A 288358-nucleotide genomic window follows, 5' to 3' on the forward strand; every position below is an offset into this window, starting at 1 on the left:
TAGAATCCTTCAATATTGCAATCGAGACTAATTTTTTCTTCAGTTTTTTCAGCTTGAGAAGTTCCAAGAGTGTTCTTCCCTTTTGCTTTTCTAACTCCAGATCTTTGCACATATCATTATAATACTTTGTCTTTTCAAGTCACCCTTTGAAATCTTCTGTTCAGCTCTTTTAATTCATCATTTTTTCCTTTCTCTTTAGCTACTCTACATTCAAGAGTAAGCTTCAAATTCTCTTTTGCCATCTATTTTCTTTTTCTCCACCAGGGACAGTTTTCATTTAATTTTCAAATATGCCCCATTTTGGACAATGGTTTATATAATATAGTCTCTCTTTCTGAAAGTATGTATTTTTTCTCAATAAGACATATAGCCAGGAAGAAGCATTGCCTCATATAAATTTTCTGTTCGGTGAATTCACATATATTCTCCTTTCCTCCAATAGTCATTTCTAAATTCTATTGTTCTCCAGCAGCAAAAAAAAAAAAAAAAAAAAACTGAATTATCTCTCCTGATTTGTAACTATGTTTATTCACCCTTGAATTTGTCTTAGATTTGCTTCTTTCCTTAATATTTAAGAAGGTTTCTATTAAAATTTTCTCTGTACAATTTCCCATAAAATTTCACCACTTTTTTTAGCATGATTTTCTTCAGCTTAGTTTCATCTTGAAAGAACATGTTTATGAAATTCTAAATTTGAAATTACATGTTTATGAAATGTGAAAAGTATCTTTTTAATTTCAGTGTTGTTGCATTGACTTAGGGGCTGAGTTCTCTAGAAGGGCAAAACCAATGAAGTGTATATATGAATATATAGAGAGAGATTTATTTCAAGGAAATGGCCCAGGCAATTTTGAAGTACGCCAAGTCCCAAATCCATGGGTCAGGCAGCAGGCTGGAGGCTTCTCCTGATTCACTTGGTTACAGGGGCTGAGGAACTCAAAATCTGAGTGTGAAGGCAGTAGGCTTCTGTCTCACTGGGTTGAGTTGGCAATAGAAACTCTGCAGGTCAGGTGGTAGGCTGAAGGCTTCTCATGTCCCAGGAACTGTAGGTCATATGATGAGACAAACATAGGATTAAGAGCGAGAGAGAGTGCTTTGCCAGAACAACCAATTATATCATGCATGCAGGCCACACCCCTAATGAAACTTCTCTTTGAATTGGTTGGCTGCTCATATCACATCACAAAATTGGAGTTGATTATGTAGTGTCTTCCAAACCACTGAAAGTCATAGCCTAGTTAAGTTGACAGATAACATCAACTGTCACAGATATCATTTAGCATGTATGCACGTAAGAGTAATTGTTTATATTTAGACAATGTGGGAAGGAGATAATGCAATTCTATTCTTATGCTTTGATCTTGCCCAAGATAAAAAGAATACTTTTAGTTAAAATACTTGAGCCTAATGAAACCTATAGGATATAATGTGTGAGGCTATTATGAGACCACATTTTCTTATTTTTTTCTAGTTTGTCATATAATTTTATCATTATTTCATCCTCACAGAGTAATTTTTCCAAAATTGATATCTTGACATTCTTCCTGTCATTATCACTAATGAATAAGTGAAACAGAAAAAATATATTATACATATATGAATGTGTATATATATCCAGTGAATTAATATAGTTTATTTGAACTTGATATTCTAATGAAAAAATGAAAATTGAATTTAGTAAATGTTCTCTGGGTTGACAGTATAAATTAATATGTTTTATTCCTATTCACAGATGTACTAGAAAGAAAGATGTGTCAGAATAAACTAGTCTAAAATTTAAATTAAACCATACCTGGTTTGAAAAGAGAAAAGTCTAGGCTTTATTGAATATATAGACATCAGATAAAAGAGAAGGCCAGGTATGCTATGATAATCAGCAGTGATTGTTAACACAATATCCAAAAAAACACCATTGCCATCATATGGCAGATCCATATTTGAATTAGCTTTTTGAATTACAAGGACAAATGGATCAAGTTTTGAGTCTTCAATAGATTAATCTTATGCTGAGATGTCTTTTCCCCTGCTTTTCTACAAGGAGATTATTGCAAATTTGCAAACCTCAGCTCCTCTCATTTTATGCTCTTGCTAAACTAGAAGCTGTCCAGTTCATCAGTCAATGTCTTTAAGTGTTCATGAGTTATATGCAGTTTTGCCCTTTAAGCTGCCTTTCCAAATTCTTAATCACTTCTATTTATTATTATCATTTTTACCTAACACTTCTTTATTGACCACATACAGAAAATTCTGGCATGAATTTGCTATACCCCCAAATGCTCACAGATCCATATCCATGCCCACAATTTTAAACATTCAACCAAGGAGAAAAGAAGGTTGTTGATCAGAGACACCTCTCTTGTTGTAATAAAGTTTGTGAATTTGTGTCCTATTCCTGCTGTAACAAATTACCACAAGGTTGATGGCTTAAAACAAAGAAATTTTATTATAGTTTTTCAGGTCAGAAACTCAAAATGAGTTCACTAGATAAAATCAAGATGTTAGGAGGGCTACGTTCCTTCTGGTGACTCTAGGGAAGAATTTACTTCCTGGCCTTTTCCACCGTTTAGAATCACCCATGTTCCTTGGATTGTGGCCCCATTGCTCCATCTTCAAAACCAGTAACGTTGGGCTGAGTATTTTTCATGCTGTCATCTCTTCAGGTCACTGTTTTCTCTCCCTTTTCAGCTTATAAGGACCCTTGTGATTACATTGGGCTCACCCGTTCAGCATAATATCCTCATCTCAAAGACAGCTGATTGTTGTTATTAGGTGATGTCGAGTCAGTTCCGACTCATAGCGACCCTATGCACAACAGAACAAAACACTGCCCGGTCCTGAGCCATCCTTGCAATCTTTGTTATGCTTGAGCTCATTGTTGCAGCCACTGTGTCAGTTCATCTCGTTGAGAGTCTTCCTCTTTTCCGCTGACTGTGTACCTTGCCAAGCATGATGTCTTTCTCCAGGGACTCATCCCTCTTGACAACATTCCAAAGTATGTAAGATGGGTCTCACCATCCTTGCCTCTAAGGAGCATTCTGGCCGCACTTCTTCCAAGACAGATTTGTTTGTTCTTTTGGCAGTCCATGGTATATTCAATATTCTCTGCCAACATCACAATTCAAAGGCGTCAACTCTTCTTCAGTCTTTCTTATTCATTGTCCAGCTTTCACATGCATATGCTGCGATTGAAAATACCATGGCTTGGGTCAGGCGCACCTTAGTCTTCAGGGTGACATCTTTGCTCTTCAACACTTTGAAGAAGTCCTTTGCAGCAGATTTACGCAATGCAATGCGTCTTTTGATTTCTTGACTGCTGCTTCCATGGCAGTTGATTGTGGATCCAAGTAAAATGAAATCCTTGACAACTTCAGTATTTTCTCTGTTTATCATGATATTGCTCATTGGTCTAGTTGTGAGGATTTTTGTTTTCTTTATGTTGAGGTGTAATCCATACTGAAGGCTGTGGTCTTTGATCTTCATTAGTAAGTGCTTCAAGTCCTCTTCACTTTCAGCAAGCAAGGTCGTGTCATCTGCATAACTCAGGTTGTTAATGAGTCTTCCTCCAATCCTGATGCCTTGTTCTTCTTCATATAGTCCAGCTTCTCGTATTATTTATCAGCATACAGATTAAATAGGTATGGTGAAAGAATACAACCCTGACGCACACCTTTGCTGACTTTAAACCAATCAGTATCCCCTTGTTCTGATGGCGCAGTGGGTAAGAACTGGCTGCTAACCAGAATGTTGGCAGTTTGAATCCACCAGCTGCTCCTTGGAAACTCTATGAGTTGGAATCGACTCCACAGCAATGACAGCTGATTAGCAACCTAAATTTTATCTGCATCCTTAGTTCTCCTTTTCCTGGTAACCTAACCTATTCACACGTTCCAGGAATTTGGATGTGAACATATTTCGGGCACAACTATTCTGCCTACTGTAGTCAGACATAAGTCTACTGAGCTATAGATTTGAGTTCTTTTTTCTTCTGCCTCCCCCTCATTTCCCAAATGATCTTCAAAAATAGCACAGGTTGCATTAATACAGAATAGACAAGTCAGGTGTGAGGAAGGCCACTATTAGTGAGTAGATTATGTCTACTCATCATTAGTAAGTAGATTATGTCCTGTTTTTTGAGTTCTCACCTATAATCGTAAAAGATACAAAACTTGTGAAGATCATTTATCTTTTTTCACACAGCCACATACACACATACAGAAACCTGCACAGGAATACACATACTATGGAGGAAAAAGACAGTTCTAGGCCTAAGGTCTTCTCTATTATTCATCTGTATTTTCAGGATAAATTATTCACTAGTTACTATCTGCAATGTATATAGTGTTTTAGGAGTTTTTTTTTTTTTTTCTGTATATTGTTTGAGCTATTTCACATAGCCTGTCAGGATGTCTGTGAACAGAAAGGGTTCATTACTCCTTTTTTGCTTGTTAGACTTTTTTGTTTCTTTGTTTGATTTTGGTTTTGTTATTTCTTTCCTACTTCTGGCTTTGCATTTACTTTTCTCTCATTTTTCTAGTTTCTTAAAGGGGAAATCCAGGTTACCAAATGAGAACTTTCTTATTTTCTAATATATGCATTGAAGGCTGTCCTGATAGAAGAACTGTATCCTGAGCATTACTCAACCTGAATTGTAACCTGTTACTTCTGTAAGAAACCCTGTAACTGTGAGTGTAGTTTGTGAGTTCTGTGTGGTCACTACAATGAATTATCAAACACCACAGAGATGTAGAGATTGCCATGGGAGGGACGGTTGGTGTCAGAATTGGTAAAGATGGTATAGAGAGAAGACATGTGTGACCTCTGCCTCATGGGAATCAGCCTTGAGTTGTTGGCCTTGATTTTCTCTTCTCCTTGTCAGGTTAAAGGAGGCCAGACACAATCATGAAAAACAATAAAAAACTGAGTACTGTCATTCGCAGGAGACTCAAGAAGGAGACATGATGAATAAATGCAATATGGTGTACTGGATTGGATACTGAATCAGAAAAGAGGACTGTAATGGGTTGAACTGTGTCCCCCCAAAAATGTGTATCATCTTGACTAGGCCATGATTCCCAGTATTGTGTGACTGTCCACCACTTTGTCATCTAATGTGATTTTCCTATTTGTTGTAAATCCTACCTCTATGATGTCAATGAGGTAGGATTAGAGGCAGTTATGTTAATGAGGCAGGACTCAAACTACAAGATTAGGTTGTATCTTGAGTCAATTTCTTTTGAGATATAAAAGAGAGAAGCAAGCAGAGAGGCAGGAGGAACCTCTTGCCATCAAGAAAGCAGCACAGGGAACACAGAGTATTCTTTGGACCCAGTGTTCCTGAGCTGAAGAGTTCCTAGACCAGGGGAAGATTGATGACAAGGATCTTCCTCCAGAGCCGACAGAGAGAGATAGCCTTCCCCTGTAGCTGGCACCCTAAATTCAGATTTCTAGCCTCATAGACTGTGAGAGATTAAATTTCTTTTTTAAAGCCATCTACTTGTGGTACTTCTGTTACAGCAGCACTATATAAGTAAGACAAGGACATTAGTGGAAACATGGTAAAAATCCAGATAAAGTCTGTAGTTAGTTAATAGCACCATGCCAATATTAATTTCTTAATTTTGACAAAGGAACTATGGTTATATAAGATATGAATGTTAACGGAAACTGAGTCAAAAAGCTGTAACTCTCTATATCACCTTTGCAACTTATCTGTAAATCAAAAATTATTCCAAACAAAGCCTTTATTTTGAAGAAGTGACCTCACAAATAAGTGTTTCCCTTGTTTTGTCTTCTCTGATTGCTGTGTGTAAAATTGGTGGTTTCTCTTCTTTAAATACTGTATTTTTATACAAATAATACATACCCTCTACGTTTGCTTGCCAACAGTTACCTCCGCTCCTGAGATATTTTTGTAAGGCTGCTACCCTAATTTTTTTTACAACAACTTGCTAAAAAAATGGCATAGCTCTGCTTACAAAAATACCTTGAAGGGGTAGGGAGTGGTTGGCAAAGAAAAGTAGAAGGTGTACATTACTTCCTTAAGAACACAATATTTGAATGTCTTATCAACGAGACCATCTAGGCCAGAAGATTTCTTGATAGGACAGATTTTAATTATGAATCAAATATTTTAATTGATATAGAATATAATGTAGAATAATATTTATATTAAACATAAGCTCTAATTCTCTGATGTCAATTCTGGTAAATCCCTACCCCAGGCTTATTTTTTAATCTATTTAACCTATTTTAAAATTTATTGTCTTAAAAATATTATCAACATTATCTTATTTTTATTTTGATATATGTGGTGCCTGTACTGATACATTTTTTTATTATTCCTGATATTATTTGAACCTTCTTTTCTTTTCTTTGATCAGTCTCACTGGTAATTTTTCAATTTTATTATTCTTCAATTAACAAAACAAAACAAAACTTGTCTCTCTTAATACTTGTATATTCTTTGTATTTTTTTGTATTTCTGTTCTTTCTTTTCACTTTGTGTTTTCTTTCCCTTTTTCTTGAAAAAAATTCTTAGCTCATTGATTTTCAATCTCCTTTTTTGATATACGCGTTTCAGACTTTCCATAAATTTTTGCTGATGGTCATTCAAAAGTGGCTGCAACAATATATTGACAGGTAAAAACCAAACCAAACCAAACCTAGTGCAGTCGAGTCACTTCTGAATCATAGCGACTCTATAGGACAGAGTAGAACTGCTCCGTAGAGTTTCCAAGGAGCGCCTCGCGGATTTGAACTGCCGACCCTTTGGTTAGCAGCAGTAGCACTTAACTACTACACTGCCAGGGTTTCCTATTGACAGGTTCTACCAGAAATTCCAGCCATATTCAGAACAGGATATGGAATCACAGATATCATTGCTGATGTCAGATCATGGCTGAAAGCAGAGAATACCAGAAAGATGTCTACCTGTGTATTATTGACTATGCAAAGGCACTGAACTATGTGGATCATAACAAATTATGGATAATATTGCAAAGAACGGGAATTCCAGAGCACTTAATTGTGCTCATGAGGAACCTATACATAGATCAAGAGGCAATTGTTCAAAAAAACAAGGGGACTGCATGGTTTAAAGTCAGGAAAGGTGTGTGTCAGGGTTGTATATTTTCACCATACTTATTCAATCTGTATGTTGAGCAAATAATCCAAGAAGCTGGACTATATGAAGAAGAACGGGGCATCAGGATTGGAGGAAGACTCATTAACAACCTGCGTTATGCAGATGACACAATTTTGCTTGCAGAAAGTGAAGAGGACTGAAGTACTTATTGATGAAAATCAAAGACCATATCCTTCAGTATGGATTACATCTCAACATAAAGAAAAAGAAATTCCTCACAACTGGGCCGTTAAGCAACATCATGATGAACAGAAAAGATTGAATTTGTTAAGGATTTCATTTTATTTGGATCCACAATCAACACCCATACCAAATGATGTATTGCATTGGGTAAATCTGCTGCAAAGGACCTCTTTAAAATTTTGAAAAGCAAAGATGTCACCTTGAAGACTAAGGTGTGCCTGACCCAAGCCATGTTGTTTTCAACAGCCTCATATGCATGTGAAAGCTGAACAATGAATAAGGAAGATCAAAGAAGAATTGATGCCTTTGAATTGTGGTGCTGGTGAAGAATATTGAATATACCATGGCCTGCCAAAAGAATGAACAAGTCTTTCTTGGAAAAAGTACAACCAGAATGCTCCTTAGAAGCAAGGATGGCGAGACTCAGGCTCGCATACTTTGGACAGGTTATCTGGAGGGACCAGTCCCTGGAGAAGGATCTCATGCTTTGTAGAGGGTCAGTGAAAAGGAGTAAGACCCTCTATGAGATGAATTGACACAGTGGCTGCAACAATGAACTCAAGCATAGCAATGATTTTGAGAATGAGGCATGACTGGACAGTGTTTCTTTTGTTCTGTTGTACACAGAGTCTCTGAGAGTCAGAACCAACTTGATGGCACCTCGCAACAACAAAACAACATAAATTTTAACATAGAAGTTTTATTTTCATTGTGTTCTCAAAGAATTTCCTAATTTTTAATGTAATTTCTTCTCCGATCCATGCACTTGTGGTATTTTTAATATTTCAGTAGCATGAGGATTTTATTCATCTATTTTTATGTCTATTTCAATTGCACTGTTGTCATAAGATATTATACTTTCCTTCCTATAATTTAAAATACTGTGAAATGTGTAAAGATATGTTTCATGTCCCAGAATATGGCTAATATTTATAAATATTCCATTCTGTTTGAAAATATTGTGGAATCTGTGATCATTGTCTGTATTCTTCTACATTAGTCAGTTTGTTCTGGTCAAAACTCTGTCTCTCTTTTTTTTTTTTTTCCTTTCTCACAATTAGTAAGCAACGTGTTAAATAGTTATATTTTGTTGTTGTTAGGTGAAATCAAATCTATTTCAATTCATAGCAACACTGTGTGATAGAGTAAAACTGCCCCATAAGGTTTCCTAGACTTTAATCTTTATCGAAACATATTGCCACGTCTTTGTCCTGCCCAGATGCCAACCGTTCAATTAACAGCCAAGTGCTTAACTGTTGCATCACTAGGGTTAGTGGATATGATTATCTCTCCCAGTAAAAGACAAGTCAAAGACATAGCCAGGAAGTAGAACATGCAGGGTCTCTTCAGCAATGGGATTATTTTTAATTAATTTTAAGTGTGATTTGAATACTTTAAACCAAACTAAACCCATTTCCGTTGAGTTGATTCAGACAGATGACATGCTCTAGTTTATGTTTCAAGGGGCTCTGTCTGCTGCTGTATTGTGGTAAATGAAGTGAAAGCGAAAAGAGTAGAAGAAGAGAAACCAGTTAGGTGATAACTAAGTCAGGGTTCTCTAGAGAAACAAACCAGTGAGATATATACGTGTGCAGGTAGGTGAGTGTATATGCATATGTGTTTATGTATAAATAAATAAATAGAGAGAGAGAGAGAGAGAGATATTGATTTTAATAAATTGACTCGTGAGGTTGTGGGGGGCTGGCAAGTCCAAAATCTATAGGTCAAATAACAGGCTTGAGATTCCAGTAGGCTGTGTCCAAAAATCCTTGGGTCAGGATTTGAGCTCTAACAAAATGTCATTTATAGTCTGAAGGCAGAACCACATCCTAGGGCAATGCACTTTTGTTCTTAAGGCCTTCCTATGATTGATTTGAGACACACCCACATTACGGAAGGTTATCTGCTTTAGTTACGCTTAATTAATTTAATTACACGTTACTGCTTCATAACAGCACATAGACCAGTTTGACCAAACTACTGACTGTTAAAGCTTAGCCAAGTTTACAGATAAAATCAACCATTACAGGTGGTAATTACGGTAACCTGGAGAAAAATGATGGATTTAGATTTGAATGTTGATGTTGTGGGTGGTGAGATGTAGTCAGATCATGGAAATGTTTCAAAGAAGGGCCAAGAGGAGCTATAGGTGGATTGAATGTGGGAGTGAAAGAAATAGAAGATTCAAGGACTTTTGGCTGCATCCCAGGAAAATGGTCATGCCATTTATTAAGAGGTTGGGCTTGGGAAGTGACAGATTCAGGAGAAAGATCAAAACTTTTTGTTTGGAAATATATAGCTAAGTTGTCTTCAGAACCAACTTTGTGACGATTTTGTTATCACAATGCTAGCATGAAGCTAGCTAAATGAAATCTTCGTAAAGGTAGTTCTGGAGCTAGCAATTAGTGCAAGAGCAGCCTGATTTTGAGGGAGGCAGCAGCTCCCTCATTTGCCTGGGATTCATTTTTTTTAAGCTCTGCTAATATACTTCATGGAGCCCTGGTGATACAGTGGTTAAAAGCTACAGCTGCTAACCATAAGGTGGGCAGTTTGAATCTACCAGCTGCTCCTTGGAAACCCTATGGGCAGTTCTATCTACTCTGTCCTAAGGGTTCGCTATGAAGTGGGATCAACTCAAGAGCAAAGGATTTTTGGAAGGCTCTCCACCGCCATTCCCGGTAACTAATCATATTTCCTCATAATAAATAATTCTATGGTTAAATTAGTCAAATCAATTTATCTTCAACTTTACCTTTTAGATACAATATTTACGCTAAAGGTGACTACAACCAACAGACTCTAATGGGTGGAAATCTATGGTAAGTTAGTTATTTTTGAAGACAGAGAGGACCTGGGTACTGTATGATAAGGAATATTTGCACTCTTTGGAACAAAATATATCAATTTTGACCTTTACTCACCTGGTGTGTAGGGTTGATTGGAAGCACAGCTTTGGCCAACCCAGTGATAAGCCTGAGCAATACAAGAACCATGGTTGCTTCTAACCACACTGAAGACGATGTAGAAAGGAAGCTCGAAGAAAGAAATGACCATTCATGCATTTACACTCTCTGCTCAAGGCATGGTTTTTCTCTCCCACACTTATAAGAACACCCAATGCTCTTAACCAGGCAGATGGAACCAAATATCAGAGAGAGAATCTGAACTTGAAGACTTCGAAATTATAACAGTAATTCTTAACCCACATGGTCTTTAAGGCAAAAATTAGATGTGTCGGGGAAAGAATGATAGTTGAAACTTTTGAAGCAGAAAGATTTGAAAGGGCTCAGATGACTGCAAATACCCTAATCCCTAAACACCCTTGAGTTTCTAGTGTGGAGCAGCAGACAATTTGAGATAAGGCAAATATCTCTTGATTTTAAAACTGGATGGTTAGGGAACCAACTCAATGGCACCTAAGGATGACAACGATGTTTACCTTGCAAAAATATGTTGATCATCCTCATGTACCATCTTATCTACTCTTCATAGCTCTCATATGTATAAGTAGTGTCAGCAGCATTGTTGTAGTTGTTAGTTGCCCTTGTGCCAATTCCAATTTATGGCGGCCCCATGTGGTACAGAGTAGAACTGCTTGTTAGGGTGTTTTCGCCTATAATAGTGATGGAAACAGATCGCCAGGACTTTTCTTCCAGGTTATCACTGGGAAGGTTCAAACTGCCAAGCTTTAGGTTAACAGTAGATTGCAAACTGTTTGTACCACCTAGGGACCTGAGAGCAACATAACTGACTACAGATTCAAATAAGGCCAATGTCAGGGTCAAACCTGAAATGCGAAGTCCTACCAAAACAAATACAGATTCTCTTTTCTAACATATACTAACAAAAGCCTGTGAAATATGTTAGCAAAACAGATTCTGAGGATGCTCAGCCTGGGAAGGAGAAACATAATTTGAAATCAAGAGCTGGCGCTCTCCCTCCTTAACAAAACAAGAAATTAAATGAAATACAATACCCATGGAGGAATTACACAAAGTAGTGACAATATTACAGCCTGAAAATGTGCAAGGACAGTGATTCCTAGGAGACTCGCAATTAACTCCCCTGTTTATTCGGCCCAGAAAAGAGGTAGTTTTTAGAGAAGGAGAGAAATTAGCGCAAATTGTTTTAGTTAGTGCTTTCAGTTGCCGCTAGAGATAGTCTTTTGGCTTGAACGAATCAACAAGATTCTTGGTGTGTGTGGTATGTTATTGAGATTTTCTCTAAACTTGTGTCATTCCAGATGGTATCCACTAGCCATATGTAGCTATTTAAATTTAAAGTAAAAAAAATTAAGTAAAATTAATTATTGAGTTCTTTAGTCATGGACTGGCTCATCAGAAAATATCTTCAGTCAAGACCTATATAAGCAGAGGTTCTCCATCAAAAAATCACGAGGGGTTGCTTAGTTAGCAGGCCCTCTCACAAACACTCAAGCAGTTCTTAAGTCCTGTTATATTACTCTGCAAACACGATACTTGTGTGCCTATTCCTAAAATAAACACCCTAAGGATTATTTCTAACTTGAATTCATGTCGAAAATGTATACTCTTTAATTTTTTGTTAACTTTCTAGGAGAGAAGATTAAATTCTTAAGGTGCTGGGACAATTCAACTGCAGATGTTCAAAACTGAAATAATGTATTCTACAAGTGGCGAAAGACATCCTTGTAATTGCCTGAGTAAAAGAGAGATTGATCTTAAAGGCCTGTCTTTCCTTAATTGCCTTAGCTAATCAATCTTCAGACCTTTCTATTGTACCCCCCATTTTTTTTTTCTCCTGATCTCTCCATTCCAGACAGTACACATAACTAAGTCATCTCTGCCTTCCTCTCTTCAAATGTATTATCTACACATTTCCCAGATATGGGTAAAAATATACAGGTCAAACCTGGAATAAGAATATGCCTTTCCTCTGGTTAGAACTCTTATTAGTCAACACCTGCAAGATAAAGTCCAGGTTTTTAGCTGCCAGCTAAGTCAAGCTAAACCACACTTTTTGCATTTCTTGCTAGACTCTGGGTTTCACATTATATTCTAGCAATACGTCCATTTCTCACTTAGCAACATGGCTAGGTTCCAAAGTCCAGGTTGTTATGGGAAAATTGGCACTATGCAAAAATGGAGGATTTTTTTTTCTGTTTCAGAGCATCCACTTGTCCTTTTTTTTTTTTTAATTTAGAAAATATAATCATAGAAACAATAACATCTAAGATTTACTGATGTGCTCATCGCTGTGATGAGACCAGTTACGGATTATTCCTCTGCAGAGAAGGAGGCTTGGGAGACACAAAGCTGGATAAAGCTGGGCTGTATGACTGGAGTGCCCACGGTTGAACCACTTCACTTTCTCGCTGTTCTTGGGCAGAGATTCCCTTTTGGAGCCACTTCCAGGGCTCCACTCCCACCGCTGTAAGTCCGGGGCTCATGATCCCGGAAGCTACCCTGCCCTTTGTGCCTGGAGAATCACCAAGCTCAGGGCTGTCTGCAATGGTGCTGGGAGCCTGGCTGCCCACCCAGTCCCATCAAAGCAGAGGTTTTAGGCTTAGTCTGTTGCATTTTAGGATGTCATGAAACTCATACGTTTCTTCCAAACACCCTCTCCAATGTATCTTTCTTTCCTTCCTTTTCACCCCACAGCAGTTTTGAGTTGCAGGGTCTCAGGCCGCATGTTGTTTTTGTTAGGTGCCATTGAGTCTCTTTCAACTCACAGCAACCCTGTGCGCTGCAGAACGAAACACTGCCCCATCCTGCTCCATCCTTATGATCATTGTTATGCTTGAGGCCACTGTTGCAGCCACTGTGTCAATCCACTACATTGAGAGCCTTCCTCTCTTCTGCTGACCTTATACTTTACCAAGCATGATGTCTTTCTCCAGGGACTGATCCCTCCTGGAAACATGTCCAAACTATGTAAGATGCAGTCTCACCATCCTTGCTTCTAAGGAGCTTTCTGGTTGTACTTTTTCCAAGACAGATTTGTTCATTCTTTTGGCAGTTCGTGGTATATCCAATTTTCTTTGCCAACACCACAATTCAAAGGCATCAGTTCTTATCTGGTCTTCCTTATTCATTGTCCAGCTTTCACATGCATGTGATGCAATTGAAAATACCATGGCTTGGGTTTGGAGCACCTTAGTCTTCAAGGTGACCTCTTTGCTTTTCAACACTTTAAAGAGGTCCTTTGCAGCAGATCTGCCCAGTGCAATGAAACTTTTGATCTCTTAACTGCTGCTTCCCTGGGTATTGATTCTGGATCCAAGTAAAATGAAACCCTTGACAACTTCAATCTTTTCTCCATTTATCATGATGTGGCTTATTGGTCCAGTTGTGAGGATTTTTCTTTTCTTTATGTTGACATGTAATCCATACTGAAGACTGTGGTCTTTGATCTTCATTAATAAGTGCTTCAACTTCTCTTCACTTTCGGCAAGCAATGTTGTGTCATCTGCATGGCACAGGTTGTTAATGTGTCTTTCTCCAATCCTGATGCCTGTTCTTCTTCATATAGTCCGGGTTCTCGGATTATTTGGTCAGCATACAGACTGAATGGTATGGTGAAAGGATACAACCCTAATGCACACCTTTCCTGACCTTAAGCTACTCAGTACCCACTTGTTCTGTTTGAACAGCTGCCTCTTGATCTTTGTACAGGTTCCTGATGAACACAGTTAAGTGTTCCGAAGTTCCCAATTCTTCACAATGTTATTCATAATTTGTTATGATCTATGCAGTCAAATGTCTTTGCATAGTCAATAAAACACAGGTAAACATCCTTCTGGCATTCTCTGCTTTCATCCAGGATCCATCTGACATCAGCAGCAATATTCCTGGTTCCATGTGCTCTTCTGAATCTGGCCTCATTTCTGGCAGTTCCCTGTTGATATGCTGCTACAGCTGCTTTTGAATGATCTTCAACAAAATTTTGCTTGTGTGTGGTATTAACGATATCGTTCTATATTTTCTGCATTCAGTTGGATCACCTTTCTTGGGAATAGGCATAATTATGGATCGTTTCCAGTCAGTTGGCTAGAAAGCTGTCTTCCATATTTCTTGGCATAGACTAGTGAGCATTTCCAGTGCTGCATCCATTTGTTGAAACATCTCAACTGATATTCCATCCATTCCCGGAGCCTTGTCTTTTGCCAATGCCTTCAGTGCAGCTTGGACTTCTTCTTCAGCACCATGGGCTCCTGATCATACGCTACCTCTTGAAATGGTTGAACATCAACTGATCTTTTTTGGTGTAATGGACTCTGTGTATTCCTTCCATCTTCTTCTGATGCTTCCTGCATCAATTAAGATTTTCCCCATAGACTCCTCCACTACTGCAATTCAAGGCTTGCATTTTTTCTTCAGTACTTTCAGCTTGAGAAATGCTGAGTGTGTTCTTCCCTTTTGGTTTTCTATCTCCAGCTTTTTGCGGATTACATTATAATACTTTTTCTTCTCAGGCCGCCCTTTGAAATCTTCTGTTCACTTCTTTCACTTCATCATTATTTTCTTTTGCTTTAGCTGGTCGAAGTTCGAAAGCAAGTTTCAGAATCTCCTCTGACATCCATCTTGGTCTTTTCCTTTTTTCCTGTCTTTTCAATGACCTCTTGCTTTCTTCAGGTATGATGTCATTCAACAACTCGTATGGTCTTCAGTCATTAGAGTTCAATGTGTCAAATCTATTCTTGAGATGGTCTCTAAATTCAGGTGGGATATACTCAAGGTAGTATTTTGGCTCTCATGGACTTGCTCTGATTTTCATTTTCAGCTTGAACTTGCATATTAGCAGTTGATGGTCTGTTCCACAGTCGCCCGCTGGCCATGTTCTGAGTGATGATATTGAGCTTTTCCATCGCCTCTTTCCACAGATGTATTCAATTTGATTCCTGTGTGTTCCATCTGGCGAGGTCCATGTGTATAGTTGCATTTATGTTGGTGAAAAAAGGTATTTCCAATGAAGAAGTCGTTGGTCTTGCAAAATTCTATCATATGATCTCTGGCATTGTTTCTATCACCAAGGCCATATTTTCAAACAACCGACAGTTCTTTTTTGTTTACAACTTTCGGATTCCAATCACCAGTAATTATCAATGCATCCTGATTGCATGTTCAATCAATTTCAGACTGCAGAAGCTGATAAAATTCTTCAGTCTCCTCATCTTTGGCCTTAGTAGTTGGTGCATAAATTTGAATAATACCCGTATTAACTGGTCTTCTTTGTAGGCATATGGATATTATCCTATCACTGACAGCATTGCACTTCGGGATAGAGCTTGAAACATTCTTTTTGACAATGAATGCAACACCATTCCTCTTCAAGTTGTCGTTCCTGGCATAGTAGACTATATTATTGTTTGAAATGGCCAATATCCTTCCATTTCAGGTCACTAGTGCCTAGCATATTGATGTTTATGCACTCCATTTCATTTCTGGTAATTTTCAATTTTCTGAGATTAGTAGTTCATACATTCCAGGATCCTATTATTAAGACGTTTGTAGCTGTTTCTTCTCATTTCAAGTCTGCTACATCAGCAAATGAAGGTCCCCAAAACTTTACTCCATTCACTTCATTAAGGTTGACTCTTTGAGGAGGCAGCTCTTCCCCAGTCATCTTTTTAGTGCCTTCCAACCTGGGGGGGGCCTCATCTTCCAGCACTATATCGGACAATGTCCCAATGCTATTTACAAGGTTTTCACTGGCTAATGCTTTTCAGAAGTAGACTGCCAGGTCCTTCTTCCTAGTCTGTCTTAGTCTGGAAGCTCAGCTGAAGCCTGTCCTCCATGGGGACCCTACTGGTATCTGAATACTGGCGGCATAGCTTCCGGCATCACAGCAACATGCTACCCCCCGCAGTATGACACACTGATAGACACATGAGGGGTCACTCCACATAGAAACTGAGAATGCAGAACAGGTGCCATCTGGCTCAATGCTGCCTGTGTGTCAGCCTAGAGGCCATCTCCACAGTTGAGGCCGCCGACCATGTCAGCTGGGTATGGCTTCCCCACAGGCAGGAGGGAGTGGAGGGTGCAGGGCAGAGTTGCCCAGCTTCCTGGAGGCTGCTCCAGAACCCCCTCAAGGAAGAGAATTCTCCACAGCCATGCCCACCACCTCATTAATGGGCAAAACAACTGGATAGTAGATTTTTTGCTATTGTAAATGTGAAATGTCAAACAATGAGATAGTTGATAGGTGAGGGGTAGGTGTATTGAATTGTGTGAAGCTTCGATCCTTTTCATCCCTTTTTGACTATTCATTACTGGACCCTGAAATGCCTTTCATACTTTTATATCACTGGCTAGCTCTTAATCCTCCTTACTGACTCATCTCTAGTATCTGAGTGAGGGGTTAATGTGTTCTCCAAGCTCATCAGCCAGACCTACTCCTAATGTTTCTAGAGCCCACATAAAGGGTACACATAAAAAAAAAAACACATAGCGTATAATTAAAATATTTAAAAATAAAAATTAAGCCAAAAACTGTTAAACAAATTGTCCTAACAAGACAAAAAACAGCTACATAATGACAATTGAAAAATATGTTCAAATCTACAGTTCTTATATGGCTGAAAATTAGCAAAATTGTTGCATTTCGTTGTTATTACACAGTTCTGGGTTTTCTATGTATAAGCAGATGCACGCATGAATAATAAAATAAAGACCTACATCATTCATAAACTAATATATGTGTATTTCATATAATTAAATTGTTCTACCCTCACTGCAGCACAATTACAAATGATTCTATTTTAATCAGAATGTTCCCATAGTGAGTATTCTATTGAAAATAGTGGTCAAAATGGTTATTAAAAAATGTAATTATATCTCAAGTATACAAAATCTGAATATATTTTCAAAAATAAAAATATTAGAAACTTGGAAACATTTTACATAAATTTTTAATTAAAGTTATTTTCTTCTAATTTCAAACTTGTTTTAATAGAAGGGCAAATATAAATTGTAACTAAGAAATGTTTAAATAAAATTGAAAAAAGAGCAAACTATATTTTTCAGTCACTTGAGGTTATTAAATATTCTATAGAAATAAACTATCCACAGTTCTAGTATTCAGTGTCCACCTGGAGGCTAATGTACAGAATTGGTGCCACATTTTAAATATGTTACATGGAGACCTACATTTATGCAATTAGCAGTGAGATAAATTACTTAATATTTCAACATATTTCCCAGCTGCCATGTACAACTGTTGTGGCCAACTACCACACTATTTTCCAGAGTGCCTGGAGACTAGTAAATTAGAAAATATAGAGAAGTATGAAACAAGGATGCTGGGCATTACTCAGAAATGATAATTCATTATGCAAGAATCTATTACTTGTATGCTATTTAAGGAAAGGGATTTAGTAAGTTAATTAATTCCACTTTCCTCTTCGCTAAGTACATCTGCCACACAGATCTTCCCAGACTTCTCACACAATTGCTTTAGGAACCTGACATATCTAGTATGTTTGTTTAAGAACTTTGTTCGATAGAAGTTCTTATCAGCATCTATTTCTGTTGGTACAGGCCCAAGAGACACACTTTCAAGGCATTATTTTTCTTTTAAGGACCTGAGGCGGTAGATGTGGAGAAGCATGTCCCTGGGGCCTAAATGTTGTTAGTCACAAGAGTATTGAATGGATTTCTCTGTGTCAGCACTGACTATGGAATTTTGAGTAAGAGTCATGAATTCTGCATAATTTTATCTATCATCTGTCTATTTTTGCCTGAGAGGTGGTTATAAGTGGGCTATTTAATGCATGGAGGCCAGGGCACGGACTCTAAGTGCCTCATTGCCAATTGAAATCAGGTAATAAAATGTATGCTCTTAAAAGAATATATTTTATGGTAGGAATATCATTAGTCACCTTAATATGATGTTTCATGCAATTTGATTATCACAACTCTAGGACATAGGGACTCTGAAAATCATCCAAGACCTGCTCAATTAACATGTCTGAGGGTTGTGTTCAGGAACCTGCACCCATAACTAGCTTCTTAATGCAGAATAGAGTTTGAGAAGCCCGGCCACAGGAGTCACAACTCTTAGTCCCAGCCCATGTCTTTCTTACCTTTGTATTTCCTGTGTTTCGTGCAGAGTCTGGACAAAGTATGTGTTGAATTAAAAGAAGTATGGATCCGGAAAAAGTCAGTTTGACTCTCAATAAGCAAACACTAATAGCTTTCAGGCAAATGAAAGCAACATACTCTCCCATTATGGAAAAGAAGAGGTTATTTTTGGCCAGATAAATATGAAATGTCTCCATAGGTAAGCAAAAACTTGTGGCAATTAAGTTCAAAAGCTAAAAAAGACTCTACAGAGTAAAGACACTCACCCCAACTTTCCTTTAAGGAAAAATAAAAACCACAGAAATAGATTAATTTTTTTTTTCTTCTACATTATTTGAATGAAATTCTAGTTTGAGGTTGGAGAAAACAGATTTTGTAAAATACACATAAAGATCAAAAAGGAGAAATAGTTTTGCTAAGTCTAGTTCATATTTTGTTTTTAATGCCCCTTAATTCTATTTTAACAATAAAATTTGTTTATTGTTGAAATAAAATACAAACATGAGAAAAAAAAATTGTGTAAGGTGACATCTTTGTTTTTCAACACTTTAAAGAGGTCCTTTGCATCAGATTTATCCAATGCAATGTGTCTTTTGATTTCTTGACTGCTGCTTCCACGGCTGTTGATTGTGGATCCAAGGAAAATGAAATCCTTGTCAACTTCAATCTTTTCTCCGTTTGTCATGATGTTGCCCATTGGTCCACTTGTGAGGATTTTGTTTTCTTTATGTTGAGGTGCAATCCATACTGAAGGCTGTGGTCTTTGATCTTCATTAGTAAGTGCTTCAAGTCCTTTTCACTTCCAGCAAGCGAGGTTATGTCATCTGCATAACACAGGTTGTTAATGATTCTTCCTCCAGTCCTGATGCCCCGTTCTTCATATAGTCCAGTTTCTCGTATTATTTGCTCAGCATACAGACTGAATAGGTATGGTGAAAGAATAGAACCCTGACGCACACCTTTCCTGACTTTAAACCATGCAGTATCCCCTTGTTCTGGTTCCATGTCGTCTTCAGAAACCAGCCTGAATTTCTGGCAGTTCACTGTCGATATACTGCTGCAGCCGTTTTTGAATGATCTTCAGCAAAATATTGCTTGTGTGTGATATTAATGATATTGTTCTATAATTTCCACATTCGGTTGAATCACCTTTCTTGGGAATAGGCATAAATATGGATCTCTTCCAGTCAATTGGCCAGGAAGTTGTCTTCCGTATTTCTTGGCATAAATGAGTGAGCACCTCCAGTGCTGCATCTGTTTGTTGAAACATCTCAGTCGATATTCCATCAAATCCTGGAGCCTTGCTTTTTGCCGATGACTTCAGATCAGCTTGGACTTCTTCCTTCAGTACTATCGGTTTCTGATCATATGCTACCTCTTAAAATGGTTGGACATCGACTAATTCTTTTTGGTATAATGACTTCGTGTATTCCTTCCATCTTCTTTTGTTGCTTCCTGCGTTGTTTAATATTTTCCCCATAGAATCCTTCACTATTGTAACTCGAGGTTTGAATTTTTTCTTCAGTTCTTTCAACTTGAGAAATGCCGGGAGTGTTCTTCCCTTTTTGTTTTCCATCTCCAGTTCTTTACTCATTTCATTATAATACTGTACTTTGTCTTCTTGAGCCTCCCTTTGAAATCTTCCGTTCAGTTCTTTTACTTCATCAATGCTCCCTTTTGCTTTAGCTGCTGGATGTTCTAGAGCAAGTTTCAGAGTCTCCTCTGACATCCATCTTCGTCTTTTCTTTCTTTCCTGTCTTTTCAATGGCTTTTTGCTTTCTTCACGGATGATGTCCTTGATGTCATTCCACAACACATCTGGTCTTCAGTCGCTAGTGTTCAATGCGTCAAATCTATTCTTCAGATGCTCTCTAAATTCAGGTGGGGTATACTCAAGGTCATATTTTGGCTCTTGTGGACTTCCTCTGATTTTCATCAGTTTCAGTTTGAACTTGCATATAAGCAATTGATAGTCTGTTCCACAGTCGGTCCCTGGCCTTGTTCTGACTGATGATATTGAGCTTTTCCATCTAAACTAAATCTTTAAACTTAACTTTAGTTTATTTCTTATATTTTACCCCTGTATGCCTTGTATCTAAATATTTTCAGATTTCCTTAGTTGTTTTCTTAGCGTTAATTCCTAGAACCAAGATGGCTATGTCGAAGGGCATTCATCTTTTTCAGCTTTTGTTCCATGTTTCCAGACTGCCATAGCAAAATGCTATACCAATTTACAATCCCATCACTAGTGCATGAGAGTATTCAAGGCTGCAATGCTTGATGTTTTCATCTTCCAAAGTAACTCATAAGACATTTTCCGTGCAGCCAGGAGCAGGAGATGTCATGCAGGGAGTAAAAATCACAGAGGAGGCTTGTGATTGCTTGAGGAACTGTAGTTGTCAGCTCTGCTTTTGTACCACATGACATAGAAATAAGCCCCTCCAACACAGCATTCTGTAAGGTGGGGCTTACTTCCATCTATGGACCAGAGTCACAACTGCGTTAGTCGGGGAATATATGCCTAGTGCAAATACATTCTGTTAACACTACCTGGAGATAAACAAAAAAGGAATTGAGACAAGTGAATAGTCCTTTTGGAATGTGTGATTACGTTTTACTACCTAATTATCTTAGTTAAATATATCTGCCTGCGCATCTGGAAACACGGGACTTTTCTCTATACCTGGAACACAAGAAGCAGAGTTCTGCCCCTGGGCCTTTGGCCCTGAGATGACACCTCCGCCTGAGGTGTCTGCATGCCTTACTTTGGCATTTCAATCACTTCTCATAGGTCACCTTTCCAAAGATGTTTTCCTTAACACACAATTTAAAGCAATAAATTAGAGTATTAAGTCCAGTTACTTCCTCATTCGGGAATAACTGAAAACCACAGCCAAGAAATAGACTCTTTCTTTGATCTTTCAGGTTCTGCTGAATCTTTTCATTGTTCACCATATTGCTTTTAGTCTAGGCTGGCTTGTTTCTTTATGCTTATTTTTAAATTAGGCAGTTGTTGAAAATTCTAAGTTATACAATGTTCTCTTTTAATGTCACCTCTCCCTTTGAAATACACCCAGAATCATATTAGCTTACCCATTGTCTTAGTCATCTAGTGCTGCCATAACAGAAATACCACAAGTGGGTGGCTTTAACTAAGAAAAATTTATTTTCTCACTGTCTAATAGGTAAAAAAACAAGTCAAATTCAGGGTGTTGGCTCCAGGGAAGGCTTTCTCTCTCTGTCAGCCTTCTTATCAATGTTCCCCAAGACAAGGAGCTTCTTCACGCAGGGATCCAGGGTCTAAAGGACGTGCTGTGCTCCTGGTGCTTATTTTTTGGTAGTCTGAGGTCCCCAACTCTCTTCTTGCTTCCCTTTTATCTCTTGAGAGAGAAAAAGTGGTGCAGGCCACATCCTAGCGAAATTCCCTTTAACTTGGATTTTTTTTTTTTTGGATCAGGGAGGTGACCTGAGTAAGGGTGGTGTTACAATCCCATCTTAATCCTCTCAACATAAAATTATAATCACAAAATGGAGGACAACCACACAATACTTGGAATCATGGCCTAACCAAGTCGATACACATTTTTGAGGGGACATGATTCAATCTACGACACCCCTCCTGTATTGTTTCAAAGTAGATCAAGTCATCATCACCATCATCTGCCACCACGACTATTGCAATAGGTGCTTAAAGTTCCCTGCTCCATCCTTGTCCAGCAAACACACACACACACACACACACACACACTCCTCCATAAAGTAGAGTACCCAGGGTGATTCCTTTTAAAACATGTACCATATACTATCATGTCATTTTTTAAAACCTTCTAATGTCTCCTCTTCTCATTTAGAGTGAAACCCAGAAACCCTATGAGAACTTCAAGACTTTTTTCCATGGGTCTCTGATACCTTCCTGAGCTAAGCCCCTATCAATCCACCTGTCATTCACTTGACTTCAGCTACCTTGAATTCCTTGGTATTTCTAGAACATTCCAAGCACATAGCTACCTCAGAACCTTTGCACTTACTTTTATTTCTGTCCGGAATATTATTTCTCTCACGTACTCACGTGTTACTATCCCTCATATGCTTCAGACCTCATTCTCAATTGTCCCCTCATCTTAAAGGCCTGTTCCATAAAAACACACAGACATGTAGAAATGCAAAATTATCATTCTCTATCCCCTTCTTCATAATAATTATGATGATTATAATTAGCAGATAAAATATTTATTAATGTGCTTGTTTATTGTTTATTTTATCCCCTCTTTGATTACAGCTTCTTGAGAATAGGGGTAGTTTGTTTACTGAAATATCTTTCAGGACATAATTGGTGCTCAATACATATTTGTTGAAAAATGAATTAATCAATTTTAATGTGGTCTGCCACATTTTGGTGCAAATTATGCCAGAGATACATTATTTCCTTGTACTTTTTTGATTTCCTAAAGGTCTCTGGATATGGTTACATTAAAGAGCTCCATTTCATGCCTTCATCATTCTAAATGACTAACATAGTCTGCAATGCAAGAAGCAGAGGTATGTTTTCAAATTCTGTGTTGCAATTTCCAGATAGACAACTAAGTATAAAGAATATTTTTTTTTACACTCAGAACATAGATACCATTACATCTTTCTTCTAATAAAATGAAAAAGCTTCTTCCCTTGCTCTGAAGACCAAGAGGAGATTCTGTTACACATTTGAGCCTATAATTCTACACTTACTTAAGAAAATGATTGTTTAATTGGTAGAATAGTTTTCTTTTTTTTCTTCTAAAATTTTATTTGTTTTGTTGTTGTTGAGAGTATGCATAGCAAAATAAAAAATAGACACCAATTAAAGAGTTTCAACATGTAAAATTTAGTGATATTGATTACTTTCTTCAAGTTGTACAACCATTCACACTCTCCTTTTCTGAGTTGATCCTCCCACAATTAATTCACTGCCCCGTAAGATTCCTATCTAATCTTCTAAGTTGCTGTTGTCAATTTGCTAGTTCTTAAAAGAGCATTAAAATTAACTCAAGGCAATAGTTTCAGGGGTTCATCCACCCTCCATGGCTCCAGAAAGTTTAGATTCCATGAGAATTTGAAAATCTCTTCTGTATCTTTCCCATTTTGATCAGGATTCTTCTATGAAATTTTTAATCAAAACATTCAATAATGGTAGCTGGACACCATCCAGTTTTTCCGGTCTCATGGCAAATGAGGCTGTTATTCCGGGAGGCAATCAGCCACACATTCCACATCCTCCTCCTATTCCTGGAAGCTCTGGCAACATAGTGGTTAAGAGCTACAGCTGCTAACCAAAATGTCGACAGCACAATCCTCCAGATGCTCCTTGGAAACCTATGGGGCAGTTGTACTCTGTCCTATATGGTCACTATGAGTCAGAATCAACTCAATGACAATGTCCGCCCCCCCCCCCCATTGCTGACTATCCTTCTTCCTCTGTTGCTCCAGGTGAACAGAGACCAATTGTTATGTCTTGGATGGCCACTTGCAAGCTTTTAAGATGCCAGGCACTACACAATGAGCTAGGAGGTAAAACAAAGGCACTAAAAAAGATAAGAAGCCAGATAATTGAGATGTCTCATGAAACCATGGCCCTTGTGTACAGGAATTTAAAAACAAATTAGGTACCCGATAAGATCTGTAATTATCATTTTTAGGGTTGGGTGTGTTTTCTTGTTTGCTGGTTCTGTTTTCACCCTAGCTGCAGCCATCTTCCGTGCTGTTTCTAAGAGAGGAACGTCCAGTAATAATGATGTAACTACACTGGGACCCCTCCCTCCTCACATACCAGTGTAACTTCCACACTAAAGCCAGTCTAAGAAAAAGACATACACCCTTTTAAGTCAATTGCCTTACAGGGCTTGGCACAGGAAGTCCTTACAAGTTCTGCTACAGGACTACATGCTTCAAGAGTTCCCACCACCGGAAGCCCTGCCTTAAAATGATCTACCAATCAAGTAATGTCTTTTGGTGATCTGAACTTGTAAGTACTAATCAAGTAATGTGTTTCATATTCATTGTTTTCTATAAAAAGTTACCACTGAGCTGCCATTTTGGATTACTGGATTCCACTGCACGGGGTTTAGTCTATTCCCAGCTCCAGCTGTCACTTTTTTTCAATAAATCTCTCAATTTAAATTAACCGGAGTACAGATAGTTACTCTTTGACACCCTAAACCTCCAAACCAAGAGACCAAATCCCATGAGGTGTTTGGTCCTATATAAGCAGCCTCAGCAGCTACTCTTTTTTTTTTTTTTTGTCATCATTGTAAATATATCAGTTTTTTACAAGTGTACGATTTATTGACAGCAATTACAATGGTCAGCTGTGCAACCCTACCATTAATCAATGCAGTTTTTCCATGACTGTCAGCCCCCCTTTTCCCCCTCCCTGCTATTCCTGGTAACCACTAATAAACTTGGGTCTCTATACTTTTGTCTTTTCTTGTCTTTTTCTATAAGTGAGGTCATAAAACATTTGTCCTTTGTGATTGGCTTATTTCTCTCAGCATAATATCTTCAAATTCCATCCATACTACTGTTGCATAGTTTTCTTGCATTAATAAGAAATGGGCACCAACACTGATGACTACCTCATCATATTGTGCTTTAGCCAAATATCCCATTTTATTCTCACAACATTCCTTTGAGGTAGGTTCCACTCATAAAGGAACTGAGAAACATACACCTTACATAACAATTTTGAAGTCAAAGAAATTAGATGTGGTTAAATTGTGACTGTAATAAGATTTTTTAATATATATTTCTAAATCTTTGCCATACCATTACACCACCAGTTTTATAGAAAGCAGAAATTCTTCTCTCTCATTCATCTTACATCTCCTCCCATTTCCTATTACAGTTAGCTACCCAAGCCCCATTCTGCCTCTCTTCTTCGGGATTCTCAGGTATTCAGAATATCAGTAATATTCAGTTATTCAGAACATTACAGTTACAGTAGCTCAAAGAATCTTCAGAAAGCACGTGCAAATAATTACAGTCCTATTATTTCTCTTCAGCTGAACTGGGCTAGTTTGAACGTCCAGAAGAAAGGGACTGTTTAGTCTATGAACATATAACAGCACTATTGGCTACTGCACATCCATTTTGTTCTTTGTCTGATGAAAATGTATTAGGAATGACTGAGTGGTTGGCATGGAGGAAGCTAGAGTTTAAGACATAACCCATGAAAAAACAAGCCATTGCCATCTAGTCTGTTATGACCAAAAACTTCCTTTTTTGAAATAATTACAAAGCCTTCTAGAATACACTAACCACTTGCTCTTTTTCAGACAAACCAAGTACTTCCTCTCTTGTTTAAGTGTGTTTTTAAAAGACCCTCCTTCCTCAATTTTTCTCGGAGTTGAAATTAATGATTCCTTCCTGCACTACCAGAGAGTCTTTAGTTCTCTACTTTATGATCCCATAGCAAATTATTTGTTTATATAGTATCTTAGGCTGGGTTCTCTAGAGAAGTAAAACCAGTAAAGTATATAAATACATATATATAGAGAGAGAGATTTATACCAAGGAAACAGCTCACTCAATTGTAGAGGCTGAAATATCCCAAGTTCGGGATCAGGATAGAGGTTTCTCCTGATTCACGTAGCTGCAGGTGCTGGTGAACCCAAGCTTGGCAGGATGGAGAGAAGGACTCTTGCTCACAGGCTGTGAAGATCAACAAATTCCAAGATCAGCAGGTAAGCTGCTAGCTCAAGTCCCAAGAACCTGACGTCAAACAATGAGAGACAGCTGCAGGACCCAGAACCAGCCAAAAGTCTTGGCAAGGTGGGCAGGAAGGAAGTAGGCAGCGGAGGGCAGAGAGATGAAGGCTGAGGGGGCAGTGAGCCACCACAGGCCCCATCCCCAGTGGTACCCCTCAGCAGATTCCATTATGGGGGTGATCACCTATCGAATTTCAACAGGAAAGCGATCACATCATTATACAACTGCCAAAACATTTAGAATCATGGCCCAGCCAAATTGACACACAACCTTAACCATCACATATACTATTTATTCACCACCTCATTTCTGATATTTGAAGAATTTAAGGAAGAAATGACAAAACGTGATGCTCAAGGTTAGTATTTTTAACAGGTAAAATTATGGACATGTGAAAAATCTTATTCCACTGATATTTTATTGAAGAAACCAATAGATATTACAGAGGTGACAAAGACTATTAAAACACACACATATATAGACCATCAGAGATGTTGAAATAAATTTGCATATAGATGAAAACTAGGGAAACCTTTAATGAGATGGATTGACACAGTAGCTACAATAATAGACTCAACTGTATCAAGGACCATGGAGATGACCCAGGACCAGGCAACGTTTCATTTTGTTTTACGTAAATTCACCATGAGTTGAAGTTGACTGGACTGATAACAAACAACAACAGCAAACTGGTCAATATCCATGGGCCAGTTATTAATTTCACTTCCACTAGACACTATTCATTTGCATTTTTATCCACAAGAATCATTTTTATTACTATCAGTTTTCTGTAGCATAGTGTTATAAAATAACTCCAAGACAATTAAAGGTGTATACTACCATACCATAGAATCAGGTAACTTGGGAGGAAATACTAGGCCAGGAGTTAGGAAACTTTCTTAAAGGACCAGATAGTAGTTGAGCCTCAAGATTCTCTTCTGTAATCTGAGAATAATAGTATCCACGATTAATGTGGTAATAGAGTTGACCTGGTTTTGTAAACTGTAAATGCTTAAAGGATTATGTTAATATCCTATATTCACTTCCTTCTACTTGGTGCTCCTCTTTGTGAGCATACAAAGCCCTTGAGGCAAATGGGGCAATTCTGGCCTCCCACAGGCATTTCCACTGATCTCTTAGCTTTTTCAGTATTTGGAACTATAATACCATGCAGATCCACTTACCCTTCAGGATAGATGCAACTCAGAATCGACTGGATAGGAACAGGTTCAAAATCAGGAAAGCCAAAGGGAAAATCACACCATTTGTGGATCTGACTGCTTTTTCAGTCACTGGCTAAGGGGACTTCCTGTCTCTCAAAGCTTTAAGAGTCATTTAGCAAACAGACTTTTGACTTGTCTTATTGAAAGGCAGTTTATGTAGTGGCAAGGAGCCCTGCTGGTGCAGTGGTTAAGCACTGCTCTGATAACTGAAATGGCAAAGATTATAACCCATCAGCCACTTCAAGGGAAAAAGACATGGCAGTCTGCTTCCTATCGATTTACTTATTTATTTACTCATGTATTTGTCTATCTATCTGTCTGTCTATCTATCATCTATCTATCTATCTATCAGTCAGAGAACACTGGGGCATCTGAGCTGCCATTACATCCCCAAATCAGACTGTTTTTCTAGCACACAGCAGAGTGGGTGAGCAGAAGGTGGATTATGGTTCTACAAAATGAATCTGTACAGGACTTCCCTCCAAAGAATTCTCACAGCCCACTCTAGGCTCTGAAGATCCCTATCCATATGCTTTTTGTTTGAAACAGCAATGAAATGAAAACTGCTGTCAAAAGCACTTCAAAGGCAAATGGATTTATATTGAAAACGTAATGCTTTATTGCACTCTTTTTTTTTAGAGTAAAAGTTTATCTATTAAAATGTGTCTTTTTTAAAAAGTTCATCAGTGAAGATCATTATTGTTTCCTTAGCTGAATTTTAATTAGACTGCAGAGATTATTTTAAATGTTTCCTTTGATTATTTGTTGAATACTGTGACTTCTTCCCCATGTAGAAATAGCAAAATTGACGTTTGCTTCCTTATCTCTTTCAAAACATTCAGATAAGGATAATTTCATTAGCTCCTGTTCAAATGATGTTTCAAATTGAGGCCCTAGGGCTAAGGAAGCAGTTTTGAATAGGCAACACTATCCAGTCTATTCATACAGACAAATTAAATTAATCACAATATTTAGGAAAAATCCTCTAAAAATTCATAATTATGAATAACAACAAAAAAATGCCGCTAAATTTTCTCTGAAAAATACTACCACATTAAGGGAAAAAACACACACTCAGAAGAAAAATTTGTGTTCTTGTCAATGTCAGTGCATGTGCCAGGGGAAATGTCAGCTACATGCTGTTTTTTTAATCTAGAAAGTTGCTTCATTATCTGCATAATCGATTATTTATTCTGTAGCTCAGACTAATTAGCCTTTTCAGAAGAAAAGTATCTGGAAGTTGTAATACTCTTCTAACATTAATGCAATCATATCAAACAAACCAAACCCACGTATGAAGATGAAACATGGGAGGTTTTGCATTAAATGGTGGGCAATTAAATGTCTATGAAATCCAACCATCAAATTGCTGAGACACAGTAAACTAGCTAGCATCATTGAATGTTAATGATTTGTAAACGGAAAAACAGAAGGGACTTGAAATCAGTTTGGATTTAGGGGTAAATCCCTAACCAGGGAAACAGGCGTCATTCTGGCTTCAAGCACTTATCCATACCTTTGAGTCAAAGATGCATGACCACAAAACCTACACTTAAATGTAAGTGCTGCGATATATACACATTTGTGGAAGAAGGCCCCTTCAGACAACCCAATGATATTAGTTACCCTCACCCCCTACTGCTAGTGTCTGTAGCTAAGCAGATAACATTCCAGCTGGCACCCAGATGTCTAACCATAAACTTCCTTGGGTAGCCAGGCCAGGAACTCTGCAATTATACTTAAGTGCAGTGAATCATGTAGCCCCTGGAGCATAATGCAGGGTAGGGGAGGACCTTCACCTACAGTATTGAGGGGGGCACCTGTAGAGGAGTTTCTATTCCCTCCCAGACAGTTTCTGAGTCCATGGGGGACCTGCTCACAATGAATCCGTTCCTGTTGTTTGCTGTTTGCTTTCTGTGCATAATAAAAATGGCTTTCACTCTGCTAACACTGTGTAGGTATCTCCTGTGTGAGGCTCAGTTGGACCAGATGAACATGTCACCTGTGAAGGAATTACAGCTACTGGTTGGGGTCCACATCCTGGTAGTCTTCTGGCTGCTGGGAATATTAGGACCACCTCTGAAGCAGCCTGCATGTGCTATGCAATTTGCAAGACGTGAAGAATAATCATTTACATCCAGATACTAAAATATTTAAAAAGAAATACACACTTCATGGAGACCTTTCGACATCAGGAATCATGGACACGCATTAAATGGAGAAACTTAGAACTTATGTAATTACGAGAGAACAGACTTGGTTATTGTTAAAATTAAATAACTCCCCCGGAAGCCTGAACAATGCTCCACGACTTTTGGGCAAATTATCGTTAAACATACCCCCGTAAACCAGCTTCATTAATCCCTCAAGAATGCTCCCTTCTTGTTTTCCCAAGGAACTTTTTCACTTTGAAATAACAGATGGTAAATGTTTAACCCAAAAGTTTCTTTTTTCCAAGACCCGTACCTCTAAGATTTTGTGTATTCCATGTGATTTGTTCTTCTGTACTACTGCATAACCGTCAAAGAATCAACTATTCACTTTTGTCTTCTATTAGAAGATTGTAAATGGCATATAAGCAAAAAACCACTTTGCGATAGTTACAGGATTTTCTCTAGAACTGACACCCTGTTTGTCAAAAACACTTTCTCTTTTTCTCACTTAATAAATTGTTGACCTCTTCTTGTTTTTAACACTATATAAATCTTACAATAGTCTTTTTTCTATTTATTTGAAAATTTAATAGAAATGAAACTATATGATGAGCATAAAAAATTTGTGTATGTTTCTTGATTAAAACGTACCAAAAGACTATCCCCACTCGGTATAGAGCTTCTGAAGGCCAAATATAAAACAATTTAAATTCTCTTTTTGTGTCTGACAGTTTTGTCTGCGTAGAGATTTACTCTCTTCATTTACTTACATGTTTGGCTGTATTTCTTCTTGTGTTTGGGAATGTTTACCCTATTAGACTTGGTTTCTCATGAATAGGGATGTTAAAATGACCTGTCGGAATCCTATTGCCACATGCAGAAAATCTCCTCTCAGAGATGATGGTTAGGGGCATATTTGGTCCTCTACACCCTGGTTGCATTACAACCAGAGCAGTCCCAGCAGTCACACCCTTTTGTTCCCCCAACTACTCGTGAGGGGATCATCAACCATGTATAATTCTGGGTATTTCCATTACTACACCATAATGATTTCTTTGTGAGGCGGAGAAGGGTTGAGGGAAACTAACAGACAGTACCTAGATTCTGTAGCTATCAAAATTCAAATTCTGAAAGCCACATCAAATAAACTCTTTAAAATCGTGACTATGACTCAGTCCTCTAGCTCATCTGTTCAGTTGTCTGCCAGAGAACCGAATGATAAAATATCACCATTCAAGCAATGTTTTACCACTTCCGTTTCTGGTGTCAGGTAGCCCAAACAATAGTCAGGTAGCCATGCACCATCTAGTTCTTCTGGACCCAGGCTGGTGGAGGCTGTGGTTCCTTGGTCCATTTGCCCTTTTCTGAAACACTTTTGAGGGGAAAAAAAAAAGTCTATAATATTTATCAGAAACCCTGGTGGTGTAGTGGTTAAGTGCTACGGCTGCTAACCAATGGGTCAGTAGTTCGAATCTGCCAGACGCTCCTTGGAAACTCTATGGGAGCAGTTATACTCTGTCCTATAGGGCCGCTATGAATCGGAATCGACTCGACAGCACTGGGTGGGTCTGGGTATAATATTTATTTGTTCTTTATTCCCTAGCTCAATGACACTAGGTACAAATGCTTCCGAACTAACTGGCTGATGTTTTATTTTGACTTTGGAGTGTTGAGAAGGAATAGAATTAAGAAAGGAAAGAAGGAAGAAAGGAAGGAGGAGAGAGAAAAAGAAAAGGAAATAAAAAGGAAGAGGATGGAGGAGGGAATGGAAACAGAGAGGGGAAAGAGGAGCAGAGGGAAAGGAGAAAAAAAGAATAGTGTGAGGCAGGAGATAGAGAGTTGTTGCCAACTCTGTGATATAGGATTGAATACACTGGTATTTCTTGTTTCAGGCAAGAGTGACAGCTGTCCTTAGTCTCTTTAGGGATGTAGATGCAAGTTATTTCTGTGGCATATAATCTTTACAATACTCTGCCATCCCTATGGATTCTGTCAGTCCCTGTCTTGGCAGAGTTCTTAATGCCAAACCTAAGTAAGTACTTAATTTGTCTCTGAAGGTTCTTTGTTCCAGCATAGAGGTATGGCAAAAACGAATTGGCAGAGATCCTTCTCATAGGAAAATTCGCCTATTTATACCATAAATATTTATTGAGCTCCTACTCTGTGTTGTTACTCTCCAAGTGCTGGGGAGATGGTAGGAATCAAATTCCCTATTTTCATGGAGTCCATGGTCCAGTAGACGTGTATCTATATATTTTATGTCAACATTGTTTTTGTGTAATAAAAAGTTTATCAGTGGCAGAGACTCTGCCTGAATAATCAGGTTGATTTCAGATACAAATATAACCTGAAATTTAAAAAGCAAAGCATATTTTATCATAGCTTTTTATATAGGGTTGCTATGAGTCAAAATCGACTTGATGGTTTGGTTTGGTGCTAAACTTTATGCAAACTAAATTATTTAAAACTTAGAACTAGTATTTATGAACTTCCCCATTTTACAGTTGAGTAAAGTGATTTAGGAGAAGGTTAAGAAATTTGCTCAAGCTTAAAGAGTTAGTGACCTAAAGCTGTCTAACACTCAGGTACTGTAGGCAACTACCATCCTGATCCATACCTTGCTTTTGCAATGTATGTGTCTTTCTTTCTCTCCCTTTGTTGTCATTTCTGTTGCAATTTGGAAATATCTTTTGAATTTCTTATGTTCTTTTTAAGAATTTATCTAATTGTTCTAATGTAACTAACAGCAGACTGGATTAGTATGAAGATGTGGTATCCTAAAGGAGATGAAAGGGTGGAGGCTATCCAGATGAATTCAGTGATGTTGGTATAAGAGTTTAGGTCTTCTTGTACCTCTGCTTTCCTTTCAATATAAAGGAGTCTGTGAAGGGGGTGACTAGTCACTGGGTGGCACAAATCATTAAGTGGTTGGCTGCAAATGGAAAGGTTGGAAGTTCAAACCCATCTGAGGCATCATGGAAGAAAGGCCCAGCTATTTACTTCAGAAATGTCACAGCCATGAAAACCTTGTGTAGTACGGTTCTACTCTGCACATATTGGATCACTATGAGTCAGAATGGACGTGATGGCAACTGGTTTGTTTGTTTGTTTTTGTTTATTTTGGAGAAGGTGAATGCATGGATGAGCCCTGGAAAGAGACATTGGGGTGGAGTGTTTCATTGTTATGTAAATATGAACTATTTTTATTTCTGTCTGCATTTAATGGATTTTCTTGGTTTCTCTTTCAGTCACAAGGCCCTTGATCTTATCAGCTGCAAAATAGCACATGCAATGTGGTGGAAGCGATGGACTTGGAGCACTAGTGATCAGTCCAAGAAATAAAGAATCTGGCCAAAAGCAAAAGTGGGAACAAGACTACCAATTAGGAAAATTTTTCTCTCCATTGCTTACGAGCCCCTCCTGTTTATCCTAGCCTCCATGTAAACCACAAGCCACAAACAGGGTCAGAAGCAGGTAGAGTCACGCCATGAATTCCAAAGGGAATCATGCTCTCTAGGGCTAGAAGAACAACATAGGAACTTAGTTTTGGCTGATGGTCCACTACTTCAAAGTCTTAATATCCTTCTTGGGGCAGCCAGGAAAATGGACAAAAAATGGGATCCACAAGGAGAACTCAATATCCTTTCAATCCAAAAAGACTAAAAAAAAAAAGGGTGGGGGAGAACCGTGCTGCCTCCAGCCTCCATGCTAAAGAGAGCAGTTGGAACTTAATGGATATAAGCAATAGGGTGAATAAGTTCTTGAGGTTCCTGTCACAGATGGGGGGATGGTGGCACACATTCCCAGAGGATAAGAGATAGCATAATATGGACAGAAGTCTTCCTGCAGAGAAAGTCTTCTGCCGTAGTACCTTAAGGACTTAAACACTGAGTCAGTGCTGGAAGTACCAAATGGTCAGGGTGCCCTTTAGTGGAATTTAAGGGAATAGACATAGGGAAAAAAAAAAAAAAAAGAAACCCAAATGCAGGAACATGAGGAAATAAAAGATTCTGAGTTCCAGAATTACTACTGCTAAATACACAAATGCTCCAGGTTTGAAACAAACCAAAAAAAAATAAAAAAAAAAAACTTAAAATGTACTTGATCAGAGGAGAAGATGGCACAAATAAAAGAACATTATGAAGAAGTTGAAATAATTCCTATGGGGGTCAGAATAATGGGAAAAATAGAGGTCTTTCCAACAACAATGTTAAATACGTTCAAAGAATGCAAAGTACGCATAGACAGCCAAATAACAGAAATCAGAAAACAAAATGAGAAACTCAATAAAGACATAGAAAACATAAAAAGTACCAAATAGAAATACTGGAATTGAACAATAACATAGCTAAATTGGAAAATGCATGACAGGGATTCCACAATAGATTCGAACAGGCAGAAGACAGAAAAAATGAGCAAACGAACATAGCAATTGAACTTATTAAGTCCCTAGAGAAAAGAACAAAGAATGACAAACAAAGCCAAATAGAATTGTAGGGCAATAAATCCAACATACAGCTCATGAGGATCCCAGAATGAGAGGGGAGAGGTGAGAAAGAAAGTGTGATAGTTAAGGTTGTTCATCAACTTGGCTGGGCCATGATTCTCAGTGGTTTGGCAGTTATGATGTAGTTTGACAGCTAGGTAATAATGTAATCATCTCCATAATGAGGTTTGATATAACGTAATCACCCTCATGAAGAGATGTTTTGAGCAACCAAGCTGCTGAAAGACAGTTTCCTTGGGAGAGTGGCCCGCATCCAATATAAGGGGACTTTCTGGGCAAGCATGCTGCTTTTGCTCATTCTGGATCCTGAAGCTGGCTCCTGTTCATTGACCTCTGGTTCTTGGGACTTGATCTAGCAGCTTACCTGCCAATCTTGGGATTTGTCAGGCTTTGCAGCCTGTAAGCCAGCGCCCTGCCATCTTACTTGGTGATCTTAGGGTTTATTGACCTCCACAGCTTGCAAACCAAAAGCCTGCTGTCTGATCTGTTGATCTTGAGTTTGCCAGCCCCTGCAGCTATGTCAGTCAGGAAAAGCCTCCAGCCTGACACAGGACTTAGGACTTTCCAGCCTCTACAACCATGTGAGTCATTTCTTTGATATAAATCTCTCTCTTTGTATATTTATATGCTTTAGTGGTTTTGCTTCTCTAGAGAACTGAGCCTAAGACAGGAAGGGACAGAAAGAATATTTCAAGATAAAAGGACAGAAGTTTTTCCAGACCTGAATAAGGAGTTGAACTTGTAAATCCAGGAAGCAGAATGGATCCAAAGAGGTCTACATCAATGTACATTATAATCAAATTCATGAAAACTAAAAACAAGAAGAGAGTTCTGAAAGTAGCCAGAGAAAAGCAGTATAACATATAAGTGATCCTCAATAACATTAAGGGCTGACTTCTCTACAGAAACCCTGGAGGCCAGGAGGCAATGGAACAATATACATAAAGTGCTGAAAGAAAAGAATTATCAACCAAGGATTCTTTGTCAAGTAAAGTTGTCCTTCAAAAATGAGGGTGAAATCAAGACATTCTCAGATAAACACAAGTTGTGGGAAATCTTTACTTCCAGACATACTTTGCAAGAATTACTAATAGGAGTCCTTCAGATGGAAAGAAAAGAATACTAGACAGACACCTAAAGCCACTCATAGGACAGAAAAAAAAAAAAAAAAAAGCAGCCTCCAATAAAGATAAGGGCATGGGCAAATAAAAAGGCGAGTTGTATGATATTTCCAATGTTTAAATTTAGTAGTTAAGTTCTATAAGCATTGTAACATAATAAATAAATAAATAAATAAGATATACACAAATTTAACCTAGTGGACGCAGGGCATACAATCATATAATTAGTGACACAACAACATAGATGAGAGAGAGAAGAGCAAAATAGAAATAGAGTTTTCATATGTTAATATTGTATGTTACTTGCTGTTTGTGTGTTAAACGTTCGTATCAAGCTAAAATAAGTTGTTGTAAATGTATTTTTAAAAATAATTTTTATGGTAACCACTAAAAAAATATTTTAAAAATATACACAGAAGGGAAGAAGGAAGAACTAAAAAAGTCCCAACACAAAAAAGCAACTAAACTAAAAAAAAAATTACAAAAGTATAGGTATTTGGGCACAAAGAAGATACAAGATGCACAAAAAAATAATTAGCAAAAAGAAAAAAATAGGTTCATAATGGTTTAAACTCTAATTTCAAAAGGCAGAGATTGCAGATGGATTAAAAAAAAAAAACTTTATCCTTCTACTGTCAAAAAGAGGACCAGTTTAGGCCCAAGGACACAAAGACAGAAAGTGAAAGGATGGAAAAGAATATTTCATGCACCTTGTAACCAAAAGAGGGCAAGGGCAGCCATAATTTCAGATAAAATAGATTTTAAATAAAAATCTGTTGTAATGTATGAAGGACATTATATAATAAAAAGGTCAATCCGTCAAGAAGACATAACATATATGTATATAAAAAAAAATTTATTTTTACTATTATATATGTGTGTATGTATATATATATATATATGCATCTTACAACAGTGCTCCAAAATATATGAAACAAAGATCGACAGGTATGAAAGGAGTAATAGACAACTGCACAATAATAGCTGGAGACTTCATATACCACTTTCAGGACTGAACAGAACAGCTGAAAAAGAAGATTAGCAAGGATATAGAGAGCTTAAACAACACCATAAACCAATTAGACCTAATGGATATATATAGAACACTCTACCCATCATCAGAATAATACATTTTTTTCTCCTTGTACGTGGGTCATTCTCCAGGATAGACCATATGCTAGGCCACAAAAAACAAGTCTCAAAAAACTTGAAAAGATTGAATTATATCAAGTATCTTTTATGACCACAAAGGAATAATACTAGAAATTAATAGCTGAAGGAAAACTTAAAATATGTATATATATATATAGGAAACCCTGGTGGCGTAGTGGTTAAGTGCTACGGCTGCTAACCAAAAAGGTCAGCAGTTCAAATCTGCCAGGCCCTCCTTGGAAACTCTATGGGGCAGTTCTACTCTGTCCTATAGGGTCGCTATAAGTCTGAATCGACTCGATGGCAGTGGGTTTTTTGGGTATATATATATATATATATACACATATCAAACAACACAGTGCTAAACAACAAATGGGTAAATGGGTCAAGGAAGAACTCAAAAGGGAAGCAAAAAATAACTGATGTTAAATTAAAATGAAAACAACATATCAAAAACTTATGGAACACAGTGAAGGCAGTCCTCAGAGGGAATTTGTTAAGATCAATAAAACTGGCAAGCCTTTAGCTAGGCTAAAACAACAAAGAGAAAAGACAAAAATAACCAATATAAGAAACCAAAGCAGAGACATTACAACTCACCCAATAGAAGTAAAAGGATCATAGCAGAATGCTATGAAAAACTGCACTTCAAAAAAAAAAATGATAATTTAGATGAAATGGACAAATTCCTAGAAGCACATGTCCTTGTGAAGTTACTGTATGAATCAATAATCATGGGAACTCCTAATATTCCTAAAATACATTGGCCTGTCATTTTTTTTTTTTTTTTTAAGTCATCTAAACATGGCAATGCCCAAGTATAAGATGAATTATTGGACTTTTTGCTGCATAAGCTGATTTTTACATAAAAAGATATATCCAGATGGGGCACATAAATGCCTTTTCTGGTTTGGATATCAGGAAATGGGATGGACTGATTGACTCTTTTAAGCCAGTTTGCAATTAATAGGTCATCACAGATAGGCAATTCTCCAAAATTCATGGTTTTCCAGAGGCGAGTACAGTTAAATTCGGATTAAATTCAATAGAGTCATCAATTATTAAGGGATAATATTGAGCACTATTAACCAAAACTTCACATCTTGTGACCAGAGTAGAACATTCTATCTACGTATGGGAAAGATTGAAACTGGGAGTTGATGGATGAGTAGATAGAGTTTAACACAAATGGCTCATTTAAATGTTTTCTTTTTTAAAAAAAATAATCAATAGTAAAATTAAGTGTGAGTTTATAATCTAAAACCAGCATAGTGAGAGGATCAGTGTGGTCCTGTATAGAGCTTGAGGCAGGTTGACATACGCAACTTTCTGTTAAATTGCTGGCACTGGCAACTGATTGAGTTAATCTGAAAGGAGCATTTTCTTTCCAAGTATCTGTGGTGGTTATAACAAACAAAAAGAGAAAACTCATTATAAACTCCATAATAAAAGGTTAATTAAACAATATAGTAAAGTAAAAAAAGGAATTAATGAACATGAAACATTTTCTTTTCTAGTAATTCACCAAGAAACGAATTAAAAAAAAAAAACTATTTTAAAAGGTTGTAAGTACTAAATTATTTCAACAATTGTTATAAGAAATAAGAAAAAATTAAACTTCTAGGCTTAAAGATATTCAATGATTATTAGAGCAAAAAAAATACAATAATTTTACAAGTGAACAAAAATAATCAAGACTATTAAAAATGAACCCTGGTGGCATAGCGGTTATGAACTACAGCTACTAATGAAAAGTTTGGTGGTTTGAATCTACCAGGGTCTCCTTGAAAATCCTATGGGGCAGTTCTACTCTGTGCTATAGGGTCAGTATAAGTCGGAATCAACTGGATGGAAACGGATTTGTTTGTTTGTTTATTAAAAACAAACAGTTAAGAACCAGAGTTCATAGATTTTCAGCAATTTACATGTGATCTTGCACTGCCCCTTTGGGGTCAGTGGCTGGATTTGAAAGGATTTGTTTCCAATCATTGACAGGCTGTTTCAGTCTGAGTTTCAAATCATGGCTGGCTGGCTTTCTTTAACTGTGATAAATGAATACAGGGGTTAATTTTTTCTAGTTTAGCTGCACAAGGATTAGTTAAAAGTACAAGATAACATCCCCTCCAATGAGGTTCAAATGAGTCTTTAGCTGATGCCTTTTCCAATGGACATAATCTCCTGGGTTAATATTAATTAATGGAGGAGGGTCAGATTTCTGCTCCTCACATGCCTCTTTAACTTGTAAGAGATATTTCTTAGAGTACTGCATTAAAGATTGACAACATTTTAATAATTCAGGTTGTACTAAATTAGCATCAGTAGAGGCAATGTCAGGAAGGATCATGGGCCTTCCAGTAATTCTTTCATAAGGGAGTAAGTTTATGAGATCCAAAAGGAATACTTTTTAAATTTAGAAGGACCAAAGAGAGAACTTTAGTCCAGGGAAACTCTAAGGATTCAGAAAGCTTAACAAGTCGAATTTTTATTGTAGTATTACTTCTTTCCACAAGACGGGAATACTATGGGTGGTAAGGGCAATGCAATATCTGGTATATAAGGAAAACTCAGCACAGTTCTTGACTAACTTGTCCAGTAAAATGAGATCCGCGATCACTGCAAAGAATCTGGGGTGCTCCGCAAGTGGATGTTATGTTTTCAAGAAGCTTCCTTGACACAAAAGAGACACTAGCCCATCAGCAGACAAAAGTTTCTACCTATTGTGAAAATCTACAAATCATCACTACTACATATTTGTAACTACTCAAAGGTTATAAAAAAACCTGGGTAAAATCCAACTGCCATTCAAGCATAGGTCCAAAAGGCAAAGGATATTGTGCAGGGGAAGTCTGAAGATGTTTTCCAGTACTGTAACAAGGACAAATAGAACAATGAGCAGTCACATGCTTGGCTGCTTCAAAAACTTTAAAATTTTAATTATTTTATCTCTCCTGGATGAGTATTCTCATGTAGTGTCTTCATTATAGCAACATGCAAAAATTTAGGAAGAACAACTTTGGCATTAAGTCCTAACCATAGCTTTTTTTTATAGCGTAGTGTCAGGGTCTTGATAACAGACTGAATTTTCCATGTTTCAACTTCTTTATATAAGCCAACTGTTAATATTTTAAAAGCTGTTCTTTGGTGAACGTAAATGTATCAGTGATTTCATATGAACAGCCCTCTATAAATTCCTCCAAAATTCCCTCTGTGCCTTCTTTTGCTATTACAGGGAGCAACAATAATTTTGGAAGCTGCCTTTTTTTGCAGCTGCATCCATTAAATTATTTCTTCTAATTTCTTCAGTTTGAGGTGCTCCCTTTGGCTGCTGTGCTTATATTTTAATTATAGCAATTTTAGAAGGGAGCAGTAAGGCGTCTAATAGGTCTGCTACTAAAGCTCCTTTTCTAATAGTTTTACCAAAAGAGGTTAAAAAACTTGTTTGTTTCCATAATATTCCAAAATGATGAATGATTCCATGTGCATATTTCAAATCTGTATAAATTATCATGGACTTCCCTTTAGCCAATTTACATGCTCCGGTAAAAGCAGTAAGTTTGACTTGTTGAGTTGAAGTAATTTTGGAAGTGACTGGCTTTAAGAACTTCAGAAGAGTTGTCACAGCAAGCCAACCTCATAGTGAGAACTGGGAGTTGGTTAAGAGCCATCTACAAATAATCAAGGTTTGCCAAAAGATTTTCCTTTAAATCAATCTGAGGAATCAGGAGATGATCAGTCAGGTCTAGACAGTTATGGGAAAGACAATCATATTTATCAACTATCGGGAAAAAGGTAGCCAGACTTAAAGTGATTAACATATGTAACCTAATATCAGGGACTGCTGGGAGGAGTACTTTATAAAAAGTAAGTCTGGTAGCAGATAATATGCTGGGTTTAAATCAAATTAAGCAATGTAGATGGGGTATATATAAGCATGGGGTATATATATGTGTGTGTGTGTGTATATATATATATGGTTTTTAAAGGCTGTATCTGAAGTGTTTTCTATTAACTTTGCTTTAGCAGCCACCACCCTAAGGCATGGTGACTAGGCTCTGGCTACGGGATCTGTAGTAACACACAGGTTTATTTTGTCCCCCATGTTTCTGGGTAAGAACACCTAATACCTGATTGGAAACTTCATGGACAAAAATTGTGAAGACTAAATGATAGGGAATCCTAAAGCAGGCATTTTAATTGAAGCTTCTTTTAATTTAGTTATCCCCTCTTGATCTTCGGGGGTGAGATAGAATGAATCAAACTCAGAGCCTTTCAAATATTTATGTAAAGACTGTGTCATTAAAGAATAATTAGAAATCTAAGCTCAAAAATAATCACAAAGACCTAGAAATCCCTTTTTTTTTTTTTTTCTTTAGGCAAAGGAAAAGCCTCTTTTCTCTTAGGGATCAATAGAAATGCCTTCTGCAGAGATTAAATGATCTAGGTATTTGATAGAAGGCTGAGCTAATTGTAATTTTTCCTTTGAAACTTTATGTCCATAAAGGGCTAAATGTTTTAATGATTCAATAGCATCTTCTAAACAAGCTTGCTGAGATATTGAGCACACCAAGAGATTGTCCACATACTGTAAATCTGCTTGCCAAATTTGAGAAAAATAGCAGGGAGCTTCTGCATATCCCTGGGGCATGACATTCTTAGTTGTTGATTTCCCCAAGTAAAAGCAAACAGATATCTACTTTTGGGGTCAACAGGAATGATGAAAAATGCACTGAAAAGATGTATAACAGTAAAGCACAGGGCTTCAGAGGGAACATTAGAACGTAGCAGGTGCTGATTAAGAATAACAGGTTACTTTTTTAATAGCAATGCAGTTTATTGCATGTAGGTCTTGAACAAATCACCAACCCCTTTTATGAGGCTTTTTAACTGGAAGGATAAGGGTGTTTCAACGGCTTGTGCAGAAGACAAATAACTGTTTAGAAAGAAATTATTGAATAATAGGAGTTAACCCTTCTTTCCTCCACATATCTGTCAGTTTGTCCTATTGTGGGGGCTTGTGTGTTGCTGTGATACTGGAAACCATGTCGCCAGTATTCAAATACCAGCAGGGTCATCCATGGTGAACAGCTTCAGCTGAGCTTCCAGACTAAGAGTCTAGGAAGAAGGACATGGTGGTTTATTTCTGAAAAATATTAGCCAGTGAAAACTTTATGAATAGCAGCAGAACATTGTCTGATATAGTGCCAGAAGATGAGCCTCCTCAGTTTGGAAGGCACTTAAAAGATGACAAAAGAAGAGCTGCCTCCTCAAATTAGAGTTGACCTTAAGGACATGGATGGAGTCAAGCTTTTGGATCCTTCATTTGCTGATATGGCACAATTTAAAATGAGAAGAAACATCTGCAAACATCCACTAATACTTGGAATACATGAAGTATGAATCTCAGAGAATTGGAAGTCATTAAAAATGGAATGGAATGCATAAACATCAATATCCTAGATATTAATGAGCTGAAATGGACTGGTATTGGCCATTTTGAATCAGACAATCATATGGTCTACTATGCCAGAAATAACAACTTGAAGAGGAATGAGGTTGCATTTGTCCTCAAAAGGGATATTTCAAGATCTATCCTGATGTACAATGATGTCAGTGATAGGATAATATCCATACACCTACAAGAAAGACCAGTTAATATGAACATTATTCAAATTTATGTACCAACCACAAAGACCAAAGATGAAGAAATTGAAGATTTTTACTAACTTCTGCAGTCTGAAATTGACTGAACAAACAATCAGGATACACTGATAATTACTGGCGATTGGAATGAGAAAGTTGGAAGTGAAGAAGGATCTGTAGTTGGAAAATACGGCCATGGTGATAGAAATGATGCTGGAGATTGCATGATAGAATATTGCAAGACCAAAGACTTCTTCATTGCAATTAGTTTTTCTATCAACATAAACAGCAACTATACATGTGGACTTCACTAGATGGAATACACAGGACTCAAATCAACTGCATCTGTAGAAAGAGATGATGGAAAAGCTCAAAATCATCAGTCAGAACAATGTCAGGGGCCAACTGCAGAATAGATCATCAATTGCTCATATGCAAATTCAAGTTGAAGCTGAAGAAAATTAAAACAAGTCCAGGAGAGCCAAAGTACAACTTTGAGTACATCCCACCTGAATTTAGAGACCATCTCAAGAATAGGTATGACACATTGAACACTAATGACTGAAGGTCAGATGAGTTATGGAATGACATTTAGGACATCATACATGAAGTCAATAAAAAGACACAAAAGAAAGAAAAGAAGAAAATAGATGTCAAGGGAGACTCTAAAACTTGCTCTTGAATGTCCAGTAGCTAAAGCAAAGGAAAAAATGATGAAGTAAAACAGCTGAACATGAAATTTCAAAAGCTGACTTCAGAAGACAGAGTAAAGTATTATAATGTACATGTCCAAAGACCTGGAAATAGAAAACCAAAAGGGAAGAATACACTAGGCATTTCTCAAGCTGAAAGGACTGAAACAGAAATTCAAGCTTCGAGCTGCAACACTGAAGGATCCTATAGGCAAGATACTGAACAACACAGGAAACATCAAAAGACGATGGAAAGAATACACAGAGTCACTGTACAAAAGAGAATTGTCCGATGTTCCATCATTTCAGGAGGTAGCATATGATCAAGAAAAGATGGTACAGAAGGAAGAAGTCTAAGCTGCACTGAAGACACTGGCAAAAAGCAAAACTCCAGGGATTGATGGAATACAAATTGAGATGTTTTGACAAATGGATGCAGCACTGGAATTGCTCACTCCTCTATGCCAAGAAATTTGAAAGACAATAACCTGGCCAACTGACTAGAAAAGATTCATATTTATGCCTATTCCCAGGAAAGGTGATCCAACTGAATGCAAAAATTACCAAACAATGTCAATAAGATCACCAACAAGTAAGTTTTTGCTGAAGATCATTCAAAAGTGGTTGCAGCAGCACATCAACAGGGAACTGCCAGAAATTCAAGCTGGATTCCAAAGAGGACATGGAACATTTGCTGATGTCAGATGGATCCTGGCTGAAAGGAGAGAATACCTGAAGGATGTTTACCTGTGTTTTATTGACTATACAAAGGCCTTTGACTGTGTGGATCATAGCAAATTATGGAAAACACTGTGAAGAATGAGATTTCTGGAACACTTAATTGTACTCATGAAGAACCTGTGCATAAACCAAGAGGCAGTCATTCAAAAAGAATAAGAGAATACTGTACAGTTTAAGGTCAGGAAAGGTGTGTGTCAGAGTTGTATTCTTTTACCATATTTATTATCTGTTTGTTGAGCAAATAATTCAAGAAGCTAGACTATATGAAGAACAAAGGGGCATCAGGATTGGAAGAAGACTCATTAAAAACCTGCATTATGCAGATGACACAACCTTGCTTGCTGGAAGTGAAGAGGACTTGAAGCACTTACTGAAGAAATCAAAGACTACAGCATTCCATGCAGGATACACCACAACATAAAGAAAACAAAAATCCTCACAAATGCATCAATGAGAAACACCATGATAGAGGAAATAATGAAGTTGTTAAATGTTTCATTTTACTTGGATCCACAATCAACACCCCTAGAAGCAGCAGTGAAGATATAAAATTACACATTGCATTGGGTAAATCTGCTGCAAAAGATCCCTTAAAAGTGTCAAAAAACAAAGATGACACTTTAAGGACTAAGGTGAGCCTGACCCATGCCGTGGTGTTTTCAATCACCTTGTATGCATGTCAAAGCTGGACAATGAATAAGGAAGACAGAAGAAAAGTTGACGTCTTTGAGTTGTGGTGTTGGCAAAGAATATTGAGTATATCATGGACTGCCAAAAGAATGAACAAATCCTCCTTAGAAGTAAAGATGGCGAGACTTTGTCTCACATGCTTTGGACATGTTATCAGGAGGGACTAGTCCCTGGAGAAGGACATCAGGCTTGATAAAGTGGAGGGTCAGTGAAAAAGAGGAAGACCTTCAATGAGATGGATTAACACAATGGCTACAACAATGAGCTGAAGCATAACAACTACCATGAGGATGGCGCAGGACTGGACAGTGTTTTGTTCTGTTGTACATAGGGTTACTATGATTTGGAAGCAACTCAATGGCACATAATGACAACAACAACAACATCCCTTCTTTTGCTTTTCATTTAAGTGGGTATTGTTGGATCTTAGGCACAGGCTTAGATGTGTCTACTTGGATTTTAATAGGTTCAACAAACAAAACTTTATCAACATCTACATGATTTTTGGCCCACAAAATTTCAGGGACTTGAGAAATAACTTCATTTGGGAGAGGATCTATTGGAACAGAACTTTGAAGAGGCATTGTAAGGGCTTGTACATGGCTAATAAACTCCTCTTCCTGAGCGTTGTCTATTCCTGAGTTTTAATTATCCAGCAAGATTAATAATATTTTCCCCTTTTCTTTAAATTGTAGATGGCAATCCATTTAGATAAAATATATCTTCCTAACAAAGTAAAGTTTAAACCTGTTGGTGCAGTGGTTAAGAACTCAGGCTGCTAACCAAAAGGTCAGCAGTTTGGATCCACCAGCTGTTCCTTGGAAATCCTGTGGGGCAGTTTTACTCTATCCTATAGGGTCACCATGAGTCATAATCAACTCAGTGGCAAGCAATAACAATGACAATAAATTAACAGATGTTTCAGGGCTCAGCAGGAAGGGATGAAAATCTTCCACGGAGCCATGGGAGATTGGTACAGGTTGAGAATGAAATAGTGTTTATTCTTTATTAATAACTCCACTGTAATTGAAGGCTTTTTTTACTCCAGTGTAGGGGCTTTTTAAAGAAGTGGGATTTATTGTTATAAGGTAACCCCTGAATCATTTAAAAATGTACAAGTTTCTACATTAATATACATAGTTGTTTCTCCTTGAGAGTTTTGAGCTACCGTAGGAAAAGTTCCTGTTTTGTTCCCAGAGCCCCTTCATTCTGAATCAGGGGAAGAAGAGTGGGTGAGGTGGAAACATCCCTTTTATTCTTAAAAACCTTCATTTTTCCAGTGGCTAGGGTTTTTAAAATAGCTGTAGGAACTAGGTTTTTTGTTTGTTTGTTTGTTTTGGGTTTTTTTTTAGGTCTATTAGAGTGTTTAAACCCAATTTTCTGAGTAGCCCCACATAGTTGTTATAACTGGAGGATAATCAACTCACTTAATTTATTAGTTTGACCAGTTTGTTTTGTTTCTGAAGTCTGGGTAAGCTCATGAACTAAAGTAATTACTTCCCCAAAGGAAACTTCTTTTCAATCTAAATGGTGTCTCTTAACTAATGCTGAAATGTCAGGATTGAAGCCAGAAATAAATACTGCATTAAAAGCTCCTTTCGTTCCCTCATCTCATGGGTTCAACCCAGAATGTTCTGAGAACTTCTGAAAAAATCTAGATAGATAATTATAAATGCTTTCATCTCTGTGTTGTGTACAAGAATGGTCTTTTGTCCAGCCTATTTTTTTGTGGAAAAACCTTAAGGATGGCATCATACAGCTCATTGGCTTTGTCTATAGCTTCTTTGAGAAGGACACTGGCCATTTAACCTATACTTAAAAGCTAAATCATTTTGGTGATCTTTCCATTCAGAACATTCTAACCATAATTTTCCTTCCCCAGGGCCAACTAACTTATGGACAAATTGATATAAATCAACCAATCCAGGCTAATAAGCATTAATAAAGACCTTGAATTCTTTAGAAAATCTATGAGGATCCTCACATAAATTTGGGAAATCTTTGGCAATACCATGTAGTTCTGTACGAGTCTAAGGAATGAAGGTAATAATAAGACTCTTTGGATTTTTTATAGTACCCACTCCAGGTTCTGCAGGACAAATAGTAAAAGGCATTTCAATTACAGGCTCTAAACTTTCTGACCTTGCTCTGGCTAACATAGGAGTCTTTGATACCACATTCTCTGAATTAAGAATTTCATGAATAGGACCCTCTGTCTTTGGATCTTTAGTATATTCTCTTGAAAAGAAAGGAAGTTCAAGCAGAGAATTATCAGGAGGACATGGAGGCAGAGGAGGATATAGAGAAGACATTGCTGGCGGGGGGACAAAGGGAGCTGCAGCAAGGGGTGTAAATACAGCACAGCTCAGTTTTTTTAAATTCTTTCTTTTTCTCAGTTAATTCAGAAATTGAGTTCTGGAATTCTTTATTCTGTTCAGTCAATTTAGATACAGAATTCTTCAAAGAAGATACTATAGTCTGTTGGCGAGTGTTTTCTGGCTTTAAATTGCCAGTCTGAAAAAAAAGTCCCATTGCATTTTTTTAAAATCTAGCCCCTCCTCTGTTCTAATTCACTGTGCAGATGATTCAATCTAGCATGCTCTATAATTGGCCATTCATCCAATCTGTATTTAGTAAAGTCATGCCAAGTAGACAAAAATAAACAAGAGGAAGAACGATAATGCTTGTTCATATAATGAGCAGGAGTTTTCCATCTTGCACTTCAAATTGACATTCCCCATAGAGATAGACAGAAGAGAAACCAATCCTTCAATAAAAGTTGGGAAGCCTCTATACAAGAAGAGTGGTGCTCACATCCAAGAGGTGTTTACCTGCCGCAACCCCAGGGATCCATGGAAAGCAGACAGACCCAAGAGGCCTTGCTCGTGCCAGAAGCTCTTATTTTCTTGGTGTCTCAGATGCTACAGGGGTAAAATCCTTTGGATCCCTTCATGGTCACCAAGTAACATCCTCATAAAATCACTGGATCAACTCTCCAATTTGATATTTAAACATTAAATTTATTGAAGGAATGATCCACAGGAGAGCATATGTTCAGCTTGACTGTAACAGTATGCTTTCCCATAACCTGTTCCTTCAAATAAATTTAATTTGTTTAAATATAAAATTGGAATGTTGGTCCAGTGACTTCACGAGGACACACAAAACCTTGCTAAACTGACTCAAGAGAGAGTAGAAAATCTCAACAGACCCATTATAAGTGAAGAGATTGAATCAGTAATCAAAAGCCTTCCAATAAATAAAAACCCTGGACCAGATAGCTTCATTGGAGAATTCTACCAAACATCTAGAGAAGAACTGACACCAATCCTGTTCAAACTTCTCAGAAAGTAGAGGAGGAAAGCATACTCCCTAACTCTTTCTATGAAGCCAGCATTACCATGATACCAAAGCCAGGCAAAGACACCACAAGAAAATTACAGACTCATATCTCTTGTGAATATAGATATCATAATTCTCAACAAAATTCCAGTGGAGAGAATTCAACAGCATATTAAAGAATTATACAATATGATCAAGTGGGATTTATTCCAGGAATGCAAGGATAGTTCAACATTAGAAAATCAGTCAATGTAATACACTATATTAATAGAACAAATTAAATAGAAAAGAACCATACCATCATCACAATTGACGCAGACGCAAAAGGCATTTGATAAAATTCAAAACCCTCAATGTAGAATAAAAGGGAAGTTACTCAATAGAAAAACCGACAGCCAACATTATAGTCATTGGAGAGAGATTGAGAACTTTCCCTTTGAAAATGGGAATAAGACAAGAATTCCCATTCTCACCTGTCCTATTTAGTGTTGTATTGGAAGTCTTAAGCAGAGCAATAAGGCAAGAAAAAGAAAAAGTGTTCAGGTCAGAAAGGAAGAGGTAAAACTAATCTCTATTCACAGATGACAGGATCCTGTATATAGAAAATTCCAAAGAATTCACAAAAAACTTGTAGAGCTAATAGAAGAATGTAGCAAAGTTGCGGGATATAAGGTCAATACACAAAAAGTCAGTTGGGTTTCGATAAACCAACAATGAGAAATATGAAAAGGAGATTAAGAAAACAATTCCATTTACATTAGCATCTAAGAATAGAATACCTAGAAATAAACACAATTAACCAGGGATGTGAAAGACTTATATAAAAGAAACTATAAAACACTGCTGAAAGAGAATAAAGAAGACCTAAATAGATAGACATTTCATGTTCATAGATTAGAACACTTAATATTGTCAAAATTTCAATACATCCACTCCTCACCTATCGAGATGGTTGCGTTCCAAACACCAGGTCGTTATGTGAAAATCTGCGTTATGCAAAAATGGAGGATTTTTTTCTGTTTTCAGATCAGACCACCCATTTGTCTTATTCCTTTTTTTTTAAGAAAGCATGGTCGTAGAAATAAGATCAGCTAAGATTTACCGATGCCCTGGTCACTGTGACAAGTCCAGTTAGGGATTATTCTTCTATGGAGAAAGAGGCTTGGAAGAGACAAAGCTGGATAAAGCCAGGCTATGTCACTTTTTTTTTTTTTTTTTTATGTCACTGTAAGGCCCAGGCTTAATCACTTCACTTTCCTCCCATACAGGGTCAGAGCTTTCCTAGCAGAGCTGCCTCCAGGGCTCTACTCCCGCACCTGAAAGCCCTGTGTTCACAGTCTCAGAGCTTTCTCTGTTCTCCAAGCCTGGCAAGTCACCAAGTCTTGGGGCTTCTTAAGAGGGTGCTGGCAGCTTGGCCCTGTACCTGGTCCCACCACGGTGACGGTTTCAGGCCCAGTTCAGCTCACTTTGGGATGTCATTAAAAGCACACGCATTTCTTCCAAACACCCTCTCTGATGACTCTCTCATTCCTCCCTTCTCACCACAAAGCAATTTTAAGCTGTAGGGCCTCAGGCCACATAGGAATTAGGAACCCAGAATAGTCACCCACTGGCTTCATGTTTCCTGCGTGTCCACCCAGGGGCTGTGGCCATGGAGGAAGCAACCCCTATGAAGCAGCTGGGTGAAGGGAATGGAGGACACAGGGCCGTGTGGCCTAGCTTCCCAGAGGCCTCCTGGAGGTGCTCCTGGACAGAGATGGTGCTCCGCAGCCATTGCCGTTATGCCTGTCTTGTTAATATGCAAAATAGTCAGACAGTGATTTTTTACTATTGTCACAAGTGTGAAATGTCGGATGAGATAGCCAGTAAGTGAGGAGTGGGTGTAGTACCCAAAGTAATCAACAGATTAAATGCAACTCCAATCTATCTTCCAACAGGATTTTTTACCGTAATAAAAAAATTAGTCCTCAACTTTATATGGAAAGGCAAGAGACCTCAAATAGCCAAAGTAATTTTGAACCAGAAAAACAAAGTGAGAGGTGTCGCACCTCCCAACTTCAAAACATACTATACAGTTTCAATAATCAAAACAGCATGTTGCTGTAGATCAATGGAATAGGATTAATAACCCAGAAATAAATCCATACATCTATGGTAAACAAATTTTCAACAAGGGTGCTAAGTATATTCAGTGACGAACATTCTCTTCAACAAATGGTGCCGACAAAATTGGATTTCCACATGTAGAAAAATGAAGCATGATCCACATCTCATATCATACACAAAGGGAATTAAAAATGTATCAAGGGCTAATTCAAAATGTATCAAGGGTCTAAATGTTAAAGTCATAAAGCTTTTGAAAGAAAATATGGCTGCAAAGTTATAGAACTTTTTTTTTTCTCCCAAGAATAGATTATTAAACACAACAACGAATCCATGAGCAGCAGAAGACAAAATAGATGACTGGGAGTTTATAAAAATGAAATACTTATGTTCATCAAGAGAATTTATCAAGAGCAAAAAGGCTACCTACGGACTGGGAAAAAAATCTTCAGGAACCATATATTTGATGAGGGTCTAATATCCTAAACATATGTAAGATTTCTACAACTTAATAACAAAAAGACAAAAAACCCAATTAAAAAAAAAGGTACAAAAGACCTGGGTAGACACTTTACCAGGGTGTATATTCAAATGGCTAACAACACATGAAATGATGTTCAATGTCTTTAGCCATCAGAGACATGCAAATCAAAACCACAATGAGACAATTACTTCCTACTCCCACTAGGATGGCTAAGATTAAAAAAAGAGAAAATAACAAATGTTTATGAGGATGTAGGGGAATTAGAATGCTTATTTCTAGTGAGAATGCAAAATAATGTACTTGTTATAGAAAACAATTGATTTTTCAAAAAAATAAAAGTAGAACTACCCTATGACCAGCAATTCCACTCTTAGATATATACCCAAGGGACTTAAAAGCCATGACATGAACAGACAAACATACATTTATGTTTATTGCAGCACTATTCACAATGGCCAAAAGGTGGAAACAACCCAAATGTCCATCAATGGAAAAATGGATAAAGAAAATGCAACATATACATAAAATGGAATACTACTCAACCATAAAGAGAAATGAAGTCATAATACATGATAAAACATGGATGGAGCTGGGAGATATTATCTGAGTGAAATAAGCCAATCACAAAAGGTCAGATATTAGATGATCTCACTTATATTAAATGGCAAGAACAGACAAACACACAGAGACCAAAGTTTATTAGTGGTTACCAGATATGGGAGAGAGGGAGATGGTGCCATTTTTGAGTAAGTAGTTTTTGTTTATAATGAAATAAAATTTAGTATCAATTAAAGGAAATGGCTGCACAACATAATTAATGTAGTTGATCTCACAGAGCTATGTACCTAAATTAGGATGAATTGTTGTGTTATATATATATAAAATATATTTTTACCAGAAAAAAAAAAAAATAGGCAGCTGCTGATACTACCTGTGTACAACCAAACACCTCATGGGATTTGCTTTCTTGGTTCTTAGTTTTAGGGTCGTGGTTTCATGGGACATTACAATCAATTAGCCTAATAGTGATTTTAGTGTTTCTATTCTACTTCCTAGTTCACTGTTTAGTTCCGGGTGTCTTAAAAAGCTTGCAGGTAGCCATATAAGGTACAATTGATCTCTATTCAACTGGAGCAACGGAGGAAGAAGAGTCAGGAATTGGAAGAGAAACTGTAACAGGTGTCTAATGACCTCATGAACAACTACCTCCTTTACCCAGCTTAATGTTGTGATCAAAGATTCTACAGAAGAATCATGACTAAAAGGAGGGGGGATGTAGAACAGAATTCTAAATTCTCATGGAATCCAGACTTTCTGGACCACCTCCCATAACTATTGCCCTGAGGAAATCTTTTAACCTTAAACCTTAAATTGAAATTATCCCCTGAAGTCATCTTTAAATCAAACAGAAGTTTAGATTAATTAGAAAAATGTGTCTGCCTTAAGCATTCTGTGCTTTTAAGAATCATTTATATGTGATTAAACCGACAACAGAAATTCAAAAGGTGAGAAGAGAAGCTTAGAGGGCAGTGAGTTTGTGTTAATGATGGTGAAATAATCGGAAAAGGGATATCATGAAATGTGGCACAACTTGATGAATTTAACCAACGTCACTGAATTGTACTATAGAGATAGTTGAATTGATGTATTAAGTTTTTTTCTGTGTATATCTTCATAAATTTAAAGATAAAAAATAAAGAAAAAATAAAATACTCTTTATACTATCAGATATTCTATGAAACAGAAAATTTTTACATATTACATAAAAAGAAAAAATAATCTAAATATAAGTTTCAAAATCCAAAATAATGGTATAGAGCTTATAAAAAAAAAAATACCTCATACATTCAATCAGGCTGTCTTCTAAGAAACACACTTAATTTCAATATCAGGTAAAAATTATAATTAAATATAAAATGACAAAATAATGTCTTGTCATTGTTACCAGGTGTCCTCCAGTCGGTTCTGACTCATAGTGACCCTATGTACAACAGAACACAATGCTGCCTGGTCTTGCGCCATCCTAACAATCATTGCTATGTTGCAGCCACTGTATCAATCAGCCTCATTGAGAGTCTTCCTCTTTTTTTGATGACTATCTACTTTACCAAGTATGACATCTTTCTCCAAGGACCGGCCCCTCCTGATAACATGTCCAAATTATGTGAGATGAAGTCTACCCATTCTTACTTCCAAGCAGTATTCTGCCTGTGCTTCTTCCAAGACAGATTTGTTCATTCTTCTGACAGTTCATAGTATGTATATTCAATATTCCTTGCCAATGCCACAACTCAAAGTCATCAATTCTTTTTTGGTCTTCCTTATTCATTGTCCAGCTTTCACATGCATATGAGGCAGTTGAAGACACTATGGCTTGGGTCAGGTGCACATTAGTCCTTAGAGTGACATCTGTGTTTTTTGTTTTTTAAAAAAAAAACATTTTAAAGAGACCTTTTGGAGCATATATGCTCAATGCAATGCATCATTTGATTTCCTGATTGCTGCTTCCATGGGTGTTGATTGTGGATCCCAGTAAAAGAAAATCCTTGACAATTTCAGTATTTTCTCCATTCATCACGATGTTGCTTATTGGTCCAGTGGTGTAAAATTTTTGTTTTCTTTATGTTGACATGGAATCCAAACTGAAGGCTGTAGTCTTTGATCTTCATCAGTAAGTGCTTCAAGTCCTCTTCACTTTCAGCAAGCAAGGTCATGTCATATGCAGGTAGTTAATGAGTCTTCCTCCAATCCTGATGCCTTGTTCTTCATACAGTCCAGCTTCTCAGATTATTTGACTAAGTGTGGTGAAACCATACAACATGGATACACACTTTTCCTGATTTTAAACCATTCTGTATTCCCTTGTTCTGTTCCAACTACTGCCACTTGGTCTATGTACAGGTTCCACATGAGAACAATTAAGTGTTCTGGAGTTTCTATTTGAAATGTCCGTAATTTTTTATGATTAACATAGTCGGATGCTTTTGGATAGTCAATAAAACACAAGTAAACGTCTCTCTGGCACTCTCTCCTTTCAGTCAGAACCCATCTGACATCAGCAATGATATTCCTAGTTCTACATCCTCTTCTGAATCTGGATTGAATTTCTGACAGTTCCCTGTTGATGTATTGCTGCAACAGCTTTTGAATGATCTTCAGCAAAATTTTACTTGTTGGAGAACCTTTCTTTGGAATGGACATAAATATGGATCTCTTCCAGTTGGTTGGCCAGGTAGTTGTCTTCCAAATTTCTTGGCATAGACGAGTGAGCTTCCAGCGCTGTAACCGTTTATTGAAACATCTCAATTGGTACTCCACCACTTCCTGGAGCCTTGTTATTCATCAACGCCTTCAGTGCATTTGAACTTCTTCCTTCAGTACCATCAGTTCTTGATCAGACACTACCTCCTGAAATGGTTGACTGTCTGTCAATTCTTGTTGGTACAGTGGCTCTGTATATTCCCTCCAACTTCTAGTAATCAGGCAAAAAACGTTTGATAGTTTGATCTTTATTCCTCCTCTATTTCATTTCGTTAGCCATGTTGGTCATGCTTTAACTGAAATGTTCTTAGTTTTATGTGTCTTTTCAGCTTCCCATCCATTATATTTTACACTAATCAGTGACCATGTTCCTACCTGTCATCCCAGAGTCCATGAGCAACACATTCTTGAAGGGAAAACAATGTTGTGTTAAGACATTTTAAACTTGATATCAATATGTAATCTAGATTTAATTATTCAATAAGGTCCAGAGGGTTCATGTCTGTTTTTTGTAGAATTGTGGTAATAAAGATATGCTTGTTATCTAAGAATCATATTTGGTTGGAAAATAATGTGTTTTCTCAAAGATTAAGAAACATTTACCAGAGGGTGAGATACAGACAGAAGGAGAGAGGAAGAAAGTGACAGAAGGAGAGACAAAGAGAGGATCCCAATTGAGGGACAGTAATATGGAAGGAGGAATAGAACATAGCACACTGTCAGTTTCTTTTATTAATAGGTTCAGCAGAGATAATTTGAAAAGACAAGATTAGACTACTTTAAATTCAAGAGTTACACAAGATTGTTGCAATATTAATTAAAATAGAATGATACTGATGGGTGTGTGTCACTCTTTAAAAATAAGCTTCTTAGAGGAAGGAGACAATTGAAACATATGTAAAGATAAATACCAGGATATATACACGCTTTCATTATTAAAAAAAAAAAAAAAATTTTTTTTTTTTTTTTTTTATCAGAACCGACTCATAGCAACTCCATGCACAACAGAAAGAAATAATGCTCGGCCCTGCCCCATCCTTACAATCTTTTCTATGCATGATCCCATGTTGCAGCCACTGTGTCAATGCATCTCTTTGAGGGTCATCCTCTTTTTCATTGACTCTCTTTTTTACAAGCATCATATCCTTCTCTAGAGACTGGTCCCTCCTGATAACATGTGTGTAAGGCAATTAATGAAAAAAATTGAGGTACCTGGTAAGGTCTGAAATGGACAGTTTCAGGATAGGGTGTGATTCCTTGTTTGTTGGTTCCGTTTTCACCCTAGAAGCAGCCATCTTCCCTACTGTTTCTAAGATGTAACTACACTGCAACCCCTCCCTGACACATACCGTTGTAATGTTACACTGAAACCAATCTAAGGAAGAGACATATAGCCTTTGAGGAAAATTTCTTCACAGAGCTTGCCCCAGGAAGCCCAGCCTTACAAGTTCCACCTCAGCAATTCTTCCTTCACTAGTTTCTGCCACAGGAAACTCTGTCTTATGAGTTCCTGCCACAGGAAGTCCCGCCTTAAAATGATCTACTACCAATTGGGTAATGTCTTTCGATGATCTAAGCCTGTAATTACCAATCAAGTAATGCCTTTCAATGATCTAAATTTGTAAATGCTAATTAATTAACATGTTTCTATTCATTGTTCCCCTCCTATAAAATGTCACTGCTGAGTTACCGTTTTGGATTACTGGATTCACCGCATGGAGTTCAGTTTATTCCCAGCTCCAACTGTCTCTTTTCTTTCAATAAATCTCTCAGTTTTACATTAATCTGAGTACGGATGGTTACTCTAGGACACATGGCCAGAATACCTGAGATGAAGTCTCACCATCCTCGCTTTTAAGGAGCATTCTGGCTGTACCTCCTCCAAATCAGGTTTGTTTTTTCTTCTGGCAGGCCATGGTATATACCATATTCTTTGCCAACAACATAATTCAAAGGCATCATTTCTTCTTTGGTCTTCTTTATTCATTATCTTGTTTTCACATGCATATGATGTGTCTAAAAATACCATGTCTTGGGTCAGGTCCACTTTACTCTTCAAAGTGATATCTTTGCTTTTTAACACTTTAAAGACATCTTTTGTAGATTTGCCCAATGTAATACATTGTTAGATTTCTTGACTGCTGCTTCCATGAGCGTTGATTGCGGATTCAAGCAAAATGAAATCTTGGACAACTTCAATATTTTCTCCATTTATCTTGATGTTCCTTATTGGTGCAGTTGTAAGGATTTTTGTTTTCTTCATGTTGAAGTGTAATTCACACTGAAGGCTGTAGTCTTTGATTTCATTAGTAAGTGCTTCAAGTTTTTCACTTACAGCATATCTCAGGTTGTTAATAAGTCTTCCTCCAACGTAGTCCAGCTTCTTGGATTATTTGCTCAGCGTACAGATTGAATAAGTATGGTGAAACGATACAACCTCGATGCACATCTTTCCTGATTTTAAACCATGCAGTATCCCCTTGTTCTTTTCCAGTGACTATGGTCTATGTACAGGTTCCACATGAACACAGTTCTGAAATTCACATTCTTTGCAATGTTATCCATAATTTGTTATGACCCATCCAGTTTAATGCCTTTGCATAGTCTATGAAAGACAGGTAAATATCTTTCTGGTATTCTCTGCTTTCAGCCAAGGTCCATCTGACATCAGCAATGATATCCCTTCCTCCATACCCTCTTCTGAATCTAACTTGAATTTCTGGCAGTTCCCTGTCGATGTACTGCTGCAATCACTTTTGAATTATTTTCAGCAAAATTTTACTTGAGTGTGATACTAATAATATTTTTTGATAATTCCCTCATTCTGCTGGATAGCCTTTCTTTGAAATGGGCACAAATACAAACGTCTTTCAGTCATTTGGGCAGGTAGCTCTCTTCCAAATTTCTTAGCATAGATGAGTGAATGCCTCCAATGCTGTGCTGCATCCATTTTTTGAACCATGTTAATCGGTATTCTGTTTCTGGAGCCTTGTTTTTTGCCAGTGCCTTCAGTGCAGCATCATATGACGTCCTTCCTTTAGTTCTCTGTCTCTGTGATCTCTTTTTGGGTTATAAAATTCAGTCCACATCACATTCTCTTCTCCCTGACTCAAAAGCATTGCTCCAATCATAGTTAGATTTCTCTTGTACATTATAATTTTTTCTCTTTCTACTGATTCATTTCTGTCAATATACAAACATGTTTCAGTTTTTACAATAAAATACTTTGCCTTGATGGCATATATTTCTCTAGCTCCCACCCTGTTTTATGCTTCCCTCTATAAACAATCACCCCCTAAGAACAGTTTAATTAGCTGTCTATTCTTCCTTCCTCTCGTTTTCTCTTGAAGCCACTATAGGCAATTTTTCTTTAACCTGTCAAAACCTTCATGATAATATCTCCAATGACTTCCCCATTGCTGATGTTCTTAGTCCCAATTTGATTGCTCCCTCCTCTTTGAAATACCTGCTTCATGTAGTTTGTGCATTGTCACATTTCCTAGTCTTCTTTGCGCATCACCTGATATTTCTTCTTACTCAAGTTTGCTGGTTCCTACTCATCTCCCCAATTTCACAATTTTTTCTTTTTTTTTTTTTTACTCATCTCCCCAATTTCACAATTTACGTAAACTCAGGAATTACAACTTGGAACTCATTTTTTTTTAATATAATTCACTCCCTCAATGACTTAATCTCAGAGGTGTAAAGTATCCTCTATACAGTGGAATTACTACCAAAAGCATATATCCAGGCCAGATAGTCTTGACTCTGGACATCATATACATCTGAGTATTCACTATTTTCCCAGGACCATCTCTCAAACATCCAAGTTTAATATGTTCAAATCTCAATTCTCAATCTCTCCTCCTTCAATCTTTTCCAATTCAGCAAATAACACCTTCATTTTTGCAGTTATTCGGGATAAAATTCTGGAGCCATACTTGACTTCCTTCTTTATTTCACATTTTCAAACCAGTTAGTCCAGCCATCATTGGCTATCCCTTGTTTTACTGGAATTGGGATAATACTAGTGGATGTCTTTCCTTATACTTGTGCTTACTCCCTTTTACTTTCAAGACAACAGCTAAGTGATCCTTACAAACAATAGACAGCTCATTCCACGACTTTATTCTAAACACTCTAACATTTTCCTTTTCACTTGGAGTAAAATGGCCTACAAGCTCCTCCAAGGTCTGATTTGCTGACAATTTTATTGACCATCTCTCCAACACTTCTCCAACTTTCCAACTGTGGTTTAGCCATTTGGGTATTCTTTCTATTTCTCAAACAGTTGATTCACACCAAACCTTGGAGTTTGTACTTTACTTCCTCTTTCCAAAAGTGCTTCCAATAACTTCAGGGTTTTCTCTGTCACCCCTTATTATCACTACTCATATATTATCATTTCAAGAAATCTTTCCTTCACCATTGTATTTCAAAGAGTCACAACTAGTCCCTTACTCCTTTTCTCCTTCCTGGGTTTATTTCCTCTATGACGTTCAAATCTACTGTATATTTTTCTTGTTTCTGTTCCCTAGACTTTTTCAAAATAAATTGTCACACAGCAAAATACTTCCAACAATTTTAGTCCTGCAAGACACACATACCTGTTCAATCTATATGCTGAGCAAATAATACAAGAAGCTGGACTATATGAAGAAGAACAGGGCATCGGGATTGGAGCAAGACTCATTAACAACCTGCATTATGCAGATGACACAACCTTGCTTGCTGAAAGTGAAGAGGACTTGAAGCACTTACTAATGAAGATCAAAGACCACAGCCTTCAGTATGGGTTACACCTCAACATAAAGAAAACAAAAATCCTCACAACTGGACCAATGAGCAATATTATGATAAACGGAGAAAAGATTGAAATTGTCAAGGATTTCATTTTCCTTGGATCCACAATCAACAGCCATGGAAGCAGCAGTCAAGAAATCAAAAGACACATTGCTTTGGGTAAATCTGCTGCAAAGGACCTCTTCAAAGTGTTGAAGAGCAAAGATGTCACCTAGAAGACTAAGGTGCGCCTGACCCAAGCCATGGTATTTTCAATCACATCATATGCATGTGAAAGCTGGACAATGAATAAGGAAGGCCAAAAAAGAATTGATGCCTTTGAATTATGGTGTTGGTGAAGAATGCTGAATATACCATGGACTGCCAGAAGAACGAACAAATCTGTCTTAGAAGAAGTACAACCAGAATGCTCCTTAGAAGCAAGGATGGCGAGACTGTGTCTTACATACTTTGGACATGTTGTCAGGAGGGATCAGTCCCTGGAGAAGGACATCATGCTTGGCAGAGTACAGGGTCAGTGGAAAAGAGTAAGACCCCCAACGACACAGACTGACACAGTGGCTGCAACAAAGAGCTCAAGCATAACAACGATTGTAAGGATGGTGCGGGACTAGGCAGTGTTTCGTTCTGTTGTGCATAGGGTCGCTATGAGTCGGAACCGATTAGACGGCACCTAACAACAACAGCAAAACATGCATTATTCCTTCTTTTTCTTTTATTTTTTCTTTTCCTATTTTATTTTTCTCCTGCCCTTCACCAACGAACCCTGGTGGTGCAATTGTTAAGTGCTTAGCTGATAACTGAGAGCTCAGCAATTCGAACCCTCCAGTGGCTCTGAGGGAGAAAAGACCTGGTGATTTGCTCCAGTAAAGACTAAAAGCCTATGAAACCCTATAGGACAGTTCTACTCTGTCCTATAGGGTTGCTACTAGTGGGAAACAACTCCCTGGCACACAACAACAGTAACGCAGCCCTTCACCAATTCTAAAGTAATGTCTGTTCTTAATTTCTTATCTTTGAAATTATCTTGATGCAAATTTAAATATCTATGGATATACATTTTACTCGCTTTTCTTATGCAAAATGTAGAATACTGTTCATGCTGTTACGTATTTTACAACTATTTTTTAAAAATTGACATAATTTATCTTGAAATTCTCTGTGTGTATTTATATATTATAGAAGATTACTGCTCTTTCCATTTTCAAATATATTTGCATGACAGTAAGCAAAGTGTTCTGATTTAATGCCCTCTTTTTTTGCCGGTATTTGCCCTTGATGCTTTTTAACTTTATTTTCTTATTTTTAAATTGAAATTAACATATGCTATTACTTTTTATTCTAAGTCTTTGAAAAATATGTATACTGTTTCAATCTCATATTTTTCTTTATTTAGTTCTTTCTGATTTTTTTTTGTTGTTCATTTTATGGTTAATTTCCTACTTTTTAAATTGCATACTTAACTCATTAATTTAGTTTTTTTTAAATTATTTAAAGTATATTAAAGTAATGACTTTTCTCCAAGCACTGTTTAGCTATAATCTACAATTTTAGTTCTTCAATGCTATTGTTATAATCCCTTTTTAAATTTTTTCAGAAAATTGTTATTAATTTTTATTTAAATCTATTTTGAAAGGAAATGTTCTTAAGTTTTAGAAGAAAGAACTTTACTTTTTATAATTTTGTTTTCAAAAGTCCATGGAACATTTTCAAAAGTCAACCATATGTATGGGCACAAAGAAAATTACAATATTAAAAATATTTCAAATAGTATGGAGATAAAAATGTGAATTGAAAACAAAATTGTGCATTATGTGCTTAATTATGAAAATAATAACTAGAAAAACATATTTTTGTGAATTTGTCTGTAAACAATATAAAGTAAGTGTCTTACTATATGTTTCTACTTCTCTTTTGAATGCCTATAATTTCACTTAATAAAAGTTAGTTGCATTTGTTGCTCAGATAGGCGTAATTATTATGATCTGAAGCCTCTTGCATTTCAAAGTGCACTATTTTTATGTATTTAATGTGTTTTAGACATAAATTCTAATTTTTTTGCTTTTAAGATTATAGTCTTTTTTAATTTAAATTTTCTGGTATGACTATGCTCATTTTTTTTCTTTCTGAATTGTTTTATTGTTTTGTATAATTTTTTCCTGAATTAAAAAAAAAAACTCATAGAGCATACAGTTGGATTTTACATCGTTAGTCAATCAGAAAATCTTATGTTTTTAATAAGTGATTTAAGTGCATTTGTACTTCTTAATTTGATAGCTGTGTTCTGTTGCTTGATATTTCTACTTACATGTTCGTTTTCATCTTCACCATGAGATATGTTGACTATGGCTTTGTGCATATTGTTCTGTATTTTAGAGAGTTTGTATTTTCTTCAAATGGTTTCCTTAATTGTTGTATCTTTAGATGATATGCTCAATTATTTATTTCTTAGATAGCATTGTTTTCTTCATCTTGTCATTCCCTTCCTTCACCCAGAGAATTCAATAACAATTTACTCTAGATCTCTACCCAATCCTCCCAGATCTCAGAATTATATTGAAATCAAAGGATATATTTGGTATTTTAAAGTAAACCCTCACTTAGAAGGAAGCTGTTCTTTCTAATTTGTAGAGATGGGTTGCCTATGATTTGTTCATTTTTCCTCTGCATGTGAGAGTTGGTTGCTTTTGTCCATTTGTGACATCCTTTTAGCAGCTTTTTTCACATTTTCAATATAAGTTTTATAACTGCTTGGTTTGGCTGAAAATGGAATTTACTAATTATTTTTCCTAGTGTAAATTTTTCTCTTTATAGTATCCAGGAAGACATGTAGGAAGCCCCTTTCTTATGCCACTACTTCATACAAGAAGCATTCTTGTTAAATTTTATTGTCTACCTTGAAGCCAGTCAATAGCCATTAGTCGAATGACTGAGTAAACATACAGATACATTCCTGCTCTGAATTACGACTTATTTATCTATGAATCTTGATGCTAAGAAAATTCAGGGTGGAAAAGAAAATACTCAACTAAAATTTAATATTATAAAATCCAGACCTGCCTTATTCTATTTTTTCTTTTTTTTTTTCCAATTGAGTTTACAATCTATACGACAGTTTAGGTGCAACTGGGACATTTGGTACTTTGTTTTAGGTGGAACCTAGCTCTGACTTCACTGCCTACCTAAATGGTGATGATCTTTCACCTGCAAAAGCAATAACAAAACTAATTTTAATATTTGATTGCTATGTGTCGGGAACTGAGGCAGTCATTTATCATATCTTATGAGATCACCACAATATTTCCCCGATTTTATAAGTTTAAGGAGCTTTCCCGAGGGCACAGAGCTACTTTGCGGGAGCAGTTTGGATGCAGGTCCGGGTCTGTGAGCACCGTCAGCACTATCCTACACTGCCTCTCTGGGGGAATTTGACACAGGTATTTGTGAAACGCTAACTTTTATCTCCCTCCTGTCCTTCATGATTTTCTACCATATTTAACTCTGAAATAAGTCAGATCAGAAGAAAGTTGTATCATGCAACTTTTTCACGGAATTACCTGAAGAGAAAAAAAGAAATGTTATGTCCAGTTCTGTAAAAATGTCTGAAATATTTTTTTATTATTCTTAAGAAGAGTTTCATTTTGGTTGTTTGTTCCCTATGTGCAAAGTCAATAACACTGTCCTTTAAGAAGATATTATTATCTCTTGATAAACTAATAATCTCCCATATGGTGAAAAATACTGGATAATATTGGGTTTTTTTTCCTCTGTAATTGTCTATTTTACCTGAGTAAGATTAACTTATATATTGAGCAAAGCTTTGAGACTTTACATCAAATATATCCTGAATTGAAAAATATTGTCTTTGATTTAAAAACAGGGTTCTGTGTGTGCGTGTGTGTGTAAATTTAATGAAGTAAGAAAATACCCATACCCATGACATGCTTCTGACCATATTATAAGTCCTACAGCAGTGTCTTTTATTATTAATTGGGAATATGGGATTTCTTATTTGTAAACACAGACTTTAAAGCTTCCTTAAAACTTGACATGCCGACATAGACACATGGCTTGTGCATTGAAATGTTCAATGAAGGAAAATACACACAAAAATCTCAAGGATATCATGTATAAGAAGATTAAGCAATTATTGTTTTGCCAGTTTGGGGAGAGTAGAATGTTATGAAAAAGATCCTCCGAACATTAAAAAGTCAAGAGGTTTGTAAGAAACGGTGACAGAGGTGCCCACTAGTTGGGCCTGCCTCCTTTTTTCAGAGCATTAAACCTGCACCTAATCAGGCAAGTGGGGGCAATCAGATAATTTACAAATCTCCCTCCCCACCCAGAACCAGACTGTGGCTTTCTCTGGCATTCCTGGAGACTAGTCATAGAATCTCAGAACAGCTCGGCAGCTGAGAACAGTATAATGAGGGTTCATTTTCACAAGTCAACTTACAATCTTTCAGCATTAGTGGTTCCTGCAATCCCATGGAATCCTAACACCAGTTCCTATCTCAGTTTTGAAAGTATTCGGAATTAATTATCGCCAAGGGAAGAAGTTATTGAGTAATATGAGATGTGACCCACGTCTCTAATTTCTGACAGCCACTCCTTGGAAACTATATCGGGGCGGTTCTACTCTGTTCTGTAGGGTTGCTATGAGTTGGAAACCACTCAATCATTTCGAATTGATATATAGCCTGATCCTTTTTTTTTTTTCATAAAAGCATCTGAAGTGTTAATAATAAAAAAAAGGTAAATAACTTAAAACACAGTATTTTATATGCAGGTAATACATTCTGGCAAGGAACAGCTATTTTACACCCCCCCCTTTTTTTTTTTGGTTCTATAGGGTCTCTATGAGGCAGAATCGATCCAACAGCAGTGGGTTTGGCCTTCTGGATTCAAGATGTTGTTGTCTTTGACTTACTCATCTTCACCTACATTTCCTCCAATATCAGATGGAAACAAATGATGGCACCAGTTCACCCGGCCACGTAAAATGCTCTCTGACTAGTTGTGCAAGCTTGGAGGTGGATGACTTACTATTCCTTAACCTGAAGAATATCAAATATGGAAATTTTTAGAGAAACTTTAATGAGAAAACAAGGCAAGATTTTGACCCTCTATTCTCCTGGTCTAGAAGTATATCCTAAGTAAATAATCAGATAAGTGCACAAATACATGTTTAGAATGTATAAATAGAGATAATTGCATAAAAGTAAATACCATACAGGGATACAATATTTATAGCTATACATAAGGAAAGAAAAAATATGCCAATGATATATTGAAAGTTAAGAAAAATAGTCTATAAATTATTGGGTCTTTATAACTATATACATATAAGTATATATAATGTAAACATATATATAGTAATCGAGATTAGAAAGATACTTATTCATGTGGTATACCTTGATAGAATTATGAATGTTTAAGAAATTTATTCTTCATGCACTTATTCATTATTAGAATTTTAACAAAGTGTATTGTTTCATAATTAAAAACATTACCACTACTTTCACTCTTCAAAGACAAAAAAGAAATTAAGAAAAAAGAAAAAGTTAAGAAAGTAGGTATAAAAGGATACCACTAAGCATAAAAATTATGATTTTTACAGTCTAAAACATGAAAACCCATTCTCAGGTTGAATTTATTTGCACAGATATTATGGCATTTCTATGATGTTTCTGGCAATATCTAAGCACTTGTAGAAGCATAACTGAAAATCATGTAGTGTAATGAGTTTTCTAAAGTCTAAAACTTGGAAGAAACACAGAGCACTGTTCTATTCTTTATTCACCATAAACGAATCTTGATCTGAGCATTTAAACCTGATGGTCTGTGGGATTTACCAGACTGTTCACTCCTCTTTATGACAAGTTAGGTTTCCTGGCTTTTTCGTATTATTATTATTTTTTAGTTTAAATAAATTGTACATATATGTAAAATTTAATTAATAAAACTAACACTCATATAATCGCTATGTAAGTCAAGAAACAGAATATTGCAAGCATCTCGCCCCTACCTGGAAGTCCCTTCCTCCTATCTTAGGCCCCTTCACAGTCAAAACTCTTTCCCTCATCCCTAGAGGTAACCTCTTTCTTGATTTTCGTGGTAAGAATTCCTTTGCTTTTCTTCATAGTTTTAACACATATTTATACATCCCTTAATATAGTATAATTTTGACTGTTTTGAATATTATATGAATGGCATCATGATGAACTTTTTTTTGTTTTCTTCTTTTTCAAAACACTATATTTTTAAAAGTCATTAATGTAGGAGTAGCTATGATGTTTTTCATTTTTATTGTTCTACAGTATTCCATTGTATGAATCTGAGAGGTATGTTTCTGCATTCTATTGTTTCATATTAATTTTTTTATAATTTTTTGTGTGTTTTTAGTGAAAGTTTACACAGTAAACTAGATTCCCATTTGACAATTTCTATGCAAGTTGTTCTGCGACATTAGTTTTTCTGGGTGTTCAGCGACATTAGTTTCATTCTTCACAATGCGTCAGCATTCTCTTTAATTGTGTTCTGGTTGTTGTTTCAGTACTCTCGTTTCCCCGTTCTTCTTATCTTTGATTTAGAGTAGTCATTGACCTTTAAGTCTCATATAGATGGTTTTTTAATGGAGCCTTGGACTCACAGATGATATTCTTTTTGTGTGTGCCAATCTGTTATTTTGCTAAAAGGTGGCCTCAGGAAATAGTTTTGGTTCAAGGTTTATCTCAAGGCGATAGTTTCAGGAAAAACTGCAGTCTCAGCTGGCTCAGTAAGTCAGGACTTTTTATAAATTTGAGCTCTGTTCCACATTTTTCACCTATTCTAGACGGTTCCATCTATTATGGCCCCGATCAGAATGGTTGGTAGTAGTAGCCAGGCACCATCTAGGTCTTCTTGTCTAAGGGTATAAGAGGCTGTGGCTTGTTGTCCTAGTTATCTAGTGCTGCTATTAACAGAAATACCAAAAGTGAATGACTTTAACAAAGAGAAATTTATTCTCTCACAGTTTAGGCAGCTAGAAGTCCAAATTCAAGGTGCCAGCTCCAGGGAAAGGATTTATCTCTCTGTCAGCTCTGGGGGGAAGGTCTTTGTCATCAATTTTCCCTGGTTGAGGAGCTCTCAGTGCAGAGACGTTGGATCCAAAGGACAAGCTATGGTCCTGGTGCTTCTTCCTTGGTATGAGGTCCCCCTGTCTCTCTGCTCACTTCTCTCTTTTATACTTCAAGAGGCTGGCTGGGGTGGGCTTAAAACACAGTTTTCTGTTTTTTTTTAATCTTGTAGATTGAGTCTTTCCTCATTAACATAACTGCCTGTAATCCTGCCTCATTAACATCATAGAGGCAGGATTTATAACACATAGGAAAATCCTGTCATTTGACAAAAGAGTGGACAATGACACAATACTGGCAATCATGGCCTAGTTAACCACTGTTCTGAGGGGAATGCAATTCACTCCATGACATTTGTGTAGGCTATTAGTCTATCCCTGTTATATTTGGAGAGAAGCTCTTTCGTAACTACCCTAAGAGTCCTTTACTGAACTTAATGTCAGGTTTTACCAAGGGTTAAGATGTAGCTATGAACTCAAAGAATCTTGAGCACATGAGACTTTTTGGAGCAGTTAAAGCTTACTTTGGGCATAAGTTAAAAGAAAAAATAATACAAGCTATGCACATATTTAATAAAATTGTGGTTTTTCTCTAGAAACCGTAGAAGAACAAACAATCTCTTTAGGTAAAATTTGAAGGGAAAAACTCCAACTATATTTAGATTTATTTTGTTAATTATTAAAGGTGTTTAAGAACTATAATTTCCTCCTTCTAGACTCCTACCTCCATCTTCCAGGTAGTATCCTAAGCAAAAAAACAAAAAACAAGTGTAAATGTGAAGACAGACTGATGTAATGATCTTAATTAGCTGGCTTGATTGAGAGAGAGCCTTCCAGATCAGATCAGAGGCCAAGTTAACAAGCAGTTTATACACCTGATTCTTTGTCAGATTATACACTCTGCACCCATCTGAGAGAACCAGGTCCTCCACAATGTGTATGAGACTAAAATATGACTCCTGTTTATCATATTCTGGCAGCAATGGAGGATTGGAAGGAATGAAAAACCCTCCCAACATTAGAAGAGATATCAATGCCATGGAGGAAAGTCAAATTCATTGTTCAGTTTTGTTTTGTAAAGTATCAGAATTATTAAAGTAAGAATCTTTGATAATTCATTCTACAATTATGAAATTGTACAGTAAAGGAAACACGCAATATCTAAATTATTTAAGGAAGCCTTATTTTGAAACCACAATCCATAGAGTAATGATATTTTGGTCTTTTTAAGCATTTTAATATACTTAGTAGCCTAATAAAATGCTTTTGGAAAACACCTGCACTGCACAATCATAATTCAATATTATCTTCACATTTCACATGTGCAAATTAGAACAGGTGCAAGCATTGTAGATTAGCATGTCAAATGGGCTGATGATGATACCCTATATATGGTGCATTGTCTCTGCTAATATCTTAATTACTTATGTAAAATAGAGCTCTAAAATATATTCAGTAGCGTAAATGCTTCTCCAGCTTCGTGGGTACAAGAATCAACCAGAGGACATGTGAATATACTGTTTTCTAGGCTCTTTGCTCTGAGATTCTGAATTAGTAAGTTAAACAGACTGTGGAATTTGCAACTATAACAGGCAATTCTGAAGAAAGAATTACAAATCAAAATTAAAGAAATGTTGCTTTATAGATTGATATATGGTTCCTTTCTTGAACATATCCACAAAGAAATATTTATTAAAATGACATGCAAAGTAACATTTTCTTTTGTCATAAGCTGTTTCCTTAAAAAAAAAAAAGTACATATTATGTACAGGGCATTATGGGGGATACTTCAAGGAATATAAGCAGAAAGATATGACAACCTAGCCACTTAGATAGACATTTTGTGTAATTTTTTAATTAATGCTTACTCTAAAGTTTTGTATGTAAAATGATTTATAAAATAAATGTCATGAAAATTTAGAGGATGATTAGTTCCACCTGAGGTGATCAGAAAATAATGGCTTTATGGAAGACCTTCAGGGATGGTTACCCTCCAGAAAGTGTGGGCCAAGTTTTGTTGAGGAGAAAAAGAGAAGGAAAAAGAATTCAGAGATTGAAGTTGAGGAGAGACTGTTAATTGAAAGTAGTCCATTTTGTCTGTTAAATTATATTTGGAGAAGGATCTTCAATGTGATTTGTGACAAGGTTCTAAAGAACTTTGAATGCCATGTTCAAAAAGGTAGACTTTATAACTTAGGAAACGGGGATATATCAAATATTTCTTATTAGGAGAGTCACAGGATTAACAATGTGTTTAGAAGAAGATTTCTGTTGGCCATGTGTGGAGTGGATTAGAAGATCAGTGACTAGAGACCACAAACGGAAATGCACTGATGGCGGTAGTAACTCTGGAGATACAAATTGGAAATAAACATTGGAATTGATTTCTGAAGTAGAATTCAAGGCACCTTGTGACTGACTAATGTGAAAAATGAATATATGAGAGAAGAAGCAGTTACTTTGCAGATCTCTTAGAAGTAGTTTTTCAGTCTTAATTAGAATAATATTAATTACATATGTATGGAGTTGTATTTAAAGCACACTGTTAAATTTCCACTTTTTGTAAAATAGAAAGGTGGCAATGAAGATATTTTTCAGCCATTTTTAGGTTTCTTTTATATTGGTGTAATTTTTATATCAATAGTCAATAAAGTACCTTCTGGTGTTTTTGATATGAAAATGTGATTGGTACTGAACATTAAACAGGGGACACTGGTAATTTTATGACAATTATGTTTTAGCTTTTCATACCGAAACAGTGGTAATCAAATTTCATGCTTGAGAACTTTAGCTGATTGTCATAGGGAGAAACATCCTGTCACCAAAGGTGTAATTAGAGAGGAACATTAATGGGATATTTCACCTTCTTTTGAAGGATAGACTAAGTCACTGCAGTCAATATAATTCAGCTATGGGTTGATGGGCTGATGCAGCTTATCAGATCCTGTGCTCAGATGTATTTGCATTATATTCCATTTAAATGTATTATAATTCAGTTACATCTCCACGTTTAAGGGAATGAGCTTAATACTCCCATCTGCTACAGAGTATATGGGCCCTCTGAGACTAGAAAAGAAAGAAATGTTCTCATATGTCATTTCACATTTCCTTAGAGTGAGACTTGCTCTCATTTATATAAGACTCTAAGCAAAATTTCTCCTTTCATTACTTTTGCTCTTCTCTCATACCAATATTGAACCAATCTCACTGGAGAAGAGGGAACATTTATATTCTCAAAAACAAAACAAATCAAATCCTGCAGAGACTTTGACTAGGTCTGTGAAAGCTATATAGGAATCAATATCATGCATCTGTAGGATACCATGGAATTTATTTTCATGACTTTCCTAAAAATAAATTATGCAAGAAAAAGTTAGACAATCTGTGGTCTTGAATATAAAATGTCTCTGTGTGCCTTATATACATACCTATATACATACCTGTAATGATGAGATATGAAAATTGGCACCATACCTAAATAAAGCCACAGGAATCTTTGTACAAAGCTGAGTTTTAAAGATGCTTTTATAATGCAAGATTTCAACTTGTGAGTAAAAGCATTATTGAAAAGTACATACAAGCATTAAAAAACAAACAAACAAACCCATTGCCTTCGAGTTGATTCCAAATCATAGTGAACCTATAGAACCCATAGATATTGTTTTTAAGAACCAGCTGGTGGATTCAAACTGCCAGCGTTTTGGTTAGCAGGCAAGCTCCTAACCACTGAACCACCAGAGCTCCACACAAACATTAGCCTTTAAAAAAGATGTATGGATATGTGTACAAAATACATCTAATTTTACTATACATTGGGTTTGGGGTTTGTGTTTATAAGCAAAGAAGTAAAATGAAACACAGGTACGTGATGGTACCCCTATTTGGAATCCTTGGGTATCTGAGCTAAAATACTGAGATTCTTCCACTGTTTTCTGCTTCTCCATTGTTTCCTGTTTTTCTTCTGTAAACTAGTTACTCATATACGAGGTGAGCCCAAGGATAAGCTGTCCAGTAAATTGGTATTAATGGTCATACATAAATGGCAGCTCTTGCTATTTTGTTAGTGATCTTATATACCTTGCCTACATACCTTAGAATGAAATGAAGACCATACTCAGACAAAACCCTTCTATTCTTTTCTAAGTAGCAGGCAACAGCAAGAAACTGTATACATCTGAGCTCTAACTTCAGCTAGGGAGCTAAGCATCTTTAATACAAGTAATAATTATTAGTACACTACCATTTGCCATGTATCATACTTTACCTGCATTATCTTTAGAAACATATCTTTACATACATTTTACATTACATAGATGATATGTGTAGTGTACTTTACATATGTGATCTACTTTCATGAAACAATCCTGTGGGATAGCTTTTTTTTTTTTTTTTTACAGATGTAGAAGCTGAGGCTCACAGAGGATTAAGTAATTGTTGAGGTTTACTCAGCTCATATTGGCCCAAGGCAGAACTCAACTACAACTGTCTGACTCACTAGTATGCTGGCAAATGACTGACAACCAAAATAATAAAAAAAGGGGAGGGAGGGTGGCTTTTAGTAGCATTTGCTAAGTTCCAGTGTGTAAATACTCCCACCACGGTTGACTTCAAGCTACAAAGTGAAATAAACTCTTAAGCAGGGTTCTAACGCTGATTTTCAGTAACTACTTAGAAAATTTCCAGTTCAGACCTTACTTTAAATCTGAAGGGCTGTGATCTGAGCAGAAAAAAGAAAAAAAAAAAAAAATTCCAATAAAATTGATTTTGTATAACAAAGCTATGAGTGACAATCCTTAAGAATTAATACATAGGAAAAGCATATATACTATTTGGACATTGACACATATTATGGGGGTTAAAAAAATGAGCAAATGAAAAGAAAGGAAGAAACGCTTGAGAAATCATCCCCAAAAATCATTAACTCCCCTGGAAACTCTTTTAACTCAGTACTGAAGTCACTCCTGAGGTTCACCTTTCAGCCAAAGATTAGACAAGCCCATAAACCAAACAATAATACATGTGGCTCAACCATGTATATGAGACTAAATGGGCACACACACCAGCCCAGGGGCAAGGATGATAAGGCAGGAGGGGATTGAAAAGCTGTTAATGGGGAACCCTAGGTCAAGAAGAAGAGAGCATTGACATGTCCCGATGTTGGCAACCAATGTCACAAAATGATATGTGCATTAATTGTTTGACGAGAAAGTAATTTGCTCTGTAAACCTTCATCTAAAGCACAATTTTAAACAAAAGGAAAATAATTATTAACTATTGTGTAGAAATGTTTAAGAATCAGAGAAGTAAAGATAATATTTAGTCTATTGCCTATTATGTACTGTTGACTCTTTATGGTGTTAGTTCGTTAAATTGCCACAATAATATTTAAGGCATATCTTATTACGATAACTCTAAAGGCAAGCAAAATGAGACTTAACATTATAGAGCTATGAAAGCAGAAGAGACTGCCTTCATTCCAGACATGTCTTACTAGTGTGCACATGGATTTATACCTTTCTAACAAACAACTTCCACTGGGTGGGTGAGCAAACAACTTTCGCTTTGTTTCCACAGTCTATATTCTCACTCCCATCTAATTTTTTATGAATGTTGTCTGTTTAATATCTTCATGAAACTTGGTCCAAGGATTATGTAAGATAGTCTCACCACCCACCTGAAAAAACCAACCAAACCCATTTCTGTTGAGTCGATTCTGACTCATAGCAACCCAATAGGACAGAGTAGAACTGCCCCTTAGGCTTTCCAAGGAGCAACTGGTGGATTTGAACTGCTGACCTTTTGGATCACAGCTGAGCTCTTAACCACTGTGCACAGGACTCCCACCACCCACCTTAGAGCCTGTAAATGTGTATAGATCATGTGCTAAATAAACGCTTGTGACCTGGTTGATATGAGATTTTCATAATTAATTATTGAAGAAAGGGATGGAAATACTATTAAAACTGCTGCATATTTAACGAAATCATAGAATGCACTTTGGCAGGGAAAGTAGAGAATGTCTATTTTAACAATTTCATTGGCTATTGAGGAAACTGACAGCAGGCAAGGTTTTATGTTTTACCACAAATTAATTTTAGGAATATGTTGCAAAGGATCAAAGACTTTGAGAGGGGAGTTTTTAAAGGAATCAAAAGATTATGTGTAATTGTGGAAAATCTATTCTTCTGAAGTTATACAAATCTGGGGAGAAAATGAGGTTGGAACCTAATATCTAACATGTATGGAGAGGTTTTTATATGTCAAATGCAAAAGGACTACTTTACATTATTTTGGAGCAGGTTTTTACAGTATTTTGGAAGTGTTATTTTAGAGTAAGTCTGCTTGCTACAAATTCTTTTAGTTTTTCTTCCTCAGAAAATATCTTGATTAGCTCTTCATTTCTGAAGTACATGAAGTAGTATTTTAATTCTTACAACAGCCCTACATGGTGGATACTCTTATTATTGCTCGTTTTAGAATGTGAAAATAAGCAATATTGAGGAAGTCTGCAACGCTTACCCAGATCATTACCTGACAGAGCAGATACATAAATCTACATCTGACCCAAATAACATTATCTTGATCACAATGGTAAATTTGTTGTTGTTAACTCAACATGCTTTGTATGAATTCCAGCTGCAATTAAATTGATTCCAGGAAATACCGAGTGGCTCCTGGGAGGCCTCATATGTCTACAATGTGGCATTGATCTTGATCCATCACCTCCATTCTGGAAATCCCTGATATCTCTTAGCAAGTACAAATGTCAAAAGTTTTAACTATGTCATTGGAGCCCACTAGTGGGATATTCACAAATATAGACATCTACCAGAACCGTACGAATGGTCCCAATTCCTGTCATTAAGGTTTCATGTTCTTCCTGAGGGAACTGATACTCGAGGTCCTTATCACTCAGAGATAATGACTAGTGTAGCTCCAGGTCAAAATCCTATGTGTGACTTTTCAGACCCAACCACAGGCAATTATATGGCTGCCTGGCTGGTGTCATGAGGGGAAGCTGCCCTCCTCACAGCAGACTTGGTACATCATCAGTGCATTACAGTTATCTGGAGGGAGTTGGAATCAAGGATTTAGGGCAGTGACGCTTACATACATATCTGCATTCCTAGCATCCCATCTGGAGACTTCCGTATTGGGGGCCTCTACTGAGACAATTCCACATTGCCCCCACTAAGACTTCCTTATTGCAGGTTTTGGCCAATGCACTTTTCTCCCCTCTGACTCAATACTTTTCCACACCTGCTCCCTGCCCTGCTCTCTTCCTCTACAAAAAGGTAGGAGAGCATCTTGCTTGGGACTCTCTAATCAGTAAGAGGAAACCCTGGTGGTGTAGTGGTTAAAGCTGCTAAGCAAAAAGTTGGCGGTTCAAATCCACCAGGTGCTCCTTGGAAACTATATGGGACAGTTCTACTCTGTCTTATAGGGTCGCTATGAGTTGGAATCGACTCGACGGCAATGGGTTTGGTTGTTTTTTTAAAGCAGTAAGATAATCAATTCACCTGTGCTGCGTGGCATCTGACCCTGTTTTTACTGTTTTATTGGCACCCTTGCTCTTCCTTGGACTCCAGGGATTTGAGGCTGGGGAAGGAGGCAATTTATGTGGCAAAAACAGTTCTATGTTTTGAACTACACTTCTGCCCCTGGCTCTTTTTCTTCAATGTATTATGCCTTTAACAATTTCGTTCCTTTGGAACAATTTTGACCAAGAGTTTTCATAGAAAGAATATGGCAGTAAGCCCCTGGCTCATTTGGACTCACCAATTCTCCAGTTAGGTTCAGAAATGCCAAAATTCAGGGGGAATCAAAGCAGGTGAAAACTTGGACACCTACTAAGTAATTAAAAAAAAGTATTATTATATAGCATGGCAATTTACAAAGCTCTGTCATATCATTTTCTCATTTCAGCCTTACAATAACACTGAGAAGGTAGGAAAATAATATTTTCTGTTTTGCAGATGAAGAAAAGTGGGCTCAGTGCTGTTTAAGCACCTTGCTATGGCCTTATAGTTTGTGAATGATGGCCCATGCGTTTGAATTCTGTTCTGCAAATACAATCATTTTTTATTTCAACTAAACCATGCTGTCTTCAAATTACATAGTTTCCCAAAAATGAAATAAGCAGCAGTGCTGATTTTTTTTTTTAAATGATAGGTTTGAGAAGTGTGAGTTAGCAGGAAAGGTTGTATAAAGTAGTGTATCTGATTTGTCAGTAAAGACCCTGTGCAGAATGCTAGGGAGAGTTACACAGCAAGTAGGAGAGGTAATTCCATTTTCAAATGAAAAAAGGAATTCTGAAAGTAAAAATTATGTGAAGTCAACCTGTAGAAACATACCGAACGCACTGTTAATGATCATTGACTGACTGAAGACTGGAGAAACTGTATGGGAAGCAAATGTGCTGCTAAAACATGTACATTTAGATCATAGGGAAGGATCCCTATATTTACACCACTTTTTTCTTTCCATAATTCACATTACATGAAGAAGAATAAACTTAGTAGATGTTATGAACAGCTTAGGACATTTCTTCCAAGTCAAGTCTTAGCAACTCCTTCTAGCATTTTTTGATCAACCCAGATTTCCAATGTATTGGTCACATACAGTAAAAACAAAAAAAAAACCAAACCCGTTGCCATCGAGTCGATTCCCACTCATTGAGACTGTATAGGACAGAGTAGAACTGCTCCCAAATGGCTTCCAAGGCTGTAATCTTTATAGGACCAGCATGCCACATCTTTCTCCCATGGAGAGGCTGCTGGGTTCAAACCTCCAACCTTTCAGTTAGCAGCCAAGCACTTAACCACTGCGCACCAGGACTCCCTCAGTCATAGTAATAGGCCCTAAATCAAATCGTTATTTTATTGCTAAGAATAGAATAAAAATGCAACAGGGTCATCATGAAGTGGAATCGCACAAAGCTAGTATTGGCTTTAAAATGCCTACATTTTTACTTTGCAAGCACTTTTAAAAAATATGTCCAGTGAAACACATTATCAAAAATGGTGAGCCACTTGGGTGTCTTTATATTTCACATCTTAATGGATAGATGTTTCATAATAAGCCTTCTTATTAAGGCGCCTATTTTAAACACTGATTATCCTTTCTTCTGGCTTATTAACTGCCATTTTTGACCCCAGAAGGCTATAAAAAATTACTAGCAATATCAACTCATAAAATTAATTAGAATAAATGTTTCTAGCATCTGCTCTTTTTTCTCCTTATTCTTCATGTACAAAGCTATACATATAATCCATTCAAAGTTATTATTGTGTAACAAAAACACCAAATATTGAAGAGGAAAAGGCATCTGGTGCTGTGTTATTTTGGTTAGTGTGTTAAATAGGTTTAACTAAGCAGGTAAAGTCTTCTAGTCTTCAGGGAGTCAACTTATTAAACAGTTCTAATTAACAAAATGTTGAATTATGTAATTAAGACAGGGAGCAAAGGCCCTGAGTTCGGAGGGTGCCTGTTTGAGGAATAGCAAAGAGACTGGTGTGGTTAGAGGGAAAGCAAGTACAAGAGAAATAAGCATACTACCAGGGAGGTAAGAGGGGGCTGGGTGTGGAACCTAGGGACTTATTTAGACAATAAACAGAAGAGTCCCCAAATTTGCAAACAAAGTAACAAGAAATGGGCCAGGGTACAGAAACAAAGCCATTCCCCAGAGCAGTGGGGCAGGGTATCCAAAAATAGCCTGTAAACTTCTTTAAAGTTGCCTTTCAGAAGAAACTGGAGAAAATCAGCCCCAGGGACATGCTCGTGTGACCTTCTACCAGGCTGCAGCCTCAGCCAGGAAATAGAACCCGGGGAGCGAGAGACTGTGCAGGTGCGACACCCCATAATAAGTCCTGCTACGAATCCCAGAGGCCTCCAGGACAAGGAGCCATCTTGGAAAGCTGCTGCTCATGCACCTCAGTTAACATATCCCTGCCTGTGTCTATGAATAAACATGAATCTTTTCCTGACCAAGAACTTTTAAAAACCCAGGCCTGTCTTTTGTTCTGTGAGACTGGGGTAGCGTTCCTCTAGGCCCTCCTCCTCTCCGCTTGCAAACCTCTTCAATAAAGTTTTGTTTGTGTGGAAAACTCTACGTCCCTTACCTGCTCATTCTTGACCAGTGAAAGGCAAGAACCTTATTCCGGTAACATAATCACTATTTATACCACTACCACATTGTGCCAACTTCCAGACCTTCACGTGCTTCTGTTTGTTTTGTTTTGTTTTCAACTTATTAGTTTAGAATACTATAGACCTAAAAACAAGGTTTTAGTTGTTAACTTTTATGCTCAATTGAATGGAGAATAGTAGAGTCACTCGTTCATTCTTTTATTCATTAGTTCTGATTTTGATATTTCCTATGGTTCAGATTGTGTTCTACCTCCTGAGAATAAACCAAACCGAACCCATTGCTGTGCAGTTGATTCTAACCCATAGAGGCCCAATAGGACAGAGTAGAACTGCCCCACAGCATTTCCAAGGAGCAGCTGGTAGATTCGAACTGTTGACCTTTCGGTTAGCAGCCAGGCTCTTAACCACTGAGCCCTCAGGGCTCCATGCTATAGAGTGGTGAAAAAGAAGTTAGAGTTGTCCTCACCAAGCTCAAGCTGAAAGGGTTCAAGAAAGCTGAGAAAATCTGACATTTTACATTATATGCTAGCAGTTTAGATGAATGTATTCAGAGTGCGTTTAGCATCTAACACAGTCTGGATAATAGGTCAGAAAAGGTTCACAAAGGAAGTGGTATTAAGGATACAACTTGAAGTAGGTGGCAGCTCCCCTGCACTGCAAAGCTAGGGATCCCTGGAAAACAGGTTGAATGTCAGGGAGTGATGAAAAATCAGTCTTGAACAGGGGTCAGGAAACTGCAAGCAGTGGACTGGCTGCCTGTTCTTGTAGGTAAAGTTTAATTGTCACGCAGCCACACCCGCTCATTTATGTTTGGTCTATATCTGCATTTGCACTACAATGGCAGATTTCAATCTTTCCAAGAGTGACCATACGGCTCTCAGTGTGGAAAATATTACTATGTGCCCTTTACAGATTAGAAGAGTAAATATTATAGGTTTTGCAGGCCATATGGGCCTTGTCAGAACTGCACAAGCCTACTCTTGTAGTGAGAAAGAAACTAAGTGAAAGGACATGACTGTGTTCTAATAAAACGTTGTTTACAAAACCCAGCAGCAAGGCAGATTTAATCCATGGAGCTGTACAAGTCTGTGGACGACTGGTCTAAAGAATGTGGGACAGGCTGAAAATTTATTGTAGAAAGACAGAAAGGCCTACACCAGGCTATTTTTTTTTTTAATTTAATGTCAAATATTGGATCTTAAAGAATTGCTATGGTTAATATATATATACGTATATTGGAAACTCTATATAGGTTGTATTATACATCAATTATTGCTTTGATTTTCATATTTTCCCAAACTTTTCTTTGCTCTGATTTTTTATGTATTTTTGTAGGTTAAAATACTCCCAAAGTGCCAGGTACAGCACAACAACCAAGCATTTATTTTTCAACTAAATTCACTAATGGCTTTTTCTTTCTGTCCCTCAGATACAGTAGATTTCGTTTATGCATACTTTGGGTTTACATTCTAAGAATAAGGATATTCTACTATATAGCCACACTACATTTATCTACTCATGAAATTTACCAGTTTCAATATCATCATCGACTATAATGTCAATACTAAAATTTCCCATATTATCTAAGTCCTTTATAGCTTTTTAAAATACAGGATCCAATTGAAGATTGTGTATTTCTATTTTTAAGTGTACAATTATTATTCCACTTTTTATTAGCTTAACAGAATTTTGCAAACATCATCATGGTGCAGTTTTTGAACATCTCCCTCACCCAAGAGCATTCTTCATGCCCGTTTAAAGTTAAGCTCTGTTTTTGCTCCTTGCCCCAGACAACCACCACGAATTTGCTTTCAATGTCTTATATATTCACCCTTTTTTGGGAATCATTTGCAATATGCCGCCTTTTCTATCTGGCTTCTTTCATTCAGCATGATGGTTTTGAGGTTCTTCCATGTCGTAGCATGTGGTTGTTTTGTTTTCTTCCTGAATGGTATTCCATTGTATAGATAGGCATATTTTATGTATCCAGTTCACCAGTTAATAGACATTGGGATGGTTCTCAAATTTGGTTGTTACAATAATGCTGATATGAACATTTGCGTACAAATCTGTATGTGTACATTAGTTTTCATTTTTCTCAGGTAGACATTTAAGGGGAAAAGGTTTGCATTTTCCTAATGACCAATAATGTTGATCTTCTTTTTTTGCACTTATGACTATTTGCGTATCTTCTATGAAAAAATGTATATTGATCTTTTGTGCATTTTTTTAAACTTTTTTTTTATTTTGAAATGATAATAGACTTACAGGGAGTTACAAAAGTAGTACTGCCCCATGAACTCCTCATCCAGCTCCCCCCAGGTGATAACATGTTACATAATTGTATCAAAACAGGAAATCTACATTTGTACAATACTAATATTAAAAGCTTGAGGTTTAATTTTGTCTTCAGTTCTTTCAGCCTGAGGAATGCTGAAATGCTGTGTACTTCCTTTTGGTTTTTGAACTCCATGTCTCTGCACATTTCATTATAATACTTTGTCTTTTCTAGCCATCTTTCGAAATCCATTCAGTTCTTTTACTTCTTCATTTCTTCCATTTGCGTCAGCTTCTCTATGTTAAAGGGTAAGTTTCAGAGTCTCTACTGACATCCTTTTCAGTCTTTTCTGCCTTTTTAGCTGCCTTTTACTTTCTTCATGTACGATGTCCTTGACGTCATCTCACAAATCCTCTGGTCTTGCCATTGGTGTTCAAAGCATCAGATCTATTCTTGAGATGGTCTCTAAATTCAGGTGGGATACACTCAAGGTTGTACTTTGGCTGTCGTGGAATTCTCATTTTCTTCAATTTCCACTTGGATTTGCATGTGAGAAATTGATGGTCTGTTCTGCAGTTGGCCCCGGCCTCAATCTGACTGATGATATTGAGCTTCTCCATCATCTCTTTCTATAGATGTAGCTGGTTTGATTCCTGTAAATTCCATCTGGTGAGGTCCACATGTATAGTTGTTTTTAATGATATTGAAAAAAGATATTCCCAACGAATAACTCATTAGTCTAGCAAAATTCTGTCATGCAATCTCCAATGCTGTTTCTATCACCAAGGCCATATTTTCCAACTACTTATCCTTCTTCTTTGTTTCCAACTTCAGTATTCCAATTCCCAGTAATTATCATAGCATCTTGATTGCATGTTTGATAAATTTCAACTATAGAAGTTGGTAAAAATCTTGAGCTCCTTCATCTTTGGCCTTAGTGGCTGAATCATAAATTTGAATAATAGTTGTATAAATTGGTAAGGGTACGGATATTATCCCATCACTGACAGCATTGTACTTACAGAATCCAGCACCCAGTACTTACAGAAGAGATCTTGAAATGTTCTTTTTGATGCTGAAAAGGATGCCGTTCCTCTTCAATTTGTCATTCTTGGTATAGTAGACCATGTGATTGTCAGATTCAAAATGGTCAATACCGGTCCATCTCAGCTCACCAATCCCTTGAAGTTGATCTCTATGCATTCCATTTCATTTTTGACAACTTCCAATTTTCCTACAAATTCCATACAGTCCACATTTAGATTATTAATGGATGTTTGCAGGTGTTTCTTCTCATTTTGAGCTATGCCACACCAACAAATGAAGATCTCGAAAGCTTTACTCCATAGACGTCATAAAGGTCAACTCTACTTTGAGTAGACAGCATTTTGCAGTTGTATTTTGAGTGCCTTCCAACTCAAGAGTTTATCTCCTGGCACTATATCAAACAATGTTGAGCTGCTATCCATAAAGCTTTTACTGGTATTTTTTTTTAGAAGTAAATTTCCAGGTCTTCCTTCCTAGTCTGCTGTTGTCTGGAATCTCCACTGAAATCTGTCCTCCACAGTGACTCTGCTGGTATTTAAAATACAGGGGTCATAACTCCAGCATCACAGCACCATGTAAACTACCACAGTATGGCAAACTCACAGAAAAGTGGTGTAGGAAGGACCAGTAGCTGGAAAATATGGTCTTGTTGATAGACTTGAGGCCAGAGATTACATGATAGAATTTTGAAAGACCATTGACTTACTCATTAGAAATACTTTTCTTCAACAACATAAATTGTGAGTATACGTGTGATCCTCACTGGATGGAATACACAGGAATCCAATTGACTATATCCATGACTATCTCTGTGGAAAGAGAGGGTGGAGAAACAACATCAGTCAGAACTAGGCCAGAGGCCAGCTATGGAACAGACCATCAATTGCTCATAGGCAAGTTAAAGTTAAAATTAAAACAAGTCTAAGAGAGCAAAAGTACAACCTTGAGTACATCCTACTTGAATTTAGAGATCAGCTCAAAAATGGATTTGATCCTGAACGCTAATGACTGAAGATCAGACGAGTTGTGGGATGACATCAAGGACATCATACATGAAGAAAGCAAAAGGTCATTAAAATGACAGGAAATAAAGAAAAGACCAAGAGGAATGTCCGAAGAGACTCTAAAACTTGCTCTTGAGCACAGAGTAGCTAAAGAGAATGCAAGAAATGATGAAGAAAAAGAACTGAACACAAGATTTCAAAGGGAGGTTTGATAAGACAAAGTATTATAATGAAATGTGCAAAGACGTGGGATTAGAAAACCAAAATGGAAGAACATGCTCAGTATTTCTCAAACTGAAAGATCTGAAGAAAAAATCCCAACTTTGAGTTTCAATACTGAAGGGTTCCATGGCCATAATGATAAATGATGCAGGAAGCATCAAAAGAAGATGGCACAGAGGCACTGTACCAAACAAAATTTGTCAAAGTTCAACCATTTCAGGAGGTAGCATATGATCAAGAGCTGATAGTTCTGAACCAAGAAGTCCATGTTGTACTGAAGGTATTGGCCAAAAACAAGTCTCCAGGAATTGACAGGATACAAATTGAGATGTTTCAAGAAACAGGTGCAACAACAGAACTGCTTACTCATCTATGCCAAGATATTTGGAAGAAAACTACCAGGCCAACTGACTGGAAGAAATCTATATACGTGCCCATTCTAAAGAAAATTGATCCATTTGAATGCAAAAATTAATGAAAAATATCATTAATATCACCTGCAAGTAAAATTTTGTTGATTGTAATTCTAGAACATTTGCAGCAGTACATTGACGGAAACTGCCAAAAATTCAATCCAGATTAAGAAAAGGAAATAGAATGAAGGATATCATGCTGATGTCAGATGAATCTTGGCTCAAAGCAGAGAATACCAGAAATATGTTTACTTGTGTATTATTTACTATGCAAAGACATTTGGCCGTGTGGATCTTAACAAATCATGGATAATATTGTGAAAAATGGGTATTCCAGACTACTTAATTGTGCTCCTGGGGAACCTGTGCATAGACCAAGAGGCAGTTGTTTGAACAGAAAAAGGGGATATTGCATGCTTTAAAGTCAAGAAAGGTGTGTGTCAGGGTTGAATTATTTCCTATAGTTATTCAATCTATATTCTGAACAAATAATCTGAGAATCTGGATTATATGAAGAACAGGTGATCAGGACTGGAGGAAGACTCATTAACAACCTGCAGTATGCAGATGACACAACCTTGCTTGCTGAAGGTGAAGAGAACTTGAAGATCAAAGACTACAGTCTATAGTATAGTCCATACCTCAACATAAAGAAAACAAAAACCCTCACAACTTGACCTATAAGCAACATCCTGAAAAATGGAGAAAATATTGAAATTGTCAAGGATTTCATTTTACTTGTATCCACAATCAATGCCCATGGAAGCACCAGTCAAGAAATCAAACGATGTGTTTCATTGGGCAAATCTGCTGCAAAAGACCTCTTTGAAGTGTTAAAAAGCAAAGATATTGCCTTAAGGACTGAGGTGCATTTGATCCAAGCCACGGCATTTTCGATCACCTCGTATTCATGCAAAAGTTGAACAATGAATAAGAAAGACCAGAGAAGAATTGTTGTCTTTGAATTATGGTGTTGGTAAACATTATTGAATATACCACGGTCTGCCAGAAGAATGAATAAATCTGTCTTGGAAGAAGTATAGCAGAATGCTCCTTAGAAGTGAGCATGGCAAGACTTCATCTCACTTATTTTGGAGGTGTTATCAGGAGGGACCAATTCCTAGGAAAATATATCATGCTTGGTAAAAGTAATTGCTGTTAGGTTCCATTGAGCCAATTCCAACTTTTAGCCTTCCCGTGTACAATAGAAGGAAACGTTGTCCGGTCCTGTGCCATCTTCACAATAGCTGTTATGTTTGAGCCCATTGTTACAGCCCCTGTGTAAATCTATCTTTTTGAGGATCTTCCTCTTTTTTGCTGAATGTCTATTTTACCGATCATAATGTCCTATACAGATATTGGTAACCACCACCAAAATCAAGATCCAAAACATCCCATCACCACGTGGATCTCCCTCTTGCTACCCCTCCATAACTGATTCCAACTCTGTCACTGCATACTGGCAAGCAATAATTTTGTTCTTCATCTTCATAGTTTTGTCATTAAAAATAATGTTATATATAAATGGAATCATATTGTATGTAATTTATTGAAATTGGATTTTTTTTTCCCCCCTCTAAGTATAATGGTCTTAAAAGCAATCTAAGTTATTGGATGATTCAATATTTTTTTCTGTTCTCTTGCTGAGGAGAATTTCTTTGATATTTCATTTTATGAATTCACCAAAGTTCATTATCCCTACCCTTGTTCAAGGATATTTGAGTTGTGTCCAGTTTGGAGCTATTTTGACAAAGTGGTTATGAATTTTGGGAACAAGTTTTACATAGAGATAAATTTTCATTTCTTCAGGATAAATGCTGAAGAGTGTTCTTTCCCATCAATACAGCTTTGTAGATATTTTACGAAATTACCTTAAATTAATTAAGGGAAGAAAAATTGTATTTATGAAAATTTTATAATTCTTACATACTGTATTGATGCTCTTCATTTCTTCATATGGATTTGAGTTACCATCTGGAATCATTTCTTTTCAGCTTAATAGACTTTGGCTAATATTTTTTAATACACTTTACATTTTAGAGCAGTTCTAGATTTAGAGGAAAATTGCTCAAAAAAGTACACAGAGTTCCCACATACTCCCTTCTCCCCTCAATGGCACCTAACAACAACAAAGTTTCTCCTGTTATTACTATCTGGCATTAGTGTGGTATATTTGTTACAGTCAGTGAACTGATGTCGATATATTTTTATTAACTAAAATCTATAGTTTCCTTAGGGTTCACTGTTTGTGCTGTACTGTATGATGTTTCTTTTGGTACAGGTATGCATTTATTTTTAAATTTAGATGTATCCATTTGAAGTTTATTCTTGTGTTATAGAATGTTTTGAAATCAATTAAATATTGTCCCAGTGACTTTCCCATTGTTCCAACATTATTAATTAAAATTTAGATATATAGATATATAGATATTGATGTACATGTACAGGGAGAGTGAAAGAGAGAGACCCAGAGAGAAAGACATTGATTTATTTTAAAACACTGGCTCAAACAATTGAGGAGGCTGGCAAATCGAAAATCTGTTGGTTGGGTAACAGGCTGGAACTCTACCGGTCTTATGCCCTAAAACAGCAGACCAGACAGCAGGTAGGAAATACCAGTGGAATTTCTATTTCTAGCCATTATACTAGGCAGAATCCTTTACCCCCCAGGAAATTTTAGTTTTTGCTCTTAAGGTGTTCAAATTATTGAACGAAGCATTACAGAGAGTAATTTTTTTTTTTTTACTTAGCGTCAACTGATTTAAATGTTAAGCACATGGAAGTACCTTCATAGCAACATCTAGACTAGTGTTCGACCCAACAACTTGGCACACATAAAATAAACTATAACATTACTTCTTTATATACTGATATTCTAAAGTTCTCTTTCTTTCTTTCTTTTCATTATTCTTGCTATATTTATTTCCAGGTATTATCTGTATGTTTGTATATTAGATTAGTTGCTCTTTCATTATATTTTTGAAATGGTTCTCAATTCTATACGGCCATTGATTTCTGTATGTTTATACCCTGCTACCTGATGCTTTTTTTTTTTTTTTAGTTGAGTACTTTAATCATTGGTTTTCTTGAGTTTTCTATACATGTTGGAGTATAATCTGAAAACAGAAATAGTTCTACATCTAATTTTACGTAGTCTTATTTTCCTAATTTTTTTCTTCTTCCCTAATTCAATTGACTAATGCATCCAACACAATATTGGAATTAATGGAGATGGTACACATCCTTGTTGGGTTTCTACATTTAGTGGGAATAAGTCCAGTGTTTCCCTTCTAAGCAAAATGATGGAAATATGTCTACCTCTACCTCTGCCTCAACTTCTATCTCTATTTCCATCTGTATCTATAATTATTTCATCTATATCTGTAACTATACACATATCATCTATATCTACATCAATTTATCTACCTATCATCTATCTATGTGTATGTATAGAATAAGAATGTGTGTGTGCATATATACATGTATATATATGTGTGTGCATATATCTATATATGCATGTACGTACACACACACACATATACACATACACTCATACACATTCCTATTTTACTGAGTGGTTTAACCAGGAATATATATTGACTTTGACTAAGCCCTTTGTCATGCAATTATCATACAAATTCTAGTGAATTCTTGTTCTTAATCATCCAAGTTTTTTCCTTAGATACACTAGTATGGTAAATTATGTTAATAAAAGCCCTTATATTGAGCCTTTCCTATATTTGTGCTATCAAAAATATATGACCCTGTTGAAGGATTTCAAAATGTGTTGGATTTCTTTTTTGTTAATATTTTATTGCTTATTGATTTTTTTTTACTCTATATACCCTAAATCTTAAATTCCCTTTGTTTTAACCCATAGTTTAAAGATCAAATTAATATGACAATTTTACATTAAAGATGATTCCAGTGCCCCAAAACTAAACTGATAACCTTTTTAATAATCTTTTTTAACAAAAAATATATATACAATCATAGTGTAATTTAACCAAAAGACTACTATTGATTCATATACAAATCAGTGGTTATCTTAGTATGATAATTTTCAAAAAATGTGTGAGTAGATTTCATAAAATAAGTTCGAGAGAGGCAGAATTTGAGCCTAATTTGAGAATAAGAATTTTTAAATGCATTATTGAGAAGTTGATTTGTCATATTTGTAGATAAAATACTGTGATCATTCTATAAGGGCAGGAGATTACTTAAAAAATAAAGTCATGGCTGAATAAATTCATTTTCCAATGATAAATAGCAAATGAGCAGAATGATATAAATACCACATATTTGAATGCCTACCAAAGTTTTAAGAAAGCAAAATTCAGTAAAAAGTTTGTGTAATAATGAACCTGCTAATCTCAAGAGGTCTTTACTGAAGGAACATGGTTCTCTGTTTTCTGTCTTCTATTATTCAACATTGTTCAGAGGGCCATGCTTTATTACTGGTGTCATACTTTAATAGGAAAACGGTGATTTGGAAAAAGAGAAAAAAAAATGATGAAAAAAGTTAAAGACTATTTTTGATAGTCTTCCATCATATTTAAAGCAGACAATTTTAAAAAATCAAATTTGAGAAGATAAATTGGTTTATCTCATTTAGGGAATGAACAAATAAAAGAAGTTTTCAATGTTCAAGAGCTCATTGCTATTACAGAGATGTGATAATATTGGTATAGGTAAACAAACAATTCTAGTGTGAATTGAAAGAAGTTAGAATAATGCAGTCATGGACATACTGGATAGAGCATGTTTACAGAAAACTGACTATAAGAATCACCAGGAAATTCATTTCATGAGAAAGGTTTGAAGGAATATATAACTGACTGAAGGGAAACTTGATACCTTTCAAATAGCTGAATAACCCTGTCTTAGTCATCTAGTGCTGCTATAACAGAAATACCACAAGTGGATGGCTTTAACAAAGAGAAGTTCATTCTCTCACAGTCTCACAGCTGAGTGGGCTGCAAGCCCAAATTCAGGTTGTCAGCTCGAGGGGAAGGCTTTCTCTCTTTCGGCTCTGGGGGAAGGTCCTTGTTATGCATCAGTCTTCTCTTGGTCTGGGAGCATCTCAGCACAGGAACCTCAGGTCCAAAGGACACATTCTGCTCTCGGCACTGCTTTCTTGGTGGTATGAGGTCCCCATGTCTCTCTGCTCGCTTTTCTTTTATGTCTTAAATAGATTGGCTTAAATCACTATCTAATCTTGCAGACCTCATCAATACAACTGCCACTAATCCATCTTATTACATCATAGTGGTAGGATTTGCAACACATAGGGAAATCATGTCAGAAAACAAAATGGCAGACAATCATACAATCATCCAAGGGAATCATGACCTAGCCAAGTTGACAGATATTTTGGGGGGATACAATTCAACCCATAACAAACCCTTATGCATAAAAGGGTCTGAATTTATTCTCTCTTGTTTCAGGGATCAGAATTTTAACCAGGACTTAGGCCTTAACTACAGGACCTTTCATTGTACAAGTGTTTGATAAATGCCTGTCCTTGATAAGTGCTTTATAGACCTCATCCCATTTATACCCCGCAGCACACCTGTGAAGTGTATATTTATTGCTAATGAATTAATTTCCTCTCCAAGCTTTACTAATTACTTCTTCCTATTGTTCTTGGTTTTATTATGTATTCTCTTCACTCCAGTACACATTTAGATTTGTTCATATCCAGTACTTATTAAAATTATAAATACGAAAACAAGTTTTTCTGTCTTGACAATTTTGTGAAGGTTTTAGAATCATGTGTGTGTATTTTTTCTGTGTCTTGTGTGTGTGTGTGTTTGTGAGAGAGAAAGAAAGAGAACAGAAGGAACAAGTGAGAAAAACATTAACATAAAATGGAAATGGAAGTGTGAATTAGTGCAAATGTTCTGCCAGACACTTTGATAATATTAATAAAAAATTTCTTAAATATATCTAAATACAGAAAATCATACACTAATGTATTATGTTATTATTTATAAAAAAATAATAGAAACATAAAATATCTACAAATCAAGGCATGACTAACATATTATGATATACATATATAACAGCATATTATAAAACCAATAAAAACAGTGACTATGTAAGAGTTTTTAGCAAAATAAAAAATTATTATACTAAAATTATAAAAAGCAGGATGCAAAATTATGTATGTAAAATATGGCACTTAAAATTGTTGGGAAAAATATAATGAAAAGTTAAACTATGTTTAGGTGTTGTGATGATGTAGTTTTATTTCTTTTGTTGCATTATTAATGTTCAAACTATTTTCAAAAGAAGATTTTAAATACTTAGAACAAAAATAAAATAAATTCCTCTTTAAAAATGCAAATAAACACCCCTGATGAACCTTGCCTGGAGATCTAGAAAAGTCAATGCCCAAAATTTAAGCTGTTTTTTAACAGGAAAATTGTGTACCTTGTTTTTTACAACTAGAAATGTAGCCAAGAGATATGTAATCCTACAAGTCAGAGTGGGATACGATGTGAAATAAAATGACTTAAATATCCACCAATATTTAATTAAGTGTTCTTTTGTTTACACAAATTATACAGTACCATACCATTTTTTTTTTTTATACCATACAGTCACTATAGAATCTACAGGTGCTGATTCTATAAGGCGAGTGCCCCTGAGTTCCCACCTGCCATGTATCATGGTTTAGCATGAATTCTACTACAGATTTAGAAATTGACTTTATTGAAGAAAGGAGAGTTTCGCCAAAGAAGATGAACATAAGACCACTACCCTTTCATAGCTCTTGCGAGGCATGGTGCTTGTCTACAGAAATTTAGCTTCCATTGGAGCAATACTCAGCATTTTTCCTTGCTAGGAACAACATCGTCCCTACACTTATCATAAGAAAATGGTGAGAAAAAGTCTTTCTCAGTGGGGAATTTTGAATCATTAAGATTTTGTGTCAACTTGGCTGGGCCATGATTCTCAATGGTTTGGCAGTTATGATGTAATTTGGCAGTCCTTTAAGGATGTGATCACCTCCATAATGAGATCTGCTGTGAGTAGCTGATCAGGTGAAAGGCAGTTTCCTTGGGGACGTGGCCTGCATTCAATATTGGTGGACTTCTAGCAAGACTGGAGGGCTTTTGATTTCTCTAGATTGTTTAGCTGGCTTCTGGGTCATCTGATTTCTTGTTCTTCGGGCTTGACCTAACAGCTTACCACCAGATCTTGGGATTCATCAGTCTCTGCAACCTGTGAGCCAGAGGCCTGTTGTCTGACCTGCTGATCTTGGGTTTGCCAGCCTGTGCAGCTACGTGAGTCAGGAGAAGCCTCCAGCCTGATTCCTGGACTTAAAACTTTCCAGCATCTACAACTAAGTGAATCATTGTCTTGATATAAATCTCTCTGTCTTTCTCTCTCTTTATATATATATATATGGAAACCCTGGTGGGATACTGGTTAAGTGCTACGGCTCCTAACCAAGAGGTTGGCAGTTCGAATCTACCAGGAGCTCCTTGGAAACTCTATGGGGCTGTTCTACTCTCTCCTATAGGGTTGCTATGAGTTGGAATTGACTCAATGGCACTGGGTTTGGTTTTGGTTATATATATATACATATGGAAACCCTGACAGCACAGTGGTTAAGAGCTATGGCTGCTAACAGGGAGGTCAGCAGTTTGAATCCACCAGGCACTCCTTGGAAACCCTATGGAGCAGTTCTACTCATCCTATAGGGTCACTCTGAGTCAGAATTGACTCAATGACAATGTTATACATATATATATATACACACACACATATATATATATACACACACACACACTTCACTGGTTTTGCTTCTCTAGAGAATCCAACCTAAGACAGGAATGATCGGACTTCTTTGGTGATAGGCAATCCAGATTTGGGTGGCAGCTCTTCATTAGGGCATCGTCACTGCATCTGTAAACACAGGATCTGTGTGGTGTTCCTTTAGCCCTCTGTGGGTGAGAAAGCCACGGCTGGATGGGAAGCTGAGTCCTTGTGCTCCTGATGAAAGAGCAGGGCACCAATCTCAGCTAAGATTTAGTCCAGTAAACACATAGTGAGCTTCGTACTCATTTCACCATAGTGGATGAGGAAAAAGAGATGTTATATGGTGAGAAAACAAACAAACACATTTTGTTTGTGAGTGTATAAGTATACATTTTAAAAAATGATTGCCTTGAACTGTCCATCCACCTAGGGTATGTGATTTGGTGGGGTTGGGCAGGCACTGGTGAGGATTTAGAAAGACTAGAGAAGTATTTCAGATGGACAGAAGCGTACTTAGTTTCTGTAAGGCAAATAAAATTTTATAGGAAGAAAAAGTAAAGCCAGGCACTGAGGCGCAGAGCTTGCTAGATGCCTTCAGCACCCTTTCCACATTAGGAATCTATTCTGTAGTACTCATCTTCCTTCCATTGTTCTCCTACAGTGTGAAGTAAGACATACCATTTTCCTAAGACTGAGGGCAGCTCTTTGAGGAAAAAAAAAAGATAAAAGATGAAAAACTACCTTAACAGCAATGGGATATATGGTGAAGAGATGGGAGTGAGAAAGTGAAGAGGCTGTTGTATGTTACCTCATTTAAAAAAAAAAAAAAAGAACAGATAAAAATCTCATTAGCCACAAATTTCACTTTTGCAAATGGAAAAGCCAATCTGCGAACACCATCAGAAGCACAAATGTAGGCAAAAACATTAGATTTGTTCAGCTAGTTGCACTAAATCAAGAATGCAGTGGTTCCTAGAACTATACCTGAAAGGAATAAGAGCCATCACACGAACAGACATATGCACATCCTTGTGCATTGCAGTACTAGTCACGATAGTAAAAAGATGGAAACAACCTAAATGCCTATCAACAGATGAATGGTTAAAAAATTTTGGTACGCACACATAATGGAATACTATGCAATGATAAAGAACAATGATGATTACAGGAAACATCTCACAGCATGGATGAAGTTGGAGGGCATTATGCTGAATGAAATAAGTTAGTCACAAAAGGAGAAATATTGTATGAGACTGCAATTATAAGAACTCAAGAAAAGGTTTAAACACAGAAAAAAAAGCATTATTTGATGGTTACCAGGGTGGGGAGGGATATTCACTAACTAGATAGTACACAAGAATCAATTTCAGTGAAGGGAAGGACAACACACAATATGAGGGCAATCAGCACAACTGGACCAAAGCAAAAGCAAAGAAGTTTCCTATACACATCCAAACACTTTGAAGGACAGAGTAGCTGGGACTGCGGTCTGGGGACCGTAGTTTTGGGGGATATCTGGGTCAATTGGCATAACATAGTTTATAAGGATGGGGAAAGCCTGGTGGCGTAGTGGTTAAGTGCTACAGCTGCTAACCAAAGGGTCGGCAGTTCGAATCCACCAGGCACTCCTTGGAAACTCTATGGTGCAGATCTACTGTGTCCTGTAGGGTCGCTATGAGTCGGAATCGAATCGACGGCACTGGGTTTTTTGTTTAGTTTATAAGGAAAATATTGAACATACCACTTTGTTGAGTAGTGTCTGGGGTCTCAAAAGCTTGCAATTGGCTATCTAAGATACTTCAATTGGTCCCATCCCACTTGGAGCAAAGGAGAATGAAGAAAACATAAGACACAAGGAAAATACTAGCCCACAGAACTAAAAGATCAAATGAACCAGAAGAACTAGATGGTGCCTGGCTACCACCAATGACCATCCTGACAGGGAACACAACAGAGCGTTCTGGACAGAGCAGGAGAAAAATGTATTCAAATTCACTTAATGGTTTGACAGAGGCTAGAGAAACCCCCAAAACTATGGCCCCTGGATGCTCTGTTAACCCAGAACTGAAACCATTCCCAAAGCCTACTCTTCAGTTAAAGATTAGACAGCACTATTAAAAAAAAAAAACTAATACACGTAAGGAATGTGCTTCTTAGTTCATTCAAATGTACGAGATCAAATGGGCAACTACTGTCCAAAAGCAGTATCAGAAGGCAGAAAGGTACAGGAGCTGATGGAATGGACACAGGGTACCCAAGGTAGAAAAGGGGAGTGTGCTATCATATTGTGGGGGTTGCAACCAATGTCACAAAACAATATACGCATAATTTTTTTTTGAATGAGAAATTACCTTGCACTGTAAACTTTCACCTAAAGCACAATTAGGAAAAAAAAAAAAAAAAGAAAGAAAACAGTGGAATTTCAGTAAGGAAGAGTTGAAAGAAGCTTCTTCTGGGTTTTAGACATGAAATTGCAATGAGGAGGAATCTACCCATGGCAACTAACAGCAACATCAATAGGCTTGAATTAAGTGATTCAGAGAAGGAATTAGAAAATGGTCGGGCACTGAATTACATGTTGTCAATATCCAGGACAATTCTGTGATTGACTGGTTTAGTAATTTTTAGTCTTGGAGGTAGTAGGATTAAAGTAGAGTTTGGAGTTCCCATTATTAGCAAAGCAGCAAAGGTCACTCAGAGAAAGATGATAATAAGTAGAAGGATGGTTAGGCATAATTTTGTGTTTACAGAGTGGTATTTTCAATGTGTTTTTCTGAACATTGTTTAAGCTCTATTTTGAATATGGATTAGGTTGTCTTCAGGACTGTTTACCTTTTTCTCAGAAGCCAACATAATACTCAGTGACCATGTGGATCAGGGGAACATGGTCATTTCCTTTACTGTAATGTGAAGAAAAACACACAACCTTCACAGAGAGGACTCTAGAGAATTCAGGTCTAGCTGCAATTTAAAAGCAATAATTTTACTTTCTTAACTATTACCTAGATGATGTCTTCTTCACTATATTTGAAAAAAAGAAAGTTTTTCTCAATATAAATTGAAAATGCTTCATAGTAAATCTGTAAGTAGCCGAAAATTTTATAGTATTTTTACACATTATATTAAATTTAATTACTTCTTCAATTTAATATAAATCTTTGAAAGTTTGTCTACAGCATAAAAAAAAAATGGAAAATTTCATGAAAACTTTTTTCTTGACCCCAGAACAATTTAAGAATTCCCACAGAATTATATAACTTCTAATCAAAATTATTTAATATGTATTTTAATGCTAACTAGTTTGACTAATTATATTTAAAGAAAGGGTTAGAGACAGAAAGAATTATCATTAATTTTATCATCTTCAGAAAAAGAATAAATATGAAAGAAATGACATGCTTATTAATATTTTTTGACCTATTTATCTAAGATCAGGAACTTGTTCTTCCATTTTTTACTTATAAACGTTTAAGTTATACATGGCAACATCAGATTAGTACTTGGGAATGAAGGAAGAAGGCTAAGACAGTAATTAGAATTTATGTGTGTTGTCATGTTTTGAGATCCCCAGGGGTAAATAGACACTTGATAATTGACAGTTACTAAGCATTACCAAGATGGAACTAAAATGTCAGTTTTAAAGGCAGATAATACGTGTTGGAGCTGGAACTAAGTTGTTAGCATTTCCTTGGAAACCCTTAATGAGTTCCCAAGCCATTGTGTTATAACCCCCAGAGGTAAAAGAGTATAGTGAACAACATATATGGGCAGTTATGAAATGGTGTCCTTATTCAAAGTCTACATACAGAATTTCTTCCACTTGTCCTAAGGGGTGTATTGAATTTTTTTCCCAAGTGACTCTAAAAAAGAAAAAAGAATCAACCTCATAACAAGAGTCATGCACAGAAGTGGAATTTCTTCACATAAACAGAATAAGGAAAAAGCAAGAAAATCTTGCTAATCAGTATCACTGTCTTAATATATCTACTAGGACTCACTTGATCTACATGGGCTTATAAACAGAAATAATTTGAGCCATCTTTGTTAATAGAAAGCAAATAAAATTATTTTTATTGCTCATTTCAATATTCAATTTTTTTCCAGTGGGGTATAATACACATTTTTATTTTATTTTCTTCTAGGCCTTCTCTGTGTCCTGGCATATAAAATGCTGGCTTATCTCTTGGAGCTACCCAGCCCAAACAGGCATTACAGTAGTTTTTCATTGAATCTTTAATTTTCTCACTCTCACTGTTACTCATTTTACTGCTTATATTTTCAGGGTTTTGCCCATTACTAGTGTTTTCGTGCCTAGCAGTCTACTGAGAGATGTGGAGAAAGCCTATCTGTGGACACCAGCCAATGACTATAGCAAGGGAACAGTGATTCAGCTAGTCAGGTGATTATGTTGTTATGGAAAAGAAGACAAAACACACAGGTCACGTTCTGTGAATGAACCCAGTCATTTATACTCAGCACAGGTAACGAATATCGTTTACAAGTAACAATTAGTTGTTTTTTGCCATCTTAAATTATCCAAACTTCGATGAGTCTTTCATCCTTGGAGGTAGAAGAAGGATGCCTGAATGAAATGGACCTTCTGCCCCATGTTGATGAAGCAGTTTTTTCCCTGGCTTTACTTTCCCAAAGGGCTAAGTTGAGTTGAAATAATAGTCATCGAATATCCCTTTCAGGACTGGCAGTGTTTATAGCTACCACTTACTTTTTGTACTCCTGGGGTTCATTGGGAGACTGCTGTCCCACTGACAGTACATGCTGCTGGTAGGCAGGGCCCTAAACAACAGTTTAAAATGGAAAAAACAGGTATGTGCCACAAATTATGTTTTTACAGTATATTTTATGTAAAAAAAAAATTTTTTTTGGAGGTGGTGTTAAATCATTGAATTTTTGGTAGGAAAAATATGAACTCTGAATAACTTTATTTTGTCCATACATGTACCTGTGAACTCTGGGGGCATAATTTGTGTCCACAAGGTGTACACATATGTACCTCTGGACTCTGAGGGTACACTTTGTAGAATGAAGCATAGAACAAAAAAACATATTACCTACCTTTGGGACCAAATATTTAGACACACTCAATGATTTAGCATGCCATCTATTACTGAAAATACATAGTACCAACAAAAAATTAAAAGAAAAAAATAATTGGGTCACAAAAGGGTTAAAATAGCCATAACTTCTTTTGATCTACATAGATTTAAGAATAATGACACATGTCTATGGATAATGGCTGCTTAACTTTAATAATAAGATTGTGAACCATTAATTTAATTTTAGAGTGAAATCAAATGATCTCCACTATAAGTAGGACATAAAGTGGGACTCAATAGGTGACCCAGTTCTTGGAACAAATGAATGAATGAATCATTAAATTAATTATGATTCCATGACTACTGAGAAATCCTGGTGGCATAGTGGTTAAGTGCTATGGCTGCTAACCACAAGGTTGACAGTTTGAATCCACTAGGCACTCCTTGGAAACCCTATGGGGCAGCTCTACTCTGCCCTATAGGGTCGCTGTGCGTCAGAATTGACTCGATGGCAATGGGTTTTGGGTTTTGCCATGACTACTGGCTAGTCTGCAGAAATATTTAATTATGGTAGGAATAGTAGTTCTTTGGAAATTATCACCTTTAAAGGATTAGGGACATTACCAAAATGTGTTCCAAGACACGTTTTAACAATTCACACTTTTAGAATCCTGTTTTATAACTGTTTGAATTATTTCAATGCCCTGTGTAACTTGAAAATGCCATAAGAATTTAGCAGATAACTTAAAGTTGAGAAAGAAAAGGAAAAATCATAGTATCTCTTTCTCTCTTTCTCCTTCTACATGTTTCTTGATCTCTCCACCATTCTTCACAAAGAAACAGAAGACAAAACAAAAACAAAGCCTAAGAAGAACATTTGTATTGTCCCTCTTCACCTAAGTCATTTGTTAAATGATTTTCTTCTTCATTAGAGGCTAAACCTCCAAAAAAGTCTGCGAGACTGACAAACTTTTGGACTCTATGGGTCACACCTAAAAGCTCTAAATTTAGACATCCAAGAAGTTAAAGTTAGCTACAATTATGAATGTGAAGTGATGAAGTCATTTCTATTCATCTCATAAGCATCAACTGTACCCTCAGTTAAGAGTCATGACCACTGTATATATTCTATCTGCAACATGGATTTCATCACAAAACAATTGAAATAATTACCACAATAATTATAGGCTGTAACGAAATATGCAAATGATCTCTTGTGCAGTGCACTTGCGAGTCTTCGTCAAGTTGAATTATAAGGCCGCTGAACACCCATGTCAAGAGTGGAAGACAGTTTAAAAAGGATGTAGAAAAAACATTTGGAATAGATTTAAAGCAATAGACATTTCATGTACTTTTGAGCAGATTTAAACTTGTTGATAGAAAAATCAATAATCCTTACAACCAGTAATAAAATAATTTAACTATATCATCTCCTAATATTGCAAATAAAATAACTCGGGGAAGTCCCTTTCAGTCGTTGTAATTTCATGTAAAAATGAGTGTGGTAATCTCATACTTTTCTCTAATGGTATTTTGGGAGGAACATAACAAGTTATATTGAATGGAACAGTTACAAGAACTCTATGACTTAGGGAACTTCTTTAGTACTGTTTACAAGCTTTATTTACCTAAAAATCTGATAACAACTCAATGATATCTCTTAGTGAATTATAAATATATATAAAATATTCAGGCATATCATTCCCTTTATCTCTCCTTCCACCTAAATGAGGTAGGTATAGACTCACTAATTTGCCCTTATATTTTAGATAAAAGGAATGGAATATTTGCATCTAATAACAACAATAATTGCATCAAGAAAAGTCTCTGGAAATCAACAGTTTGGAATGACTTGACTTTGTATTTATAACCTCTCATCCCCAAGCTATCTTACGAAACACTCATTATTAGTAAAAAATCGACATTAATTTTCTTTGTGATGTGAGATAATTAAACTGTTACCATGTTTCTTTGAAAAAAAAAAGAAATAAAAGAGTATTCTCTAGTCCTATTACCTCTAGTGATAAATAGAAACATTTTTATGGATAAAATGGAAACCTTACTGATTTATATCTTATGGGGGAGGTAACTAAATTTCAGAGATATAAAGCAAACTTCCAAAATCAAACAACTAGTATGTGGTTGCTATGAGTCGGAACCAACTCAATGGCACCTAACAAAAACAGTATGTCAGTAGCATGATTCAACATGGTTTTATCTAAATCCCAAAATCATATTATTTGCACCGCTCCTCACAATGTCTCTATGAGGGATTTATTTACAATATTTTTCTATCTCCTGGGAGATTTTCTCTACAACCTATTTTATTTGTTCAACTAACTTTATCATTGGCATGAGTTATTCAAAATGAGTATATACTCAAAATTTTTTCCCACCCAAATAAAATTGTTGAATTCCAGAAACAAAGAATAAAGAGAGAGATGCAAATGACTGAAGGAGAGGTTAGTGATCTGAATACTTCTATTAAAAAGAGAGAGAGAGGGAGAAAGATCATAGCAATAGCCGCCACATAGCAGATACCAGACACTATTCTAAAGCTTTGCATATTTAACTCATCAAAACTTTATAAGAAAACTATAAGGTAGCACTACCAGTGTTTCCATTTAATAAATGAGGAAACCAAAACCCAGAGACATTGAGCAACCTGCCCAAAGTCACAAAGCTGTAAAGTGGCAGAAGCAGGAGTCCAGAATTTGCATTCTTAACTAAAACAAAAACTAAACCTGTTGCCATCAAGTCAATTCTGACTCATAATGACCCCATTCGACAGAGTAGAACTGCCCCACAGGGCTTCCAAGAAGCAGACTGACAATGCTGTCTCCTGTGGAGTGGCTTATGGGTTTGAACCATCGACCTTTTGGTTATTAGCCAAGCACTAACAATTCGTAACAGCATCAGGCTAGCCTTTAATATGGAGCCCTGGAGGTAGCTTCACCATTATTTTGCCCAAATCAACCTTTAATTTAGTCATATGCTGATGCTAGGTAAGTCCTTAGGACTGTAGAGGCCCGGAACTTCTTATACCATCCTATAAGTATTTCCCTTTTTATAGTTTGGAAGAACTTTTTGCTATTTGACCACTGCTTTTAAGTAAGATATGCCAATGCTCCTAAACTCTTTCCTAAAGAAGTGGTGTAATGGACCTGGTTCACACTGGCTGGTGAGAGACAACCGATATTTTCCAGAGTTTTGCAATCCAGTTTTTAAGTACAGCCCTTGACAAAAAATTAAATTACATCAAATTAAAATTAAATAAATCCCACCGAAATAAAAAGTAATACATACTCAAAATGTATTCCTTCATAATGATTTTATGATCGTTTCTTAGATCTATGCTCTCGAGATTATTTACCTCTGTCTGTCTTATCTTTATGGTGGAAATACTGTAGAATAGTCTGTGATTGGGGATCTCTTCCCAACTCCACATTCAGTGAAGTCATGTCACTCACTTGAAATCAACCGTGATGGGAGTATTTTACCAGGAAATTTGCAGATGCTAAAAATCAGGGCTGGATTTATTATCTTGTTAGTTGCCTAGACTTGAAAAAAAAAAAGATAGGGGAAACTCTAATAATTCGATTAAAATTGTGTCAATTCTGTAGCCATCACATTGTGAATAGAACCAGAAAAATGAGGAATTTTTTTTTTCAATATTTGGAAACCATTATCTAATTCAGCAAAGTATTTCTCAGGCCATTGACAAGCAAGTGAAGTTCCAATATATGCCCACTTTGTTTCACTGTCGCCATATTCATCAACCTAAAGAAAATATTCGTATCATAAGTATATTCTTTCATTGCTGAAATGAGTAACTTCTTTGCTGAATCAGATGTTAATCAAGCATTCGTTTGTATTCCGATTTGATGAAATCATGGTTGAATTGTACGTAAAGAGTTCAGTTAAAATCAATGAAAGCATTCTGTGAGAAGCAATTTGCTTTGAGGATTTACAATTAAGAGTAGTTTATATTTTATAATTACTTCTAAACTGAATAATACGCATTCTTAATGGCAGTAAAATTGATTAACACATATACACGCACTTGCACACACATACGCATGTGTGCACGCAAGTTTTTTTTTTTTCCTGCAGAGCCAGTTGTTAAACACTGACCAGCACGGTATGGAATGCATGCTTCACATTGCCTGCACCCAAAGAGAATTCCCTTTTAATTAGCTCTGGGGCATGTGTATAGAGCTTGTCTGTGCCACAAATAAGGCCAAAAATAAGTTTCTACTCTGCCATGGTAACAGTAATAAAAAAAAAAAAAAAAAAAAAACTTTATTATTACAGATACCCAGAACTCTTACAATGCCTTTGACGTGGATTACAGAAAACTCATTTTTCAACTCCATTCGTAGAATTCAGCTTTGGACCTCAAAAACGTGCTAATTAATATATAACCACCTTCAGATAATAGCTAGATATCACTTAGTCACTGCTTAATAGAAACCCAACTAAAAAAAAGAAAGGAAAACTCTGTGCCATTGTGATCACAATGAATAAAAGAACCACTATTACATCAGTTCAGGAAATGAACAAAAACCTCAAATTTGACATTCTTTTTCGTAGCCCAATTATATTAAGTTTTACAAATGTGCTAAGAATCCTGGTCCTACTTTCGCTTTTGTCCCTAGTAAGATAACCTCTAGCACACCTTTCTCCATACTCATTTGATTAATTCTTTAATCAGTGCAATTGATTGAGAGGAGAAAAAGCACAGACCAGTTGGAAATGAAAGCCTGAATGAGTGGACAGTTTCATATTTCATGTGATAAGTAAACACAAGAATGTGATGTCCGACAGTTTTAGGTTGTCATCGGTTTGCCAAGAAAATGTGTTCCTAAAGGTGGACAGTAGAGGAGTTTATCCATGGCTCCTATCCTTGCGGAAACCCTGGTAGGATACTGGTTAAGAGCTATGGCTGCTAACCAAAAGGTTGGCAGTTCGAATCTATCAGGTACTCCTTGGAAACCCTGTGGGGCAATTCTACTCTGTCCTGTAGTGTTGCTATGTGTTGAAATCGACTTGATGGCAACAAGGTTTTTTTTCCTGTTTCTTGAAGGTAAAACTATCTCTTGAAGATCTGAGTTAAGGAACTAACCAGATGTGATGTGATCACAATGACACAGGATTCCCTCCTTTTATTATTATTATTTTTAAAATTTGGTTTCTATTAGATGCAATGACTTAACAATATCTAGTTATCACCTGAGAAGGGTATACATCAAACTCCATAGGACATTCCACATTTAATGACATTTCTATTGTGGTCCTGTACCAGAGGCTGCTTCTGTAATTTATTTATTCTTCTCTTTCAGATTACTTATTCTTTTAAGAGTAAGAGATTCTTTTAAATTTACTTGGCCTGCCGATAAAGACCACATTTCTTAGTCTTCCTTGTGGGCGAGTCTGTCTATGAGATGATGAGTGTGAAGACAGAAGCAGCCTGGTTCCCTGAATGAACTGGTGGAGCAGAGTTAGTGTGCGTTTACACGATTGCCTCCAACTCTCCAGAGTGCGGTCCACAGACTGGTGACGATCTATACACTTGTTGTTACAGTCCATGATGGAATAAGTACAGGAAGTGAGAGAAACATTTAGAAAATTTTATAGCAACATGACTTTGCAGAAACATTTTTATTGTTTTATAGTATCGTTTTTTTGCAGTGGATTAATTTTTTTGTTCCTTCACCATAGATAGTTTGAAAAACATTGTCAATTGTAACACAGAAGGGACAGACACTTCTTTATAAGTTAAGCCACTATTATTTTGCCTCTCTGTAACATGGAACTGAATATGTATCTTAGCTTATATGGGTAAGGGGAGAAAAAGCACAAATCAATTGGCTCTCCTTCTTCCTGTCCATGAAAATATTTTAACCTCTTCAAATGTTGCAGTCCCTTTTTTATCTGTACTCACTCTCTGGTCTTCTCTTCACAGAGGTAAGAGAAGCCATCCATATGGAATTTCTCCATTTCACATCACTGTCACAGAAATATGCCTGCTGTAGAACTTACCTCGTTTTAGATATTCCTTCTCCAATATAAGACTAATCTTCCTACCCGTGTTCTAGAATTTCCCCCAACTGACTGCTCTGTGACTTTTGCATTTGAGCCATGCCATCACTTACTTTTGGGCCTGTGTCATTCTCCTTTCTCTCTTGTGTTTCTACTTTCCTTTGACTTGCCAACATAACACTGCAACTTTTCCAAAATTGCCTTCCAGAGCTCACGAATGTTTGGAATCCCATCGCACCTCTTATTTTGCTAGATCTTCCCACTGCACTTTTATTCTTGTCTACTCTTAATCTCTTTAAAGAAGTTCCTTCTTTGGCACCCCTTCAAAACAGTTATTTTTTTCTGGGTGTTTCTGTGGCCTATAGTTCTTAGCTTCTTTTACAGATTTCTCCTGTGTTACTCATTCCTGAGTGTTCTAACATAAGCATTAAAAAAAAAAAAAAAAAAAGGCGGTGGAGTTGATTCCAACTCATAGCGACTCTATAGGACAGAGTAGAACCTCCCCACAGAGTTTCCAAGGAGTGCCTGGTGGATTCCAACTGCCAGCCTTTGGTTAGCAGCCGAGCACTTAACCAGTACTCCACCAGGGTTTCCAACATATGCATAGGATACTGAAAACCAGGGCTTTGAAGCAGTTCTAAATGGCTTAGTCACAGCCTACAGAAACAGGGCACCGTGTGCACTGCATAGCAACCAAAACTCTTGCATGCTGGCTTTTGACCTGAGCAGGAAAAAGGCAGTGTGTCTGCTCAAAGATGGCGGCTCACTGCGCTACTTTGAATGCATGTCATTCTTCACAATCCTGCCAATAATTTAGTGTCCAGCATCAGGAAAAGTTTAGGAGCCAATAATCCAGTCTCCCACATCAAGAAACTTTTAGGAGCCTGATGTGGGAGAATGGATTATTAGCAAGTCTGCGAAGAACAATACACGTTGAAAGCGCGAGATCAATCGCCATCTTTGAGTGGGGCACCCTGCCTGTTTCCTACTTAGGTCAAAAGCCCACGCAAAAAAGATTTGGTTGCTATGCAACACATACCCTGCTCTGTTTCTCTGGGTCATGACTGAACCTCTTGAAGGATTGGAAGTCTTTGCCTTGTTTCCATGGACAGCCAGGACTGAACTGTTTAGAACTGGTTGGAAGCCCTGCTGAAATCTGTATTCCACTACCTTTAGAAAAACTTTCAAACTGATTAACAGGGCTCTTGATTACCTCTCCAATGTTATCTCTCATTATTCCATCCTTAAATTCTGTTTTCATCTCAATGATTTTTTTTGTCATTTCCTTGAGCATATCACACCTTTGCATCACCATGCATGCCTTGAAAATGCTTCCTTCCATTCTTCATTACCTCCTACTCTCCTAAGTCTCATCTTAGAAAACAATTTTGTTGAGAAGCCTTCCGGTAACTACCTGCATGAGTTAATAATCCTTGCTATGGGCTCTCACAATAGACTTTACCTTCTGTGTAAGAGATTTATTGCATTACTTTATTATGTAATTGTTTATTTAATTCTGTTTCCACAATAGACTGTAAATTGCACTATAAAAGTTTTTGTGTGTCTCTTATCAACTTCAGCATCTACAACACTTAGCATAGCACCTGGAACATAAAACAGTTAATGACTACGTGCTGAATGAATTAATAAATGCATTAAAGTTTTCAAAATTGGTAATAGGATGTGCAATCTAGAGTAAATAAGGAACTGGAATCTTAGTGCTGAAATGAATTAGTAGAAATTCATAACAAAAGGTATACAAAACCCGCTCTTTCCATTAAAAAAAGTTTATAATAATTTTAATCATATCTAAACTGTTTTGTATCTGATTACTTACCCATTACATAATCCCAGTGCTTCTGAATATTATGTTCATACTGAGTTAATAGAACAAAATTTGTACAAACAATATCACAGGCATTTTCTCAAAATTGTCTTCTTTACATTAAAAAGAATGGGCTAACGTTAAGGTTTTCATTTCTGTAAAACATATCTCCATGAAATTTAGATAGGATTCAGACATGTATTGTTTTAGCAAACACGCAAAAAAAGCACAAATCTATTTACTGTCCACCAATAAATTGTGCAGGCAATTGTAATCCATGGCTCAGTACTTTCAGTCAGCAAAGCTAAAATGAAATATTAATATGAGATGTTTACCTAAGGCAGATGTAAAATACAATATATGGACAGCAATGACCTGTAATATTTCACGGATGGCTGTGTGTATTACATACACAATGCTTCCCAGAAGCCAGCATGCATATTCTGGCTTTGCTGCTTGTCTAGGGATCATCAGAAGCCAACGGGGCATCTGCTGTATTTGTCACCTTCACAGCTGTTTGCTTCCTCTAGATGACTCTACATGAGCTCAGTGAGGAAAAGGCAGAGAGGAAAAGCTTTGCAGTGTACAAGATGAGACCTAAGTGCCTCTCCCCAAACTACCCTCACTCTTGCAACTGAAATTCACTGTAAGGGAAACTTACTAATAGTGTTGTAGAAAGCTGTGAGTTGGCAGATTATACTGATATTCCTTAAAAAAAAAAAAAACTCCATCTGAGATTGGGTGGATTAAATATATGCCTTCAAGTGGCCTTGCTGTACACAATTAAAAAAATAATTGTGAAAATCTCATATCCAAATGTATATTTATTTTTTATTAATTATTCTTACCCTCTGGAAATGTTTATAAAACGCTGTGGTTGTGAGCTGATTTTTCACTGTTGCTGTTTGCATGTATGTTCTCCGTATTTAACAAACAGAATATAGAAATGAACTTATGGTAGAGATTGCTTGCACTGTTTGAAGATATTCCAAGAAATTTTCTACATAAAGCAGAAAATGTATTAATTTATGTGGTATCATTATGCGCCTCCTGCTTCAAATGCCTGCTGAGAATCCCTTATAATTTTGTCTTGAATTTGTGTGACTATTTCAGAGTTATTTTCCCCATTACAAGTATAAATTTCATGAGAAGCAGTGTCTATTTTGCTTAATTGATTTACAGTGTATTGTGTAATGTCAGGTATTATGTTCTAAATAATTATTTGTGGATGAATGAATAAATACAAGAACAACTGTGTCTTCAAAGGAGTATTTTAAATTTCTTTTAATTGATGTGTTAAGAAGTAGAAAAAAAAATAGGAGTAATCTCCAAAATACCCTCACTTTTGGATTCATAGAGGCATAGGAAAATCATGGTTTTATTTATAGACTTGAATGTCTTAATGTTGACACTTTAGTAAGTTAATGTTGTTGCAAAAGTCAAATGCAAAGGCACCTTTAAAATTCTATAAAACTAACCAAAACCCACCTGAAGCCACTGCCATCAAGTCAATTTCAACTTGTGGCAACCCTATAGGACATGGTAGAACTAGGGCTTCCGAGGTTGTAAATTTTTATGGAAGCAGACTGCCACATCTTTCTTCCATGAAAATGCTGGTGGGTTAGAACCACTGACATTTTGGTTAGGAGCCAAGTGCTTTGGCCACTGTGCCCCAGGTCTTCCCTATACAACTAAAAGATAATCTTATTACCAATAAAGAGAAACTGAGTTAATTTTGTGGCAAAATGTAGACACAGGGGATTTGAATAAACCTTGCTTTTTCATTTTATCTGGAAAATATAGCTTTCAGAGGATAGCATTATTCATCTTCATAGTAATGATATTGTTTTTCAGTTGTTCAAAAGACAAAAAATGCAGGCCTCAGCTCTGTCCCACAGAAGATCTTCCCAGGGGAGAAGATGATGATGTGACAGTGGGGAATTCAAGTGGGTCCTTAGTGTTTGATGGGACAGCCTAAAACAAGGTCAGTCTGTGGTGGCTGAAGTTCACATCAAAGGGCCATCACAGGGTCTTCTGCATCTCTTTTATGCCCTCTCCTTCAGCATAAGGAACCTGTTGGAAGGAATCTGGGCTTTCTTATTCTGTAAATAAAATTGATCAATGTAAAAATTCATTCCAAGTGCCACACTTCCCCAACTTAATTCTTTTATTTATTTATATTGTGCTTTAGGTGAAGATTTACAGAACAAACCAGCTTCTCAAACAGTTAGTTTGAATATTGTTTAATGACATTGGTTAACAACCCCATGATGCATCAAGACTCTCCCTTCTTGGCCTTTGGTTCCACATTACCAGCTTTCCTGTCCCCTCTTGCCCTCTAGAACTTGCCCCTGGGCTGGTGTGCCCTTTTATTCTCATTTTGTTTTATGGGCCTGTCTAATCTTTGCCTGAAAAGTGAACCTCAGGAGTGACTTCATTACTGAGCTAAAAGGGTATCTGGGAGCCATACCGTCAAGTTTCCCATCTCTGTAGGCCAGTAAGTCTGGTCATTTTTTGTGAGTTAAGATTTTTGTTTTACATTTTTCTCCAGCTCTGTCCTGGACCCTCTATTGTGATCCCTGTCAGAGCAGTCTGTGATGGTAGCCAGGCACCATCTAGCTGTACTGGCTTCAGACTGATGGAGGTTGTGGTAGTTGAGGTCCAGTAGTCTTTTGGACTAATCTTTCGCTTGTATCTTTTGTTCTCTTCATTCTCCCTTGCTCCCGAAGAGGTGAGACCAGTGGAGCATCTTAGATGGCCACCTAAAGGCTTTTAAGACCCTAGACGCCTACTGACCAAAGTAATGTTATAAGGAACATTTTCTTTATAAACTCTATTATGCCAATTGAGCTAGATGTTCCCTAAGACCAAGGTCCCCACAGCCCTCAACCCAGTAATTTGGTCCCTCAGTGAGTTTGGATGTGTCTATGGAGCTTCCATGGCCTTGCCTTGTACAAGTTGTGCTGGCTTCCCCAGTATTGTGTACTGTCTTACCCTTCACCAAAGTTACCACCTATCTGTTGTCTAGTTAGTGTTTTTCCATTCCTGCCCCTCTGTTCCCTTGTAACCATCAAAGATTATTTCTTTTTGTGTGTCAATCTTTTCATGAGTTTTTATAGTAGTGGTCTCATACAATATTTGTCCTTTTGTGTTTGACTTATTTCACTCAGCATAGTGCCCTCAAGATTCAACCATGTTTTGAGGTGCTTCCCAGATTCATCATTATTCTTTATTGTTGCTCTCATGGATTGAATTATGTCCCCCTAAAAATGTGTATATCAACTTGGTTAGGCCATGATTCCCAGTATTGTGTGGTTGTCCTCCATTTTGTGATTGTAACTGTATGTTGAGAGGATTAGGGTGGGATTGTAACACCACCCTTACTCAGGCCACCTCCCTGAACCAAGGTAAAGGGAGTTTCCCTAGGGCGTGGCCTGCACCACTGTTTATCTCTCCAGAGATAAAAGGAAAGCGAAGCAAGCAGAGTTGGGGACCTCATACCACAAAGAAAGCAGCACCAGGAGCAGAGCATGTCTACTGGACCTGGAGTCCCTGAGCCTGAGGAGCTCCTCAACCAGGGGAAGATTGAGGGCAAGGACCTTCCTCCAGAGCTGACAGAGAGAGAAAGCCTTCCCCTGGAGGTAACACCCTGAATTTGGACTTGTAACCTACTAGACTGTGAGAGAATAAATTTCTCTTTGTTAAAACCATTTACTTGTGGTATTTCTGTTATAACAGCACTAAGTAACTAAGACAGTTGCGTAGTACTCTGCTGTGTATATGTACCACAGTTTGTTTATCCATTCATCTGTTGATGGGCATCTAGGTTGTTTCCAACTTTTTGCTACAGTGAACATTGGCTGCAATGAACATTGGTATGCATATGTCTATTCCTGTGATGCCTCTTATTTTATCTAAGATATATTCCTATGAGTGGGATGGCTGGATCATATGATATTTCTATATCTAGCTTTCTAAGAAAGTGCCATATCATTTTCCAAAATGGTTGTACCATTTTGCATTCCCACCAGAAGTGCATAAGAGTTCCAACATCCCTGCAGCCTCCAACATTTGTTATTTTCTGGGTTTTATTATTATTATTATTATTATTATTATTATTATTATTATTATTATTATTTGTGCCGGTAATGCTGGTGTGGGACATTATCTCATTGAGGTTGTCATTTGCATTTCTCTAATGGCCGGTGATCACCAGCATTTCCTCCTGTGTCTGTTAGCAGCTTGAATGTCTTCTTTGGTGAAGGGTCTGTTCATTTTCTTTGCCTATTTTTCAATTGGATTTTTTGTCCTTTTGTTGCAGTGGTGTTGGATTTTCCTGTAGATTTTAGCTAACAGACCTTTGTCAGATTTGTAATAGCCGCAATTTTTTTCAGTCTATAGGTTCTCTTTTTACTCTTTTGGTGAAGCCTTTTGATGAGCATAGTGTTTAATTTTTAGAAGATCCCAGTTATCTAGCTTACCTTCTTGAGCTTGTGTGTTGTTAGTTATGGTTTGTATCCTGTCCATGCTGTATATTAGGGTCTCTAGCATTGATCCTGTTTTTTCTTCTATGATCTTTATAATTTTTGGTTTTCTATTTAGTTTTTGTGTATGGTGTGTAGTATGAGTCCTGTTTCATTTTTTTCAGATGGACATCCAGTTTTGCCAGCACCATTTGTTAAAAAGGCTATCTTTTCCCCATTTGACAGAATTTGGGCCTTTTTTGAAGATCAGGTGACCATAGGTGGATGGATTTACATCTGGATTCTCAAATCTGTTCCATTGGTCAATGTATCTGTCATTGCACCAGTACTAGGCTGTTTTGACTACCTTAACTATATAGTAGGTTTTGAGGTCAGATAGTGGGAGTCCTCCTATGTTATTCTTCTTCAATACTGCTTTACTTGTCTGGGGCCTTTTCCCTTTCCATATAAATTTAATGATTAGTTTTTCTATCTCTTTAAAGAATGTTATTCTAAAAAATGAGGTTGCATTGTATTTGCAGATTGCTTTTTTTTTTTTTTTTTAGGTAAAATTGTCATTTTTACAATGTTGTGTCTACCTATCCATGAACATGGTATGTTTTCCCATTTATGTGGATCTCTTTTGATTTCTTGCAGTAGTTAGAGGCTATGAGTCAGAATCGACTTGATGGCACTGGGTTGGGTAGAGGCTATTATAAATGGTATTGTTTTTCCCTGATTTCCTTTTCATTGTTCTCTTTATTGGTGTATAGGAATCCAACTGATTTTTGTATGTTTATCTTGTATCCTACTACTCTGCTGAATTTTTCTATTAGTTTCAGTAGTTTTTTTGTGGCGTCTTTTGGATTTTCTATGTATAGTATCATATCATCCACAAATAGGGACAGTTTTACTTCTTCATTACCAATTTGGATGCCCTTTATTTATTTTTCTTGCCTTATTGCTGTAGCTGGGACTTCCAGCACAATGTTAAACAGGAGTGATGATAAATGGCATCCTTGTCTTGTTCCTGTTCTCAAGGGGAATGTTTTCATCATCTCTCCATTAAGAACGATGTTGGCTCTTGGTTTTGTATAGATGGCCTTTATCATGTTGAGGAACTTCCCAACTATTCCTGTTTTATTGAGAGTTTTTATCACAAATAAGTGTTGTACTTTGTTGAATGCCTTTTCTGTATCAGTTGATATGATCATGTGATCCTTTTCTTTTTTTTATGTGGCAGATTATGTTGATTGACTTTTTAATGTTGAACCATCTTTGCATACCTAGTATGAATCCTACTTGGTAGTGGTGTACTATATTTTTGATATGAATCTGAATTCTGTTGGCTAGAATTTTGTTGAGAATTTCTGCGTCTATATTCATGAGAGAGATTGGTGTGTAATTTTCTTTTTTATATTTTGCATGGTTTTGATTATCAGGGTTATGCTGGTTTCATAGAATGAATTTTTAAAGTATCCCTTCCTTTTCTATGTCCTGAAATAGTTTGAGTAGTACTGGCATAAGCCTGTTTCTGAATGTTTGGTAGAATTCTCCAATGAAGCCGTCTGGGCCAGGGCTTTTTGTTGTTGTTGTTGTTGGGAGTTTTTTTTTTTTTTTTTTTTAATTATCTTTTCAATCTCTTCTCTTTTTATGGGTCTGTTCAACATCATTTTTTGTTAGTTTGAGTAGGTAGTGTGTTTCTAGTGATTTGTCCATTTCCTCTAGGTTTTCAATTTTCTTATGATCCTTTTTATTTCACTTGGGTCTGTGGTAATGTCTCTCATTTCATTTATTATTTGAGTTAATTGCATTCTCTCCTGTTTTTCTTTTGTTGATTTTGCCTGTGGTTTGTCGATTTTGTTGATCCTTTCAAAGAACCAACTTTTGGTTTTGTTGAATCTTTCTAAAGTTTTTCTATTCTCTATTTCCTTTATTTCTGCTCTGATCTTCATTATTTCCTTGCTTCTGGTGACTGCGAGCTTCTTTTGCTGTTCTCTATTTCTTCGAGTTGTGTACCTAGTATTTTGATTTTCTCCCTTTCTTCTTTTTTGATGTGTGCATCTACTGCTATAAATTCACCCCTGAGCACTGCCTTTGCTTTGTCCCAAAGGTTTTGGTATGATGTGTTTTTATTCCATCTTTGATTTCTTCTATTACCCAGTGATTTTTAAGCAGGATGTTATTCAGTTTTCATGCAATTGATTCTTTTTCCTTGCTCTTCCTGTTGTTGATTTCTACTTTTTTAGTGTTGTAATCAGAGAAAAGATACTTTGTTTTATCTTAGTGTCTTGGATTTTTTGAGGGTTGCTCTGTGGCCTAAGATGTGGTCTATACTGGAGAATGTTCCATGTGGTTTGGAAAAGGATGTGTACTTTGCAGCTGTTGGGTGGAGTGTTCTATATATGTCTGTAAGTAAAAGTTGACTGATTGTGTCCTTTAGATCTTCTGTATCTTTGTTGAGTTTCTTTAGAGATGTTCTGTCTTTTACTGAGAGTAGTGTGTTGAAGTCTCCTACTATTATTATGGAACTGCCAACTTGCCTTTTCAGTTTCAGCACTGTTAGAGTTTGTTCTATTTTTTTGGAACCCTGTCGGTGGGTGCATAAATACTTACTATGGTTATGTCTTCATGATGAATTGTACCTTTTTTCATTATGTAGTGCCCTTCTTTGCCTTTTATGGTGGATTTTGTATTAAAGTCTATTTTATCTATGATAGTATTGTCACTCTTGCACTTGTTTGGTAGCTGTTTGCTTGATATACTTTTTCCCACCCTTTGATTTTTGAAAAATTTATGTCTTTGTTTCTAAGGTGTTTCTTATAGTAGACAGCATATTGATGGATCCTGTTTTTTACCCATTCTGTCACTATCTATCTCTTTATGGGTGCATTTAGGCCATTTACATTCAGTGTAATTATTGATAGATGTGAGTTTATTGCTATCATTTTGGAGTGCTTTTTTTTGGGGGGGGGGGCTGACATTTTCTTTTTTCTTCTTGCTTCCCTGTGCTGAATTCTTTTTGTTTGTGGTTTTTCTTTTCCTCTGTTTTTGTAGATTTTGTTTTTACTGAAACTTTAAGTTTTTTGTCTTTATTTTGATGAATAGGCTTGTTAACTTTCTTTGTGGTTACCTTAAAATTTACCCTTATCTTCCTCAGTTTGAACCAGTATTTTACTAGTTGGTATCGCCTTGCCTTCCACTCCATTAGAAAGTTCTAAACCTACACCGTTTATTCCCTCTTTTACTGTTCTGATGTTGTCATTTACAGATTAACCTCTCTGGTTCCTGTTGTAAATCTTTCAGTTTTGAATAGTCCATGAGAGTTTGTTTCCTAGGGTTGGTATCTGGCTGATGTAATCTTGCTTTCTAGATTCAGGGTGTCATTTGTTTTGTTTGTTCTCAAACTGAGGGACTACCTTTAATAATTCTTGTAAGTTTGCTTTTAGTTTTACATATCCCCTTAATTTCCATGTATCTGAAATGCACTAATTTCACCATCATATATGAACAGGGTTTTGCAGAATACATTATTCTTGAAAGGCAATTTTTTTTCTTTCAAGGTATATGTCATCCCATTTCCTTCTTGTTTACATGGTTTCTGTCAAATAGTCAGACCTTAATCTTTTTGTTTCTCCTCTGTTTGCAACTTTTCACTTTTCCTGAGCTTGTGTGAGAATTCTTTCTTTGTCTTTGGTTTTAACTAGTGATTATAATATGCCTTGGTGATTTCCTTTTGAGGTCTATCCTATATGAGGTTCACTGAGTGGTCAGCTTTTCATCTTTCATGATATTAGGGAAGATTTCTGTCAGCAATTCTTCAGTGGTCCTCACTGTGTTTTGTGTTTTCTTCCCCTGATCTAGAACTCCGATCAGTTGCAAATTTTGCTTTTGATTGTATCCCACATTCTTTTTTCCCAATTTTTCCTCAAACAAAGTGGTCCCCAAGCATTCACTTTCAATTTTGCTGATCTTGTCTTCCACTGTTTCAAGTCTGCTCCTCAGATCTTCTGACACTGCTCATTTCCGAAATCTTGTTGTTTATCTTTTGGGTTTCTAATTGTTGTTTTTGTATGATTTCTAGTTGTGAATTTATTTTGAATTTTTCTTCCTCTATTATTTTCCTGTATTATTCCAATATTTTGTCTGTATTTTCCATGATTTTGTCTGCATTTCCCATGAATTTTTCTATTTTTTCCTCACTTTCTTCTGCTTTTTGCTTCAACTCTTGGATAGCTCTGAATATTAGAGATTTGAATTCCCTATCAGGTAGTTCCAGTTCCTTTTCTTCTACTAGAAAATTATCTGGTGTTTTATTTTGGGCACTTCCTGGAACAACCCTGGTTTTTTGTATGTTTCGATATTGTTCCCTGTCTTTGGTCCATTCTGTAGTTATTTTCTTCTTTTACTGATTGTAGATTTGTTTGCTTCATTCAGATTTTTTTGTTTTATTTAGTTATGTCTGAAGAAAAAAAAAAGTTTTTTTTTTAGAGCAGGTGGGCTGCACGTTCTTTGTCGTTTGCTTATCTGTGGACATGATACTTTTTACCTCCTTGTCCAATGGGCAGGGCTAGTCCTTCAACCATGGTGCAGCAGGGCAGGTCCAAGTGAAAGGCGCTTTCTGGGACACACAGGGTGGGCCAGAGGTCAGTGTAGGGCAGGTTTCAGTAGGCTCTGCCTGTGCTGTTCGGAGGTGTGATGTTCAGTGCTTGGTGCAGGTAGACAGGCGAGAGAAGGTAGTTGTGATCTGTGAACCTAAGCTGTGTACGGGAAAGTAGACAGAGAGGAGAGAGAAGCAGGAACTGAAGGGGGAAGAAAATGTGCTGAGGAATTCTGCCATTGGAGTGGAGAGACAACAAACTGAGAAATGAAGAAAAGGAAAAAGAAAAAGAGAAAAAAATATATTAAAAAAGGAAATGCCCTCTGGGATCCCATCAGCGACCAGGGAAATGGGGCCCAAGCCTCAGAAAACAGCCCTTCTAGAAGAGGCAGAGATGGCACACAGTGCCAGGTATTCAGGAGACAGGAAAAGAAGAAAAGTAGAGACAGATGAGAAACTGAAAAATGAAGAAAAGAAAAAAAATAAATCAATTAATTAAAAATGAAAGAAAGAAAAAAAAAATTCTCAGAGATCCTACCAACTTCTGGGGAACTGACTACCAGGTCTCAGGGCACAGCCCATCTAGAAGGGGTGGAGATGGCACATAGAACTAGGTAATCAGGAGTCAGGAAAAGAAAGTAGAGAGAGATGAGAAACTGAGAAATGAAGAAAAACAAAAAGGATAAAATAAAATATAAAAAAAGAGAAATGCCTCCAGGGATCCCACTGGAGCAGCTGCACAGACCAGGCAGCAGGTCCCAAGCTGTGCAGTACAGCCTGGCTAGAAGGGACTGAGATGGCACACAGTGCCAGGCATTCAGGAGACAGGCAAATAAGGTAAGTAGAGAGAGATGAGAAAACAAGAAATGAAGAAAAATAAAAAGGATAAAAAGAAAAAGAAAAAACCTCAGGGATTCCACCAGCATGGTGGTGCAGACCGAGGATGCAGTTCTCCAGCCTAGCGATGCTTCACAGCCTGTTATGAAGCAAAGCTGGCTAGAGTGCCAGGTGTTTGAGAGAAAGGAGGGGGAGGAGGTCAGAGATAGGGAAGAAACCAAAAGAAGCAGAAAAACGCAACAGCAGCAACAAATAAATGGCACAGAAGGAGCTGGCTGGTGTGGGTGGGGCTAATCCAAGTGGTACGAAGCCAGTGCTTCTCAGCCCAGCAACTGTGGCCCACTGTGAAGCAGTGGAAGCCAAGCAGGGGGACAAAAGATGGGGGTGGGAAAGCATGTATTGCTGGTTACCAAGTGTTCTGTCTCCTGCTGGGAGCTCTGTGAAGCTGCTCTCCCATATTCCCTGACCACCGACATCCAAGAGGAATTCAAGATGGCGAATCCAGGCTGCTTTAGCTGATAAGGGACCTCTGCTCTGTATCTCTCCTAGTTCTCTGTTGTCTGTCAGTTTCTTATTCCATTCAACTTGGTTGAGTTCTTTATCTCTTCATTTGATGCTTAGGGTTTCAGGATTGACATTTGTCTCTGTTTTACTTAGTTTTTCAGGTCTCTGCTGTACAGCGACTACATGATGCTTCTGTCTATAGCACCATGTTAGCTCCACCCTTTTTTTAAATATATAATTTCAGTTATTTTGATGTGTTGAGAGTATAAACAGCAAAACATACACAAACTCAACAGTTTCTACATGTACCATTTAATGACATTGATTACAGTCTTCCAGTTATGGAACCATTCTCACCCAAATTTTCTGAGTTGTGCCTCCCTCATTAACATAAATTTACTGGCCATTAAGGTTCTTATCTAATCTTTTGAGTTGTTGTCAATTTGATCCCATATGGATCGTTCTTAAAAGAGCATAATGTTCAAGGCAGACCTTTTTTACTAGTTAGCTAAATTATTGTTTGGTTTAAGAAGACTTCAGGGGATATTTTTGATTTAAAGATAATCTCAGGGCAATAGTTTCAGGGGTTCATCCAACCTTCACAGCTCCAGGAAGTCTGGGAAGTTCATAAGGATTTGAAATGCTGCCCTGCATTTCCTCCCTTTTGACCAGGATTCTTCTGTATGGAATCTCGGATCAAAATGTTCGGTAATGGTAGTGTAGTATCCTTCCAGTTTTTCTGATCTCATGGCAAATGAGGCAGTTGTTCATGGAGGCATCTACCCTCACATTCCATATCTTCCTCTTATTCCTGACTACCCTTCTTCCTGTTGTTCCTGGAGAATAAAGACCAATTTTTGTGCCTTGGATATCTACTTGCAAGCTTTTGAAACCCCAAGCATACACATCTAACTAAAAAGGAAAACAGAGGCACTGAGCATATTATTAGATCAATTAACTGTGATGTCCCATGAAACCATGACCCTAAACCTCCAAACCAAGAAACTGAAACCCCTGAGGTTTTTGGCTGTACATAAGCAACCTAAGCAGGTACACTTTTTTTTTTTTTTTTGGACAGTGTTGTAAATGCATCTATCACACAATTTTCACCAATTCAGCTTTTTACAAGTGTACAACTTATTGACAGCAATTACAGTAATCAGCTGTGCAATCCTACCCTTAATCAACCCAATCTAATTTTTAACTGCAAGTCTTCCCAATTTGTCCGTCTGCCTTTCTACAGATTCTAACTGATTTGCATGCCCTATTATTGGCTTCCTCAGTCATTGTGCTAAATTACTATATCAGCAACAGGTGATATTTTATTTCTTTGTTTCAATCAGCTTATGCAATATGGTGCCAGTTCTTGGGTATGGAGTTCATAGTCCATCCCCATCAAGTAATTCTTACCAAAGCCTCATCTTTCTCCACAAACATTTGATTATGTTTACTGTTCTAATCTAATATCACAAGCAGTTCTCATACTTTAGTTATTTCGTGCAAGCCTGTGCTCTTGAATAGAGTGTACTTTCAAATAACCCTTACTGACATAACTCATCTGTGTATCTATCTATCTATCATCTATCTACCTATCTATCTACTCTCTTTAAGGGTATGTATAAAATCACTTGTTATTCCACCTGTATTCTATGCCTCTGCTAGTTTAATTAACTTTAGGGAATAATTGGCAATAGCAATGGTAGAAATATAACTGTAGAAAATGTAGGAGTGATGGTGAATCTTTAGGTCATTTTTCAGGGGCTCATGAGAAAGTGTCTTGTTAAATTACATTTTAATCATAAGTGAATACAGCTGAAAGAAAAACTGAAGGATACCTGGAGGGAGAAATCCAAAGCACTTCTAAATTATAGTGCCACTTCAATTATTTCATAATTTGTTCTTTGCTTTTACGTTAATGAAAACAGGTAGTAGAAATAATGTTGATAATGGCCTCTTTTCCCAAAAAAAGCATATTTTAATTTTTTTTGAAGCACAACCATTGTCGTAACTGAACAATAAAATTTAAAAAGTAAGAATAATAAAATGGAGTGTTAAAGATAACTTATAAAAGTGATAAACTCATGAGTTTAATATATATAATTAATATTGTTAGAGATTTGAACTCATTATTAATGACAGAACCATGTGGATTTTATACTAGTTCAAAGGAAATGTTAAAGAAGGAGACATAGGTATATATTGTTGTTGGTAGTTGCCATTGAGCCTGCTCTGACTCATGGTGACACCATATGCAACAGAAAGAAACGTTTCTCTGCCCTGCACCATCTTCATGAGAGTTGGTATGCTCAAGCCAATTATTATAGCCACTATGCATGTTGAATGCCTTCCAGCCTAGGGGACTCATCTTCTAGCATTATATTGGACAATATTCTGTTGTGATCCATAGTTTTCATTTGTTAATTTTCCAAGTACATCGCCAGGCATTTCCTCCTAATTTTTCTTAGTCTGGAAGCTCCACTGAAACCTGTTCACCATGGGTAACCGTCTGGTATTTGAAATACCGGTGGCGTAGCTTCCAACATCACAGCAACACACAAGCCGACAAAGTACAACAAATAGGTAGTGGGATTTTGGGTTATATATATATGTACACACACACACATATATACCACATATATACAACAGAACACTGCCCAGTCCTGTGTCATCCTCACAATCATTGCTTTGTTTGATCCCATTATTGCAGGTGCTGTGTCAATCCATCTCATTGAGGCTCTTCTTCTGCTTGGCTGATCCTCTCTACCAAGCATGATGTCATTCTCCAGGGACTGGTCTCCCCTGATAACATGATCAAAGTACATGAGATAAAGTCTCACCATCCTTGCTTCTAAGGAGCATCCTGAGTATACTTCTTCCAAGACAGGTTTGTTTGTTCTTCTGGAAATCAATGGTATATTCAATATTCTTTGCCAACACCATAATTCAAATATATCAATTCTTTCTTACTCTTCCTTATTCATTGCCTAGCTTTCACATGCATATGAGGTGATTGAAAATACCATGGCTTGGTTCAGGTGCACCTTAGTCCTGAAAGTGACGTCTTTGTTTTTAACACTTTAAAGAGGTCTTTTGCATCAGATTTTCTCAATGCGTTCATTGTTTGATTTCTTGCTTCAATGGGCATTGATTATGGATTCAAGTAAATGAAATCCTTGACAACTTTAAACTTTTCTCAGTTTATCGTGATGTTGCTTATTGGTGCAGTTGTCAGGATTTTTGTTTTCTTTATGTTGAGCCATAATCTATACTATGTGTGTGTGTGTGTGTCTGTGTAGAAAGAGAGAGAGAATGTCAAAGTGGTTGAAATGAGTTGACAAATGAACTCAAAGCTGGCTTTTTCCAGTTAAAGGTGAGAAGAGTCAATAGACTCTCCAATGAAGAGAATTCATTCGTGTGTCCATAGGCAAAAATTATTTTCATTCTCATCAATTCACAGAATTGTAAAACAAAATAAAAGCAATGAAAAGTAAGCTATAAGTATGTGCTCTAGGCAATTCATAATTTTTCCATAGAAAATACTGAGAAATCTTTCTGGCTTATTACAAATTTCATTACAGGAATAAGAATATTCAAATTTAATAAACTTATTCCAGAGATCAAAGAATTTTACAGCTTTGATAGAACTACACTCAAAGATTCCCCTGCTAATTCCTTACAACTGAAACTGATTATATTGTAAAAGCTTCAGTTTTTCCAAATTTGAGCAAAGGCTGACAGGTTATTACATACCTTGTTCAGCAAAGAGCTCTTAGAAACTTTAATACCTTTTAAAGAAATCATGGCAATGTGTGTATGACAAAATTTTAAGTAAAATTGAGTTAATTTTTAAGAACATATTCAAACTTTATGTGTTGGTTATCTAATACTGCTATAACAGAAATAACACAGGTGGACGGCTTTAACAAAGAGAAATTTATTCTCTCACAGTCTAGTAGGCTACAAGTCCAAATTCAGGGCATCAACTCCAGGGAAAGGTTTTCTCTCTCTCCATCACCTCTGAAAGGAAGTCCTTGTCATCAATTTTTCCCTGGACTAGGAGCTTCTCTGTGCATGAGCCCAGGTCCAAAGGATGTGCTCTGCTCCCAAAGCTGCTTTGTTGGTGGTATGAGTTTCTCCTGTCTCTCTGCTCTCTTCTCTCTTTTACATCTCAAAAGAGATTGCTTAAGACACAAACTAATCTTGTAGATCTTATAAACATAACTGCTGCTAATTCATCAATATCGTAGTGATAGGATTTGTAACACATAGAAAAATCACTACAGATGACAAAATGGTGGACAACCACACAATACTGGGAATCATGGCCTAGCTAAATTAATACACATATTTTGGGGGGACACAATTCAATCCATTTGGCCCCCCCAAATTCAAGTCCTTCTCACATATAAAACATATTCACCCCATCATATCATAGCAAAAGCCCTAAATCAACTCGAAGTCCAAAATCCAAAATCTCCTCTTCATCTGTGAAATCTAGAAGTTATCCTGCTTCCAAAATACAATGGTGGAACAGGCACACACTAGACATTTCCATTACAAATGGAGAAATTGGAGAGAAAAAAGGCATATCAGGCACCAAGCAATTCAGCAGAACACATTACATTAACCCTCAAGGCTTGAAAATAATCCTCTCTCTGAAACCATTTACAAAATGTCCCTGTGCTCCAGGTTTTAGGTATTGGCCACACTTTCCAGATTCTGAGTGTAGGTCCCTTGATTCTGGACTTCACCTTTCAGGCCTGCTGGAACAGCAATTGTGTTCCCTCAGCTTTAGGGGCACCATTCTCCTAGTTCATCTGAATGACAACTCCACCCTTAGGAATACTGTAGGCCATGGCTCCACCCCTTGAAACCCCAGAGAGCATGACCATACTCCTTGTGACTGAGGCAGCTCACCTTCCTGTGTTCCTTGTCTCTTCAGTTTCTGCTTGCTTTTTCCTTGGCCTCTCAGCTCTTCAGGCTTCATTCCCACATCTGCCCTGTTGGGGCAAGTGTTCCAAAGTTCTGTAGTTCCACTGATAAGTGCCTGGAGGCAAGCCACTCTGCCAGTAAACTTTGGCTGGAAGGCACTCAGCTTTCTTGCACCGTGGGTTGGCAAGCCTACCTCCACTGATAAGTCCCCAGAGGCACCCCGCTATGGGTACCAAATTCTGTCTTGTTTATCTAGTGCTGCTATAACAGAAGTACCACAAGTGGAGGCTTTTAACAAAGAGAAATTTATTCTCTCACAGTCTAGTAGGCTACAAATTCAAGGCATCAGTTCCAGGGTATGGCTTTCTCTCTCTCTATTGGCTCTGAAGGGAGATCCTTGTCTTCAATCTTCCCCTGGACTAGGAACTTCTCTGCGCACGAACTCCCAGTCCAAAGGATGCTCTCTGCTCTCAATGCTGATTTCTTGGTGGTATGAAGTGCCCCGTCTCTCTGCTGGCTTCTCTCTTTTACATCTCAAAAGAGGTTGGCTTAAGACACAATCTAATCTTGTAGATCTCATCAACATAACTGCCACTAATTCATCTCATCAACATCATAGTGATAGGATTTACAACGTATAGGAAAATCACATCAGATGGCACAATGGTGGACAATCACACAATGCTGGGAATCATGCCCCGCCAAATTAATACACATACTATGGAGGGACAGAATTCAATCCATTACACTTATTATGCCCCAAAAAGAAGGTGGGGGAAGTTTTAATATATATTAATTAGTTACCTTTTTTTTTTTTTTTAGGAGCGAGAGTGTATGCCATACTCCTAAGCATATATTCTCCAAGGCATGCCTGCTATTATAGGTAACATTATGGAGCTGTGATATATGACACTGACGGGATTCACTCCCTAGAAAAGCTTCTCAAAATTACTCAGGGCTGGAGCCTGAGAACTAACTTTTTCTATTTCCACTGCACTCTCATGTGCGAGTTAAGAATTACCGCCATAGTGAACCAGCATTTGTGTTGGAAAGGCATTGTCACCCTTGTTATCATCTTTAGTACACAGAATAAAGTTTGAGACTCATGATGCAAGAAAACATTTCATTAAAACTAGAAACAAGGCATAAAAAAAATCCATTAACATCATTAATTATCCCCTGACATTTTATAACATTTATGGTACTTTGAAGACGGTTATTGGAATATACATAAGAAAGTCGTTCAATCTCATTAATAACCAAAACATTCCAATTAAAATGCAGTGACATTGCTTGTCTATCAAGTTAGCTGTTTGTTGTTTGTATGATTTTTAGGCTCTTTTAATGAAAGCATGTAGTGTTTCTAAGAGCTTAATACTGATTTTCAGACACAAGTTAGGGAATTATAAACTATTCTGACACACTTCTGTCAATTATTTTCTGTTTAAAAAATGTATCTTCCCTTTTGTCCAGTCATTTCACTCTTAGGAATTAAAATGATAGAGAAATATTAATATATTCTAATATACATTCAAAAATTATTTATAATTATGAAAAATCAGAAACAATATACATGTCCAAACATATTGTATTGGATGAAAAGCCAATAAAAACTGTGTTTATAAAATATTAAAAGCTATGAGGGATGTTTATGATGCTGTGTTAAATTTTAAAAAATATATAGCTGCACAGTATGATTCTAAAAATGCATTACTGAAGGGAAGTTGGGGACTAGAATTACCAATGTCTATTCCCCATATGAATTAAACTAGAGTCTCCCGTGAGAAGCACTCACATCATATCTGGAAGATAGAAGAGAATGAGGGACTATTATTTTACAGAGATACTTAAGCAAATGCAAATCTTAAAGCAGCTCCCTGCTGAACTTCTTAAGAATTTCTCATATTGATGCTGTGGCATATGACGCTCCCAGAGAACTGCCCAGAGTTCCTTGAGATTCACAATGGTTTACAGGCTAACTCTGGAGAACCACTTGCTCTGGTTTTGCAGGCTGCAAAGCCTGGTGATAGCCTCCTGACCTTCAGTTTTATAGCCCTTCTAATGGTTGTACATGTCTCTAAGTCCTTTTATTAAAACCTTCACCCTTGGATGGAAGTCCTTTTTTTGGTGCAAGGGGCTAAGCACTTGGCTATAAACCTAAAGCCCGGCAGTTCAAACCCACTACAGGCTCTTTGGAAGAAAGGTCTACCATTCCATTTCCTGAAAACCAACCTTTGAAAATTCTACTATGGACACACATGGAATCGCCATGAGTTGGAACAAAAAAAAAAAATTTCTTTTTCATTTCTGCTATACATCTAGTGGATTGTATTCTACTGCTCAGTCCCCGTAAGGTAATATCAGGATTGCAAATCTAATTATACTAAAACGTGGATATTCAAGATAAAATTCACCTTCTGAATTCTCTGTCATTTATTATAATCCCCATCCTGATGAGAACAGGGAGCACTTAGACTTTTTTAAAGAATGATTCCTCTATATTTTCTGGCTCATGCATTCTACTTTCAATTTAAATATTCTGTCCATTCTAAGTTCAACAACCTACAAAAATGGTTAAAATAATCTGCTTTCGATGATTCTGTTCCTTTACATCAATTTCCTATCTTTTATATTTTAGTCTTTTTCTTTTCCCCATAATATATGTTGTTGTTGCTGTTAGGTGCAACTGAGTCTGTTCCAACTCACAGCAACCCTGTGCACAACAGAACGAAACACAGCCTGGTTCTTCAGCATCCTCACCATAGCTGCTATGTTTGAGCCATCGTTGCAGCCACTGTGTCAGTCTATCTTATTGAGGGTCTTACTCATTTTCACTGACCCTCTACTTTACCAACAATGATGTCTTTCTCCAAGAAGTGATCCCTCCTGATAACATGTCCAGGGTATGTGAGGTGTAGTGTTGCCATCCTTGCCTCTAAGGAGCATTCTGGTTGTACTTCTTCCAAAACAGATTTGTTCTATTTTTTGGCAATCCACGGTATATTCAATATTCTTCTCCAAAACCACAATTCAAAGGCATCAATTCTGCTTCAGTCTTATTCATTGTCCAGCTTTTACATGCACATGAGGTGGCTTGGGTCAGACCCACCTTAGTCTTCAAGGTGACATCTTTGCTTTTCAATACCTTAAAGAGGGCTTTTTCAGCAGATTTGCTCAATGCAATGCATCTTTGATTTCTTGACTGATGCTTCCATTGGATTTTATTGTGGATCCAAGTAAAATGAAATCCTTGACAAATTCAGTCTTTTCTCCTTTATCATGATGTTGCTTGGTGGTCCAGTTGTGAGGACTTTTGTTTTTGTTATGTTGAGGTGAAATCCATTCTGAAGGCTATAGTCTTGGATCATCATCAAGAAGTGCTTCAAATCCTTTTCACTTTCTGCAACCAAGGTTGCGTCATCTGCATATCACAGGTTGTTAATGAGTCTTCCTCCAATCTTTTTTTTTTAATAATTTTTATTGACCTTTAAGTGAACAAACAAATCAAGTCAGTCTGTCACATATAAGCTTATATACACCTTACTCCATACTCCCACTTCTTCTCCCCCTAATGAGTCAGCCCTTCCAGTCTCTCCTTTCGTGACAATTTTGCCAGTTTCTAACCCTCTCTACCCTCCTATCTCCCCTCCAGACAGGAGATGCCAACACAGTCCCAAGTGTTCATCTCATACAAGCAGCTCACTCTTCATCAGCATCTCTCTCCTACCCATTGTCCAGCCCCTGCCATGTCTGATGAGTTGTCTTTGGGAATGGCTCCTGTCCTGGGCCAACAGAAGCTTTGGGGACCATGACCCCTGGGATTCCTCTAGTCTCAGTCAGACCATTAAGTCTGGCCTTTTTATGAGAATTTGGGGTCTGCATCCCACTGATCTCCTGCTCCCTCAGGGGTTCTCTGTTGTGCGCCCTGTCAGGGAAGTCATCGGTTGTGGCTGGGCACCATCTAGTTCTTCTGGTCTCAGGATGATGTAAGTCTCTGGTTCCTGTGGCCCTTTCTGTCTCTTGGGCTCGTAGTTACTGTGTGACCTTGGTGTTCTTCATTTTCCTTTGATCCAGGTGGCTTGAGACCAATTGATGCATCTTAGATGGCTGCTTGTTAGCATTTAAGACCCCAGACACCACATTTCAAAGTGGGATGCAGACCGTTTTCATAATAGAATTATTTTGCCAATTAACTTAGAAGTCCCCTTAAGCCATAGTCCCCAAACCCTCGCCCTTGCTCCTCTGACCTTTGAAGCATTTAGTTTATCCCGGAAACTTCTTTGCTTTTGGTCCAGTCCAGTTGAGATGACCTTCCGTGTATTGAATATTGTCCTTCCCTTCACCTAAAGTAGTTCTTATCTACTAACTAATCAGTAAATAACCCTCTCCCACCCTCCCTCCCTCCCCCCCTCATAACCACAAAAGTATGTGTTCTTCTCAGTTTATACTATTTCTCAAGATCTTATAATAGTGGTCTTATACAATATTTGTCCTTTTGCCTCTAATTTCACTCAGCATAATGCCTTCCAGGTTCCTCCATGTTATGAAATGTTTCACAGATTCGTCACTGTTCTTTATCGATGTGTAGTATTCCATTGTGTGAATATACCACAATTTATTTACCCATTAATCCGTTGATGGACACCTTGGTTGCTTCCAGCTTTTTGCTATTGTAAACAGAACCGCAATAAACATGGGTGTGCATAGATCTGTTCGTATGAAGGCTCTTATTTCTCCAGGGTATATTCTGAGGAGTGGGATTTCTGGGTTGTATGGTAGTTCTTTTCCTAACTTTTTAAGAAAACACCAGATAGACTTCCAAAGTGGTTGTACCATTTTACATTCCCACCAGCAGTGTATAAGAGTTCCAATCTCTCCACAGCCTCTCCAACATTTATTATTTCCTGTGTTTTGGATTAATACCAGCCTTGTTGGAGTGAGATGGAATCTCATCGTAGTTTTCATTTGCATTTCTCTAATGGCTAATGATCGAGAGCATTTTCTCATGTATCTGTTAGCTGCCTGAATATCTTCTTTAGTGAAGTGCATATTCATATCCTTTGCCCACTTCTTGATTGGGTTGTTTGCCTTTTTGTGGTTGAGTTTTAACAGAATCATGTAGATTTTAGAGATCAGGCACTGGTTGGAGATGTCATAGCTGAAAATTCTTTCCCAAACTGTAGGTGGTCTTTTTACTCTTTTGGTGAAGTCTTTTTTTTTTTTTTAGCTGAGCATAGGTGTTTGATTTTTAGGAGCTCCCAGTTATCTGGTTTCTCTTCGTCATTTTTGGTAGTGTTTTGTATTCTGTTTATGCCTTGTATTAGGGCTCCTAAGGTTGTCCCTATTTTTTCTTCCATGATCTTTATCATTTCAGTCTTTCTGTTTAGGTCTTTGATCCACTTGGAGTTAGTTTTTGTGCATGGTGTGAGGTATGGGTCCTGTTTCATTTTTTTGCAAATGGATATCCAGTTATGCCAGCACCATTTGTTAAAAAGACTATCTTTTCCCCAATTAACTGACACTGGGCCTTTGTCAAATATCAGCTGCTCATATGTGGATGGATTTATATCTGGGTTCTCAATTCTGTTCCATTGGTCTATGTGCCTGTTGCTATACCAGTACCAGGCTGTTTTGACTACTGTGGCTGTATATAATATGTTCTAAAATCAGGTAGAGTGAGGCCTCCCACTCTCTTCTTCTTTTTCAGTAATGCTTTACTTATCCGGGGCTTCTTTCCCTTCCATATGAAGTTGGTGATTTGTTTCTCCATCACATTAAAAAATGTCATTGGAATTTGAATCGGAAGTGCATTGTAGGTATAGATGGCTTTTGGTAGAATAGATATTTTTACTATGTTAAGTCTTCCTATCCATGAGCAAGGTATGTTTTTCCACTTAAGTAGGTCCTTTTTAGTTTCTTGTAGTAGTACTTTGTAGTTTTCTTTGTATACTTCGTTTTCATCTTTGGTAAGATTTATTCCTAAGTATTTTATCTTCTTGGGGGCTACTGTGAATGGTATTGATTTGGTAATTTCCTCTTTGATGTTCTTTTTGTTGATGTAGAGGAATCCAAGTGATTTTTGTATGTTTATCTTATAACCTGAGACTCTGCCAAACTCTTCTATTAGTTTCAGTAGTTTTCTGGAGGATTCCTTAGGGTTTTCTGTGTATAAGATCATGTCATCTGCAAATAGACATAATTTTACTTCCTCCTTGCCAGTCCAGATGTGTGTCTCTTGTAGGCAGCATATAGATGGATCGTGTTTCTTTATCCAGTCTGAGACTCTCTGTCTCTTTATTGGTGCATTTAGTCCATTTACAGTCAGCGTAATTATAGATAAGTATGTATTCAGTGCTGTCATTTTGATGCCTTTTTATGTGTGTTGTTGACAATTTCATTTTTCCACTTACTTTTTTGTGCTGAGGCATTTTTCTTTGTAAATTGTGTGTTCCTCATTTTCATAGTATTTGACTTTATGTTTGCTGAGTCGTTATGTTTTTCTTGGTTTTTATTTTGAGTTATGGAGTTGTTATACCTCTTTGTGGTTACCTTAATATTTACCCCTATTTTTCTAAGTAAAAACCTAACTTGTATCGTCCTATATCGCCTTGTTTCCCTCTCTATAGGGCAGTTCTATGCCACCTGTATTTAGTCCCTCTTTTTGATTATTGTGATCTTTTACATATTTACTTCAATGATTCCCTGTTTTGAGTGCTTTTTTCTTTTTAAAATTAATCTTAATTTGTTTTTGTGATTTTCCTATTTGAGTTGATATCAGGATGTTCTCTTCTGTGACCTTGTGTTGTGCTGGTATCTGATATTATTGGTTTTCTGACCAAACAATTTCCTTTAGTATTTCTTGTAGCTTTGATTCGGTTTTTGCAAATTCTCTAAGCCAATGTTTATCAGTAAATGTCTTAATTTCGCCTTCATATTTCAGAGAGAGTTTGGCTGGATATATGATCCTTGGCTGGCAGTTTTTCTCCTTCAGTGCTCTGTATATGTCATCCCATTGCCTTCTTGACTGCATGGTTTCTGCTGAGTAGTCTGAACTTATTGATTCTCCTTTGTAGGAGACCTTTCTTTTATCCCTGGCTGCTTTTAAAATTTTCTCTTTATGTTTGGTTTTGGCAAGTTTGATGATAATATGTCTTGGTGATTTTCTTTCTGGATCAATCTTAAATGGGGTTCGATGAGCATCTTGGATAGATATCCTTTTGTCTTTCATGATATCAGAGAAGTGTTCTGCCAACAGATCTTCAACTATTCTCTCTGTATTTTCTGTTTCTCTCCCTGTTCTGGGACTCCAATCACATGCAAGTTATTCTTCTTGATAGAGTCCCACATGATTCTTAGGGTTTTTTCATTTGTATTAATTATTTTATCTGATTTTTTTTTTTTCAGCTATGTTGGTGTCAATTCCCTGGTCCTCCAGATCCCCCACCCTGCATTCCAATTGCTCAAGTCTGCTCCTCTGACTTCCTATTGCGTTGTCTAATTCTGCAATTTTATTGTTAATCTTTTGGATTTCTGAATGCTGTCTCTCTATGGATTCTTGCAACTTATTAATTTTTCCACTATGTTCTTGAATAATCTTTTTGAGTTCTTCAACTGTTTTATCAGTGTGTTCCTTGGCTTTTTCTGTAGATTGCCTTATTTCATTTCTGAGGTCATCCCTGATGTCTTGAAACATTCTGTAAATTAGTTTTTTATATTCTGTATCTGGCAATTCCAGGATTGTATCTTCATTTGGGAAAGATTTTGATTCTTTAGTTTGGGGAGTTGTAGAAGCAATCATGGTCTGTTTCTTTATGTGGTTTGATATCGACTGCTGTCTCTGAGAGATCACTAAGATACTGTAGTGATTTATTCTATATTTGCTCACTGAGTCTTATATTGTTTTGTAGTCTTTCAATATACATAGATGGGCTACTAGATTGCGCTGTCTTGATTGTTTTAGCCCTTGACTCACTTATGTCCTATTACCAGCTGGTTTAGGCTGTTAAAAGGCTGTTACCAGATATATAAGCCTAAGAGTCCATTCACTATTGTTGAGTAGAATCTGATTTGGGGTCATCAAGTGTGTGGTGCAGACTGTCACCTAACCACCTAGAGAAGTAGTGGTGATAGTTGTGTGCACCAGATTCTAGTAGCAGCAAGGGTTCACACTCCAGGGAGGGCAGGATGCTGACAGGCTTCCCCCAAGTACCAGTGAGGTAGGTGTGTCTCTATTCCTAAAGTACCTTGGTGGGTGGGCTCTGCAGCTATACCTTAGGCACCCAATGCAAGTACCTCTACAGATTGGTAGGTGTCACCATCCTTAGACCCCTAAGGCAGGAGGCTAGGTGGTCTGGGGGGAGCTTCAGCCCTCAGTTCCCTATTGTGGGTCAGTGAGGTCTCTGTTGAATAAGCAGAGATATCAGACCTGGGAAACTTGTCTTTCCAGTAATCCACTAAAACAATTACAGTTAGAGCCCTATCAGAAATGCCTTTGCATTATAATAGCCACCTTGTTCCCTGTAGGGATGAAAGCCCAAGATTGTGGATCACATATGCTTGGCTGGAGCTGGTTCTGTGTTTTTAGTCCAATTAGGGAAGGATTTTTGGTCCCTGGGTTTTTTATAGCTGCTTCTCTCAGGCCAGGAGAATGGGTTAGGAAAAGACCAAAAAAAAAAAAGAAAGAAAGAAAAACCACAGCGCAGTTCACTCTCTGGCTCAGGAAATTCCGATGTTAATGAAGCCGCCTGGGAAGGGGAGGGGAGGGTTCAGATAAATAGGAGAGTAGCACCCCAGAATATAGACAAAGTTACTTATCTTGCTTGGGATGACTGTTTCATCTGAGATTCCCAAGGAGCACATCGACTGCATGCGCTGGTTGGGTAGAGATTGCCCCCGAGGGTCAGGCCCGTGTCCCATGCTTGCGGTGTCTCAGAAGCCGTGGTTAGTTCCTCCACTCCAGTCCAAAGCCCAGCACCAAGGTTCCCCAGCTGGGACCCCGCACTCCCGGCTCCAAAACCAGTCGCTGCCTCCTGGTAACTTCTCCTGTCAGCCACGTCATTGCGCTGTCTGCGTGCACTGGCTGGGCTTCCCCCCAGATCAGTTCAGGGGGCTAGGGCTGTGCCCCGTGTTTGTGCCATCTCAGGATGCCCTGCTCAGCTCCCCTGCACCCAGTCCAAAGCCTGGCACCAAGGTTTCCTGACTGGGACGCTGGCCCCAGGCTCCGAAAACAGTCGCTGCTTCCCCGTGGTTGTTCGTTCTCAGTCTCTGTCACTCAGGTCAACTCTTTAGATCTGTGTTTGATGGTCAAGGTTCATAGATTGTCATGTATGTGATCGATTCACTTGTTTTTCTGAGTCTTTGTTGCAGGAGGGATCCAAGGTAGCTTCTACCTAGTCATCCATCTTGGCCCCGCCTCTTCCTCCAATCTTGATACCTTGTTCTTGATATAGTGCTGCTTCTTGAATTACTTGCTTAGCATACAGACTGAATAGGTATGTTGAAAGGACACAATCATGACACACATCTTTCCTGACTTTAAACCATGTGGTATCCCGTTGTTCTGTTCAAATGACTGCCTCTTGATTTATGTATGTATTCCTCTTGAGCACAATTAAGTGTTCTGGAATTCCCATTCTTTGCAATGTTATACATAATTTGTTATGCTCCACAAAGTTCAATGCCCTCGCATAGTCAATAAAACACAGGTAAACATGTTCCTGGTATTTTCTGCTTTCAGCCAGGATAAATCTGACATCAGCATTGATATCCTTTGTTCCATGTCATCTTCTGAATCCAGCTTGAATTTCTGGCAGTTCCCTGCTGATATACTGCTGCAACCACTTTTGAATGATCAGCAAAATGTTATTTACATGTGATATTAATGACATTGATAATTTCAGCTTTAGGTTGGATCACCTTTCTTTGGAATAGGGATAAATATGGATCTCTTCAAGTTGTTGGGCCAGGTAGCTGTCTTCCAAATTTCTTGGCATAGATGAGTGAGCACTTTGCAGCTCTGCATCTGTTTGTTGAAACATTGTAATTTGTATTCTGTCAATTTCTGAAGCCTTGTTTTTCACCAATGTCTTCAGTGCCACTTGGACTTCTTCCATCAGTACCATCTGTTTCTGATATGTTACCTTTTGAAATAACTGAAAGTCGTCAAATTCCTTTTGGTTTAGTGACCCTGTGTATTCCTTCCATATTCTTTTGATGCTTCTTGCATCCTTTAATATTTTCCCTGTAGAATCTTTCTATATTGATACTCAAGGTTTGAATTTTTTTCTTCAGTTCTTTTAGCTTGAGAAATGCTGAGAGTGTTCTTCCCCTTTGGTGTTTAACTGAGGTCTTTGCTGGTATTTAGCTGAGGTCTTTGCACATATCATTATAATACTTTACTTTGTCTTCTTGAGCCACCATTTGAAATCTTCTGTTCAGTTCTTTTACTTCATCATTTCTTCCATTTGCTTTAACTTCAACATTCAAGAGCAAGTTTCAGAGCCTCTTCTGACATCCATCTTGGTCTTTTCTTTCTTTCCTGTCTTTTCAATGACCTCTTGCTTTCTTCATGTATTATGTCCTTGATGCCATTCAACAATTCGTATAGTCTTCAGTTGTTAGTGTTCGATGCATCAAACCTATTCTTCAGATGGTCTCTAAATTCAGGTGTGATATACTCAAGGTCATGCTTTGAGTCTGGTGGACTTGTTTTAATTTTCTTCAGCTTCAAGCTGAACTTGCATATGAGAAATTGACGGTCTGTTCCACAGTCAGCCCCTGGCCTTGTTCTGACTGATTATATTGAGCTTTTCCATTGTCCCTTTCCACAAATATAGTCAATTTGATTCCTGTGTATTCCATCTGACTAGGTCCATATGTATAGTTGCTCTTTATGTTGTTGAAAAAAGATATTTGCAATAAAGAAGTCACTGGTCTTGAAAAATCTGTCCTGTGATCTCTGGCATCATTTTTGTTACCAAGGCCATTTTTTCCAACTACCTTTCTTCTTTGTTTCCAACTTTTGCATTTCAATCACCAGTAATTACCAATGCATTCTGACTTCATGTTATATCGATTTCAGATTGCCAAATTTGGTAAAAATCTTCAGTTTCTTCATCTTTGACTATTGTGGTTGGTGCATAAATCAGAATAATAGTTGTATTAACTGATCCTCCTGGTTGGTATATAAATATTATCCTATCACTGACAGCATTGTACTTCAGGATAGACCTTGAAATATTTTTTTTGATGATGAATGTAGTGCTATTCTTCTTCAAGTTGTCCTTCCTGGCGTAGTAGGCCATGTGATTGTCTGATTCAAAATGGGCACTACCAGTCCACTTCAGCTCACTAATGCCTAGGATATCAATGTTTATGAGTTCCATTTCATTTTTGAAGATTTCCAATTTTCCTAGATTCATACATTCCACATTCTGGTTATTAATGGATGTTTGCAGCTGTTTGTTCTCATTCTGAGGAGTGCCACATCAGCAAATGAAGGTCTGAAATCTTGACTCCATTCACATCATTTAGGTCGACTCTATTTTGAGGAGGCAACTCTTCCCCAGTCATCTCTGAGTACCTTCCAACCTGAGGGCCTCAACTTCTGGCACTATAACAAACAGCTTTCTGCTGCTATTCATAAGGTTTTTACGGTCTAATTCTTTTCAGAAGTAGACCCCCAGACCCTTCTTCCTAGTCTGTCTTAGTCTGGAAGCTAAGCTGAAATCTGTCCACCATGGGTGACCCTGCTGGTATTTGAATACCTGTGGGGATAGCTTTCAGCATCACAGCAACAGGCACACCCTCAAAGTACAACAAACAAATATATATTTGTTGTTGTTGTTAGGTGCTGTCAAGTGGGTTCCAACTCATAACGACCCTATGCACAACAGAACGAAACACTGCCTGGTCCTGCTCCATCCTTACAATCGTTGTTACGCTTGACTTCATTGTTGCAGCCACTGTGCCAATCCACCTCATTGAGGGTCTTCCTCTTTTCTGCTGACGCTGTACTCTGCCAAGCATGATGTCCTTCTCCAGGGACTGATCCCTCCTGACAACATGTCCAAAGTATGTAAGACGCAGTCTCACCAACCTTGCCTCTAAGGAACATTCTGGTTGTACTTCTTCTAAGACAGATTTGTTTGTTCTTCTGGCAGTCCATGGTATATTAAGTATTCTTCACCAACACCACAATTCAAAGGCGTCAACTCTTCCTCAGTCTTCCTTATTCACTGTCCAGCTTTCATGTGCATACAATGCAATTGAAAATAGCATGGCTTAGGTCAGGGGCACCTTAGTCTTCAGGGTGACATCTCTGCTCAACACTTTGAAGAGGTCCTTTGCAGCAGATTTGCCCAATGCAATGTATCTTTTGATTTCTTGACTCCTGCTTCCATGGCTGTTGACTGTGGATCCAAGGAAAATGAAATCCTTGACAACTTCAATCTTTTCTCCGTTTATCACGATGTTGCTCATTGGTCCAGTTGTGAGGATTTTTGTTTTCTTTATGTTGAGGTGTAATCCGTACTGAAGGCTTTGGTTTTTGATCTTCATTAGTAAGTGCTTCAAGTCCTCTTCACTTTCAGCAAGCAAGATTGTGTCATCTGCATAACGCAGGTTGTTAATGAGTCTTCCTCCAATCCTGATGCCCCGTTCTTCTTCATATAGTCCAGCTTCTGATATTATTTGTTCAGCACACAGATTAAATAGATATGGTGAAAGAATATAACCCTGACACACACCTTTCCTGACTTTAAACCAATCAGTATCTCCTTGCTCTGTCCGAACAACTGCCTCTCGATCTATGTAAAGGTTCCTCATGAGCACAATTAAGTGTTTTGGAACTCCCATTCTTCGCAGTGTTATCCATAGTTTGTTATGATCCACACAGTCAAATGCCTTTCCATAATCAATAAAACACAGGTAAACATCCTTCTGGTATTCTCTGCTCTCAGCCAGGATCCATCTGACATCAGCAATGATATCCCTGGTTCCATGTCCTCTTCTGAAACCGGCCTGAATATCTGGCGGTTTCCTGTTGATATACTGCTGCAGCCATTTTTCAATGATCTTCAGCAAAATTTTGCTTGCATGTGATATTAATGATATTGTTCTATAATTTCCACCTTCGGTTGGATCAGTTTTCTTGGGAATAGGCATAAATGTCGATCTCTTCCAATCAGTTGGCCAGGAAGCTGTCTTCCATATTTCTTGGCATAGACAAGTGAGCACCTCCAGCGCTGCATCCGTTTGTTGAAACATCTCAATTGACATTCCATCAATTCCTGGAGTCTTGTTTTTCACCAATGCCTTCAGAGCAGCTTGGACTTCTTCCTTCAGTACCATCGGTTCCTGATCATATGCCACCTATTGAAATGGTTGAATATCGACTAATTCTTTTTGGTATACTGACTCTGTGTATTCCTTCCATCTTCTTTTGATGCTTCCTGCATCATTTAATATTTTCCCCATGGAATCCACTATTGCAAGTCGGGGCTTGAATTTTTTCTTCAGTTCTTTCAGCTTGAGAAATGCCAAGCTTGTTCTTCCTTTTTGGTTTTCCATCTCCAGCTCTTTGCACATGTCATTATAATACTTTACTTTGTCTTCTCAAGAGGGCCTTTGGAATCTTCTGTTCAGTTCTTTTACTTCATCAATTCTTCATTTTGCTTTAGCTGCTCAACCCACAAGAGCAAATTTCAGAGTCTCCTCTGACATCCACCTTGGTCTTTTTTTCTTTCCTGTCTTTTCAATGACCTCTTGCTTTCTTCATGGATGATGCCCTTGATGTGACTCCGCAACTCGTGTGGTCTTTGGTCGCTAGTGTTCAATGCCTCAAATCTATTCTTGAGACGGTCTCTAAATTCAGGTGGAATATACTCAAGGTCGTATTTTGGCTCTCTTGGATTTGGTCTGATTTTCTTCAGTTTCAGCTTGAACTTGCATATGATCAATTGATGGTCTGTTCCACAGTCTGCCCCTGGCCTTGTTCTGACTGATGAGATTGAGCTTTTCCATCGTCTCCACAGATGTAGTCATTTGATTTCTGTGTGTTCCGTCTGGGGAGGTCCATGTGTATAGTCACTGTTTATGTTGGTGAAAGAAGGTATTTTCAATGAAGAAATCATTGGTCTTGCAAAAGTCTATCATTTGATCTCCAGCATTGTTTCTATCACCAAGACCATATTTTCTAGCTACTGATCCTCTTTCTTTGTTTCCAACTTTCACATTCCAATCTCCAGTAATTATCAATGCATCTTGATTGCATGTTCAATCAATTTCAGACTGCAGCAGCTGACAAAAATCTTCTATTTCTTCATCTTTGGCCCTAGTGGTTGGTGCTTAAATTTGAATAATAGTCATATTAACTGGTCTCCCTTGTAGGCGTACAGCTATTATCCTATCACTGACAGCAGTGTACTTCAGAATATATCTTGAAACATTCTTTTTGATGATGAATGCAACACCATTCTTCTTTGAGTTGTCATTCCCAGCATAGTAGACTATATGATTGTCTGATTCAAAATGGCCAATACCAGCCCATTTCAGCTCACTAATGCCTAGGATATTGATGTTTATGTGTTCCATTTCATTTTTGATGATTTCCAATTTTCCTAGATTCATACTTCATACATTCCAGGTTCTGATTTTTAATGGATGTTTGCATCTGTTTCTTCTCATTTTGAGTCATGCCACATCAGCAAATGAAGGTCCCAAAAGCTTTACTCCATCCACATCATTAAGGTTGACTCTACTTTGAGAAGGCAGCTCTTTCTCAGTCATCTTTTGAGTGCCTTCCAACCTGGGGGGCTTATCTTCCAGCACTATATCAGACAACATTCCGCTGCTATTCATAAGGTTTTCACTGGCTAATGCTTTTCAGAAGTAGACTGCTGGGTCCTTCTTCACAGTCTGTCTTAGTCTGGAAGCTCAGCTGAAACCTGTCCTCCATGGGTGACCCTGCTGGTATCTGAATACTGGTTGCATAGCTTCCAGCATCACAGCAACACACAAGCCCCCACAGTACAACAAACTGACAGACACATGGGGGATATATATATATATATATATATATATATATATATATATGGAGCATGGAAACCTAATTTGTCTTTGTGACATTAGGAAAGAAGGCATCTTAGATCCATGAAACATTCTTTGGGTCCTTGCAGTCAGCTAGCCTTTCATATTGGCCTTGATTAATGAGCTTGGTGAAATGCTGTGTTGGTGATGTGTGGGGAAAATCTACTTTCATATATTGGTGTGAAGATTTACAGACACCTCACCAGTACTTTGGTAACATCTCTAAAATTTATAAATACTCATACATTTGCCTCTACAATTCCACTTCTAGAAATTTATCTTAAACATATGAGGAAAATGTTGTATGAACAAAAATACTCCCTGTATAATTTTTTTTGAAAATAAATTTATTAGAAATAACATAAAATACATCACTATGAGATTGGGAAAATTTTACCTCTTTATGACAAATTACTGAATAGTTGAAAATATGTTTTCTTATGTGAGTCGGAATCGACTCGAGGGCACTGGGTTTTTGGGTTATGGATGTATACTTGTATGCATGTGTGTGTATCTATCTATGGATCTATCATCTAAAAATCTATCTATAAACACATATCTATCTATCTGTCTATGCAATAAATATATATGCACAAAATAGACATGGAAGGATACATAAGTACCTAATAACTGAATGCATTTAGAATGAATACTGGACTGGGAGATGGGGTACATAATAGAAAGAATAATTTTAGTGTAAGACCTTTTTATTTTTTGAATTTTGAACTATGTAAATTTATTTCCGCAATAAAAATAATTGAAAATGATAAAATTTCTCCCTCACCTTTCCTCATACAAAAGTCTCCCAATAATAAGGAGACAAACAAACAAACAAAAAAGAACTATGGATCCTGCCTCCCTTGTTGTTCTCCTGTCATTCACTTACTTAAACTGTCTCTCATCCTAAAAGAAACTGGACTTCTTAATTGGCAAATAACCATCTTTTACAAAATGTGTTAGTTTAGTTCAGCAGTCAGCAAATGTTTTCTGTAAAGGACTGGAGAGTAAACATTTTAGGCTTCATGGGCTACACGGTCTCTGTCACAACTACTCGTTTGTTCCAGTTTAACATGAAAGCATCGATAGGCACATCAACACTAATGCCAACAATGAAAAAATAGAATTTTTTTTTGCCAACTTCTGCAGTCTGAAATTGATCAAACATGAGATCAAGACTCATTAATAGTTACTAGTGATTGTAATGAGAAAGTTGGAAACAAAAAAGAAGAATCAGTAATTGGAAAATATAGCCTTGGTGATAGAAATGATGCTGGAGATTGCATTATAGGATTTTGTAAGAACAATGACCTATTCATTGAAAATTCCATTTTCAACAACATAAATGGTGACTATTTACGTGGACCTTGTCAGACAGAATACACAGAAATCAAACTGGCTGCATTTGTGGAAACCCGATGAAGAAGCTCAATATCATCAGTCAGAACTAGGGCAGTAGCTGACTGTGGAACAGATCATCAATTGCTCCTATGCAAGTTCAAGATGAAGATGAAGAAAAATAAAACAAGCCCAGGAAAACCAAAGTACAGACTTGAGTATATCCCACTTGAACTTATTTATTTGGTTATGTCTGAGCAGTAGGGCTGTGCTTTCTCTGTTGTTTGCTTGTCCATAGTTGCAGTACTTTTCACCTTCTTTTCAACGGGCAGGGCCAGTAACTCAGCTATGGTGCAGCAGGGCAGGTCTAGCTTAAGGGGAGGGGCTGGGATGGATTTTTTGTGGCACATATTAGGGCCAACAGAGTGGGCCAGGAATCAGTGCTGGGCAAATTCTGGTAGGCTGTGTCTGAGTTGCTTGGAGGTGTGATGTTCAGCGCATTGTGTAGGTAGCCAAGAAAGATTCAACTTGAACTTGCATATGAGGAACTGATGTATGGAGCTATTATGGGTATGGAAAAGAGGAAAGAGAAACAGGAGCCAAAAACAAACAAACAAAGGAAAAAAAAAGAAGACTGCAAAGGGAGCTTGCTGTTGGAGTGGAGAGATGAGAAACTGAGAAATGGAGAAAAGCAAAAAGAAAATGGGAAAAAGAAAGAAAAAAATAACTAGATAAAAATTTGGGGGGGGAAGAAGAAGAAAAGAAAATCCCCTAGGGGTCCCACAAGTGTGGCTCAAAGACTGGGGAACTCTCCTAGGCTGCACAGTATAGCCTGGCTAGAGGGGGTATAGATGTCATATGGCACCAGGTATTCAGGAGACAGGAAAAGAAGATAAGTATAGACAGGTGAGAACTGAGAAATGAAGAAGGGCAGAAAGGGAAAAAGAGGGGAGGAAAAAAGAAAAAAAAAAATGCCTCCAGGGATCCCACCTATGCGGCTGCACAGATTAGGGAGTGGCTCCTAAGCTGTTCAGTGCAGCCCAGCTGAAGGGTCGCCCAAGTGCAAAAATAGAAAGAAAGCAAACAAACAGAACAAAGCAAAAGAAAACAAAACAAGCAAAAAAAAAAAAAAAAAAACCAGGGATCCCACCAGTGTGGTGTTGCAGGCTGGGGGAGTGGTTCCCCAGTTGAACAGGGCTTCACAGCCTTTCAAGAAGAAGCAAAAATGGCACAAGGATCTAAGCATTTGAGAGAAAGGAGGGGGAAATGTTGGAAGGCACTGGAAAAAAACCAAAAGAGACGGAAAGAAGCAACGCCAGCTCAGGGACATGGCCAATGTGGGTGTGGCAAATCTAAGCAGCTTGGGGCAGAAGCAGTTGCCTCCTGGCCAAGAAACTATGGCTGACAGGAAGCAGACGAGGCTGAAGGAAGAGGGGAAGAAGGGTGGGGGTTAGAAAAGTGTATATTTCTCTTTACCACGTGCTCATATTTCTCTTTATCGGGTGCTCTGTCTTCTGCTGGGAATTCTGTGAAGCTTTTTTTTACTCTCCTGTACTCCCTGGTGATGGCTCAGCAAGCGAGGAAGCTCAGAGGTAGAGCAGCAGGGAGTGGATGGGGGGTGGGAAAGTGTGTAGCACTGGTTACTGGATGCTCTGTTTCCTGCTGGGAGTTCCCTGAAACTACTTTCCGGTGTTCGCTGTCAGCTGATCTCTGACAGAAGTCCAAGATAGTGAATCCATGCTGCGTCAGCTGATAAGGAAACACCGTGCATATCTATCCTCACTCTCTGTACTCTGTCAGCTTCTTATTCCATTCAGTGTTTGGCTGAGTTCTTTATCTCTTCATTTGACACTTCGCTTTCCAGGAACGAAGTTTGTCTCTGTTTTACTTAGTTTTTCAGGTCTTTGCTGTGGAAAGATGGTGTGGTGCTTCTGTCTAAGGCACCATGTTGGCTGGAAGTCTCCCCCACTTAAATATAGAGACCAACTCAAGAATAGATTTGATGCATTGCACACACTAACGACTGATACAGAAGAGTTGTGGAATGACATCAAGGACATCATACATGAAGAAAGCAAAAAAGTCGTTAAAAAGAAAAGACCAAAATGAATGTCAGAAGAGATTCTGAAACTTCCTCATGAATGTAGAGTAGCTAAAGAGAAAGGAAGAAATGATGAAGTAAAAGTGTTGGACAGAAGATTTCAAAAGACAACTTGAGAAGACAAGACATTATAACGAAATGTATAAAGACCTGAATAGAAAACCAAGAGAAGAACACCTTGGAATTTCTCAAGATGAAAGAACTGAAGAAAAAATTTAAGCCTCAAGTTGTGATACTGAAGGATTCTATGGGCAAAATGTTGAATGATACAGGAAGCATCAAAAGAAGATGGAAAGAATAAATAGAATCATTGTACCAAAAAGTGGTCGATGTTCAGCCATTTCAGGAGGTAACATATGATCAAGAACTGATGGTATTGAAGGAAGAAGTCAAAACTGCACTGAAGGCATTGGGGAAAAACAAGGTTTCAAGAATTGACAGAATATCAAGTAAGCTGTTTCAACAAATGGATGCAGGGCGAGAGTGTGCTCACTACTCTGTGCCAAGAAAATTGGAAAACAGATACCTGGCCAACCTACTGGAAGATATCCATTTTCATGCTATTCCCAAGAAAAGCAATCCAAAGAATGTGGAAATTATTGAACAAAATCATTAATATCACACACAAGTAACATTTTCCTAAAGATCATCCAAAAATGGTTGCAGCAGTGTTTTGACAGGCAACTGCCAGAAATTAAAGCCAGATTCAGAAGAGACCATGGAACGAGGGATATCACTGCTGATGTCTGATGGATCTCAGCTGAAAGCAGAGAGTACCAGAAAGATGTTTACTTGTGTTTTATTGACCATGCAAAGGCATTTGACTGTGTTGATCATTACAAATTATGGATAACATTGAAGAAGAATGGGAATTCCAGAACACTGATTTTGCTCTTGAGGAACCTGTACATAGACCAAAACGCAGTTGTTTGAACAGAACAAAGGGATATTGCATGGTTTAAAATCAGGAAATGTGTGCATCAGGGTTGTATCCATTCACCATATTTATCCAATCTGTGTGCTGAGTGAATAATTCGAGAAGCTGGTCTATATGAAGAAGAACATGGCATTAGGATTGGAGGAAGACTCGTTAACAACCTCTGATACACAAATGATACAATAGTGCTTAGTGAAAGTGAAGAGGACTTGAAGCACTTACTGATGCAGATCAAAGCCTTTGGTACGGATTACAACTCAACATAAGTAAAATAAAAATTCTCACAACTGGACAAATAAGCAACATCATGATAAACAGAGAAAAGATTGAAGTTGTCAAGGATTTCATTTTACATGGATTCACAATCAATGCCCATGGAAGTAGCAGTCAAAAAATCAAAGACATTTTGCATTGGGCAAAAGGCCTCTTTAAAGTGTTAAAAAGCACAGATATCACTTTGAGGAATATGGTGTAACTGACCAAAGCCATAGTATTTTCAATTGCCTCATATGCATGTGAAAACTGGACAATGAATAAGAAGACCTAAGAAAACTGATACCTTTGAATTGTGGTGTTGGCAAAGAGTATTGAATATACCACAGACTACCAGAAGAAAGGACAAATCTATATTGGAAGTACAGCTTGAATGTGTCTTTGAAGGCAGGATGGCGAGATTTTGCCTTATGTACTTTGAACATGTTATTAGATAGTACCAGTCCCTGGAGGAGTACATCATGCATAGTAAAGTAGAGGGTCAGTGAAAAATGAGGAAGATCCTTTTTGAGGTGGATTGACACAGTGACTGCAACAATGGGGTTAAAGATAGGAGGATTGTGAGGATGCGGGTGGATCAGGCAGTGTTTCATTCTGTTTTAAGTAGGGTTGCTATGAGTCAGGACTGACTTGATGACACCTAACAACAACTATGAATGGGTGTAGCTGTATTCCAGTAAAGCTTTTATTTGGTCTTTGGTATTGCCATCCCCTGTACTTTAGTTAGTTTTCTTAGCTATTAGTGTGTGAAACAGATAAAGAATTTTAGAAAGGTGTTCATCTCAACAAAGTCTAGTTATCAATATTATCTTGCATAAAATTACAATTTGAGTGCCAAAGCTAAGTACTAACTCTTCATGTTTGAATGTGTCCATTAATACTCTTAAACTTTCTTGAAGGAAATGAGTGCCTTCAACAAAACAGGGGAGAATCAATATTAACAAAAGCAAAATGGAATGCCTCATTTGTATATTTCCAACTGTAATTTTTTTATTAAACAGCTTTATTGAAATATAATTTACTAACCATAAAATTCATCTATTTTAAGTATACAAATAAGTGATTTTTTTACTAAGTTGATATCCAATCAATTAAGAGAACCATGATACCCGTTGGGAGTCACTTCCCACTTCCCACTCAAGTCCCAGGTGATCACTACTCCACTTTTGTCTCTAAAGTTTTGACTATTCATGCATCATAAAATGTGTGGTCTTTGGTGCCTGGCTTCTATCACTTAGCAAATGTTAGTGAGGGTCATCCATTTTTGCAGTGTCAGCCTTTGTTTCCTTTTTTTTTTTGCTGAATAGCATTCCATTGTACTGATATACCAAATTTGGTTTTGCCATTCAGTGTTAATAGGCATTTGGATTATTTGCAAATCTTGACTACTGTGAATAGTGCTGCTAAGAACACTTTTGTACAAGTCTTTGTATGGACCTATGTTTTCAATTCTCTTGGGTATATACATAGAATGCGGAACTCTATGTTTAACATTTTGAGGAACTGCCAAACTATTTTCCGCAGCAACATTGCTGGACTACATTTCTGGCAGCAATGCATAAGGGTTCCATTTTTTTCCTCATGCTCACCAACACTTATTCTTGTCTGTCTTATTATTTATATTCATTCTAGTGGTTGTAAAGTATACATCATTGTGATTTTTACTTTACATTCTCCTCCTAATTGCTAATGATGTATAATCTGTTTTTTTAATATGATTTGACATAGATATTGTTATACGTATGTAGAAGCATATAAAAAAGAGATTGGAGGATATGTACCAACAGCAGTGATTTTCTCTGCACAGCCAAATACGGCTACATTTTATTTTTAATATTTTTTATATTTTAAAGTTTTTAAAAATTATAATAGAAGTGGTTATAACTAAAAACAGTCTAGTACAGAGATCTAGAATCTCACCATATTATAAAATTTAGCCTTAAAAATTAGCATTTGTTAGGGTGAGCAATGAACTTTTAGACACAACTACTCCGCTACTACAGTTTTATCCTTTCAGATTGTCAATTAGTAATAACATTAGATTTTTTTTTTTTGTGAAGTCTTAATTTCTCAATTGACTTTGATCCTATATACTTCAACTGTTTTTTGGTCAAGGTCTATGTCCTTATGCTGGCATGGATTCCAGGTATTTGACTCTTACCCAAAGTCTGTACACAAAATTATTGCCAGGATTGGTACCAGTATTAATGGTCTTTTTATAGACTTCTGATTTTAAATGGACTTAAATAAGGCTAATTTATGACCCTTTCTTTTAAACCAAGGTTTTTAGGCAAGTTGGATTCACGCTTTTTTATCAAATGAAAAGATAAATATTCTTCTTTCTGCCCAATTTATCCCTCCTCAATTTACCTCAAGCTTTCGGTGTGTTTCTCTTGACTAATGGGTTATTTGGAAGCCATCAGAGTAAAGAAAAGCATCAGAAAAGTACAGTTCAGAAAAGACTAGGAGGAGTTAGAACCAGAAAACCATCCTACTTGGAAAATAATAAACAAACCTCTACTGTACTCTGCATTTGTCTTCAAGGGTGGCTATAACACAGTACCTCAAACATAGTGGCTTTTAAACAGAAATTTATTCTCTCAATGTTCTAGATGCTAGAAGTTTGAAATGACGCTATCAGCTTCCTCTGAAGGCTCTAGGGAAAACTCCTTCCTTGCCTCTTCCAGCTTTTGGTATTGCCGGAAATCCTTGACGTTCCTTGGCTTGTGGCCGACTCTTTACAATCTGTGCCTGTCTACACATGAAGCTCTTCCCTCTGCCTTTGTGTGCTGGGATGTAGTAAGGGTAAGGGGCACCCAGGAGCAATCCCTAAATTGCTCACGCCCACCCCTCGCCCCGAGCACCTAGGTGCAACCTCTAAGTTGTACCCTCCCCCAAATTTCCAGATAAGTAGACATTGACAGCCGCATCAAAAAGGAGAAGCCCAGAGCTCCTGGGGCTTTTGTGGGATTTCCCTCCTCGCCAGCATCCCAGGCAGCTGGTGGGCTGACCAGGCGGGGGGCGGGGTGGGGAGGGGAATGGATACCTGGGTTGAGGTGGCAGCAGCAGTGGCGCAGTGAGCGGGCCTCCAGGCGGGTGAATCATCTTGGCAGACACCAAGAGCTGCAGCCCCAGAGAGCAGCACTGAAACAGGTCTGAAGTGGGCATGGGCATTCTGGAGCAGCTCAAGTCCTTTATAATTTGGTTATGGACTTACCTCCGGACTGTATGGTGTCACCTGCTCGGACGGTGTCACGCTGTGTCCTCCACACCGCCTGCACACCCCTAGTGGAGCCATTGGTGCCCCTGTTGGACTTGGCCCAGGAGCAAGCACCCACCCCATGCCTCTGTTTGTGTCCAAATTTCCATCTTCTTAAAAAGGACACCAGCCATTGCATTGCAGCCCAGCCTAATCTACTATTAATAATGCCTTTTTAGATGTAATTAATTAATTAAGATGAGGTAAAAAAAAGTAGATTTTTAATAGTATATTAATAATAATTAATAGATTAATTATTATTAATCACCTCATCTTAATTAATTAATTACATCTAAAAAGACATTATTTTCCAATAAGGTTACATCCACAGATACAGGGAATAAGACTTTAACATATCTTCTGGGGGAGAGGGCACAATTTAACCCACAACATGCTCCTTCCTACATTATGAATTATTTTAAAATACAAAAAAAAAAAAATAGTGAATATGTTGCTCCAACATATAATGGAAGTATTTATATTAAAACAAGGGAAGTTTGAAGGCTTTTTTCACCTTATTATGGAGGGTTTGACTTTTAACTGTTGGATATTTTCAGGTGCCTTCAAAGCCTTTGTGACATTTACAATTCTTCAGGTAAGAGGTGCTTAGGTACGTCCTTGCAGACATAAATGTCTTGATCACTATTTACACCTCACTTTTTTAGGCCAGGAGAAAAAAATGAAAATCTAATATTTATATCACCATTAGGAGAACAGAGGTGGGAATTCACATAGAGGACTATTCAGAAAGATATTGCCCATTTTAATATGGTTTTCCTTGTCTTGTACTTCTCATAGAGACCCTATAAGACAAAGTGGAACTGCCCCATAGAGTTTCCAAGAAGCAGCTGGTGGATTTGAACTGCCGACCTTTTGGTTAGCAGCCTGAACTCTTAACCACTCCACCAGGGCCCCTTGTACTTCTGGGCCACTGATTATATAGACAGATAGATACAGGGGTGAACGATGTCATAACTGAGTTACCAATGGAATCTAGGTTTGATCTCTAAATGGGCCTGAACAACTTAGCAAATTACTGCCAGAAAGAACACTCAGCTTCACCTACAAAACGTTTAAATTTTTATTCAGACCTCTTAAAGTTTTACTCTTTTAGGGTCCCCTTAACTGCTGGAAAGGGAAATCTGACCAAATTTATCAATCTGCTGTACAGTCACGGAGTTAGTCATCCAACACAGAGCTCAGACACCAAAGTTTATTGTGGACTCTTTAGCTCAACTTTCGTGTGGTTATGTGTCACTATTCTACTTCTTATAGATATAAATCCTGTTAATCTTTTTTTTTTTAATCTCTATATCTCTACAACTTTAGTGACCATGGGTCTATTTTGGTTTTAATCATCTGCTTCTTGCCTTATATCTTGAAGGAAAAATCGATACGGCACTTTTGATGATAGGGTTTTGTTTGTTTTTGAAGAATTCAGGTAATTATTAGCAAAGATTTTAAAACTTTTTAAGCATACTATTTCAGGCTTAGCTGGCACAGTTGTTAAAAAAAAAAAAAAAAAACAGTTGTTAAGGCTGCTTTAAAACACTGTCTCTTCTAGATCCCTGTACACCAAACACACAGCATAATCAAAAGCAAAATTCTAACTTCTCATTAATAAAAAGGATAACACAATTTCATGGGGCTATTCTTTTTCTTTCTCATTCTGCCTTCAGGTAAACTGGCCTGTTCTCAAACAACCCTGTGTACCTAAATAAATAGTCTATCATTTTGAATTCCTGGCTAGATGAAAACATCAAACGCCCCCAAGTAATGGCACTCTTCTAGGGGCTGTCCTTTAGCTCTCACTATATATATATATTGATGTTGACTGATTATTGAGTGCAGGTGTTTATATATTATCTCATTTTATCTTTAGAACGTTGTGAATTGAGTTAGTCCTTTAGATGGATAAAGAACCAGAGACACAATTAACCAAGTCCAAACCAGATTGTTTAATTGTTTTATATCTCTGAATGTTCTCTAAGATGTACCACTTCTTTGATTCCATGTTCCATGTGTGTATGTGTATACTGTATATACACTCATATTGTGTCTCTATGTCTATGCACATAGACAAACATACTCATGTGCTTCACCATATTTCCATATATTGAATTATGCAAAGGTTATCCTTATTTGAATAGCTCATAAGTACCTCGACTTCAACCATCCAAAACAAAGTTCTCAACAGGCTCCTGTGTTTTTGCTCCGCTTCTCGTCTTGCGCACCCAATCAAGTCCATATCCTTTTTCTATGCGCAGAGTGTAATGTCGTTGTTGTTAGCTGTCCTCGAGTTAGCCTCCAACATCTAGTGACTCCCGTACACAATGAAACAAATTGCTATCTAGTCATGCGTCATCCCAGGATCGTGGATAGTGGACTGTCCTGTTGTGATCCACGGGGTTCTCACTGGCTGGTTTTCAGAGCTAGATTGCCACGCCTGTTTTTCTAGTCCATCTTAGTCCAGAAGCTCCACTGAAACATGTTCAACATTGTAGCTACATGCAGATCTCTACTGACAGATAAGTGGTGAGTATGCTTGAGGAGAATTGGCCTTGCATTGAACACAGCTCTCCCTCATGGAAAGTAAGAATTCTACCACTGAGCAACACTGCCCTCTCATCAAGTATAATATGTACTGTTATTCAGGTGACTGTATAATTTATTCTTCAAATCAGGATACTTTTTTGAGTGAAAGGGGCTGTAAATTGGTCAAGTACAAGCAACTCTTATCAGAAACTGTCCCAGACAAGCCATTACATATTAAACTGGTCCAGATGTAGCTTTGTGGCCTTGTTCCTTGTAATCCCAGAACTACCTCACCCTCACTCCAACAGCTATTTTAACTTTGCCCTATTCAAAACCATGTTCTTATGCATTTCCTCCCTTTTCTACTCCAAGTCTTTTCTCCAGTTAACTTCTATTTAATCTAACAGTCTGTTTCTTTCTGCCAAGGCTTGATTACATGCCTTGTATATTTTCTCATAGAAATCTCTTCTTTCCCATATAATAAAATTTATCTAACTGAAATGAATTCCATTTCTACTTGGTTGTTGTTGTTGTTAGGTGCCATGGAGTCAGTTCCAGCTCAGAGATACCCTGTGTACAACAGAATGAAACTCTGCCTGGTCCTGCACCATCCTCACAATTGTTGCTACGTTTGAATCAATTGTTGCAGCCGCTGTGTCAAACCATCTAGTAGATACTTGTTATTTTCCCGATAGTCTTTAATTTCCTTGGTTACCTAGTGCGGTCATACCAGAAACACCACAGGTGAGTGGCTTCAAAGAACAGAAATTTATTTTCTCACAGTTCTGGAGGCTAAAAGTCCAAATCAGGATCTTGGCTGTGTCAAATCCTTCTGTAAACTTCTTTCCTAGTTCTGGTTTTCCTGGTGATTCTTGCATTTCTTTGCTTATAGATGATTCTCATATGTCATTTGTCTTCCCTGTGTATGTGTTCTGTGTCTCTTCTGATGTTTTTATAACTAAGATGTGATTAAATTTCTCCAACTCTGCTGAGAGTTTGCATTTCTACCCCAGATATACTGAATCAGAATATACATTTTAACAAGATCCCCAACTGACCCTTACGTAAATAAAGTTTGAGAACTACTGCTCTACTAGTGGTTCTCAGAATTTGTCCCTAACCAGCAGCACTAGCATCACCTGGAAATCTGTTAGAAACGCAAATTCTTAGCAGGGGTTTGAACCTGAAAGAACAAGTTGGAAGCCCTGATTTCAACTCATAGTCACTGTGATGGTTAAGATTGTGTGTCAACTTGGCTAGATTCTTAGTGGATTGGCAGTCTTATAATGTGATCACTTCCATGATGAGATTCCATATAATGTGACCACATCCATGATGGGATCTGCTGTGAGTAGCCAATCAGTTGAAAGGGAGTTTCCTTGGGTATGTGGCCTGCATTGAATATATGTGGACATTCTGGCAAGGCTTGTGGCTTTTGCTGTCTCTGGATCCTTCAGTTGACCCCAGTTCTTCTGACCTTCAGTTCTTGGGACTTGAGCTAGCAGCTTACCTGTAGTCTTCCCTACTGATCTTGAGATTTGTCAATCTTTGAAGCCTGTCTTTACTCTCTGACCTGCTGATCTTGGGTTTTCCAGCCACCATGGCTAAGTGAATGAGGAGAAGCCTCTATCCTTAACCAAAGACTTGGGACGTTTCACCCTCTACAACCCTGTGAACTATTTCCTTGATATAAATCTCTTCCTATGTGTATTTATACACTTTACTGGTTTTGCTTCTCTAGAGAACTCAGCCTAAGACAGCTACCCTATGTACAACAGAACAAAACAGTGCATGATCCGGTGCCATTCACAATCATTATTTTTTTTTGAGCCCATTGTTGCATCCACTGTGTCAATCCATCTTGTTGAGGATCTTCCTCTTTTTCACTGACCCTCTACTATACTGAGCATGATGTCCTTCTCTAGGGACTGTTCCCTCCTGATAACATGTCCAAAGTATGTGAGATGAAGTCTTACAATCTTTGCTTCCAAGGAGCGTTCTGACTGTACTTCTTACAGGACCGATTTATTTGTTCCTCTGACAAACCATGGTATATTCAAAATTCTTCATCAGTGCCATAATTTTAAGGCATCATTTCTTCTGTCTTCCACATTCATTGCCCAGCTTTGCATGCATATGAGGCAATTCAAAATACCATAGCTTGGGTCCGGCCCACCTTAGTCCTTAAAGTGACTTCTTTGCTTTTTAACATTTTAAAGAGGTCTTTTCCAGCAGATTTCCCCAATGCAAATAATAGAATTATTAAATAATGTTGGATTTCTTGACCGTGCTTTCACGAATGTTGAATGTGGATGAAGGTGAAATGAAGTCTTTGACAACTTCAATCTTTTCTCCATTTATCATGATGCAGCTTATTGGTCCAGTTGTGGGGATTTTTATTATCTTTATGTTGAGGTGTAATCCATACTGAAGGGTGTAGTCTTTGAGCTTCATCGGCAAATGCTTCAAGTCCTCTTCACTTTCACCAAGCAAAGTTGTGTCATCTGGTTATCACAGGTTGTTAATGAGTCTTCTTCCAGTCCTGATGCAGTGTTCTTCTTCATATAGTCCAGCTTCTCAGATTATTTGTTCAGCATACAGATTAAATAAGTATGATGAAAGAATACAACTCTGACACACACCTTTCCTGATTTTAAACCACAGAGTATCCTCTTGTGTTCAAACAACCTCTTCTTTGTGTAGAGTTTCCTCAGGAGCACAATTAAGTATTCTGGAATCCCTATTCTTTGCAATTTTGTCCATAATTTGTTATGATCCACACAGTTGAATGCCTTTGCATAGTCAATAAACACAGGTAAACATCTTTCTGGTATTCTCTGTTTTCAACCAACATTCATCTGACATCAGCAAGGATATCCCTCATTCCACGTCCTCTTCTGAATTTGGCTTTAATGTTGGCAGTTTCCTGCTGTTGTATTGCTGTAACCATCTTTGAATAATCTTTAGCAAAATTTACTTGCTTACAATATTGATATTGTTCATTAATTTCCATATTTTGTCAGATCACTTTTCTTTGGATTGGGCATGTATGTGAATGTCATCCAGTCAGTTGGCCAGGTAGCTATCTTCCAAATTTCTTGGCATAGACAAGTGAACACTTCCAATGTTGCATCCATTTGTTGAAACATCTTAATTAGTATTGTGTCAATTCCTGGAGCCTTGTTTTTCGCCAGTGCTTTCACTGTCTGTACCTTGGACTTCTTCCTTGAATACCATCTGTTCTTGATTATGTTACCTTCTGAAATGTTTATGTATCAACAGATGATTTTTTTGTACAGTGACTCTGTGTATTCCTTCCATCTTCTTTTGATGCTTCCTGTGCCATTCAGTATTTTGCCCATAGAATCCTTCAGTATTGCAACACGAGGTTTGAATTTTTTCTTCAGTTCTTTCAGCTTGAGAAATGCTGAGCATAGTCTTCCCTTTTGGTTTTCTATCTTCAGGTTTTTGTACATTTCATTATAATACTTTACTTTGTCTTCTTGAACTGCCCTTTGTGAAATCTTCTGTTCAGCTCTTTTACTTCACCTTTTATTCCTTTCACTTTAGCTACTCTACTTTCAAAAGAAAATTTCAGAGTCTCTTCTGACATCCATTTGGTCTTTTCTTTCTTTTAAATGACCTTTTGCTTTCTTCATGTGTGATGTCCTTGATGTCATACCACAACTTTTCTGATCATTAGTGTTCAATGCATCAATCTTTTCTCGAGATAGTCTCTAAATTCAGGTAGCATATACTCTAGGTAGTACTTCGGCTCCAGTGGACTTGTTTTAATTTTCTTTAGCTTCGACTTGAATTTACATATGAGCATTTGATGGTCTGTTCTGTAGTCAGCAGCTGGCCTTGTTCTTACTGGCTATATTGAGTTTCTCCATCATCCATTTCCACAAATGTAGTCTATTTGATTCCTGTGTATTCCATCTGGAAAGGTGCATGTGTATAGTAGTCATTTGTGTTTTTGGACAAAGGTGTTTCCAATGTACTTGATATTGTTCTTGCAAAGTTCTATCATGTGATCTCTGGTGTCATTTCTATGACGAAGGACATTATTTTCCAACTACTGATCCTTCTTTGTTTTCAACTTTTGAATTTCAGTCAGCAATAATTATCAATTCATCTTGTTTTCATGTTTGATAAACTTCAACTTGTAGATGTTAATAGTAGTCTTCAATTTCTTCATCTCTGGCATTAGTAGTTTTTGCAAACATTTTAATAATAGTTGTATTAACTTGCCTTCCTTGTGAGCATATGGCTATTATCCTCTCACTGAAGAGTTGTGACTTCAAGATAGAGCTTGAAATATTCTTTTTGAAGATGAATGCACTGCCATTCACCTTCAATTTGTCATTCCCAGCATAGTTGCCCATATGACTACCTGATTCAAAATGGCCAATAGCAGCCTATTTCAGCTCACTAATTCCTAGGATATCTATCTTTACGTGTTCAATTTCATTTTTGACCACTTCCAATTTTCTTAGATTCATACTTTGTACATTCCCCTTTCCGATTATTAATGGATATTTCCATCTGTTTCTTCCATTTTAAGTCATGCCACATTAGCAAATGAAGGTCCTGAAAGCTTGCCTCCATCCATGTCATTAAGGTCAACTCTACTTTGAGAAGGCTGCTCTTCCCTAGCCATACTTTGAGTGCTTTCCAACCTAAGGGGCTCATCTTTTGGCACTGTATCAGACAAAGTTTTGCTTCTGTTTGTAAGGTTTTTACTGATTTATTTTTTCACAGTAAATCACCAGATCCTTCTTCCAAGTCTCTGTCAGTCTGGAAACTCTGCTGAAACCTGTCCACCATGAGTGACCCTGCTGGAATTTGAAAAGCTGGTGGCATAGCTTACAGTATCACAGCAACATGCAAGCCACCACGGTACTACAAAATGATAAAGTGATAGTTACATTACATTACGGCAGGTAATCTACCCACCCAGTGTATTTGGTCAAACAATGAGAACCAAAGCCTATTCAAGTTCACACATAAAATTAATTATCAGAGTGTCTCAGTGGCCTTCATATTCTTAGTGCATAGCAAAATAATTGCATCAATAGAGGCCCTCTATAGATAAGTTACGAATGTTAAAATGAAGGGATACTAACAGCAATCAGAGTGAGTAAACTTCCTTTCAACCTAATTAAATATCGATTTCTTTGCAGGGCTTAATGCAATCCTTCTCTAGGCCAGTCTTTGTGCCATCATGTCAGTGGTAAGGCATTGTTTTCGTCCTCTTTCCGCTTTTCTTCTCATTTAGCAACATCACTCATCAAGAGATGTTGTAGTCACACTTAATACAAATCAAAGGTATATTAAATGTGCGTAATGAAAAGCTGCTCATGGAAATGGATTTATACGTTTTAAAATTGTACCTTAACCAAAAATTGTAAAGCACATCAACCATGCTTTTTGCATCATCATTCTCCAGAAAGATGTTTTTAACTCATTATAACTGCTAAAAATGTTGTGTTATCCAAATTGGAGGACATTTTACAGAACTGTCAAGGTCATGAAAAGCTGTGAAACTCACAGGCTGGAGAAGTTTGAGAGATGATGGTTTAATGTAAGAAGGTGTGCTGGATTTGATCATCAAACAAACAGACCAAAACACATTAGTGGAAAAACTGGTGAAATCCAAATAAAGTCTGTAGTTTAGTTTACAATACTTAACCATTGTTAGCGTCTTAGTTTTGACAAATGTATGCTGATTCTGGAAGCTGTTAGCATTAGGGAATCCTGGGTAAATGGTATATGGAAGCTTTTCCGTAATTAGAAGGTTATTTCAAAATAAATGTTAAAAATTTTGGGCTACCACTTTGGATTCCAGGCTATGGACCTCCATAGGTCAAAATACAGGGTTGGACACTAGGGAAGTCATTTTAGACTAGGAAAGACGTTGCTGAAAACTATATAGAAGCCCTAAGTTAGAAGAAAAAAGAGGTGAAATGAGCACCCATGTCTACTTGTGGCAGAGTAGGTGTCATGGATATTCAATTGACAGGAGGGAAAACAAGGGAGCCATTAGACAGCATTTGGGACAATCTGGGCATAACTCAAGGACACATAATCCAACCTGAGATAGGAATTAGGGTTAAAAACAGGCAAGATGGAGCAATTTCATTAAATAAGATTTGTTTATTCAGTGTCATATTTCAGGAGAATAAAGTTCTACTTCTCAGGGACGTATGGACTCCCCAGACATGTATAATTTTTTTTTCTTTTTCTCAGAGCACACTTTTCATATTCCTTTTTTATATGGTTTATAATTTGACTATCTGATACATGTCTCTGTTTCAAGGACACTTAACACTGATCCTGAGTGAATTTAGTGTAGACAAAATGCAAAGAGAAGTGAACTTTACTGTTGAGCTCTCTGAGGCTGAGGATGTTATGCTGGACCCTTTCAATGTTCATTCATATTTATTAATAAACATTAGTGCAGAGCTGCTGCTGAGAGTAAAAGGATTAAGAAACACAGAAACTTGAGAGAAAGCGAGGCCATATTCCACAGAAAGTCTATCGATTTAAATTAAATTGTACTTTCAAAACTGATACTTTCCAAGCCTTATACTCTATGACTTTAAATAATTCATTTTTTGAAAGTCTAATAAAAATATTTAATGTATTGTAGCATACAAATATTTAATGTATTCCAAGCCTTATACTCTATGACTTTAAATAATTCATTTTTTGAAAGTTTAATAAAAATATTTAATGTATTGTAGCATACAACAGTGATATGAACTATTATAATCAGTATTATTTTCTAAAATCAAGAATTGTGGAGTGTTACAACTGCTTAAATTATTTTTATTACTTTTGCTACTCAATGTCATAATTTTGCAATTTCTTAGAGAAATGTCATATTTAGTTTGGAACACATTTTTTTAATGCATGTAAAGAGAATTATTTCTGAAACAAACCATTTTTACAGCTTTCTAAGATGTAATAATGCTAGTTTTTAGAACTTCTGCTTTTCTAGAAAATGCTAAACATGGGACATAAAAATTCTGAAAAAAAAAAAACCTTGCATCTTTCTGAATAATTGCAGCTGCAAAAGTGTGCCTGTTGGTGAAATAAATAATATTGAATTGATTATAGGGACACTAGTGGAATGACTGAGGATTCTAATAAAAAACATTTAAGACATGATCTTATCATATGAGTGAGATAAAACTGTTAAGACTACCCAGTTAAAACCAGTTCTGAGTAAAGGCCATAATCAATATTTAAGGGAAAATTTTCTTGCTGTTTTTGCTGATTTTAATGCAACTATCTCCAAAACATTAAATATTTGAACAGTATTTGGTCCTAGGAAGCACATAAAATCAGAATTAAGCTTCAAAATAAGCCCGTAAAACTTTACACTGGATGTCTTAGTTACCTAGTGCTACCCTCACAAAATACTACAAATGGGTGGCTGTAGAGAACAGAAAGTTACTGTCTCAGAGTTACTGAGATTAGAAGTCCTCATCAGTGCATTGACTCTATGGGACAATCCTTCTGTGTAGGTAGTCCTGCAAATTCCTGGGCATTCCTTGGTTCCTGCCTTCCCTTAGTGTGTCTCTGTATCTATCCTGCTCTTTTTTTTTTTTTTTTTTTTAAATTTTTATTAAGCTTCAAGTGAACATTTACCATTCCAATCAGTCTGTCACATGTAGGTTTACATACATCTTACTCCCTTCTCCCACTTGCTCTCCCCCTATTGAGTCAGCCCTTACAGTCTCTCGTTTCGTGCCAATTTTACCTTCTTCCATCTCTCTCTATCTTCCCATCCCCCCTCCAGTCAAGAGTTGCCAACACACTCTCCCGTGTCCACCTGATTTAATTAGCTCGCTCTTCATCAGTATCTCTCTCCCCCCCACTGACCAGTCCTTTTCATGCCTGATGATTTGTCTTCGGGGTTGGTTCCTGTCCTGTGCCATCAGAAGTTCTGGGGAGCATTGTCTCTGGGATTCCTCTAGTCGCAATCATACCATTAGGTGTGGTCTTTTAATGAGAATTTGGGGTCTGTATCCCATTGGTCTCCTGCTCCCTCAGGAGTTGTCTCTTGTGCTCCCTGACAGGGCAGACATCGATTGTGGCCGGGCACCAACTTGTTCTTCTGGTCTCAGGATATTGTAGGTCTCTGGTTCAAGTGGCCCTTTCTGTCTCTTGGGTTCTTAGTTGTCGTGTGACCTTGGTGTTCTTCCTTTGCCTTTGCTCCCGGTGGGTTGAGACCAATTAATGTATTTTAGATGGCTGCTTGTTGGCATTTAGGACCCCAGGTGCCACAATTCAAAGTGGGATGCAGAGTGTTTTCATAATAGAATTGTTTTGCCCATTGATTTAGAAGTCCTCTCAAACCAAGTTCCCCAGACCCCAGCCCCTGCTTCGCTATCCTTTGAAGCTTTCATTTTATCTCGGAAACCTCTTTACTTTTAATCCTGTCCAATTAGGCTGACCTTCCTTGTTTTGAGTGTTGTCTTTCCCTTCACCCAAAGCAGTTCCCATCTACAGATTGATCAATAAAAAGCCCTCTCCCTCCCTCCCTCCCTCCCTCCCCCCTTTGTAACCACAAAAGTATGTGTTCTTTTCCATTTTTTCTATTCCTCAAGATCTTATAATAGTGGTCTTATACAATATTTGTCCTTTTGCAACTGACTCATTTCGCTCAGCATAATGCCTTCCAGATTCCTCCATGTTATGAAATGTTTCAGAGATTCGTCACTGTTCTTTATCGATGCGTAGTATTCCATTGTGTGAATATACCACAATTTATTTACCCATTCGTCCGTTGATGGACATCTTGGTTGCTTCCAGCTTTTTGCTATTGTAAACAGAGCTGCAATAAACATGGGTGTGCATATATCTGTTTGTGTGAAGGTTCTTGTATTTTTAGGGTATATTCCGAGGAGTGGGATTTCTGGTTTGTATGGTAGTTCTATTTCTAACTGTTTAAGATAACGCCAGATGGATTTCCACAGTGGTTGTACCATTTTACAATCCCACCAGCAGTGTATGAGAGTTCCAGTCTCTCCGCAGCCTCTCCAACATTTATTATTTTGTGATTTTTGAATTAATGCCAGTCTAGTTGGTGTCAGATGGAATCTCATCGTAGTTTTAATTTGCATTTCTCTAATGACTAATGATCGAGAGCATTTTCTCATGTATCTGTTGGCTGCCTGAATATCTTCTTTAGTGAAATGTGTGTTCATATCCTTTGCCCACTTCTTGATTGGGTTGTTTGTCTTTTTGTGGTTGAGTTTTGACAGAATCATGTAGATTTTAGAGATCAGGCGCTGGTCTGAGATGTCATAGCTGAATATTCTTTCCCAGTCTGTAGGTGGTCTTTTTACTCTTTTGGTGAAGTCTTTAGATGAGCATAGGTGTTTGATTTTTAGGAGCTCCCAGTTATCGGGTTTCTCTTCATCATTTTTGGTAATGTTTTGTATTCTGTTTATGCCCTGTATTAGGGCTCCTAGGGTAGATCCTATTTTTTCTTCCAAGATTTTTATCGTTTTAGTCTTTATGTTTAGGTCTTTGATCCACTTGGAGTTAGTTTTTGTGCATGGTGTGAGGTATGGGTCCTGTTTCATTCTTTTGCAAATGGATATCCAGGTATGCCAGCACCATTTGTTAAAAAGACTATTATTTCCCCAATTGACTGACACTGGTCCTTTGTCAAATATCAGCTGCTCATACGTGGATGGATTTATATCTGGATTCTCAATTCTGTTCCATTGGTCTATGTGCCTGTTGTTGTACCAGTACCAGGCTGTTTTGACTACTGTAGCTATATAATAGGTTCTGAAATCAGGTAGGGTGAGGCCTCCCACTTTCTTCTTCTTTTTCAGTAATGTTTTGCTTATCCGGGGATTCTTTCCTTTCCATATGAAATTAGTGATTTGTTTCTCTATTCCCTTAAAGTATGACATTGGTATTTGGATTGGAAGTGCGTTGTATGTATAAATGGCTTTTGGTAGAACAGACATTTTTACTATGTTGAGTCTTCCTATCCATGAGCAGGGTATGTTTTTCCATTTAAGCGTGTCCTTTTGAATTTCTTGTAGCAGAGTTTTATAGTTTTCTTTGTATAGGTCTTTTACTTCCTTGGTAAGATTTATTCCTAAGTATTTTATCTTCTTGGGGGCTACTGTGAATGGTATTGATTTGGTTATTTCCTCTTCGGTGTTCTTTTTGTTGATGTAGAGGAATCCAAGTGATTTTTGTATGTTTATTTTATATCCTGAGACTCTTCCAAACTCTTCTATTAGTTTCAGTAGTTTTCTGGAGGATTTCTTAGGGTTTTCCATGTATACGATCATGTCATCTGCAAATAGTGATAGCTTTACTTCCTCCTTACCAATCTGAATACCCTTTATTTCTTTGTCTAGCCTAATTGCCCTGGCTAGGACTTCAAGTACGATGTTGAATAAGAGCAGTGATAAAGGGCATCCTTGTCTGGTTCCCGTTCTCAAGGGAAATGCTTTCAGGTTCTCTCCATTTAGAGTGATATTGGCCGTTGGCTTTGCATATATGCCCTTTATTATGTTGAGGAATTTTCCTTCAATTCCTATTTTGGTGAGAGTTTTTATCATAAATGGGTGTTGGACTTTGTCAAATGCCTTTTCTGCATCAATTGATAAGATCATGTGGTTTTTGTCTTTTGTTTTATTTATGTGATGGATTACATTAATGGTTTTTCTGATATTAAACCAGCCTTGCATACCTGGTATAAATCCCACTTGATCAGGGTGAATTATTTTTTTGATGTGTTGTTGGATTCTATTGGCTAGAATTTTATTAAGGATTTTTGCATCTATGTTCATGAGGGATATAGGTCTAAAATTTTCTTTTTTTGTAATGTCTTTACCTGGTTTTGGTATCAGGGAGATGGTGGCTTCATAGAATGAGTTGGGTAGTATTCCGTCTTTTTCTATACTTTGAAATACCTTCAATAGTAATGGTGTTAAGTCTTCTCTGAAGGTTTGGTAGAACTCTGCAGTGAAGCCATCTGGGCCAGGACTTTTTTTTGTTGGGAGTTTTTTGATTACCATTTCAATCTCTTTTTTTGTTATGGGTCTATTTAGTTGTTCTACTTCTGTATGTGTTAGTTTAGGTAAGTAGTGTTGTTCCAAGAATTTATCCATTTCTTCTAGGTTTTCAAATTTGTTAGAGTACAATTTTATGTAGTAATCTGATATGATTCTTTTGATTTCATTTGGTTCTGTTGTGATGTGGTCCTTCTCGTTTCTTATTCGGGTTATTTGTTTCCTTTCCTGTTTTTCTTTAGTCAGTCTAGCCAATGGTTTATCAATTTTGTTAATTTTTTCAAAGAACCAGCTTTTGGCTTTGTTAATTCTTTCAATTGTTTTTCTGTTCTCTAATTCATTTAGTTCAGCTCTAATTTTTATTATTTGTTTTCTTCGGGTGCCTGATGGATTCTTTTGTTGCTCACTTTCTATTTGCTCAAGTTGTCGGGACAGTTCTCTGATTTTGGCTCTTTCTTCTTTTTGTATGTGTGCATTTATCGATATAAATTGGCCTCTGAGCACTGCTTTTGCTGTGTCCCAGAGGTTTTGATAGGAAGTATTTTCATTCTCGTTGCTTTCTAAGAATTTCCTTATTCCCTCCTTGATGTCTTCTATAACCCAGTCTTTTTTCAGGAGGGTATTGTTCATTTTCCAAGTATTTGATTTCTTTTCCCTAGTTTTTCTGTTATTGATTTCTAGCTTCATTGCCTTGTGGTCTGAGAAGATGCTTTGTAATATTTCGATGTTTTGGATTCTGCAAAGATTTGTTTTATGCCCTAATATGTGGTCTATTCTAGAGAATGTTCCATGTGCGCTAGAAAAAAAAGTATATTTTGCAGCAGTTGGGTGGAGAGTTCTGTATAAGTCAATGAGGTCAAGTTGGTTGATTGTTGTAAGTAGGTCTTCCGTGTCTCTATTGAGCTTCTTACTGGATGTCCTGTCCTTCTCCGAAAGTGGTGTGTTGAAGTCTCCTACTATATATGTGGAGGTGTCTATCTCACTTTTCAATTCTGTTAAAATTTGATTTATGTATCTTGCAGCCCTGTCATTAGGTGTGTAAATATTTAGTATGGTTATGTCTTCCTGATCAATTGTCCCTTTTATCATTATATAGTGTCCTTCTTTATCCTTTGTGGCGGATTTAAGTCTAAAGTCTATTTTGTCAGAAATTAATATTGCTACTCCTCTTCTTTTTTGCTTATTGTTTGCTTGATATACTTTTTTCCATCCTTTGAGTTTTAGTTTGTTTGTGTCTCTAAGTCTAAGGTGTGTCTCTTGTAGGCAGCATATAGATGGATCGTGTTTTTTTATCCAGTCCGTGACTCTCTGTCTCTTTATTGGTGCATTTAGTCCATTTACATTCAGCGTAATTATAGATAAGTAAGTTTTTAGTGCTGTCATTTTGATGCCTTTTTATGTGTGTTGTTGGCCATTTCATTTTTCCACATGCTTTTTTGTGCTGAGACGTTTTTCTTAGTAGCTTGTGAGATCCTCATTTTCATAATGTTTAACTTTGTGTTTATTGAGTCGTTACGTTTTTCTTGGCTTTTTTCTTGAGTTATGGAATTGATATTCCTTTTTGTGGTTACCTTTTTATTTACCCCTATTTTTCTAAGTAAAACCCTAACTTGTATCCTTCTATTTCGCCTTGTATCACTCTCCATCTGGCAGTTCAATGCCTCCTATATTTAGTCCCTCTTTTTGATTATTTTGATCGTTTAGCTATTGATTTCCATGATTTCCTGTTGTGTGTATTATTTTGTTTATTTATTTATTTTTTAGAATTAGTCTTAATTTGTTTGTTTTTGTGCTTTCCCTGTTTGAGTTGCGTTGATATCAGGACGTTCTGTTTTGTGTCCTTGTATTGTGCTGGTACCTGATATTATTGGTCATCAGGCCAAACAATCTCCTTTAGCATTTCTTGCAGTCTTGGTTTAGTTTTTGCAAATTCTCTAAACTTGTGTTTATCTGTAAATATCTTAATTTCTCCTTCATATTTCAGAGAGAGTTTTGCTGGATATATGATCCTTGGTTGGCAGTTTTTCTCGTTTAGTGCTCTGTATATGTCGTCCCATTCCCTTCTTGCCTGCATGGTTTCTGCTGAGTAGTCTGAACTTATTCTTATTGATTCTCCCTTGAAGGAAACCTTTCTTTTCTCCCTGGCTGCTTTTAAAATTTTCTGTTTGTCTTTGGTTTTGGCAAGTTTGATGATGATATGTCTTGGTGTTTTTCTTTTTGGATCAATCTTAAATGGGGTTCGATGAGCATCTTGGATAGATATCCTTTCTTCTTTCATGATGTCAGGGAAGTTTTGTGTCAGGAGTTCTTCAACTATTTTCTCTGTGTTTTCTGTCCCCCCTCCCTGTTCTGGGACTCCAATCACTCGCAAGTTATCCTTCTTGATAGAGTCCCACATGATTCTTAGGGTTTCTTCATTTTTTTTAATTCTTTTATCTGATTTTTTTCCAGCTATGTTGGTGTTGTTTCCCTGGTCCTCCAGAAGTCCCAGTCTACATTCTAATTGCTCGAGTCTGCTCCTCTGACTTTCTATTGCGTTGTCAAATTCTGTAATTTTATTGTTAATCTTTTGGATTTCTACATGCTGTCTCTCTATGGATTCTTGCAACTTGTTAATTTTTCCACTATGTTCTTGAATAATCTTTTTGAGTTCTTCAACAGTTTTATCAGTGTGTTCCTTGGCTTTTTCTGCATTTATCCTAATTTCATTCGTGATATCTTTAAGCATTTTGTAAATTAGTTTTTTATATTCTGTATCTGATAATTCCAGGATTGTATCTTCATTTGGGAAAGATTTTGATTCTTTTGTTTGGGGGGTTGGAGAAGCTGTCATGGTCTGTTTCTTTATGTGGTTTGATATGGACTGCTGTCTCCGAGCCATCACTGGGAAACTAGATTTTCCCAGTAGTCAGCTAAAAAAAAATGCAGTCAGATCCCTATCTGAATTCTCTCTCTGGCTCCGGGTATTCGGATGTTAATGGGGTCGCCTGGGGAGGGTGGGGGAGGGATCTGAGAGCTAGGAGTGTAGCACCACAGAATATAGAGCTGAACACCACGTTCACGCTCCGCCCCCGTTTGCCAAAATCCGGGCTGGACGGGTCCCTGGCTAGGACACTGCTTTCCTTGCTCGGAAACCAGTCCCTTCCTCCTGGGGACTTCCTCCGGTGCGCGGCGCCGCTCGTGGGCACTGGGTGGGCGTTTCCCGCACGAACGGGTGGGCCCGCCCCCAGGGTCTATTCAGGCGATTATAATTAGATCCCGCGGTCACGCCCCGCCTGTGCGCGCGCCCAAATCCCAGCGGGATGACTTCCGGGTTGAGACGCTGCTTTCCCTGTTCGGGAACCAGTCACTTCCTCCCCGGGACTTCTCCTTCCGGAGCGCCACACCTCTCGCGCGAACTGGGTTGCGTCACCTGCACGGCCAGGTGGGCCCGCCCCCTGGGTCAATTCAGGGCAATAAAAATGGACTCCGTGCTCACGCCCCGCTCGTGCGCGCGCCCAAGCCCCAGCAGGACGGAACCCCGTCTGGGACGCTAGTTTCTGCGCTTCGGGACCAATCAGTTCCTCCGCACGGCCAGGTGGGCCCGCCCCCTGGGTCAATTCAGGGCGATAAAAATGGACTCCGCGCTCACGCCCCGCCCGCGCGCGCCCAAGCCCCAGCAGGGCGGCACTCTGTCTGGGATGCTACTTTCTGCGCTTTGGGACCAATCAGTTCCTCCGCACGGCCAGGTGGGCCCGCCCCCTGGGTCAATTCAGGGCAATAAAAATGGACTCCGCGCTCACGGCCCGCTCGTGCGCGCGCCCAAGCCCCAGCAGGGCGGCACTTTGTCTGGGATGCTACTTTCTGCGCTTTGGGACCAATCAGTTCCTCCCGGGGACTTCTCCTTCCAGTGTGCCGCACCTCTCGCGCAAACTGGGAGGGCGTCACTCGCAGGACCAGGTGTTCCCGCCCTCTGGGTCAATTCAGGGTAATAAAAATGGACCCCGCGCTCATGCCCCGCCCGCGCGCGCGCGTGCCCAGATCGCAGCGGAATGGCTCCCCGTCTGGGATGCTGCTTTCCCTGTTTTGAGACCAGACACCTCCGGGGATTTCTCCCTCTGGTGTGCCGTGCCACACGCGCGGACTGGGTGCGCGTCCTCCCGCACGAACGCGTGGGCCCCGCCCTGGGGTCACTCCAGGGAAACACAGCTGACCCCCCCCCCGCGCGCGCCCCGTCGGCTTCTCGCCTAACTCCCGGCGGACAGCAGGGCACCCCAGCTGGGACGCTGTTCTCCCCCCTCTCAGATCAGTCACTGCCTCCCGGGTGTTTCTCCCTCCGGCTGCGCCCCTACGCCGCCCGCGCCAACCTGCTAGGCTTCCTCCCGGGATGGGTTCGGGGGGGAAGGGGTGGGCCCCCTTTCTGTGCCGTCTGCCCCCCTGGGCTCTGCCCCAGATCGAGCTCCGAAGGTCACCTGCCTGGTGCGCTGGCTCCTAGTTCTGAAAACAGTCGCTGTCTGCCCGTATTTGTTCGTCCTCCGTCTCTAAGTCTGTGCTTGTTGTTCAGAGTTCATAGATTGTTATGTATGTGATCGATTCCCTTGTTTTTCCGAGTCTTTGTTGCAAGAGGGATCCGCGGGAGCGTCCACCTAGTCCGCCATCTTGGCCCCCTCCTATCCTGCTCTTTTTATAACTTGGAAGTAATTTGGTTTAGAAGCCACGCTTCTCTGGTCTGACCTCAGAGAATGTTAGATATTAAAAGCCCTATTTCCAAACAGGGTAATATTTACAGCCACAGGGGTTAAGAGTTCAATACATATTTTGGTGGGACAAAATTCAGTCCAGAACAATATTAAATTTTCTTTAAGAAGTATGGTTATTTGTTCTTTGTCCATACTGAAGTAAGCTTCAAAATAAGTCTATAAAATTTTAGATGTGGATGCTAAATTTTCATAAAGAAATATTCTTATGCATTCTTTAACCATAAATAAAAATTAGGCCCTGGTGCTGTACTGTAGAGCTGTCCAATTTTTCAAAACACATTGTCTCCCCCGATCACAAATATCTTTGCTGTCGGTAGGTGCTGTCGAGTTTGTTCTGACTCACAGCGACTCTGTGTACTAATAGAATGGAAGACCATTCTCACAAACATTGCTAGGTTTGAGCCCATTGTTGCAGTCACTGTGTCAGTCCATCTCAATGAGGGTCTTCCTCTCTTTTGCTGACCCTCTACTCGACAAGCATGATGTCCTTCTCTAGAGACTGGTCCCTCCTGATAACATGTCCAAAGTCAGTGAGGTGAAGTTTCACCACCGTCATTTCTAAGGAGCATTCTGGTTGTACTTCTTCCAAGACAGATTTGTTAGTTCTTCTGGCAGTCCATGGTATATTCAATATTCTTCACCAGACAATATTCTTCACATAATTCATAACCCCTTCCTGAGGAGCTTATTTAATATTGTTACTTTGACTGTCGCCTGATGATCCTGAAATTTTTTTCTGACTCTTGTGTTTCAACTAACTTCAGTCTATATTAATGTCCAGAATATATGTTGTGTATGTTATTATGTGTAATTAAATATATTGTAGTATATGCAAATGCATGTCTATACGTATGGCAAGAGCACACAGCATTTACATGAATATTTACATATATTTAGTATACATGTATCTAAAAAGCATGCTACATATCTATACATACATCTGCACCTAAACAGCACAATCGATTTACGCATATATGCATAAGAATATAGATACATAATTAGCTAATTAAATTATCCTTTGCTAAAGATTCTCTTTTGTAGGCCAGTAGCCTTATCCTTCCATCAGTTTGATGACATTTAAATCACAATTAAGTTGAATGTGTTACCAAACCAATTCACACCAAATGTTATGATCATGTAATTGTTCTATTTCACGGAAGAATGAAATATAAGTGCGGTAAAAAAGAGATACTGTTTCTATAAAAGTTAGGTTTAACAATTTGGAAAGATTCAAGTAAAGTTGCCAAAAACAATTCCTCTGACTGAGGCGTGGAAAGACAGCTATGAAATACTGAGAAAAAGCTACAGGGAATGTGCCTTCAGATTGCTTTGCAAGTATTTAAGTTTTCCTTTCACATTACAGAAACTAAAACAGGAGATAAAAGATGACGCATTTCGGGTATGATTTATGCAGAAAAGATCTCCAATCAGCAGAATTCTATGCAAAAAAAAAAAAAAGGGGTCACTTATTTAAAATTTTTGTTAAATGAATATGTATTAAAAGTTAATTCAATGTCTTATTTTTTAAATTCCTTTTGAAGCAAAATTTTCAGTTTCAATGACCAAAACACTTAAAGCAACAGGTAAGAGGATGGTATATAGATGTGCGAGCATACACACATACACACACACACACACACATATGTGTTACTGCTGTTAGGTACTTTCCAGTCAGTTCTGCCTCAGAGCTACCCTATGTACCCTATTCTCACAATCCTTGCTATGTTTGTGCCCATTGTTGCAGCCACCCTGTCAATCTATCTTATTGAGTGTCTTCCTCTATTTCACTGACCCTCTACTTTAACCAGCATAATGTCCTTCTACAGGGGCTGATTCCTCCTGGTAACATGTTCAAAGTAAAGGAGGTGAAGTCTCGCCATCGTCTCTTCTAAGGAGCATTCCGTTTGTACTTCTTCCAAGACAGATTTGTTCATTCTTCTGGCAGTCCTTTGACAACACCATAATCAGAATGTTCCAAATCTTCTTCAGTTTTTCTTATTCACTGTCCAGCTTTCACACACAGTGAGGTCATTGAAAATACCATGGCTTCGGTCAGGTGCACCTTAGCCCTCAAAGTGACATCTTTGCTTTTTAACACTTTAAGGAGGTTTCTTTTTGCAGCAAATTTGCCCAGTCCAATACATTCTTTGATTTCTTGACTGTTGCTTTCATCGGTCTTGATTGTGGATCCACGTAAAATGAAATCCTTGACAAATTCAATCTTTTCTCCATTAATCACAATGTTGCTTAAGGGTATAGTCGTGAGGATTTTTATTTTCTTTATGTGCGATCCATGCTGAAGGCTGTCTTCTTTGATCTTCGTCAGTAAGTGCTTCAAGTTCTCTTCACTTTCAGCAAGCAAGATTGTGTCATTTGCACACCAAAAGTTATTAATGAGTCTCCCTCAATCCTGATGCCCCATTCTTCTTCATATAGTCCAGTTTCTTGTATTATATGCTCAGCATACAGACTGAAAAATTATGGTGAAAGGATACAACCCTGAAGCACACCTTTCCTGACTTTAAACTGCGGAGTATCCCCTCGTTCTGTTCTAATGACTTCCTGTACATGGTCTATGTACAGGTTCCGTGTGACCACTATTAAGTGTCTGAAATTACCATTCTTTGCAATGTTATTCAATACTTTTTTATGATAAACACAATTGAACATCTTTGTATAGTCGATAAAACATAAGTAAACATCTTTCTGGTATTCACTGCTTTCAGCCAAGATCGATCTGACCTCAGCAATGATATCTGTCATTCTACATCCTCTTCAGAGTCTGGCTTGAACTTCTGGCAGTTTCCTGTCAATATACTGTTGCAATCACTTTTGCAATATCCTCAGCAAAATTTTACTTGCATGTGATATTAATGATATTTTTCTATTATTTCTGCATTCTGTTGGATCACCTTCCTTTGGGATGGGCACAAATATGAATCTCTTTCAGTTGGTTAATAGGTAGCTGTCTTCCAAATTTCTTGTCATAGATGAGTGAGGCCTTCCAATTTTGCATCAGTTTGTTGAAACATCTCAATTGGTATTCTGTCAATTCCCAGAGGCTTATTTTTCCCCAATGCCTTCAGTAGAGCTTGGACTTCTTCCTTCAATACCATTGATTCTTGAACATATGTGACCTCCTGAAATGGTTGACCTCAAACAGCTCTTTTTGGTCCAGTGATTCTGTGTATTCCTTTCATCTTCTTTTGATGCTTCCTGTGTCATTCAATAATTTGCCCATTGTTGCTGCTGTTATGTGCTCTCTAGTTGGTTCCAACTCATAGCGATCCTATATACAACAGAACCTAACACTCCCTGGTCCTGCACCATCTTCACAATTGTTGCTGTGTTTGAGCCCACTGTTGCAACCACTGTGTCAACTCATCTCATCTGGGGTCTTCCTCTTTATCAGTGACCCTTGACCTTACCAAGCATGAAGTCCTTCTCCAGGAACTGATCCCTACTGATAACATACAAAAGTACTTGAGATGATGTCTTGCCATCCACACTTCCAAGGAGCACTGTGGCTGTACTTCTTCCAAGACAGACTTGTTTGTTCTTCTGTCAGTCCATGGTATAGTCAATATTCTTCACCAAAATGTTCTGTCCATAAAAATCTTCAATATTGCAATTTGAGGCTTGAATTTTCTCTTCAGTTCTTTCAACTTGAGAAATGGCTAACATGTTATTCCCTTTTCATTTTCTAATTCCATGTCTTTGCATATTTTATTATAATACTTTATTTTGTTTTCGGGAGCTTTCCTTTGAAATCTTTTCAGCTTATTTACTTAATTTCTTCCATTTGCTTTAGCTATTCTCCATTCAAGAGCAAGTTTCACAGTCTCTTCTGACAGCTGTTTTGGTCTTTTCTTTCTTGTCTTTTTAATCATTTATACATACACTTGTATGTGGGTATGGTGGCACAGTGGTTGAGAGCTAATGTGCTAACCAAAAGGTCAGCAGTTCAAATCCACCAACCACTCCTTGGAAATGATATGGGGCAGTTCTTCTATGTCCCATAGTGTCCCTATGAGTCCGAATTGATTAAACGGCATCAGGATTGTTTTTTTCTAGTTTATGGTATATATGAAGCCCTAGTAGCTCAGTGATTAAGCATTCCATTGCTAACAAAAAGGTGGGTGATTTGAACCCACTAACCATTTCTTGGAAACGCTATGGGGCAGTTCTACTCTGTCCTGTGAATTGGAATCCCCTTGACTGCAATGGGTCAGCCAAAAGGTCAGCAGTTTGAATCCACCAGGTGCTCCCTTGGAAACCTATGGGGCAGCTCTACTCTTTTCTGTAGGGTCACTATAAGTTGCAATTTACTGGATGGCAATGGATTTGATTTATAGTATATATATGTATGTATCTGTGTATATATGTGTGTGTGTGTGTGATAAGCATATATAAATTGAGGCTATACATGTGGACCTTGCCTGATGGAAAACACAGGAATCAAATCAACTACATCTGTGGAAAGCGACAAAGGAAAAGCTCAATATCATCAGTCAGAACAAGGCCAGGGACCAACTTCGGGACAGACCATCAATTGCACATATGTAAATTCAAGTTGCAGCTGAAGAAAATTAGAACAAGTTCATGAGACCCAAAGCATGACCTTGAGTATATTTCACTTGAATTTAGAGACCATCTCAAGAAGAAATTTCATATTGGACACTAAAGGCTGAAGAACAGGCACGTGGACATCATAAAAGAAGAAAACAAATGCCATTAAAAAGACAGGAAAGAAAGAATAGACCAAAAATGGATGTCAAAAGAGACTCTGAAATTGCCTTTAAACGTCAAGTAGGTAGAGGGAACAGAAGAAATGATTAAGTAAAAGTGCTGAACAGAAGATTTCAAAGGGAAGCTTGAGAAGACAAAGTAAGGTGTTATAATGAAATATGCAAAAACCTGGAGTTAGAAAACCAAAAGGGAAGAATCTGCTTGGCATTTGTCAAGCTAATGGAACTGAAGAAAATCTTCAAGTCTTGAGTTGCAATACTGAAGGATTCTATGGGCAAAACATTGAATGATGCCAAACAAACAAACAAAAACAAGCCAAACCCATTGCCGTGGAGTCAATTTTGACTCATAGAGACCCTATAGGACAGAGGAGAACTACCCCATAGAGTTTCCATGGAATGCCTGGTGGATTTGAACTGCCAACTTTTTGGTTAGAAGCTGTAGTTCTTAACCACTATGCCACCAGAATTTCCTTGAATGGCACAGGAAGCATCAAAACAAGAATGGAAGTAATACACAGAGTCACTGTACCAAAAAGAATTGGTCAAAATTCAGTCATTTTAGGAGGTAGCATATGATCAAGAAAAGATGGTACTGAAGGAAGAGGTCCAAACTGCAATGAAGACACAGGTGAAAAACAAGGATCCAGGAATCAACGGAATACCATTTGAGATGTTTCAACAAACAGATGCAACACTGGGAGTGCTCACTCATCTATGCCAAGAAATTTGGAAGACATCTGCCTGAACAAATATATAAGAGATCCATATTTATGCCTATTCCCAAGAAAGATGATCCCACGTAATGAACAAATTCTGTAACTACATCATTAATATCTCATGCAAGTAAAATTTTGCTGAAGATCATTCAAAAGTGGTTGCAGCAGTGTATGGACTGGCCACTGCCAGAAATTTAAGCCAGATTCAGCAGAGAAAATATAACAAGGTGTATCACTGCTGATATCAGATGGGTCCTGGCTGAAAGCAGAGAATACCAGAAACATGTTGACCTGTGTGTTTTTTTTTTTTTTTTTTGACTCTGCAAAGGCATTCAACCAAGTGGATCATAACACATTATGAACTACATTGCGAAGAATGGGAATTCCAGGAAAACTTGACTGTGCTCATGAGGAGCCTGTACATAGACATAGAGGCAGTCTTTTGAACAGAGGAATGAGATACTGCATGGTTTACAGTCAGGAAAGATGTGCTTCAGAATTTCATCTTTTCGCCATACTTATTCAATCTATGTGCTGAGCAAATAATCTGAGAAGCTAGACTATATGAAGAATAATGGGGAATCAGGATTGGAGGAAGACTCACTAACAACCTGTGATAGGCAGATGACCCAACCTTGCTTGCTGAAATTAAAGAGGACTTGAAGCATTTACTGATGAAGATCAAAAACTATGGCCTTCATCATGGATTACAGGTTAACAAGGAAAATAAAAATCCTCACAACTGGACCAAAAAGCAACATCATGGTAAGCAGAGAGGAGATTGAGGTTGTCAAGGATTTCATTTTACTTGGACCCACAATCAATGTCCATAGAAGCAGCAGTCAAGAAATCAAATGGCACATTGCATTGAGCAATCAAACTCCTGTAAAAGATCTCTCTAAAGTGTTAAAAAGCAAAGATGAAACTTTAAGGACTAAGGTGCATCTGACCCAAGCCATGGTGTTTTCAGTCACCTCATATGCATGTGAAAGCTGAATAATTAATAAAGAAAACCAAAGAAAAATTGATGCCTTTGAGTTATGGTGTTGGTGAAGAATATTCAATATATTGTGGCCTGCCAGAAGAAAAAACAAATCTGTCTTGGAAGAAGTATATCCAGAATGCTCCTTAGAAGCAAGAATGGTAAGACTCCTTCTCACATACTTTGAACACATTATTAGAAGGGACCAGTCCCTGGAGAAGGACATCATGCTTGGTAAAGTGGAGGGTCAACAAAAAGAGGAAGACCCTCAACGAGGTCAGTTGACACAGTGGTTGCGACGAAGGCCTCAAACATAATAACGATTACGAACATGGCTCAAAACTGGACGCCGTTTTCTTCTGTTGTACGTAGGGTGGCTATGAGTCAGAACCAACTCTATGGCATGTAATGATAACACAATAACATATATCTATATGTATATGTATATATATATATACACACATACACACAGATACACATAATTCAGGCTGCAGTTTTCTTATTAGATTTTTAAATTAAATTATAGAGTAATATAAAATAATACTGGACCTTTTCTCATTTGATAAAAAGTCCCATATGCTTTGAAATCATTCCAGACAGGAGTTTTTGTGTGTGTGGGGGGGGTGGGGGAGCGGTATGGATATCATAAGGAAAAAAAAGAAGACATCTTTTCTCTTTATTCATGTTTCTTTACCTATACCACGGAGATATATGCTAAGGTTAACATTAGGTCTTAGAGGAAGAAAGTCAAGGGATTTAGAAATTAATAGGAAAGAGAAAAAAAAGCTGTTGTAGCTCACATGTTTATTGGATCAAGTTTTTAAAATTACTACTGTCTTACCAGTGATGATCATTTTCGCACTGTTAAACATTTTTGTGACAATGTCTAAGTTGTAAAAGGTGCTCTATTGTTTTTCTTCCTGTCTTCTTTTTGTCCTTTCTTATTGATTGATTTTTGTTGGTATATTTCAAAGCTATGTGATTTGGCCCATTTCATGGCTCATATATTTACTACATATTGCATCTTTTATTAAAATTATATGATCCTGCAAAGATAAAAGAATAATGACAAACGTACATGCAAAGAGAATTTACAGACTAACATCCTCATCAATTTACTAAATTTAGATGAGATTATCTTTTTTATAACCTTGCCATTATGGATATTATTATACCTTCTTTTTGACAATCTGGTGGGTGAAAAATTATATACATATACACACACACAAACATGCATATATGTATACATACATATATATGCATTATTTATATAGGGTCGCTGTGAATAGGAATTGACTCTGCAGCAATGGTTCAGACTCACAGAAACCCTATAGAACTCCCCCATAGGGTTTCTAAGGTGTGGCTGGTAGACTCAAACTGCTGACCTTTTGGTTAATAGACAGACATCTAGCCACTGTGCCACCAGGACTCCATATATATATACCCTTCCACCTGTCTGTCGGTTTGTAGTAGTGTGATGGGTTTCATATTGCCATGATGCTAAAATCTATGCCAACAGTATGTCAAATATCAGTAGGGTAACTTATGTTAGACAGGTTTCATCAGAGTTTACAGACTAAGAAGGAAGCCCTTATGAAATACTTCTGAAAATTAGCCAGTGAAAACTCTATGGATCACAACAGAATGTTGTTTCTTATAGAGTTGGGATATGATCTCCCTCAGCTGGAATGCAACAAACACTCAAGCCTATTGATGATCATGAGGATGGCACAGAACTGGGCGATGTTTTGTTCTGTTTCATATAGGGTCATCATGACTTGGAGCCATCTCGGCAGAAACTAACAATACACACACACACACACACACACACGCACACACCCCTATGTATACATATGAACACACACACACTCACACACATACATATGTATACATACACATACATTTATATACAAATGCATATACATATACACACATATATGTAATTTCCCTAACAGCTGAATAATTTTTAATATTTTCACATGTACATTTTTAATTTGAATTCATGATTATATGAATTGTCTAGTTATATTTTTACTAATTCTTAAATTTCTCTCTTCTCATTGATTTTTAGGGGTTATTTACATGTATAGAATAGTAATTCATAATCTGCTGTTAGATTATAAATACCGTCTTTGAACTTTCACTTGCCCTTACATTTTTATTCTACTATATGCTGAATTATTAAAATATTAGATACTACAAACTTTTTTATGGCTGGTAGATTTTTAGTGTTCTTAAGAATACTAAAGAAGGAGATTTGTGGTCTTTAATACTTGGTGCAGTGGTTAAGAGCTTCACGGCTAACCAAAAGGTTGGCAGTTCAAATCCACTTTCCTTGGAAAACCTATGGGGCTGTGCTGCACTGTCCTATAGGGTCTCTATGACTCAGAATAGACTAAGCTGCAAAGGGTTTGTTTGTTTGTGAAGCTTACATTATCTATCTTTCTATCTATCATCATTAGCACCATCATCAATCTGTACCTTTCTATGTTTATCACATTGATCTGAGTACTGGTAAGAATAATACCATCAGGAACTTCTTTTCAGCTAACGTGATCTTCTCTGTTATTGTAACTCTGATCCAACTTCTCACTGGCCCAGTCTTCCCAACCCTGGTACACTGCCTTCTGAAACTCATGATGAATGATTAGAAGCTCTCCACATGCCCTACCTCCCAAAACATTGCCTCCAATTCCTGCCCTTATTAGTCTTGGCCAGTAACTACATTTTAGCTGGAAGTGAAGCCACTCTTTCTCCAAACTCCTAAGAACCTCATGGCTTGCACAAGAGAGTAGATGTTCCCTTGCTTATTTTTGTTCTTTTCAAGCTGTTATTTCTCTTTGCTATTTTGAAAACCCCTGCTACTTTTAAACTTATGATATCGTGTATCATCTGATTTAAAATTTCACATGCTGCCTTGACAACTTTGATCCTCAAAGGACTACCAAAAGTTATAAACTGGAGTTCCCCTGCTATCAGCACACATGCCCCCTACCCAGTGAAAAAGGATCCCCATCCAGCTAGTTCTCTTATCAACCAGACCAACTGGTCCTCAACCTATGAGTCTCACTTCCCTGCCAGCTAGTGAAATTATTCAAACAAGCGAATCACATCCTACCTCAGGAACCAGGGCATACATCACCCTCTGTTACTACAAAGTCTGCCTCTGACAGCTGCTGCTGGCTCAGTATGCTCTGAGTACAACTCCTATGTGGCCCTGGATGGTGTAAAGAGTTCTCTCTTGGGCTGTATGTGTGACTAATAAACTGCTGTTGATTTCATTCCTCTAGTGTTGGGTGTTGTGTTCTGCCATCTCCTACTATGTAGGGAAAGGAAACCTCCTTTACCAACAGGGTGATTAGGAGGTGATTAGAACAATGAAGAACCACTTGCTGCCTTTTCTTATTCTTGCCGGTGCTTCTCTACCACCTTCCATTCATTCGTTGAAAACCTGACTTAATTCCTGCCTCACGATCTTCATCCTGATCCCTATTCCTGTCACTCTTCATATTGTCTTTTACATCTGTCCACTACTAGTTTCTCAAACTTCTGCCCTCCTTTGATCAATTCTTGCTCCCCTTACATCATTCTCACACCTCAACTCTCATTATCAAAGTTTTCAAATCTCAAATGGAAATATTTCACTTCCACTCTGCCCTTCTAGCTCAATTGTTTTAGTTACCAATATATGATAATTTTCCACCTTCATTAAGACCTCCAATATCTTGTTGTTCCCATAGTTTTCATTATCTATGTCCCTCATTGATTTCTATCTCAACCAGCTTTGATTACATTACCCAGATTAAAAGCAGTCTTAGTTGTCATTGAGTTGGTCCTTGACTCATGGTGACCCCATGTATTACAGAGTAGAACTACTCATAGGGTTTTCTTGGTTGTAATCTTTACAGAAGCAGCTCACCAGGCCTTTTCTTCCACAGGGCTGCTAGGTGGATTTGAACAACTAATCAATCAGCTAGCAGCTGATCACAAGCTGCTTGTATCACCCAGTCTCCTTTATAATACAATAGTTTATATCATATTGCTTAAACTATTTTACTGGTTAAAGCCAATTATCTACTTAATCTTCATTTTTACTAGTTCAGGTAAGTAAATAATCTGGAGAAAATTAGTCATATTTACTGGTCTCCACTTTAGATTCTGAATCCAAACCTAAAATGAGCATTTGATATGGTTTCATAATCCTACTACATTTTTCCACTCTGAAAATTCAATTTCATATCTTCTGCTTTTTTCTCAATCTTCTGATACTTCCCTCCTCCCCTGCCTCTGTCTACAATCTTGATTTGTACTTACTTTATTGAGAGAGTAGAAGAAATAGAGCAGATCTCACATAGGCTCCAAATCTACCAACATGGCCTGCCCTATACCCTCAGACTACCTTCTCCTGTGATGATCTATCAATTGTCTCTGTGCCATCTACCCTTCACTAGCACTTAAAAATCCACCCCTCCAGGTCTACCCAAAGAAGAATTTACTCCTGAAATATTTTCCCTCTCATTTTTTTAGAAAGTGTTAAAATAAAACTCCTTCCAACATTCCCACTGGCCTGCTTTACTTCACAGCTTAATGTCTGCCAAATGGTTTCTATAATTCCTACCTCCACTTCCACTTTTCAGTGTCTTCTCTTTCTGTTCAGGCTTCCTGCCACAATGCTCTAAAAAAGTTCTCAAAATCAGCAAAGAAACATCCCTCTCTCTCTCAATCTCTTTCTCTCTCTCTTTTTTTTTTTTTTTTTTTACTTTCCAGCAGCAGCCAACATGGTGATTACTTCTACCCTCTGGAATTTTCCACTTGCTGCCCTTTTCTCTTTTCTAACCTCACTGCTTTTTTTTTTCTTTCTTTCTTTTTAACATTTTAAGGTCTTCTACTTCTGTCTTTCATTCTCTAAACATTAATGTATAGCAGGGCTCCACTTTGGCCCTCTTCTCTATCTGTATTTTCTACATATTGCTATTGTTGCTGTTGAGTTGGTCCCACTCATGAAGACCCCATATACAACAGAACAAAACCCTGCCTGTTCCTGCACCATTTCATGCACAATCATTTCATGGTTGTCCAATGTTATGGAAACTGTGTTTTTGAGTGCCTTCAGACCTAGGGGTCTCGTCTTCTAGCACTGTATGGGAAAATATTCTCTTGGGATCCATAGGGTTTTCTTTGGCTAATTTTCAGAAGTAGACACCAGACCTTCTTCCTGGTCTGTCTTAGTCTGGAAGCTCTGCTGAAGTCTGTCTATCATGGGTGACCTTGCTGGTATTTGAATACCTGTGGCATAGGTCAGTATCGTAACAACATGAAAGCCACCACAATACAAGAAACTGACAGACGAGTGGATCTACATAGGGGATCTAATGCAGCCCATGGCTTGAAGAACCACTTTTATGTTCGTGACTTCTAAATGTCTTTTATCCTGCTTCAAAGTCTTCATTGAGTTCCAGGTTCATGTTCTCAATGACACAGTTGACTGCTCCACTGGGAGGGATAAGGAGTAAACATGGCCAAAACAGTACTCTTCTTTTCTCCAAATATTTTCTGTTACTAATATATCCCATTTCAATAAATGGCACTTTAATCATTCAGTTTCTTGAAACAATAGAAACCTTGGAATCTTCCACTTTCCTAATCCCATCATCTAGTTTATCAGTGAATCTTACAGTTTCTACCTGCAAAATATACCCTAATTCATTTGCGGCTTTCTATATGCATCATTACCTTCTCAGACCAAACAAACCACTTTCATCTCTTGTTTAAAATACTGCATTAAGCTCCTCACTGTTATTTCTGTGTCCATTGTTATCCTAGAATACTCCAGCCTCTACACATAAACCAGAATTTTCAGTTTAAGCAAATATAAATTATATTATATTCTTTTCTCTAATACTCATATTATTTAAATGAGACACATGCTCTTTACCATGACCCCAATGCCTTATATTGTTTCATCATAGTCTATCTCTAGCTCTATTACACACACACACATATACATATAAATTTTTTTCCCCTCCCTCACTACTACCCAGCTCTACTTGTCTTGTATTTGGACCTAAAATAAATAAAAATTATTTCTAAGCCAGGATCTTTTCCCTTCCTCTTTCCCCTGTCTGGAACACAATTTCCCTATATTTTTGATTAAGGAACTGTTTCTTTTTTATTGCTGACATTACTGTTTAATAAGATCAGACATTTAACTCTACAAACTGGGCAAATAGAGGAGATGAGGAAAGAAGCTTGCCTTCCTGGGATGCCTGTTCTCAGGAAAAAGGCAGGAAGGAGTGTGCAGTCAGGGGGGAGGCCAGAGTTTTGATATATACAATATCTCTTCAGTGTGAGCTCTTCAAGGTGAGAACTGGCAGTTCTGGGGGCATGGCCAACCTGTCTGCAGTATTTGATGATCTGGTGATGTCGGTTTTCCATGAACGAGTAGAACAAGAGTTAGAAGCACGAAAGCAGCTCTGGGCTTGAGTCTGAGAAGACGGGTAACAGGCCTCCAAATCTTAGGAGGCAAGGGGGTCAGCAGACTGGCAAATGGGTCCCACTGACCTGGCTCCCATACACTGGAGGAAGGCCAGAGGTCCCAGGTTTGTTGCATCTTTCCCCAGCTCTCCAGCAGAGGATCTGTGCCTTGAGCTGGCACTATCCCTGAAGCAAGCTGCTAAGTATACAGGGAAGGCTGGATATCAAGCCTAAGATCTGTCTCTTCCTTAACAGACGTTATTGCAAGGCTCCACCCTGGGCACAAAGGATGGGACCATTTCATTTCTCATCAGGAGCATGGAAACGTATGGCCTGGACCCTGTGATACACCTTCTTCTCTGGCTTTCTGGTATCTTAAACCATAACAGTTCTTCAAACTTCCTTTTCCCATTCTTCCATTGGGTGAGGGCCCTCAGCAGGCTCCTTGACACATGGCTCTGGATGGTCCTTAGAGGATGGAAGCCCTGGAGAGTTGGTCCCCTTACGCTGGATGCACAGCAGCTCCCTCTGCACTCATGCACTCAGGAATGGCAAACGCATGGCACCAGTTCCACCTTCTGGGCCTTCGTGGGGTCCTGGTTCCCTGGTATCTTGGAGAAGGTCCAGTCCATGCCCAGTGCTCAGGGTGGGCCTACTGAATGCTGTACTGACTTAGGCCTGACTGTGGCATGCTTTCGAGCAGGCTTTGGCATGCCAAGCAGAGCAGTGTTGCAGGGTTGATGCCTTAGGGACTCAGTTTCCAGAAGTTCCAGATGGTTGGAAAGTTCCCAGTACTCAGGTGACTATTGGCATACAGCTTCAGGAAAGTGCACAGGACCTCAGAACACTAGGGACTTCCCTGACGTGGGGCCCCACACGTGCAGACACTGAGGATGTCATGGGTACAGTGGCAACACGGGGATGGGACACACACACAAACACCAAGAGAGCAGGAAAATCTCTAGCATCTGCCCTTCCTGCTACTGGTAGCAGGAGATTGGCTCTGGAGAGAGGGACCAGGAGTTGCCTTTTTTTTTGTTTTTTAACATATTATTGTGATATACTTTACATACCATATGATTCACCTGTTTAAACTGTATAATTCAACTTTTTTTAAAGTATGTTCACAGATAGGTGCAACCATCATCAATTTTATAACATTTTTGTCACCACAAAAAGCAATACTTAACCCCTAAATAGCCTCTAATCTACTTTCTGTCTCCATAGATTTGCCTTTTCTGGATAATATGTATAAAAGGAATCATGTGGTATATGATCGTTTGTGACTAGCTTCTTTCACTTAGCACTTTTCAAGGTTCATTCATGTTGTAACTTCTACAGTACTTTATTCATTTTTAGGGTTGACAAATAGTCTATTGTTTTTACATACCACATGTTGCTTACCCATTCATCAGGTAATAGACATGTGGGTTGTTTCCACCTTATAAATATTGCACCTATGAACATTTGTGTGCAAGTCTTTAGGTGTACATATGCTTTCAATTCTCTTGATACCTAGCAGAGGAATTGTTGGATCATAGGCTTACTCCATGTTTAACATTGTGAAGAACTGCAAAACTGTTTTCAAAATCATCTGCACTATTTTATATAACCCCACCAGCAATGTATGGGCGTTCCAATTTTTCTATATCCTTACCAAAACCTGCTTAACTTTTTCTTTATAGCCATCTAGTAGGTATGAAATGGTATCTCATTGAGGTTTTGACTTGTTTTTCTCTAATGCCTAATGATTTTGAGACTTTTTCCATGTACTTATTGATTATTTGTATATCCTCTTTAAAAAAATATCAGTTCATATTTTCTGCCCATTTTTAATTGAATGATTTTCTTTTTAGTATTGAGTTGAAAGGGTCCTTTGTATAGTCAAGACAAAAGACCCTTATTATACACATGATTTGCAAATATTTTCTCCTATTCTAAGAATTGTCTTTAAGTTTTCATTATAGTTTCTTTTTGAAGCATAGATGTTTTCAGTTTTGATAAAGTCCAATTTATTTTTTCTTTTGTTGCTCATATTTTGAGTATTATATATAAGGGTCCATTGCAAAAACTGAGGTCATGAATATTTATCCCTATGTTCTCTTCTATGAGTTTTATAATTTTAGTTCTTATATTAGGTTGTTGATACATTTTAAGTTACCATCAGAATTTCAAGAGTTATATAGCAATAGCATAAAAATTGAATTCAGAACAGAAAAAATACCATATATATAAAAATATACACAAATATAATATATATCATATGTCACATATCGTATATATCATATATCACATATCTATATTAATATGTGCTTCTGTGTGTGGGTGTATACGTACACATATATACGTATTTCTACCAACTTCAAACACTTACTGATGAAGATCATAGACTACAGTCTTTAGTATGGATTACCCTTGAATATATATAAAAAAAAAATCCTCACAACTGGACCAATAAACAACATCATGATAAATGGAGAAAATCTTTATGTTGTCAAGGACTACATTTTACTTGGATCCACAATCAACAATGCACATAGTAGCAACAGTCAAGAAATTAAATAGCATATTCATATTGCATTAGGCAAATCTGCAAAAGACCTCTTTAAAGTATTAAAAAGCAAAGACATCACTTTGATGACTAAGGTGCTCCTAACCCAAGCCATGGAATTTTCGATCTTCTCATATTCATGTAAAAGCTGGACAACAAGAAAGGAAGACAGAAGAAAATTGATGCATTAGAATTACCGTGTTGGAGAAGAATATTGAATATAACATGGACTGCCATAAAAACAAACCAATCTCTCTTGGAAGAAGTACAACCAGAATACAACTTAGAAGCAAGGATTGCGAGACTTCACTTCACATACTTTGATTATGTTATCAGCAGAGACTAGCCGCTGGAGAAGGACATCAGGCTTGATAAAGTAGAGGATCAGCAAAAAAGAGGAAGACCCTCGATTAGATGGATTGACACAGCGGCTGTGTAAATGGGCTCAAATACACCTACTATTGTGAGGGTAGTAAAGGACCAGGTAATGCTTTGTTCTGATAAACATGGGGTTGCTATGAGTTGGAACTGACTTGATGGTACCTAACATATATTTCTAGTCTGAATTTAAATTATGTAGCAATTTAATTATAGAACAAAGGCATAGAATTTAAATTAAGACCAAAAAATACATGTAATATATATGGTATCTATTTTTATGATATATTACATATAACATGTATGTTGAATATGTGTTTGTGTATACACATATATATACAAACATATGTATACACATATATATGTATATGTATGTATATATATCTGTGTGTATATATATATGTATTTTTTTTTTTGAGTCTGAATTTAATTATTATGTCATTGCTATTTAACTCTTAGGGAAGAAAACTCTCAACATTTCTCAAGCTGAAAGAACTGAAGAAAAAATTCAAGCTTTGAGTTGCAATGCTGAAGGAAAATTTGGAAGACAGCTACCTGGTCAACCAACTGGAAGAGATCCATATTTATGCCTAATCCAAAGAAAAGTTATCCAACAGAATGCAGAAATTATCAAGCAATATCATTAATATCACATTGCAAGTAAAGTAAAATTTTGCTGAAGATCATTCAAAAGTGGCTGCAGCAGTATATCGACAGGGAACTGCCAGCAGTCCAAGCCAGATTCAGAAGAGGATGTGGAAAGAGGGATATCATTGCTGATGTCAGATAAATCTTGGCTGAAAGCAGAGAACACCCTAAAGATGTTTACGTGTGTTTTATTGACTATCCAAAGATATTCGACTCTGTGGATCATAACGACTTATGTAAAATACCGGGAAGAATGGGAATTCCAGAACCCTTAATTGTGCTCATGAGGAACCTGTACATAGACCAAGAGGCAGTCTTTCAAACAGAGCAAGGGGATACTGTGTGGTTTAAAGTCAAGAAAGGTGTGTGTCAAAGTCGTAGCCTTTCACCATACTTATTCAATCTGTATTCTGAGCAAATGATTCAGGAAGCAGGACTATATGAAGAAGAACATGGCATCAGGATTGGAGGAAGATTCATTAACAACCTGTGTTATCCATATGACACAACCTTGCTTCCTGAAAATGAAGAGGACTTGAAGCACTTCCTGATGAAGATCCAAGACTATAGCCTTCAGTATGGATTACACCTCCATATAAGGAAAACAAAAATCCTCACAGCTGGATCAATAAGCAACATCATGATAAACAGAGAAAAGATTGAAGCTGTCAAGGATTTCATTTTACTTGGATCCACAATCAACACTCATGGAAGCAGCAATCAAGATAATAGTGAGTGCAGCCAGCAGATACCTGTCCATTAGCAAACAAATCTTAGGTGATGGTTATAGAGCTACTCAGTTCAGGGGGAACCTGGCCACTCCTGTCCATTGACCTCAAAGTGATGGCTGTGGCTCAAGCCAGTCAAACTGATTTTACTAGCCTATATGCCAAAGAAAAAATGCAGTACGTCTTACTGTGCCTGGGTGCTGTAATAACCTAAACCAAAACCAAACCAAACCGCTGCCGTCGAGTCAATTCCGACTCATAGCGACCCTATAGCAACCCTGTATGTAGTCTATAATGTTTATATGTATTTCTTTGAGAGAGACAGTATAAAAGGTTCTGCCTCTCTTTGTTCAGGGAGCTTGATTTGAGGTATACACCTTCTTGCTCTTTGCCTGTGCACTTGCAATAAATACCCTTACTCGCTCCTCACCTCGTTGTGTCTTTGTTGATGAGAAGCCACACTGAGCAGAACCTGCTTTAGGTAACAAAGAAATCAAACCACAAATTTCATTGGGCAGATCTGCTGCAAAAGATCTCTGTAGGGTGTTAAAAAGCAAAGATGTCACCTTGAAGACTAAGGTGTACCTGACCCAAGCTATGGCGTTTTCAGTCACCCCGTATGCATGTGAAGGCTGAACAATGAATAAGGAAGACAGAAGAAGAACTGATGCCTATGCATTATGGAGTTGCAGAACATATTGAATATACTATGGACTGCCAAAAGAATAAACAAATCCATTTTGGAAGACGTACAGCCAGAATGCTCCTTGGAAGCAAAGATGGCCATACCATGTCTTACAAACTTTGGACATGTTATCAGGAGGGATCAGTTCCTGGAGAAGGACATCATGCTTGGTAAAGTTAGTCAGCAAAAAAGGGGAAGACCGTCAATGAGATGGATTGATACAGTGGCTGCAACAATGGGCTCAAGCATAACAAGGATGGTGAAGATGGCACAAGACCAGGCAGTATTTAGTTTTATTGTACATAGGGTCGCTACCAGTCAGATTCACTAGCACCTAACAACAATTTAGCTTTTAAAATCTTGAAGTTTTTCTTTTCCATTTTATAAACTCTTTATAAAATGTTATTTATTTATTTATTTATATTATTTGCTACTTTTAGTGTGTTTGTACTCTGGGATTTGCTTTTCCGAAATAGTATCTCTTAGTGTTTCCCTATCATTTTTATGTTTACTTTCTTCATGACACTCAATTCTTTCTGAAATTAACTTATTTATTAGTTTCATTTGTGGTTGTGTCTTAGCACCAGAATGTAAACTCTAAACTAAGGATCACTGTTTATATCTTGTCCTGGGACAGCTTATTCATTTGGCAAGGTAGGCACAGTATCTATGGTCCACAGTACTTTTAGGGTTCTCTCAAAATATTTTAATTTCTTTTGAAATCAGAAAAAAAAATGAAATGAACTTTAAGGTCAAAGAAACAGTTTTGATATATTCTTTTAATATATTCATCTTTATATTTAAAATCAAAAAACCAAATCCATTGCTGTCAAGTAAATTTAACTCATAGTGACCTATAGGATGGAATATAAATGCCACACTTAGTTCTCTGGCTGCCTGGAATCTCAAACCGTAGAAGTTTCTCAAGCTTCCTTTTCCAGTTCTTGCACTGAGTGAGGGCCCTCATCAGTGTACTTGGCACAAGGCTGTGAACACTCCTTAGAGAATAGGAACCATGCAGAGTTGATCCTATGATCATGGATGCACAGCCAGCAGGACAGAGTAGAAATACTCCATAAGGTTTTCAAAGCTGTAAATCAGGAGCAGACAGCCAGATCTTTCTCTCACTGAGCTACCGGTATGTTTGAACCTCCTACTTTACACTTAGCAGCCAAGCACTTAATGACTGGAGGAAAGATCTCACAAGACCCGTATTGTAACCCTGCTTCTTAAGCTGACTTTCTTTCTTCTTTCCTTCCTGCCTTCCTTCTTTCTTTCATTCTCTGTTAGATAATTATTTTCTTGACAAAAGACTTCATTTTTGATCAAGAAAATGCCATGTTTTCTGCCCTCCTTTATTATATAATTGGATTATATCTCAAGAAATGTAAGTTCATTGACACACTAAGTCCTTTTTACCAGAATATAAAGCCAGCACTGAGTGTAGTAGCTGACGTATGGTTTGACACTTAATAAATACTTACTGAAATAACATTTCTTGCAGCTTGGAAAGGGTCTATTTTGTACCCTCCATTCACCTACATTTGTTGTTCTGGTAGGAAAATCCCTTTAGACTTTAACTTCTGGGGAGTAATTTTTAGAATAATTTCATATCATTGTATTCTTTTTTTAAGTGAACTCCTAGTATGCAGCCAAGAGTTTGTTAAATATATATGGAACAACATGTGTGCCTGCTATAGTCCTGTTCAGATACAATCTATAATCAAAACTTACAGCCATAAAGTAAAAATAGAGGCGACATTTCGTGCTGAACCATTTCTCCCTAAAAAATGAAAGTTTTAAGGGCAAAGATTATGTCTCTTGAGTGCTGCTATGTACAATATTTTAGCTGCCATGGCTGCTCAACACTTGTTAAACGAGAAATTCACCCCAACGTCCTGTAATTTAGAATTTTGATCAGCTCCCTGAAAATGAATACAGATTACAGAGTAGATAGCTGTGACAGATCCTGCTGAAAGTGAGGGTCAACACACACAGTTGAGAGACCTACTAAAAGCTAGGTATATTCCTGTAACTCTCCTAGATCCGTAATTCAAAGTCTCACAGCTTGCATGAGATTCATCAGACAGAAAACAGTAATTACAAAGACATAATGAAGGAGTGCATTCCAGAGAAGGCTCTTCAGTAGATTGGATGTCACAGTGGGAAACGTATTTTTGCTGCTTTTAGGAAAGATGAGCACCACAGGGACTGGCATTATAGTGTGTGATCTTTGGCAGCCAGGTCTTCTTTCATTATAATCATTTCAGGTAGTTTTGGGTTCAAATGAAATTAGAAAGTTACCCTAAATTATATTAAAAATAAAGTAACTTGAGTGATTAATTGTAATAAAGCATGCATATTTCTTGTTAACTCGGCTACCATTAGACTTTCTTGTGAATGGCTCAAGTAATCTGCAACCAGTCCCACCGAGGAGTCCACAGGGCCTTAGCCTAGATCACCATAAACTATTGTATTAACAAGGTCATAACTACTGGAAATATAGTGAAATGTAGTAGGTTAAATGATCTAAAAATTCTAAAGTTTCAATCATCAGTAACAGATGGTGATTGTCATCTTCAGGATGATGACAAAGATAAACAAATATATGCAAAAATGTATGGGTTTATGGCTATGATTAGTATAAATGAACAGGAGATTGAATATAGAGGCGTTGGCTGTAGTAATTTACTTTTCTACAAGTCATCCTGAATCCAGAGGCATAGCAAGAAGGGGTAGAAGGGAGTACTTGCTTCCTGGCACAAGTCTACGGGGGCACCAGAGGAGCCACAGAATGACATTCTGAGGCATCACAAATATGAAAGGCACCTGACTGAGGCATCCGGACAAGAGGAGGGAAGGCACTTCTGCTGACACGTCACCACTCTCAATGCCTGTTCATCTTGAAATGGGGAGAAGGGGTGTGCAATTTAGAGATTGCCCCTGGGTGCTTGAATTAGGTGGCGGCACTACTTAGAGATTGCCCCTAGGCTTGTGGTAGCCTCATTAGGTCCCTGCCTGAATGGCAAGATACTGATTTCAATCTTTACTAAAAACAATTCATTCAACAACCTTAGGACAAGTGATACTTCCTAGAACGATAATTGACCAAGCTTTGTTGACTAAATTTATTTGGAAAAGTTATTCCATTTAACACAAATTCATTGTTGCACCCACTACTATACTGATGGCAGAAGCCCTGGTGGGCAGTGGTAAAGAACTTGGCTGCTAACCAAGAGATCTACAGTTCAAATTCACCATCCGCTCTTTGGAAACCCTATGGGGCAGTTCTACTCTGTCCTATAGGGTCACTGTAAGTCAGAACCGATTCAACGGCACCTAATAACAACAACACTGATATGATCAATTATTAGATCAAATTATTTGAATCATGCCTATAGGTTAATTTTTTTCACTGTCTCAAAAAATAATACTTTTATCCAGCATCAATTTTAATGCAGTGAGAGAGAGATTTTATAAATTTTTGAAGATATCCAGTGAGAGTATCTGACTTCTGATCCAAAATAAAAATGATGGAATTATAGCTGTAACCCAATTACAATTTCCACAAAGCCTATCGGGCTCTGAATTATTACTGGAAATGCATGATTAAAAAATACCAAACTCGTATTAATGTGATATGAGTGAATTAAAATGAGCACAACATACACATTTTAAGAAAACCTAACAAGAAATGTACATGAATGTATTCTGAGACTGAAAATAATGATTTAATATGTTTTAAATAAAATTTTGATAGTTAATTTCTTTTGTTCTTCAAATACTAAGCCACAAATTAGATTATTAAGCACTTTGATTGAGATCTTTGGGGAATTCTTCAAAAAGCAAGTGGTGCTTGATGACTGTACTCTAAGAAATTATAGATTCAATTTTCAAGATATTGAAGAAATTAAATATGTAAAATATAGGCCAATGGCTGCATTTTTTGATAACTGGAGGAATGAAGAAAAAAGCACATATCACGAAGCATACTGAGTACACTTAGAGAAGCCATGCCATTCTACATTCCACATGGATAATAGCATGGTCAATAAAAGAAAAGCAGAATACATACTCAGTCTGGAATTCATAGCGGCGTCTGGCAAGTTACCCATGAAACTTCCTTGTTCTGCTAGAACGACTGCCCCTTGTTCTATGTAAAGGTTTCGCATGAGCACAACTCTTTGCAAAGGTATCCATAATTTGTTATATGATCCATACAGTCAAATACTTTTGTTGTTTAGATTTTACATAAAACAGGTAATATTCATTTTCCCTTACAATTGACAAGAAGACCAGGCTGCACTTTTGGTTCCGTCTTTACATGTCAACAGTTTATGACAGTTAAGGAATGGCTACACTTTAATGTGAAGGCTGAACTCTCTGCTTTCCAAAAATCTTCACTGCCTTGCAAAGGATGATTCTGAGAAAGTGCTAGGAGCAATTTGCGTACTTCTTGCAGCCTGGTCTTGTCAAGGGAATACTGCATGGTTTAAAATCAGGAAAGGTGTGAGTGAGTCAGAGTTGTATCCTTTCACCATGCTTATTCAATCTGTATGCTAAACACATAGTCCAAGAAGTTGGACTATACAAAGAATGTGGCGTCAGGTTTGGAGGAGGACTCATTAACAACCTGCATTACACAGATGACACAACCTTGCTTGCTGAAAGTGAAGAGGATTGAAACACGTACTGATGAAGATCAAAGATGACAGCCTTCAGTGCGGATTACACCTCAACATAAAGAAAACAAAAACTCTCACAACTGGACCAATAAGCAACATCATGACCAATGGAGGAAATACTGAAGTTGTCAAAGATTTTATTTTACTTGGATCCACAATCAGTGGAAACAGTAGTAAAAAAAATCAAAGGCATATTGCATTGGGCAAATCTGTTGCAAAACACCTCTTTAAAGTGTTGAAAAGCAGAGATGTCACTTTGAGGACTAAGGTGAGCCTGACCCAAGCTATGGTAATTTCGATCAACTCTTATGCATGTGAAAGCTGAGTAATGAATAAAGAAGACCAAAGAAGAATTGACGCCTTTGAATTGTGGTGTTGGTGACTAATATTGAATATACCATGGATTGCTGAAAGAATGAACAAATCTGCCTTGGAAGAAGTACAGCCAGGATGCTACTCAGAAGCAAGGAAGGTGAGACTTCCTCTTACATACTTTGGTGTTATCAGGAGGGATCAGTCCCTGAAGAAGGACATCATGTTTGGTAAAATAGAGGGTCATTGAAAAAGAGAAAGGCCTTCAATGACATGGATTAACATGGTGGCTGAAACAACGGGCTCAAGCATAACGATTGTGAGGATGGCCAGGACTGGACAGTCTTTCATTCTGTTATGCATAAGGTCACTATGAGTCATCAGAACCAACTGGATGGCACCTAACAACAATATACCAACAGGCTTTATTACATCTGAAATTCCGATTTAGTTTTTTAGATAGATAAATGATAGATAGCTGCCGTCAAGTCCACTTCGACTCAAGGCAACCTTATCTAAAAAAAAAAAAAAAAAAAATTTTTTTTTTTTTTTTTTTTTTTTTTTTATCTACAACAGGTCAAAATGTTGCCTCACCCTGTGCCATCTGCCATCTTCAAAAATACCTATATGTTCGAGTCTGTACCTGAGGCTACTGTGTCACTCTATCTCACCAAGAGTCTCCCATGCCCTCTTTGGCCCTCTGCTTTACCAGATATGATATTCTCCTCCAGCTATTAGGAGATATACCTAAAGTAAGTGAGTCAAAGATCTATTGTAATCCATAGGGCTTTCATTGGCTGGTTTTCTGAAGTAGATGACCAGACCTTTCTTCCTAGTCTGTCTTAGTTTGGAAGCCCCATTGAAACCTCTAAACCTGTTGGTATTTGAAAATGCTTTTACCATCACAGGAACAGACAAGCTACCACAGTATGACAAACTGAGAGACAAGTGGTGGTGGTGAGTACAGACCGTGTCATAGGACCCAAATGTCAATCTTTTTCATTTTATTTTGTTCCATTTGAAAACCCGTGTCTATTTTATTTATTTAATAGTCTACCTTTTCCTTCACTGGTTTTAATGTCACCTTACTATATTTTTGCATATGTTTATTTATGGGTTGTTTCCAGGCAATATTGTATTCAGTTTTCTTATGTTTTGTCTTTACACCCTTACCATACTCTTTTAATTATCACTATTTCAGATAAGATTTTATTTCATATCTAATGTGAGTCCAAAATCATTATTCTTCTTCAACATCACCTTGAGTAGCCTTGACACTTTATTCATCAGTAATTATTGCAACATCATTTTGGCAAAAACAAGTTAGTAAATTATACTCTTGTAATGTTGACTAAATTGCAATTCACATAAGGATGGCCTGAGAAAGTATGGCTTCTTTGTGATATTGAGTCTTCTCATCAAGAAAATAATGTAATACAGTAACGTATCTAATTTACTTGTTTATTAAAGCCCTTCAGTGCTTTATAATTCCTCCATGGAAATCTTTCATACTTTCCATATGTAAATATTTTTGTTATGAATATACTTTTATCATACATTTCATGAATATAGGAATATTATTAATTTTTGTATTATGACCTATTCAGCAATGTTGTTAAAAGTCTGAGTTGCAATTATTACCTGGTAGAGTCACATATTTTCTATATACACAAGCAAACCATCTTTAAATAATGAACATTTTGTTTGTTTCTGTTTAAGCTGTATACCACATATTCCTATTTCTTATCGTATTTACTCTCTCGTATTTCTAGTACAATGTTTCATTATAGGGATGAAATGTTCTAACGAAAGGGAAATCATTTTATAGTTTCATCATTATATATTGGTTTTTGCACCTTGAAATACTTATATCACATTAATAAAATTTTTCATTTTCTAAGAGGATTTGTGTGAATATGTGATGAATAGTGTTAAGTACTGTTTTCTGTATCTCTTACACTGTTAAGTGTTTGAAGCAACAATTATGTTGATTTGTTCATGGCGAATCATTCTTATTTGTTATAATAAATACTACTTGGTGACTGGATATTTTTTTTAATTTCTTATATTGGTTTGTGAATTACTTATCTGGAATTTTTGTATATAAATTTATAAGTGAAATTATTACTTTTCTATTTGGTATTATCCTTAACGGTTTCGGTATCAAAGGTAAGCTAGCATAATAAAATGAATCAGAGAGCTTCTATGCTTTTCTATTGTCTGAAGCATCTTATATGACAGAGTGTATATCTGGAAATTGAATCAAATATAAAAACAATGTGATTATAAACCTATTCAGCTTCTTTCTTTGCGAATAAATTGTAGACATTTACACCCTTCTAGAATATCATCTCTCCATATCTTGAATGCAATGATGTCCATTAATATATAGTATTTTACTATGATTTTAAAACTTTATTTGACTTGTAATAATATCTTTTGCATTGTTCACATTAATCATTTATGTTTTTTTCTATCTTCTACACTCTTGACAAATAATTACTTTTTAAAAATCTTATCCAAAGCCTAGTTTTTTGTTTTGATCTTTCATTTTCTATTCTATTAATTTATGTATTTTTATTTTGTATCTTCAACTTTCTTTGTGTTTGCTTAGTGGCTTTCCTAACTTTTTAAGTTGAATTGTGAACTAATTAATTTTTGTTTTCTATGTATGTTCTTATACACAGATGTACCTGAGAAAGTTCAAATATACATCTTTTTTTCCTTCTCTTATGAATGAATGACTTAAACTTCCAAATATTTGAGATTTTATATTTTTGGGTCCCATTTTTATTGTTATAATTTTATTGCATTGTTGTCAGAAATATGTTTTCTTATTTTGTTTTATTTTATATTCGTGGACTTAATGTATAGTTTTTATGTGACTTTTGGTGTTGTTAGTAAACATTGATTATGTGTTTGAAAGGAAAATGTGTTCTCCATCAAATTCAAATTGCTAATATTATTATTCAGTTCATCTGCAGTCTTATTTTTTGTTCTTGATATATCCATTTATAAATACATCTTTTACCAAAAACCTTCCATAATGATGAGAAATTTGCCAATTCCTTCTTGAAATTCTGTTGACATAAGTTTTATGAATTTTAATGAAATAGCATACACTGGATCAGGATTCATTTGTCTAGTAATTTTATTTTTATCATTATCTAATGGATTTTTATTTCAAATATTTTTCTTGCCTTTACATCTATTTTTTTCTGGCAATTTCTTCTGGTCAGTATGTGCCTGATACAATTTGATTTTTTTGTTCCTTTACATTCAGTTTTCATTTATATTTTTGCTGTGTCTTCTATAAATTGGACGTAGCAAAATTGTTCCTCCTTAATCTGAGACTTTCTTTTAAGTGTTGGATTTAATTGCTTTATAACTATTTTTCTTATTGCTAGTATCTTTGTATTTATTTATAATGTAGTAGTTTGTTTCATTCTTTTTCCCATGCCTTATTTTCAGCTAGTGAATTTATCTTTGCCCACAGCTTGTTTTGAAGTTTTATATAATTTCTTCTTCTTTTAATGTGAACCTTAAATTTTAACATTATTTAACCACACAAAATGTAAATTTATTGAATGTTTCTTTTTCAAGAATAAAAGAAAACTATTATTTCATCTACTTCTTTATCACTGTTGTCAAGTATTTTCTTTCATAATGTATGCGAAAGCCCAAATTTTATCATTATTTTCATGTATGCAGTGAACCCTTAGTTAATTTTACCTATGGATTTTATAATTTAATACCTCACTACATATTTGCACCTCACTCCTACCATTGGGGTTCATTTTTCTTCTCTATTAAGTATATCTTTTTGTAGTTTTTTTTTTAGAAAACTTATATGACTGATAAATTCTCTCAACCTTTGTGTTTCTGAAAATGTTTCCTATACCTTTGAGAGATGATTTACCAAGATATAATTCTCTAAAATGGCATTATTTCTCCACAGCAAACCATTCTAATGCATTTGCTCTGAACACTTGAAAAATATACCATCAGTTTAATTAAGGGGTCAACAACATTTTTCTGAAAGGGACAGATGGTAAATATTTTAGGCTTTGCAAACCATATGGTTTCTCTCACATCTCCTCAATCCTGACTTTGTAACAGAAAATAACCATAGATAATACTTACATTAGTATGGCTCTGTTACAAGACTTTATTCACACAAACTGTCAGCCAATTTGCTGAGCCCTGTCTGATCGTTATTATTATTTTGCTTTTGCTTTTTTTTTTTTTTATTGCTGATTATTAAGATTTTTACTTTGTATTTGGAGTTAGAAACAGTATATGGTTGAGACAGGGATAGGGAACCAGTAAGAAACAATCTGATGGGGATAACACAGAGAATAATAGATGAGTAACTGGTAGTCATGCTCCAGAGATCATGATGGCTCTAAAGATAGAAATCTGAGTGCATGGCAGTGGGCATAATCGTTGGTGACCAAAAGTCAATTTTAATGAATTAAATCTCAGTTGGTGACAGAGTTAACAATTACCATCCACCAAGAACTTGTTTTCTCTTCCAATACAATGATGCCTGTTGTTTTGTTGTTAGGTGCTGTCCAGTTGGTTCCAATCCAGCATAACACTAGCAGGTCATGCACTATCCTCTAAGACCTGAAAATATAGATGTTATCCATGGGTTGTTGGGAGGAAGGTCATGATGGCTAAACTATAATTAATTGCCTGAGTTTAAACTTGAAAAACAAATATAAATATTTATAAAAATATAAATATAAAAAACCTTGGAATTGTTTTAAGAAAATATTTCTAGCATCAATTATATTAGAAGATTAAAACTATTACCAAGCAAAAGAAAAAAAAAAATTAAAATGTTTCATACTACTGGTTGTAGCTTGAAATATTCCACCCATTACAAGTTTTTTTCTGATCAGAGATTTGTTTCAGATAGGAACATGTGTGTTAATATGTATCATGGTTTATACAATATAATCTTTTTTCAAACAAACACTTCTGCTTTACAGATCGTTTATTCCTTCTTTATGTATATTTGAGGCAATATGGCATACTTGTAACCATCACTCTTTTAGAGTCAGGAGAGTTATGTGTCAAGGCTAATTCATCATTCATTAGAGTGTCATTCATTTATCCATTCATTAAACAATAAATTGAACCAGTGACATTTATGGTCCAAATTCAGAGATAGACAATGATTACAATTCCGACTGGAATTCCAGTACATCACCTGGAAAAAACTGCCTAAGCAGGATCTGTGTGAATATTTCTGGATTTAGAGAGCTGCTTGTTGGATCTTCAATAAAGATGTATCTATTTACTGGGGTGCCTGGAATTACATTATGTTTAAACCAGTAAGGTCAAAGACGCAATAAAAAAGTGTCCATGATTTTAATTGCCCATGTTTAAGAAGATGAATGCTGTATGTTTGCAAGTTGATAGTTGAAAGTAGAATTACCCAAATTAATGCAGGACTCAACAGCAGTAGGTGCACCATTTAGGTATTCTGAGTACACAGTTTAATACATTATTTCATGAAATATTAATATTGTGACATTAATTTAAATTGATTTAGATACACACACTCTAATAGGGGCAAAGTTTTAAATGTTATTACCAAATCATCATGCATTGCTCTTTGCAGAGCTGTTGCAGGCATGGAGCTTATTTGGATCTTATTTAACATCTTCATTAATGAACTGTAGCAGGGAGTCAACAACAGATTAATGAAATTCTGAGAAAATAATAAATCAGTAAATATATCTAGTGATCAGGGATGCATAGTACAAAAGGTCTTTCATGATTAAAATACAAAATGAATCAACCTGTAAAAGTGCACAGTGAGATTAAAAGATACAAACAAACAAACAAAACTAAAAGCAAATGTAGTCCTTAGCTCTGTTACCTACTAGCATGGAAAAATGCAAAATAGATTTTACCAAGTCCCTACACCATTCAAGCCAGGTACAAATTGTATCAGAAGGCATATGGTTATAAAACTGTGATCCTGGAATATATCCTTTTTTCTGAAGCCCTGTCTCACACTATCTCACCTTGTCTATTTCTTAAGGCATGAATATCATCCTCAACTTTTAGCCACTTAATGGAATCTTTCTCACAACAGAATAGAACAAATAACTGGTTCTGTTTCTTCCTGACTTTAGTTAGCAGCTTTATCCAATGACAGTTTTGTTTACTAAACAGAATCTCCTTCAGCCCCAACAGTGACCTTGTTTAAAATAGATTTCACGTCGTTAGTAGCCATAGAGAGGAAGCTTTAAACTTCAATTTGTCACGTGCACGTACACATACACACGCACGCACACACACAAACACACAAACACACACATGCTCAGGAGGAGTAAGCAAGCCAGCTGCGGTCAAGTCAACTCCGATCCACGGCAACCCCATGTGTGTCAGAATAGAACTGTGCTCTGTAGGATTTTCAATGCCTGATTTTTAGGAAGTAGATACCCAAACCTTTCTTTTGAGGAAGTACTGGGTGGACTTGAACTTCTAACCTTCCATTTAGCTGCCAGGCACATAATTAGGTTTCCATTAATAGATTAGGTTCAAGAAAACTAATGCCGCTAGAATTTATATAGGTGAATTAAAAAAAAAATGATAAGTAATTTTGGAACAAAAGACATGTGTCTCTTATTTATTTATTTTCTTTCAGTCAGCTGCTAGATGTCAGGGAGGGTGCTGCCTGGGAAAGCCAGCTTCTTGGGTGCTAAGACACTGTTACTCTCCTGTACCTTTTCTTTTGTTAGTATACTTTTCACTGTCTAAATGCTCAGAGCCTGTATTTATTGTTGTTGCTGCAGTGGCAAGGTTTAGGGTTCAGATGTGAGGTAGCAAAGCCAGTATTTTGGCCTATGTTTGAATCCAGGTTCTAGGCCATCTTTCGTTTAAGCCATGAAAAAAATCTCTATGTGGTCCAGCCTAGCTCTACAGCATTTGAAATAGGAATTTGGAGGTTGATTCTATACCTCTCTGGTGATTGGGCCCTTGGTATATATTCTCTGGAGAACTCTTTAAGAAAAGAAGCTTTTTAAAGACAGGGTTGAGGTATCTCAGCACCCTTAGATAAAATATCATCTAATCTCATTTAGTCTTTCTGGAGCCAGCTTCATCCCTTTCAAGAGTGTTCTTCTGTCAAGTTTGCAGATTTTAGACGACTAAGACATCTAAATTTTGTTGGATGTATATGCTGTTTTATAATGTAAATGATTAGAGCAGATTTTTTATGAGCAGATTTTATTACCACATGCTCGTGACAAATAAACACCAAATGTTCAGTAAAGCCAGTTCAGTTGATGGGTGTGTGTAGATATACCGTGGGATTTCAGGCAGTACCAAAGTTTCTTTTTTTTTTTTTTAATGACCTTTCATTCTTCAGTAAAACATGCACAAGGGAAAGTGCACAAATTAAACAACGATGAATCATTACACAGTGAACAAGCCATGCAATAATCATCCTGGCCTAGAAATAAAACACACCAACCCATGTGAAGATCCCCTTATCATGACTCCTTCCTCTCCTCAAATTAAACATTAAGTTCTGATACCATTGATCACTTTTGTTGTTTTTGATTTTTATAGTAATAAAATCATATGTAATATATTCCTTTTTATTCTGATTTCTTTTGCTTAAAATTATAACTTTCATTCCTGTCATTGCATGTAACAGGGATTTGTTCATTTTGATTGTTGTATAGTGTGTTGTTGTATGGATTGGCTACAATTTATTAATGCATTTTAGTAGGGATGGGATCTTGACTGTTTCAAGTTCTGGGCTAGAGGAAGACCCTCAACGAGGTGGATTGACACAGTGGTTGCAACAATGAGCTCAAGCATAACAACGATTATAAGCATGGCGCAGGACTGGGCAGTGTTTTGTTCTGTTGTGCATAGGGTCGCCATGAGTCGGAGCTGACTCAATGGCACCTAAAAACAACAACAAAACTAAAGTGACTATGAACATTTCTATATGTTTCTTTTGATATCCATATGTATACATTTCTTTTGTCTTTATAACAGTAGTGAAATTGTCACATCATATGTAAAGAGGAAGACCTTCAAAGAGGTGGATTGACACATTAAGGATAGGCTTAAGCATAACAACCACCGTGAGGATGGCGCAGAACTGGGCAGTGTTTTGTTCTGTTGTATACAGGGTCACTATGAGTTGGAACTGACTCGACTGCACCTGACAACAACAATGTAAAGCACATATTTAACTTTAACACATACTGACAAATGGTTTTCCAAAGGTTTTATTCATGTACGTGATCACTAGCGATACATAGGGTTCCACGGCTCCCTGTTCTTAGGCACGTTTGGTATTTTTAATCCTTTTGACTTTTGACTTTTGCCATTCTTGTGGTTGTGAAGTGGTACCAAATTCTGGTTTTTATTAATGCTTTTGTGAATTTTAGCAAGCTTGAGGAGACTGGCCATTGGTCAAAATTTTTGTGACGTGCTTGCCCAAGTCTCTTGCTCATTTCTAAATTCTTGGTAAGATTCCGTGGTTAATTTTATGTGTTCTAAATGTATTTTCTCAGTCCCTAGTTTTACTTTTCACTTTCTAAATTCTGTTTTGATGAACACAATTTAACATTATCCTATTTTCAATCCCTTTTGCTATGGTTGGTGCTTTTTGTTTAGGATAGCCCTGTTTAAGGGCTCTTTAACTAATACAATTCATGATGCTGTTCCCTTACATAATTTTCTTCACCCTTTACCTTTACATTAAGATCATTAATCCAGCTGCGATTTTTACTTTTGGAATGAGACAAGGGTTAATTTTCAATATATTTTCCATATTAATATCTAACATATTATTACCTAATGGTACTAGAAACAGTATCATTTTACCACTGATCTGCCATGTCACAGTTGTCATGAATGGAGTCCATTTATGTATGTGGTCATTTCTGAATTATACTTATTTCATTACATAATGTATTATGGCTAAATCTCCGTATGTTTATTTTTGGCTCAACATCACATTTTATTAATTCTTGTAGCCTTTATCATGAATGTCAATAGCTTGTGGAGTAAGTTCCCCTCTTTTTGCTCTTCATGATAGTCTGAACTATTCTTGGCCCTTTGGATTTCCACATACATTTTAGAATCAGCTTTTCATTTCCACAAATATAAACGAAGTTTCTGTAATTTTGATTAGGGTAGCATTTTATTCATAAAACAATTTTGAAAAACTAACATTTCCAATTTAACCCTTCCTACTTCTTACTCTACTCTGTGCGTATTTGAAATCTATATAATTCTAGAACTAGTTATTTCCTCCAAGGGAGATTAATTGAGAATTTATACAAGGCGCATCCCAGAAAATGAGTTCACAGTTTTAAATAGACAACCACCCCTCTCAGCTTGCAAATAAAAAAAAAAAAATAGCACGGGCAATATTTCCATATGAAGCAAACACACAAATGTTAGGAATGGGGGAAAAAGACACTTCCTTTACTTTGATTTAACACTTTTATAAATAATTTATCTCCAGAAAATTTCATGGGATGAAATGTCACTCCAAACTCTACAATTTTTCTAATTTACTAAAAGTCCAGCTAACATAAAGTCAAAAGTTACTTCTGAATTCTTTCACATTGCATTCTCACTGTGTTGGAGTTAAATCAATTAAACATTTATTTAAATAGCCTCTCATTTAAAAAGAAAAGCTTGGACAGTGCAGTCTAGTGATAGGTGGCATGACTCTCGTATTCAAATCAATCTTCATACTACTAAGCTTTATTGAGATTATCAATTTAGTTACTCAGCATTCTGATTCCCAATTCTTCAGACCTACTTCCTTGACTATCAGTGACTTAGGCCCTAAACTTTGTTATCACCAGGAAGTAATTTGTCTTCAAGTTCTTTGAACTACAAAATCCTATTGCTGACCATGAGCTTATAATTTTTCTTTTATCTTTCTCCTTTATTTCATTTTTGTCTTCATTCCTCAGTTATTCCATCAGATCTTCTCCACTCTTCTAAGTCCTGAGTTCTCTCAAGCCTTTATTTTTATTCTGTACCCAGAATAGACTCTGAGTTTCAACAATTTGTGTCCCCAGTTAGTGTTCTTGATTGTCCTTTGTCCTAGGAGTCCACAAGATATACATGATCCACATTAATCTAACAATAGTTTTTCTTTTTTTCTCTCTCCCTTTTTGCTGCTCTTCCTAGACTGCTGTTGACACACCAGTGATTACTAGCTCCATCATGATTCCATGCTAGATAGCTTTGGCCAGGGTCTTACTGATGCTTGGCAGTTTTTTCCTTCATTTCTCATGGACTCATTATGACTTCTGTCAGCAGTTGTTCAAAATATTCTCCACTGCTTTCATACCCCCAATCTTCTATACCCCATACTCTCAGGAAAATCACTAGTTTCTATTAAACTATGAAGATAGATGATATATTACAATCTGCCGTCTATACCATATTTCTAAATTAAAAATTTAATCATTTCGCAGCCCATTGCCATTATCTGGAGCCAACTCATCTTCTTAGCTTCATGTCTTTTAACTCATGGATTCTACATTATTTTAAAAAAAGAAATAAAACTCCTTTAGTTATCCAAATTAGCCATGCTTTCTCATACCTTCTTGTCTTTGTGCTCCCTTTTGTCTTTGCTTCATTTAGCTCTCTTCTGCACACACTTTACGGTTCAGCTCAAATATCACCCTTGCTTCAAATCCTACTCCATGCTGACTTAGATGTACCACCAGATTGCTAGCCCTTTTGTTCCAAAATTACCTTGAGCAAGTCTCTATTACACTTCTCCCTACTATAGCATGAGCACCTTGAGGGTCAAGGAGAGTTTCCATTTCATATATATTTTTTTTTTCTCTAAGCCATCTGCACTGCATAATATGTAATAAATACTTAGTAGATTTTTACTGAATATATAAAAATGCATTTTCTGAACTTTACTGACAACAGCTCAAATTTTTTTGATAATTTTGCCTAAACCCGTATTCCTTTTATTTCCTTATTCTGTTTCTCTTTTCCTGTTTGGTATTTAATCTCTGTACTTTTGAAGTCCCACCCTCTTTATCCTAGTCTTGTTATGGAAATGACAAATTTGGCTTATTTTCAGCGTTAACCAAAAAACCAAACCCGTTGCTGTCAAGTCAGTCCCAACTCATTGTGATGCTATAGGACAGAGTAGAATTGCCCCATAGCATTTCTGAAGTTGTAATCTTTAGTGAAGCAGACTGCCACATCTTTCTCTCAGGGAGGGACTGGTGGGTTCAAACCACTGACCTTTAGGTTAGAAGCAGAGCACTTAACCACAGTGCCACCAGGGCTCCTTTTTGGGGGGTTACAGCCCTGAAATTTGCTTCTAATTCAGTCCTCTCCCATCTCCATGTAATAGTGCACCATATCATTCTACTTTATATACTCCGTCTAAAAATACTTTCATCTCCATTTCATATTAAAAAAAATATTTTCTTAACAGTGCTTCTAGGTCAAGCTTCTTTTTCTTTTTTCTCGTCATAGATATTTTCCCCTAAATTCTCAACTCTCCTTGTATCTCTTCTCCATTAGCTATGCAATCATTATCTGATGATAATCTTGCTTCTGCATGTCTAACAAAATTGCTTTCCTTGTTTTATGTCCAAAACCCTCTCCTCAATCATCATCCAGAGTGTTCTATTCTAAACAGATTGCGGAAGTCCAGAGAATCTTTAATTAAACAGCTCTTCCACCTGTGCTTTTTTTTTTCCACCTATGCTTTTAAATAAGCTATATGCTGAGGTCGTGCTCACACCCACCTCCTCCGTGGCATACATGCTTTATTCTTTGGTTTCATCGCCTAGTGACCATATCAGCCTGGATGACTTACAAGCAATTATATTTATTTATTATACCTTCTTGGGTCATCTGAAAAATTTAGGTTTTGAGCTTTTTTGATCAAAACAGGTCAGGTGCACTTACCTCTGAATTAATGTTGTGGAGGGAATGACTGAATTTCTTAGGCGTGTTTCAGAGACTTACAGATTCCATCCACAATCTCTCCATTGCTATTGAGCCCATCCTTTCAAATACACAAATTCTGAGTAATAGAGCATTAGAAATAAGGACCAAACCCTGGTTAAGTTAATAGATGAAACTTTCTACAGCAGGATTCCTAGGTGGTACAAATGGATTGTGCTTGACTACTAACCTAAAGGTCGGTGGTTCAAACCCACCAAGTGATGCTGTAAAAGAAAGTCCTGGCAGTCTATTTCCATAAAGATTGCAGTGAAAAGAACTTTATGGAGTAGTTCTACTCTGTAACGCATGGGGTCACCATGAATCAGAATTGATTCAACGGAAATGGCTTTGGTTTTACTCTGACATCTCATAGAAATAATGAACGTAGAGGAGGCTTCACAAGGTATGAGGGCAGAGCTCAAAAGTCAGCAAGTTATCACAGTTCCAATATATCTTTGACTTTCTGAGATCTAGTGCTCTCATTCATTTGCCTCTGACTCTGCTTCACCTTCTCACTTTCTCAGGCCTGTGTTTCCCTGTACTTTCTTTTACATAACCCAAACATACTTCAGATTTTCATAATTTACCAGATAATATGTTTTGAGAGAACGACTAGAGTTCTTGTGGCTGAATTCCTTATTCCCATGAGAGAAGATCTAATTTAGTTTCTCTGGATAAGGTGGTCACTGACTAAGACAAAAATGGCCGAGTAAGGAGACTGATTTTATTCAGGCTATTTCAAAAAAGAATCCAGAACCAATAATCAGAGTTTCAGCAGGATGGTTTTTCATTAGAATTTTCTGAGAATGAATAAATAAATTACAGACTGATGAATTAGAGTAGGGGTGGTTTTGCCAGCAGAGGGAGTCCCAGTTTGTAGAACAACAGACGTTTTCTCTAAGGTTAGCTAGTTTCAGGGGGACAAACAGTTACTATCTTAGCTAATCAATCATGAGACGAAGAACAATAAACTGGAGTTTCTGTCTCTGGTCTTGTCAGCAGGTTCAAGCAAAAGGGGAATTGTCTGCAATTGGCCTCTTCATCACCCTTGCTCAACCATGCTGTGGCCAGAAGTGTGGGTCACATGGCACACACAGGTCAGTCAGGAAGGGGAGGGCACTTTTTTTTGACAAAAATTGATTAGGGAGAAATAATTTGGGATGAAAATCACCTGTACCACATGTAGTGCCTTGGCATCTATTGGACAGTATGTGCTTGTGGGCAATATTTATCCCACGTGTGCTTAGTTATTGCAAATGTTTATAGGAGAGATTTCCACAAGAAAGCAGGAGTCTCTGTCAGTACATTAGAGACACTTCTGTCCAATGCCCTTTTTGGAGCCCAGGAGATAATGTATGCATAGTTCTGTTACTTCTTTGTTTACTTCCCCTCACTTAAGGCTACCTAACTACTCAGAAACATTTTACAATAAAATTATTTATGCCTCACTGTAAGGATATTCTGTTTCTCTCCTTTCCATACAGCAACAGTTTCTCAAACTAGGTCCTGACATTTTCCCATGCTAAGCCCCAATTTTCTCTCTTTCCTATGTTTTGTAATTATATAAGCATTCTTTTAATCACCAGGGCTAGAAGCTGACAATACACAATTGAATATCTTTATCGCCTTCTAACATAATTGATTCTTGATAGTGACATCAGATTTATTTTCATAGAATAGGTCAAATATTCTCATCTCAATAATGTAATATTTTGATAGCTTCCCAGTTTCTAAATATAAGTTAATATGCACTTCAAAAGCTAAAACTAGCTTTGGCATTAACTAAATATGTAAAGATCTCAAAGTGGCACAAATGGTTTCTACTCAACTGCTAACCTAAAAGTTGGCAGTTCAAATCCCCAAGTGTACCCTGGAAGTGAAGGCCATGCAATCTTCCTATTAATATCGTGGCTAAGAAAACCCTATGGAACAGCTCTACTCTTAAAACACAGGCTCTCCTTGAGTCAGAATTGACTCCACAGCAACTCACAACAACAACAAATACATATACAACCTAACTCTCCAGTAAGGTTGCTATGAGTTGAAATAGACTCGATGATACACAACAACAACCATTCTAGCTCCAGCCATGTTGCAACCCCCCCCACCTAGATTTTATTAATGACCTTTATGAGAAGTAACCATTATCCTGACGTCAAACACTGTAAATCATTTTTTGCTGCTTTGGATCATTATAAAATAGAAACCATACAGTGTGCTGTTTTTTTGTCTAGAATAGAAAGATTTTGCTTATAGTCACTGTCAGTATTTATTTATTGAGTCTAGTGCTTTTTTTTTTTTAGTGCTTAGAGAAATAAGTAATTCTCAGCTCGTGTCTATTGTAAATAGTGGTTCTATGAACATATTCTTGGTGAACATACTGTTGGTGAACATATATAAATATTTTTGTTGTGCACATGCCTACAAGTGGTATCTTTTGCAATAGCAGCGTATATGTATTTTCCTGTAGTAGATAATGTCCAACGATGCCACAGAATTGTTTCAATTTGCATTCTCACCAGTAGTGTTTGAGTGTTCCAGAAAACACTTGGCGTTTTCTGTCTCCTTTTCAGTTTAGTCATTTTGGTGAGTACATGAAGATATCTTGTTTTATTTTTAATTTCCTTGATTAGTAAAATGTTTTTGAGGGTCTTTCCATATATGTTCTGTCAAATTGAATAAATTTACTGTGTGGAGAGCATGCTTAAAGCTTTTGTACAAATTCCTATTGATTGTTTCCAGGAAGTTGTTCTAATTCAATGAATGAGACTTCCGCTGTTTATAAAATACCTTTTTTTCCCACCCTTTTCCTTTCATTCTCATAATGATTGTCTTGGTCATCTAGTGCTGCTATAAGAGAAATACCACAAGTGGATGGCTTTAAACAAAGAGAAATTTATTCTCTCACTGTCTAATAGGCTACAAGTCCAAATTCAGGGTGTCAGCTCCAGGGGAAGGCTTTCTTTCTCTGTTGGCTCTGGAGGAAGGTCCTTATCATCAATCTTCCCTTGGTGTGGGAGCATCCCAGTGCAGGAACCTCAGGTCCAAAGGACGCACTCTGCTCCTGGCACTGCTTTCTTGGTGATATGAGGTCCCCAACTCTCTGCTTATTTCCCTTAGCTTTTATCTCTTGAAATATAAAAGGTGGTGCAGGCCACACCCCAGGGAAACTCCCTTTATATTGGATCAGGGAACATGATCTGGTAAGGGTGTTACGATCTCACCCTAACCCTCTTTAGCATAAAATTACAATCACAAAATGGAGGACAACCACAGAGTACTGGGAATCATGGCCTAAAGAAGTTAATACACACATTTTTGGGGGGACATAACTCAATCCATGACAATGATGTTATTTATATTTCCATTTTTTTTTAAATTAAGGCATAGTTTACATACAGGAAAATGTGTGCTTTTTAGTATACAATTCAGTTTTCACACATATACACACATGTAAATATCAATTGAAAAGCAAAGATGTCACTTTGAAGACTAAGGTGAGCCTGACTCAAGCCATGGTATTTTCAGTTACATCATATGCATGCAAAAGCTGGACAATAAATAAAGAAGAGAGAAGAACTGACACCTTTCAATTGTGGTGTTGGTGAAGAGTATTGAATATACCACGGACTGCCAAAAGAGTGAACAAATCTATTGTGGAAGTAGTACAACCAGAATGCTCCTAAGAAGCAAAGATGGCAAAACTACATCTTACATACTCTGGACATGTTGTCGGGGGGATCAGTCTCTGGAGAAGGACCTCATGCTTGGTAAAGTACAGGGTCAGCGAAAAAGAGGAAGACCCTCAATGAGATGGATTGACAGAGTGGGTGCAACAATGGGCTCAAGCGTAACAACTATTGTGGGCCTGAAGCAGGACTGGCAGTGTTTCGTTCTGTTGTACCTAGGGTTGCTATGAGTCATAACCAACTTGACAGCACCTAATAACAATAACAAATATCAATCAATAAAAATATCACTATAATCAAAATATCACACAATTCTATCTGGTTCCAGATTGGTACTTTTTTTTTTTTTAATTTTAACAAAAATATTTCACTCCACTCATTTTTTCTTTTCATTTGTTTGATGAAAATTTGGCTGTAATTTTTATTCTTGTTCACCTGTAAATAAGGTGCTATTATCATCCTTTGACCTTTTTTAAGAATTTTTCTGAATCTTTAGTTTTCTGCACTTTGAATATGATACGTCTAGGTGTGATTGTCCTGGTGGTGCAGTGGTTAAGTACTTGGCAGCTACCAAAAGGTTGGCTTTTTGAATTCACCAGCAGCTCCTCAGAAACCCTGTGGGGAAGTTCTACTCTGTCCTATAGGGTCACTGTGAGTTGGAATCAACTTGGTGGCAACAGGTTTTTTTTTTTTTTTAAGTGTGGTGAAATGAGTTCCTTTATGTACTTTTTTGCCTTGCTTTGGAAAAACAGCTTGAGAAATTTTTCCCCTAAGCCCTGAGAGTTACCTTTGCCCTAGTTTTCTACCCCAGTAGGCTTGTTACTTTTGCCAGGTTGACTAACATTCCCTAGGTAAGTTGTAAGCAACTTGGTTTGATAATTTTATCTAATCTTGCATTACGACCCACCCTGCGATTGGTATGCAACTTGCAGGGAAAGCTCCGTAAACTATGCAAAGTGATTTGTAGCCTACTACATAAATGAAGTGCCTGTGGCCTACCAACTGTGAACTGGTCAGTTCATGGTGCTGGTGGGAGGGCCAGGCATTGAAGTTGAAGAGGAGAGTGTGTATATATGCAGCATCACATGGAGGTTTTGGAGACAGAAAGAAGCAGGCAGACAGAAAGAAGCAAGAAGAGAAATAGCAGAAAGAAGCGGCAGAGAGAGAGGAGACCAGGAACCTCCTAAAGCTGTAACGCTGGTCAAGGGCTGTAACACTGAAGACAGTGAGAGGCCCTCAAGGAACCCCTTGACAGAGCCAGCAGCAACAGGCTAGAAGGGGCCCAGCAGCAGAGCCAGCAGTGACACATGGCAGGGCCAAGAGAAGCCTGTCCTGAGGGGACTGAGAGGAGATTACCCTCAGGGGGCCAAGAGGAACCTGTTCTCAGGGGGCTGAGAGGAGCCCTGTATGGTAAAGAGAAGCTGAGGGAATAGCCCTGCACTGAAGAAGGGAGATTCTTACTACATGCTTCCTGATCCTGATTCTTGAGTTGTAGACTGTTGATCCTGATCCCGAGTTGCACCCTGTTCTTTAATAAACCATTTAGCTGTAAGTACAATCTGGGAGCTCAGTGTGGTCATTGAAATGGGTTATCAAACCCAGAAGAGAAGTAGAGAGCGTCTTGGAAAGTTTTAGAATTGGTAAAAAGTTTGGAGAATGGAAGTATGTCTGACCTCCACCTCATGGGAATTGGCTTTGGGCTGCTCTTTATCATTATTTCCCCTGAAGTTAGACAGGTTCTGACAATGCTGTTCTTACTACTACTCCCATTATTTTACACCAGACATAGTTGCATTCGATATTTATCCTGTGTTGTGTATCCTGAGCTTCTTGTATCTGTGATGTCTTATATTAATTATAGAAAAATTTCAACTGTTTATTAATTAAAATATTTCTTCTGCACTGTTTTCTGTCTTCAACTTCTGTTATTCCTATTAAATGTATGTTACACCTTTTAAAATTGTTCCCCAATTATTTGATGTTCCGTTGTTTTCATTCTTTTTTCCTTTTGCGATTGAATTTGGGAATTTCTACTTGTCTGTCTTCAAGCTCACAAGTTCTCTCCTTGACAATGCTCAGTCTAGTGATGAGCCCATCAGAGGCATTTTTATTTCCGTTACAGTTTTTTTCTAGTAATTCCTTTTAACCCTTTCTTAGAATTTCCATCTCTGTTACATTGCCCTTTAGTTTTTGCATGATCTACCTTTCCACTAGAGGTCTTATTATATTAATCATAGTTATTTCAATTTTCCTGTATGCTAATTCCAAATATGTGTCATATCTACGTGTGGTTCTGATGCTTGCTTTGTCTCTTCAGACTGCTTTTCTTTTCTTTTGTTATGTCTTATAAATTTGAAAATGGTTAAAATGTATAGGATAATAACTGTTTTGGACGTGTGCTTTTTTTTACTGTTTGCTGTAAAGCTATAAGTATCAGAATCTTCAAATTCCTCTAGTGTTTTTTTGTTTATTTGTTTGTTTTTGTGTATGTCTCCCAAATACCCCTTCTCAGAGAACAATTAAGTCTTCCAATCCTTTCAGCTTTAATCTACTGTTATACGGAAGCACTGTTGGTATGGTAGTAAGGTGTGAGGAAGCAGAAGCATTCTATGTTTTTATTAAAGTCTTTTAGTGAACGTGTTTCTTTAGACTATGACCTTTACAAGTGTTTCTGAAGAAGTACAGCTTTTCTTCCTGCCTAGAACAGACCATAACACTAGAGGTGACTGGAGTGGAAGAAAAGCTTTTCCAACAGGTGAGATAAGGCCCTGTAATCCTTCTCCTGGAGAGTAGGTCTCCATTATGGACAATGTCCTAGACATATTCTCAATTATTACTTCCTCTTTTCTGCTCTCAGAGTCAAGAGGGGATTTTTCTTGGATTCTTACTGTGATAAACCTACCAAAATGTGGGGACTGCCTAATATATTGTTCTCTAGAATTTCTCACTCTCGAATAAGTTCATACACAGATTCCAGGAAATTTTTTAAATTACCATTTTAGTGCTCTTATCAGTTTATGGTTCCAGCAGATTCTGGCTGTGAGAGTCTGCATTCACCTCTCCCTCCAGATTTTGGGGTGACAGTTTTGTCTGTAACTTCAGTACCATGGTGGGTCCAAACAAAGTTGTTGATTTCCTATTTCTCTTTGTTGTTGAAAGGTTGGGGATGATAGCTCTTAGGCTCTTTACTTGTCAGATCTGAAACCAGACTCAATTATTTTTAAAGTAAAACATTTCAAGAGCTTCTTTCTATCATTATACCATTATAATAGGAACATTGCTTTTATTAAACAGTATCTTTTACCTTTTGACCTTTATCTCAATATTATTATAAATAAGTGAATGATACAATGATTCACATACATCACAAGAAAACAAACATACACTTCTAATGGTGGGCTTTCTTAACTGTCTTTTTAACAATTGTTATACTTTTATGATTAACTTTATCTTTAGAAAGGCACCTAATTTTTTCTATACTACAGGTAGCTTTATTTCATCAAAGAATCAATTTGCAATTTTAATATGTACATGCTTTCCTCACAGCATTGACTTCCTGTCATGAAGGAGAACTAAAAAGAATAATTTGTCTATGTGAAGTTAAAGCCTCAAACTCTGAATGTAATTGCTGTGTGTGTAAAAATCCTGCTTTATGAGCTGTTACTCCTATCTTTATAGCATAGGTTGTCGGGGTGGGGGTTTAGTGAGTAATTTCTTAATTTAATGGACTTAAATACTCCACCACAGCTGCCAAATTATTTGTGAAAATGCATTATCTTTTTCTGCATGTGCCCTAAGAGAGAGACAAAAGTAAAAAATCTGTTTGTTAAATGCCTGGCAAAGAAAAGTAAACTTTATCTCCTAGGGTGCAATTATATAATATCATCTCACTTGCGTATGGCTTAATTAGCACAAAAATATAAGACCTATTTTTATTCAAATAGAAAAAAAGTAATCAACTAATGTAGGGTTTAACCATAATTGCTTGGCCATACTATGTTGCCTCTTCCAAATTTAAAAATGACAGCAATGACTATATTGTAACTACTATTCAGAATTTTACATTCTTAGTACCCATAATAGAGCATATTGTAGCCAAAATATGTCCAAGTTTACATGCTTGTATGTGCATGTGGGAATTCAAAGGCTATCCTAGACATTAAAAAAAAAAAAAAAAAAGGCTTAAGGCCAGTTCTGGTTTCTTTGTTTTGTGTTTGTCTGTTTTTTATAAAAATTTTCAGCACAACTGAAATTTAAAGCTTATCTAAATGGGCAGATGTGTATATTTGTATTTTACACCCTTACTTGTTACCAAGTGATTGATCATGCCTGTTTGTGAAGACATTTGCTAATGCTATGTTAGGAGCGGAGAAAAGTTGATATTGAGAAAATGTCATAGAGGTGGCACCAATGAGAACTGGTTCAAGAACTTGGAGATATATAATATTAATAGGAATGAAAACTCTTCATTTGTAGGGAAGAAGGAATTTGATTGAGATCCTAGGCACTATTAGGATGATTTGCAGTGGTAATTGGTTATCTGGATAATTTGTTAACAGTTAAAATAGGGCATTCTAGCTACTCATATGTCCTTGAATGCCTCACTGGAGATTGTCCCTAAATTTGCTCATTTGGAGCAAATTCATATGTTTTCTTGACCTATGCATAAAATTGTCTTCCTTCATCATTTCTAGTCTTTTTTTTTTTCTTTTAATTGTACTCTAGACGAAGGTTTACAGAACAAATTACCTTCTCATTAGTACACATCGTTTTATGACATTGGTTAACAAGCTCACAATAAGTCAACAATCTCCCTGCTGACCTTGGGTTCCCTATTACTAGCTTTCCTGTCCCCTCCTGGCTTCCAGTCCTTGACCCTGGGCTGGTGTGCACCTTTAGTCTTATTTTGTTTTATGAGCTTGTCTAATCTTTAACTAAAGGGTGAACCACAGGAGTGACTTCATTACTGAGCTAAAGGTTGTCTGGGGGTTATTTCTAGTCTTAAGATCATTCATTGCAAAAGCCATCATAAATTCTTCATTAACCTTATTTTTAGTTTTTTATATAGTTTGGATCAATGACTTTATAGCTATCTCAGGCCTTGAATACCTCCATGATAACATTATTACTTTAAATATGGGAAACCCAAAATGAATCAAGATAGTGCTGAGGCTCATCCTTCTACATATCACTGAGATTCTATTACAGCACTACCTACTGTGCAGAAAAGACTTAACATAGTAAGTCTAACCGCTTATTTTTAGATGAATCTGGTAATGAGGTTGGCTCTTGGCTGATGTCTTAGGTTCTCTAGAAAAGCAAAATCAGTGAAACACGCATAGACAGACAGATATATGATAGATAGATAGGTAGATTGATAGATAGATAGATGATAGATAGATAGATGATAGATAGATAGATGATAGATAGATGATAGAAAGATAGATGGATAGATGATAGATAGATGATAGATAGATAGATGATAGATAGATGGATAGATAGATAGAAGATAGATAGATATAGATGGATACATGGATGGATGGATGGATGCGCGGTGGGTGGGCAGACAGACAGACAGACAGATAGAAAGAGAGAGAGATATTTATCTCTAGGAAATGGTTCATGTAGTTGTAGATGCTGGCAAATCCCAAGTCCCTGAGCCAGGTGTCAGCCTGGAGGCTTCTCTTGTAACTGCAGTGGCTAATGAGCCCAAGATCAGCAGGTCAGACAGCAGGCTTCTATCTCACCAGCTGTGAAATCTGACAAATATAAGATCTGCCAGTCAGAAAGCAGGCCGCTAGCACACAGGCTGTGAAGGCTGATGCATCCCAAGATTGGCAGGTAAGATAGCAGACCACTGACTCACAGGCCATGGTGGCTGAAGAATCCCAATAGTGGCATGCAATACAGCAGGCAGCTGATTCAAGTCCTAAGAACTGGATGTCAGATAATGATGAGCTATATCTAAGATCCAGAACAGTCAAGATTTGACACAATGTATGTATATATGTATGTGTGTGTGTGTGTATATATATATATATATATATAGGATGTGGGTTGTACCCCTGAGGAAGTTCCCCATACACCTGATTGACTGGTCATATTATATCACATCATGGAAGATGACTACATCATTACACGACTGCCAAATTACATCATAACTGTCAAACTGTCAGGCTACATCATTACATAACTGCCAAACCCCTGAGAATCATAGCCCAACCCTGACATACAACTTTATCATGACTGGCTTCTGAGAACTTGGATTTCAGGAGGGTTCTGACCATTCCCAGAACTGATAAGAGCAGCTCGTTATGCCTTAAATGTCTGTACAAACAATGTTGTTTATGCTGAACACCTGAGTTGCTTCTGGGAATCTGGACTTTTGGTACATGCCAGGCAGAGGCTGCCCATGTTCAGCTTCTAATGAAAATGTTGAAACAGAGTCTATAACAAATTTTAATGGCAGATAACATTTCATATGTATTGTCATAATTCATTGCTGAGAATGAAGCAAGTTCTGTATGACTACGCTGGGAGAGGACTCTGAAAGTTTGCACCTGGTTTCCTGCAGACTTTGCTCCATACACTTTTTCCTTTTACTAATTCTGCTTTGTATCTTTTAGCTGTAATAAATCACTGCCTTGAATATGACTATAGGCTGAGACCAGGGAGCCCTTTTAGTGAATCATCAAACCAGGGAGTGGTTGTTGTGATCCTTGGCACACCTATATACTATTTTTTTTTAGTTAATTTTATATAGAACTATACCAACTATACTATATCAAATTGCTATTTCCTATGTAGCTTCCCTTCATGTTATTTCAGTGTAGTGTAGTGTGTTTATTTGATTCTGGGATAGATATTTTGCTTTACAACTAGCTTGTTTAAGGTCTTACATAAGCAAAGAACCATTTTTGAAATCATGGTTTCTCAACCTGAATAATGAGAGAATTAATCTCTAATGCCCTTTATTCAACAAGCTATGGACAGAGAATATTTTCAGCCCTCACTGACACTTTTATCTGCTTTACGGAATAATATTAAAAACATAAAAAGTCATTTTAAAAATAAACATTTCTTGAAGGGGGCAAGACGGTAAAGTGAGCAGTCATTCCTGTTTATCTCTCAGCAACTAACTCACTGAACAATGAATAAAAACAAATGCAGACTGAGACATCTGAACTCTTGATGATAGCTGAGGTGTCAGAGAGTCGAAGTGAGTCCAGAAATGAGGGGAGGAAGATCGGGGATACCACAGAAGCTAGCAGAACCTAACCACTAACATCTTGGGCACTTGCTCATCGCAGCCATTTTGTAATGGGATTCAGTAATATATCAAATGAAGAATACAGAAAACGAGCTAAACTGAGGAAGCTGTAGCCTGATTTTTAAGGATGTGCAAATTGGCAGTGGAAGTTTGTGGGCCGCTCACTTGGGAGTGGGTGAAGGGAGATCATGGCACTGTGAGAGAGTGCTGTTGAGTCTTGCCACACTAGTCAACAGGCACTAGGAGGAGAATGCACTGAGAAGTCACCAGAACGAGGTGGATACTTTAAATGGACAACACAGAGGAAAACAGCTGACTCCCTGCCCAGAATGGGACACCATGGGAAAGCCTGTGCAGGGGCGCCCATGAGTGAAAGACAGAGAGCTCTCCACCTTCAACATGGGAAAGCTGAACACTGCCACTTACATTTGCAGCAAGCTAAAATTCTCCACACATGTGTATTGAACTTCACAGCCCAAGCATCCAGGACTCCTGAATCAATGCTGAAAGAAACTTAAGAATAAGACTCCCCTCTATTTTTTTTCTTTTTCTAGTGATTCTTGGAATAATATAGTAGGGAGAGATCAACCAAGTATAACCAGAAATTTTCCCACAAAAACCCGACAACAGAATTTAAACGTTTAAAAAAAAGGTAAAAAAGATATCAAAATTACCTAAGTTCAGCAAAAAAAATCGTAAAACACAAAATCACAAGAGATGAAAGACCAATCAAAAGGAGAACATGAAGAAGAAATTTCTGCTATAGAGGCCAAGATAATGCAAAATAAATAAATAAGATTTTCAGACAATGTTGCTAAATAAGTTTAAAGAAAGCAAAAAAAAAAAACACACAGAAAATAAAATAATGAAGATTAGGAAACAAATGGAGGAACAAAATGAGAAACTCAACAAGGTAATTGAAAACATCCCCCCCCAAAAAACAAATGAACAAACAAAAGAAAACAAAGTGATTTACTGGAACTGAAGAATGAAGCAACCAAATTAAGAAAGAAACAAAAAACAAGAGAAACACTCAACAATAGAGTGTAACAGACACTTTTAGGGTAAGTGAACTAGAATGCTGAATAACCAAATTTATCAAATCTCAAGAAAAATATGAGTACAAAGAAAAGTGAAATGGAAATATGGGATTCAGTTAAGAAATCTATTGTTAGAATGCATATGAAAGCTGGATTATGAATAAGGTAGACCAAAGAAGAACTAACACTTTTGAATTACAGAGTTGGCAAAAAAATATTGAATATACCATGGCCTGCAAGAAGAACAAGCAAATCTGTCTTGGAAGAACTAGGCCAGAATATTCCTTAGAAGCAAGGATGGCACAACTTCATCTAAATTATTTTGGACATGTTATCAGGGGGGACCAGTCCCTGGAGAAGGACATCATGCTTGGTGATATAGAAGGTCAATGAAAAAGGGAAAGATTCTAAACAAGATGAAATGGCACTGTGGCTGCAACAATGGGCTCAAGAACAACAAGGATTGTAAGGATGATGCAGAACAGGGAAGCATTTCATTCTGTAATATATAGGGTCACTATGAGTCTGGAACAACTCGATGGCACCTAACAACAACAGCAACATTAGAATTGCTGGAATTCCAGAGCACTATGATAACAATAAAGGCATAGAAATAATTTTCCAAGAAATAATCAGAATTTCCCAGACCTGGACAGACAACCAAGTCTGCAAATACAGGAAGTTACACAAACCCCAATTAGAAGAAATATAAAATGATTAACTCTGGGCCATATCCTAGTAAAATTCCTTAAAACTGAAGACAAGGAGAGAATTCTGAAAGCACTAGGTGAAAAACACAATATAAAATACCAAGGGTCCTTCATAGGAACCTGGGCAGATTTCTCCCTAGAAACTCTAGGAGCCAGAAGACAATGAGCAAAATATATAAAATACTGAAAGAAAACAATTGATAACCAAACATTCTTTACCTAGAAAGATGTCATTTAAAAATGAGAGGGAATCAAGACATTCCCAAACAGAAGTCCTGGGAATTTGCCACTACCAAGCCAACACTGCAAGTATAACTCAAGGGAGTTCTCCAAATGGAAAGGCGAGAACACTAAACAAATACTCAAATCTATACACTGTGAAAAGGAAAAAAGGGAGAGCGAGATCTCCAAAAAATGCAACAATGAGAGAAATCATAATGACTAAGTACAAGACAGTTAAAGGGAACAAACTCAATAATATAATCCCACAAGCAATACAACAGCAAGATTGTAATAAATATGTACAAAGCAAACATATTAGATACAGAATGTACAATGATGTTAACAGAAACTCACCAACAGAGATGAGGAAGGGAGGAGCATATTAAGAATGGATTTAATACGTTAAGCTTATGTGTTATCTGTTGTCATATGCTAAATGTTGTCACAATTATAAGTCATGTAATAGTGTGGTAACCACTAAGAAATCACTGAGAGAAAATTACACAGATGAAAAGAAGGAAGAAAGTAAATAGGCTCATCACAAGAATATAGCCAAATACAAACAAAAACAGAAAAATGAGTATTAAAAAAACAAAGAAGATATGAAATAATCAAAAAGCAAATAGAAAAATGAATGAGGAGACACTTCATTTTCCGTATTAACTTTAAACGTAAATGGTCTAAACTCCTCATGCAAAAGGCAGAGTGGAAGGATGGATTAACTACAAAAAAACAAAAAAAGTGATACATCCTTTTGCTGTCTACAAGAAACATACTTTAAGCACAAGGAGACTGACTGAAAATAAAAAGATGGAAAAAAAATGCAACTAGTAAACAAAAAAGCAGAGGTGTCAATATCAGATAAAACAGACTTTAAATCAAAATCTATTGCAAGAGACAAGGACACTACATAATAATAAAAGAGTCAATCGAGCAAGAAGACATAACAATTACATGTGTACCTAACAGCAATGCTCCATGAAAGTAATACTGACTAATATAAAAAGGCAATGGACAACTCCAAAATAATTGTAGGCGACTTCAACATACCATTTTCAATTATAAAGAGGACATCTATAAAAGATCACTAAGGATATCTGAGAACTTAAATAAAACCATAAGCCAATTAGACGTAATGGACATAATATAGAACACTCCACCCAGCAACGGAAAAATACACATTTTTCTCCAGGGCATGTGGATCATTTTCCAGAATAGATCATCTGCTAGGACACAAAACAAATCTCAGCTAAAGAATTAAGGTGTACCTGACCCAAGCCGTGGCGATTTCAATTGACAGCACAGGGTACAGGGATATGCATGTGAAAACTGGACAGTGAATAAGGAAGACCAAAGAAGAACTGATATTTTTGGGTTACTGTGTTGGCAAAGAATATTGAATACACCATGGATTGCCAGGAGAATGAAAAAATCTGTCTTGAAAGAAGTACAGCCCAAATGCTCTTTAGAAGAAGGGATGGCGAGACTATGTATGACATACTTCGGACATGTTATCAGGAAGGCCCAGTCCCTGGAGAAGGACATTATGCTTGGTAGAGAGTCAGGGAAAAGGAGGAAGACCCTCAATAAGATGGATTGACACAGTAGCTTCAACAATAGGCTCAAGCATAACAATGATTATGAGGATGGCGCAGGACCTGGTAGTGTTTTTTCTGTTGGACGTAGGGGCTCTATGAGTTGGAACCGACTCAAGGGTACCTAGCAACAACAGTTACATATCACAATTTATTTCCCTTTTACTTTTAGTCATACAGGATTTTCTAGTCAAATGAATCTAGAAATGATATAGCACCATAATACTTTATGAAATATATTTATATGTCTCAAAGGTGATTGGCTTAAAACACATCACATCCTACACTGGTGATGTTCTCATTAACATTAAAAAAAGAATTCTATTCCTAAATCCACAAGTATAGGAGTTTAAGGTTTACAACACACATTTTGGGTGGACACAATTCAATTAATAACAATAACCATGGCTTGAATGATAATGATTAGATACATAAATGTTGATTACTTTCAGAAGATGTTGTTGCTTTAGTTTTTCTACTTTGTTTCAATTTCTTCAGTTTTTTAATGATCGTATAGCATGTCTATAAAACAAAGTCATTATTTAAACAAACAATAAAGAAATCACAGATAGAGCCATAGAAAAGAGTAAGTTGATGGTATAGTATATCAGAAAATCTCATTTCATAATCATGCAAGTGACAAATTTAAAGACATGATATTATTGTGGAAGAACAGTTTATGAATGAGAATCAAATAAAATATTATTGTTTATAAAATTGGAAGAAAAATTAAGACAATGCTGTAAGGACAGAGTACTTGCAAAGATAAATTGGTGTTATATTTCAGATAATAAATAAACCAAAAAAAAAAAAACCCCAAATCTGTTGCTGTCCAGTTGATTCCAACTCATAGTGACCCTACAGGACAGAGTAGAACTGTCCCATAGGGTTTCCAAGGAGTGCCAGATGAATTCAAACTGCTGACCTTTTGTCCAAAAAACTAACAAATTGAAGACATCAAGGAAAGTGATTTTATGTTCGGTCAACAGTTTTTTTCTTAAATTCCCTGCAATACTTAACAGATGTTGTGGGAAGTACAAGAAAAGAACAAAACATCATCTCTGACATTTGAAGCACATAAGCTATTGAAAAATGTTGTAAAAGTAGGCAACAAAAGCAGCCAAGAGAGCATTCATTTATTCCAGATGAAATTTTTTTCTTGAAGAGCAGAGAAGACTATCTTCTCTTAGAACCAAGAACTAAACAACAATGTCAATGAATTTTAAATGATCAGTAATTTGATAATGCAAATGAGTTACATTTAAGGTGAATTGTCTTTAAAAATGGTAGGGAGGGAGAGACTGAGAGGTTATTAAGAAAAAGGCAGCGAAAGTGAGTGGTAGTGTCAAATGCCCACTTTCCTTAAATCCAATTTTAGTAAATACAAAGACAATGAGAAGAAAGGCATTTGGGGAAGAATTAAAAAAGGCAAACACAAAAGCCTTGCTCACAACCTTGCCTGTCCCATATCTGAGCAGTTCCCTCTTCTACATTCCATGTCCTGGAGATAAGATGTAAAACCTGTCACCAAGGACAGTTGGCCCCTTAGCTTCTCCTGTCTGCTTAGACACACAGCGTTAATCATCATTTTCAAAATCTTCATATTGAAAGTCATTAAATTCCCAATGATCTTTTGAGCTCACTCAAACTGTCAATCACCTGGTTGGAAGCAATTGGTGTTCCTTTGTGCCAAACTTACAAGTGTCCAGCTTACATTAATTGGTTATTAGTACAATGTTGAAGTCTCAGATTCATTGCAAACGAGCACTGATGAAACTGGTATAGGTGGAATGATGTCCCCCAAAAAGATATATTCAAGACCTAACATGTTTGGTTTGGTTTAAAAAAATACAAAATGTGCTACTTTTTCATTATTTAAAAGAAAGCATGATTTTCTAAAGAAGGAACTAATGACTTTAACATTATAAAACTGAGGTGATTACGCTTGCACACTACCTCTTGAAAAGGGTAAAAGACAAGTGAAGTGCTTTGACATTCTTAAAAAAAATAATGCTCTAGAAATACAAAGTAATACAATTTTATTATGAACCAAATGCCAACATCATTAATCATTGAAAATGGAATAGTCCCAGTCAGAGTTACGGTATTTCTTTGTAGCAAAAATCTTTTGTTATCCTAAAGCTATAAAAAAACTATAGCGGCTCATAATTATTAATGAATCTAGTATTCATGAAAAAACATTGCCTATCTAAATATGAAAAAGAAGGTATTATATTGAAGAGTAAAAAAATGTAATTAGGGCATTAAAACATGATTATAGCAATTGAATTACTCTGTTGTCTCATTTAACGAGCCGGTATTTCTACTTATTTTCCATTATTAAGGCATTCAAAATAACATGCTAGGCAGAATAGTGTATTATTATCAATATTTCAATACATCTTGTAACTTTATTTGTGATAATTGAGAAAGTCTCATTTTCATTTGAAATACCCTAATTTTTAATTGACATAGCAAAGGTGATATTCTATTTAAAAACAGAATAACTTTTATGTTTATTAGAAATATTAGGAACTGATTTTGAAACTGAAATGGAAAGGGGAAACGAACACAGAAACAGCATAAACAAACGACAGCAACAGCTGGTTTTCTCTCATTATTTCCATGGCACCAAGAAGAGCTCTAGCTGGTGCACTGTCCATGCAGACGCTCGTATTGCGGGGTAACTTCCATCAATGAGAACCACAGAGAATAATGATATCTGCTGGATTCAGCCAACAAGAAGTAAACTTTGACTTCTGTTGTTGATATCTGAAGATCACATTTATATTTTCACAATGTGAGACAAGAGGTCAGATGGAGTCAGAACCTATAGAACACGATTCTAAGAGGAAAAAAAAATACTGTTTTAGCCAGTATTACAGTTCTTTTACAACTTTGATCAATACCTGAGTGACCACAGAAACATGGAAAAATAAAATAATGAAGTCTAGGCAATTGGCCCAATAATCAAAGGATCGATTACTTCCTCATAGAAAATACTTAGCAGTTCCTGATGCTCTGCATGGTCTTCCCCCAACACACTGTTGCATCTGAGATCTGAAAACATTCAGTGCAGGTGGCTTGTCAGAGGCAACTGAGATGTACATTGTAAATAGTTTAATATTTTCAAATGAATCTAAATTCATCTCTCAGTGGTGATACAACATTGACTTTTATTTCTCTGAGTATTCCTCATTATCCGTGCCCTGCTATTTCAAAACAAAAAACAGTAAGCATAGTAAGTTTTGGGAAAATATGTTATCTTGCACAGACAGGCATGAGTCCCTAAACTCAAAAATAGCATGGTTATTGTTAGGGATTAAATTGTGTTCCCAAAATTATGTGCTGTAAATCCTAACTTCTATGCCTGTGTTTATAAGCCCATTTGGAACCAGTGTAGGGTTAGTGTAGGGTATGTCTTAAATCAATTTCTTTTGAGTTATAAAAGAAGTTAAACAAGCAAGCAAGAAGCAGGAGAGATGGCATAAGAGAGATACCAAGCCACATGGAGATCTTCAAGGAACCAGGAAACAGAAGCTGAAGACACAAGGATCTTCTGACAGAGAAAGAAAGCCTTCCCCTAGAACCAGTTCCCTGAATTTGGACTTCCAGCCTCCCCTAAGCTGTCAGAAAATAGACTTCTGTCTGTTCAAGCAATCCATTTGTGGTTTCCTGTTACAGCAGCACTAGGTAACTAAGACGAAATTTGGTGCTGGGAGTGAGGTGCTGCTCTAACACATACCTAAAATGTGGAAGTGGTTTTGGAGTTGAGTAATGGGTACAAGCCAGGATATTTTAAGGTGTCTAATAGTAAAATCAAGGAGACCTGGTGGTGCAGTGGTTAAAGTGCTCAGCCGCTAACTGAAAGGTCAGCAGTTTAAACCCAGTAGCAACTCCATGGGAGAAGGATGTGCTTCTGCAAAGATTACAGCCTTGGAAACCCTATGGGACAGTTCTACTTTATCCTATAGGGTTGTTATGAGTAAAAATCAACCTAACAGCAGTGAGTTTGTTTGTTTTTTCGAATAGCAAAAGCCTAGATTCCCTTGGAGAGACTATCGGTAGGATTATGGACGTAAAAGGTAGTTCTGATGAGGGCTCAGAAGAAAGTAAGGAGAGCTATAGAGAAAGTCTCTGTCATCTTAGAGAATACATACAACACCAGCAAAAGACAATTGCTAGAAATGTGGAGGTTAATTGTGCTTCTAGTGAGGCTTTAAAAGCATATGATGAACATGTGAATGGGCAACGAAGGAAGGGTGGCAAAGAACTTGTCTGAATTATGTCCATATGCTTGGAGGAAGGTAGAACTTGTAAATGATGAACTTGGATATCTGGCTGATGAGATCTCTAAGCAAGATCTTAAAGGGGCCCTGTGGTTTCTCCTTGCTGCTTATAGTAAAATGAGAGAGGAAAGAGATGGACTTAAAAAGAACTGTACAAAATGAAAACAGAACTTAAAGATTTGGTTTTGATACGCCCAAATGGGTTGTTTGAGTGAGCTAGCTTGATTATTTTCACCTTTGGCGCTCTGACGTCCTGTCCCCAGATGGCTAGAGCTGTTATCAGGTATACCAGTCTATGAGTCCATTCAGTTTCTTGTATGAATTCAGCTCAGGTGTCCAGGTAGCTGATCATCAAGTGTGTCATACAGGCTCTGTTCTACAGTCTTAGAGGGGCAGTGGTGATTGGTGTAGGTACCGGTACCTGGTTGCAGCAGGGGGTCATGCTCTGAACAAGGTAGGGGGCTGAGAATCATCCCCCACATGTCTCTGAGGAAAGAGTGTCCCTGTTCCCTAGAGTGTACAGGTGGGTGAGTTTTGCAGACAAACCATGGGTACCCAATGTTTTTGATTGTAAGGACTGGGAGGTACCAGTTATCCTTGGACCCCTGTCATGGATGATTGGGTGACCTGAGTGGAGCTACCAGTCCTTAGCCCCCTGACGTGCATAGGTGAGGATCCTGTTCAATAGGCAAAGCAATGTCAAACATCAAACACCCACCTCTCCACCACACAGCTGAAATGGTTGGAGTCTGCCAACAAGGGCCTATTCTCTTGAAATAGGCCCACACAGGTCCATGCAGAGGGGAAAGGTACTCAAAGTCCACAGACCGATTATGCCCAGACAGGAGCTGCTTCTGTCCTGAGCTCCCCCAGTTAGTGGAGCTAGCAAATTATCTCTTCCCCAAATCGCAAATTTATTCCTTCTCCAAGGCCAGGAGGATGGCTCTAGGTGCTCACCAGGGCCTATCTCAGGCCCAGGGAAGTCAGCCGCTGAAGCCGGCTTGGGGAGAACATGGTAAAATATACGCAAGTACTTAGCTTTTGCCGAGAGTGCTGTTCTTCTCTGGTTCCAGAGGTGTGAGTAGCCTGTGTGGCTGGCTGCTTCTCCCTGAGGAAACTGCGACCAAACTCTAGTACCAGCCCGCCGCGTCTGCTTCCGGGAATGGTGCCTGAGGGCTCCCGCTATTCAGGTCTGGTAACTCCTCACTGCTTCTGAACCATCTCTTCCTCCCCCTGCCCCTGAGTTCATTTTCTAAGCTTGCCTTTGATGTTCACGGCTCCTGGCTTGTCATAAATATACTCGTTTCGTTTGTTTTTTTGGGTCTTTGTTGTAACAAGGGCTGGCTGGAAGCATCTATTTTGCTATCTTGGCTCTGCCTTGTCTGATTTTTTTAATTTAGAAAATATGATCATAGAAATAATAACAGATTTACTGATGTGCTCATCACTGCGACGAGTCCAGTCATGGATTATTCCTCTGCAGAAGAGGCTTGGAGGAAACAAAGCTGGATAAAGCCAGCCTGTGTGACTGGAGGGCCCAGGGCTCACCACTTCTCATTCCTCCTGTGCTCGCTCAGAGCTTCCCTCAAAACTTAAAGATTTGGAAAATTCTGTTGTACAAACTAAGAACAAGTGTCCTAGAATTTTCACCAAGGATGTGGCTAAGCAGTTTTCTGTTAAAGAGATAAAGGCTGTGACTGATGGATCTAACCAACTATCACAGCAGAAAACCTATCAACTTAGACAGAGAAAGAATGAAAGAATGCTGTCTACCTCTTGGAATTCTATGGGCAGGAAACAGGCCAAAGGAGCTACATCTGTTGCTCTCCAAAAGAAAAAAAAAATCCCTGGAGGAGTTCAGAGGTCAGCAGAACTGTTGGAAGGAGCACAGGAAGCAGGGCCTTTTCAGTTTCAAAGAGTGAGGCCACGATCTCCTGGATCTCAAAGAAAGGGGCCACAAGCCTCCAAGATTTCAAAGAGTTGGATCTTCACCAACTTGATTATGCAATGTGTGGCTGCCATTAAGGTGTGCCAAGGGAATGGGGCGGCCTACCAAAAGCTGAGGGTGTTGACCTGCCGTGGCCAAAGGGAAGAAGAACAGGGCCTGCTGGAGCCATGGGGATGTGGTTGCCACTCAGATGGATTAGGAGGATGGGGCCACCCAAAGCCAAGAAGAAGAGTTGCCATCCCAGTGTTCCTGGAAGGCAAAACTGAAGACCATGGCTGAGGGGCCTACAACCAGGATCCAGAAAGCATGGCCAACACTCAGACTTTAGAGGGAAAGGCCATTTTCTATATGGTCTCAGAGAATGGAGGATTATTTTCAAGCCTTGAGAGCTAATGTAAATTATTCTACTGTGTTTTTGGACTTGTTTGGTTCCTCTTACCCATTCTTTCCCTCCAATTTCTCCCATCTGTAATGGAAATGTCTACCTTATGCCTGTTCCACCACTGTACTTTGGTAGCAGATAACTTGTATTTTGGATTTCACAGGTTCACAGATGAAGAGAAATTTTGCCCCAGAATGGAATATGGCTAAAGTCTCACTCATATTTGATTTAGATGATTCAAAAAATGAGATTTTGGACTTTTGAGAGAGATGATGTGATGGGGTGAATGTGTTTGCATGTGGCAAGGATATGAAGTTTTGGGGGCCAAAGGGTGGGATTTTATGGATTGAATTGTTGCCCTAAAAAAATATGTGTTTTAAATTCTAACTTCCATGCCTATGGTTATAATCCCACTTGGGAACGAGTTGTCTTTGTTATAAGACAGGTTAAGCATGAAGTATGTCTTGAATCAATGTCTTTTGAGATATACAAGGGATTAAATAAGCAAATGAGAGATGCAGACATGGGATAAAATAGATGCCAAGCCACATGGAGGTCTCTAAGGAACCAAGATGCAGAAGCTGATGAGACAAGGATCTTGTTCCAAAGTTGACAGATCCATCCACTTGTGGTATTTCTTGTGGTTATATCTTGTGGTTATAGCAGCACTAGATAACTAAGACAGTTATCAAACAAGAGAATAAAACATAAAATTTTAATAATTATTTAGGCAATCCAGAACTCCTTTGCATTGTGCACAAATAGTTCAGCCATCTGGCCTCTGTCTACTTCTGAAACCTCAGTCACTTTGACCAATCCTCCCTTATACTCCAAGTCCTAGCAATCCTTTATTGATTGTAGTCTTTCCATTGAACCCCATAAAATTATGTCATACATATGGTATCGCTTTGCTAATTGAATTGTTTCTACCTTTTTACTTGTCTTAATCTTCTAGTAGCAGTGGAATCAGCTTAGTCATCACCATCACTGTGACGCTGTCCTTGTCCCCCTTCTCCACTCCTGCTAATTTAGCATTCCTAATCTATGTTTGCATTCAGGAAACCCAGGAAAATGATTCTATCACTGGACAACAGATGTAGCAAGCAAAGTGTTGTTCAAACCGTTCTAGAAGAGAGGGAGTTCCTGAGGACACCCCAGGTCTAGGTGAGCAGAAATGGAAGTATACAGGCATTAAAGTGTTCAGTTGGGGGTACCCTTGAGCTAGTAGGGACCCCAATCAAAATAAGAAGGAGTGATATCATAATTATGATTATATCCACCATTTATAAAGAATGTATTCACTATGTCCTGGACACATTGACTAAGTAATACCAGTTATCCTCATATAATAGAGGTTCTTACTGAGCATGAAGACCATACAATGCCTACATGAGATAGAGGACAGGATTTCTCTAATTTCAATGAGTATGCATTTTACATATTTTCTTTCATAGATCTTCATAATATGAAATTGTGTGATTGCATCTAATTCAAATCCAAATAACATGTACTGTTTATCATTTCTTTTTTCCAAGGGACTGACAGCCTGTTTTCATTGTTTATCTACCTCATTTCCCTGCTCCTCTCCACGGACAAAACAGCCCAGCAATGTGCAGGGCCCCAAACAACCTGCAAGTCATAGGTGTCTCAGGCACAAATTCATGTTCTCTTAATTAGCCAGAGTTTACCTTCAAATACCTATCTCCCGTGTCTCAGTTCCAAATATTAACAGAAAAAAATTAGAGCAACTGACGAATCGATTCTTCCTAAGTCAAGTGTCTGTGAGGGCAGCGGGGTTTCAGTGGTAGAGTTTTCACCTTCCATATGGGAGACCCAGGTTTCATTCCCAGCCAATGCACCTCATGCACAGCCACCACCTGTCTATCATTGGAGGCATGTGTGTTACTATGATGTTGTGGTTTTAGTGCAGCTTCCAGCCTAAGATGTACTGGTAAGAAAGGCCTAACGATCTACTTCCAAAAATCAGCCAGTGAAAATGGTATGGATCACAATGGTCTGATCCACAACTGATCATGGAAATGGGGCCTGATCAGGCAACGTTTTCTTCTGTTGTACCTGGGCTCCCCATGAGTCAAGGGCCAATTAGCAGCTAACATCAAGTCAGGTGTTGAATTCTGAATTAATCATCCTTATTCTGGGAGGTGCTGATGATGCTGAACAACTACAACTGCAGGGAATCATTATTTATTTATATACGTATGTATGTATTTATATACGTATTATTTACTATATATGTGTTAGAGGTATTCTTAGAAAATGAAATATGGGAGGGCAGCTGACAAAACTTAACGAAAATTTGCTAGGTAAAAATAGCATATTAAGATACATTTTTTTTCCAGATGATGTTGCCGTTTCTTCTTTTATTGCTTCTGTGTTTTTTCTTCTCCCTTCTCTCTGACTTTTTTCCTTTCTCTTATAAAAAATGTTGTATATAATCTTTAATTCTGAAATCTGTCTAGTCTGGTTTATTTTTCCTCAAAATTAATGTTTCTTTTCAAGTTCTTACATCCAGAGGGATCTTTAATGAATCAATAAAGTGAATAATGAAGGCCCCTGCACTATTGTTACAAAAACATAATTTAATAGTATGTTTAAGTGGACATCTTATAAAAATTTACGGAAACTGACAATAATGACTTTGCCAGAAAAATCATTGTTCGATATATCCATTACAAAAATATTAACAAGCTTCTTTGTAGCCATTGACAAGAAATTTCTATCTTAATTCTATTGAGCAGCTAAAAGATTTAATGGGAGAACTTATGGTCACTAAGGGGAAAACAAACAAAAAGCAACCAACCAGCAAATAAAAAACCAAGAGCTTATTAACTGCATGGAAATTTCTCTTCTCCATTTCCCTTTATTAAATGCTATTGTAAGATGAATTATTTCAATTATAAAATATTATTAAATATTTCAGATATACTCGTAAGATACAAAACTAGAGATATAAAGCTTAAACTGAATTTATTGTATTACATTCAATTTAGATAATGTGACTAGTATTTGAATCTAATCCATAAAAATTGAGGATATCCAAGAAAATTCTCCATTTACCTGAACCATATAGTAAGGGAAACCAAAGGCTGTCAATAAATATGGCAGCAATTTTGGCGGGGATGGGCATTAAGAACACTACTAAACCTCTGATAATCCAGAGCATAAACTGGTCATGTCAGTATGTTTAGGAAATTTTTCTTGTGGGAAGAAGTCAGATGAAGAGAAACAAAAGAAAAAAGTCAGGATCCAGAAATGATGGGGCAGTTCCTACTACTCAAGAGAATTGTGCTAGTGAATTTGTCAAATTTTGTCACATACCCAAACCAGAAATACTAAACCCATTGTCTTCAAGTTGACTCTGACTCATAGGAGGGTATACGTATTTTGCTATTTCTGAAACTCAAGTATATTTGTAATTTATTGTCATGGATTGAATTATATCCCCCCAAAAATGTGTGTATCAATTGGGCTGGGCCATGATTCCTGGTATTATGTGATTTTCCTATGTGTTGTAAATCCTGCCTCTGTGATGTTAATGAGGGAGGATGAGTGGCAGTTGTATTAGTGAGGCAGGATTCAACCTACAGGGTTGGGTTGTGTCTTGAGGCAATCTCTTGAGATATAAAAGAGAGAAGCAAGCTGAGAGGAGGGGGACCTCATATCACCAAGAAAGAAGCACCAGGAGCAGAGCATGTCCTTTAGACCTAGGGTTCCTGCTCAGAGAAGCTCCTAGTCTAAGGGGATATTGATGAGAAAGACCTTCCTTCAAAGCTGAAAGAGAAAGAAAGCCTTCCCCTGTAGGTGACACCCTGAATTTGAACTTTTAGCTAACTTTACTGTGAGAAAATAAACTTCTCGTTGTTAAAGCCATCCATTTGTGGTATTTCTGTTATAGCAGCACTAGATGACTAAGACACCTATATAAGGCAGAAATAAGTATCTGATGAACAAATGATTTTATGGAGAGCTGTATTAGTTTTCTATTGCTGCTGTAACAAACTTTCACAAACTCAGTGGGTTAAAACAACCCGTGATTATTATCTTACAGTTGTAGCAGTGAGGTCTGAAATGAGTCTCACTGAACTGAAATCAAGGTGTTGGCAGGGCAATATGTTTTTTGGAGGATCTAGGCAAGAATTCACCTCTTTTCTTTTTTTAGTTTCTAGATTCCACCTACATTACTTGACTTGTCCTGGCTTCATTCCATCTTTGAAGCCAGCAATGGCTATTCCTGTCTTTCTCATGTTGTCATCTCCCTAGTTCTGACTCTTCTGCCTGCATTTTATCCACTTAAGGACCCTTGTGATTACACAAAGTGGAATCCTGATGGTACAGTGGTTAAATATTCGACTGCTGACCTAAAGGTCAGTGGGTCGAACCCACCAGCTGCTCCATGGGCAAAAGACATAGCCATCTGCTTCTGTTTCCAGAATAAGGGTCTTGCCTCTCACTGGTCAAGAATGAGCAGGTAAGGCATGTAGTTTTCCACACGAGTAAAGCTTTATTGAAGAGACTTGCAAGTGGAGACAAGGAGGGCCTAGAGCAAAGCTTACCCTTGTCTCATACAACAAAACACGGGCTCCAGTTTTTAAAACTTCTTGGGAGGGAAATGATTCAGATTTTTTCATAGACACAGGTGGGGATACGTTAATTAGGGTGTGTGCGCCACAGCTTTCCAAGATGGCTCCTGTCCCGGAGGCCTCTGGGATCCTTAGCAGGACTTATTACAGGGTGTTGCACCTGCGCAGTCTCTCACTCCCCGAGTTCGATTCCCTGGCTGGGGCTGTAGCCACTCACTGCCCCTGGTGGAAGGTCACACAGCGGTCACAGGTGGATGTTCTGCACATGTCACTGGACCTGGTTTTCTCCAGCTGCTTCTGAAAGGCAACTTTAAAGAAGTTTGCAGGCTGTTTTTGGATACCCTGCCCCATTGTTCTGGGGATGGCTTTGTTTCTGCACCCTGGCCCATTTCTTGCTATTTTGTTTGCAGATTTGAGAGCCCCTCTGTTCTTCCTCTTACTAAGTCTCTAGGTTCCACACTCGACCCCCTCTTACCTCCCTGATAATATAGCCTATTTCTCTTTTACTTGCTTCTCCTCTAACCACACCAGTCTCTTCGCTGTTTTTCAAACAGGTACCCTGTGATCTCAGACCTTTGCTCCCTGTCTTACTTCCATAAAAATTACAGCCTTGGAAACCCAATAGTGTAGTTCTACCCTGTTCTACAGGGTCACTATGAGTCGAAACTAACTCAATGTCAATAGGTTTTTGGTTTTGTGATTATACTGGGATTGCCAGGATAATCTAAAATAACCCTTTTATTTTAAAGTAAGCTGATTCGATATCTTAATTCTATCTGCAATTTTAATTCCACTTTGCCATGTAACATAACATGTTCACAGGTTCAGGGGATAAGGACATGAATATCTTTGAGGGATGATTACCACAAGAAGCTTTATCTGTTTTGGTCCTTTCTCTTATCTTCTTGAAATCAGTTTTTTTATTACTATTTTTTTAAAAGACATATCCACTGACTCTTTTTCTGCCTATTCAACTGTAGAATCTCAGAGTCTTGAAACATGAATTTGAAAAAGTACCCCACATTTTCTCTTTATAAGTCCCCTCAATGTTATGTATCCTCTAAGGTAGACATATCCAGGGATTATGAGGTTGTATGCAGGAGAAACACTTCACAAGACACTAGTTTTCCTCACTATAAGTTCCACGGTGAACATACTTGCTGAATAGAAATGCACCACCTCATTTATGAGTTTTGTTCCTTTATGATACTAAACTACCCATTCAAGGAACAATTTCATAAATTTATTTATAGTTAAAGACTAAATCTACCACTTCATTCAGCTGAAGTTAGACATAGGCAGGGGTTAGAGGAAAAAATGAACAAAAAGCATGAGCAGACACTAATGGATGGCTACAAAATATGCCTCTGGCACCCATTGTTTTTGGCCTGTTATTACCAAGGCCTCTACACCAGCCTGGGCTCATCCCTACACACATGAATTATTTTATAAAAACCTACAGCATAATCCTCATTAAATCCACCCTCTGTACTGCTGCCAAAGTGATGATTATAAACCTGATTAGGTAATTCTCCACTTGTAAATGCTTCACTGCTTGTGCATAGTTTCTAGGGTAAAATTACAAGTCCACATTTTAGCTCATAAAGCTTTTCATGAACTGGCACTTGCCCTCTTGCATGGCTTTAGTCCCACCCTATATTTAGCACGATATTTACTTCTGCTATCCTGAACTGTCTGTGAGCATGCTATGCTATTTAGAGTCTGAGTCTTTACAACGGGTTCTCAGCCCAGTTCTACATGCATACTCCTGTCCCAATTCAAGGCATTTTTAAATTTATGTAACTTCTACACAGACCTCTAAACTCAGCTCTTATACCCTTCCTATTGGTGCCTTCTTTATAGAGATTCCTTTAAGTGGCCTTATATCCTTGCTATTTATGGGAATATCTCTCACAGAATTTATAATTCTATAATTTGTTGATTGACCATATTTACATTTATGAGGACATAGAATATTACTGTCTCTGTATTCCTAATGAATTACACACATTGTAGGCACAGAAATAACAGTGGATTGATTCAATCAGCTCTACATAAGTAGGGAGACTTTTATAACTTCTCATTAAATAATCTTGACTTCTTCCATTCTGCATACCTCAGATCTCTCCTTTATAAAATGGTGCTGAGGACATTAATTTACCTTTAGGACTGTTGTGAAATTGACAGGATAACACCAACGAAAACATTTCAACAACTATTAATTTACAAATGTGCTTACTAAGGATACCATACTGACTCCCAGTGAGTCCATTCTGACTCACAGTGCCCCTGAAGGACAGGGTAGAGATGCCCCCATAAAGTTTCCAAGGTTATAATCTTTAAGAAGCAAACTGCCACATCTTTCTCCCATGTAGCCGGTGATAAGTTTGACCAGGTGACAATTTGGTTAACAGTTTAGGGTATAATCATTGCACCGCCAGGGCTCCTTGAGAATAATATGCAACAGTTTTTTAATCTCTCTTAATCACATATTACACCACTTCACTGTCAGTCTGTCCTACTGTGGTGGCTTGCATGTTGGTGTAATGCTGGAAGCTGTGCTACTGGTATTGATTGCAAGTACTAGTAGGGTTACCCATGGTGGATAGATTTCAGCAGAGATTCCAAATTAAGACAGACTAGGAAGAAGGATTTGGTGGTCTACTTCTCAAAAAAATTGGCCAGTGAAAATTTTATGAATAGCAGCAGAACATTGTCTGATATAGTGTCGAAAGATGAGCCCATCTGGTTGGATGGCACACAAAATATGACTAGGGAAGAGCTGTCTTCTCAAAATAGAGTCAACTTTAATGATGTGGATGGAGTAAAATTTGTTGAGGTGGCATGACTCAAAATGAGAAGAAACAGCTGCAAACATCATTAACAACCAGAACATGGAATGTATGAAGTACGAAACTTGGAAAATTAGGAGTCATCAAAAACGAAATCCATAAAGATTGATATCCTAGACATTAGTGAACTGAAACAGACTGGTATTGGCCATTTTGAATTGGACAATCATATATATGGTCCACTACGCTGGGAAGGACAAACTGAGGAGGAATGGTGTCACATTCATCGCCAAAAAGAACATTTCAAGCCCTATCATGAAGTATGACACTGTCAGTGATAGGATAATATCCATATGCCTATAAGGAAGACCAGTTCATAGAACTATTATTCAAATTTATGCACCAACCACTAATGCCAAAGAAGAAGATGAAGATTTTTACCAACTTCTTCAGTCTGAAATTAATCAAATGTGCAATCAGGATGAATTGATAATTAAGGGGATGGGAATGCAAAAGCTGGAAACAAAGAAGTATAGTAGCTGGAAAATATGGCCTCGGTAATAGAAATGATGCTGGCGATGGTATGGTAGATTTTTTCAAGACCAATGACTTATTCATTGTGAATAATACATGAATCAAATTGACTATATAGATAATGGAGAAGCTCAATGTCATCATTCAGAACAAAGCCAGAGGTCCACTGCAGAACTGATCATCAATTGCTCATATAAAAGTTCAAGTTGAAGCTGTAGGAAATTAAAACAAGTCCATGAAGGCCAAAATATGACATTGAGTGTATTCCACCTGAATTTAGAGATCATCTCAAGAATAGATTTGACGCATTGAAAATTAATGACCTAACATCAACCAGTTGTGGAACGGCATCAAGGACATCATATATGAAGAAAGCAAAAGGTCATTAAAAAACAGAAAAGGCCAAAATGGGTGTCAGAGGAGACTCTGAAACTTATTCTTGAACATACAGCCACTAAAGTAAAAGGAAGAAGTGATGAAGTGAAAAAGCTGAAAAGAAGATTTCAAAGGGAGGCTCAAGAAGACAACGTAAAATATTATAGTGAAATGTTCAAAGACTTGGAGGTAAAAAACCAAAAGGGAAGAATACACTAGACATTTCTCCACCTGAAAGGACTGAAGAAGAAATTCAAGCCTCAAGTTGCAACATTGAAGGATCCTCTGGGCAAAGTACTGAATGAAGCAGGAAGCACCAAAAGAAGAGGGAAGGGATACACAGAGTCATTCTATCTAAAAGAGTTGATCAACCTTCAACCATTTCAAGAGGTAGCCTATGATCAAGAAACAATAGTGTTGAAGGAAGAAGTCCAAGCTGCCCTGAAGGCATTGGTGAAAAACAAGGCTCCGGGAACTGATGGAATATCAATCAGTTCCCGGAGATGCTCATTTGTCTATGCCAAGAAATTTGGAAGACAGCAATTTAGCCAACCGACTGGAAAAGATCCATGTTTGTGCCTATTCCAAAGAAACGTGACCCAAAAAATGTGAAAATTATCAAACAATATCATTAATATCACATGCAAGTAAAATTTTGTTGAAGATCATTCAAAAATGATTACAACTGTTCACCAACAGAGAACTTACAGAAATTCAAGCTGGATTCAGAATAGGACGTGGAATGGGGGATATCATTGCTGATGTCAGATGGATATTAGCTGAATGCAGAGAAAAAGAGAAAGATATTTACCTGCATTTTATTGACTATGCAAAGGCATTGGGTTGTGTGGATCATAAAAATCATGGACAATATGCAGAAGAATGAGAATTCCAGAACACATCTTTGTGCTCATGTGGATCCTGCACGTAGACCAAGAGACAGTCAGTCGTTGGACAGAACAAGGGGGTACTATGTGGTTTAAAATAAGGCAATATGTGTGTCAAGGCTGTATCGTTTCACCGTGCTTATTCAACCTGTATGCTGGGCAAATAATCCTAGAAGCTGGACTGTATGAAGAAGAACAAGGCATCAGGGTTGGAGGAAGACTCGATAACAACCCACAATGTGCAGGTGACACAACCTTGCTTGTTGAAAGTGAAGAGGACTCGAAGCACTTACTGATGAAGATCAAAGCCTGTGGATTACACCTCAGCATAAAAAAAACAAAAGCCCTCACAACTGGACCAGTAAGTAACATCATGATGAACGAAGAATATATTGATATTTTCAAGGATTTCATTGTACTTGAATCCACAATCAACGTCCATGAAAGCAGCAGTCAAGAAATCAAATAACCTATTCCTTTTGGAAAATCTGCTGCAAAAGACCTCTTTAAAGTTTTAAAGAGCAAAGAAGTCACTTTGAAGGCTTAGGGGCGTCTGATCCCAGCCATGGTATTTTCAATGCCTCATATGCATGTGGAAAGTGGACAACGAACAAGGAAAACTAGTGAAGAATTAGTGCCTTTGAATTAAGGTGTTTTGGAAGAATATTAAATATACCATAGACTGCCAGAAGAATTCACAGATCTGTCTTGGAAGAAGTATAGACAGGATGCCCCTTAGAAGGGAAGACGGGGAAACTTCGTCTCATGTACTCTGAACATGTTATCAGAAGGGACCAGTCTCTGGAGAAGGACATCATGCTTGGAAACGTAGAGGGTCAGGGAAAGAGAGGGAGACCTTCAATGGGATGGATTGACACAGTGGCTGCAAAGATGCACTCAGGCATAGCAGTGACTGTGAGAATGTCACAGGACTGGGCAGTGTTTTATTTGTTGTACATGTGGTTGCTATGAGTCGGATCCAACTCCACAACACCTAACAACAACTAAAACAATTATATATTAAAAGAAATTGACAATTACACACTAAACTATATTAGTGTGTCTTGCCAGCATTGGTTCTTTAAGTCAAAATAAGTTTCTGTTTAAAAGAGTTTCCAAACAGGTCAGATTCTCACCTATTTGTTGGAGGAAGGAGACTTGCATGGAACAAATGCTCTGTCAAGACCCCAGCGATCCTGAGGTTCTATTTGTTATTAGCATTAAAATAAATCAGAAAACAAATAAGCTATTTCTTTTGCATTTTCTCTAACCACTTAGGTTTAACAGATTTTCTGGTCTAATCTCTCCACATTCATTGAACATCATCCAAATTCTGACTGGGTGTCTATTATCCATATCACTTGTAGGTCTTATCCCTGATCAGTACTTAGTCTCCATTAAAAAAAAAAAGAACAATGTTTTTGCATTGCAGTGTGATGGCTCATTTGTGTTACAATAAGGCACATATAAAATGAAGAAAACAAAAACATTCTAGGAGGTTCGTTGACGAAAACTTTTCCAGTTAAGTTGATTCAGACTCAGTGTAACCCTGTGTGATGAGTACAACTGCTCCTTAGTGTTTCCAAGTCTGTAAATCTTTATGGAAGCTGGCTACCACTTATTTCTCCTGTGGAATGACTGGTGGGTTTGAACCACAGCATTTTCAGTTAGCAGCTGAGTGCTTAACCACTGAACCGCGGGGCTCCTTGGTTTGTCGACAACAAGCAGCTTAAGTCAAAGCCTACTTTATCTTCAGTCACAGCATCAACCTAGCAGTTTCAGAGGGCAGCTTTCACTACTGTTAAATACTAGCGTGAGTACATTTCATACTCAATAAAAGAAACTGAATCATAAAATGTTAGAGTTGAAAGGAATATTTCAAGTTACTAGAACCAATCCCCTTACTTTGCAGTTCAGAAGAGTCAACTCCCAATCTCTTCCCACCCCTTGAATAACCCCGGCTGGGCCCTGTGAGTCCAATACAAATACACTCTCTTACCGTTTGTACTAGTTATCTATTCCTACATAAAAAAATTACCTCCAAAACTTGACAGATAGATGATAGATAGACATCTGCCAACAGGTTGCCTCCAGCTCACGCCAATCTTATAGACAACAGAATGAAACACTGTAGGGTTCTGCAGCAAATTCCTGGTTGCAGGCAGGTTCAAATCTATCATTGCATCTATTATTCCAATCCTTCTCACCAAGCTTCTCCCTTGTCTTAGTTGGCCCTTTATTTCACCAAACACAATGTCCTCTTTTACTTATTGAAACTTCCTGATGACATGTCCGAAGCAAGCAAATTGAACAATGTTCTATTTTGATCCACAGGGTTTTCACTGAGTGACTTTTGGAAGTAGGTCACTAGGTCTTTCTTCTTAGTTTGTTTTAGCCTGGAAACGTCACTGAAACTGTCCACCTTGGGTGAACTTGCTGGTATTTGAATTTTTATCAACACAGCACCATGCAAACCAACACAGTACAACAAACTGACAAACAACTGCAGGCTCTGAATCTCAGTGGCTTAAAAAACAATAATTATGCATTATCTCATGTAGTTGTGTGGGTGAAAAATTTAAGAGCAACTCTTTCCTGAGTGATTCTGGCTCAGGGTCTTTCACGAATTTGCAGTCAGAATATTGGCCAGGGCTATGGTCATCTGAAGGCTTGACTGGGGCTGGAGGATCTGCTCCCAGGAGGGAGTAGACTTACTCATGCAGTGAGAAAATTGGTCTTGGCTGTTGGCAGGAAGCATCAGTTCTTCATCATAGGGACAACTTCACAGGACTCGTGACATGGCACCTGGCTCCTTCTAGAGTGAGTGAGGCAAGAGAGTGCAAGGTTGGAGCCACATTGCCCTTAAGGCCTATCTGTAGAAGTCACATAATCACTCTCATAATAGTTTATTGATGACACAGATCAGCCCTTTTCAATGCCTGAGGGGCTATCTAAGGACATGGGTACTAAAAGCAAAAATCATTGGTGGACTATTGTGAAGGCTGCCAATCACAATCCTAATCCTCTTTTCCTGGTGTTGCTTTTACTTACCTCTTTTACCTAAAAATACCATTTCTGCTTTGTTAATTGCCTCCATTACAACGTGGCATGTTTATTTTTTCTCTAATTTTTAAGTTCCCATCCCCAAACCACCACCACTTACAAAGCTGATTAAAAACAAAGTCCGTTGCTGTTGATTCTGACTTGCAGCGACCCTATAGGATAGAGTAGAACTGCTGCATACAGTTTCCAAGGAGTGGCTGGTAGATTCGAACTGCCAACCTTTTGGTAAGTAGCCAAGCTCTTAACCAGTGCGCCACCAGGTCTCCACAAAGTTGATTAGTAGGTCTAAATCCCAATCCCAAAACCCCCACCACTTAGAAAGTAGATTAGTAGGTCTAAGTCCATTTCTGTTGCTTTCATGGGCTTAAAAAAGGATAATGGGATTCCCTTTCTTCTCATCCACTGACATATCAGAAATTCCTCATCTTTCATAAATGTTCTGTCATCTGCAACACAATCTTTCACTTTACCTCAAGCTCTTCTAACATCACTGTCTGTGAGGAGAATGAACCAAATTTCCTGGCTTCTTAGTTTTTGGCTTTATCTCTAAATAAACTAATCCACCTAACTTACACATTCACATGATCACAACTCAGAACTCAAAAATGAGAGATCCATAACCAGAGGATTGTTTTCTCCTCTTTTTACCAGCCATTATCAAAAAATAAACTTTTCCTATTTTGGAATAATCTCAGGTTTAGAAAAAGTGGCAATGACGTTACAGAAATTTCCTATAACTGATTTTCAGTTTAATTCTAGTGTTATCATCTAACACGGTTGTGGTGTATTTGTCAAAACCAACAAACAAAACAAAATACCCAGGTTGGTATATTATTTGTAACTAACTAAACTCCAGAGTTTACTTAAAGTTTTTTGTTTTTCTACTAATTTGTGTTTTTTAGTACAGGAACCCACTGAACATTCCACCTTGCATGTTGTTACCGTGTGTCCTTAGTCTCCTCTTGTCTGTGAGAGTTTGTCAGTCTTTCCTTGTTTTTCATGATTTTTACCAGTTTTGAAGAGTACTGGACAAATATTTTGTAGAATGTCCTTCAATTTGGGTTGGCTTTATGTTTTTCTCATCACTAGATGGGGGTTATGGATTTTTGGAAAGAATACCACAGAGGTGAAGTGCCCTTCTCTTCACAACCTATCAAAAGTAAATGATATCCACATGACATCACTGGTGATGTCAACCATGATCACTTGGTTAAGGTTGTGTTTATTAGGCTTTTGCATTGTAAAGTTGCTGTTTTTCCTTTCCACACTGTGGTGTTTGGAAGGGACCACTAGATACTGCCCACATTCAAGGGCTGGGATGTTAAGCTCCCCCTCTGGGAGGGTAAAGTACATATATTATTTGGGATTTTTTTGTAAGTCAGAATTGTCTCTTCCCCCTTTTAAAAATTTATTCTATTATTTTTAAAGGAGACCTAGTGGCACAAGGTTTAAGCACTTAACTGCTAACTGAAACGTTGGTGATTCAAATTTGCCTAGTCGCTCCTTGCGATAAAGACCTGGTAATCTGCTTCCATAAAGATTATAGCCAAGAAAACTCTGTGGATCAGTACTACCCTGTCACATGGGGTCACTATGAGTTGGAATTGACTCATGGTACCTCACAACAACAATTATAGATTCATGTGTTTGTTTTGTACTTTGGGTTATAAACCTCATTGCTCCCTTTTTTAACTACTCCAATTACTATCATTCTTTGATCTTATGAGAGCCTTCAGTCCACTGAATCTTTTACTTTTCTTTCTTCCATAAGCTTTCTCTCTTTTCCAGCTTATATTTCATGGTCCTTTATTTCAACAAATTCTTACAAGCATCTCAATCCCTGTTACTGTATTTCCTTTTGTTGCATTCATCTGTTACACAGTTCTGAATGACTTCTATCTGTTTTCACTGGGCTGAAACTCAAATTAAATCCATTGAGAAATGCACAAGGGGGCAAACTGAAAATACCACAAATTAATTGTTACCAAACATAAGCAGACTTTTTAAATTTCTGAATAATGTTACTAAGATTCTCTAGTTACTTTTCTGATCTACTATAGCAATGTCTTATCCATACGCACTATTCTCTTGAAATAAATCACCCATTCATAACGACTCAGCCTCAGCAGAAAAGATACCTTCTAATTTCGTAGCTATTGTTAAACATACTTGTCTTTCTGTGTGTCCTTTCCATTTCCTTCATTCTATTGCAGTTCAGAAACCCTTCCTAAGGTCATTGCCTCTCCCTGTAATCTGCATCCCATATTATTCTCTCTCTCTTTTTTTTTTTTTCTGATATCTTGAGTCCTTTTTTTATGTGTTCAACCAGTTTCCCTCATTTAGATTACACAGACTTTACTTTTTTTTTTTTTTTAATAAAATGCTTCATAGGATGTATACATAAGTACATTAGGTATAAAATACAATAAAATGAAAAAATGTACACCCAGCTCTCAGCTTAATAAATAGCAATATCATTGAAGCTCTATTTTTGTCGTTCTTGATCACGTTCACTTCCAACCCCATCAAGAGGTAACCACTGTTTGGGGGTGGGGTGGGGTGGGGTTGTTATTTCTGTGCTTTTTTCTTTTAGGTTTGCAATGTGTGTGTGCCTGCATGTGCACATGCACGAGTATTGAAATTTGATATTGACCCTACATACGCTTTTGTGACTTTTTTTTCCTCCACTCCATATTCTGAGATTCACCCACATTTATGTGGGTAGGACTTTGCTCATATTCACTAACGCACTGAGTTCTGTTGTATAACTACCCAGCAGTTTATTTATCCCTTTACCTCTTGCTGATCATTTCAAATATTTACAATTTTTTTTTGTTTATTTGTTTGTTTCTTTGCCATTGCAGTCAATAACTGGGATTGCTGGGTGTTAACTTCAATAGATAGTTTCAAATTGTTTTCCAATGTGGTTGTGTCAGTTTACACTAACACCAACAGTGTATAAAATTTTACATTATTCTACACTCAACTCAACGTTTTTAATTTTTGTCAATCTGGTTGTCATAAAATGTTAACTACTTCATTATGGTTTGAATTTGCATTTATTTGATTACAAATGAGGTTCAACATCTTTAATATGTTTCTTAGAGATTTTCCCTCTTCTCTGAAACATTTTCTCATACTTTTTGCCCAGTTTTCTATTTGGTTGCAAGTGTTTGTGATAGACACAGTGCTGTATGTGCATCAAACCCTCCTTCCTTCTTGTCTTAAAAAAAAAAAAAGACTGTAATACAGATAAGTCTGAACACTGGGAAATGAAATGCAGGCAGCATGCTATTTCCAAGAATGACCTCTAAAACTTCTTGCACAGTTCTCTACATTCTTTCTGTTTCACTATCATCCAGCATAATCTAGACAATCTAGTGGAAGATTTAAAATCCTAGATGATGTTGACAAGCCATTTATAAGAGATCTCAGTCTCTGAATTACCACTTAGAAGGCCTCCAGACAAAAAATTGGACGGAAACATGAGTGAGAAATACAACTTTGGTCCGTTAAGTCACTGAGATTTTGGGGTTAGCTTGTTATAACAGTTAGCCAACATTAACCAAAAACAATATTTTTCTTTTTCATTTTTATTAATATATTCTGGATGCTACATTATTTTGTGGAGACCCTGGTGGCATAGTTGTTAAGAGCTACAGCTGCTACCCAAAGTGTTAGCAGTTCAAATCCAGCAGGGGCTCCTTGGAAACTCTATGGGGTAGTTCTACTCTGTCCTAAGGATTGCTATAAGTCGGAATCGACTCAATGGCAACGGGTTTGGTTTTTTTGTTTTTGGTTAGATTATTTTAAATTTATATGTGAAAAACATTTTCTCCCTACTTTAGGCTATCTTTCACTTTCCTCATAGTGTATTTTGAAGGTCTTAATTTAAAGAATGTCTTGTTTGACTGTCTTTTTAAAAAATGATTTGTTCTCTTTGTGTCTTGTTTATAAATCTATACTTTCTCTAGAAAGGAAGTTTCCTCAAAATCGGGTACTAGATTTTAAATTTAATAAATTTTTTTTTCATCTATTGATGGGATGAATACACACACACATTCACACACACTTTTAATGTTTTAATATGTTGAATTATATTAACAGATTTTCTGGTGATATACTAACCTTCATCATATTACATTATATTTATTAAATATTGCTGCATATATTTGATTAATATTTTTACATCTATTCACAGGAGAAATATTTTTAATACGTGCCCCTTCTCTTTTCTATTTCTTAGTATCAGCATAAGTTTATCTATATTATTAATCTTCTCAAACTATAATCTTTAAATTTTTTTCAAATTTCTTCATATTTTGTCTGCTATTATCTCATGTTTTACATGAATTTATTTCTTTGATAGTCTTCTAACTTTTATGCTGGAAGCTTAGTTCACTAATTTTTAACATTCCTTAATTTTCAATACACTTTTCAGGGTATAAATCTCCATCTAGTAACACTTTAGCTGCACACAACTAAGTTTTGAAATGTTTATATTAATAATCATTTAATTCGTTATTTTTTTAATTTTATTTTTCTACCATAAAATATATGGAAACGTATGCTTCTTTTTTAATGTAAATATTTGTTCTTATTGTTGATATCAAGCCTGGTTTCATTGCGATTAATGAATACAGTCTCTTTTAAACCAATTTTTGAAATATGTTGAGATTTACATTATGAGAATCATAAGGTCAATATTTATAAAATTTTTAATAGATCTTGAGGAGAATCTGTAGTAAACATTGGCTACAGAACTAATGGCACTTAAATTAAATTTGCTAATTCACATCCTCTATATTTTTTATTAATTTCCCATATTCTTATAACAGGCATTTGTTGTAATTATTATTAAATAACAATTATTTATAAGACATATGAAATTAATTTATATAATATGACATGCAAAACTCATTGCCATAGAGTCAATTCTGACTAATAGTGAGTATACAGGACAGAGTAGAACTGTTTCCAAGGCCATAATCTATAAAAAGTCAGATCATCACATTTTTGTCCCGTGGAGCAACTGATGGTTTCAAACCGCTGACCTTTTGGTTAGCAGCCAAATGCTTAACCACTGTGTCACCAGGGTGCCTTAATACAATATACAGGCATGCCTTATTTTATTGCACTTCACGGATGTCATGCTTTTTTACAAATTGAAGGTTTGTGGCAACCCCAAGTTGAGCAAGTCTATCGGCGCCATTTTTTCCAATAGCACGTGCTCACTTTGTGTCTCTGAGTCACATTTTGGTAATTCTTGCAATATTTCAATCTTTTTATTATTGTAAAATCTGTTATGGTGATCTGTGATCAGTGATCTTCGATGTTACTATTTTAATTGTTTTGGGGTGCCGAGAATAACATCCATATAAGGCAGTGAACTTAACCGATAAATGTTGTATGTGTTCTGATTCTTCCACTAACCACCCATTCCCCGTCTCTCTTCCTCTCCTTGGGCCTCCCCATTTCCTGAGACACGACAATATTGAAATTAGGCCAATTAGTAACACTACAATGGCCTCTAAGTGTTCAAGTGAAAGGAAGAGTTGCACTTCTCTCACTTTAAATCAAAAGCTAGGAATGATTTAGATTATTGAGGAAGTCAAGGCAAAAGCTGAGACAGGCTGAAAGCTAGGCCTCTTGTGCGAAACAGTTAGACAAGTTGTCAGTGCAAAGAAAACAGTCTTGAAGGAAATTAAAGGTGTTACTCCATTGAACACACATGAATGATAAGAAAGCGAAATAGCCTTATTGCTGATATGGAGAAAGTTTTAGTGGTTTGGATAGAAGATCAAAGCAGCCACAACATTCCCTTAAACTGAAGCCTATTCCAAAGCAAGGCCCTAACACTCTTCAATTCTTTGAAGGCTCAGAGGTGAGGAAGCTGTGAAGTTTTAAGCTAGTAGAGGTTGGTTGATGGGGGTTAAGGAAGGAAGCCACCTCCATAACATAAAACTGCCAGGTGAAGCAGCGAGCGCTGATGTAGAAGCTGCAGCAAGTCATCCAGAAGGTCTGGCTGAGGTAACTGATGAAGGGGCTCCACCAGACAGCAGGTTTTCACTGTGGATGAGACAGCCGTGTGTTGGAGGAAGGTGCCGTCTAGAACCTTCATAACTAGAGAGGAGAAGTCCATGGCTGGCTTCAAAGCTTCAAAGGGTAGGCTGACTCTCTTGTAGGGGCTAATGCAGCTGGTGACTTTAAGTTGAAGCCAATGCTCATTTACTATTCCAAAAATTTCAAGGCCCGTAAGAATTATGCTAAATCTACTCTGCCTGTGCTCTATAAAGGGAACAACAAAGCCTGGATGACACTACTTTTGTTTACAACATGGTTTACTGAATATTTTAAGCCCACTATTGAGACCTACTGCTCAGGAAAAAAAAAAAAAAAGATTCCTTTCAAAATACTACTGCTCATTGATAAGGCACCTGGTCACCCAAGAGCTCTGATGGAGAGGTACAGGAGATTAGTGTTGTTTTCATGCCTGCTAACGCAATATTCATTCTGCAGTCCACAGATCAAGGGTAATTTCAACTTTCAAGTCTTATTATTAAAGAAATGCATTTAATAAGGCTATAGCTGCCACAGATAATGATTCCTGTGATAGATCTGGGCAAAGTACACTGAAAACCTTCTGGACAGGATTCGCCATTTTAGATGCCATTAAGAACATTTGTGATTCATGGGAGGAGGTCAAAATATCAACATTAACAGGAATTTGGAAGAACCTGATTCCAACCCTCATGGGTGACTTTGAGCAGTTAAAGACTTCAGCGGAGGAAGTAACTGCAGATGTGGTAGAAACAGGAATAGAACTAGACTTAGAAGTAGAGCTTGAAGACATGGCTGTATTGCTGCAATCTCATGATAAAACTTTAATGGATGAGGAGTTGTTTCTTACTGAAGAGCAAACAAAGTGATTCCTTTTTTTTTTTTTTCTTATATTTTTTATAACCCAGCCCCCAGCCCTTACTATGGTGGCTTTTGAAGCATTCCGTTTATTCAGGAAACTTCTTTGCATTTGGTTTAGTCCAGAAAGTGGTTTCTTGAGATGGCATCTACTCCTGGTGAAGATTCTGTGAACATTGCTGAAATCACAACAAATCATTCAGAATATTACGCAAACTTAGCTGCAAAAGCAGCGGCAGGGTTTGAGAGGATTGTCTCCAATTTTAATAGAGGTTCTACTGTGGGTAAAATGCTATCAAACAGCATTGCATGCTACAGAGAAATCTTTCGAGAAAGAAAGAGTCAATTGATGTGGCAAACTTCACTGTTGTCTTATTTTAAGAAATTGCCACAGAATGTAAAATGGTACAACCACTTGGGAAATCAATTTGATGTTTCCTTAAAAAGCTAGAAATGGAACTACTGTACAACCCAGCAATCCCACTCTTTGGAATATACCCTAAAGAAATAAGAACCTTCACATGAACAGATATATGCACACCTATGTTCATTGCAGCCCTGTTTACAATAGCAAAAAGATGGAAGCAACCAAGGTGCCCATCAATGGATGAATGGATAAACAAATTATGGTATATTCACACAATGGAATATTACCAAACAATTAAGGACAACGACGAATCTGTGAAACATTTCATAACATGGAGGAATCTGGAAGGCTTTATGCTGAGTGAAATTAGTCAATTGCAAAAGGACAAATATTGTATGAGGCCATTATTATAAGAACTCTAGATAAAGTTTAAACACAGAAGAAAATATTCTTTGATGGTTACGAGGGTGTGAAGAGAGGATGGTGGATATTCATTAGATAGTAGACAAAATTTTTTTTGATGAAGGGAAGGGAAACACAAAACAGGGATAGTCAGTACAACTGAACTAAACCAAAGGCAAATCAGTTTCCTGAATACAGTCAAAGGCTTCGAAGGCCACAGTAGCAGGGATGGGGGTCTGGGGACCATGGTTTCAAGGGACATCTAGGTCAATTGGTGTAACAAAATGCATTAAGAAACATTCTGCACCCCACTTTGGTGAGATGAGTTTGCGGTCTTAAACCCTAGCAAGCTGGCATCTAAGGTGCATCAGTTGGTCTCAACCTTCCTGGAGCAAAGGAGAATGAAGAATACCAAAGACACAAGGTAAATATGAGTCCAAGAGACAGAAAGGGCCACATAAACCAGAAACCTCATCAGCCTGAAACCAGAAGAACTAGATGGTGCCCTGCTACTACCAATGACTCCCCTGACAGGGAACACAACAGAGAATCCCTGATGGAGCAGAACACTGGGTTGCAGATCTCAGATTATTGTAAAAAGACCAGGCTTAAAGGTCTGATTGAGACTGTAGGGACCTTGACGGTCATGGTCCCCAGACCTTTTGATAGCCCAAGTTTGGAACTATTCCCGAAACCAACTCTACAGACAGGAATTGGCCTGGACTATAAGATAGACAATGATGCTTGTGAGGAGTGAACCTCATGGCTCGAGCAGACACATGACAGTATGTGGGCGACACCTGTCTGTTGGTGATATGAGAAGGAGAGGGGGACAGGAGTTGGTTGAATAGACATGGGGAATATAGGGTGGAGAGGAGAAATGTGCTGTCTCATTAACTAGGAACACACAGTAAGGTGTGTATAGCCTTTTGTATGGGAGACTGACTTGATTTGTAAACTTTCACCTAAAGCACAATAGTAAATTAAAAAAAAAAAAAAAAATTATCCCTGTGGACCTTAAGACATCCAAAATTACTGGCAACTTTTATTGTCTTAAATATCTTTTTTTTTTTTTTTCTTTCTGGAGAAATACCTGCTCATTTAAAAAATGTTTATGTTGGATATCTTATTCACAAATTTAAAAAATAAATAAATTAAAAGGTATAAAAAAAATGAATTGCCACAGCCACTCCAACCTTCAGCAACCACCACTATGATCATTCAGCAACCATCAACATTGAGGCAAGATCCTAAGCCAGCAAAAAGATTACAAATAGCTGAAGGCTCAGATGATGTTTAGCATTTTTAATTAAAGTATTAGATATAATGCAATTGCTCACTTGGTAGACTGCAGTATAATGTAAACATAACTTTTATATGAACTGGAAAACCAAAAAATTCACGTGACTTGCTTTATTGCCATATTGGCTTTATTGCAGTGGCCTGGAACCAAACCCTCCATGTCTCTGAGGTTTGTCTGTATAGTATTATACAATATAAATCTATCATCATGTTATATATTATATATATTGTTTTATGTTCATATATATCATTATATGTTTCGTTCATATATATGTGTATATATATTATACACATTCATGTATATAAATATTTAAGTCAACCATATAACTTATGATTCAGGTTTGAAGATACATACATTCAGAAAATATTTGCATTTATTTCTGTCAGATACTAGATGGGTATCACCATATTTTTGAAAAATTAAATTTCACGTTTGACCTCTCCATGTGATATGTGACTCTATGGGATCTCTCATGTGATAAAAATTCCAATTTTAGACCCAGGTTAGGACAAGTTTACTATCACAAGGACCATTTCAGCCTTATTTCAATCTCTTGGACATTCTGAGCAGTATTTGTGCACAGAACCTCTGCATAAGCCATTACCCTCTTACAGAAAGTTCTACTCGCCCTCTCGATTACCCTCACTATAATTTCTTCTCATCCCTCTAGAAAGTTTTCCCTGAATAAGATGTTTTCTTTGGTTTATGCTTGCATAAACTAATGTAGCTTTCTTTTTAGTGCTTGTAGGAGGTTTCATCAATACCATTAATATCAGCTTCTTATGTTACCACTAGACAGAGTTTCCCGAGGGTAGACTCTGTCTCAGCGTTTCTCACCATGTCATACCTTGTGCCTACTACAGTGCTGAGGATATTGTACAAAGGAGACCTGTGGATATTTTTTCTACATCACTCAACTTGATAGGGGCAAATCAAGGCTGGGAACCACACCTTTCACTTAGTTCTTTTCTCTTCTATTACATAAAGCTGACTCACAATTTCTCATCTTTCCACAATTTCAAGAAGAAAGTAGAAGAGAAACAATTTTTAACAGATCTCATTTAAACTTAAAGAAACATCATCACCGAGGAGACTCGTGTTAAAACCAAAACCCAGTGCCGTCAAGTCTATTCCAACTCATAGCAACCCTATAGGACAGAGTAGAACTGCCTCATAGATTTTCCAAGGAGTGCCTGGCAGATTTGAACCTCTGATCCTTTCGTTAGCAGCTGCAGCACTTAACCACTGTGCCACCAGGATTTCCTGAGACTCATGTTATGCTCTGTCTTTTGCACTATCGTTTATAGAAAAGCCGACAAGCTGACTCAATGACCACACTGAATACATGTTTAATGTAGGAGCAAGATATTTTCTCCCAAAATGATTAGACATTAAATTAACTGTCAAGTACAATTTAATATCATAAACCAAAAACCAAACCCATTGCCACCAAGTTGATCGTGACTCATAAAGACCCTATAGGACAGAGTAGAACGGCCCCCATAGAGTATCCAAGGGGCAGCTGGTAGATCCCAACTGCCAACATTTCAGTTAGCAGTTGAGGTCTTACCACTGTACCACCAGGGCTCCTTAACATAATAAAATAATAATAAAAAAAAAAACAGTGCATACTGGAGTTTTATAGTTTTGTTTGCAAAGATTGATACCCTTGACTGGTTCCTTTCAGCAGCTTTGCTTTGCTCCCCAGAGACTGTGCACTGTGTCTTGAAAGATAAGTAAGTATAGTTCAGTAATTTCATTTGCATGTTATTTTATGATCCCGTGGTTCTCTTATTTCAGGGACAGGTAACCAAACTGAATTACAGTAGCATGATAATTCTCAGCCACTTGTTCCCCACTCCTGAAATTGGCTCTCTGCATTGAAGCTGACCAACAGGAAGGGAGTAGAGAGAGGAGCCCCCAGAATTCCACTGATGTGCATAGTCTAAAAGAGGTTGGTGATGCCTTTCTAGGGCTAAAGGAAAGGGAGACAATAGAAATGTCCCCAGAGGACTTGAGCATACTGGGGCTATGGTGACTGTCAATGTCCAGCCCCCTTCTTCCCCTTAACTCATGGACCTTTCTGGAATAGATCGCTTAGCTCTTCACCACAAGACTGCACACTATAGCTTCAATAGTGGAGAACTATTCTAATGATTAGTCATCTGTAACTGTTTCTGGTCATTCTTTAGCAGGGTGGTGAGCACATGCTTGACTTATATCTAGAACCCTGGCTAATTATGCCAGAAAAGGAGAAGAATTTATTTCATGGGCAGCAGTCAGGGGCCAGAATTTATAGCTAACTTTCTGTTTGGCTTGAAAAATATTGCAGATACATGGTCTAACTTTTTCATCCAAGAATCTTTCTAGTCCGGTTCCCCAGATCACATGAACACTATGTGCCTTTATGGTTTCAATGGATATGATTTATAATAATTTTTTCTTTTAATTGGGAGGGAGAATTATATTTTCAATTTGAAGTTCGCAAGATAGATTTTTAAAAACTCTTTAAATGGAAATGAATTATTTCCTGTGGTTTTTTTTTTTTTTTTAAAGAACAGAACATCTGGGAACCAAACTTTATTGCTTAAACATATGGTACTTCCCTAATGGAGAAAAAATATATTATCAAATGAAACAAGAGAAAAACTTATAATGTATTCAGGATAAGGAAAAATAAAGGGCCAATATTTTGAATTAAAGTGAAATTAGAGACTTTTACCACATAAAGCAAGGAGGCTCAGTCATAAACTTTACATTACTAAGAAATATACATTGGCGGAAAACAGGGATAGAGAATTGTAGCTTGGAAGAGAGTTGCTATAGCACTTTGAAAAGTGCCATAAAAGCTGTGTATTGCACCTCGACTGCCTCCAGTAATTATTTATAGGAAACAGCCATCCTTTTTTTAGACATTGGTATTCATGGTGACAGGGGCTTCAACCAGAGCAGAGACAGACTGAGAGAAACATCACCTTGACCATGAAGTAATTAGATAACAGCAGACTAACACATTATTTCTCAAGGGAAGTTGAGAATCAAATGAGTCGAGAATAAAACCAAATGGGCCACAGTGAAAGCAGGCGAATGTAGGCTAGATCTATTCACACACACACAGGCATCTGAGGTGACAGATGAGCAGGCAGGGTCCCTGTGGTGCTGTGAACCCCATGCCAGCAGCAGACAAGCATCTCCAGGCACTACTTCTCCCTGGCTGAGTCATTCCTGGTTCGGTCTAGGAAGCTGCCGCATTTCTTTTAAAGGCAAACACCAATGATTTTACTTCCTGCTAAGACTATGAACTTCTGAGTATGCACTCACCCGTCCACTGATTGGTGTGAGGCCAGGGCCCAATTGTGAGGGAATCATGTCACACCTGTCAACCTGGGATACTTTCACCACCAGTGTGTCTGGGGCTTGGTTTGTTAATAAACTTCAAGACTGATAAAAAAAGACAATGTTAATTGTTATTCATCTCTTGGTTATAAAGACCAAGACAAGATCATTTGACTCTGTGCCCAGATTTAACTAAAGAAAGACAATGAGGGGAATAAAGAATAAAGGATCAGAAGAACACCCATGATAGGAATGAGTAGTTGAAAGACCTGAGGATAATGAATTCAGGAAGGACAAAACTCTGACCCCATTAAGAGATGTCTTCAGATGGATGTTTCCTATAAATAATTACCAGAAAACAAAAATCCTCTTAACTGAACCAATAAGCAACATCATGACAAACAGAGAAAATTTTGAAGTTGTCAAGGATTTCATTTTACTTGGATCTACAACTAAAGCCCATGGAAGCAACAGTCAATAAAACAAACAACATATTACTTTGAGCAAATCTGCTGCAAAATAACTCTTTAAAGTATTAGAAAGGAAAGATGTTACCTTGAGGACTAAAATGCACCTGACCCATGGTATTTTTAATCACCTCATATGCATGTGAAAGCTGGACAATGAATAAGGAAGACTGAAGAAGGATTGATGCCTTTGAATTATGGTGTTGGGAAAGAATATTGAATATACTATGGACTGCCAGAAGAATGAACAAATCTGTCTTGCAAGAAGTACAGCCAGAATGCTTCTTCAAAGTGAAGATGATGAGACTTTATCTCACTACCTTTTGGCATGTCAACAGGAGGGGCCGGTCCCTGCAGAATGACATCATGCTTGGTAAAGTAAAGCGTCAGTGAAACAGAGGAAGACCTTGGACAAAATGAATTGACACAGTAGTTGTAACAATGGACTCAACCATAGCAACAATTGTGAGGATGGCGCAGAATGAGGCAGTGTTTCTTTCTGTTGTACATAGGGTCACTGTGAGTCAGAACTGACTCAATGGCATCTAACAACAACAAGAAGAAATAATTGTGGCATAATCCCTGCAGAGCAGGGATAGTAACTTGCTTTGTAACAACCTCAAAATTATATCCAGTGTGTAAAACTCCTATGTAGATATTTTTTAATTCACTGTGGGAAGGAATTTTATAGTAAATATGGCTGCTGAAAAATAGAATGGACTTTCCCATAAAGTAGGGAAATATTTGACACAACATGTTAAAAAAAATAAGCTAGAAACCACTAATTATTGTAATTAATGCAATGAGATCATCCAAGTTTGTGAGTTCCAGAATTTTTTTTTTTTTCTACTGGTTAATAAGAAAACAGGCATTTCTAGAAATTGTTACTCCTGGTATTAGAAGAGTGGTGATAAACAGGTATTATTAAACGGATATCTCTTCCAAGAATCAGAGACTATAGTTATGTGGGATCCTTAGGGGAATGTCTATACAAGAAACTCCAAAGAAGAGCCAACGATTATTTTTGGTGCAGCATTGGCCCCAAAATGGAAAGTGAGTCCTCTGGCCAACAAAGTTATACAGATCACCACACTGAATTTCCCACACAGCAGCCCTTAGAAGCAAGTGTTGCCTATGTCACGTTCCTCGGTATTCTGGCCCTAACCTGCACGTCCACCTCTCTTGAGTTGCATGGAATGAAGAACCTACAGAATATGAGAGTGATGGTTAGGTCTGTAAGAAAAAGAAAGTGCAGATTACAAACTGACCACCCCCGCTGTGAGTGAAAGAGAGGAAAGTTATATGCATGTGTTGACATTTTGTCTTTATCATCTTATTTTTCATATAATTATATGCTTAGAAAAAAAAAACTAAAGACATGTTTAAGATAAAAAAGTGATAATCTCCTTCAATCCAAATTCCCACCTCGTGAACACCTCATGTACTTCTGTAATGATAACTGCTACTAACAGCAGGTTGTTCTAAATACTTCTTGTTAGGTGTCCTCCCATCAGTTCCAACTCATAGCAACCCTATGTACAACAGAACGAAACACTCCTTGGTCCTGCACCATCCTCACAATCATTATTATGCTTGAACCAGTTTTTGTAGCCGCTGTGTCTATCCATCTGGTTGATGGTCTTCTTTTTCGCTGACCCTGTACTCTCTAAATATTTATGTCTATTCAATTTATCTGTACATATGTGTATCTAGCTCTGTGGAGTCCTGGTGGCACAGTGGTTAAAGCACCAGGCTGCCAACCAAAAGGTCGGTGGCAGTTTGAACCCACCAGCCACTCCGCAGGAAACAGATGTGTCAGTCTTCTTCACCAAAAGTTTTACAGTCTTAGAAACGCTATGGAGCAGTTCTACTCTGTTCTGTAGGGTTGCTATGAGTTGGAATTGACTCTACTGCAGTAGGTTATACATCAATCTCTATCTAAGATGCTCTGGTGGCACAATGGTTAACCACTATGCTATTAAGTAAAAGGTTGGTGGTCTGATCCCACCCAGTAGCTCCCAGGGAGAAAGACCTGGCTGTCCGATCCTGTAAAATTTACAACCTAGAAAATCCTATGGATCAATTCAACTCTGTCATATGGGGTCACTCTGAGTCAAAATAAATTTGGAGGCAACTAACAATATATCTACATCTCTGTATATCTTTAAGTACAGCACTGAGACACTACATTTTTTTTTTAATGTGATCAAACATCATATATTTTCATGCAGTTTCTTTTTTCCTTTTTTTTTTTTTTTAAACACTGTGTCTTAAGGACTTTCCATGGGTAAGTTTTGCATAGATATATACCAGCAAACCAGTTGCCATTGGCTTCAATACAATTTATGGCGACCCTATAACTATTAGAGTAGAACTGTGCTACATATGGTTTTCAATGGTTAATTTTTTAAAAGTAAATCGCCAGGGTTTTCTTCCAAGGGACCTCTGGGTGAACTTGAACCTCTAAACTTTTGGTTATCAGCCAAGTGTGTTAAGAATTTGCATCACCCAGGGACTCCTTGTATATGTACAGACATATACATAAGTGCCTCCCAGCACTCGCTGGTGGAACTAGGCTTGCCAACCCATGGAGTGAGAGCTGAATGCCTTCCTGCTGAAGTTTACTAGTGGAATGAGGTGTCTCCAAGCACTTATCAGTGGAGCTACAGAGCTTTGGAACACTTGCCCCAGCAGGGCAGATACGGGTGGTGAGACCCGAAGGGCCAAGAGACCAAGGAAGCAGGAAGCCCAAAACACAAGGAACATCGGAAGCACAGCTGCATCAGTCTCAAAGGGTACGGCCACAATATCTGGGATCTCAAAGGGTGGAGCCATGGCCTCTGGAGTTTCAAAGGGTGGAGTCACCACTAAGGTGGACTAGAAGAATGGGGTTGCCCAAAGCCGAGGGAACAGAGTTGCTGTTCCAGTGGACCTGGAAGGCATAGCTGAAGTCCAGGGCCCAGGGGCCTCCACTCAGAATCCAGAGTGTGTGGCCTATACCTAGAATCTGGAGGATGGGGCCATTGTGTAAATGGTCTCAGAGAGCAGAGGATTATTTTCAAGCCTCGAGGGCTAATGTAATGTGTTCTGCTGACTTGCTTGGTGCCTGTTATGCCTTCTTCCCCTCCAATTTCTCCCATTTATAATGGAAATGTCTAGCTTGTGCCTGCCTGTTGCACCATTGTACTTTTGAAGCAGATAACTTGTATTCTAGATTTTCCAGATGAAAATAAATTTTTGGATTTTGGCCTTGGAGTTGATTTAGGACTTTTGCTATAATGAGGCAAATGTGTTTTACATGTGGCAATGACATGAATTTGGGGGGGGACCAAAGGGTGAAACATCATGGATTGAATCATGTCTCCCAAAAATGTGTGCATTAATTTGGCTAGGCCATGATTCCTAGTGTTGTGTTATTGTCCACATTTTGTCATCTGATGGTATGTTCCTATGTGTTGTAAATCGTATTTCTATGAGGTTGATGAAACAGGATTCGCAGCAGTTATGTTAATGAGGCAAGGCTCAATCTACAAGATTGTATTGTGTCTTGAGCCAATCTTTTTTGAGATATAAAAGAGAGCAGAAAGACATGGGGACTTTATACCACCAAGAAAGCAGCACCAGGAGCAGAGTTCATCCTTTGGGCCCAGGGTTCCTGCTCAGAGAAGCTCCTAGTCCAGGGAAATATTGATGACAAGGATCTTCCTCCAGAACTGACAAAGACACCCTGAATTTGGACTTCTAGCCTACTAGACTGTGAGAGATTAAACTTCTGTTTGTTGAAGCCTTCCACTTGTACTGTTTCTGTTATAGTGGCACTAGATAACTAAGATTCACACACACATACACACATACCCTAAAATCATAATAATATCTTTTTTATTTTTTTCTAAATAATTTAAAGTTTTTACTTTCATGGTTGAGTCTTGAATGCATCTGAAATTGATTTTTGCACTTGTGTAAAATGCACATCCAACTTATTTTCCACATCCCTATTTTTCCCCCACATCATAAATTGAGAATTAGATTAGAATTGACATTTTGCCTTCTCAAGGTCAAGTCTTTCATTCATTCATTAAGAAAACTGTAGGGGAAATACGTACTAAATAAGATAAATGTGTGAAATATATATAATATGTTAGGAGTTCCTGGGTGGTTCACACAGTTATGTGCTCGGCTACTAACGAAAAGGTTAGAGATTTGTGTCCACCCAGAGGCATCTCAGAAGAAAGGCCATATGATCTACTTCTGAAAACTAGCCACTGAAAACCCTGTGGAGCAAAATTTTACTGAGACACACATGAGGTCCTCATGAGTCAGAATCAAGGATGACAGGGTTTTTTGTTGTTGTTGTTTGTTTTTTAAATGATAAAAAGAAAAGGGCACATTAGTTGCAAATATAGGACCTCCAATAGAAACAATTCAAAGAAATGGAAAGTATATCAAACCTTTGAGGAAATTAAAGCATCCCTCAGGAAATCTCAGTATCGCTAGGACCTGCAAGTACAGGCCTTTTTCTCTCAATCTGATCAATCCATAGACTAGGGAAATGTGGTAACATTTGCTCTAGTATTTCATACAGTAGGGTTTTCCTAAAAAGAGAGACAGAATTCCTCTCCCTAGTTCCTGTTCAAGAAGTTCTTGGGAAAAATTATGTTGGTCTGATTTGGGTCATGTACCTACTCTTGGAAGTCATATCTGAGAGGTAGGTACCTTCATAAGAAACACATGATTGAAGCTAAAGGAAGAACAGTTCCTGAGAAAAAAGAGAAAGAATTCCAAGGACAAGAGAAAAGAGTTGGACGGACTGTTGAACTCCACAAACTTATCTCCTGGAAGGAGCCATTCAACAATTAATGTGCTATGGTTAAAAAAAAAAAAAAAAAAAAAAAAAAAGCTCAAGCTTTAATCTGGTAATGAAGAAATTTAACTTAGCTGTTTGGAATAAAAGCTAGTTGATCATAAGACATTATTCTTTTCTAACACCCATTAAATATTATTTGGTTTTCTGCACTTATATTTGTATAAGTATGATTAGTCTCTAATTTTCTCTTTGTGCTCTCTTTATCTGTTTTTGATATGAAGTTAATACCAGCCTCATGTGGATGTTTAAGAATATTTCCATTTTATAATATTCCCTGGACCAATTTAAATAGTATATTAACAAACAAGAAGAAAGAAACAAAAAGAAGGCATTTAGATAATTCACTGATCAGTTTAAAAAAAAAAAAAGATAATTTACGACAACAATAAAGAGTATTGATGAGGCTGCTTATGTACAACCAAACACCTCATGAGGTTTTATTCCTTGTTTGGGAGGTTTAATTCCTTGTTTTGGAGGTTTAATTCCTTGTTTTGGAGGTTTAGGGCCATGGTTTCATGGGACATCCAAATTAATTGGCCTAATAACATGTTTAGTGCTTCTATTCTACCTCGTACTTGTTGTGTAGTGTCTGGGGTCTTAAAAGCTTGCAAACAGCCATACAAGACACAACAATTTGTCTCTCTTCACCTGGAGCAACAAAGAAAGAGAGTCAGGAACAGGAGGAGGATATGGAATGTGTGGTTAGTTGCCTCCATGAACAACTGTCTGCTTTGCCATGGGACCAGAAGAACTGAATGGCTCCTGGTTACCATTACTGAACATTTTGTTCAAAGAGTCTTGAGAAGAATCCTTATCAAAAGCAGAAAATGATAGAACAGAATTTAAAATTCTTACAAACTCCAGAATTCTGGAGCCATGGAGGCTGGATAAACCCTCAAAACTATTGTCCTGAGATAATCTTTAAACCTTAAACAAAAAATATCCCCTGAAGTTTTCTTAAAATGAAACAATGTTTTAGCTTAACTAGTAAAGAATGTCTGCGTTGTGCTCATTTAAGAATTATCTACTTGGTGTCGAAGTGACAGCAACAAGTCAAAGATTAGACAGAATATTGAGGGAGCAGTGATTTTATGTTAATAGGGGAGGGACAGTTCAGAAAAAGAGAGTGAGAATGCTTGCACAACTCCAAGAATGTAATCAGTATCACTGAACTGTATATATAGAAACTGTTGAATTGGTGTAAGTTCTGCTGCATATATTCTCAAAAAAAAAAAAAAACAATAAAATGTATACATATATGTATATATTTCTATAGAAATTCATGTAAAATATATATAAATGGTAAGGTATTAACGAAAAAAAATTAAGGAAGGAGAGGAAAGAAACTTTACTGAGTGTTTATGTTGCACCGGTTACTTTGATTTGTAGTTACACAGATAGTTACTCATTCCTTCTCATTTTTGTGTTAACAGCATTATTATAACAATTTTTCTACGAATCCAAGACTTCAGATCATGCTACTACCCTGCATCATTTTTAGGATTCTCTTTTGTTTGTTTGTTTTCCTTCTTTTGGATCTATTTGACTCCAGATATACTTACTATGAGTTCTGCTGCTATTCATAACGTTTTCACTGGCCGATTTCTTCAGAAGTTGACTTATAGGTTCCTCTTCCTAGTCTGTCTTAGTCTGGAAGCTCCACTGGAAACTGTCCACCAAGGGTGACCATGCTAGCATATGAAATACTAGAGGCAAAACTTTCAGTATTACAGCAACACACAAGCCACCACAGTACAACAAACTGACAGGCACATGGTTGAGTCAAAGTAGAGTCAACATTAATAAAGTGGATGGAGTCAAGTTTTTCAACAGACCTTTATCTGCTGATGTGGCATAACTCAAAATGAGAAGAAACAGCTGCAAACATCCATTAATAATCAGAATATGAATGTATGAAGTATGAATCTAGGGAAATTGGGAGTTGTCAAAAATGAGCTGGAAGCAAAAACATCAATATTCTAGGTATTAGTGAGTGAAATGGACTGCTATTAGACATTTTGGATCAGGCAATCGTATGGTTTACTATGCTGGGGATGACCAAATGAAGAGGAATGGTGTTGCAGTCATCATCAAAAAGAAATTTCAAGATCTATCCTGAAGAACAGCACTGCCAGTGATAAGATACTATCCATATGCCTACAAAGAAAACCAGTTAATATGACTATTATTCAAATTTATGCACCAACCACTAAGACCAAAGATGAAGAAATTAAAGATTTTTACCAACTTCTGCAGCCTGAAATTGATCAAACATGCAATCAAAATGCATTGATAATTACTGGTGATTGTATTGCAAAAGGTGGAAATGAAGAAGGATTGGTAGTTGGAAAATGTGGCCTTGGTAATAGAAAAGATGCCAGAGATCCCATGACAGAATTTTGCAAGACTAACAACTTCTTCATTGCAAACACCTTTTTTCAAAAGGTATTTCAAATGATGGCTATATAGGTGAAACTCTCCAGAGGGTATACACAGGAATCAAATTGGCTATCTGTGGAAAGAGGTTATGGAAAAGCTCAATATTATCAGTCAGAACAAGGCCAGAGGCTGACTATGGAATAGACTATGAATTGTTCATATGCAAGTTAAAGTTGAAGTTGAAGAAAAGTAGAACAAGTCCATGACAGCCAAAGTATGACCTTGAGTGTATCTCACCTGAATTTAAAGACCATCTCAAGAATATGAGTTGTGGAATAGCATCAAGGGCATCATATATGAAGAAAACAAGGAGTCATTAAAGTGGCAGGAAAAAGACCAAAATACATGGCAGAAGAGACTCTGGGAGTTGCTCTTGAACATAGAGTAGCTAAAGGGAAAAGAAGAAATGATGAAGTAAAAGAGCTGGACAAAAAATTCAAAGAGTGTCTCAAGAAGACAAAGTAAAAGTATTAAAATGAATTGTGCAAAGACCTGGAGTTAAAAAGCCAAAAGATTTCTCAAATTGAAAGAATTGAAGAAAAACTTCAAACCTCCTGTTGCAATATTGAAGGATTCTACTGGGAAAATATTAAATGACACAGGAAGTATCAAAAGAAAATGGAAGGAATGAATACACGGAGTCATTGTACCAAAAGGAATTGATCGATGTTCAACCATTTCAGGAGGTAGTATAAGATCAGGAAGCGACGGCACTGAAGGAAGAAGCCCATGCTGCTCTAATGGCATTGGCAAAAACTAGGCTCCAGGAATTGACGTAATACAAATTGTGGTGTTTCAACAACAAAATGCAGTGCTGGGAGCTCTCATTCTTTATGCCAAGAAATTTGGAAGACACCTAACTCACCCACAGACTGGAAGAGATCCATATTTGTACCCATTCCAAAGAAAGGTGATCCAACAGAATGTGGAAATCATTGAACAGTATTATTATTAATGCACACAAGTAAAATTTTGCTGAAGATTATTCAAAAGTAATTGCAGCAGCACATCAAATGGGAACTGCCAGAAATTCAAGCTGGATTCAGAAGAGGGTATGGAACAGAGAGTATCATTGCTGATGATCTGACAATGGAACATGGCTGAAAGCAGAGAATACCAGAAAGACATTTACCTGTTTTTATATTGACTATGCAAAAGCATTCGACTGTGGGGATCATAATGATTATGTATAACATCGTCAAGAGTGGGAATTCTGGAACACTTAATTATGCTCATGAGGAACTTGAACTTAGACCAAGAAGCAGCCGTTTAAGAAGAAAGAGATATTGTGTGGTTTAAAGTTAAGAAAGATGTGCATCAGGGCTATAAATTTTCACCATACTTTTTCAATCTATATGCTGAGCAAATAACCTGAGAAGTTGAACTATGTGAAGAAGAACTTGGCATCAGGATTGTAGGAAGGCTCATTAAGAACCTGGGTTATGCAGATGACATGACCTTGCTTGCTGAAAGTGAAATGGACTTGAAACACTGATGAAGATCAAAGATCACAGCTTTCAGTAAGGATTATACCTCAACATAAAGAATACAAATATCCTCACAACTGGACCAATAAGCAAAATCATGACAAACAGAGAAAATATTCAATTTGCCAAGGACTTTGTTTTGCTTGAATACACAGTCAATGCCCAGGAAAGCAGCAGTCAAGAAATCAAAGGATGCATTGCATTAGGCAAATCTGCTGTAAAAGAACTCTTTTAAGTGTTGAAAAGCAAAGATGTTAGTTTAAGGACTAAGGTGTGCCTGACCCAAGCCATGGTGTTTTCAGTTACCTCATATGCATGTGAAAGCTGGACAATGAATAAGGGAGTCCAAAGAAGAATTAAAGCCTTTGAATTATGGTGTTGGCAAAGAATATTGAATATATCTTGGACTGCCAGAAGAAAGAGTAAATCTGTCTTGGAAGAAGTACAGACACAATGCTCATTAGGAGCAAGGATAGCAAGATTTCATCTCATGTACTTTGGCCATATTATCAGGAGGAACCAGTCCCCGGAGAAGGACATCATGCTTGGTAAAGCAGAAGGTCAGTGAAAAAGAAGAAGACCCTCAGTGAGATGGATTGATACAGTGGCTGCAACAATGGGCTCAGGCTTAGCAATGATTGTGAAGATGACGCATGAATGGAGAGTATTTCGTTCTCATGTACATAGTGTTGCTATGAGTCAGAAATGACTGAACAGCACCTAACAACAACAACATACTTATGAATCTCCAGATATATTTTCTCTCAATGCCTTTGGCCATTTCTGTCTCTCGGCTCCATGCCAAGTCCGATATGGACCTAGTCCCTTTTTTATCTCACACACAAAGATCCCTACATATGTGCACATAAATTAAGTAAAGCAGAGAAACTAACAAAAATACTTCTACTTCTGGGAGTCTTTAGAGACGTTTTGGGGAGACAAAGTGAGCTTGAATACAAGAAAGTAAAAAAAGTTGAAGCTGAATATGTATCACCCCTCATAATAAAAACGTTCTAACTTCAGTGAGCCTTACAGCCATCTCTCTCATTCTTCCTACTCTTCTCAAGTCTCTGTTCTTTTTATTCCTTATCTTTCCACCTATATTTATTTCTAATGAAGAATCATTTCACTTTATATTTTCCCTTTACCTTTCTCTAGAACTTGCTTTCAAGTCTTCAAGCATAGTGCACCCAAAGATTAAAATGTTTCGCTTAAAAGCAGTTCTTACATTCTAGAAGAAACTGTATAATATCTGCCTTAGTTACCTACTTCTGTTCCAACACAAATATTACAAGTAGGTAACTTTAAAGAACAAGGATTCATCACAGTTCTGGATGCTAACAGTCCAAATCAAGGTTGTGGCCATGTTGTTTTTTTCCTTATTGGTAGCCCCAGACATTCCTTGGTTCCTTGAAATTCTTTGCCTTGTAGGCAATCATCACACAATAACTGTCTTCCGTTATGTATGTGAGCATGACTCTCTCTCTAATCTGCTCTTTCTGTAACTCCAAAGTGATTAGATTTAGAACTCACCCACTTGTGTATGATCTAATTAACATAAAAAGGAAAACCCCATTTCTAAACAGGGTTATACCTGTAGGTATAGTGATTAGAATTCCAACACATATTTTGAAGGGAAAGGATTTAATCCATAATAGCATCAAGCTAAATAATGTTTTATTTCATCCCCCACATATAGATAAAGAAAACTGAAGAAGAGAACAGCCATGTTATTTGTCTATCATTTTACTCAGAATAAATGACAGATCTGGGATTAGAGTTCAGGGCCACTCCAAAGCGAAAATGTAGATTTTCTAATATATCTGAATGGTTTTCTCTGTACAATATACAGGACTCAGTGTTGGTATCTTTCAAAATGACACAATGTAAACAATATCCTTAAGCATTTGGTTGGGCACATATAAAACTGCAATATTGACAAGAAATATCTCTAGACAGAAAAAGTCTTGAGAACAGAGAGCTATCTCAGCATCTTATATGAACTATATGGATGTAAAACTTTTTAAAATATCTGTTGAAAATAGATTTTGCAAGCTAAATACTGTTACTGTCTCCTTTAAAGTATTTTCATTGATAATTTACGTTTGTATTCATTGTGGTAAAATCATTGAACCTAGATTCCATCAAAACAACTAAACAAAGTAATACCAAAAAGGTAAGTTTAAAAGACATATTTAACATTCAACTTTGAAAGAGATTTGGCATTTCAAAGTTCTCTTGGGTACAATATATCATATACCTTATGTCACATAATACTATGTAAATGGAAATCACTCTAAGTAATGTGAATGTTTGCCATTTAGGGAAAATAAAGTTAAAGCAGTAGAATGACAAATAACAGTGACAGTTCTTTCTAGAATCAGATGAAGGGCTACAAACTCATTCCTTTTTCAAATCAGAAAATTGAGTGACTTGACTAGCAATTGATACCACTCAATCAATTTCAAATTAAAACAGAGAGAGGAGATTAACCTATAATGACGCAATGGAAACAAATATTAGAGATAAAGTCCAAAAATGTGGAAGAAATTATTAAATTTGAAAAGTAATGTGCACACACATCATACAGGAGATTATTTAGACCAGGTAAGGCCGAGAAGACCAAGCAGCTCCCCTTTGAACACCTTAACGTCGATTATTAACTACCTTCTATGTTGCAGACCCTGTGCCAAGGACCTACATGCATCATTCCTAATCTTCACAGCATCCTTCTAAGATATGTATGATTGCCATAGCAGATATGGGGATACAAAGCAGCTTCCCATATGAAGTCATATATAGTAACTGGCCTAAAGTCATACATTTTGTAAATGACACATGTGAGCACAGGTGTGCATACAAATGCATTTACACAGAGAATCAGGGCTGAACATGCACAAACACAAAGGTACTTGGAATCAGAGAGCGAGAAGGCATAAATTATTGCATGGGAACTTCGTAATTTTGTGTCCTTGGGCCAGTTATTTAAACTTTCTGAACCTCAGTGTCTTCATCTGTAAGTCAGGAATAAATACTACATAGGTGTCAATGTCGTTGTTAGTATTATGTTCCCCCAGTGAACCCTGGTGCAAAATAAGCCTCAATAAAACTGTCCCTTACTTAACTAAAAATGGGCTATCCTCTTTTACATTCCATGCTTCACTATGCTCTCCTGTCACACCCACGCTTTCTTTCTAAATGTGAAATGTCAACCTTCCCTATGGCTCCCAGTAATTCCTTCTTCCCTGTCAGAGACATATCATTTCTGGCACAGTTATTTACATCTGCTCCCTTAAAGAATTTCTCATAAACAGGTTGCTATTATCAACTTTTGAGGTCGCTCTTTGCCTGATCAGTTCCTGCTCTTGATTTTTTCACCATCTACTTCAAGACAACCCACCCTATATCCTTAACTGAATTTCCTTCCATGTTTTTTTTTTTAGAAATTTATTTAAACTGAATTAATTAAAATTCATTTACACCCAACTTACCCCTTCACTTCTCTCGCATATTTCTAAACTTTTTATCACCATTCAATTTAATTAAATATAAACTAGATGAAGGGGTTTCTTCTCCATTGATAAACACCACTCCTTCCGTCAATCATGTTGCCAATATTTACTTCTCTTAAATGTGAACCAGTCTCCACTATTAATGGCTTCTTCCAATCATCATGGTGGCTATATACTACACCAGTGCCTATTTAACATTCATTGTGGTTTTTCTTTCTTTCTCCATTTTTGGAATCGTCAATTGTCCTTGTCTTCTTTCATTCAAGGCATCAATATTGCATGATTCCCTCTGGACATTTAAATCCTGAGATTGGTTCTGGCATGTCTTAAAGGGACAGACATATTTCATCCATCGACAAACGAGTCAAAACATGAGTAGATGTCAGTTTTCCTTTAAGTAGGCTCAATCTAGGAGTTTTAACCAATTATCTGAGGTAACTGTGGTATATGTAGCTTTTACACTAGGATCCCTGGTAGCGCAATGGTTAAACATTTGGTTGCAGTCACCAGTTCGAACCCTCCAGCTGCAGGAGAAAAGACTTGGTGATTTGCATCCATAAACATGAAAAAAAAAGCCTTGGAAATCCTATGGAGCAGTTCTACTCTGTCCTACAGGGTCACTCTGAGTCAGAACCTACTCGACGGCACACAACAACATGTCCTATCCTCACTTCTATTGCACATTCTGCATTCACCTTTTTTAAAAAAGTAATTTAATTCAATATCCAATATCCTCCAGGAGGTTTTCTTTGATCTCAGGTTAGCTCACCTTGTTATGTGCTTGTTTCTTAGCCTATATCTCCCCACTCATAGTATTTATTAGACTTAAAATTGTCTCAAGTGTTTCTTCCTCCATTATCTGTGCTTTCTCCTGCTTCCTCCATAAGGATTATATTTGTCATGTACTTTTAATTAGTGCTTGCATCCCTTCCTCTCCCCCTCTCCAAACTCCATAAAATTTCCAGAGAATTTTCTTCAGAAGCTCATCTTTTGTGAGCTAAATATTCATAAATAAATAACTAAAAGTTATCATTCAGGAAGTCACTGCTTATTATTTCATAGAAAAACAGATGGCTGCTTGAAAATAACAATTGTGGTTCTCAAAGAAAAGCAAGCCTAATAAAAATAATCATTCTTACATTTCAATTCACAGCCTATGGATGGGCCCAAAACTCAGACACTAATGACAAACCACTGAGTCATGGGAGGGTGGCTTTCTTTAAATATGCTAGCCTGGTGAAATACTCATTTTGAGAAATTACCATGAGTTCCATCTATCCTGTATTTTACCTTTTAAACTTGTGTTTAAATTAACAGGGTTTGAATGCTTGGTGGATAGAACAGTTACATTTTTGAGTTTAGCTTAGTTCTGAATCTAAGTATAATAAGGATGGCTGCCCACTCTTTGGCGACCACCAGTCATTTCATTAAATCATTAAGTCTTTGAGAGTGCTTAATTTAAAATGGGCTATTCTCTTTTAGAGAAAGTTTTTTTTTTTTTTTTGCATGTGAACTTATAAAAACTCAAAACGTTTTTTGCTTATTTTGATTTAGAGAAGTCAACTAAATAGATTTTCACTGAATGATCTGTTTGTACATGTAGCTTTATTGAAGACAGTATATACATAAATTTTTAGTAATAAATGTATTATTTTCTGTAATAATATTTCTATTGATGAGCATAAAGTACCCTGATTATACACATTTTGGATCATCTTTTAGCAAATCCTCTGCCCAAGCATCAAGGCAGTAACAAAATTTATCTTTAAAACTTTATTTTATTTTGAATAATCCAGCTAACTATCTTCTCCTGTCTTCCTTCTGTAGGCAAAAGGACATTTAAAGATAAGTTAATTTGTGAGCAACAAAAACCACACATGTACACAATGTGTTGGGGCATGGTCAAGTTCATGTGTTCGACTCAGCATGTATGTGGAGTACTGTGTAAGTAAGCTGTGTGTCTGGGGGTAGGGGAAGAAACTTCTAAATGATGAGTAGTTATCTTTGAAACTGAGCTTGTGTAGAGATTCAGGTTTGATTTTATGCAGAACTATATCAATTTGTTAATTCCCATCTCTAAACCTGATCATCCTCCCTTCAAATGTCCCAGCAATTCTGTTTTTCTTCTTGGAATCTTCTTCATTTTTGGTACCTGTTGCCCTACATGACTTGGTGCCTTCTCAAGTTCTCACCTCTTTCTTTCTTCCTACTCTTTAACACGTCCAGTAGACACTCCTCGTCTGCATTGAACCATCTTCAAATTCTACCTTTCTTAACCATTTTCCAGAAACCCTGGTGGTGTAGTGTTTAAAGGCTGCTAACCAAGAGGTCGGCAGTTCAAATCTGCCGGGCATTCCTTGGAAATTCTAAGGGGCAGTTCTACTCTGTCCTATAGAGTTGCTATGAGTTGGAATCGACTTGATGGCAGCAGGTTTGGTTTTGGCTGGTTACTGTTTTGCACCCCACATCCTCAGTATGCTGACCAGCTTAGGTGTTAATACTTGACACTGGAGTTTTAAAGTAGACTTGACCAGAGCCAGTAGAATAAAGCTTAATCCAGAAGGTGGTGTATTATCTTGTTCTCTTTAAAATTAAACAGTGCCAGTGGCTAGTTAAAATGCCTATGTGTTAGACAAATTTAGTTTTTCATTTGTATATTAAAAAAAAGCATTATACTTATTAACTTTCAAAGCTTAATTTAGTCAAATCAGAAAATTTTTCTGAGAGATAAACATACTAAGAAACAATGTGTTGGCAGAGCTTCCTTTCTACCCCTCCCCTGGGAATTTCACCAAACAATATAAAAACTTCTTTTCTGTTGCTGCCTTGGTGCGCAAGGCACTGCAGCTGACATAAATAGCACTTTATATGGGAGAAGTAATGTTAGGAATTTGTCACACTTTCTTGCTTATTGTTTTCACAGCTTTGAAGAAATTTTGAAATGTAAAGTCTGCGTTCTGACCAGAGGTGATGGTTTAAATTTTAGGCATTGCAGCTGAAGGAGATCTTAAAGTTCTTGCTCTAGTCTGTCTGCAGTGGCATCTAGGACTAACATCTTTAAAGTAGAAAAACAAAGGCTCAGGGGTTCGAACTGACAGAACATTGTTTATTTACTAAAGCACCAAATTATTCTCTGGAACCATACAATAACCAAAACTGAGGTTCAGGACAAGCACAATCAAATCTCATAGCTTCACACTAATGAGATGGCAGTTTGAATCAGCTAAAACTCTGAATTGCAGGATACTGGAAATAAATCCAGTTGTGGAATTACAAGGTTCTAAATAGAAGCAACTTCCAAGATTATATCATTTGCAAATGCATGTTCAAAGAAGTTATTTTCCTAGTGAATGTTTTCAGAGGCCTTGATTTAATTATCAATATAGGAATCCTATAAATAAGAAACTTTATTTAAAAAAAAATACCATAACTGATATGTTGTAGATTATTGATTATTGATATTTGGAGAGCTTGATTACAAAAATCACTGTGTTTGAAAAGAACTTATTACATATACAATATAATATGATCACGGGCCATACAGCATAACAAGAAATAAGTTCTACTTCAAATGAGGATCTATCACATTGCTGTCTTCTGAAAACAGAAGATAAAACAAAAGAAAAAAATCTCAATTTTTATTACAGATATAAAACAATACTTCCTTGTCAATCCTCAAAATGAAAATCATAACTGCAAATGAAGTAAGAGTTAAAGAATATGTGTATATGTAGTATATATATGTCTAAATGCATACATTTAAATGCATATATGTCTAAATGTATCTATCTATATACATATGGGTATATATATTTATACTATATTTACATACTATGTGTATTCAAAATATATATATATAAAATTGTGGTTATTACACTGGAACTGGAATATGACATAATTACTAACAGGAATTTGGAACTGGAAGTAGAAGATATTGCAACAGTGTTATTAAAAGAGTCTGCATGTATCTTTGTATCATTGATTGTTCTTGTTACAACCTAACCAATGTTTTTTTTCTCAACTTTTTCTCCTGAAGTACCGCCGGCTTCAGAGTGAGTGATGGTTGGCCACTGAAATTGATGCAGTATTCAAGAAATGGAAGAAGCTTTATCAGATCTTTTTCCATCAGTCCTCGATGATTGGCACCATCACCATCCTGTTCCTATTGCCTAGATTGAACCCCAGAAACACTAGTAATCAGTCATTTGCAGCCTGTTGGATCACATGTTCACTACTTACTTTACTGTGGAGTAAATCTTGTTAAAATGATAATTATAATGCTTTTTTTTAATTTTATTTAAAATTCATTTGAGGAAGATTTGGTTCAAGATAAGGTGAGGTATACACCACTTCCACTGCCCTTCCACTCAAGATAGCTATAAAACCAGAGGAAATGTGTAGAGGACCTATTTGAGGTCTCTGAAAAATAAATAATAGCAGACAGATTGTGAAGATGACCAGAATTTAAGTACCACTGAACCGGCACTGAGCATATCATAGTTTTCCCTCCAGTATTCCCCAGCCTGAACTCAATGCAGCTGGAAACCCGTAAGTGGGCATCAGAGCAGAGACATAGAGAGCTCCAGGAGAAACCTTCTAGTTCTGGCTTGAGGAGCAGGAAAGAAAAATCCTAACACATGCAGTAGGGAAGTTCTGATTTTTTCTTTTTTCTTTTCTTTTCTTTTCTTTTCTTTTCTTTTCTTTTCTTTCCTCCCTCCCTCCCTCCCTCCCTCTCTCTCTCTTTCTCTCTTTCTCTCTTTCTCTCTTTCTCTCTTTCTCTCTTTCTTTCTTTCTTTCTTTCTTTCTCTTTCTCTCTCTCTTTTGCTCTCTCTCTCTCTTTCTCTCTCTCTCTCTCTCTTTCTCTCTTTCTTTCTCCCTGCCTGCCTGCCTGCCTGCCTGCCTGCCTGCCTGCCTGCCTTCCTTCCTTCCTTCCTTCCCTCCCTCCCTCCCTCCTTCCTTCCTTCCTTTTTTTTTTCTTCTCTTTCTACATTTTCTAATGCCTCAGCCCCTAAGCACTGCCATGGTGGTGGTGGGAGCAGACCCAAAACTCTAATTAAGGATGTGATGGTTAAGATTGTGTATCAACTTGGCTGGGCCATGATACTCAGTGTTTTGGTAGCCGTATAATGTTGTGATCATTTCCTGTTGAGATTTGAATGTGATCACCTCCATGATGGGATCTGTTGTGAGTGGTACCTATGGGGGCAGGGCCTGTGGCCACTCACCATCCTCTCAGCCTTCATCTCTGGGCCCTCTGCCACCTAGTCCTTCCTGCTCTCCTGTCCAGGGCTTTGTTTGTTCTAGATCCTGTAGCTGGCTCCTGTTCGTCTGACCTCTGGTTCTTGGTACTTGAGCTAGCAGCTTACCTGCAGTCTTGCCTAATGGTCTTGAGGTTCACTGATCTTCATAGCCTGCAAGAGCCCTGCTTTCCAGTCTCCAATTTTGAGTTTGCTGGCCCCTGAAGCTATGTGAATCAGGAGAAGCATCTTTTCTGCCCCATGGACTTGGGAGGTTACAGCCTCTAAAAACCATGTGAGCCATTTCCTTGATATATATATATATCTTCCTCTCTCTGTAATATATATATTTTACAGATATTGCTTCTCTAGAGAACTCAGCCTAGGACAAAGGACAACCTTCTTCTCTGATTGGAGGAGCTGTTATTCCAAAAGTATGGTGTGAGGCCATGTTGCTTTTGTCTCCCACTCTATATCTGCTGTTTGGCCCTAGATGTGGGCACAATTGTGAAAAGTTCATGACAGAGTGGGATACCAAAGTCTTAGATTTCTGGCCTGATAACTGAAAACAGAAGATTCAAAGAAGGACACTAGGGAGAATGTGGAGTTAGGAAAGCTTGAGAAACAAATTCCTTACAAAGTTGACTGAGAACTTCTAGGTTCATGCCAAACTATGTATAAGTGGATTTGACTATAAACAGCATCTATTGACTTTGAGAACTGAACTAAAGCATAGACCACTATCCAAGTCATCACATGGGAGAAATCTAATTAATTTTGCAAAAGCTTTGAAAAAGGAGTTGATGTTGAATTCTTAATCGATAAAGCCTGGTTAGAACTTGTGGTCTGTTATGGCTTGTATTGGGTCCACCAAAAATTTATGTTGAAACTCTAATCTTGTATCTGTGACTGTGATCTTCTTTGGGAATAGAGAGTTTTTTTCGCTATCAGTTAAATGAGGCCATACTGCTGTAGAGTGGGCCCTATCCTAATCTCCTGTGAGTGTGATCTTATAAAAGGAGAGAACAGACATGGAGAAAGGCACACACGGGGAAAGACACAGCCTGTGATAATGCAGGCAGATGCATCTATGAGCAGCAAAGACCAAAGATTGCCAACAGCTGCCAACAGCTGATAGAGAGGCATGGACCAGTTCTACTCGGAAAGCATTCAGACAGAATTGAGATGGCAGATACCCTGATCTAGCCTCCAGAACTGTGAGAAAATAAATTTCTGTTCCTTAAAGACCCCCATTTTAAGGTATTTTGTATGGCAGCCCTAGGAAATGAAGACAAAAATATTAATGTTTTCCACAGGAATTTAAAAAAGACCCACAGTCTTACAGCATATATACATATATACAAAATATCCAGCATATAATTCAAAATGTGCTTTGCCCCAGTAATGTAAAGCTTATTCCATATTCAAAATTTATTGCATTAATAGCCTAAAAAAATCACATGATCATATGTGATTCAAAAAAAGCATGTGACAAATTCATCATTCATCCATGAGAAAAACTCTCAGCTAACTAACAATAACAGAGCATTTCATCAACCTGATAAAGAGCATCGAATTAGCCTACAGCAAAAATCATAAGCGTTGATGAAAGACTGAATGCTTTTTCTTTAAGATAGGGCACAAGGCAAGAGTTCTACTCTCTCCACTCTTCTTCAATATTGAAATGAAAGTCCTAGCCATTACATAAGACAGGAAAAATAAACAAATAATAAAAAGCAAATAAAGCGGAAAGGAAAAAATAAAACACTGTTTTCAGATACAATGATTGCCAAGTTGAAAAACCCAAGTAATTCACAAAAATATCTCTAAACTAATAAATCTGCTTATCAAGGTTAAAGGTTGCAAGGTCAACATGTAAAACTAAGTTTATTTACATATTTTCAATAAACAAATATATATATGTACATATATTTATATAACAAATACCATTGTAATAGTTATAAAATGAAATATTTATATGTAAATCTAACAAAATATAGACACAATCTGTACCTGAAAACTACCAAATACTAATGAAAGGAATAAAAATAAACCTAAATAAATTGAGAGATATGCTGTTTTTAAGGATTGAAAGATTCAACAAAGCAAAGATATTACATCACCAAAATTGAACTACAGGTTTAACACAATTCCCAGAATAAAATTTTGTAGATATAGAAGAGCTGAGTCTAAAATTTTAATGCAAATCAAAGAAACCAGAATATCTAAAACAATTCTGGAAAAAAAAAAAAAGGACTAAAACCAGAAGAATAATTTCACCTGATTTTAAGGCTTACTATAAAGTCACTGGAAACCCTGGTGGCATAGTGCTTAAGTGTTACTGCTGATAACCAAAGGGTAGGCAGTTCAAATCTGCCAGGCGCTCCTCAGAAACTCCATGGGGCAGTTCTACTTTGTCCTATAGGGTTGTTATAAGTTGAAATCAACTTGATGGCACTGGGTTTGTTTTTTTGTTTGTTTGTTTTATAAAGTTACTGCAATAAATAATGTGGTATTTTTGAAGGATAGACACACTAATCAATAAAATGGAATAGGCGGTTGATAAATAATCTCATACAAATATAGTCAATTGATTTTTGATGAGGATGCAAGATCATTCTGATGCTGAAAAACACTCTGTTTAATAATGTTGGAACAAGCAGACAACCATATCCAAAAAATAAACATTTATCTAAACCTCACCCCTGATACAAAAATGAACTCAAAGTAGATCATATATTTAAATGTAAAATAAAAACTGTAAAACTTTTAGAAGGAAACATAAGAAAACATCTTCCCAACTTAGGTTAAGCAAAGAATCTTGGACATGACATCAGAAGCCCAATACATTGAAAAATAATAATAAAGTGGACTTTATCAAAATTTACACTGTTCTATGAAATAATTTAAAAGAATGAAGTCAATCTATAGATGAGAAAAACACTTGCAAATTACATATTTGACAAATTTCTCATATTGACAAATGTCTTATATAAATTTAACAGCAAGAAAGAGAAAACACAATTTTAAAATGATTAATAGTGTTGAGCAGACTCTTCACCAAATAAGATATATGGAACTGGCACAAGAAAAAAAAAAATTCGATATTACTAGCAATGCAAATCAAGATGGGAAGAGATGCCACAACACATCTATTAAAATGGCAAAAATATGAAATATTGAGAATACCATGCTCTGGTGAGGGTAGGAAGCAACAGTACTCTTGTATGTTACTGGTGGAAATGAAAGATGCTGCTGCATTCTGGAAGAATTTGGCGGTTCTTTGTATAGTGAAACATACACTGGCCATGCGATCCCACTCCTAGGTATTTACCCTAGAAAAATGAAAACTTACATTCACATAAAAATGTGTACTTGGATGATTATAGGAATTCTGTTCACAATTGTGCCAAACTAGAAACAACCCAAATGTCCTTCAACAGTTGAACAGATAAACAAATGTAGTGCATCTGTTAAATGGAAGGCTAAATTAAAAGGAGTAAGTTAGTGATATGTTAAACACCTTACATGGATGGTTTTGCTGACAGACAGTATCCAAAGGTTTCATACATACTGTATAATTCCTTTATATGATGGAGAAAAAAATCAGTGGTTTCTAGGGATTAGGGTAGGGTAGGGTATGACTACAAAGGGACAGCATGGGGCAGCTTTCTGCAGTGATGGAACCATTCTTTGTTTCGATTGAGGGATAGTTACACAGATTTGTGCAGGTTACACTATTTATATTAAAAGCAGGTGAGCCCTCTCAGCATTCCTCTGTGGTCCTCTGGTGAGAGGCAGAGGCTGCAGCACTAAACTCTGAGGCCCTGAAATACAGAGGTGCAAGACACTTTAGTGTCTAAATGGCTGCATGGAGGTGAACTCACCTGAGACAGGCACCAGCCTTAATCCTGTTACATTATTGTGATTTGTTGTTGTTGCTGTTGTTAGGTGCCATCGAGTCAGTTTGCAAAAAAATTCATTTTAAGACTTATGGATATACAATCATCTGTTGCACTTAGAATATTGTTTTTACGTAAATGACAACTTTGCGTTTCTATATATGCTATATAGTAAGATTTTACAGGTACACACACACATATATATGTATATGTCCTCAAACAGAGTAACTTTTTCTGAATGAGTAGGGTCTGAAATAATGAGGTGTTATTCTATTTAATGAAATAACTTCTGCAGGAGAGGATTGTATTTATTGTTTCTGATATTCTAATATTGACATTGAATTATAACTCAGGCACTAGGCTTTTTACCTTTCAGATCAAATAACTCTGCTAACTAGTTAGGTTCTCTGCTCTCCCATCTGCTGCTCCTGTAACTCCTAACATTTTACGAGACAGCTACATTGGTGTGGTCTTTATTAACCAGTTAATGAAACACAAAACCAAAAAATCAAATCCATTACCGTCCAGTGAATTTTGACTCTTGGTGACCTCATGTGTTACAGAGTAAAACACTTCCATAAGGTTTTCCTGGCTGTACTCTTTCTGGAAGCAGTCTTCAGGCTTTTTTTTAACTGTACAGTTTGTGAAGCCCCAAGGGAGAACTCCAGAAAAGACTTTCAGAGTCCCACTAATAGAGCATCCTCAAAATGAAAGGGATTTAGCACTGGCTGCACTCTACATAAATCTCTCCTTGAGCTCTGTCTATGGAGGCAGGGCTGGAATAGTTATGTCTGGAATGCCTCAGGGCCTTGCCTCTGAGCTTTATCAGAGAAGCATCCCTCACCTTCTCCCCCCTGCTTCTCAGCTTCTCCACATCCAGCAATCCCTGGGTTCCTCTGTTATGGTTGCCATTCCCTCCGAAACACACAAGGGCAAGCTGCTTCCTCTTGACTCACTTAATTCTCAGTAGTATCAAGTTCTGAGGGTGGATATCATGCTGGGGAGAATGGGGGAAGCTAAGACGAGAAGGGAACTTCATAGAACTCTGAAGGTGAAGAGGTGGAGAAGAAAGGCCTCTGAAATATTAGGAATTAGGGGGGATTTTAAGGGATAAACAGACCTTTCCCACTGATATTAATACTCTAGTAGCAATTTCTTAATTCTTATTACAGAAACATTTTTTTTTTTAATTTTCTTTCCCTGACATGCATGGTATTACGAAAGTCTATTTTCTATTATTTTTTGTCTCTGCACCTAACTTCCTCCAGTAAAAGCTGAAGGAAAGATGCTATGAAGTAATAAAATGCACCAAACCACATTCATTTGAAGTTAATACAGGAGCCTCAGCCTGAAGTGGGAAAATGTAATCAATGGACAGGATCAAAATAATAGGCAGATTATGGACAATACTTGGGGCAAACAGGCCTGTGCTACTCAAGCATCGTAGCCCTCATGGCATTCCCAGCTGTATCTGTGACCAAAATTGGCCTTACTTGTCATCCACAATAGTGTTCTCTATTTAGAAGTTCCTCCTTCCTTAAAAATTAAAGGGTACAGTGACAAGTGGGGTAGGATTTTTCTTCATTATGGAATACATCGGTTGAACATGGTTTACTAGAAATAATAGCATATACATGTTCAGCACGCTGTTTAGTATAAATGAAATAAATCTAGATTTAGGCAAAGTTCTGGAAAAAAAAGAAATTTAATGCCCTAGTCCCCTACTTCCTATCTCTAAATATCCACAGGACTGCTCTGTCTGTCTGTCTGTCTGTCTCTCTCTCTTTCACATTTGGCCTCACTGTCATTTTCTCATTCTTCCGATTCCTGTTTGTCTGACGATATCCATTTTCTCTTCTGTTCTCCTAATGCTGTGGTACTCAGTCAGGGCAACATAGCTCCGAGGGACATTTGAAAACAGGAGAGGGTAGTGATTGGGTAGGACTACTGACATTTTCTGAACTGGGCCCAGGACTAGCTTATCTTCGATACATGAATGTTTCCACATGACAAGGAATTGCTTCCATCCCATGTAGAAGTGATTGTATTATCAGACAATATGCAGATGAAAAACACGTTTGTAATTGCTCATGCATAAAATCAAACTCTGTTTTCCATATAAATACAAAACGTCTCATACAATTTTAATAAGCTGAGTCTTCCATGAATGTAAATGCCAGGAAAATTGAAAGCTCAGAAACAAATCTCACCACTAGCAGAAATACGTCATAAAAGTTGTGTTTCTTATTCAGCATATCTGTATTGGTTTGTACTTATAGCTGTGCCATTCATCTGGTTCTATCTGAGGGCCAGGCACAGTGCTGTGTGTTTACCAAATCCTTTCACTTTTTTCTCTTTCTTGTTAAACAGCGAAGCCCTAGTGGCTCAGTGGTTAAGATCTTGGCTGCTAACCAAAAGTTTGTCAGTTCAAATCCACCAGCTGCTCATTCCCCACGGGGCAGTTCTTCTCTGTCCTATAGGGTCACTATGAGCTGGAATCCGCTCGACAGCAATGGGCTTGGTTTTGTGTTTTGTTAAACAGCTAAAGTACATTCTCCAGCCTGCCCTGGGGTTAGGTGGGGTCATGTGGATGGTTCTTACCAACGTGTGCTACCTCTGGGTTAAAAAGAGGTGAGCCCTCTCAGCATGCTTCTGTTGTCCTCTAGTGGGAAACAGAGGCTGCAGTACAAAACTCTGAGGTCCTGAAATACAGAGGTGCAAGAGACTTGAGTGTCTAAATGGCTTCATGGAGTGGGAACTCACCTGAGAGAGACACCAACCTTAATCTGTTAAATTACTGAGATTTGTTGTTGTTGTTGTTAGGTGCCATTGAGTCGGTTTTGACTCATAGCCACCCTATGTACAACAGAATGAAACACTCTGATTTGAAGAATGGTTATTTCAGCAGCTGGTGTTACTTATCCTGGTTGCTCAGTGGTTAAAGTGATCAACTGCTAACCCAAAGGGCAGCAGTTCGAAACCACCAGTGGCTCTTCGGTAGAATGTGGCAGTTTGCTTCCACAGAAATTTACAGCCTTGGCAAACCTACGGGGTCTCTATGACTTGGAATTGAATCAATAGCAGTGAGTTTTGGGAGGGATGAGTATCTAACTAATTCATTGTGTCTTCTAGGCTGGCAATGCGTTAGCCTTTACATATTAAGTTATCATTTTTTAAAATAAATTTATATATCATTATGTTTTCTTTATATTACACTTAAGGAAACATATTTCCTTAAGTGTAATATAAAGAAAACATAATGATAAATAAATGTATGCTGCTGTTAGGTACCATCTAGTCAGTTTCGATTCGTAGGGAGCCCATGTGTATATATATTTAAATCATGCTCATACATAGGTTTTATTGTTTATGAATTTTATTTCAGAAAAGTAAATGGTGTGCTGCATGATATTTGTTGTAAAACTGGAATGTTGAGCCCAGTAGGACTGAAAACCAGAATCCTAAGTATAGCCTTTATATTTGCCTCTACTTGTTCTCCTGTTTGATAAGCTCATGGCTAATATGGATGATGGCCTAAATTAGATTGACCATCAATGTGTTCAGCAAATAAGTTCCTGTAAGACATGTCCTCAAACTGAAAGACAAAATGTTAAAAAAAAAAAAAAAAAAATTTACCCCTTCCGGGAATTGGAACATAACTTCATACACTATACCTTAAGTGTGGACTCTGCATAGTGACTTCCTTCCAAAAAGCATACTATGGAAAGGGGAATAAAGAGTCACGGTACAGTAGAAAAACCTGACAAACGCTGTCTTAGGTAATCAATGTAAACATCAATAGTCATAAATCATATTGGTTGTATGAACTGTTTTATATGATGTGATAAAAATGGCGCTTTGCCTGTGTGGTCTTCCTCCCAAAATCTATAACCCCAATCTTATCAAGAAAAATAATAATAATAATAATAATTCCCAGAGGGACATCCTACAAAAGTGCCTGATCAGTACTCCTCAAAATTGTCAATGTATTCAGGAATGAGAAAAGTCTGAGAAAAACTCACCATCCAGAGGTGCCTAAAGAGATATAATGACTAAATGTGAAATACGGTCCTGGATGGGACCCTGAGCAGAAAAATAACATTAGGTAAAAAACTAAGATGATCTTAATAAAGTATAGGCTGTGGTTAGTAATAATCTATCAAAGTTGTTTCATTATTTTTGGCATATGGACCATACAAATGTGAACTGCTAACAATAGGAGAAATAGAGTGTGGGCTTTTATGGGGACACTATGCACTTTTCTGTAAATCTTAAAACTATTGTGAAATAAAAGATTTATTAAAAAACAAACAAAAAACAACAATTTACTCTTTCTCACATTTCTGGTCCTTCTACTCTACCCTCTAGATCTGTTAATGGTTAAACTTCAACAAAGTAAGCTAAATAAACAATTTTGGGTAAACTTCTTGTCCACTCTATAACCAGAATATTTTTGAATATACTTCATACTTTATATTAACACTAGCAATTCTCATTTTGTCTGGACTATTGCATGGTCTCCTACCTGCTCTTCTTGCCTGATTGTTTTCCCTATGGTAGATTAAGTTTATAAAATATTGACATATATTGCTTCTCTGCTTTGGGAAAACCTTCATGTTGGACTGATTGAAGACCTTCTATGGACTCCAGTTGACTTTTCTCCCTTCTAGCCCATTACTTTATGCATCGATACTCAAAATGATCCACTTATGATGCCTGGTATAGATCTATAGGTTCCATTTGAAAATTATGACTATGATAATTTCCTTGCCTGGATTTCTAATTTTTCTAATTTCATAAAATCCAGTGCCAAAATTTCCCCCTTCATAAAGAAGAAAATTGCTTTATAATGCCTCTAGTTAAAAATAGTGTACCCCTCCCCTTTTCTCATAGTGTATTATATTTTTACACAAATAATGTGTGCCTTCTATGTTTGTTTGCCAACTGTACCCTCCCCATCACAAGATATTTTCATAAGTGCCATTATGCCAATTTTTTTTTTACATGTTGTAAAAAAATTAGCATTGCATGCTTAGGAAAACACCTTGAGGGGACAAGGCGTGGTTGGCAAACATAGAAGGCATGCATTATTTATAAAAAGTATGGTATATTTTTATAATTACTTTACATAGTAGTGTCCATGTTTTGTTTTCTTGTTAAATAATGTAATACTTGAAGTCTGACTGTAGCTTAAAATTTCCCAGTGAATCTTGCTCATAATTGGTACCTGTTAAATGTTTGTTAAAAAATGTTTAGCTGGCGAATATTTAAGAATAATATATTTTTAAACGGAATAAATATTGTAAAAGTGAAACTGAATAAAATTAAAAAAGGAGCAAAATAACAACTGGGAAAATTAGTGCAAAGGAAAATGAAATTGTAGAAGAACATCAGACACCAATGCTATAAAAAAAAAAAAAATGCTATAGCACAAGTTTTTTCCATAAAATTCTGTGATTAAAAGGAATAGCTAGGGCACACACCTGTGTTCTCACACACATATCCACATGCTAATATTTCCCAATTACTAAGCATTTAATAAATAATTTATTTCTCCTACTTCATTTAACTGGAAACCCTGGTGACGTAGTGGTTAAGAGCTATCACTGCTAACCCAGAGGTTAGCAGTTCAAATCCTCCAGCTGCTCCTTGGAAACTCTGTGGGGCAGTTCTACTCTGTCCTATAGGGTCACTATGAGTCAGAATCGACTCGATGGCAATGGGTTTGGTTTGGGTTTTCATTTAACAACCAACCCATCCTCCAATACTCTTGAGGGGTAAATGTTATTATCCCTATTTTTCAAACGAAAAAAACTGAGAAAGGGGTAGCAAGGAGGTTATTTCCTAGTGGTAAAAATATGGATGATTTGGGCTTTTTGCTTTGTAATTTACTCTATTTTGATATACTTTTTAAGATTTATAGAATTCCCATGCATTGATTTAAAATGATAACTAAACAATAATCACTCGCAGGCTCAGTGCAGCACTTGTGGCATTAGCTTAGACATAGGTTCTATGCTGGTGGATGGAAGAAAACGATGGTGTAGGAAGCATAGTGAGGTCAAGGAAGAGTGAAGCATGGTCAGAAACTGGGTGAATGAACCATGAAACAGATGCAAACACGCCAGCAACTGTATCGATACCTGAGAATTTCTTCTACATTAGCTTTACTGAGTTATATTTACATAGACTTTACTGAAAATGATGAATTTTTCGCTTACCGTACAGTCTAAGAGTGTAACTCTTATCTGTCTCTATCAATACTTTTCTAAATTATTATGAAATTATTTATCATATCAGATTCAAAATTCCTTTCATAAATAACCATCCATTAAACTAAGGGCACAGTCAATCCTAAGATATCTAGACTTTTTTCTAGTCATACCTGAAAATTCTTTTTTTGTCATTGTTTAAGACAATATTGTATGTATGTTTTCCCCAACTAACAAAATATCTTCTAATGGATACAAAAGTTTTGTCATCAGTTCTCTTGCTGGCAGGAATTATTTTAGAAAATATTAAAATGCTGATGAATCATTAGGAAAATTTCAGATTATAATACTTTTGCATAAATAGCATCCTATGAATATTATTAAATTTTTGAAATTGAAATCCTTGGTTCAGAGAAACAGGAAATGTTCTTATTGGCCAGCATTTGGTCTGCAAACACATGCTGGGCCCCAGCAAGAGGTGTGATGCGTGAAAATCTTGTTGGTTGGTGTCCAGAAATAAGTTATTTTACTTATGTGATTTCAGAATCTGATGACAGTCACCCATTCAATCTTCTGTGCATTTTGCACATAACATGCCTGCAAAAACACCGGTTTGGCGAGTTTCAGCGAATATGGTTTTCCCAAAACTTGCACAGCATAGGTGACATCACCAGAGAAAGCTCTACTGCCAAAAGTAAAGGGAAAAATAGAAGAAGCTTGATTTTGCACTACAATAAAATGCCAGGTACATGACCACGAATGAACCGCATCCTTTCCTTCTTCCAGTGATGCACATGTGAAAACTCTGCTGGTTTTCAGTCATTCCAGCACAAGGGCTTTGCTTCTGAGAACTCCCAAAAAGCATAGGCATGTTCTAGGAACAGGTGGGGGCAATTATGATGATTTCTACTTTAGTTACTTGTTCTCTCCTCTGTGCTTCCTACCTCAAAAACCAAAGCTTTTGCCTTCCAGTTGATTCCAACTCATTGCAACTCTACAGGACAGAGTAGAACTGCCCATGGGGTTTCCAAGGCTGTAAATCTTTACAGAAGCAGACTGTCACATCTTTTCTCCTACAGGACAGCTGGTGGATTTGAACTCCGAATCTTTAGGTTAGCATCTGAGTGTATAAACCAGGGCTCTGTGTGGTTCCTACACTGCACTAAAAGCTCATCTGAAATTATGGTGAGTGCACAATGACTCTCCAGCAGCAGGTGAACTTTATATTACAAATAACCACCCTATTTTTTTAAGAAACATCTTTGCTTCTAAAGTAGGAATTGGAAACTATTGAGGGCAGGGGGATTCATAGTTAATAAAAGAATATAGATCTTGCTGCTGTAAGAAAATTATCATGATTTCTTTCCTTAACCAAATGCTTATAGAAAGAGTCATATTTTCTTATCCTTTATGTGCTCCAAGGGCAGAAACCAGTTATTCTCCTTTTTCTTTCTTTTTTTTCTTTTGAAGTCCTACGTGGGGTCAAGAGTGGGCGTTTGTGATAAAAACTCTATCTCAGAAAACACGCAAGTGTGAGGCAGACATGAGAAGGATTTACTAGTCGGGTACAGAGATGTTGACATGCAGTGATGACAGAGATGTGTATGTTTTTTTGGCATGGAACACAGGGTGCCTTTACTGATCCCTGAGGTGGAAACATGTAAACATCCCTCTCCCTTCCAGCCTGCTGCCTCAGGTGGTGACTTGATTTAAAATCCTGTAAAGATTTTTTTTTTTTTTTTTTTTTATTATCACCTATCTGTCAGTTTGTCCTACTCTGGTGGCTTGCATATTGCTGTGATGTGGGACTCATCAAACACCAGCAAAGTCACCCATGGTGGACAGGTTTTAGTGGCACTTCCACACTAAGAAAAAAAAAAGAAAAAGGCTTAGCAATCTACTTCTGAAAATCAGCCAATGGAAACCTTATGTCACAATAGAACATTGTCCAACTTTGGAAGGGTCATCAGGAGAGATTAATCCCTGGAGGAGAATATCTTGTTCGTTGAAGCACAAGGCCAGCAAGGAAAACCCTCAGTGAGTTGGATTGTCACAGTAGCAGCAGTGATGGACTCAAATATGCCAGCTATCATGAGGATGATGTAGAAACTGACAAACTTTTGTTCTGTTGTGCATGGGGTTGCCATGATTCAAAGCCACCTTCAAGGCAGCTATCTCTCTCTCTCTCTAAAGATTTTTTAATCCTAGTGTGTTCCACCCTCATGGTAGCCTGATAAAAAAAAATTGCAGCTCCCAAGACATCCTCACTTCTGAATCCCCAAGACCATGAATATTAATTTAAATGGCTAAAATGTGGATCCTCAGAAGAGAAGCTCATATTAGCTTATCCAGGTGGGCCCTGAAAGCAATCATATGTATCTTTATAAGAAGGAGGTAGAGGGGGGTTTTAGACACATAGAGACACCAAGGTGGAGGTGGAGTCAGAGATTACAGAGTTGCAGCTATAAGCCCAGGAACTCTGGGCAGACACAAGAAGCAAGAAGAAACAAGAAAGGCTACAGAATGAGACTTTTGGACTTCAGAACTGCGAGAATAAATGTCCGTTGTATTAGGTCACCAAGTTTGTGGTAATTTGTTGCATCGGCCACAGAAAAAAACACTACAATTGGTATGATCCAAATTTCTTCTCAAATGATCAGTCTCTCAAGGAGCTAGTTCATGGATGTGCTAGAGGAAAACAACCCTGAGTCCAATTTACAATGTAGGTAATAATAGGCTAAAGAACCCTAATTACTTCTGTCCTTATCCTCAACCAAATGTCAGACATGCTGTCCAGTGATCATGTTCCACCATATCAGCAACTCCCTCCCCCGCACCCCACCACTTGCCTGTAGCTTCTATTCTGGACTCTGTTTTTCTGTTCTGATGTCTCATTCCCTCTCCTCTTGCATCATCTGAGGAATCTCTTCCTGGCTCACTTGCATTGAGCTTTCTCCCTTAGATCTATTAATAACCTTGTGCCACTGTTATGTATAAGTCTAGACTCATTTAAAGAGCCAAATAAGATATTGTATTGTTTTCGTGTTAGGTGCCCTCGAGTCAGTTCTGACTCATACTGGCCCTGTGTACAACAGAACAAAACACTGCCTGGTCCTGCACTGTCCTCACAATCATTGCTGTGTTTGAGCCCATTGTTGAAGCCACTGAGTCATTCCATCTCATAGAAGGTCTTCCTGTTTTTTCAGGACCCTCTACCTTACCAAGCATGATGTCCTTCTCCAGGGACTTGTCCCTCCTGATTACATATCCAAATTACTTGAGAAATATTCTTGCCATCCTTACTTCCAAGGAACATTCTGACTGTACGTGTTTCAAGATGGACTTGTTCATTCTTCTGGCAGTCCATGGGATATTCAGTATTCTTTGCCAACACCATAATTTAAAGTCGTCAGTTCTTCTTCTGTCTTCTTTATTCATTGTTCTGCTTTCACTGTCCTGCTTTCACATTAATAGGAGACAATTGAAAACACTATGCCTTGGGTCAGGCACACCTTTGTCCTCAAAGTGACATCTTTTCTTTCAAATAGTTTAAAGAGGTCTTTTTAGCAGATTTGCCCAATGCACTATGTCTTCTCATTTCTTGACTGCTATTTCCATGGTTGTTGATTGTGGATTCAAGTAAAATGAAATCCTTGACAACGTCAGTCTTTTCTTCATTGATCATGATGTTGCTTATTGGTCTAATTGTGAGAATTTTTGTTTTCTTTATGTTGAGGTATAATCCATACCGAAGGCTGTAGTCTTAGATCTTCATCAGTGTTTCAAGTCCTCTTCACTTTCAGCAAGCAAGGTTGTGTCATCTGCATATCGCAATTATTGATGAGTCTTCCAGCAAAACCGATGCCCTGTTCTTCTGCGCAGAATCTAGTTTCTCAGATTATTTTCTCAACATACAGACTGAATAATTATGGTGAAAGAATATAACCCCGAAGCACACCTTTCCTGATTTGAAACCACACAGTATCCTCTTGTTCTGTTCAAAAGACTGCTTCTTAGTCTATGTACAGGTTCCCGTAAGCACAATTAAGTGTTCTAGAATTCCCATTCTTTGTAATGTTATCCATAATTTGTTATGAGCCATACAGTTGAATGCCTTCGCATAGACAATAGGTAAACAACTTTCTGGTATTCTCTGCTTTCAGCCAAGACCTACCTGACATCAGCAATGATATCCCTCATTCCAAGTACTCATCTGAATCCGGCTTGAATTTCTGGTAGTTCTCTGTCAATGCAGTGCTACAAAATTTTTGAATTACCTTCAGCAAAATTTTACATGTGTTTGATGTTAATGGTATTATTTGATAGTTTCCTCATCCTGTTGGATCCCATTTCTTTGGAATGGGCACAAATATAGATCTCTTCTAGTTGGTTGGCCAGGTAGATTTTTCCAAATTTCTTAAAATAGACAAGTGAGCACCATCGATGCTGCATCTGTTTGTTGAAACTTCTCAGTTGGTATTCTTTCAATTGCTAGAGCCTTGCTTTTCACCAATGCCTTCAGTGCAGCTTAGACTTCTCCCTTCAGTACCATTGGTTCTTGATCATATGCTACCTCCTGAAATGGTTGAACATTGACCACTTCTTTTTGGTACAGTGACTCTTTACTCTTTCCATCTTCTTTTGATGGTTCTTGCGTCTTTCAATATTTTACCTGTAGAATCCTTCGATATTGCAGCTCAAGGCTTAATTTTTTTTCTTCATTTCTTTCAGCTTAAGAAATGCCAAATGTGTTCTTTCCTTTTGGTTTTCTAACTCCAGGTCTTTACATATTTCATTATAATACTTTAATTTGCCTTCTCAAGCTGCCCTTTGAAATCTTCTCTGCAGCTCTGCATCATTTCTTCCATTTGCTTTAGCTGCTGTACGTTCAAGAGAAAATTCCAGAGTCTCTCTGACATCCATTTTGACCTTTTCTTTCTTTTCTATCCTTTTAATGACCTTTCGCTTTCTTCATGCAAGAAGTTCCTTGATATCATCTCTCAGCTCATCTGGTCTTATGTCGTTATTATAACAAGTCAAATCTATTCTTGAGATGGTCTTCAAATTCAGTTGGAATATACTCAAGGTCATATTTTGGTTTTGGTGGACTCATTTTCATTTCCTTCAGCTTCAACTTGAACTTGCATATGAGCAAGTTGTCTGTTATGCAGTTGGCCCCTTGCCTTCTTCTGACTGATGATATTGAGTTTTTCTATTGTCTCTTTCCACAGATGTATTTGATTCAATTCTTATGTATTCCATCTGGTGAGGTCCATGCATATAGTCACCCTTTATGTTGTTTAAAAAAGGTATTTGCAGTAAAGAAGTTGTTGGTCTTGAAAATTCTATCATATGATCTCCTGCATTGCTTCTGTCACCAATGCCGTATTTTCCAACATATTTTCCTTCTTCTTTGTTTCCAACCTTCACATTCTAATTACCAGTAATTATCAATGCACCCTGATTTCATGTTTGATCAATTTCAGACTGCAGAAGTTGGTAAAAATCTTCAATTTCTTCATCTTTGGCCTTAGTGGTTGGTGTGTATATTTGAATAATAGTCTTATTAACTGATGTTCCTTGCAGGAGTATGGATATTATCCTATCACTGACAGCATTGTACTTTTGGATGTATCTTGAAAAGTTATTTTTCACAATGTATGGAACACCATTTCTCTTCAATTTGTTATTCCCTGCATAGCAGACCATATGATTGCCTGATTCAAAATGGCCAATAGCAGTTCATTTCAGCTCACTAATGCCTAGGATATAGATTTTTATTATGAGTTCTGTTTTATTTCTGATGACTTTCAAATTTCCTACTTTTTACACTCCACCTTCTGATTATTGATGGATGTTTGCAGAGATTTCTTCTCATTTTGAGTTGTGCTGCATCAGTAAATGAAGGTCCCAAGAGCTTTCCTCAATCCAAGTCATTAAGGTATACTTTGAGATGGCAGATCTTCCCCGGTCGTATTTTGAGTGCCTTCCAACCTGAGGGCTCATCTTCCAGCAATGTATCAGACAATGTTCTGCTGCTATTCCTAAAGTTTTCAATGGCTGATTTTTTAAGAAGTAGATCATCAGGTCTTTCTTCCTAATCTAACTTAGTCTGGATTCTCCACTGAAACCTGTCCACCACGGATGACCCTGCTAGCATATGAAATACCTCTGGCATATCTTCCAGCATCGTAGCAACAAGCAAGCCACCACAGTACAGCAGACAGAGGAGTTGTGAAATATTATTAGTATTAATTTTAATATTATGTGTTATTATTAGTATTGCACCTGCATAGTATAGATGAACTCTACTTTCCTTATCTACTCTGGTAGATCTACTAAGCTATTTTTTTCTATTACAAACTTGCAATAAAAATCTTTGTTCATAAATTGCTGTGACCTCATTTGTACTTCTGTAAAATACACTCCTAGATTTTAAATACAGTGTGGATGTGCACACACATTATAAAATTTGACATATAATTCCTGATTAAACATAACCAGTTAACTCTCCAAACCAACAGTGACTCAGCACTCTCATTTCTCCCAATCATTCCCAGCTTTCAAAGTATCACTCTCTCTAATATTGCCAATCGGGCATGGAAAACATAGGACCCTACTATGTACACTTCTCTACTTAGTACTAAGAATAACTTCCATTATTCAGGGGACATTCTAATATCTTCTTTCATGAAGATTTGGTTTGTAATCTTTGTTTATTTATTATTAGATTTCTTTTCTCTTGCAATGGTTTTAATGCAGTACTTTTAAAAAAAATTGGGATTTTTTTTAATTGTGATAAGTATACATTTTGTGGTAACAAATATATTTGCTATTTTGACAGTTTAACATGTACAGTTCAGTGACATTAATTATCTCCATCATGTTGTGCAATCATCATCACTATCCATTTCCAAATTTTCCCATCATCTTTTACAGAAGCTCAGTGTTCCCTTGGCAATGACTTCTCATTTTTCTCTCCTCCTAGGCCCCAGCAATCACTAATCTGCTCAAATCTAAAAAAAATATCTGCTTTCTAGCTGCATGTATTTGTCTATTCTAGATATTTCAATAAGTGGGATCCTGCAATACTTGCCATTTTGTGTCTGACTTCATTCAGCATGATGTTTTCTAGGTTCATCCATTTTGTAGCATGTATTAGGGCTTCATTTCTCTTTATGGCTGAATAATATTCCATTGTGTGTATATTCCACACTTTATTTATTCATTCATCTGTCAATGTTTCCTATTTGATTTTGATCCTACTTTCTCTCATTCCATTCACATATCAGGCAGGATATCCAAGGAGGAAAAACCTTGGCCTTGAGTCTGGCCGATTCAGTTGGTATCCACCTCAGCCCTTCTCAGTTGTATATCTAGGTCTTGTGAACCTCTGTGCACCTTAATTTCCTTATTTGTGAAACAAGGATGGTGGTGATTTCTACTTCAATGAAATGTTGGGAGCATTTCATGAGAGGCACATCACAAGGCTTCCACAGTTGACTCTGATTATCATTGCAAGGAGGAGGAGCCTGAAGCTAGACAACTGTCTTGCAGAGGCCAAGGGAGTCATGTAAGGATGCCTTGTCTCTAACCGTAGAAGGAAGACCACAACCTTGTGTGTGGGAAGCCAGATCTCCTGTGAAATTGTGTGTTCTCAAGAAGAGTCTGTGATTGGAAAGTGAGGAGGAGGGACTTTCTCTGTAGGTCTAGGGTCCAGTTTGGCCAAACACTTAAGGCTGAACATACTTGTAGGCTCTTATTGGCGAGGGATGAACTGTGGTTTGCCAACAAGAACAGTCCCAAGGAGAGAAGGCTTTCTGAGTCTGGGTTTATGCTTGTGAGATCCAAGAGTTACCACTTACAGTAAACATGGTAGGTTTTTCTCTATGTTAAGAAAATATTACTCCTTGGCTTCAGTACAGTTAACTTTAAGGGGGCAATTGAAGGAGCTGCATTTCTTTCTCAGAGCTGGAGGGCAGTGAGCAGTGGCAGGACTCACAGAGAAGCCTTATTCTGGACTTTAGCAGCAGCAGAAGCAACGGTGGAACAGAAACCAAGTCCACAGTGGTGGGAACTGAAGGCCTTCCTAAAACTCACTTGAGGCATTGCTCTGGGGAATTGTCTAAATAGCTGTGGGAGGGACACTCTTAAGATGTATAATTTGTAACGAATATCATTTTGGGGAAGTTCCTTGGGTGGTACGAACTATACTCGACTACTAACCTAAAGGTTGGTGATTGAAATGCGTCCAGCAGTACTGTGGGAGAAAGGCCTGGAGATCTGCTTCTGTAAAGATTACAGCCAAGAAAATTCTATGGAGCAGGTCTACTCTGTGACACATGAGCTTGACTTGACAGATCACAATAATTTGGACAAGAAAAGCTAAGATATTCTGATTGGCTTTGCACATAGTTTTGAGGATGACAAAATATGGATTTATGTTATTTATTCTCTACGCCCAGAAACCCTGGACAAGTTGAGACCCACTCTTGTCTTTTATTCAAGGAAACTAAAAAAAAAGAAGAAGAAGAAGAAGAAGTAGTGCCTGGAAACCAGAGCACCAGCAGCTCTAGAGGACAATTTCTGACATATAATCAAGTGCATTTCAAAAGAGAAGCTCTTTCAAGGAAGGGATGCACTTATAATGGTTGAATTTCTGCCTGAGCATTTGGGTTCAGACATATTTGTCATGATCTCTATTCTTAAAGGCTTATAACATGATTAAAAAAATACTAATAATAGAAAACAATGAAAAATGACTTAAAATTAACCATTAATATGTGGATTTGAGAATCTCAGGGTAATACCATGCTGTTGTTGTTGTTGTTAGTTGTCATGGAGTCAATTTCGACTTATCAAGACCCCATCCGTGCATAATAGAACTGCTTCAAAGTTTTTCAAGGCTCTGACCTTTTGGAAGCAGATCACCAGGGCTGTCTTCTGGGGCATGTTTGGGTAGATTTGAACTGCCAACCTTTCAGATAGTAATTGAGCACTTTACTTTTCATAACGCTTAAACCATGAAACATGACAATGCAATGATTCAAAAAATGATATTTTGAAGCCAAGGAGAGTTAAGAGATCTTGTATATAATAAGCAAAATTACCTTATCAATGACTACTGCATACTAAATATAGTAGAGTTCTCAAAAGGCAATGATAGAAAGTTCCTGAAGTATCAACTTGGGTAGGTGGTTCAGTAATTAGTCATAGTTCGATAAACTGATATAGGTTGGTATTAAAAAATCAAATATAAATTTGATAAGAATATTTTATAATTTTCAAAAACCAACATACTATGTGTAAATGACTAGAAGCAAAAGAAATATGCTTCCTTTTATTGCTACTAGAACTGTATTTAACTCAGACATTCAAAGTCCTCTTGTCTGTTTTAAGAAATGTCTAAAGAAGACCAGGAAGCAGACTCTCATGAAAGTGGCCCTACCCTTTCCTGAACACTAAGAAATATAAGCAGCAGAGACAAATAGGAAACATTAGAGAGCTCTCTCATTGCCAAACATGTAAATCTCACGTTGGACGTTTGCAGGTAGATATTATCTTGTGCCTAGTATATAGCTCAGAGAAAACGAAAGAAGGGAGGAGGGGAGGGTGGAAGAAATTGTCAAAAGAGCAGATTTTAAACATGAAGGAAATGATTAAAGTTGATGAAGAGAAAGAATAGTAAAATATTTTAAAACATCCAGGAACCAGAAAGAATTAAAATAAAACTGAAATATTACAAGTTGGAAGACTTGATAAAAAGCCATGTATCTATGGAGAGTATAGTATTAACTCAAATAATAAAAATTCCTTTATAACAAAAGATGCTGTTAAAACTCTTATGCTTTTATGTGAATCTCTGCTGCACAAATGTTTCTCTAAATGGTTCCCATTCATTTATGTGGTTTAAAGACACTTTCTCCTGCTTCCTAAGCATTATTTTTCCACACAATTTCCCCTGTTGAGTTGTGACTTCCATTTACCTTGTAAAAGTAAACCTGTATCTGCCATTGCTGGTATACATACACACACATACACACTCACATACAGACTGTATAATAGAATGATTAGTTCTTCTATAGTTAACATATTATCATGATAATTTTTTTTTAAATTATCAAAATATCAAATGTGATCACTGAACTCTATAGAAAACATTTTGACATCAGCACTTATGTGACAAGATGTTTGAAGGAGATTACAATATGAAGGAGCCTGGTTATGAAGTGGTTAAGAGCTCAGGGCTAACCAAAAGGTCAGCATGTTCAAATCTACCAGCAGTTTCTTAGAAACCCTACAGGGCAGTTCTACATTGTCCTGTAGTGTTACTGTGAGTCCAAATTGAGTTGACAGCAACGGGTTTGGTTTTAGTTAAAATATGAAGTGTCTTGTCTGACCAAGACGTTTGTAACTGGAATGCATCCTATTTGTTAATGGAGATAGCATCTTAATTAAAAAGACACACACATCCACAGTGTCTTTTATTAATTAACCACAATTTTTTTTACAATTAGACAAACGTGCCAACAGAGCAGTTATCTGTTCTCTGTTCATCCCTTATTTTCTTTTGTGCTTTCTCACAAAAGATAAGTTGGAGCTTTGTGCAATTGCTTGCAGCTGCAAGAATCAGAAGTTCCAATTGCAAGAAGGTTAAAAACAAGAGCTCCCATCTCATATATCTGGAAATCTAAAAGGTGATGGTTTCAGGGCTGATGAACTGAAGAACACCACAATGTCGTCAAGGACTCACATGTTCATCTACTCTCTGCTCTGCCATTCTAACTTTCACACATCCCCCTCATGGCCACAGAGTGCTGTCTCAGTTCCTGGCTCACACCCAAAGGTGTCCAGGGAAGAGAAGAGACCATGTTTTCAGGGAACCTCTGGTATTAAGGGAGAAAATCTCTACTAGAAACTCCATAGCAGGTTCGCCCTCAAGACCCATGGGCCTGGGAGGGTTCTTTTTGTCAGTCTAGAAAATTCCATGGGAAGCAAAATGGTTTAAGTCTATCCAGGTAATGTGGATTTCTGTATGGAAGGTAAAGGGTTATGATGCAGGGCATGGAGGTGGGAACCCAACCTTGTTTTTCTCACAAAATAAACAGAGAAATTCTTTTACAGAAGATCATTCATGCTGATATTTTAGAACCCCAGCCTATTGTTTCTTTCCATTCTGAAACACATATCAGTGACTTGCTCATTTAAATAATGAATATTTATCTCAGAATGTAGAGACACAAATTGAATTGGGGAGGGGATAGCCAAGGAAAGGATATTCTGAATATAGTCTCTAAAATTCCTGCATATCAAGGAAGTATCTAAGTCTGGAGTAGCTGCTGATATATGACTGACCTAAAGCCCAAATACCTGACACAAACCCTGAGGAGGTCAACTACCTCCTGCTGAGTGAACCTCTGGAATTAAATGCCTCGCTATCACTTATGAAATCATATAAGAATTTTTCCTGAAACATCTAGGTCTAAAGCCAAGTCTATCATACTCTTTCTGCTCAAAGTATATATAAATATGAAATCATCTCATAGGTAGTAAAAAGCAAAATTTCTGGTTCTTGAAAGGGCTCAGTGCCAGAGAGAAGTACATCCTTAAAACACAGCTCCTTCTAGAGCACATCAGCAGAGAACCTGGGAAAACTCTTCAGCCAGAAAATCTTGCTGTGAAGAAGTGTCATTCCACTGATGTCACCACAAGGTCTACGGGCTCCCAGGATGTGAGACTTCAACTTCTCTGCATGACCCATCCCTCTGGGGCTCTGAGGGCCACTCTCTGATTTCACAGAGAAACCCAGCTTTCAAGCAGTAGCCCCTCAGTTCCCGACCTGCTACCGTTAGTGTGTCTCCAAAGACCTCATGGCATCTGGGCTGCAACTGACTTGTGCAGTTCATGTGCTCTGTCAGATTTTGTCTGATCAGCACATCATTGGAGCACCAAGGGGAACTGGGTGGGTAGTTGGTTGTGTCCCAAGACTTGCAAACCTCTAATGCTTTCCGTCCCTTGGCAGCACCCAATAATTTTACTCATTTGATATTAAAGTTACTAGGTTTATAGTTGTGTCCATATCTGTTGAGTGTCCCAAACCATCCTTTCTCTGTCTAGTAGAAGCTATTCTCCTCCACGGCTTTGTTTGAAGGGCAAACTGCTGCACTTCTCTCGGCCTTAGGTTTCTCTCAGGAAGGGCCCAGTGGGTGTGATACTCATGTCAGGCCAAATGCTGCTGGGATTTCTCTTACAGACTCCTTGAAGCTGGTTTCCTGGTTTGTTCTTCACACTGTGGTCAACTTAGTGGAGCAAGCTCTGCCCCTGCCTTTTCTTGGTCTTTAAAAAGTTTTTTCCTTCTCGTTGGTCATATAGTGGGTACAGTGGGGTGTGGAGAGAGACTACATAGATAAAAGATCTACTTCTGGTGAATGACTAGACCATTTGTCTGCAATTCTTAAGCCGTGAATACATACATATATGCACCTATATATGTGTCTCTATGTGTGTGTGTGTGTGTATATATATATATATATAAAAGAAAATTTGTTTCCATCAAGTCGATTCTCACTCATAGAGACTCTATAGGAGAGAATAGAACTGCCTCATAGGATTTCCAAGGAGCAACTGGTGGATTCAAACTGCCTTTCCACACATACACATACATTTTCCTCCATGGCTAAATAAGTATCAGAACTTGAAAGGGGAGACAAGAGATGGATTTTATTTTCCCCAACTGTTTTATTTTGAAAACTTTAAAATCTACGGAAAAGTTAACACTAAAATGAACACTGGCATACTCTTCATTAAGAAGCCCTAGTGGGCCATGGCTAAGTCCTGGCTGCTAACCTAAAGTGCTTGGCTGTTTGAACTACCCAGTGGCTGGCACACAGGAGAAAGACCAGGTGATCTGCTTATGAAAAGATTACAGCCAAGAAAACCCTATGAAGCAATTCTACTCTGTCATATGTTGTCACTATGAGTTGGAATCAACTTGATGGTACCAAACAATAACATATTCTTCATTAAGGTTTTCCAGATACCATATTTGCTAACTCTATCTTCATCCATCTGTCACCTATCTGTCTAGCTACCTGTGTACATACCTATCTATAGGTTTTGCTGAGACACTGGAAGTAGCTGCAGACACCATGACGTTTCACCACTCAGCAATTTACAAGCATTTTCTAAAGATAAGCACATGCTCCAAAGACTACAATACCATGCTGATACTTAAAAAAATAATAATAATAACAAAAATTTAATTCAGGGGGTAGCATATGATCAGGAACTGATGGTACTGAAGAAAGAGGTCCAAGTTACACTCAAAGTATTGGTGAGAAACAAGGCTCCAGGAATGATGGAATACCAAGTGAGATGTTTCAACAAACCAGTGAAGAGCTGGAAGTGCTCATCTGTCTATGCCAAGAAATTAGGAAGAGAGCTACCTGGCCAGCCAACTGGAAGAGATCCATATTTATACCTATTTCCAAGAAAGGTAATCCAACCAAATGCAGAAATTATTGAACAATATCATTAATATCATAAGCAAGTACAATTTTTCTGAAGATCATTCAAATGCAGCTGTAGCAGTGTATCAGTAGAGAGCTGCCAGAAATTCAAGGTGGATCCAGAAGAGGACATGGAGTCAAGAATGTCATTGCTGATGTTAGCTGGGTCCTGGCTGAAAGCAGAGAATACCAGAAAGATGTTTACCTGTGTTTTATTGACTATGCAAAGGCATTCAACTGTGACTGGGTAGATCATAACAAATTATGGATAACATTGCAAAGAATGAGAATCCTAGAACACTTAATTGTGCACATGAGGAACCCTGTACACAGACCAAGAAGTAGTTTTTTCCAAAAGAACAAGGGAGAGTGTGTGGTTTAAAGTCAGGAAAGGTGTCCATCATGGTTGTATCCTTTTACCATACTTACTCAATTTGTATGCTGAGCAAATAATCTAAGAAGCTGGACTATATAAAGAACGGGACATCAGGATTGGAGAAAGACTCATTAACAACCTACATTATGCAGAGGAAGCAACCTTGCTTGCTGAAAGTGAAGAGGACTTGAAGCACTTCCTGATGAAGATACAAGACTATGCCTTCAGTATGGATTATACCTCAAGATAAGGAAAACAAAAATACCTACAACTGGACCAATAAGTAATATCATGATAAACAGAGAAAAGACTGAAGTTACCAAGGATTTCATTTTACTTGGATCCACAACCAACACCACTGGAAGCAGCAGTCAAGAAATCAAAAGATGCATTGTGGTGAGCAAATCCACTGCAAAAGATCTCTTTGAAGTGTTGAAAAACAAAGATGTCATCTTAAAGTCTAAGGTACGCCTGACCCAAGCCATGGTATCTTTAATTGCCTCATATGTATGTGAAAGCTGGACCATGAATAAGGAAGACAGAAGAGGAATTGATGCCTTTGAGTTGTGGTGTTGGCGAACAATATTGAATATACTATGGACTGCCAAAAGAATGAAAAAATCTGTCTTGGAGGAAGTATAACCAGAATGCTCTCTAGAAGCAAGGATGGCTAGACGAACTCTCACATATTTTAGACATGCTATCAAAAAAAAAAAAAAAAAATTTTTTTTTTTTTTTTTTTTTTTTAACAGGAGGGAACAGTCCCTTGAGAATGACATCATGCTTGGTAAAGTACAGGGTCATCAAAAAAGAGGAAGGCCCTCAGTGAGTTGGATTGACATAATGGCTGCAACAATGGGCTCAAGCATAACAAGGATTGTGAGGAAGGTGCACGACCAGGAAGTGTTTCATTCTGTTGTACATAGGGCTGCTCTGAGTCAGAACCAACATGAGGCGCCTAACAACAGCTACAACGTGTGTATTTCTTATCAGATCATATTAAGGAGTACATAATGTCAGGTTTTGCTACCAAAAAATGAAACTCGATCACTCTGTTAGGGGTGGTGATGGCCAGGTAAGAGAGAAATTGTATTATTTAGTCTCCTGAAATCCCATCCTCTGCCTCTTCTGATACCTTAAACTATTGAATATTTCTACTTTTCATTATCTTAACATCTTCCTCTTATTCTTCTATTTGGCAGATGAACAGATATCCTTAAGTGTCTCTAACCTTAAAAATATCAACTCTAAATGCCTTTGACTTTGCAGCTGCAGCATGCCGTATCTCTTTGCTTCCTTTTGAAAATATGTTTCTTGAATCGATATAGTGCCTTCTTTATTTTACTGTTAATTCACTCAATAAACAAATATAATCTGAATTCTGCCAATCATTAGAAAGAAACACTTCTTTCTAAGCTCTGGCAAATATGTACCAAATGGAAACTTCTCAGTGTTTATTTCATCTGTTATTTCTGCCACTTTTAAAGCTATTAGCCACCCCCCCTCCATTATTAAAACTCCTTCTTCCCTTGAATTTTATTGCACAATTATCTTTTGTTTGTCTCTCCTCCAACCTCTTTGACCTTCATTCTATATCTTCTTTTGACATCTTTTCATCTGTTTCTAAATATTGGTCATCCTCAAGTTTCATCTCTAACCCTCAATTATTGTCACCGTACAAATTTTCAATAGTGTCTATAGCTTCCACGAAGACTTGCATGCCAATAATTTATAATCTACATATCCAATCCTGACTTCTCTCCTAAAATCAAGTATCACATCTCCAAAGACTACATAAATAATGCATTATCCTATAGGTATTTCAGTCTTATGATTTATTTTTATATCCTGCTTATATAATGTTATGTTATCCTGTGAGAACTTTCCCATAATATCTTCCCATTCATTTGTTCAGTCACTTATTTAAATAAAAAAAAAAAAAACTATTTATGTAATATGCAATATGTGTCAGATGATGTGTTAAATCTTGGAGATACAATGATTTCAACAAAGCCCCTTTGAGCAGTTCCTGCCTTCGACATTTTACAGTATAATGATTGGAGCTTGATTGCTAATGCTGAGGTCTATCGGACAATCAGAACTACTATAAATATATACATATGTAGAGCAAGACCTTGTGACATGCTTTCATAAAGTTTACAGTCAAGAAAACCCTATGAGGCAGTTCTACTCTGTCACATGGAGTAGCTATGAGTCGAAAATGTCGTGATGATGCACAACGACAACAATATGTATGAAGGGATGCAATTGTGGGAGCTGTTTAAGCTGACTCTGTTAGACTGTTGTCCTCACACCTGATGCTGGAGCTTGACAACCAAATGGTAGGCAGTTGGGACAGGAAGTTGTACGTAAAGTAGGGGTGAGGAAGAACTAGCTGGGACTCCCATACATGAACCTGATAGGATAAAATGAAATTTGTGTAAGTTCTTATTTAATCCGACTTTGGTTGTTTGGATGATCTGCAGAACCTCATGTCCTTCCTCACGGAACTAAACACACACAATTGTTCCAGGAGTTGCAGAGCCAGGGAAAGGTGAAGCAGTTACAGGCCCAGCTTCTGGCTCATGTCTGTGAGTGCACCACAACATGGATTCAGCTTTATTTTGTCCTTCAAATTTTTCTAAAGGATCTCATTTGTGATCCATGTGAACCAGTAACATACAGGGCAGGGCCTTCTGTCCTTCAACCTAGCCACATTAGTATTGTACAAAGCAGTACTCAGCAATTAGTTGAAATAGTGGGATAAATGCTATGTTGACTACTGCCCTGAGATAAACTTTAAAACTTAAGCCAAAAATATTCCCTGAAGTCTTCTTGAAACCAAGCAATAGTTTGGTTTAACAAGAGTGGAGTGTTTGCCTTGAACATCCTGCTCTTTTAAGATCTAGCTATGGTAGATCAAATTGATAACAGCAATTAGAAAGTTTAGATAGGAAACTTGGGGTGGGCAGTGATCAGTACCAAGGGGAAAATATTCAACATTTTTCAAAAGCGCGGGAGAAAGAGGTGGAAAACATCCTATCATACGTAGATTTGTAAACTAACCTCATCATTGAATGTGTGTGTGTTTTTTGTTTGTTTGCTTTTTTCAGATGAGAACACCATTGAGTAACCATCTTTTACCACATTTGAAAAATAATGAAACATAACCCCCCACCTTTTTAAGTATATTTTTTATCAACTGAATTTTGCCTTTCTAGTTTCTTTCTTTCTAGTTGCTTTTTTTTATCACTGTTCCCAATTGTTCATTTGTTTATTCTTGCAGCAAACAATTTTTGCCAGCCCAATATATGTTAAACTATAAGTTCTGTGAATAAATAAATAAAAAGACAACATATGAACATCAAATACGTTGACATGCACTTGAAATATATATCATTTCAACTTTATATTAATATAAGTTACTTATGCTCATATTCATTTTACTTGGAGAGTTTAACTAACTTGCTAAAGGTCAGATATATCGATTGCAGAGTTAGAATTTGGACATAGGTCTGATAGATTCCAAAGTATACTATACCAAGAAACTCAGACTAAAGGGAAGAAAGTGGGACTATAAATAAGTAATTTAATCTCTTAAATGTACAATGATTTATTTACAATCTACAAGGATAGAGTGATCAGCTGGTTTTAGGCTAGAGGAAGGAGCTTTAGCTTACTTTTAAAGAATTAGCAATTATTGACCAAGAGGGCAAAATGAACAGGGCTAATTCCAGAAGAAAAAGAGTTGTTTAAAAATGCGAAGTTTTGAAAATTAAAAAAAAAGACTTATTTGAAGGTCTGTGAGCAATTCAACATGACTGAAGAATAGCGTGAATACAGGGATATTGTAGTAGATAAGGGCAGGGACAGAGAAGACAGAGCATATGACCACGTCCCAGAGTGCACACAGTTCACACAGTGCACAGGTACATTTTTGAGATCTGAAGGAGTGAGTTAACACGGCTCAGGTGCCAGTTGCATTTTAAGAATTAGGAGATTGTAGTTCTCTAGATCAACCAGGTCTCCAGCTTAGTTGGATTAGCGCATGGCATTGCCATTGATCAGACAAATGTGAGTAGAATGGCTAAAGTGATGGCTGTGGTGAGAAGGCACATAAGACCATTGCTTTCATTTTTTCATATATCTCCAAATCTAATATATGGCAAATAGAGTACATCAATTTACTTCTTGCCTTATATTAGTCCCTTCTGACCCCAGCTTTTCTACCTGCAAGAACCTCCATTTATATGGGTTTATTTCAAGCCAATGACAAAATGATTAGAACTATTTCATGAGAACCTGTCTAGGAGGTGAGATTTTGCAATTACTTGATTGCCTTAAGCAGAAATATACAAGTTGAGCTTCTGAAAATCCTTTCCTAAATTAGCTCTAGCCTTCCTGTTATTGAGACTGGGGTTTGGCCCTGTTTCTTGATTGCCATTTCAATTCATCTAGTCCTGAAAAAGTACCTCTCATGGCTGATAGGCAGGGTGTTTTGCTCTCTTCCTTCTGAGAGGTTAATATTGGCCCTCTCCCTTTGGCTGCAGTCTAGAATTCTGCATCAGCCCAGGTGGCAATCTCCATCCACCCTCCCACACACCCACACACACACCCACAGAGTGGTCCTTGCACTAGGATGTTGTTTTTCCCAGTACAACCATGACCCGCAGACTCTGGCTACAAGTGCTCTCCCCAGACATCACTTTGGCTGAGGATACCCACACGTATTAACACAGATTTTCTTTTCCCACTTTGTAATTACAATTTAAACTGCATTGCAGCACTCCTGAGGAGAAGCTCTTATTTTCCAATCAAGCCCTATACTTGGAGGTCCTCTAGCTTTTTCTGTCTAAGCCCAAATTAGTCATGGCCAAGGTTGTCATGGCAAATTTTATTGTAATTTAGTCAAATCATTTGCTAAAAAGACATCTTTGTTTCTAAGCTGTGTTACAAATTTTGAACTTATTGATTCATTCCTATCTTGTTATTTTCTTAGGCAGAAGAAAACTTCAAGATTATCAGAACATATTCCAACTTAATAAACATTAAGTGAAAAGAAATATCCATATAGATAATTGCAAGTATTATATGACTAGATGGTCACATATTTGTTTTTTCTCATGTTCTTTACAACTTAAACCAGGTGTCCTCTTCAAATTGTTCTTATTTGAACTTAAACTGTAGTGATAAGGAAATACTAATGGATAAAAATAGTCTATTACAAATCATCTGAGAAATAAATACATTAGCTTAAATATTTAAGAATGAATACTGTAAATGTACTGCCTGGGTTGGTAGGTGGCCTAACACCTCCTTGCATTTGTGTTCTGAGGTGTTTTTTCCTCACTGGGTTGATAATAACAATAAAAGGTAAACCATCAGTTGAAATGGCATAATCTCATCTCATTTAGAGTGATTGTTTTGAGTCAATTAAAATTCGAATCCCTTTTTCTGGTCCTTTAGACTTAGGAAAGTATAAAATGGGAATATTAATGAATAATAATGTACACTCTAAAAAGATTTTCCTTTAGGGTCCAAAAATAATAACTGCATTAACAGTGAAAGTACTTCCGAAACAAGTTTCAGAGTAGGATTATAATGGGATACAATTTTAGAATGCATTTTTGTGATTTGGTTAAATACATTGCCTAACAATTTTTATGTGTACCATTATATTGTCTAGAAAGAAATTAATGTGTTCAATTATTGCCATAAAATGTTAGTTCAAAGCAAACTAATACCAGTTCTGTCCATTAGTGAAAAAGGGTGCAAATAAAGAAAAAGCTAAACGCGAATGCTAAACTAATCATAAACTGCAGATAAGTATTTTGTGAACTATATAAATTAGAGATTTATACTACTAATTTTTTCCTTCTGAAGAAACTTTAGGTTTGTAACAAATATCTTTACAGACATATTTATTTTTCAAAAATATTTTGTTTCCTAAGAAACTTAACAGTGCTAGTCCTAGCCAAACTTTTCTTTCCAGAGAAAGCAAACATAAGGAAAAAAAAAAAAAAAACAACATTGCTGAGACAATCACCATTGCAAAGGAATATTTTTTATTTAGCATAGTGGTATTTTGCTTTGTTAATGACATGAGTTCTGCTAGGTAAGTAGTACAGAATAGATGGTTGTGGAAGCAGCCGCCATTTGTTGTTTTTTCTGGCTTAGCATTCAATTCCCTTCCAGGTTTCTCTTTGAGAAATCCCTACTTCATCATTCTATGCAGCCTGGGTTTAACTAATACTTTAGGGCAGGAGGCCTTCCCTGGCTAAGAGATAGGTCAGACCAAAGGGAATCTCTGCCCTTGGCACTTACATTTTGAACAAAGAGGAATGTGTTCCAAGTATTACCAACCCACCCCAGTGCTGTCGAGTCGATTCCGACTCATAGCGACCCGTTGGAACCAATTCATCCTGACTGTGGTCACCTTAAGAGACTAAACTTTAAAGCTGTTCTATTTCTTGTTCTGTCTTTTATTTATTTATTCTTTTTCTAGGCTTGGGTTGGATTTTATCACCTACCCACTTCCTTCAATACATTTTGCCCTTAAATTAATCAGGGGTGGATTCTGCTGCTTTCAATCAAATAATCCTAAATGATACACTAGGGTACACAGAATCATTTCTTCTAAAGTATTTGGGAACAGATTTTAAGTCTCTGAAATTAAAAGAAACAGGGTGAAATTATGTGCTTCCACTCAGAAGGCAACTAAGCACAAAGTGACAAAGGTTGCTTTCAGGGTACTGAAATTATTGAGGATTAGAATGAGAAGTCTGGCCCCAACTCAGATCTTTGTGACCTATGTGATCCGGAACATGTCATGTAACCACATTCCTCAGTTGTTAGTAGGAATAACAGCAACAACGACAAAAAGCACCAGATAGAATTTTGTATTCCCAATATTGGCTCAATGGTAGAATTCTCACTTTCCATGCAGGAGACCCAGTTTCAATCCCAGGGCAATTCACCTCACTCTCAGCCATTGCTCATCCATCAGTGGAGGCCTGTATGTTGCTATGATGCTGAACAGGTTTCAGAGGAGCTTCCAGACTAAGATGGACTAGGAAGAAAGGCCTGATGATCTACTTGAGAAAATCAGCCAATAAAAGCCTGCAGTGTGATGGATTACTTTTTTGTGGCCTTTCTTGCCATGGTCTTGTAACCCCCACCCAAGTGATTGGGCAGCACAGTGCAGATAGTGTAACTTTGGCCCACCAAAGGGATTGGTCAGTTTTGCCATCTCACTGGGCTTGAGCTTAGCCATCACTGCTAAGGAAAAACAGCCAGGTGCCAGCACTTCCTTTGGACCTGGGATACTTGCACTGAGAAGCTCCTGGAACCAGGAGAAGAGACAGAGAGAGAGAGAGCTGTAACACAGAAGGCAGTGAGAAGCAGCAGCAGAGACCAAAGAGCAGGGGATAGCATAGTTGGCTTCCCAGCCCATGGAGCAAGAAAGTTGAGTTCTTGGGGTGCCTCTGGAGACTTACTGGCAGGGCCTATAAGAGCTTTGTAACACTTGCCTGAGGAGGCTTGAGTCTAAAGAGAGGTGTGCCTGCAAGCACAGCTGAAAAGAGGCTGTCCTGATGGAAGAGCTGTATCCTTAGTCCTCCTGAGTCTGAATTTTAACCTGTAACTTCCCAGTTCTGTGTGGCCATTGCAATGAAGTATCAAACCCAACAGAGAAGTAGAGAGGGCCTTCGGAGGGACAGTTGGTATCAGAATTGGTAAAGGTGGTGGAGAGAGGAGGAATGTCTGACCTTCTCTAAATTCATAAGGGGGAAGGAGAATAAAGATCAATAGTGCAGGACTGATTTTTATGAGGTTTGACTTCCACCTCATAAAAATCAGCCTTGCACTGTTGATCTTGATTCTTCTTCCCCCTTATGAAGTTAGAGGAGGTCAGACATTGCCACCACAGCATTTTTACAAAACCCTATGGGTTACAATGACCAATCAACAACATATCATGGGGATGGTGCAGGACCAGACGGCATTTCATGCCATTGTGCATGGGGTTACCGTGAGTTGAGGAGTGACTGAATGGCAGATAACTACAACAGAAACAATGGTTTCTAGCATACCGTTTCACCTCAATAAAC

Source organism: Loxodonta africana, chromosome 8 (assembly GCF_030014295.1).
Source record: "Loxodonta africana isolate mLoxAfr1 chromosome 8, mLoxAfr1.hap2, whole genome shotgun sequence".
In the NCBI taxonomy this organism is placed as follows: domain Eukaryota; kingdom Metazoa; phylum Chordata; class Mammalia; order Proboscidea; family Elephantidae; genus Loxodonta; species Loxodonta africana.